This window comes from Scyliorhinus canicula, chromosome 27, assembly GCF_902713615.1.
Source record: "Scyliorhinus canicula chromosome 27, sScyCan1.1, whole genome shotgun sequence".
Lineage (NCBI taxonomy): Eukaryota > Metazoa > Chordata > Chondrichthyes > Carcharhiniformes > Scyliorhinidae > Scyliorhinus > Scyliorhinus canicula.
In genome coordinates, this window is record NC_052172.1 from 18,054,755 (window position 1) to 18,295,753 (window position 240,999).

Sequence of the window (240,999 nt, forward strand, 5' to 3'; positions counted from 1 at the left end):
GGCTGCCCATTGTGAGCAGGATTACTTTTTAGCAAATCTTTTAATTTTTAATAATCTTTATTAGTGTCACAAGTAGGCTTACATTAAGACTGCAATGAAGTTACTGTGAAAAGCCCCTAGTCGCCACACTCCGGCGCCTGTTTGGGTACACAGAGAGAGAATTCAGAATGTCCAATTCACCTAACAAGCACGTCTTTCGGGACTTGTGGGAGGAATCCGGAGCACATTAGATAGAGCGAGACAGCTAGTCTCACTTTTTAAAAATAAATTTAGAGTACCCAATTCATTATTTTCAATTAAGCGGCAATTTCACGTGGTCAATCCACCTACTCTGTGCAGCATGCTAGCACAGTGAATAGCACTGTTGTTTCACAGCTCCAGGGTCCCAGGTTCGATTCCCGGCTTGGGTCGCTGTCTGTGCGGAGTCTGCACGTTCTCCTCGTGGGTTTCCTCCGGGTGCGCCGGTGACAATAAAGATTATTATTATTATCTTTGTGTTGTGGGGGTGAGACCCACGCGAACACGGGGAGAATGTGCAAACTCCACACGGACAGTGACCCAGAGCTGGGATCGAACCTGGGACCTCGGCGCCGTGAGGCAGCAGCGCTAACCCACAGGTTCTGCCACCCACTCTCTCTCTCTCCCTCACTCTCTCCACAGATGACGCCTGATCTGCTTGGATTTTCCTTTTTTTGTTTGTGCGTATTTCAGATTTCCAGAATCTGCACTTAATTTGTTTTTGTTGACGTGGAATGTGTTTTCCTGGGGGAGAGAGAGAGAGACAGATAGAGAGAAAGAGTTGCTTCTCTTTTTAACCTCACCCCCCCCCCAAAAAAAAGAGGAAATCGAAAGAAGGAATCAAAGATTGTTAAAAAAGCCTTTCAATTTCCCCTCATTATATATGTGTGTATACATATTTCCAAAACCTCATTTAGATCACCCCCATAGCCTTCTCTTTTCAACTCAACCACACGGATAGAATTCCCACCAATTCTAAATATTCAGGGGCGGGGAGGGCGTCTATTTTAAGTTGAGGCAGGGGGCTTCTGTTTAAGTTGAGAGTGGGAGGGGGGGGTCTGTTTTGAGTTGTGGGAGGGGCTTCTGTTTTAAGTTGAGGGAGGGGGTCTGTTTTATGTTGAGGGAGGGGGTCTGTTTTATGTTGAGGGAGGGGACGTCTGTTTGAAATTGAGGGAGGGAGTCTGTTTTATGTTGAGAGAGGGAGGGGGCATCTGTTTTAAGTTGAGGGAGGGGGCGTCTTTGTTGACTGAGGATGGTCTGTTTTAAGTTGGGGAGGGGGTCTGTTTTAAGTTGAGGGAGGTGGCGTCTGTTTAAGTTGAGGGAGGAGGTCTGTTTTAAGTTGAGGGAGGGGTTCCATTTTAAGTTGAGGGAGGGGTTCCGTTTTATGGTGAGAGAGGGAGGGGATGTCTGTTTTAAGTTGAGGGAGGGGTTCCGTTTTATGGTGAGAGAGGGAGGGGGTCTGTTTTAAGTTGAGGGAGGGGTTCCGTTTTATGGTGAGAGAGGGAGGGGGTCTGTTTTAAGTTGAGGGAGGGGATGTCTGTTTTAAGTTAAGGGAGGGGTTCCGTTTTATGGTGAGAGAGGGAGGGGGTCTGTTTTACATTGAGGGAGGGGATGTCTGTTTTAAGTTAAGGGAGGGGTTTTGTTTTAAGTTGAGGGAGGGGTTCTGTTTTACGTTGAGGGAGGGGATGTCTGTTTTAAGTTAAGAGAGGGGTTTTGTTTTAAGTTGAGGCAGGGGGGTCTGTTTTAAGTTGAGGGAGGGGGCGTCCGTTTTAAGTTGAGGGATGGGGTCTGTTTTAAGTTGAGGATGTGCCGTCTGTTTTAAGTTGAGGGAGGTGCCGTCTGTTTTAAGTTGAGGGAGGGGGCGTCTGTTTTGAGGGAAGGGGTCTGTTTTATGGTGAGAGAGGGAGAGGGTCTGTTTTAAGCTGAGGGAGGGGGGCGTCGATTTTATGTTGAGAGAGGGAGGGGGGGTCTGTTTTAAGTTGAGGTAAGGGGTCTGTTTTAAGTTGAGAGAGTGAGGGGGTATCTGTTTTAAGTTGAGGGAGTGGGCGTCTGTTTGAAGTTGAGGGAGGGGGTCTGTTTTAAGGTGCGAGAGGGAGGGAGTTGGTTTTAAGTTGAGGGAGGGGGTCTGTTTTAAGTTGAAGGAGGGGGTCTTCTATTTTAAATTGAGGGAGGGAGTCTATTTTATATTGAGGGAGGGGGTCTGTTTTGAGTTGAGGGAGGGGGTCTGTTTTAAGTTGAGGGAGGGGGTCTTCTATTTTAAATTGAGGGAGGGGGTCTGTTTTAAGTTAGAGAGGGGCTGTCTGTTTTAAGTTGAGGGGGGGTCTGTTATTTAAAAAAAATTTAGAATACCCAATTCATTTTCTCCAATTAAGGGGCAATTTAATGTGGCCAATTGACCTACCCTGCACATCTTTGGGTTGTGGGGGCGAAGAGGGGGGGGGTCTGTTTTAAGTTGAGGGTGGGGTTCTGTTTGATGGCGAGAGAGGGAGGGGGTCTGTTTTAAGTTGAGGGAGGGGAGCTCTATTTTAAATTGAGGGAGGGGCGTCTGTTTTAAGTTGAGGGAGGGGCTTCTGTTTTAGGTTGAGGGAGAGGGTCTGTTTTGAGTTGGGGGGGGCATTTTAAGTTGAGGGGGGTCTGTTTTAAATTGAGGGAGGGGGTTTTCTGCTTTAAATTGAGGGAGGGGGGTTTCTGCTTTCAGCTCCAACTTTAGCTGAAATGCCCTTTTTATTTGATGAAGACAACAGGATATGATTAAAGCGAATTTCCTTCCCCGTGCAATATCACACTTGAAAAATACAGCCAGCTTCAAAGGGTAAATGAAAAAAGTTTGGGAGTTTTTAGAGACGAAGACTCCAAGATGAGGAAATGGGTGAACAGGCACCAAGGGCTTAAAAAAGGACAGTAATATACAGTAATAATCACCTATGAAAAAGCACCCGGAATCACGTATTTGGTATTCCCCCTATTCTAAATAGGGAGGCGGGGTTATTTATATATAAATGTTTCCGCCTACAGTGACTAGTTCTCAGTTTGGGAGTAAGATTCAAGAGTACACACACACACACACACAGAGCAGCAGCAATAATCCCTGCTGCCTTTGTGATGGCTCAGTTTGCAACAGGTTACAGAGAGGCTCAGGACAGGAGCAGGAATGGTAAACCTTTGGAGCCAAAGCTGGCGCTGGAAGGGGAGAGGCTGGACAGTGGCATCGACTCCATGCAAGAGGCGGAAGACAGTCTGGACAGTGTGACAGACCGGGTGGACAATCTGAACATCGGCTCCGGGGGTGAGGAGCATCAACAGCCCACCCAGGGTTGGGCCACGTTCAGGAGCGAAGATGGGGACACGTAAGTTTCCATTTGTCACAATCCCCTCCAAATTTGCCTGGATTGGGGGGGGGGGGGGGGGGGGGGGGATTTTGAAACTAACTTTAAAGCTAGAGATTATTTGAAAAACTGTTAATGTAAAGTTTGAAACTGGAACTAACTTTGAAACTAACTTTAAGGCTCTGGATTATTTAAGAAACTATTACCTTTAAATTTGAAACTAACTTTAAAGCTCTGGATTATTTGAGGAACTATTAATTTTAAGTTTGAAACTAATTTTAAGGCTGGGGTTTATTTAAGAAGCTATTAATTTGAAACTTGAAACTGAAACGAAGTTTAAAATTAACTTTTAAGGCTAGGGATTATTTAGAATCATGGAATAGAATATCTACAATGCAGAAGGAGGCCATTTGACCAGTGTCTGTACCGACCCTCTGAAAGAGTACCCTATCCAGGCCCACTCCCCCGCCCCATTCCCGCAACCTTTGGATACTAAGGGTATTTTAAAAAAATAATAATTTAGAGTACCCGATTAATTCTTTCCAATTAAGGGGCAATTTAGCGTGGCCAATCCACCTTCCCTGCACATCTTTGGGTTGCGGGGGCGAAACCCACGCAGACAGGGGGAGAATGTGCAAACTCCACACGGACAGTGACCCAGAGCCGGGATTGAACCTGGGACCTCAGCACCGTGATGCAGCAATGCTAACCACTGCGCCACCCTGCTGCCCATAAGGAGTAATTTAGCGCGGCCAATCCAGCTCCTCTGCATGTCTTTGGACTGTGGGAGGAAACCAGGGCACCCGGAGGAAACCCACGCAGACACGGGGGGGAGAACGTGCAGACTCCGCACAGACAGTGACCCGAGGCCGGGAATCAAACCGGCGCTGTGTGGCAGGGGCGCGTTGTGAAACAATTTATTTAAAAGTTGGAAACTAAGTTTAAGGCTGGTGATTATTTATGATGTGGAGATGCCGGCGTTGGACTGGGGTGAGCACAGTAAGAAGTCTGACAGCACCAGGTTAAAGTCCAACAGGTTTGTTTCGAATCACTAGCTTTCGGAGCACGTGTTTGAAACAAACCTGTTGGACTTTAACCTGGTGTTGTAAGACTTCTTACGGTGATTATTTAAGAATCAATTTATATGGCCCCCTCCACGACCTCAGGATGTCAGTACCTACTTTTGTAATGTCGGAAGCAGGGCAACAGTGCATGGCAAGATCCCATACCCTTGACTGAGTTGGCCAGGATGGAACTCTTCTTTGAAGAGTGTGTTTTACATCTACCCGAGTTGGCAGACGGGGCCCTAGTTTAGTGCCTCTGGTGGTACCCCTGACTGTGTAGCAGCCTCTCAGTACTCTGCCTGGGGATGTGAGCTTGGATTTTGGTGCTTAAGTTTCTGGAGTGGGACTTTCTGGATGATCGATGAGGGCTTCTGGCTGACGCACCAAAGTCTGGCCTACGTTCTGGTCAATGCAGTTTTGTTTAGAATGACTCGGCGTCGCACTTCAGTGGCTCTTCCTCGTGTGTTCCCCCCGAGAGGGAAGTGCAATCTGGCAGCAATGTCAGGCAAGGGTTTCGTTTTAACTTCTTCTTCTAAGATGGGGGAGACAAAGCGCAAAATAATCTGCGTGGGAGGGAGCGAGAATGTGACTGAGACAAAGGAGTGATACAACATGTCGCTAATCAGAAGGAATGTACCCCAACACTGAGCCTGATTAAACTGATTAATCGGATACTTTCACTCCAGGCTCTGAGGAAAATACATCGCAGAACCTTCTTCATGCGTGAAATAGAAACAGGAGGCGGTCATTCAGCCCTTTTGAGTCTGCCCTGCTATTCATAATGGGTCCCAGATAGACTGTCCTACGTGTGTGGAGGCCATTTATAATCAAATCCTAATATTGCAACTCTAATTTTAAAAACATCATTCGTGGGATGTGGGTGTCAGGAACAGCATTCATGTCCATCCCTAATTGCCTCTCGAGAGATCGTGGTGAGCCTCCTCCTTGAACTTTTGTAATCCATGTGGTACACCCACCGTGCTGTTAGGGAGGGAGTTCCAGGACTTTGACCCATTGACAGTGAAGGAACGGACGATTATATTTCCAAGTCAGGATGGTGTGCGGAGAGGAATGTCCAGGCAATGGCATTCCCAAGCATCCGCTGCCCTTGTCCCTCCAGGTGATGGAGGTCACAGGTGACCCATTCCATCTGCCTCACTGGTTAATGATCAGTCTGGGGAAACACCAATTGATTTCCTCCCGTACCTATAAGAGACTGTAAGACATAGGAGTGGAATTCGGCCACTCGGCCCATCGAGTCTGCTCTGTCATTCAATCACGGCTGATATGTTTCTCATCCCCAGTCTCCTGCCTTCTCCCCATAACCCCTTATCCCCTTATTAATCCAGAACCTATCTATCTCTGTCTTAAAGACACTCAGTGATTTGGCCTCCACAGCCTTCTGCGGCAAAGCGTCACCTCATTAACTCGGGGACCATTTAGTAATCGCAACACTCACTGTTAAAACATTGTCTCCCAATTGAATGTCCTTGGGTGTACTGTGCAGAATGACTGACTGACAAAGCTAAGGCCCTTTACTCGGCTACGGGAGTGACCTGGTAGGGTTTTAAAAAGTGATAGGGTAGAAAGAGACGGAGGATGTTACCCCTGGTGTGGGAGACCAGAGCTAGGGGGCCAGAAATGGAGGATGAGCGCGAACAAGCCAAAGGTGAAACTCTGGGAAAACCTCTTTGCTGACGAGAGCAGTGGGAACGTGGAACGCGCCGCCTCAAGGGAGCCGAATAGCTGAGATGCACTCGAGAGGAAGCTGGATGAGTTCACGAGGGAGAAAGGATAATTAGGATAGACAGATGAGGGTGAAGTAGGGTGGGAGGAGATTGGATGAAGCTTACATTGTTGACAGTTGCCACCAGGTAGGCTAAAATGGCTCCACTGCACGCTCTCAATAATCATAGAATCATAAAATTTTCAGTGCAGAAGGAGGCCACTCGGCCCATCGAGTCTGCACCGGCCCTTCGAAAGAGCACCCCACCTAAGCTCACACCACCGCCCTATCCCGGTAACCCACACTAAGGGCAATTTAGCACGGCCAATCCACCTACCCTGCACGTCTTTGGACTGGGGGAGGAAACCGGAGCACCCGGAGGAAACCCACGCAGGCACTGGGAGAAAGCGCAAACTCCACACATTCCTACGTTGCCTTGTTCCCACTTTATTGCAAAACAATTCCGCCCATTGTAGGTAAAAGTCCCTGCATTTCCTTCACAAAAGTCTGAGGAAATTCCCTCCGAGGGAATGCTGAGAAAATTCTACACCTTCCCTTGGGTATTCCTAACCGGCCTTCAAGTGGGTTGTGTCAAGTTCTCGAAGCTGTAGAGATAGAGTTGGTCTGTTCTGGCGCAGCTTAGCTGAGCCTTGAGCACATGTCATGAGTCGTTACCCCTAGTTCTAGGCAGGTACCTGAGAATAGTTAATCTTAAGGATGTGGACTGTTTTTTTCTGGGGGGGGAGGGGTATATGCGCACTGTACGTTTATGTTATTAAGAAAGGGACTCCCACCTTCTGCCCCTGACTGTGGTTCTCCTGCCTGACTCAGACGCGCCAACTCAGAATAGACCAGACAGCGAAATGTGGGCTATTCCTGTTTCGGTCTGGCTCGCTATATTTTCACACGCTGACCTCTGGGGAAACCCAGGTGGAAATGCCTTTGATTGGAAGAGGGTCGGAAAAAAATTTCAGGCGCACGCTGAGAGGACCCAAAATGACTGTTGTAGAAGTGAAACGCTCGTTGACCTTGAACTAAATGACTCACCTGCACACTCCTTCGTCGTGTCCATGACCTTTGACCGGGGACATGTGCTGGTTGAGTGACTTTCCCCGAATCTGGGCGACCGTTACTTTACCGTTGACATTGATGGCCAAAGCAAGGCGACACGATGGCGCAGTGGTTAGCACTGCTGCCTCCCGGCGCCGAGGTCCTGGGTCCGATCCCGGCTCTGGATCACTGTCCGTGTGGAGTTTGCACATTCTCCCCGTGTTTGCGTGGGTTTCGCCCCGCAGCCCAAAGATGTGCAGGGTGGGTGGATTGGCCACGCTAAATTGCCCCTTAATTGGAAAAAAAATTAATCGTCTAAATTTATGAAAAACAAACTTGCATTTGTATAACACCTTCAATGCACTTGGAAATGTCCCAAGCCGTACGTGGTGATGTGAGGGGCAGGCAGTCAAAGAGTTTGGTCAAAGAGGTGGGTAAAAAAGAATAAAAACAGAAAATGTTGGATAAAGCCCACAGGTCTGGCAGCATCTGTATATAGAGAGAGAGAACATGAATGACTGTTCTTGAGAAGGGCCATTCAGATCTCGCCCCACCAGTGCTGGCAGACCTGCAGAATTTATCCAGCATTTTCTGCTTTAATTCCCGATTTCCTGCATCCACAGTAATTAGTTTGTATTTAGGGATTGAGAAAGCTCTTAATGGAGGGGAGTGAGAGAGAGGTTCTGGGGAGAGAATTCCAGAGTTTGGGCCTTGTAGACAGCTGAAGGCACCAAATGTGGGATGAAGCAACCTGGAGGTGCTCAAGAGATGTGATATCTTCTTAGTGATGTGGTGATATCTTAGTGACGTGTTGATAATGCCCAGCGCCCTGGAATTTCTTCCCTAAATCTCTTTTTCCTCCTTTTGAATATGTTCCTTACAACCTACCTCTTTGATCAAGCTTTTGGCCACCTGTCCCTAATATCTCCTTAGATTGGGGTCCGTGTAGGGCAGCACGATGGCCTAGTGGTTAGCACAACCGCCTCACGGCGCTGAGGTCCCAGGTTCGATCCCGGCTCTGGGTCACTGTCCGTGTGGAGTTTGCACATTCTCCCCGTGTCTGCGTGGGTTTCGCCCCCACAACCCAAAAATGTGCAGAGTAGGTGGATTGGCCACGCTAAATTGCCCCTTAATTGGAAAAAATAATTGGGTAATCTAAATTTATTAAAAAAAAGATTGGGGTCCGTGTCAAGTCGTCTCAGATGATGCTTGCAGAGGGCCTTGGGGGTGGGGATGCTTCTAAAGGCACAATTAAAATGCTTGCCTGATATTGCCCCAAGGGCCTTCCACGGGACAGTTTACGACATTTGAAAGGGATATAATGAGCGAGCGAGGCGCCAGGGAGGGAATTGGGTGAGGAGGAAACGCAATTCTGAGACGCAAAAGAATTTTCATTTCACTTCCCATCTCCTCCTCTTTTGAAACTAAAGGACTTATTTCCAGTCAGAGTGGATTGTGGAACTCCCCATTAGCTGAGCGGATGCGTCAATACTTCACTGGTTTTCAATGGACAGCTGCCAGCGATGTAGAAATGATTACTCACCTTGCTCGGGGCAAACTGCGATTTCTCAGGAAATTTGCACGCTGTGCGTTTTAATTCCTCAATCTCCATTAGTAATTTCCCTTCTCTCTCTCTCTCGCAGGTTTCTCCATTTGGCCATCCTACACCTGCGCCCGGACATCGGCAGTTTCCTCTTGTGGTCCGAGCGTTCCGTTATAAATGTTTGCAACAAGTCCCGACAGGTGAGTCTCTCTCTCTCTCTCTCTCCGCTCCCACCAGTTGGTTTCGAGAGGGGAAGGGGGGAGGGACCTTGGGGAGAAGGAATTCTCGCTGTAGTATCCCGCATTGCCGAGTCCCAATTGACAACCGGCCACTGTGCTCATTGCCCAACCCGCGTCTCTCCATGCAACGTTTTTTTAAAATTTAGAGTAGCCAATTATTTTTTTTCCAATTAAGGGACAATTTAGCGTGGCCAATCCACCTAGCCTGCACATCTTTTGGGTTGTGGGGGTGAAACCCACGCAGACACGGGGAGAATGTGCAAACTCCACACGGACAGTGACCCAGAGCCGGGATTCAAACCCGGGTCCTCAGCGCCTTAGTCCCAGTGCTAACCACTGTGCCACAGTGCCGCCCTTTGAAAATGCAACGTGATAACAAAGATCAGTTCAACTGAGCTCAATTACATTTCGTCAAGGACCTGCCCTTCCACCGTGATCGTGGGTTCGGGGGGTGACCTTTTTCCCCTTCGCATTTGACCAACCCAATGCTCTCCTCCCTGGATTCCAGTCCTTCAACCTCCTGGAAACTTCAGCTCATCCACAACTCTTTTGTTCCATATCTTAACTTGCACCGAGTCCCATTGACCCTCCAAACCCCTGGGCTCGCTGACTGCTCCCTTCTCCAGCGATGCCGAAATTTAAATTTCCCCCTCCACCCCCCCAATGTAAAAATTCCCCCCACCATGGACTCTTTCCCCCCCCCCCCCCCCCCCCACCCCCCCACCCTCCTTAACTCTGAAGCCTCCTTCAACTTTCTAACCCGCTAAGGTGTCTGGGCTCTCTTGAATCCTCTTGAATGTCCTCCAATCTCTAGCCGCCCACAATTGGAAGGGGGGGCAGCGTGCCTTCAGATATCTCACTCGCGAGCTCTGGGACTCCCTCTCTAAGTTCTCTGCGTCTCTTCCATTTCCCTAGCAAGCCCCCCCCCTGAAGACCAATGTCCTTGACCAATCTTTTGATCAACCCTTCTGAAATTTAAAAAAAAGTTGTTTTAAAAAACAAACACAGCTGGTTCACTAATGTCCCCTTTAGGGAAGGAAATCTGCCGTCCTTACCCGGTCTGGCCTACACGTGACTCCAGTCCCACAGCAAATGCGGTTACTCTTCACTGCCCTCCATTCAAGGGAAATTAAGGATGGGCAATGAATATTGACATTGACCACAACCCATGGAAAAATATATATATTTTTTAAAATGACAGTTCCGAACCTCTAAATTGCTGTTGTGTTCACTTTATCTTTGACACGGTTAACGTGCCTTCGATTTCTCTGAAGGTTTAACCCTTTCTTTTACTTCCTCGCATTTTCCAGAGCCCTCTGCATTTGGCGGTGATCATGAGGATGCCGGGGTTGACCGGGGAGCTGGTGCAGGCTGGGGCAGACCTGGAGACTTTGGACACCTTCGGGAACACTGCGTTGCACCTGGCCTGCGAGCAGGGAGACCTGGACTGCGTTAACTCGCTCCTTGACCTGACGGGCACGAGCAGTGTCACGCAGCAGCACCTGGAACAGGACCTGGAATGGCGCAATTTCTGCGGTACGTTATTTGCTTGCTGCAGGCAGAATAAATACCAGCGACGCACGATTAGCCGTCCAACGTGGTTATAGAACATCGAACATAGAACATAGAACATTACAGCGCAGTACAGGCCCTTCGGCCCTCGATGTTGCGCCGACCTGTGAAACCACTCAAAAGCCCATCTGCACTATTCCCTTATCATCCATATGTCTATCCAATGACCATTTAAATGCCCTTAATGTTGGTGAGTCCACTACTGTTGCAGGCAGGGAATTCTACACCCTTACTACTCTCTGAGTAAAGAACCTACCTCTGACATCTGTCCTATTTCTATCTCCCCTCAATTTAAAGCTATGTCCCCTCATACTATCCATCACCATCCGAGGAAAAAGGCTCTCACTGTCCACCCTGTATAATCCTCTGATCATCTTGTCTGCCTCAATTAAGTCACCTCTTAATCTTCTTCTCTCTAATGAAAACAGCCTCAAGTCCCTCAGCCTTTCCTCATAAGATCTTCCCTCCATACCAGGCAACATCCTAGTAAATCTCCTCTGCACCCTTTTCAATGCTTCCACATCCTCAACCCCCCCCCCCCCCCTCTTTGCACCGACTCTCTCCCCGATTGTACATTCCTGGTCGCTACACCAGCAAAACGGTATGGAAGCACCGCTCCCATGCAGCTGCACGGATGCGCAGCGACCTTGCTCTGTGACAAAAATAATGCGTGAGTGCCGCCATGCGATTAAAGGAGTCATATGCAGAATACAGGCCTAGCACAATTAGATTTCAATAGGAGTATTGGAGAAAGTGCAGACATGATTTATTGGTTTTAAGTCCAGAATTATTTTTTTTAAATATAAATTTAGAGTACCCCGGGTTGCGCAGTGGCTGTCTCACGGCGCCGAGGTCCCAGGTTTGATACCGACTCTGGGTCACTTCCGTGTGGAGTTTGCGCATTCTCCCCTTGTTTGCGTGGGTTTTGCCCCCACAACCCAAAGATGAAAATCGCTTATTGTCACGAGTAGGCTTCAATGAAGTTACTGTGAAAAGCCCCTAGTCGCCACATTCCGGCGCCTGTCCGGGGAGGCTGGTACGGGAATCGAACCGTGCTGCTGGCCTACTTTAAAAGCCAGCGATTTAGCTCAGTGATGTGCTTTAACCAGATGTGTAGGGGAGGGGGATTGGCCACGCTAAATTGCCCCTTAATTGGGTACTCTAAATTCATTAAAATATTATAATAATTTTTATTGTCACAAGTAGGCTTACATTAACACTGCAATGAAGTTACTGTGAAAAGCCCCTCGTTGCCACATTCCGGCGCCTGTTCGGGTACACAGAGGGAGAATTCAGAATGTCCAATTCACCCAACAAGCACGTCTTTCGGGATTTGTGGGAGGAAACGGGAGCACCCGGAGGAAACCCACGCAGACGCGGGGAGAACGTGCAGACTCTGCACAGACAGTGACCCAAGCCGGGAATCGAACCTGGGACCGTGACCAACGCTAGGTTTACAGTAACCATTGATGAATCCAACTGGAAAATGAGGGGAAGTTTATTTTTAGTCAGCGAGTGGTTAGAATGTGGAACTTGCCACCACAGGGACTGGTTGAGGAAATAGCTTGCATGCTTTCCACTAGATTAGGATCCCGTGAGAAAAAGGAATAGAAAGAGAAACTGGGAGGAGGAAGGTGGAATGGGAGGAGATTCAGGTTGGAGTATTAGCAACAGCACCGACTAGTTGGGCTGAATGGCCTGACTCCTCTTGCTGGGGGACAGTTACACCAGCACCGGAGGTGTGGCGTGGGGTGGGGTTCTAGAACATAGAACAGTACAGCACAGAACAGGCCCTTCGGACCTCGATGTTGTGCCGAGCAATGATCACCCTACTTAAACCCACGTAACCCGTATACCCGTAACCCAACAATCCCCCCATTAACCTTACACTACGGGCAATTTAGCATGGCCAATCCACCTAACCCGCACATCTTTGGACTGTGGGAGGAAACCGGAGCACCCGGAGGAAACTCACGCATACACGGGGAGGACGTGCAGACTCCACACAGACAGTGACCCAGCCGGGAATCGAACCTGGGACCCTGGAGCTGTGAAGCATTGATGCTAACCACCATGCTACCGTGAGGCCCCTATTCTCTTGGCTAATTGACCCAGCCTACCATTCCTCATTTGTGACCCTGTAATAAATGTATTGGGCTATTCAACAGCAGGAGCATCACCAGTCTGAGCCTGTCCTTGCCCGATTTGTGTGCATGGAGGCAGACGCACATCCATTAGTCGAGCTGCTGACAGGGCCTGATATTCCCCCCTCCGAACACCACAACCAACATCTAGCTGCTGAGACCACTTGAGGAGTTCCGCTCGCTTCGGATAGTGCAGAGAGTTGAGCTCCCGCGCTGGAGTCCAGTCTTGCACCGGTCCAGTGGCAAGGGAACTTTGTAGAGTATGGGTCTGTATGGACGTGCTTCATGTAAGCTGCGTGTTAAAGGCCAATGTCTTTCTGTTAACAGGTCACACGTGTCTTCACATCGCAGCGATGAAAGGCGACTGTGAAATAGTGGAGCGACTGCTGGCTTCGGGAGCCAATATTAACGCTCAGGTAAGTCGCTGTTGTGGTTCACTTGGGAGTCTGGCTGGGTATTTACATACATGTTGCAGTCTGGGGCTATGTTAGAGAGTCCAACTTTCTTTTTCCATCTCGTGCTTGGCCAAGAATCTCTCCCGCTCTTACTGCCTGTCATTGGCATGTGTTGGAAGGACTTTGCAGGTCGATACTCGACCTGTTTTGGCCGCGTTACAAATGCACCTCCTTGACCATCAAGTCCTGGGGTGGGACTCGAACCGGGAGCTTCCAGCTCAGAGGCAGTGACGCTAACCCCACCGTGCCACAAGACCCCGTGGATGTTGTACCTGCACAATATTATGGGCCATGGTGGTAGTCACTGGATTAGTGATCCAGAGACCCATGCCGATGTTCTGGGTTCGAATCCCACCATGGCAAGGTGGTGGAATTGAATTCAACAAAAATCTGCGATTAAAAGTCGAACGGTGATCGTGAAACCAGTGTCGATTGTCGGGTGCGGGGAGCGGGCGGGAAAGGTAGGGGGTTGCCACCCCCAAGATCGGCCATGATCGTAGCGAATGGTGGAACAGGCTGGATGGGCCGAATGGCCTGCTCCTGCTCTGGTTTCCTGTGTGTGGCAGAGGGATAAATACTAGCCCCAGGACACCGGGGAGAACTCCCCTGTCCTTCTTTGGGGTAATAGCCATGGGATCTTTCACCTTTCCAGGACAAGACGGGAATTTGTTTGACCGTCTCGTCTGTTGTAACGTTGGAAACGTGGGGCAGACGGGTTTTGCGCGCAGCAAAATCCCACGAGCACCTATTGGGAGGTGGGGAATTTTGCGCACCGCAAGATCCTACAGGCTGGCTATTGGCGTGCGGTGAATGTTGCGGCACGGCAAGGTGCCACAGGCCGGCAATTGGTTGGTGGGTGATATCGTGCACAGCATGATCCCACAAATGTGAGCTTCAGGAGAGAGGGGGGGATGAAACATAGAGCAGGGGTGGGGGGGGGCACTGTAAGGAGGGCTGCTTTCCTCTCGTGTTTCTGAAGTTCCAGCAGGAATTGTGTCGTTGGAATGAATCGTAACCTTTTCCCTCGTGACTCCTCCGACAGGAACCAAGCAGTGGCAGGACGCCCCTGCACCTGGCGGTCGAGTTTCAGCATCGGGAAGTGGTGCAGCTCCTCATCGAGCACGGGGCAGATGTCAACCGGCTGATGTACAACAGCTGCACGGCCTTCCACCTGACGGCAGGGCGGCCGGACTTGGAGATCCAGGAGCAGCTTTCCCAGTTGACCAGCTCCTCGCTGATCCCGCTGTACGAATCCTCTGATTCGGAATCTGAGGCAGAGTGGGACACCCGGTCAGACTGTGAGGTGAGCCTCTTTTCCTAATCTCGTTCATAAGCATGGCCGCCAATTATCTATTGCCTGGTTTGAATTTAAACAAAAGCTTGGCAGTTAACTGTTCCCTGGTGCTTTCTCCATGACTATGCCTCTTCCAATTACAGTCCACTTTCCAATCAATCAGCACTCGTGCATTATAAATTGTTGTTCTCCATGGGATTTTGTCTTCTTGCGAATCTGGTCTGATGAGTGTAAGATGAAAAGCTTTGATGACATGTGTCTTTTTTCAGCAATACCCAATTATGTAGTGGTGTATGTGTGCATGCAGCGCGATATGTTTGTCCTCTTTGAATTACAAAGAAAATCAGGGAAGGCGTACCCCACTGTAGAACTACGCAAGCATCTACGGAAAGCACCTACATTTCTATATTGCCTTTTATAACCACAGGATATCACAAAATACATCATTGGCTGCAAAGTATTTTGAGATATCCTTTGGCCATGAAAGGCGCGATATAAGCGCTAACCTTTCTTTCTTTCAAAGCCCGTTACAGCCATCGAAGAACTTTTCAGACATCCGCCCCGTGCTCGATGAGGACATAGGCAGGCAATTTTTTTTTACACAGCAAGATCCCACAAGCAGAAGTGCAGTAATGAGCTGCTTGTATGGTTTTTGTGGCTGAGATAAATACGCAAGGCAATCGGGAGGCATCTTTGAAATAGTGACCATGGGACTTTTATGTCCGCCCGAGGGAGGGGGGGAAGGGGTGCAGACGGCTTCTCATCTGAAGGCCCACACCACCTTCACCAATGCAGCAGTTCCTCAGAAGTGTCGGGCCTTGATTTTGTCCTTCTTGGGGAGTGTGGGCGTTGGGTGAAAGCGGGGTTGAACCAGGCCTGTGTGATGCCCTCGCAGTGGAATACCCTGGGCTGTTCGTCGGCCAGGGCCTCGAGGGCAGACTGAGGCTTAGCAATCTGGCTTCACCCTATTTGCCCCTTGGGCTTCTGACTTGCAGATTTATCCTTGTTTGAATGCATAAACCCGTAGGTTTGGAGAAGTATGCCCTGTGCAATGTTGCCTGGTTGTCGTAAGAATAATAATAATAATAATCGCTTATTGCCACAAGTAGGCTTCAATGAAGTTACTGTGAGAAGCCCCTAGTCACCACATTCCGGCGCCTGTTCGGGGAGGCTGGTACGGGAATTGAACCCGCGCTGCTGGCCTTGTTCTGCATTACAAGCCAGCTGTTTAGCCCACTGTGCTAAACCAGCAACCTAAACCAGGTTGTAGGATAAATTCCTAAATTAGTACACCAAGATGTATGTTCCAGCAACTCAATAAGTGTATAGAAGTTACAGCATGGAAACGGGTCACTCTAGCAGTCAGCCCTTGTTGGCAGATAGCTGCCATTATGGATGGGAAGTGGTCTTCACATACTTTCTCATGACCATCAAACCTGAGCGGAGAACATTGTTAAGTGGTCAACACGGGCTAAAGCTGCAGTGGGTTAGCCCTGCTGCCTCACGGTGCCGAGGTCCCGGGTTCGATCCCGGCTCTGGGTCACTGTCCGTGTGGAGTTTGCACATTCTCCCCGTGTCTGCGTGGGTTTCGCCCCCACAACCCTAAGATGTGCAGAGTAGGTGGATTGGCCATGCTAAACTGCCCCTTAATTGGAAAAAATGGATTGGGTACTCTAAATTTTTTTTTAAAACAAGAGCTAAAGATTTGGGCATTCGCCCACTTAGCCTCAAAGACGAAGACTAGGCGGCGCAGTGGTTAGCATTGCTGCCTACGGCGCTGAGGACCCGGGTTCGAATCCCGGCCCTGGGTCACTGTCTGTGTGGAGTTTGCACATTCTCCCTGTGTCTGTGTGGGTTTCATCCCCACAACCCAAAAGATGTGCAGGGTAGGTGGATTGGCCACGTTAAATTGCCCCTTAATTGGAAAAAATTGGGCACTCTAAATTAAAAAAAAAAGACAAAGACTAGCCATTTGATTGAGATATTGATGAAACAATAGGAGGACATTCAGCTCCTCGAGCCCATTTCGTCATTCGATGAGATCGCCACTTAGCTGTACCTTCGTTCCACTTAACCGCCTGGTCTCCAATAACCTTTCCTTCCTCCTCCTCCTCCTCCTCCTCCTCCTCCTCCCCCCCCCCCCCCCCGCCTTTCTAAAAGTCTGGAGCGTTGGGTGACCGCATCTTCAGGGGAGAGAAAAGACGAGGCGGGATTATAACGAAACCATTCTAACCTGCTTCTAATTCCTGTCTTACAGATGCCTCTAGACTACGATGATCTTCAAATCCGAGGCCATTCTCTCCACTGATTGCCCAGCCGACTCGGTGCTGCGAGCTGCCTTGCGTTCCGACCAAGACGATGGCCGGGTGGTCCAAAGGGGAACCATCAGCAGACTGTGGGTTCCGCATCATCATCTACCCATCACCACCCCCCCCCCTCACCGCCCCCAATCACCCCTCAACTCCATTCTTCCTTCAATGCCCAAGACGCGTGGACAATCTGAGGACAAGCGCCATGCGCCAAGATGCTGATTGACTGTAGCTCGCTGCAACTTCAAAACCAGCGAGAGGGGTTTGTGGGCGGGCATGATGGAGGTAGACTAGTACCAGCTCACGCAGAAGAGGGGCTGGACGAAACACAAACATAGAGCAGGAATGAACAGCGTATTCTGACTAAAGACTTTTTCCCCTTGCAACCCCCTCCCCGCGCGCTTCCATAGCCATGACTAGGAGCAAGCGAAGTGTGTTAATTTGTTTCACACGATTGTTCCTCCCCTCGTTTCCATTCTCACTATTACTGCCAGTAGTTAACCATAAGCGAAGTGACAGCTGCAAGGGTTAACTTGTGACAGACTCGTGATTAGGAAAATTACCTCACGAGGAAGGACTGGGTCGATCGTTTTGAGGGCCACTGCACCGAGAGTTTAGTCGACGTGTGTATGAACTAGCGAGAGGAGAGATTGCAGACGGGGAGGCAAAGGTGGCCCTCTGGCCCTACCCTCAGTCCCACCTTTTGGGCACCAGGATTGGTGAGAGATTGCACATGGACACAGCGCCAACGCAAGGCCAACGGTGTTGGGTGGTGCAACGGCCTGGTAGTCAACCTGTGGCCTCTGCGACCTGGGTCAGGTTCAAATCTTGTCCGGGAATGAATGTCCCCTCTGTCGACTGCAGAGAGAGGTAACACGGGGAACGAGACTTCGATGCCTCGGCCCAGTTTCTACTGAGCATTGACGTATGACGCCGAACCGCCAGTCTTGGCCTGGGCAGGTATCAGATTGAAGGCTCTTGGGATTGGCGTGAGTCGTAGAGTAAATGGGCCACGGTGCGAATCATGTGACGTGACATTGCTTCAGTTACTTTGATGCCCGTTGACACATCTTACGTTTGTCATGGGTCCTTTTCCAACTGAACGTTGAGTTGGTGATCTGCCAGAACCCTCGTGCCCGCCCTTGGTTGTCGCCAACTCTGAATGCCAACTACAACGCACGTGGCTAATTACCTCTACAGCTGGTTACGGGCAAAAAATAGACACTAACCTTATTAGGTACCTGGATATTGAGCACTGGGATGAATTGAGAACTCACTGTAGATATGTAGAAGAAAGTTTGAAGTGTAAATTAAATATTTTGGATTATGTGAAGACTGATGCAGAAGAGGATGCTGGATGTTTTGACATGTTTCGTTAATCTTGATGATGCCAAAGACTTTATTCTGTTACTGTTCTTTGGGATTCTTTTGATTGTGTTGAAAGTAGAACACGCATTTGTACATAATGTCTTACAAATTTTATTTTTTTTTACAATAAATGATGTTGAAAACGATCTATAAATATTCTGTGTCATGTTCTATATACGTAACATTCGAATTCCGAGCAGGAGTAGGCCACTCGGCCCCTCGAGCCTACCCCGCCATTCAATATGGTCGTGGCTGACCTGATTGTAACCTCAACCCCACATTCCTGCCGATTTTCTTCCCCCCTCCCACCCCCCGATTAACCTTTCACACACACCCCTCCATCCCCCCCCCCCCCCCCCCCCCCCCACCCACCCCCAGCCCTCTCTCGGATAATCAAGAATCTATCTCGCCCTGCCTTACAAATATTCAAAGACTCTGCTTCTGGTGTCTGAGGGAGCAGGGATTGAAGTGTTTTCTGTCCAGCTGTTTGGACATTATGTTGACGGGTTAGGATTTCTCCCAATGCTTCTTCCCCTGACACTGCCTCCCCCACCCCTGCACCTGGGTACCATGTGATGGGAAGCAACCCATCGAGACGGAGGTGTGAGGAAGGGTAAAGGTGGAATTTTTGGGTAGCATCTCTTTGCTCACTGTTGTGAGCAAAGTCAGCAATAACTATTTATATACTGCCTTAACGGAACGCGACATCCCAAGTCATTTAGCAGCGTTGTGCAATAAAACATAGAACATAGAACAGTACAGCACAGAACAGGCCCTTCGGCCCTCGATGTTGTGCCGAGCAATGATCACCCTACTTAAACCCACGTAACCCGTATACCCGTAACCCAACAATCCCCCCATTAACCTTACACTACGGGCAATTTAGCATGACCAATCCACCTAACCCGCACATCTTTGGACTGTGGGAGGAAACCGGAGCACCCGGAGGAAACCCACGCACACACTGGGAGGACGTGCAGACTCCACACAGACAGTGACCCAGCCGGGAATCGAACCTGGGACCCTGGAGCTGTGAAGCATTGATGCTAACCACCATGCTACCGTGAGGCCCATGTTGGGCCACATTCTTTAGAAATTCATTCATGGGATGTGGGCGTCGCTTCGTCGGGTTCCAGCATGTGTTGCCCATCCCTAATTGCCCTCCAACTGAGTGTGTCTCGCTCGGCCATTTCCGAGGGGCAGTTAATACGTAACATTCGAATGTTGCTGTGGGTCTGGACTCGCCTGTGGGCCAGACCGGGTAAGGATGGCAGATTTCCTTCCCTAAAGGACATTAGTAAGTAGATCACAGTGCAAATGTAGGCCATTCGGCCCATCAAGTCTGCACCAGCCCTCAAAGAGCACTCTTCCCCCCCCCCCCCCCCCTCCACTCTAGCCCCGTAACCCAACCTAACCCTCGGACACACCAGGGCAAATCAGCATGGCCAATCCACCTGCACAGCTTTGGACTGGGCCATCATTAAACTTTCAATTTCATACGGAATCCACTACTTAGAATATGTTTAAGGGAGTTGGAGGGAAATAATGGGCGGGATTTTCCCGTGTGTTTCTCTTTGGTGCACCGTCTGCAGGCAGCGGGATTGTCTCTTCCCGTCGGTTGTCAATGGGATTTCCCATTGAAACCCCTCGCCGGCAGGGGTTCACAGGCAGCGGGGAAAAGAAAGACCCCCAACGGTTGGAGAATTTCGGCCAATATTTCAGAATGACGGACAAGGGGGAGGGGGGGTCATGGGATTAATTGGTTCTTTCAAAGGCACAGATATGGTGGCTCAAAAGGCCTCCTTCTGCGAGAAAGGTCACTTGGCCCGTTCGATCGAGAAGAGATGTTCCCCAAGCTCCCCTTCCTGACATAGTACCGAACCGCAGGAGTAAATTCTTGCGAAAGAGGGGACACCGTTTAAAAATGAGCTTGCAGTTCAAGGTTAGGAGGATTTATTCTCTTGCAGAAGGTGAAATGAAAATGACATGAAATGAAAGTCGCTTATTGTCACGAGTCGGCTTCAATGAAGTTACTGTGAAAAGCCCCTAGTCGCCACATTCTGGCTCCTGTTCGGGGAGGCTGGTTTGCGCTGGACGGGAAGCCAGCCACTCTTTCATAACTCGACGTCAAGCAGAGTTGCCTAATAGGAATGGTCTGTCCGCTGCTTATCTTTAAAACAGGAAATCGGTTTTCACAGATTGGTTAAGACCAAGGATGAGTTAAGTCACATCCCATTGCATAATTATTCAGTAGAATTCACTTCCACGTCACAGGATGATGATTCACGCCTGGAGTTGCTGAACTCTGGATCATCTGATTCTATTACTGTCTGCTGTCAACCCAGGTTTGCCAACATTTTAGCGATTTTCGCTCACTAATATCACAATGCCGTCTCTCAGTGGGAGGCACAGAGGAACACCTGAGGAATATGTGCAGGAACAGGCCATTTGGCCCCCTCCGGCCTACTGCCCATTCAATACGATCATGGTTGATGAGGTTGTAGCTTTAACTCCTGTCTGCTGCCACCTTCGATCTTTGAACCCCCTGGAGAATAGAAATCTATCCCCCACTGCATAGGTTGGAAGAGAGTTCCAGAGGTCAGTAAGGGCTAAGAGAGAGGAAATTCCCTCTCATCGCCGTCTTACCCCATTACTTTGAAACTGTGCCAATTGGTTCTAGATTGCCCCCAGCCAGGGGAAACAGCTTCTCAGCAGCCACCCTGATGAGCCCCCCCCCCCCCCGACTCTCAGGATCTCAAATGTTTCTCCGGGTGCTCCGGTTTCCTCCCATGGTCCAAAGATGTGCGGGTTAGGTAGATTGGTGACGCCAAAATTGCCCCGTAGTGTCCAAAGGTTAGGTGGGGTTGCTGGGTTACAGGGTTAGGGTGGAGGTGTGTGCTTAGGTAGGGTGCTCTATCAGGGGCCGGTGCAGACTCGATGGGCCGAATGGCCTCCTTCTTCACTGTAAATTCTATGATTCTTTGATCACCCCTCATTCGTCTATACTCCGATGCGTATAGAACTCGCTCAATCTTTCCTCATACATCATGGGCGGGCTTTCAATTGGCCATTCTGAATTGTCTCTTGGTGCCCAAAGATGTGCAGGTTAGGTGGGGTTACGGGGATAGAACATAGAACATACAGAAGGAGGCCATTCGGCCCATCGAGTCTGCACTGACCCACTTAGCCCTCACTTCCGCCCGTAACCCCTCCTAACCTTTTTGGTCACTAAGGGCAATTTATCATCGCCAATCTACCTAACCTGCAAGTCTTTGGCCTGTGGGTGGAAACCGGAGCACCCGGAGGAAACCCACGCACACACGGGGAGAAGGTGCAGACTCCGCCCAGACAGTGACCCAGGCCGGGAATCGAACCTGGGAGCCTGGCGCTGTGAAGCCACAGTGCTAGCCACTTGTGCTGCCGTGCTGCCCCCTACGGTGGGGGAAGTGGGCCTGGGTGGGATGCCCGTTCTTTATAGCCGAATGGCCTTCTTCTGCATTGTTGGGATTCTAGTAAATGCGACAAAGGAAACCGTGGGGCCCCTGAGAGATTGAGCACTGCGATATTTGCAGGTCCATGGCCAGTGACTGCGCCCCGCTGCGCACTGCCCCCTATAAAGCTGGTGGCCGCACATGCAACTGGGCATGCAGAGACTTGGCACCAAACGCAGCCTTCCCCACGGGACAGTCCCTTCAGCCCAGGAATCAACCATTCTGCCCATCGTACTGTGCTAGACCCTTGAAAGAAGCTACCCAATTGGTCCCTGTCCCCTTGCTCTTTACCCAGAAACCTGCAACCCCCCCCCCCCCCCCCCCCCCCCCCACCTACTCTTTCAAGTACTTACCCAATTTGCTTTTGAAAGTTACTGTCATGATATGCGGACACACACATAATGATACACAGACAAGCAGCTAATGGACACAGAGAACAGGACATGACCAATAAGCAGGCAGGACACTCAGGGGTGGGATCCGACTATAAAAGACACGAGGCACTCACACTGCACCTCTTTCCACTGATCAACATCTAGAGAGTCAGTCAAGGATGTTGTTACAATCTCACACCCCCACCACGTGCAGGGGCTGGTTTAGAACACTGGGCTAAATCTCTGGCTTTGAAAGCAGACCAAGGCGGGCCAGCAGCACGGTTCGATTCCCGTACCAGCCTCCCCGAACCAGGCGCCGGAATGTGGCGACTAGGGGCTTTTCACAGTAACTTCATTGAAGCCTACTCGTGACAATAAGCGATTTTCATTACAAGAGCTAGTCTGGTTCAGTCAGACAGAGTAACCACATTTAGGTTAGCAGAGAGTCGAACTCACAGAGAACTGTGCTAACTGTGCTATTAGTTCAATAAACCTGATTGAACTAACTTCAAGGTCTAGAGTATCTTTCTGACCTAAGCTGCATCCAGTTGCAGCCAGTGTTAGACCAGTGTACCTAACACCACAGTAACGATTGAATCTGCTTCCACACACCATTACAGGCAGCGCTTTCCAAATCACAATAACCCGCCGCTTGCTAATGAAAAAATCTCATGCCTCGCCTTCCACCCCCACCCCCCCCCCCCCTCGTTTTTGTATGTCAGCAGATCTGTGTATGAAACCACTGAGAGATGGTGAGCGAGCTATCGCAAGAAAAACACCTCAGTGTGATCTTCTTATTTCTGAACCTGACGTGGGCGCGGCATCGTGTGAGGCTGCTGAGGCGCCCACACAGGCTGCTGGGATATAACTGCAGAGCTTGCAAAAACAGAAAAACCACACAGCCCACCAAACAATCCAATCCACAGGGCCTCTCCTTGTCTGTGACACGACTCTGTCTGTGACAGAGGTGGTGTAAACTGGAGGAGGGGAGTAGGGGAGGGTGGAGTGGGGGGGGGGGGGGGGGGGGGGGTATGGCTAGCAACGGTGTGGGCCTTAAATATAGCCACTTCCCAGTCCATGAGTGGAGGCTCAGGCCCGGATGAGGCCTGAGTGGAGGCTCAGGCCTGGGTGAGGCCTGAGTGGAGGCCCAGGCCCGGGTGAGGCCTGAGTGGAGGCCCAGGCCCGGGTGAGGCCTGAGTGGAGGCCCAGGCCCGGGTGAGGCCTGAGTGGAGGCCCAGGCCCGGGTGAGGCCTGAGTGGAGGCCCAGGCCTCTCGCTGTGTTCAGATGCGAATGACGCATCGAAAAGCCCAAATGGCTCATTGTTGACGCTCCACATCAGCCTCGGCGTGATTCCAGGGCGGCACGGTGGCGCAGTGGGTTGGCACCGCTGCCTCACGGCACCAGGGAGCCGGGTTCGACTCCGGCCTCGGGGGTTTGCAGGCTCCCCCCCCCCCCCCCCGTGTCTACGTGGGTTTCCTCCGGGTGCTCCGGTTTCCTCCCACAAGTCCAAAGATGTGCGGGTTAGGCGGATTGGCCCTGCTAAATTGCCCCTTCGTGTCCAACGGTTAGGCGGGGTCACAGGGTGACGGGGCTGGGGAGTGGGCCTAGGTAGGGTTCTCTTTCGGCTGGTAACTGATGTGCCGAATGGCCTCCTTCTGCACTGTAAGGATACAATGATTCCTCCCACCCCTCAGCATCTCACTGAGGGAACCAGTGGCATGGTGCTATTGTCACTGGATTAGCAATCCAGTAGGCTCAGGTTAATGTCCTGGGGGAGGGAGATGAACTGGCAAGTCATTCTATTCAACGGTCATTGTAGGGTTGGACAATATGCGCTCGTCTTGGCAGTGACACTCACATCTGATGAAAGAAGGATGAAAAAAAACTCCCTTCAACCTCATGTGTTTATACAGCTTCCCCTTCTGAGCAACCTGTGGTGGCAGGTTCCACATTCTCTGGTAAAAAGCAGCTTCAAATTCCTATTGGAGCGGCGCCGAGGTCCCAGGTTCGATCCCGGCTCTGGGTCACTGTCCGTGTGGAGTTTGCACGTTCTCCCCGTGTCTGCGTGGGTTTCGGCCCCACAACACAAAGATGTGCAGGGTAGGTGGATTGGCCACGCTAATTTGCCCCTTAATTGGAAAAAATGGATTGGGTACTCTAAATTTATAAATTTAAAAAAAAAAAAAATTCCTATTGGATTTGTTACTGTTTAACTTACCTGCGTTCCTCCAACCGTGGCTTCTTCCGTCTTCCATTTTAATTGCTCCACCATTGGCGGCCGTGCCTTCAACCTGCAGCGCCGGGGAGCACCCCGTTATGGCACTTAGCAGGGTTATATTTTTACCTCAGAGAGCCTCTCTCTGCCGAGGCTGCACCTGAGCCATTTCCTGCTGATGGGCCCGAACCCTTGGAAGAGCCATCCCAGTGCCTGGGCACCCTGGCACTGCCAACCTGCCTGTGCCAGCCTGGCAGCACCGTGGTGCCTGGGTGCCAGAGAGGTGTGCCAGTGTGTCACCCTGCCCTGTCCCCAACCACCTGGGGGGGTATCCAATGGCTTGGGAGATAGATAGATAGAGAAATACAGCACAGAACAGGCCCTTCGGCCCACGATGTTGCGCCGAACTTTTGTCCTAGGTTAATCATAGAATTATGGACAATTTTTCATGGCCAATCCACCCAACCTGCACATCTTTGGACTGTGGGAGGAAACCGGAGCACCCGGAGGAAACCCACGCAGTCACAGGGAGGATGTGCAGACTCCACACAGACAGCGACCCAAGCCGAAATCGAACTTAGGACCCTGGAGCTGTGAAGCAATTGTGCTATCCACAATGCTGCCGTGCTGCCCTTAAGAAGTTAACCTACACTCCATTATTCTACCCTAATCCATGTACCTATCCAATAGCCGCTTGAAGGTCTCTAACTTTTCCGACTCAACTACTTCCACAGGCAGTGCATTCCATGCCCCCTCTACTCTCTGGGTAAAGAACCTACCTCTGACATCCCCTCTATATCTTCCACCATTTACCTTAAATTTATGTCCCCTTGTAATGGTTTGTTCCACCCGGGGAAAAAGTCTCTGACTGTCTACTCTATCTATTCCACTAATCATCTTATAAACCTCTATCAAGTCGCCCCTCATCCTTCTCCGTTCTAATGAGAAAAGGCCTAGCACCCTCAACCTTTCCTCGTATGACCTACTCTCCATTCCAGGCAGCATCCTGGTAAATCTCCTCTGCACCTTTTCCAAAGCTTCCACATCCTTCCTAAAATGAGGTGACCAGAACTGCACACAGTACAGATGCCCCAGGTGACTCTACGATTGGTCAGGGGAAAATACGGGCTCATATTTTTTGAAAAATAATCTTTTATTGTCACAAGTAGGCTTACATTAACACCGCAATGAAGTTACTGGGAAAATCCCCCAGTCGCCACATTCCGGCGCCTGTCGGGGTACACGGAGGGAGAATTCACAATGTCCAATTCTCCTAACAAGCACGTCTTTCAGGACTTGTGGGAGGAAACCGGAGGAAACCCACCCAGACACGGGGAGAACAGGCAAACTCCACACAGACAGTGACCCAAGCCGGGAATCGAACCCGGGGCCCTGACGCTGTGAAGCAACAGTGCTAACCACTGTGCCACTGCGCCGCCCATATGTAAATGAGCCATTAAATATGCAGATCTGGGTCATGCCCAGTGAGGGCGAGATCCAGGTTGCGAGGCCTCTCGCGAGATTCAACAGCTTTGGGCCCACACCAAGTTGGGTGCGACGAGAACGCTAAAGTGCGTCCAACATCTCCTTGCGGTCCGCCGTCAAATTTTGTTTGTTAACAACCTCGGGGTGTGTTGTCAAGTCAAAAGCTACAAGTCCCTGAGGGCCTTTTTTAAACAATTGAATATGGCGATTTTGGGCTTTGTGTGGGCGGGTAAAACCCCGCGGGTGAAGAAAGTATTCTTGGAGCGTACTCAGGGGGGGAAGGTGGGTTAGCGCTGCCGAACTTTTGTAATTACTACTGGGCGGCTAATATAGCCATGATTAGGAAGTGGGTGGCGAGGTGGGAGGTGGGGGAGGGGGTTGGGGGGTGATGCACCATCGATTGCACGCGAGGCGAGTGATTTACCAATGTCAGGCTTTAATTAACTAGAACACAGCCTGGCGATCGTCTACAGTGGAAAGGAACGATCGTCAGGCTTCTGAGCATTTATACCTCGTTGATAGAGGCGTGGTTAACTCAGCCTCTCGGCCAATCGGTCGAGAGGCACATGACCGACCAGGGCCAATGGTAAGCCGACGTTCTGGCCCAATGGCAGACGAGTATGCAGATCATATCATCACAGGGGGGTCGTCGTGGGAATGAGTAGAGGCGGCATTGTGTAAGAACACAAGTTTGGGGGCACCGATAACGGCTCCTCTTCCGTTCTCGCCGGCCCGATACTCCACAAGCCCGGTGGTAGTGGTGACTCTGAGAATCTGGGGGCAGTGGGGGAGATATAAGAGAGTGGAGAGAGCATCGGTTTGGGCCCCGAAATACAACAGCCATTAGTTTGTTCCGGGTAGACTGGATGGTGGGTTTCGGGGATGGCAGAGAGCAGGAATTTTGAAGAAGGGAGATCTATTTGCAGACGGGAGCTTCCCTAGCTTGAAGGCTTTAGAGGAGAAATTTGAATTGCCAGCAGAGAATGGGTTTAGATATCTGCAGCTACGAGATTTTTTGAGAAGGCAGGTTCCAACCTTCCTGCTCCTGCTACCACGGAGGACTGGAGAATTGGTAATGTTGTCCCCTTGTTTAAGAAGGGTAGCAGGGATAATCCAGGTAATGAGAGAACAGTGAGCCTGATGTCAGTGGTAAGGAAGCTGCTGGAGAAGATACTGAGGGATAGGATCTATTCCCATTTGGAAGAAAATGGGCTGATCAGTGATAGGCAACATGGTTTTGTGCAGGGAAGGTCATGTCTTACCAACTTAATAGAATTCTTTGAGGAAGTTACAAAGTTGATTGATGACGGAAGGGCTGTAGATGTCATACACATGGACTTCAGTAAGGCATTTGATAAGGTTCCCCATGGTAGGCTGATGGAGAAAGTGAAGGGTGTACTAGCTAGATGGATAAAGAACTGGCTGGGCAACAGGAGACAGAGAGTAGTAGTGGAAGGGAGTTTCTCAAAATGGAGAACTGTGACCAGTGGTGTTCCACAGGGATATGTGCTGGGACCACTGTTGTTTGTGATATACATAAATGATCTGGCGGAAGGTATAGGTGGTCTGATTAGCAAGTTTCCAGATGACACTAAGATTGGTGGAGTAGCAGATAGTGAAGGGGACTGTCAGAGAATACAGCAGAATATAGATAGATTGGAGAGTTGGGTGGAGAAATGGCAAATGGAGTTCAATCCGGGCAAATGAGAGGTGATGCATTTTGGAAGATCCAATTCAAGAGCGAACTATGCGGTAAATGAAAAAGCCCTGGGGAAAATTGATGTACAGAGAGATCTGGGTGTTCAGGTCCATTGTACCCTGAAGGTGGCTGCGCAGGTCGATAGAGTGGTCAAGAAGGCATACGGCATGCTTTCCTCCATCAGAAGGAGTATTGAGTAGAGTTGGCAGGTCATGTTACAGTTGTATAAGACTTTGGTTCGGCCACATTTGGAATACTGCATACAGTTCTGGTCGCCACATTGCCAGAAGGATGTGGATGCTTTGGAGAGGGTGCAGAGGAGGTTCACAGGATGTTGCCTGGTATGGAGGGAGCTAGCTATGAAGAGAGGTTGAGTAGATTAGGATTATTTTCATTAGAAAGATGGAGGTTGAGGGGGGGACCTCATTGAGGTCAACATTACCATGAGAGGTATAGACAGGGTGGTGAGCAAGAAGCTTTTTCCCCAGAGTGGGGGACTCAATTACATGGGGTCACGAGTTCAAGGTGAGAGGGGAAAAGTTTAAGGGAGATATGGGTGGAAAGTTCTTTACGCAGAGGGTGATGGGTGTCTGGAACGCATTGTCGGCGGAGGTGATAGAGGCGGGCACGATAGCGTCATTTAAGATGTGTCTAGGCAGATACATGAATGGGTGGGGAGCAGAGGGATACAGATCCTAGAAAATAGGCAACAGTTTTAGATAGAGGATCTGGATCGACGCAGGCTTGGAGGGCCGAAGGGCCTGTTCCTGTGCTGTAATTTTTCTTTGTTCTTTGTTCTAAGAGGGTCAATGTTGGGGTTCGTCCGGAGGTGGCAGCCGTTTGTCGACTTTCTTGGAGAAAATTAAAATGTCAGCAGAGGCTGGAATCTAGAAGGGGGAGGGGCGGTGTTTAGGCTATTGTTTCATTATTGGGGGTGCAAAATGTTTTACCGACCACGTTGATGTTGCTGTTATTTTTTTTTCAAAATTTAGAGTACCCAATTCAGTTTTTCCAATTAAGGGGGCAATTTAGCGTGGCCAATCCACCTACCATGCACATCTTTGGGTTGTGGGGGCGAAACCCATGCAAACACGGGGAGAATGTGCAAACTCCACACGGACAGTGACCCAGAGCCGAGATCGAACCTGGGTCCTCGGAGCCGTAAGGCAGCAGTGCTAACCTACTGCGCCAACGTGCTGCCCTGATGTTGCTGTTATTGTCATTATTAGAAAAGTTATAAATACCCTTGATGGAACCATCAATTCGCGAGACACGTGCTTTAAGATATGAACAGTGGTTTTAATCTACTTACTACAGAGCCAGCCTGTTACCCGTTGAACTCTTGATGAACTGCAGGCTGGCTCTGGACACGGTTATTTATACAGCAGTCAAGGGGGAGGAGCCATGGGCGGAGCCAAGGGTGGAGCCCTGTACAAACTCCTGAGCATTCCCAGAGCTACTCCCCCTAGTGGTCGGATAACGCTACTGCGCTTACAATGGTATTGGTAAATACAGTGTGAATTACTACGTTAAATTCACCACAACCCTAATAAAATGTTTTTTTTAAAAAAAGCTACAAGTGATTATTGTCATTTTGACCCCTGGTTTATCTTCTCCATGTCCTACTTTATCAAAAACCTGTTGTAATTATAATGACAGGCCAGCACGGTGGCGCAGTGGTTAGCACTGCCGCCTCATGCCACCGAGGACCCAGGTCCGATGGCGGCTCTGGGTCACTGTCCGTTTGGAGTTTGCACGTGTCTGCGTGGGTCTCACCCCCACAACCCAACGATGTGCAGGGTAGGTGGATTGCCCCTTAATTGGAAAAAAAAGAATTGGGTATTTGAAATTTATGAAAAAAATAATTTAGAAGACCTCCATCAGGCCTTCTCGTTCCTCGAGAAAGAGCCCCAGCCTGGTTAGTTTTCCCTGATAATTCTATACCTCCCACTTCTGTTACCAGCCTTGTATACCTTTTTGTTTTAGCACCTTCTGCGGTGAATCTATATCCTTCCTATAATATGGTGTCCAGGAGCAGCACCGTGGCGCAGTGGTTAGCGCTGCTGCCTCACGGCGCCGAGGTCCCAGGTTCGATCCCGGCCCCGGGTCACTGTCCGTGTGGAGTTTGCACATTCTCCCCGTGTCTGCGTGGGTCTCGCCCCCACAACCCAAAGATGTGCAGAGTAGGTGGATTGGCCATGCTAAATTGCCCCTTAATTGGAAAAAATGAATGAGTACTCTAAATTTAAAAAAAAATATGGTGTCCAGAACTTTGCATAGTACTGCAGCGTGATCGAATCATGGTTCCAGTTAAATATAACTCGACAGTTCTGCAATTACATTCCTCCTGATATTAGCCCCAGTGCTTTGTAAGCATTTTTAAGACATTGTTGACTTTGTAAAGAGGTTTCAAAAAATCCCACAGTTGTAACATGCAAATCTGTATCTGACCACAGATGTAACAGAACAGTCAGCCACGAGTAGGCCACTCAACTCCAGCATGTCCCGGCCTACAAGCCGATTGTGACCCTCAGGTTGCATCTCTGTTGCCAATCCAGGGCTTGGAACTTGCAGGGAGAATAATCCCAAGCCTGAAGAGTAAAATTCTGTTTTGGAATAGGTGAATGTGGACGCCAGAGAGGCAGAGTGAGCAGTGGCACTCAGAGTTTTTTTTTTAAATTTAGAGTATCCAATTCTTTTTTTTCACAATTAAGGGGCAATTTAGCCTGGCCAATCCACTTACCCTGCACATCTTTTGGGTTGTGGGGGTGAGACCCACGCAGACACGGGGAGAATGTGCAAACTCCACACGGGCAGTGACCCAGGGCCGGGATCGAACCCGGGCCTTCGGCGCCGTGAGGCAGCAGTGCTAACCACTGCGCCACCGTGCAGCCCCCACTGCACCCAGAGTTAAGTAAGCTGTCAGCAAACACAGAAAATGGCTGGCAAATCAGAACGAGAGTCTACCATTAAGCTACCTTACCTCAGCTGTCGGATGTGTCACAGTGGTTAGCGCACCTGTCCGTGAGTTAGAGGGTCGTGGGGGGGTTCGAGACCCACTCCATAGACTTGCGCCCATAATTGAGGGTAATGTGGTGGCTGGGGACATACACTGGGGGCTCTCAGTGGTTAGCAGAGGGGCCTATTAATGAAAGACAAAGGCAGCCAAGGATCAGGTCTTCGACTCCCTCGTCCACACAGCCAGGGATCCTGCTCCCAGGGCCCCACACAAACTCCCTACTGGTTGGGGTTCACGCGCTCCCGCATGATTGGCCCTCAAGCAGGCCATGTGGTATTTGGCGCCCACCCTCTTTAAGGGGATACGCTGCCACATCCCACCCCACCCCTTTAAGTTCCTTAATTACCGCAAAATCTACATACAGAAGTTACAAATGTTAACAGAAGGGCAGCACAGTGGTGCAGTGGGTTAGCACTGCTGCCTCACGGCGCCGTGGTCCTGGGTTCGATCCCGTCCCCGGGTCACTGTCCTTGTGAAGTTTGCACGTTCTTCCCGTGTCTGCGTGGGTCTCACCCCCACAACCCAAAGATTTGCAGGGTAGGTGGATTGGCCACGCTAAATTGCCCATTAATTGGAAAAAATGAATTGGGTACTCTAAATTTATAAAAATAAAATAAAAAACTAAACAAAAAACCCCCAAAATGTTAACTGAGACAGCAACAGGGGAAAGAGAGTCCATCGAAAAGTCAACCTGTCTGGAGACCTCACGAGTAAAAGGTAATAATAATAATCTTTATTATTGACACAAATAAGCTTACATTAACACTGCAATTAAGTTTCTTTAAAATAAATTTAGAGTACCCAATCCCTTTTTCCCAATTAAGGGGCAATTTAGCGTGGCCAATCCACCTACCCTGCACATCTTTGGGTTGTGGGGCGAAACCCACGCAGACACGGGGAGAATGTGCAAACTCCACATGGACAGTGACCCGGAGCTGTAATCGAACAGGGTCCTCAGCGCTATGAGGAAGCAGTGCTGACCACTGCACCATCGTGCCGACCCCTATTTCATTGCTAACGTAACGAATAATGAATGTCTCCACACATCCTGAAAAAAGGAGCGTGCTGTAGAATCTTTTCATTTTGTACTCATCAGGACAGATTCGCAAGAATACAAAATTTTACAGGGAACAACAATTTATTAACTGCATAGAAAAGGGTGCTAATTAGTTGGAAAGCATTGCCATGGAGAATGTGTCAGGACACTATTGCCCCCCCCCCCCATGCTTGTGTTTAATTTAAAAAGGCCCAACTCCTGAACACACAACTCCTGAAAATCTCCTCGTCGCCACATTACGGCGCCTGTTCGGGTACACAGAGGGAGAATTCAGAATGTCCAATTCACCCAACAGCACGTCTTTCGGGACTTGTGGGAAGAATCCGGAGCACCCGGAGGAAACCCACACAGACACGGGGAGAACGTGCAGACTTCGCACAGACGGTGACCCAAGGCGGGAATCGAACCCGGGTCCCCGGCGCCGTGAAGCGACGGTGCCGACCGTCGTGCCACCTTGCCGCCTGGACTCGAAACGTCAGCTCCCTGGACCTGTTGAGACTGTCCGGTATTTCCTGTTGCCGTTGACCAATCTGCACATCATTGGTGCTGGGTCAACCTGGGCAGGTCTTTCAAGTGCCTGTTGTTGCTGAATAGAGAAGACTACAACGACCAGAGGGCCTTGCGGCAGGAGGCGCCGTCTGCGCGTGCGCGGACCTGGAAGCGCCACCTGGGCAGTAACGCGCGCTGTGATTGGCCCCCGGCCGAACTGGGGGGGATGGTGGGGGGGGGATTTCCCTCTGGTCGAATGGGTAAACAAGGCGGCGGACATCTTCGGGCGGTTGTCCGCTAACTCATCGCATTTTCCTTTCGCCTTCCCGTCCAAGCCGCTGCCCCGCGGCCCAAACGATGGCCGGTTCACCTCATAGATTTCGCCGCAGAACCGAAATGCGCCGTTAGAATTCACTTTGAGCGGATTTTTTTTTTTTGGTGTTGTGTGTGGCAACTTGCAGCTCGACCAAAGATGGATGTGGAGCAGCAACAGCAGCACTTGAGTGGCCTGGGGTCCAGGCGGCCGGCCAGGCCGGGCACGGGCAAAGTGGCTGCCCCCTGGGCTGGCAAAGCCAACCCGGAGAGCCAAGGGGGGCAGCAGCACCCCGAGGTGGAGGGCGACGACTTCTACGACAGCGGCATCGGCTCCCTCAGCGAGCTGCAGGTCAGGCAGTTCGACGAGCTGGGCGGTGTGGACCAGGTCACTGCCAACTGCGGCAGGGGCCAGGGCGGTGCTGCCGGGCGAATGGCCAAGGGCGCCGAGCCCGACGTCTGCCCGTCCACCCAGCAGCGGGTGGAGAGTGGCATCGGCCAGATCACCCAAGGCATCGAGAAGGTGGAGCTCAGCGATGCCCCGGACTGGGTGGTCACCTTGAAGGAGGTGCTCAGCTACTGCACCGAAGACCTTGACTCGTGAGTATCTCTTCCCCGGAGCAGGGTGGCGAAAAGAAAAAATGCCACCAGAAGGTGGGCAAAGATGGTTGACTTAGGACTTAGTTGCACCGTCCCTGACTAGCGACACCTGGAACCCACGTGTTGCTCCTCCCAACAACAAGCAACGGCAACTTTCAGATGAGGTGTTAAAGCTCTCGGGCAATGCAGAACATCTTGTGGCGCTATTTCACAGTGGAAGCAGTCTTTCAGTCAGAAGGTCGTATGTTCAGGTCCCACTTCAAAGACTTCAGAATAAAATTCGAGGCTGGCACTCCATCTTTCAGATGAGATTATCAACCGAGGCGTCAAACGCCCTCTGATTCCTTGGTGTTATCCTCGTCAAAAGTTTCGTCCTCAGCCAACATCACTGAGATAAAGATTGTATGCCCATTGCTAATTGTGGGAGCTTAACTTGCACAAATTGCCTCCTGCATTGATTACATTTTAAAAGTGGCTGTTTATATACTTTGGGGTGTTCTGAGATGATGAAAGATGTTCTATAAATCCAACTTGTTCCTAACCCACTGAAGGCTTTCTCCTACATCCACATCCCGCCCAGTCAAACAGAACTTTTTTCTTCAGTCTGCAATGTTTTTAGAACTACTGAAGCAAAGCGTTCAAAGGAAATAGGGAAGATAATTGTTTTTTTTTAATGGCACTATTATTATTATCTGCACGGCGCCGAAGACCCAGGTTCGATCCCGTCCCCGGGTCACTGTCCGTGTGGAGTTTGCACATTCTCCCCTTGTCTGCGTGGGTCTCACCCCCACAACCCAAAGATGTGCAGGGTAGGTGGTTTGGCCATGCTAAATTGCCCCTTAATTGGAAACATTTTAAAATCTGTTTTTTTAATTTAACGCAGAATAGCGGTGTTCAAGTTTATATATTTGTAATAAGTGGTGACCCTGATTTTGAATTGCTCCACCATTAGCGGCAGCTCTCAAATTCCCTCCCTGAACCTCGCCTCGCTTTCCTCCTTAAATTTGTGCCTTAAAGATTAGCAGATCTCCTATTGTCTCCTTGTTTGGCTGAGTGTCAGTGTGGACCTGATTCTGGTCCTTTGAGGCATCTTGGGATGTTTTGTCTCATTATAGGCGTTAAATAAATGCAGCTTGCTATTGGGAGAGGCTCTTTCTCAGACACTGTTAAATATCATCTTGGCTCCAAATGTTGCCTGTGACCCGAGAGTCTGCGGCCCACGACACCAACATCCCTCAGAGGGTATCAAAGCGGCTATTGCTGGCCAGGCGTTGTGATCTGATTAGATAAATGAGACCCGAATAACCCATTAGTCACACACAACGCTAATGGATGGAGAGTTTATTTGGTGCTGTCCTGGCTGAAAAAGGAACAATCTTATATTTAGGTAGCAACTTTCATCCCTCAGCACATCCCTGTACAGTTCACAGCCAGTGGATGAAATGAAAATTGCTTATTGTCACAAATAGGCTTCAAATGAAGTTACTGTGAAAAGCCCCTAGTCGCCACATTCCGGCGCCTGTTCAGGGAGGCTGGTACGGGAATTGAACTGTGCTGCTGGCCTGCCTGGGTCTGCTTGCAAAGCCAGTGATTTAGCCCTGTGCTAAACCAGCCCTGAAGGCTTGTTATGTAGGCAAAACATGCTCCAAAGAACAATGATTGGATAGGTCCAATTAATGAGCTAGCAATGACACACGCGATGGCCCAAGGAACTTTCCACGTGCGCTCGGATATCTATGATTGCATATGAAAGCTGGAAAACCTTGCATTGATATAGCACCTTTCATGACCTCAATGTTTTACAGTCAGTGAGGTGCTTTGCAAAGCATAGTAGCAATGTAGGAAACCTAATAGCCAATTTATACACGGCAAGCTTCCACGAATCGGCAATGTGACGATGACTAGATCATCCACTTCAGTGATGTTGGTTGAAGGATAAACATTGGCCAGGACAGTGGGAAGAACTCCCCTGCTCTTCGAAGTAGCGCTTGGGATCTTGTACCTGCTGACTGTCAGGGAGGCAAGCCAATCGGGGGGGTCTCCGTTTAATGTCTCATGTGAAAGACACAATCTTTGATAGTGTAGCATCCTCTTGGTTCTATACTGGAGTGTCAGCCTGGATATTTGTGCTTAATCTCCCTGGATTGGGACGTGAAGGGTCTTGCGACGTTTCAAGGAACGATGATAGTAATCAGCCTATGAATTTTCCTTCTGACTGGCGCGTACTCCTCCTTTGGTCACCAGTCCTCTGGCATACCTCCGATTGTGTACAAAAAGGCCCCACATTCAGCTAAGCAATGATAGACTGCATAATCCATTTAATGATGAGGGATAAAGACTCTTGACTGAATTCCAGCCTTTTTGCTCTTCAAGGCAGTTGTCCTTTCCTGGACATTTTTTGTAAGTAACTTCAGACCAGAGCTGAGCTGTACTACATTAATTGCAAGTAGTATACTGGAGACGGTGTCCTCTCCAAGTGCTCCATGTAGGACTCTCCGAGTTGCTGCCGTGGACCAGATCGAATCTCAGTGCCCTGGCAGTCTGTGACCATTGAAGCCCAACATTTGTGTGCTGCTTGTGCTTATATCCCTTAATGATAAGTGCTATTTGCCTTTTCTTGTAGGTTTGGAAGGGACTGTCAGTACTGATATATCAATGGCTAAAGCCTTAATCAATAATGAAATGAAATGAAAATTGCTTATTGTCACGAGTAGGCTTCAGTGAAGTTACTGTGAAAAGGCCCTAGTCGCCACATTCCAGCGCCTGTTCGGGGAGGCTAGTACAGGAATCGAACCGTGCTGCTGGCCTGCTTGGTCTGCTTTAAAAGCCAGCGATTTAGCCCAGTGTGCTAAATTAATATCAGCGTTCCGGCATATATAGGAATTCTTGGGATAACAAATTTAAAACTTAAATACAGAATCTCGTACACAAGGAGTCCATTCATCCACCATGCCTGTGTTATCTCTTTGAAAGGGGCAGCACGGTAGTGCAGTGGTTAGCACTGCTGCTTCACGGCACCGAGGACACGGGTTTGATCCCAGCCCCGGGTCACTGTCCGTGTGGAGTTTTAAAAAAAAATTTAGTGTACCCAATTCTTTTTTTCCCCAATTTAGCGTGGTCAATCCACCTACCCTGCACATCTTTTGGTTGTGGGGGTGAAACCCACGCAGACACGGGGAGAATGTGCAAACTCCATGTGGACAGTGACCCAGAGCCGGGATCAAACCTGGGACCTCGGTGCTATGAAGCAGCAGTGCTAACCACTGCGCCACCGTGCTGTCCCATCCGTGTGGAGATTGCGCATTCTTTCCGTGTCTGCGTGGGTCTCGCCTCCACAACCCAAAAAGATGCGCAGGGTAGGTGGATTGCCCACACCAAATTTCCCCTTAATTGGAAAATGAATGAATTTGGTACTTTAGATTTTTTAAAAAGTAATCTTTTCGTAATTACTGTCCAGTTGAATCCCATGCCCTAGCTTTTTCCCTCTTAAGTCTTCAGATTAGTTCTGTAAATGTACAGCCCAGCCTTTTTAAAGTTCCATTGGAATCTGATTTCACTTTGCTTTTGGGGAATGCTTCCTGGATGGTGACAACCCTTACGAAGGAATTTTTCTCCATTTACCCTCCAATTCTTTTGCCTGATATTCCAAATCTGTGGCCTCTGATGACAACCCATTTGGCCCAGCTCGCTCAATCAAAATCCCTAATAATTTAGAACACCTCTTTATTAAACCTCCTCTTAACCTCCTCTGCTTCATAGGAAACATTCCCAGCCTCTTCATCGTAAGGGAAGTTCCTCAATCATCCTGCTGTTTTACTTGCAAACCTCCTTTAGACTCTCGGGGGTTTTGCATCCTGCCTAAAAGAGTGGCACCTAACCAGTAAGAAAGCAAAACATGCGGCCTACGTGGCTTCAAGTCCACCTGCGCAGCTCATGGAAACAAAATCCAGGGAGGGAATTAGAATTGTATATTACTGCCTGAATCCATGTGTTAGTTAGTGTCACGTTGCTGGCTTGTGCTCATTTTGGATTTCTCTTTTTGCTGCTGCGTGTGGAAAAATCGCAGGTGAAAGGGAAATGAAGATGAAGACATCTGTCTTAATAATAGCTCTTGTCACATGTCGCGTACTTAACGTGTTTTCTTCCAGCTGCAGTTTTTGAGGAAATAAGTTATAATGTTTATTGAGTTTCCCCCTGTTTGTAGCAAGGCAAAAATGCCCTTGTTATAAAAGAGTATAACACTAAGTGTTACTGGAAGATGGATACTCCCCTGCTCCCTCAGCCTCCAACATTATTTTCAGTTCCAAAGTGATCTTTCAATCCCACAATCGGAATACTGTATCTGAGCGGAAGATTTATTCTTTTCAGGCAAGCATTTCTGACCCCACTCTACATGGTCGTTTGCACACAAGCTGGCACATCTACTCCACATGGCATAGGGTTAGAATTTCATAGGGTCTTAAGTGTTGTCAACATGCATTTGCCCCCAAGTAAGTCTCCTCCCCCACTGCTTTTTAAAATAAATCTAGATTCCCCAATTCTTTTCTTTTCCAATTAAGGGACAATTTAGCGTGGCCAATCCACCTACCCTGCACATCTTTGGGTTGTGGGGGTGAGACCCATGTAGACACGGGGCGAATGTGCAAACTCTATGCGGACAGTGACCCGGGGCCGGAATCAAAATCGGGTCCTCGGTGTCATGAGGCAGCAGTGCTAACCACTGCCGCTGTGCTGCCCTCCCCCTGCTTTGATGTTTATCTCTCATACACCAACCTATTGCCACCAGTGCGACATGCAGATTAGTCAGGCAGCTGAATTTAATCATTGAGGAAGTTTTGTAATCAGTGCTTTAAAAAAAGGAATAAGTCGGCAAACAGTGTCAGCATTGTTCTTGAGATAGATGAGAATGTTTGTCTTGATGCAATGTGTCAGTCCCAGTAACTCCAGAATGCAGCAATACTCCTGGAATTTCCCAGCATTTGATAGATAAACAAGTTCTCAGTGAACTGCTGGTTTATAACTTCTTTATGGACGTGGTTAACTGCAGTTAACCATCTATCCGCTGCTGATATAACAGTCCACCCAAGGAATTCCCCACCTTCCCCTCTCCAAATTTCTCTTCTCCTTTCCTGAAGAAATCTGCAGTGGCCGAGGTACTTTTCAACCAGAGCTCTGGTTCAGCTTAAATGACAAGCAGTGACTAGCTACTCCAAACTTGGAGTCTGTGACCCTTCTCTCCGTTGCTTTCCACTAAGGGTCATATTTTGTGTAGGCAATCGGAAGTGGACACCATACCTTATTTCCCAGCCTTTAGTGGCATTGAATTCTACTGTTTCTGTTAAGAGATAATTTGGTGTAACCCAGGAATTGGAGACACCCGAGTTATTTTTTTAAAATTTAGAGTACCCAATTATATATTTTTCCAATTAAGGGGCAATTTAGCGTGGCCTAAACGGCACATTTTGGGGTTGTGGGGGTGAAACCCACGCATACATGGGGAGAATGTGCAAGCTCCACCCGGACAGTGACCCAGGGCCGGTCCGCTCCCACAACTCACACCCGTCTGCTATCCCTGGGGGGAAAAACTAGCAGTCCCCACTAGCACCTCACCTCACTCACTGTCACCAAACCCCCCCCCCCCCCCCCCCCCCCCCCCCCCGGCCCATCCCGCCCCGGTCCCCTGCCGTAAACCCCATTTTCTTGCTCAACAAGATGGCAACGCCCATAGACTTTGAGTCAGACCCCGAATGTTAATGCATGACCCACCCAACCCTTCCTCAAACTCATCTGATCTTTCACCCGGAGATTCGTCTCCTGCAAGAAAATCACCTCTGCTTTCAAACTCTTCAAGTGCGCAAACAAGGGGCCATTTAACCGCCCCATTTAGCCCGCACGATTCTCACTGGAAGTTTCCGTCTCTCCTCCTTCCTAGAGTCCACCATCCTCACCCTTAGGTTCTGCCCCCCAGCCCCACTCTAAATCGGAACCACCCAAAATGGCCCCCCGCCCCGTCCATGACCAAACTCACCCTCCATAGCTGCTACGTCGTCTCCCCCCTCCCCACACTGTTAACCACCACAGCCCTAAACACTCTTTTCAAGTGAGGTGTCACGTGCACCTCCTTCAATCTAATCTATTGCATTCGCTGATCCTAGTGCGGTCTATTCTACATTGGAGAGACTAAACGCCGACTGCGTTACCACTTTGCAGATCGCTTCCGGTCCATCCGCAAACAGGACTCCGACCTCCCTGTCATTTGACAAAGTGTCATCCAGACTCGAAACGTTAGCTCCCTTTTCTCTCCACGGATGCTGTCAGCCTTCCATCTCCTGCCTTCTGGGCATTGTCATTCTTCCAGTGAACTTCCAGTGACTGTCGCCCTAATGCCTAGCATCCCTCAACACCTCCACCTTCCCTGTCTTACAAATTTGACCTCCTTTAAAAACCCTGCTCAAACTTCTTCTTTGTTACGTCCCTGCTTTTTAAAAATAAATTTAGAGAGGGCAGCACGGTGGCACAGTGGTTAGCATTGCTGCCTACGGCGCTGAGGACCCGGGTTCGAATCCCGGCCCTGGGTCACTGTCTGTGTGGAGTTTGCACATTCTCCCCGTGTCTGCGTGGGTTTCGCCCCCACAACCCAAAAGATGTGCAGGTTAGGTGAATTGGCCACGCTAAATTGCCCCATAATTGAAAAAAATGAATTGGGTACTCTAAATTTAAAAAAAAAAAATAAATAAATTTAGAGTACCCAGTTCATTTTTTCCAATTAAGGGGCAATTTAATGTGGCCAATCCACCTATCCAGCACATCTTTGGGTTGTAGGGGTGAAACCCGCGCAGACACGGGGAGAATGTGCAAACTCCACACGGACAGTGACCCGGGGACGGGATCGAACCCGGGTCTTCGGCGCTGTCCGTATGGAATTTGCACGTTCTCCCTGTGTTTGCGTGGGTTTCGCCCCCACAACCCAAAAGATGTGCAAGGGAGTTGGATTGGCCACGCTAAATTGCCCCTTAATTGGAGAAAAAAATTAATTGGGTATTCTAAATTTATTTTAAAAACGATCAGTGACCTAAAGAAGTGTCTTCAAGAAAATGATCAGAGCTATTTCAGGAAAGACCTGAAATAATGCAGGTCTTTCTGGCTAAGTGAATTGTCATAGTGAGGTCAAGCACATCTGATTGGCTCCCTTGGCAGCATTCCTAACTCCTGAGCCTGAAGGTTTGGGGGTCCGAGCCCCATTCAAAGATTCTCAGTGTGTGGGCAAAGATGACACTTCTGTGCAGCCCTGAAGGAGTGTTGCATTGTCAGTAACATTGTTCTGGAGACAATATTTAAATTGAGGCTTCTAAGTCTCTTCCTGATGGTCGAGCCAGCCTCTGTGGCAAACCCAAAGTGTTTTCATCTACTGAAGATGGAACATGTTGAGTGGCTGTGTCAGTCTGTGTTGTGTGTGATTAATTACTATTCTCAGAAAAGAGCTGAGCTGCTTCAAGCAAAACAGCAGTTTCCCTATTAGTCAATTTGCCCACCAGATATCTGAGGAAGGGTTTAAGAAACCACATTCAAACATATTATGGGATTTATTTGAATATATATTAGTACTTCAGAAGTTTTTTTATATTAATACACTGCATGAATGAAGTTTTGCCAATTAGCTGTTGTCTTGAAGTTTAACAGACAGTTTAAATTGATTTAAAAAAAAAACATTTTTAAGTACCCAATTAATTCACCCCTGATGGTGGGGATGTTTGGAGAGGCGATAGGGAAGGGGGTGCTGCCACAAACCTTGGGGCAGGCATCGATTTCACTGTTGCTAAAAAAAATAAGGATCCGACGGAGTGTGGGTCGCATAAGCCCATATCACTTCTGAATGTGGACGCAAAAGTATTGGAAGGTACTGGCGGGTAGGCTGGAGGAGTGCCTCCCAAAGGTGAGAGGTGAGGATCAGACTGGGTTCGTGAAAGGGAGGCAGCTGTTTTCGAACATTAGGAGGGTTTTGAACTTCGTTATGGCACCGGCGGAAGGGAAGGAAACAGAGGTGGTTGTGGCATTGGACGCTGAGAAGGCATTTGACCGGGTAGAATGGGGGTACCTGATGGCAGTTCTGGAGCGGTTTGGGATTGGACGAAGATTTGTCAACTGGGTAAAGCTATTATATAAGGAGCCGAATATATCAGCTCGAGATACTTTTCTCTCCACCGTGGGATGAGGCAGGGATGTCCTATGTCCCCCTTGCTGTTTGCACTTGCGATTGAGCACGTTGGCCATCGCATTAAGAAGTTCGGGAGCATGGAAAGGAATAGTGGGGGGGAGAGGTGATAGAGCATAGGGTGTCCTTGTATGCCGGCGACTTGCTGCTGTATGTGTCGGAATCGAGTGCATCGATAGGAGGAATATTGGAGCTACTGCGTGTATTTGGGTCTTTCTCTGGGTACAAGCTGAACCTGGACAAGAGTGAGTATTTTGTGGTGTCTAGGCCGGGGGTGGGGGGGGGGGGGGGGGGGGGGGCTGCCATTCCGGAGGGCAGGGACTCACTTTAGGTACCTGGGGGTGGGGTGCAGGTTGCCCGAGAGTGGGGCAGGCTTTGCGGGTACAATATCACTAGTTTGATGGGGAGAGTGAAAGCCGATCTGGCAAGGTGGGATGGTCTCCCTCTGTCACTGGCGGGTCGGATACAGGCGGTTAAAATGAATGTGTTGCCGAGATTTCTGTTTATTTTTCAATGCCTACCGATTTTCCTGCCAACGGCTTTTTTCAGGGAGATTGAGGGAAGGATTACCTCGTTCATATGGGGAGGGAAGGTGGCCAGAGTGAGAAAGGTGCTGCTACAGAGGGGAAGGCAGGCAGGGGGTTTGGGTCTCCTGAACCTGATGTATTACTACTGGGCGGCGAATGTGGCTAAGGTGCGGAGCTGGGTCAGAGGGGTTGATTCTCAGTGGGCCAGAATGGAGGAGAGTTTGTGTAGGGGGTTGGGACTGAAAGCACCAGCAACAGCGCCGCTCCCGATAGCTCTGGGGAAATACTCAGGGAGTCCGGTAATAATAGCTTCATTGAAAATCTGGAGACCATTTCGCCAACACTTCGGATTGGGGGCAGGGTCAAGGGAAATGCAGATTCGGGGGAACCACAGATTTGAGCTAGGGAAGTGGGATGGAAGTTTTCGGAAATGGGAAGAGAAGGGGATTAATAAGCTAAAAGATTTGTTTCTTAGAGGTCGGTTTGCAGGATTGAGGGAGCTGGAAGCGAAGTATGGGCTGGAACAGGGAGAAATGTTTAGATACATGCAGGTTCGGGATTTTGCCAGGAAGGGGATACAGAGCTTCCCGGAGGAACCGGCCTCCACATTGCAGGACGACGTGCTGACGACAAGGGACTGGAGAAGGGGGTAGTGTCAGCGGTGTACGGAGCTATTTTGGAAGACGATAAGGCACCACTGGAAGGGATCAAAGCAAAGTGGGAGGAAGAGCGGGGAGAGGTTATAGAGGAGGGGGTCTGGTGTAAGTTGCTCTGGAGAGTAAATGCCTCCACCTAATGTGCGAGGTTGGGGCTGATACAGCTGAACGTGGTATACAGAGCGCACCTCACGAGGGTGAGGATGAGCAGATTCTTTGAAGGAGTAGAAGATGTGTGTGAGCGTTGAGGGGGCCCCCCGCTAATCACGTTCATATGATTTGGGCCTGTCCAAAGCTAGGGGAGTACTGGAAGGAGGTTTTTAGGGTAACTTCCAAGGTGGTGCACGTGGAACTGGACCTGGGTCCCCTGGAGGCCATATTTGGACCAGCCAGGGTTGGAAACGGGTGTGGAGGCAGATATCGTAGCCTTCGCCTCGTTGATTGCCCGAAGGCAGCCTCTCCACCTTGTGCCCCAGCATGGCGGGGGGACCTGTTGGAATACTTGACCCTTGAGAAGGTTAAGTTTAAACTGAGGGGAAGCTCTGAGGGGTTCTACAAGTCATGGGCATTATTTATTATGCACTTTCAAGAACCGGATAACATGGAACATTAGTGGGGGGAGTGGGTGGGAGGGTTGGGGGCGGGGGGGGGGGGGGGGGGGGGGTGTATATTAAGGATGACTATGGGTAATCCCTGATTCCTTTTTGTCATTTGTTTATGTAAACATGTGGGCTGATGTTTGGGGGTTGTTGGGAGAATCGTTGTTATTGTTATGGGGATTGACATATCTGTTGCTGATTATTGTTCATTGTTGGTGGGTGTAAATTCGGGAGAAAATGTGAAAAAGGAGGAGAATAAAAATGTTTTTTAAAAAAAGTACCCAATTAATTTATGTTCCAATTGTGGGGCAATTTAGCATGGCCAACCCACCTACCCTGCGCATCTTTGTGAGGGCGAGATCCACACAGACACGGGGAGAATGTGCAAACTCCACACGGACAGTAACCCGGGGCCGTGATCGAACCCAGGTCCTCCGTGCCGTGAGGCAGCAGTGCTAACCACTGCCACCGTGCAGCCCCAAATCGATGTGGTCATGGTATTTCTTTACTCGTTTTATTCAGACGAGAATATTTTTGAAACTTTTGGTGGGAGATACCAAGACCTGGTTGCTTGCATTGTTGGTGGAAGTTTCGTAATACTTTAGGTAGCAGTTCAAGCAGTTTATTATTTTCTACTTAACTCCAGATAATTAAGCTTATTAAGATCAGAGCCTAAGACATAGAGGCTGGAGTAGGCCATTTGGCACTTTCTGCTTTGCCCAACATTCAGTTCGATCACGGCTTATCAATTCAATCTTCCTGCATTATCCCAGACCCCTTAATCTCCTTGGTACCCAAAACACACTCGCCCTCATCTTGAATATACAACTGTACACAGTACTCTCCAGGTTTGGGAATCACCAGGGCCCTGCATGTTTTCAGCAAGAGCTTCTTTACTGTTCTACCCCAATCCATGTGTGACTCACCACCATCTTCTTCAGGGTAGAGTGACAGATGTTGGTCTTGCCAATGATGCTCTCATCCCATGAAAGAATTTTAAAATGTTAAAGGCAAAATGCAAGTAGAAGTTAGAAACAGAAACTGAAAATGCTGGAAAAACTTAGATTTGGCAGCAACTATTGAGAGAGAGAAACAGAGTTTTGCGTCCGTTTCATACTTCTTCAGAGTTCAAGAGAGGGGGAAATGTGATGGATTATGTACTGTATTGGGGGGGAACAGCTGGAGAAGAGCAGGTCAGTCCGAGATAAGAGATAGGAGAGATTGCAAAGAAGATGTATCGGGCAGAGAAAGCATTCATGGCAGTGTGAAGGGCTATAGAAAGTGCTAGTAGCAGTATAAAGATAAGGTATTCTTTCCATGGACTGGTGCATGCTCGATGGGCCGAATGGCCTTCTGCACTGTAAATTCTCTTGATTGTATGAAATGGAGACGGCCGATGTCACGCTGACAGTTTTCAGTGAAAAGATCAAAAGCAAGTAGGATGCCAGAGGCAGGTAAACGGAGAATACAGGAGGCAGGTGAAAAGATCCATTGAACGGGGAAAGGACTTCTGCCCAAAGAAGCTAGTATGGAGATGAAGGAGATAGAAGAAGAATTCCACATCGTGCTGAGCCTGATAAATAGAAGTTGTTATCTGTGTCATTGAGTTGTGCTGTATTGAAGATGTTTTCAGTAAGCAGTTGTGAGCAATGCAATGAGAGATTTACTAACGTATGTAAGTTATTTTTCTTAACAGGATGTTGCATCTTTCCATCATCCATGAGGAAGTAAACTTTTTCAACAAACTTCTCCATTGTACGAAGGGTACTGAATACCTGAACCTGCAGAACAACCTGTACCAGGTGATTATAGCGTAGACCAAGATAGAACCTTGATTGCTTTTGTTGTTTACTGTCATTCAAACATTTTGTCAGATTGTTTCCTTGAAACTTGCCCCGTACATTTCTAACAATTTCCCTACCATATTACAAATGTTAACTTCCCCCGCCAAACTCCAGTCTCCAGAAACCATCTGATTTTTGTTCTACCCACCCGCCATCTCTTACAGACTGCGCTGCATTTGGCCGTGATTATCGGGCGTGTGGATTTAGTGGAGAAGTTGGTGGCGGCTGGGGCAGACCTCTTACTGCAAGAGAAGTACGGGAACACTGCCTTGCACCTGGCATGCAAGAGAAAGGCAACCGGCTGTATTCAGGCTCTCTTGTGTCCCTACTCCTGTGATCCACGGCATCCCATTTTATTTGACCCATCGCAGGTCAGACAGCAGCTGGATTGCTACAACTATGACGGTAAAGCCTTTGAGAAGTTAATGTTCATTTCTGATAAAATACATTGATTGGAATGTGTTAGTCTGGTTAGAAATGTGATTGGGAGGCAGCATGGTGGCGCAGTTGGTTAGCCCTGATGCCTCACGGCGCCAAGGTCCCAGGTTCGATCCAGGCTCTGGGTAACTGTCCGTGTGGAGTTTGCACATTCTACCTGTGTTTGCGTGGGTTTCGGCCCCACAACACAAAGATGTGCAGGCTAGGTGGATTGGCCATGCTAAATTGCCCCTTAATTTGAAAAAACGAATTGGATACTCTAAATTTATATTTTAAAAAATAAATCTGATTTGGAATTAATAAGGCATGGCAAGAGTCCATAATAGCTTATTTAGAACATAAAGTGTGTAACTAAACCAGGTAGAGCTGAACGTATGATTCTCGTCTGAGTTACCTCTCAGTAGAAACATTCATATTATCTCGGTAGCTCCAGATTACAGAAGGGTCCAGAGCTGTTCTCTTCATACGTGACTCACTGAATCCCAAATCTAGACAAATGGAATATAGTGCTGTTGCAACCATCCCGTTAATGTACATATGGTTATTTGAAGCCCGTTTGGTGCAAAGTACATTACTGCTGATCTGGAATCTGTTAACCATTTTTTAACAAAATTATTGACCATCAGAATTTTGCCAAATTTGAGAGTTCATCAAATTATCTTTATAAAGCTGTTGTCACAGTTTGAAAACCTAGCTTTGACTACCTTAAAACCTGAGTTTCAACAGGGTAGTAAGTACATGGTATGCTACTATTAATTCCGATTCATATCATACTAGCCTTATTAGTACCGGTAGTCCAGAGTTCCTACTGTCCAATGACCCTGAATGAAAACCTTGTCGCATAACACAGCTCCATAAATCCTCATATTAGAGTAGCTTCCTGTCTACATTTGCGGGTTGTGATCATTTGTAGGAGGTTCTGGAATAGCTGGTACCCATGAGCCTGTGGCCCCTTGGTGCCCGTAGAGACTGTGCCCGTGCCCCCAGACCCTGTGGAAACTGTGCGCCAGTCCCCCCTCCCCTGTGGAGCCTGAGCCCCTCCTCGGTAACCGCCAACACTGCCCCCTCTCTGATACCCATCAACACTGTGTCCCATCTGGTGCCTGTGGCGGCTGTGCCACTTCCTCTGCCCATTCAAACAGTAGCGGAAAATTCAGAAAAAGCGGGGGGGGGGGGGGGCACATGCGAAAAGAGACAGCAATTAAAAAAGCCTTAGATCTTGTACTAATTGTTTTTCCTCCTTTCACAGGGTTTACACCTCTCCACGAGGCAGTGTTGCTCAATGACTTCCAGATCGTTGCATACCTTTTGACATTCGAATTTGATGTAAATGCAAAGGCAAGTAATCTAATTTGACATCAGGCTGCTGAACCCAACTGCAAGGATGCAAAAGATCGTATTTTTCTGTTGGTTTATTTTGAGCAGTGGGAGGGGAGCTACTCTTATTTTTCCTCACCCCTCCTGCTTGGGGTTCTCTCGCACAAATAAGGGGCAAAATTCTCCGACCCCCCGCAGGGGCGGGAATCGCGCCGCGCTGATCGGCGAGCCCCCTGCGGCGATTCTCCGGCCTGCGATGGGCCGAAGTCCCGCCGCTGAGAGGTCTCTCCCGCCACCGTGGTTTCAACCGCCTCTGGTGGCGGCGGGATTGGCGGCGCGAGCGGGCCTCCACCATGGCGGAGGCGGAAGAGAACACTCTACCGCGCATGCGCCAGTGGTGACGTCAGCAACAGCTGACGCACCGGCGCATGCGTGAACCGGCGAAAGCCTTTCGGCCAGCCCCGACGCCAGCCAGCAGGCGTCCAAGGCCATTGGCACTGGTTTTGGCGCCATTCGGCGTGGTGCCAACCACGGGGAGATTCCCGGCCAAGGTTTCTCAGTCAAGAGGATGAATGGGCAGTTTACACTATGGCCTCACTGTGCTGCCCTATAAATCGCTGCTGCTGTGTGCAAGTCTGGAGCAGACGTGTCACCTTTTTAGTTTTATTGGCCACGTTTCGGTGAGAAGTTAAACTGAGCCCCCCTCTATCTCTCCAGTGCTTCAGATGGAAAGTAAAGATCCCATGGATCTATCTGATAAGGAACAAGGAATTCATGCAGCATGTTCTCTTCATGGTTCTCTTCACTCTAGGTTCCTCCTACAGTCGTCCAAGAAATTGATTAACCAGGCAACCATATTTCTGTTCGTAGGATCGTTCAGATTCCTTATTGCTTCCCTCTTTCCCGCCTCTTACTTTTTTCCTCACATCCCAACTTGTACAAGATTCTGGCTGCTAGATTTTGTTGCTTTTTTGTACTCTTGACTGGAAATTCCCAGGAGTTTTCCATTCACCAGAGGGAGAGAGGAAATTCCCCTGATCACATTCCCTGCCAAACTAGAGGGGGCCCTGTTTAGCTCAGTTTGCTGGACAGCTGGTTCGTGATGCAGAGCCCGAGGCCAGCATCACTGGTTCAATCCCCATACTGGCTGAGGTTATTCATGAAGGCCCCGCCTTCTCAACCTTGCCCCTTGCCTGAGGTGTGGTGATCCTCCGGTTAAATCACCACCAGTCAGACCGTGCTGCCCATTTGTAGGATCTTTTCACGCAAAATGACAGCCACTTAGGCAGCACGGTGGTGCAGTAGGTTAGCCCTGCTGCCTCACGGCGCTAAGGTCCCAGGTTCGATCCCGGTTCTGGGTCACTGTCCGTGAGGAGTTTGCACATTCTCCCCGTGTTTGCGTGGGTTTCGCCCCCACAGCCCAAAGATGTGCAGGTTAGGTGGATTGGCCACAGTAAATTGCCCTTTAATTGGAAAAAATGAATTGGGTACTCTAAATTTTTTTTTTTAAATGACAGCCACTTTTGCGTCCATGACAACATTCAAAATGACGTCCTGATACCCCTCATCGCTTCACTTTCCGTTGTGAAGAAATTTGGAATGTTTCTGAGGAATGATGCACAAATGACATTCCTAAATTTTCAAACATGTGGAATTATACCTGTCGGAATTAATGAACAGATGTTAGGCGGCGTGATGGCACTTTGGTTAGCACTGCTGCTTCACAGAGCTGAGGAACTGGGTTCAAACCCAGGTCACCATCCATGTGGAGTTTGCACGTTCTCCCCGTGTCTGTGTGTGTCTCACCCCCACAACCCAAAGATCTGCAGGCTAGGTGGATTGGCCACGCTAAAATTGCCCCTTAATTTAAAAACAATTAATGAGCAGGTGTTTGAAACTTTGGAATTCTTTGAGCCGGGATGGGGCTTCCCGATGTTTGTGCTGGGTATTTAAAACCCTGTGTATCAATCCCTCCTTTAGGAGATGCATGCAGGTCGAACTGCTTTACATCTGGCAGTGGAGGAGCAGAATCAACAGATTGTCAAACTCTTGCTGGACAAGCGGGCAGATGTTCATGCTGAGACGTACAGTGGCTACACACCAATTTACCTGGCCATGTATCGGCCTGATTCTGGTATAATCCAGATGCTCAGAGACTCTGGCTCCTCCGAGCTGTTTACAGATGAGGAATCGAATGAAGGCACTGATGAAGATGGCATGGTATGTAAAGCCAGTGAAAGGAAGCCTTACTTAAAAACCTTGAGTGTGTGTGGGTACAGGAGTGAGCTTGGCTGTGGCGAAATCGGGGGAATTTCTGCATTGTGCGCAATTCCAAATACAAATTGAATTTTGTTCGCCTGTGGGTGTTGCCCTCTTCCCGGAGGTTTGACTGCAGTGTGTCTCCACCTCTTTGTCCTTTGGTGGCCGGTCAACTGCACCCAGTCGATTATATCCATCATTTTTTTTATTTTCTTCCAATAATTGTCTCTGAATCGACTGCCTGCTCTAATCACATGGTCGGCGGCACAGTGGTTAGCACTGCTGCCTCACAGCTGCAGGGTCCCGGGTTCAATTCAGTCCTCTGGTGACTGTCTCTGTGGGGTTTGCACTTTCTCCCCGTGTCTGTGGGTTTCTTCCGGGTGCCCCGGTTTCCTCCCACAGTCCAAAGTTGTGCAGGTTAGGTGGATTGGCCAGGGTAAATTGCCCCTTAGTGCCCAACAGGTTAGGTGGGGTTTCCTGGGTTACGGAGATAGGGTGGCGGCGTGGGCTTAAGTGGGATGCTCTTTCGAAGGGTCGATGCAGACTCAATGGGCCGAATGGTCTCCTTCTGCACTGTAAACTATAATGATGTGACTGAAGTATTGCATCTTTCTTCCTTTGATCTTGTGCACTAATTTCTCTTTTCTGCAGCCATCTCCATCACTTACTGAACAGCCTTTCCCTCCGGGTAGGATATGTGGAACATCCTGAATGTCCACGTCTTTAATGCAATCACCTTATCAACAGTCCCTTTGTTGTCCATGTCTCCGAGGCAATCTGATATAAATGGAATTGGGCACACCAGGAATTGAATATTTATTTTCTCTCAAACCTAAAATTGACGCTAGGGCCCGGATTTTCCAGTCCCGACCACAGCTGGAATTATCGCGGGTGGGGTGGAATGTTTGACAGACCATCTGAACGTCCTTTGACTCCAGGCCAAGATTCTGTGGTTCCCGTGTCTCAAGTGCCCATTCTCCGTGCACGAGAGCCTCTGAACCTCGCAAACGCTGGTTCACGCAAGGTTCACCAGGCAGTGGTCAAGGGATGGTCATCCCAGTTTATTTTTCTCACCACATCAGTTGCAAAGTTTCACTTGCCTTCTGCTAATACCACAATTCAAGGATTAAAGATGATTTTCTCTGACCTCTGTGCCTTCGTACAGTTATAGAACAATACATTGCTGAAGGACTTAATTCTGCCATTCACTCCTGTGCATGCCCTATGAACCAGCTGTTCAGTTAGTTCCACCCATCCTAATCTTACCTCTGAGCACTGCCATTTTAACCTCCCTTTAAAAGTATGTGTCGCGTTGTCTTTTGAAAGTTGCTATTGTCATCTGCTTTCACCAATCTTTCAGGCAGCGCGTCCCAGATCATTATCACAGAATCATCGAATTTACAATGCAGAATTTACAGGGGGCCATTCAGCCCATCCAGTCTGCACTGGCCCTCGGAGAGAACACCCTACTTAGGCCCATACTTCCACCCTATCCCAGAAACCCAACCTAACCTTTTGGGCACCAAGGGGCAATTTAGCATGGCCAATCAACCTAACCTGCACATCTTTGGACTGTGGGAGGAAACCGGAGCACCCGGACAAAACCCACACAATCACCCGAGGCCGGAATTGGACCTGGGTCCCTGGAGCTGTGGGGCAGCAGTGCTAACCACTGTGCTGCCCATATAACCTGCTGCGTTTTGTCCTCCTCTATCCTCTAGTTCTATTGCACATTACATTTAATCTGTGTCTTCTGGCTGCCCGTGGAAAAGGTTTGGTCGGAACCTTGAATTCATTGAAAACTGCTTCCTTAGTGGCACAGTGGTTAGCACTGCTGCCTCACAGCTCCAGGGACCCGGGTTCAATTCCGGCCTCGGGTGACTGTGTGGGTTTCCTCCGGGTGCTCAGGTTTTGCCCCCACAGTCCAAAGATGGCAGGGTAGGTGGATTGGCCACACTAAATTGCCCCTTAATTGGAAAAAGATGAATTGGGTATTCTAAATTTAAAAAAAAAAAGAAAACTGCTTCCCGTAACTGAACTCCAATCAAGCCCTGTTTCCCATTACTCCTACACTTGCCTGCTCACACTGACTCCTGGCCCAGCGATTGCCTCGCTTTCGTTTAAAAAAAAAAGAAAATTCAAGTCCCTCTACCTCTCCCTTCCCTTCCAGCCCCACAGCCCCACAACTCGCGGGGAATTTCCCTGCTCCTCCAAATCTGGCCTCTTGCAAACTAGATTTTAATCCCTGCCCCATTGCCTCTGCATCTTCAGCTTTGTCCGCCATCACCTTTCTGCTTCTCTCTGCGTTGCACCTTGAAACCTCCCTCTTTGAACAGACTTTTAATCACTGTCCCATTTTCTCTTTGTGTGGGTCACTGTCAGATTTTTTTAAAATTTAGAGTATCCAATACTTTCTTTTTTTCCAATTCAGCGGTAATCTAGTGTGGCCAATTCACCTACCCTGCACATCTTTGGGTTTGTGGGGGTGAGACCCACGTAGACACTGGGGGAATGTGGAAACTCCACATGGACAGTGAACCCGGGTCCTCAGCGCCGTAGGCAGCAGTGCTAACCACTGCGCCACCATGCTGCCTATGTCAGCTTTTTTTTTAAAGGTGCTATAAAAATGAACGTTGCTGTTTACTCTACCGTAACCCCCGATAATTGTGAACACCCATTTAAACTTGCCCTTAACGCTCTCTGCATCAAGAATGGTGCCATCTTCGAACCACACCGAATGGTGACTTCCCCACTAGATCATGAAGGAAACCAAAGTGTGAAACTTCATCAGTGGTTGCATTAGGCGGGTCACGTGCTGAAGGAGAAAAAGGTTTGACCAAACTGAAGCATTGCAAAGTAATTACGGAGTCATTCTACATAATGCTATAGCAGCATTTTCTGCGAGATGACAGCGGCTGTGCTCTGCCACTGTCAGATGTAACCCTGCCGGTCGGTGAGACCACAAAGAAGTAATTAATGTGGGTTCTGGCACTCGCCCTGTTTCTCACATGAAATAAAGAGTAAAAATAAGTCAGATCTGTTTAAAAAAAAGAACAAGAAACAGGCTAATATTTTAAAACTGGGCAATGAGAAAATCCCTCCACAGGGCTGATTGAAAACCCAAGGAGAGGCAAGAAAGCAAACGGCACCTTGAATAATAAGAATTGGACCTACTGATCGTTGTGAGTTGATGCAAAAAGGTCTCGAGTGATGCAAAAAGGGTCTTTTCTGTGGGTGGAATGTTACCTGGCATGGAACATTTAAATTATGAAGAGAGTGGGATAAGCTTGGGTTGTTTTCACTGGAGCAGTGTAGACTGAGGAGTGGCCTGATCGAGGTGTACAAGATTGGGAGGAGCATGGACAGGGTATATAGGGAGCAGCTATACTCCTTAGTTGAAGATTCGGTTACATGGGGAAACAAGTTCAAAGTGAGGGGCGTGAGGTTGAGGGGTAATTTGAGGAAAAGCTTTCTTCCCCAGAGGATGGTGACGGTCTGGAATGCACTGCCCGGGAGGGGGGGTGATGGTCTGGAACGCACTGCCCGGGAGGGTGGGAGAGGCGGGTTGTCTCTCATCCTTTAAAATGTACCTGGATGAGCACTTGGCACGTCATAACGTTCAAGGCTATGGGCCAAGTGCTGGCAAGCGGCATTAGGTGGGCAGGTCAGGGCATCGGTGCAGACTCGAAGGGCCTCTTCTGCACTGTAATGTTCTGTGATTGTGTGAATCCGAAAGACAAAAAGCAGAGGCTGAATTCTGTGGCAGATGAGTGAGAGAAAGACTGGGAGACAGCTGCTCTCTGTAGCTGCTGGGGGGGGGATGTGTCACTTTGCTGCTGTTCATCTTGGCAGTTTGGTTGTTTTCATGTTTAAGATAATGTGATTATTGGCACACCTCCAGTCAGTGTTGTATTATCCTCTGATATTGCGAGAATGATCGCTGAGACCAAGCAATGGAAGAAATTGAGCCCTAGCTGTTTACGGAAAGCACAGTGTGTCTCAGGAATCGACAAGAGTATATTGAGTGATGAGCATAAGTGGTATGAGTTGAGGTCCCGGCAACCACTGCCTTAGCTGTTTCAGTGATTAAATTACTGTTTGGTAGATTGCTTGTGTCATACAGAGCTGGCAAACCCGACACTCAGTTACCAGTACGCACTGAGTCAACCCATCGCAGCTTGGGTGACAATAAAGGCATTATGATTTGTCCTCGGTGCCCAGTGCTAGGAAGGGGGAGAGAGGCAATCCTGTTTCATGGTTCAATTCTAGGATGTTGGAAAGTGTGAGTGAGGATGGAACTGTGGTCATCTGTGATGCCTTACACAGTCGAAAAGACCACCACCATTTGCTGTCCAAACTCCGAAATGAATGTTGACCACTTTGCAGAACGCCGTATCACAGAATGAGCTGCAACTTGGAGGATGCAGCACAGAAGAATCCCCATGCTTGGTAGGTAGCTAGTGTAAAGGATTTGATATCGGGTCTTTATTGTCTGTAATTTAACACCAGATTTACCCCACCCCAAACGCCACACACCCCCCACCCCCAACGCCACCCACCCCCAACGCCACCCACCCCCAACGCCACCCACCCCCAAACGCCACGCACCCCCAACGCCACGCACCCCCAACACCCCCCACCCCCAAACGCCACGCACCCCCAAACGCCACGCACCCCAACGCCACGCACCCCCAACACCCCCCACCCCCAAACGCCCCCCCACCCCCAACACCCCCCACCCCCAAACGCCACGCACCCCCAACGCCACGCACCCCCAACGCCACGCACCCCCAACGCCACGCACCCCCAACGCCACGCACCCCCAAACGCCACGCACCCCCAACGCCACGCACCCCCAACGCCACCCACCCCCAAACGCCACGCACCCCCAAACGCCACGCACCCCAACGCCACGCACCCCCAAACGCCACGCACCCCCAATGCCACCCACCCCCAAACGCCACCCACCCCCAAACGCCACCCACCCCCAAACGCCACCCACCCCCAAACGCCACCCACCCCCAACGCCACGCACCCCCAAACGCCACGCACCCCAACGCCACGCACCCCCAACGCCCACGCACCCCCAACGCCACGCACCCCCAACGCCACGCACCCCCAACGCCACGCACCCCAACGCCACGCACCCCCAACGCCACGCACCCCCAACGCCACGCACCCCCAACGCCACGCACCCCCAACGCCAGCCACCCCCAACGCCACGCCCACCCCAAACGCCACGCACCCCCAAACGCACTCACCCCCCACGCCACGCACCCCCAGCACGCACCCCAACGCCACGCACCCCCAACGCCACGCACCCCCAACGCCACGCACACCCCAACGCCACGCACCCCAACGCCACGCACCCCCAACGCCACGCACCCCCAACGCCACCCACCCCCAAACCCACCACCCCCAACTCCCAACCCAACGCACCCCCAAAAGCCACCCACCCCCAAACCCCCACCCACCCCCAAACGCCACGCACCACTGGACCCCAACCCGCCACTCACCCCCAACGCCACTCACCCCCAACGCCACCACCCCAAACGCCACCCAACGCACCCACCCCAAACGCCACCCACCCCCAACTCCACCCACCCCCCAAACGCACCCACCCCCAACGCCACCCACCCCCACGCCACCCACCCCCAACGTCACCCACCCCCAACGTCACCCACCCCCAACGCCACGCACCCCCAACTCATGTCAATCAGAATATGTTCAACAGCTCATCTGAGACTGTTATGAAGGGAATTCCATGACTTTGACCCACTGACAGCAAAGGAATGGTGTGTGAATTTCCAAGTTGGGATGTGTATTACTGGAGGTGAACGTGCAAATGGGGGCATCTGCTGCCTCTGTATGTATGGGTGGCAGGCACGGGTGTGGAAGGTGCCGTAGGAGCCTTGGCGACCTGCCGCAGTGCACTTCCTGCATAGTCACTCCAGGTGAGATTAGCCAACTTGACGGAGACCTGGGATTGAAGCTGCAGATATTCTTAGTCTGTGTGACTTGGGGCCAGTGAATTTCATTAGCAGTCATCTCCTTCCCTTGACTTTCCCAAATCTACCGATGTACTGGGACTGGGGGGAGTGGTGACTACAATCTACCTCAGCACATTTGAACTGGGAAAAGTTAAAATCAGCAACGCTTTCTGCCAGAATTGCTACCCAGTCATCCACAGGTGGAGACAGTAACATGTAAGGACTCCTGAGGATGATGGGCTTGGGTTTGGCCCGGATACCCAAGGTTTGGTAGCCTGCCTGTAGTCCTTGCTAAGTTTCACTCTCGAAGAATGCCTCTCCAGCCGTGGTACTGCCTGGCTGTTGAGCCTAGTGAACGAGCAACTTTCAAGAGCAAACGTGACAACTAGGTTTTAAAAAAAAAAAAAAATCCTCTGGAGTATTGCAACTTTCGCATTAAATACGCACAAACCAAAAAACTGACCTAAATTAAATTGTTTTAAGGCTCTCGTGCAATAGTTGGTCACTAACTCTCCCATCAGACATTTCAGTTCCTCTTTCTTTTGAACACTGATCTGGCCACAGGCAGAGCACGGAAATGAGCGAGTCACCCGAAAAAGGAACACCAGTTTCCCCCTTATGCTTCTGAAAATTCTCAACTTCTTGGCATTGTGAGGGCAGCACGGTGGCACAGTGGTTAGCACTGCAGTCTCACGGCACCGAGGTCCCAGGTTCGATCCCGGCTCTGGGTCACTGTCCGTGTGGAGTTTGCGCATTCTCCCCGTGTCTGGGTGGATTTCACCCCCACAACCCAAAAATATGCAGGGTGGGTGGATTGGCCGCGCTAAATTGCCCCTGAATTGGAAAAAATTAATTGGGTACACTAAATTTTTAAAACAAATAAAAAAAATATATAATAAACTTCTTGGCATGTATTCGGAGATTGGGATGGGTTGGAAGTAATGTGATTGCAGTGGTTTGGTGAAACGATAAATGGGATCACGAAAGGAATCAACGAGCACATTGGAAAACATTTATTTTGCACAGACAGCACTCGGGATGTGGAGCTCCCTCCCGGGCCTGGCTGTTCGTGGAGATGTGGAGCTCCCTCCCGGGCCTGGCTGTTCGTGGAGATGTGGAGCTCCCTCCGGGCCTGGCTGTTCGTGGAGATGTGGAGCTCCCTCCCGGGCCTGGCTGTTCGTGGAGATTCCACTCATTACTTTCAAACGTAATTTTAAAAGTTGATAGTAAAGGAGGGATGTCACAAGTTATGAGTGACGTTACCAAGCGGTGCAGATGTGGAAGTTAATCTGCCTAATGGCCTGTTTTCTGGAGCATTAGCTGTAATTCTATGTTCTGATTTTATTCGTTCTCTCTCTCCCCCCCCCCCCCCCCCCCCCCCCCCCCCCCCCCCCCCCCTTTGTTTTGCAGAACAGGTACGATGACTTGGTGCTACGTGGATGTATATAGAAGATCAGAAGATTCTGACGTCCTGCTGTATGATGTATTTAAACATTAAAGTTGGAGCATTAAAGTGGTTCAGCACTACCGCTGCAAAGGAGTGCACTCACATAGTTGTTTAACTGTCTTGTATCCTTGTGTTGAACCAATATCTAGGAGTAGTCTTCATAAACTAGTGTCCGCAAATATAGACTTTTGGGTTGAATGGAGCTGGTCAATTGGAGGGAAACCCAGTGTAAAAATGCTAATGGGGGTGAGACGGATAGTGTGGGTCACGGAGTTGGGGTAAGGTGGGCACAGTGTCATCGGGGGAGCAAGGACATAAAAACCAAACTGGGAGAATGGTATGGACTGTTAAATCTGAATAATGAATAGGGTCGGGCGGAGGAGAAAGGGAACCATCGCTGTTATTTTAAAAGATTGTTGCTCTATTGGCGCCTCCACACTGCAGATCCTCTGCCGGGAGGATTGTTATCCTGCAGCCAGGGCTCCATAGTGACGTTCTCAACCAGAGGTGACAGAGAGAGAAAAACCCTTGGCATGAGCTTTTTTTATATATAAAATCCCTACGTCGATCCCCTGTGTAGCTGCCGTCCCAGTGCTGAGGAATAGAAGTTTTTGTGTCTCTGTCTGTGTTGGGAGAATTCCCAAAGTTGACTCACAAGCAAACTTCTGAACTTTACTTTTTCTGAATGAACTCCGTAGCAACGTTTGTGCAATTAGCAAAAACCTAATAGGCGAGGAAATAGAATCACAGTTGTTAGGAGTAGGTTGCAACATCTTGGATTGCCACACAAGTGGGCAAAGTTGCTTCATTGCTATTGGATTGATATATCGGGAGCCAAGCCTGGCTGATGTCCACTTGGCGAATCTTGATCTTGCGTTCAGGGCTGAGGCTGCGTAAAATCACATCATTCACAATGATTCGGGGAAGTTTCAGTGAGTCAAGAGTTGAATGAATTTTGAATTTCACTTTATTCATATAGGTCTCTGATGCATAAGGATAAATACCGTAAATGTTTCACCTTTTCACGTGGAGGGCCACATTTACATTTCTTTTTTAAAATCACTCAAGGGACCGATGAGCAAATTTTGGAAAGATGAAATTCGGGACATTAAACATCCATTTAAAAAAAAAAAAGTGCTGAGTTGTGAAAAGAAACAGCTTGGTGAGCAAAAGGAAAGTACTAAATGCAGATGAGTAACAGGATGAGGGTGAGTGTGTGCACGTGCACGCTTATGGACACCCTACACGCACACTCCCCTCACACACTCTATTCTCCCTCCCACACACTCTCAAGGGAGGCATCAATTCACTATTTCCTCTCATTCCCACCGAACCCTTGATGCAGTTTCTGCATTTATCAAAGACCCACAACCTGACGGATGGCACTCATTAACATCTTGTTTGATGTGCTGCTGGTACCTTGTTGAAAGCCTGCGTTTTGTATTGCGCTTGGAGAACCTGAGTGAGCAGCAATCAGAAATTTGGATCTACCTCCTCAAGGTGCCTGTGACAGCAGTGCTTTATGGCAGATCGTCCGAGATATTATCCAAACCCCCCAGTTAACCCATTTTTAAAAATGCAAGCAGCCTATAAACTAATATGGAGGCAGCAGTGTTCGCAATCTGGTTAATGGCTGCAGTTTTTGAAAACGGCATTTCCTTTGATTTTCAAATCTCCTTGCTCCGCCAATTCTTCTCTTGTAGAGAATATAGGCTGGAGTTGTGGCAGCAAGCTCTCAGCCACTCCGCTGTCTAATCGGCTGCCAGGAATTGTTCCACTCTTGCTGGGATTCTGGTGGTGAGGGCAAGCTTCTGGATTTTCCTTAGCATTATTTGCCCTAAAACAGATGGGATGGCAAAGTCTGACCCCCCATGCGACTTCTTGTGCATAACGAGAATTCTATTTAAAGATGGCCTAACTTAAACTCATCAAACAACTGTAGTGGAATAAGATCAGATCTACTACTCAGTCATTTGTTGAAGTTTCATTCATTAAATTCCTTTGATACTAAATGGAAAGGGGGCTTGGTGTTCATTTAGAAAGAAGCTATAGATTAGTAAAATAAATCTTGTTTTACTTGCATCTTCTGTCCACCCTGCCACAATGATATTCGGACGCAATTATATTTCAACATTAAGATCGAACCGCCCATGTAAACATCTGGAATGGAAATCATGTATGTAAAGAGTTGCATGTAACGCCGTAATTCTGCACTCCGGCCTGTGGATGGTGCTTGTTTCAGCGTTCTTCCCTCGAACTCTCTCACCATATTGTGTGTATTTAGCAAACACACATGTGTGTAATGCCATGGCCAATTTACTAGTATCGATTGGAAATTTGTATTTTTAAAAAATATATTACAGTTTTTCATTACACATATTTTTTAATGTTAACATTTGCATGTGTACAAAATGCCTAGTTTAGTTTAAACGATCCAGCGATATAGCGCCATGAGATTGTGTCATGCAGGCACCGCTCAGTGAAGCAGATGTTATTTTGTAAATGCACAGTTCTGTTCTTGTTAGTAGAACTATGTTGAGTTATTGTATCTCTGTTTTCTGGCCTCATTGGAGCTGCATGTTAGGATTGGCTTGCCTTGAAGACATTTGAGTAACTGGCACTTTTTCTCCTGTCTAAAAACAAAACTGACAAATAAATACTTGCAAGTATTACTGTAATAATGCGGACTCGCCTTGATGCTGTTATTTGTGAGAGGGGCGAACGTGGCCTGTTTGCGTTTTCGGCTGGGTGGTAGCACTCCAGGAGGATTGGATGCTCACCTCCCACCGCACAGAACTTGGCTCGTAATTCAGGCCGACTCTTTGGATGCAGTGCCGAGGGCAGTGCTGCACTGTCCAGCGTTTGGACGACCGGCTAAGCTGAGACTTTGTCCTTTCGGGTGTCGCAAGAGACCCGCCATCACTATTTTGAAGAGAGGGAGGGAGTCGTTGGGTGAGATTTACGGACCAACCCTGGAGTTCCCGCTGACTGCACCCATCTCCGCCGGGGAACCCTTGTACCGTCGGTGGTACCGGAATATCCCACTGACATGAACAGCCGGTAAATACCCCCAAAGAGTTTTACAGCACAAAGAAGAGGCCCTTTGGCCCATTGCATCAATGCTGGCCGTCAAGCAACAATCTATTCCAATCCCATTTTCTAGCCATTGGTCCATAGCCTTGTGTGCCGGGGCGTCCCGTCCTGAACTTAAAATGTTGTGAAGGTTCCCGCCTCCACCACCCTTTCAGGCAGCGAGTTCCAGATTCCCACCACCCTCTGGATGAAAAGGTTTTTCCTAAAATCCCCACTAAACCTCCTGCCCCTTACCTTAAATCTATGCCCCTTGTTATTGACCCCTCCGCTAAGGTGGCAAGTTCCTTCCCATCTGTGTCCCTCATAATTTTGTCCACAATGATCTGGTTCCCTCCTCAGCCTTTTCCACTCTAAGGAAAACAACCCCAGCCTCACCAGCCTTCTTAACTGTAAAGCTCCAGCCCAGGCAACATCCTGGTGAATCTCTGCACCCTCTGGAGCAGTCACTTCCTTCCTGTAGTATAGTATAGCACACAATACTCTAGCTGTGGTCTAACAAACATTTTATACAGCTCCATCATAACCTCCCTGCTCTTATATTCTATGCCTCAGCGAATAAAGGCAAGTATACCATATGCCTTTTTTTCCCCATAAATTTAGAGAACCCAAATTTTTTTTTTAACCCCAATTAAGGGGCAATTTAGCGTGGCCAATCCACCTAACCTCCACATCTTTGGGTTGTGGGGGCGAAACCCACGCAGACACGGGAGAATGTGCAGACTCCGCACAGACAGTGACCCAAGCCGGAATCAAACCTGGGACCCTGGAGCTGTGAAGCAATTGTGCTATCCACAATGCTACCGTGCTGCCCCTGTTTATTATGCATCAAGCGTCTATGCTGGGGTATGGGGTAATGTGGCAGTGCTCCAGAAATTAGGAATTTCAGCCAACACTCGAGCAAATTAAATCTTTGCTTCTCTCCCAGTTATATTTTTTTAAGAGGGCAGCGCGGTGGCCTAGTGGTTAGCACAACCGCCTCACGGCGCTGAGGTCCCAGGTTCGATCCCGGCTCTGGGTCACTGTCCGTGTGGAGTTTGCACATTCTCCCCGTGTCTGCGTGGGTTTCACCCCCACAACCCAAAGATGTGCAGGGTAGGTGGATTGGCCACGCTAAATTGCCCCTTAATTGGATAAAATGAATTGGGTACTCTAAATTTTTTTTTTAAGTTTGATGTAAAATATCTCTACTGTCCATAGAACCACAGAAAAGTTGCATTTGGGCAACTTGGCCATTTGGCCCACCTTGTCCATGCCAGCCCGAAGACACCGAGGTGCCCTTTCTAATCCCACCTCCCTGCACCCAATCTACCGGCCCATAGTTTACAGCACTTAAGTTGCAGATCCAGGTACTTTTTAAAAGAGTTTAGGGTCTCTGCCTCCACCACCAACTCAGGCAGCGAATTCCAGACTCCCACTGCCCTCTGCGTAAAAGAAATCCTCATGTCAACTCTACACGTTCTGCCACTTGTTTTGAATCTATGACCCCTGGTTCTAGTCATAGCTGGATTACACCCATATTGGCTGCGGTTATTCATGAAGGCCTCGCCTTCTCTTTTTAAAAAATAAATTACCCAATTCATTTTTTCCAATTAAGGGGCAATTTAGCGCGGCCAATCCACCTAGCCTGCACATCTTTGGGTTGTGGGGGCGAAACCCACGCAGACATGGGGAGAATGTGCAAACACCACACGGGCAGTGACCCAGAGCCGGAATTGAACCTGGGACCTCGGCACCGTGAGGCAGCAGGGCTAACCCACTGCGCCACCGTGCTGCCCTTAGGCCCCGCCTTCTCTACCTCGCCCCTCGCTCTTTGTGGTGACCGTCAGGTTAAAGAGGGTGGAGTCAGCTTCCCCCTCCCCCCCCCCCCCCCCCCCTCCCCCCTCAAAGGGGAAAGCCATCTATGGTCCTCTGGGAACTATGGAAACTTTACTTAACTTTCACAGCTTGATAAAAGCTGGAATTTCCACTCAAATTTCTTAACGGTAACTCAGCTCAACCCATTACTCAATAGCTGAAAAGAAAGCGAGAATTCCAAGTCATTTAAAGAATAATTCTGATTGCTAGTCCTTTAAGCGAATACTTTCTTTCTCTCAGCCCAGGTTGCTCATCGAGTCAGGTAGATTGCCCCCCCCCCCTTTGTGACTTGCACCGATAACAGCTAATCTAATTGCTTGACACCCAGCACATTTCTTTACAAATCCAATCTCTCGCTGTGATCACGCAGAGGTGGATATCTGAAATTTCTTTCTGTTTAGTTACTGATTGACAGTTCCCATCGGCATGCGGGACATTCCGGTGAAAGGGTGAATTCACTGAACAAGGATAGTTACCTTCCGGATAATTATTGTCTGCTCACTTCGCTTTGTCCAGATTGGAGGGGCGTGGTGCTGTTCTGCTTCTATGGGAAATTCCCACAGCCACTCATTGCATGAAGTATTTTAATTCTATCAATAGCCTCACCCAATTTATTTTCTCCAACACAAACGTGACTAAGGATGCACTTTTCTTTATTGTTTCACGGGATGTGGGCGTCGCTGGCCCAGAACCCAACATTTGCTGCCTGCCCCTAATTTGCGTTCGAACTGAGTCTCTCGCTCGGCCATTTCAGAGTCAATTAACCACATCGCTGTGGATCTGGAGTCACAAGTAGGCCAGATCGGGCGAGGACGGCAGGTTTATTTCCCTGAAGGAGCATTAGCGAACCAGATTGGGTTTTACACCAATCGCCATTTTGATTTCATTATGGAACTGGGAGGGGGGGGGGCAACACAGTGGCGCAGTGGGTTAGCCCTGCAGCCTCACGGCGCCGAGGTCCCAGGTTCGATCCCGGTTCTTTGTCATTGTCCGTGTGGAGTTTGCACATTCTCCCTGTGTTTGCGTGGGTTTCGCCCCCACAACCCAAAGATGTGCGGGTTAGGTGGATTGAACACTCTAAATTGCCCCTGAATTGGAAAAAAATCAATTGGGTACTCTAAATTTATAATAAAAAATAAATAAATGGTAATTATGGAACTGGGAGGCCACAGAAGTACATTCAAACGGACCCTTTCCTGAGAAAGGATCCCAGCGGAGAGACTGGAATGAATGGGTAAGAATATTTAAAGGTGTCTGGCTTGCTTAATATTCAACTTTGACCCTCCGAGACCTCAGTAACAGTTATTCATGAACACCTCACCTCTTTTTTTAAAATAAATTACCCAATTAATTTTTTCCAATCAAGGGGCAATTTAGCGTGGCCAATCCACCTAGCCTGCACATCTTTGGGTTGTGGGGATGAAACCCACGCAAATGTCCAGTTACTGCTCATTTATGGGCTGCACGGTAACACAGTGGTTCGCACAGTTGCTTCACAGATCCAGGGTCCCAGGTTCGATTCCTGGCTTGGGTCACTGTCTGTGTGGAGTTTGCACGTTCTCCCCGTGTCTACGTGGGTTTCCTCCGGGTGCTCCGGTTTCCTCCCACAGTGCAGAGATGCGCAGGTTAGGTGGATTGGCGATGATAATTTTTTTTATTTCCTTTTATAATTTTTTAAATTTCTTTTTATAAATTTAGAATACCCAATTCATTTTTTCCAATTAAGGGCCAATCCACCTACCCTGCACATCTTTGGGTTGTGGGGGTGAAACCCACACAGATAAGGAGAGAATGTGCAAACTCAACACCGACAGTGACCCAGAGTCAGGATTCGAACCTGGGTCCTCAGTGCTGTAGGCAGCAATGCTAACCATTGTGCCACGTGCCACCCCCATTCTCCCCGTGTCTGCGTGGGTTTCCCCCGGGCGCTCCAGTTTCCTTCCACAGACCCGAAAGACGTGCTGTTAGGTGAATTCTCCCTCGGTGTGCCCGAAAGGCGCCGGAATGTGGCGACTAGGGGATTTTCACAGTCATTTCATTGCAGTGTTAATGTAAGCCTACTTGTGACAATAAAGATTATTATTATGTTGGTTAGGCCACAGCTAGAGTATTGTGTGACTTTTCCGGACTCCACATTATAGGAGGGATCTGACAGCACTGGGAAGGGTGCAGAGGAGATTTACCAGGATGTTGCCTGGGCTGGAGAGTGTTAGTTATGGAGAGAGATTGGATAGACTGGGGTTGTTTTCCTTGGAGCAGAGGAGACTGAGTGGCGATAGGATTGAGATGTATAAAATGATGAGGGGCAGAGATAGAGTAGACAGGAAGAAACTTTTCCCCTTGGTGGAGGGCTCAATGACCAGGGGGCAGAGATTTAAGGTGAGGGGCAGGAGGTTTAGAGGGGATGTGAGGGGAAAACCTTTTCACCCAGAGGGAGGTGGGAGTCTGGAACTCGCTGCCTGAAAGGGTGGTGGAGGCAGAGACCCTCAGAACATTCCAGAAGGATTTAGATGTGCCCCTGCGATGTCAAGACAAACAAGGCTGTGGGCCGAGTGCTGGAAAATGGAATAGTTAGGTGGTTGTTTTTGACTGGCACAGATGTGATGGGCCAAAGGGCCTTTTGTATGCTGTGTGCCTCTTTGGCTCTATGACTATCTCCTAGAAGAACAAGGGCAGAAAACGCATGTAAATGCTTCCACCTCAAAAGATCCCTCCAAGTCCTACACACCATCACAACTTGGTGATAGAATAGAACCGTAGAAAAATAGCAGCACAGAAGCAGGTGGCCCACCCTGCCCAATCCAGCATGTAAGTAGTTTACAGCACTTAAGGTGCCCATCCAGGTACTTTTTAACAGAGCTTAGGGTCTCTACCTCCGCCACCAACTCGGGCAGCGAATCCCCGACTCCCACTGCCCTCTGGGTAAAAAACGTTCTTCCTCACGTCCCCTCTACACCTTTTTTTTGAACAAACAATTTTATTGAGGTATTTTTTGGCATTGTAAACAGTTACAGATTACAGAAATATGCAAACATCAACGGGAAACCAACACTTCAACCAAACCATAATGCACATACCCTCTCCTCTCCCATAGATACTGCCCGCCTATTTATCCCTCCTACTCTAGTCTAATCTCCCCCCCCCCCCAACGCCCCACCTGCTGACATTCACTCTCCCGTGAAGAAGTCGATGAATGGTTGCCACCTTCGGGCGAACCCCAATACAGATCCCCTCAAGGCGAACTTGATTTTTTTTCCATACTTGACATGTCCGAAAGCCACAGTTCGGTCTTCGGGGGCTGTGAGTCCCTCCATGCCAGCAGTATTCGCCGCCGGGCTACCAGGGAAGCAAAGGCCAGAACATCGGCCTCTTTCTCCTCCTGGACTCCCGGGTCTTCCGAAACCCCGAAAATTGCCACCTCCGGGCTCATCACCACCCTCGTTTTCACCACCCGGGCTCCACCTTCTGACACTTATCTTTTTTTAAATAAATTTAAAATGCCCAATTCATTTTTTTCCCCCCCCCAATTAAGAGGCAATTTAGCGCGGCCAATCCACCTATCCTGCACAACTTTGGGTTTGCGGGGGTTGAGATAAGCACACACTTTCCAACACACTGGGCGACAGTGAGGATCAGAATTCTGAGTTGATAATTTCAGTCAGGGCGCGCAAAGAAGCCCGACCTCCACCACGCCTGCGAGCAAGTAATTCAACACAGAGTGAGCGCTGAACATGGGACCCTCTACTCTGTACATAAGAACATAAGAACATAAGAACTAGGAGCAGGAGTAGGCCATCTGGCCCCTCGAGCCTGCTCCGCCATTCAATTAGATCATGGCTGATCTTTTGTGGACTCAGCTCCACTTTCCGGCCCGAACACCATAACCCTTAATCCCTTTATTCTTCAAAAAACTATCTATCTTTACCTTAAAAACATGTAATGAAGGAGCCTCAACTGCTTCACTGGGCAAGGAATTCCATAGATTCACAACCCTTTGGGTGAAGAAGTTCCTCCTAAACTCAGTCCTAAATCTACTTCCCCTTATTTTGAGGCTATGCCCCCTAGTTTTGCTGTCACCCGCCAGTGGAAACAACCTGCCCGCATCTATCCTATCTATTCCCTTCATAATTTTAAATGTTTCTATAAGATCCCCCCTCATCCTTCTAAATTCCAACGAGTACAGTCCCAGTCTACTCAACCTCTCCTCATAATCCAACCCCTTCAGCTCTGGGATTAATCTAGTGAATCTCCTCTGCACACCCTCCAGCGCCAGTACGTCCTTTCTCAAGTAAGGAGACCAAAACTGAACACAATACTCCAGGTGTGGCCGCACTAACACCTTATACAATTGCAACATAACCTCCCTAGTCTTAAACTCCATCCCTCTAGCAATGAAGGACAAAATTCCATTTGCCTTCTTAATCACCTGTTGCACCTGTAAACCAACCTTCTGTGACTCATGCACTAGCACACCCAGGTCTCTCTGAACAGCGACATGCTTTAATATTTTATTGTTTAAATAATAATCCCGTTTGCTGTTATTCCTACCAAAATGGATAACCTCACATTTGTCAACATTGTATTCCATCTGCCAGACCCGAGCCCATTCACTTAACCTATCCAAATCCCTCTGCAGACTTCCAGTATCCTCTGCACTTTTCGCTTTACCACTCATCTTAGTGTCATCTGCAAACTTGGACACATTGCCCTTGGTCCCCAACTCCAAGCCTGTGACTGAGCTGGATAACCCCTGCAGCCAGACCCCAGAGGGAGTTACCTCTTCCATGGCAATGCCTGGCCAATTAGATTCGACTCACCGACCAATCAGCGCCCTTTCTCCCCTGTGGTATAAATCTCCGTGCTCGTTTTGAAATTTGGCAGTCTTGTATTTGTCCGGATGAGGGTGAAAGGCTTTGGCAACTTGCCTCCCCTTTCAGCAATTTTCAAGCTTCAAATTGTTAAATTGCTCCAGTATTGCAAGGGGAGTTTCCTAAAAAATGTACTCTGTGTGCTCTTCCACATCCAGTTGGGGCTCCCACAGCTTGGCAATGGTGGTTGGCTGCATTGGCAAAGTTTCTGCTTGCCAAAGGCCATTTGAAAGGGGTGGACGACTTAAGCTGCTTCTTTTTAAAAAAAATATATTTATTCAAGTTTTCAGCCAATTTTCAACAAAACTACCCTTACAGAAAAAAGAAACAAGAACACAACGCGCAAGAATTGTACATAGGGATTTCCCCAAAATACAATAGCCCCCCATATAACAATAAGAACACAGATCGGGAAACACCCCACCCTAACCCCAACGCCATCCCAAGAGGAACCCCCCCCCCCCCCCCCCCGGGTTGCTGCTGCTGCTGACCTCCTCCTAAAGCTCCGCGAGAAAGTCTAGGAACGGTTGCCACCGCCTGAAGAACCCCTGCACGGCAAACTTTATCCTCTCCAACTTCCTTTTCTTTAAAAATAAATTTAGAGTACCCAATTATTTTTTCCAATTGAGGGGCAATTTAGCGTGGCCAATCTACCTACCCTGCACATCTTTTTGGGTTGTGGGGGGTGAGACCCACGCAGACACGGGGAGAATGTGCAAACTCCACACGGACAGTGACCCAGAGCCGGGATCAAACCTGGGACCTCAGCGCCGTAGGCAGCAATGCTAACCCGTTGCACCGCCGTGCTGCCCTATCCTCTCCAGCTTGATGAACCCAGCCATGTCATTAATCCAAGCTTCCACGCTAGGGGGCTTCGCATCCTTCCACGGTAGCAAAATCCTCCGCCGGGCTACCAGGGACGCAAAAGCCAGAATACCGGCCTCATTCGCCTCCTGCACTCCCGGCTCGTCCGATACCCCGAATCATGCTACCCCCCCCCCCCAGCTCGGCTTGACCCGGGTGTTCACCACCTTGGACATAGTCCTCGCAAAGCCCCTCCAAAATCCATCTAGCGCCGGGCACGTCAGAACATATGGGCGTGATTAACTGGGCTCCCCGAGCACCTCAAACATCTGTCCTCCACCCCAAGAGGAACCTACTCAACCACGCCCCTGTCGTACGCCTTAAGCCGCTTCTTACCTTGCGAGGGAGCCTCAGCTGAGTTGCCGCGGCCTCAGTTGAGTGTCTGACTAATCCTTGGAGCAAAGGTGTGGATCTAGGTCTCCCTAATTCGCATCGTCCCTCGAAACGAAACTGATAAAAAGCGAGTTCAGGGCAGATGCAAAACGACTTTGGCAGGCTTGGCTCGACAGGAAAGACAATGAGGCGACCGTGACAAGAGAGAACAGCTCAAACTTGTCGGGGGTGCCGAAACGCAAATGCCGACACAAATCGGCATCTTGTGAAAGAGAGAGAGAAAAAAAGAATGTGCATTTACATAGCGCCTGTGGCAGCCTCAGCATGCGGCAGAGCACTTTGCGGCCGATTCAGTAATTCTGAAGCACTGCCTCCGTTGCACGGGAGGAAATTCGGCAGCCAATTTAAACGCATGATGTGGACTGGGGTGAGCACAGTAAGAAGTCTTACAACACCAGGTTAAAGTCCAACAGGTTTGTTTCAAACACGAGCTTTCGGAGCTCCGAAAGCTCGTGTTTGAAACAAACCTGTTGGACTTTAACCTTGTGTTGTAAGACTTCTTACTGTAATTTAAACGCAGTGAGCTCCCACAACTAGAGACGTGACAATGTCCAGCTAAATGTTGATGTGCCGCTGGTTGAGGGTGACCATTGGCCGGGATAGGTCCCCCGCTCAACTTCAGGAAGGCACCAGGGGGGGCAGCACGGTGGCACAGTGGTTAGCATTGCTGCCTACGGCACTGAGGACCCGGGTTCGAATCCCGGCCCTGGGTCACTGTCCGTGAGGAGTTTGCACATTCTCCCCGTGCCTGCGTGGGTTTCGCCCCCACAACCCAAAGATGTGCAGGGTAGGTGGATTGGCCGCGCTAAATTGCCCCTTAATTGGGAAAAATAATTGGGTACTCTAAATTTATAAAAAAAAAAGGAAGGCACCAGGGGATCTTTTACGTGCCACACAAGAGGGCAGAGAGGGGCCTCGTTTTGACATCTCATTCCAAACGACAGCACTGGTGGGGCTGGTTTAGCTCATTCGGCTAAAGCGCTGGCTTTTAAAGCAGACCAAGCAGGCCAGCAGCACGGTTCGATTCCCGTACCAGCCTCCCCGGACAGGCGCCGGAATGTGGCGACTAGGGGCTTTTCACAGTAACTTCATTGAAGCCTACTCGTGACAATAAGCGATTTTCATTTTCACTGCCCACAGTGCCGCGCTCGGGGGGTCGGTTAGCTCAGTCGGCTGGACGGCGATGCGGAGCGACGCCAGCAGCACGGGTTCAATTCCCGTAACGGCCGACGTTATTCATGAAGCTCCCCCTTTCCCCCATCTCAACCTTGCCCGCTCGCCTGAGGTGTGGCGATCCTCGAGTTAAATCAGCTCTCTCTCAACAGGGACCTGCGGTCCTCGAGGACGATGGCGTCTTTCACTGGGGTGTCGACTGGAATTCCTCCTGGAATTTCTCCTCAAATCCCTGGGGCGGATCGTTGAAGCCCAACGACCATAAGACATAGGAGCAGAATTAGGCCATTCGGCCCATCGTGTCTTCTTCCCTCGGGGGCAAGCGTGATATACAGTGAGCCACACATTGAGTATATTATGATACATATTAAGCATAATGTCTGCTTCAAATGCTTCGATTTATTAATGGATCTTGAACAATTTATGAATCTTTTTGACTGGTTAAAATCAAGAGCCTAAAGCAGTTTATTTGCATATTAATTTTCTTTTTTATTAATAGCTGTGTGTGCTGAGCTGGTCTGGACATCAGCAGTTTCCTTACAAAAGTTACAGCAAATATTTTTCAAATCGCAGGGATTTCTATATCCACACAGAATCTAAAGTGGGCTAAAAGAACGAAGAAGGGCGGATTTTCTTTTGAACATCCTGACCTAGTTATCTTTCTTCAGAGGCAATTCGCCTTGTATTTGTCTTCCGATAAAGTTCCTAGAGTGTTGTTTCAGTACAGCTTCCCCGCTGATCCAGGAAGGAATTATTCCCTCTCTGCAAGGTCCACCAGATGCTTTTCAATCTCTGTCTCGCGGAGGGTCCTGTCAAGAAAAAAATAAGGCGATTATAAATGTAACCTAAACGGTATAAACAGGATTAATGTAGGACTGAGTATTGTACCCCCCAGACCTAGAGGCCTGTGTAAGGTTGATCGGAGACATGGGGCTGGATTCTCCGACCCCCCCGCCGGGTGAGGGCTTGGCCTCTAAAGGTGCGGAGGATTCCGCACCTTTGGGGCGGCCCGACGCTGGAGTGGTTCACGCCACTCCATCCCGCCAGGACCCCCCGCTCCGCCGGGCAGGGGAGAATCCCGGCCCATGTTAAGACCTAGACATGGAGATAGCTGGCTCCTCTGTTCCTCAGACTAAGTGTTGACGCCGGGGCAGGATTCGTGGAGAATACCAGGTCAGGCCCGCTAATGACATGCAAACAATGTTTACCTGTTTTCTGACGGCGCGGTTGAGAATTGCGACTTGGCGTGAAACCAGCGCCCGCCACACTTTTGGCGTCAAAACCGTGAGGCAGCAGTGCTAACCACTGCGCCCCCGTGTCTAGACTGTGTCTGTTAAGGAAGCCCGTAGTCCTCTGCAAGCTAAACAGCGGGGGTGGGGTTTTTAGGGGCGGCACGGTGGCGCAGTGGTTAGCATTGCTGCCTCACGGCGCTGAGGACTCGGGTTCGATCCCAGCCCCGGGTCACTGTCCGTGTGGAGTTTGCACATTCTCCCCGTGTTGGGTCTCACCCCCACAACCCCAAAAGTTGTGCAGGGTAGGTGGATTGGCCACGCTAAATGGCCACTTAGAGGGGCTGGTTTAGCTCACTGGGCTAAATCGCTGGCTTTTAAAGCAGACCAAGCAGGCCAGCAGCACGGTTCAATTCCCGTACCAGCCTCCCCGGACAGGCGCCGGAATGTGGCGACTAGGGGCTTTTCACAGTAACTTCATTGAAGCCTACTCGTGACAATAAGCGATTTTCATTTTTCATTTCATTTTCACAGATGAGCATGTTAGGTGGAGTGATGGGGATAGGGCGGGGCAGGGGGGTAGTGGGGCCTAGGTAGAGTGTTCTTTCAGGTCGGTGCAGGTTAGGTAGGCCGAATGGCCTCTCTCTCTCTATGATATGATATTCTATGAACCTGCCCTCGTAAGGCAACCCTCTCCATTCCAGAATCCAGCCCAGTGAACCTGCTCTGTGCCTCCAATGCAATGGCTCTCCTTCAGTAAGGTGACCTGAACCTTTTGGGAGGATTCAATGATGAAGAATGTGCAGAATAGGTGGATCTGCCATGCTAAATTGGCCCTTAATTGGGAAAAAAAACATGTTTTTAGGGGCGGCACGGTGGCGCAGTGGATTAGCCCTGCTGCCTCACGGCGCCGAGGACCCGGATTCGATCCCGGCCCTGGGTCACTGTCCGTGTGGAGTTTGCACATTCTCCCCGTGTCTGCGTGGGTTTCACCCCCGCAACCCAAAGATGTGCAGGGTAGGTGGATTGGCCACGCTAAATTGCCCCTTAATTGGAAAAATAAATTAAAATGTTGAAATTAAAAAAAGGATTGGTAGACCTGTGGCCTATTGATATAGGCCATTGAACTGAGTGGCCAAAGGAACAGTCTTGGAAATGATTGGTGTTCTGGCTTGGTCAGCCATCAGTTAATGCCCTATGCTCCAAATGATGGTTGTTTGAGTTTTGTTGAGGAAAATGGTAAAGTTCCGATTGCTGGTTTTGATCATAAGGGTCATTGGTGATATCCCTGGTGTCGGTTTCAAGGTGGTGAAAATAGCCAACACATCTGCATTGACCCTGGACAAAGGCGAGGGTAAACTGCAAACCTTGCCTGGTATGGAGGGTGCTAGCTCTGAAGAAAGGTTGAGTAGATTAGGATTGTTTTCGTTGGAAAGATGGAGGTTGAGGGGGGACCTGATTGAGGTCTACAAAATTATGAGAGGTATGGACAGGGTGGACAGCAACAAGCTTTTCCCAAGAGTCAGTTACAAGGGGTCACGATTTCAAGGTGAGAGGGGGAAAGTTTAAGGGAGATGTGCGTGGAAAGTTTTTTACGCAGAGGGTGGTGGGTGCCTGGAACGCTTTGCCAGCGGAGGTGGTAGAGGCGGGCACGATAGCATCATTTAAGATGCATCTAGACAGGTATATGAACGGGCGGGAACAGAGGGAAGTAGACCTTGGAAAATAGGAGACAGGTTTAGATAAAGGATCTGGATCGGCACAGGCTGGGAGGGCCGAAGGGCCTGTTCCTGTGCTGTAATTTTCTTTGTTCTTTGTAGAGGGATGCTCTGGGCTTCCAGGTTCGAATCTCACTGTGGTAAATGGTTACATTGGGGGGGAGGGGGGGGGGGGGGGGAGGCCTGAGGGGCTGAATGGCCTCCTGCCCCTCCCATGTAGCTCTCCATTCCTGAACTAATTCGAAGGGTTCTACAGACCTGAATTTGGGATTATCCGCAGTGACTACCCCAATCTCGATCTCCGCGGCTTTGAAGTCAAGCGCCAAGACTGTGGACAGACAGGAAATGGCAAGCTGTGGGTAGGGGTAAAACAAAAACAAGGGAAAATCTCAATTTAAGACAACATCACGTTTTTTGACATATCACGTTTTGTAAAAAAAGAGATTCAAGGATTGGCAAGAGCTTTTTCACAATATCACCTTGTATTTTGTTATGGGCCCAGGGTTTAGGGAACCCCAAAGTGTATCATGGAGTTCACCTGACCCACAACTTTTACTAGATTGTGGTATGGGGAGCACACGGCCCACTCTGCAGGTGTGGTACAGCAGAAATGGAAAAGTATTTTTGAAAGCAAAACAATGTTTATTCTATGAACTCAAGTTAACCTTTTTAAAGCGTACAGTGAACATCTTAGCAGGGCCGGCTCAAGGTACCGGCAACTCGGGCAGTCGCCCGGGGCGCCATGTGCCGGGGGCGCCATCAAGGAGTGCGTGACCGGCGTCAGAGACCCGGCGCATGCGCAGTTGGGCCGGTGCCAACCAGCGCATGCGCGGTGGCCGCCCCGCACAAACATGGCGGATGGATCCAGGCTCGCCGGTGGAAGAAAGGAGGCCTGCCGACAGAGAGACCGGCCCGCCGATCGGTGGGTCCCGATCATGTACCAGGTCACTCCGGCCCCCCCCCCCCCCGGCGAACGGAGCCCCCCCCCCGGTGAACGGAGCCCCCCCCCCCCCACGAAGGGCGCCGAAGTTCAGCTTGCCCGGGGCGCCAGCAACCCTAGGGCCGTTTCTGCATCTTAGCAACCATCAATTCAAATACAACCCCCAAAGACTACAACACTAAGTAATCCTTTAAACGTTCCTTTTAACATCCATGAGACTTAAAAACATAACCTTTAACAGAAGCACATCAGGTTAAAGTCACTACTGAGAGCAATTATTAGTTTTAAATCACCAAAGGGTCAATTTGCAGTTTTTAGATTACAGAGAGAGAGACTAATATCCCTTCTGGCTGTGACTGCAGCTATCCAGCTCTGAAAACGAAACTAAAACACACCCTGCAGCAAACAGCCTAAAATGAAAGGAAAAAGCTGACAGACAGTCCAGCTCCACCCACACTCTGACATCACTGATAAACACTCATTTCTTAAAGGTACATTTCTTAAACCTATTTTTTAAAGGTACTCTCACATGAGAATTTGCTTTGTGATTTTGTAGAGTAAGACCCTCCAAGGCCCCTCTCCAGGTGTGTTAGCGGTCAGAATTTGATACCGCGCCACGGAAGGAGGTATTAAGAGAGGTGACCAAAAGCTTGTTTTTAGGGAGCGTCTGAAAGGAGGGCGGGAGAGAGAAGGGGAGAGGTTGCCTAGTCCCCAGAGGTGCAGTGAGTGAAGAGCGTGCAATCGCTTGCTGCTTTGCAACCCAGGAAGTTTGCAGGGGAAAGCCACGTGGAGGCGAAGGCACCTTTCCGGGCCAGCTACGGCTCAGAGGGTCCCACTCTTGCCTCTTTATGTCGGGAGGTTGCAGGTTCGAGTCCCGCCCTGTGGAAGCCGGAGCCCACAATCTGGGTCGGCGCTCCGGTGCCGTACGGAGGGAATGCTGCACTGTTGGAGGTCCTGTCTCTCAGAAGAGACAGAAAATCGAAGCCTGGGCTACCCTCTCAGGTGGGTGTTAAAGCTCCCGTGGACACTTCTTCGAGGAAGAGCAGGGGAGGGGAGTTCTTCTCAACTCTCCTGCGTCAATACTTCCCTGAATTGGGCAGCACAGTGGTTAGCACTGTGGCTTCACAGCTCCAGGGTCCCGGGTTCGATTCCCCGCTGGGTGACTGTGCGGAGTCTACACGTTCTCCCCGTGTCTGCGTGGGTTTCCTCCGGGTGCTCCGGTTTCCTCCCACATTCCAAAGATGTGCAGGTTAGATGGATTGGCCGGGCTAAATTGTCCCTTAGTGACCAAAAGGGTTAGGAGGGGTTATTGGGTTACGGGTATAGAGTGGAAGTGAGGGCTTAAAGTGAGTCGGTGCAGACTCGCTGGGCTGAATGGCCTTCTTCTGCACTGTATGTTCTATGAATCAAGATCATTAAAAAAATAAATAACCCGGGCAATATCGCATTGTTTCTTGTGGGATCTTGCTGCCCATAAATTTACTTTTTAAAAATTAATTTACAGAATGTGGCCGTCGCTGGCTCGACCATCCCTAATTGCCCCTTCAGAAGGTGGGGGTGAGCTACCTTCTTGAGCCGCTGCAGTCCCTGTGGTGCAGGTACACCCACAGTGCTGTTAGGGAGGGAGTTCCCTATTTTGGACCCAGCGGCAGTGAAGGAACAGCCGATATATATTGCCAATTCAGGGGCAGCACGGTGGCGCAGTGGGTTAGCGCTGCTGCCTCACGGTGCCGAGGTCCCAGGTTCGATCCCTGCCCTGGGTCACTGTCCGTGTGGAGTTTGCACATTCTCCCCGTGTCTGCGTGGGTCTCACCCCCCACAACCCAAAAAGATGTGTAGGGTGGGTGGATTGGCTGCGCTAAATTGCCCCTTAATTGGAAAAATGATTCGGGTACACTAAATTTTTTTCTTTTTTTAATATTTCCAATTCAGGATGGTGAGTGACTTGGAGGGGAACCTCCAGGTGGTGGGGTTCCCAGGTATCTGCTGCCCAGCTCCTTCTAGATGATAGCGGTCATGGGTTTGGAAGGTGCTGCCTATGTCTCCTACACTGTGACAATGAAGACATTTCAAAGAAATGACTTCATTGGCTGTTAGGGATGTTCCAGACACCCTGAGGTTGTGAAAGGCTCTATATAAATGCACAGAGATTCTTTGTATTGAACCCAGATATTCCTGGGGGGGGGGAGGAGCTGGAGGCGGCATGGGCGCACTGGGGCAGGGGCTTTCGCTGACAGCAGCTCTATCCCCATGGCTCTCATGGCGTTCCCATTGACCTCGTCACTTTGCAGTGCTTGTGGTTAGATTGACTCCCTCACAACAGCCGACTGTCACGTTATTTGTGGTCAGCTCCCTCGGGGTGGGCAAAGTGAGCGCGCTCTCTCTCTGCAATTAAAACAGAAACTCCCTTTCAGTAATGAAGAATCTCAACAACCTTTTTTTTTGCCAAAGTGCTCAGCTACTCAAATAACCGCTACAAAAATGACTGGCGGGAATTTTTTTTTCTTTCTGATTAATGATTAATATTGAAAAGTGATGCGGTCGAGAGTGGCGCCGCTAAGATGATCCACGGGGATAGGGCCGGGGGGGGCGGAGTGGGGGCCTTGGTAAGGGTCCTCTTTCAGAGGGTCGGTGAAGACATGAGGGGCCGAATGGCTTCCTTCTGCACTGCGGGAATTCTATGTTTCTGACATGAACAAGCCAGACTCACAGATGGATGTGCAGAAGACCGAGGAAGCAGGGCCCAGAATAGGTCAGTGCAAAACGTGGTTGAGTTTGGTCCCCTCCACCCTCCTACTTTATTGCCCAGAACCATTGAACAGATCCCAAAATGCGCCGACCTGACTCCCTAAATACAATAAAAGCAACAAAAGAGCCCAAGTTCAACAAATCAGGTCAGGAAATTTCTGCTTACCTCTACGGTGGCCTTGTAGTTCAGGTCTGGCTTCTTTTTCATCTTCTTTTCTAAGTGGCTGTTGGCTTCGATCTGTTTGACCCCCACACTGGTAGCCTTGAAGCCACAGTAGTAGCCGGCCGGATCTGTCTTGTACAGCTGGGGCCCATACTCATCGTCAATGGCTAACATGATCATACCTGGAGAACAAAGACTGGGGTGAGGCAGTGTGCGGCGCGGCCTGGCCGGTGGGGTTGACTCCTCCATGCGAGTAGGGTTGCCAACTCTCGTTGGCGGAATCCCTGGAGGTTTCATTACATGCGCTGCTACCCCGAACCGCCCCACTACCGCACTCCTGCTATTGGTCTGTTCCGTGGGTGTTGCCACCTTCCCGCAGCCAATTAGAAAGCAGACAGGCTTTTCACCATCCCATTAGGTTACGCTCGGCGGTTACTGACAGGGCAACGGGTTGGGGCCTTTGCTTACAAAGGAAATTAGATGAGCGCATAACAGAAAAGGGGGATAGAAAGAAGGTGAATGGCTGTCAGATGCCCCATGGTTTAGCTCACTGGGCTAAATCGCTGGCTTTTAAAGCAGACCAAGGCAGGCCAGCAGCACGGTTCGATTCCCGTACCAGCCTCCCCGGACAGGCGCCGGAATGTGGCGACTAGGGGCTTTTCACAGTAACTTCATTGAAGCCTACTCGTGACAATAAGCGATTTTCATTTTTTCATTTCATGAGGGAGTTGATATGGGAGGTGGCTCGTGTGGGATATAAATGCAAGCACTGACTTGTTGGGCCGAGTGGTCTGTTTCGAGTCAGGATTGCCCCGGAGGGTGAACAATTCTAGGCGTCAGACTTTGCCATCACTGTTCTTGGCTAATCGACTTTCTGATCTCGGTTCTGTCAACGTTTCCTCACATTATTACAGAGATCACACTTCAATTGGATGCCAAGTGCTTTGGGGCCCTCAGGTGTGAGGGTGCTATATAAATGCAAGTCCGTTTTGCTTGATTTTCCCTCCCCCACCTTGGCGACTCCCACAACATGGACGTCCTGTCTCGGGCCTCACAAGTTACAGGGGAAAGACCTGGGAACAAACCCACGGCAGTCCCAAGACTGTATGGTCTTCTAAGAGTATTAAAGGATAGCGAACCAAGGCAGGGACATAGAGTTAAGTCATGGACCCATGGTCTACTGGGAATGAGGGACCGTAGGATTTTCCCCTACTCCTTTCCTGCATTGTAGGAAAATATTGCAGCGTGGCGACAGAGTGGTTAGCACTGCTACTTAACAGCACCAGGAACCCAGGTTCGATTCCGGCCTTGGGTTTGAGCCCAGTTTGCACGTTCTCCCCGTATCTGTGTGGATTTCTGCCGGGTGCTCTGCTTTCCTCCCATTGTCCAAAGATTTGCAGGTTAGGTGGATTGTCCGTGCTAAATTGCGCTTAGTGTCCAAAGATGTGCAGGTTAGGAAGGGCTATGGGGATGGGGCGGGGGAGTGGACCAGGGTCAGGCAGACTCGATGGGCCAAATGGCCCCCTTCTGCACTGTAGGGATTCTATGATTACAAATACGCGGGGCGCGATTCTCCGCTCCCCACGCCGGGTGGGAGAATCGCGGGAGGGCCGCTCTGGCACCCCCCGCGATTCAACCACCCCCCCCAAATGCGTTTCGCGTTTTGTGGCACGCCGCTTGGAGAATTCCCGCTCGCCGTTTTTCACGGCGACCGGCGATTCTCCGGCCCGGATGGGCCGAGCGGCCTGACGACCCCGACGGGTTCACGCCGGCGTCAACTACACCTGGTCGCTGCCGGCATGAACAGCGCGCGACAGGTAAGTGTGGGGCCTGTGGGGGGCGGAGAGGGGAGTGAGCACCACGGGCGTGCTCGTGAGGGGACTGCCCCGCAATCGGTGCCCATCAATCGTCGGGCCGGCGTCTCTAAGAGACGCACTCTTTCCCCTCCGCCGCCCCGCAAGATCAAGCCGCCACGTCTTGCGGGGCAGTGGAGGGGAAGACGGCAACCGCGCATGCGCGGTTTGGAGCCGGCCAACCTGCGCATGCGCGGCTGACGTCACTTAGTCGTCGCCGGCTGCGTAATTCTCGGCGCGCAGGCTTGACACAAGCGTCAAGGCCCGGCGGCTGAATTTCTCCCAACGCCGCTCCTAGCCCCCCGGGGGGGGGGGGGAATAGGGGGCTAGGAGCTAGGGTTTCACTCCGGCGTCGGCCGTTGCCGAGAATCGCGCTCGCGGTTTCTCAGAATCGTAGAATAGCGGAGAACCCAAGGAGGCCATTCAGCCCATCTAGCCTACGCCGGCTCCTTTGGTGAGCAATCCAGTCTTACAATCCACCCACGGCCCTCTTTCCCCTCACCCTTGCCATTTCTTTCCTTCTTCCCATCTCTATCCTTTAGAAGGCCATCGCTGAACGTGTCTCTGCCACTTTTCCACTTCAGATCCAAACGAGACGCCGCGTGAAAACTGATTTTTCAGAGTACGGTCCGTCCTCAAGCAGCACGTGCTTGCAAAACCCAAATCAAAATCCCTTTTGAGAACCCAAATACAAACCAGCTGTCTAGCCCACTGAGCTAAGCCAGCATTTAGCTCTTGCTGTAAGAGACATGTATTCGTACACAGGGGCCCGTTCTCTGTGGCAGAAGGAATCTGCTCAAGCCCTTGCGCCTATTTTGAATTACGCGGGAGCTTAGGGAACCCCCAGTTCCCTGTTGCCTTCCCCACGTTATCGCCTCGGTCAATCAGAGTCGACTTGGCCAACCAATCATCCTGTAGCATTAAACCGATACAGTAAATTGTTGCCATTGTTTCAAATTTGACATTCTTGCGTTTGCCTGATGGGTGCGAAATGAAAAACTTCAGCAACACGTCTTTCTTTTCAGAAATATAAAAAATAGATTTGCACTTACAACATCCCAAAGGCCTCATTTCTGCGTTCTGAGTGTAAATCTGGGAAATGTCGCCCATCCTCTTGCAGAGCATGTCCATCGGGATGTCGTATCCATACTTGTACTTCCACTCGGCAGCTTCATAGCGAGCTCTCTGAACCTGGGAGCGGCTATCCGCTAGTTACATCGAATGGAGGAGAAGGGGTTGTAGAAAGTGAGGGAATGAGTTACATTGAGAAACATAAGAAACAGAAACAAGAGGAGGCCATTCGGCCCATTCAATGCAATCACGGTTGAACGTCTGCCTGAGCTCCAATTTCCTCACTGCCCCCATATCCCTTCGTTCCCTCAGTATCCAAAGCCCTATCGACCTCTTTCTTGATTATAATCAATGACTGACCGTCCCTAACCTTCTGGGGTCGATTCACAATCCGCTGAGCGAAGAAAGTTAGGGGCTGGTTTAGCTCACTTGGCTAAATCGCTGGCTTTTAAAGCAGACCAAGCAGGCCAGCAGCACGGTTCGATTCCCGTACCAGCCTCCCCGGACAGGCGCCGGAATGTGGCGACTAGGGGCTTTTCACAGTAACTTCATTTGAAGCCTACTCGTGACAATAAGTGATTTTCATTTTCATTTCATCTCGATCCAAAATAGCCGACCCCTTTTCCTGAGACTGTGACCCCCGTGCTGTATATACCCCCATCCAGTGGGGAACATCCTCCCAGCATCTATCCTGTCAAGGCAGGGGAATGGCACTAAGCCATGATGCTTGTTGTTTGGCCAGCCGGAGCAGATACGATGGGCCGAATGGTCTCCTTCTGCATCGTAACGTCTGTCAAGTCAGGGATGGTTTGTGACCTGGAGGGGAACTTGCAGGTGGTGGTGTTCCCATGCCTCCGCCGCCCTTATCTTTTTAGGTGCTAGAGGCTGCAGGTTTCGAAGGTGCTGTCGAATAAGCCTTGGTGAGTTGCTGCAGTGCATCTTGTAGGCGGTACACACGGCTGCCACTGTGCGTCGGTGGTGGAGGGAGTGAATGTTGAAGGTGGTGGATGGGGTGCCAGTCAAGCGGGGCTGCTTTGTCCTGGATGGTGTCGAGCTTCTTGAGTGTTGTTGAAGCTGCGCTCATCCAGGCAAGTGGAGAGTATTCCATCCCACTCCTGACTTGTGCACTGTTGGTGGTGCATAAGGGAATCAGGAGATTTGCAGAGTTGTGTTAAGTAATCATTCTGGGGTGGCACAGTGATGCAGTGGTCAGCACTGCTGCCTCACAGCGCCGAGGTCCCGGGTTCGATCCCGGGTTAGCACTGCTGCCTCACAGCGCCGAGGTCGCGGGTTCGATCCCGGGTTAGCACTGCTGCCTCACAGCGCCGAGGTCCCAGGTTCGATCCTGGCCCTGGGTCACTGCCTGTGTGGAGTTTGCATTCTCCCCGTGTCTGCGTGGGTCTCGCCCCCACAACCCAAAAATGAGCAGGGTAGATGAATTGGCCACGCTAAATTGCCCCTTAATTGGGAAAAATAAATTGGGTACTCTAAATTTATTTTTAAAAAAGCAGAGTCATTCCGGATTCAAAAGAAGTCATTTTGTAAACACGGAGTAAGAAATGGCTCACCTAGCATACCCGTCATGACACAGCCAATCTTATCAGTCAGTCGATAAATATTCGTGACTGTGCTCGCATCAATGAGCTTGTCCTGAAAAACAGCAACGAGCTAAATTACACAAAATTCTGCAGATGCTGGAAATCTGAAATATAAACAGAAAATATTAGAAATACTCAGCAGGTCTGGCAGCGTCTGTGGAGAGAGAAGCAGAGATGATGTTTCAAAGCAATGGTCTTTCATCAGAATTGGAGAAAAACACCATTGTTTCGAAATGTTAACTCTGTTTCTCTCTCTACAGGTACGGCCAGAGCTGCTGACGGTTCCAACATTTTCTAAATGACAAGATTCGCACAACCGGGCGTCACGGTAGCACAGTGGTTAGCACTGTTGCTTCACAACGCCAGGGTCACTGGTTCGATTCCCGGCTTGGGTCACTGTCTGTGCGGAGTCTGCACGTTCTCCCCGTGTGTGCGTGGGTTTCCTCCGGGCGCTCCGGTTTCCTCCCACAAGTCCCGAAAGACGTGCTTGTTAGGTGAATTGGACATTCTGACTTCCCGTCGGACAATTACCCAGCACTCCGATACTCAATAGTTACCCAGAATCGATGAGAAGAAACTAAACCAGTTCTGAAGCATGGGTAACTATAGTACTGACCCACCCTGAACCCCCCCCCCCCAACAAGACCCGTCCTCCCCCGCCAGAACACCGACTACCCCCACCGCCTCTCGACTATTCCCACACCCCAATTTCACTCCCCATCCCCCAACTAACCCCTAAACCCTCACCACCCCAACTAACCCCCCAATGGTCTCCCCACTCTCGCCTTCGCCCCCTCCTCGACACCCCCCAACTCCAGACTACCTCTGCACGTGCTGATGTGGTTATTTGCAATTGGTACGTTTTTCAAGCAAGTTGTGATCTAAAGAAAGCAAGGCGGGTATTTCCCAGGAAAAGAACAAACGTTTCATTCATATAGCACCCTTTACATCCTCAGGGCTCACAGAATTGGTTCTCAGCTTTGGAGTGCAGTTACTGTTGATACGTGAGTAAACCAATTTACACGCTGCCGGTTTCCAGATACATTCAATGAGTTGATCACCGCCCAGGTTTAACCATGAAGATGAAGATTTCAGATAGGTGTTCCTCATTTTTGTGCGTACGTTTCTTTCCCCCCCCTCACTGTAACCCCCTAACCCCACACCCTCCCTATTCTTCCAACTCGAGCCTACTCTAACATGGGTTCTCTCACTTTGCCCCCCCCCCCCCCCTCCCTCCCCTCATGGTGCCCACTCTTTTTTTAAATATAAATTTAGAGTACCCAATTCATTTTTTCCAATTAAGGGGCAATTCAGCGCGACCAATCCACCTACCCTGCACATCTTTGGGCTGTGGGGGTGAAACCCACGCAGACACGGGGAGAATGTGCAAACTCCACACGGACAGTGAGCCAGAGCTGGGATCGAACCCGGGACCTCGGCACCGTGAGGCAGCAGGGCTAACCCACTGCGCCACCGTGCTGCCCTTCCATGGCGCCCACTCTGATATCCTCCTACTAAATCCCGACACCAATCTTTCAACGTTAAATGCTCTGTTTGAAACTAAGGTTTTGACTAAGCGTTCAGTCATCTCACGCCTCTCTCCCCCCCCCCCCCCCCCCTCCTCCTCCATTCCTGATATTCCTCTGAAGCATTGTTCATTCTTATCGGACTACAGCTCTGGTGCAGCATTTTGGGGATGTTCACGTAAAGGGTGCTGTATAAAGGCAGGTTGTTGTTGCTGTACACATGGAACTGCACTCCAGCAAGACTCAGCGACATTGAGAGAGAGAGGGCGGGAGACAGAGTAAGAGATGTCTGTACCCACCGTCACTTTCTTCTGCGTTATAGCGACGACAGAGTCCTTCCCCCTCACGGCCACCGTTGTGAGGCCACTCTGGTTGATAGCTTTGAAGGCATACTCTGAAAAGGGCAAAACAACTAGTTAGTTCGTTTGGAAACTATCCAAGAGCAAGATGTCGGGGACAAGCCCAGGAAAGGAACGAGGAGCATGCCTTCACAGCGGCCATCTTAGATTGTGCGGCCTGGCAGTAAAACCTTTGACAACCCCATTTTTGACTTTTAATCCTGAGCCAATGCAATGGTCATCGGGTTCCTTCTGTCTTTATGATTGGTCAATGCTATCCATGTGCTATTGCCCCATCACAATGGATGGAGTCTGAGCTAAAATGGGTCCCGGGATCTTACTTAGAATCATAAAAGTAATCAGGGCTAGAAGGAGGCCATTCGGCCCACCAGATCCATGCTGGCCCTATTGTCATGTAGAGCAATCCAGTCAGTCCCAGTTTAACCCTTCCCCAGGTCCAACCCCACATCACTACAACTTTATTTCCCTCAAATCCCCATATAATTTCCTTTTGAGATCGTTGACTGTCTCCACTCCCATAGTGGGCCGGATCTCGAATAACGATGAGTCAGAATACAGGAGGGAGATAGAGAACCGAGCGGAGTGGTGTAACGACAACAATCTATCCCTCAGTGCCAGCAAAACTAAAGAGCTGGCCATTGACTTCAGGAAGCAAAGTACTGTCCACACCCCTGTCAGCATCAACGGGGCTGAGGTGGAGATGGTGAGCAGTTTCAAATTCCGAGGGGTGCACATCTCCAAAAATCTGTCCTGGTCCACTCACGTCGACGCTATCACCAAGAAAGCACAACAGCGCCTATACTTCCTCAGGAAACTAAGGAAATTCGGCATGTCCACATTAACCCTTACCAACCTTTACAGATGCACCATAGAAAGCATCCTATCGGGCTGCATCACAGCCTGGAATGGCAACTGCTCGGCCCAGGACCGCAAGAAACTTCAGAGAGTCGTGAACACCGCCCAGTCCATCACACGAACCTGCCTCCCATCCATCGACTCCATCTACACCTCCCGCTGCCCGGGGAAAGCGGGCATCATAATCAAAGACCCCCTCCCACCCGGCTTACTCACTCTTCCAACTTCTTCCATCGGGCAGGAGGTACAGAAGTCTGAGAACACGCACGAACAGACACAAAACAGCTTCTTCCCCACTGTCACCAGACTCCTAAATGACCCTCTTATGGACTCACCTCATTAACACTACACACTGTATGCTTCATCCGATGCCAGTGCTTATGTAGTTACATTGTATATCTCGTGTTGCCCTATAATGTATTTTCTTTAATTCCCTTTTCTTCCCATGTACTTAATGATCTGTTGAGCTGCTCGCAGAAAAATACTTTTCACTATACCTCGGTACACGTGACAATAAACAAATCCAATCCAATCCAATCCATCATCCTTGTAAGTAGCGAGTGGTCATAATCACTTACTGGATAAACAGGTTCTTCCTCACATACCCCCAGGGTCTGATGCACGAACATCTTAACCCTCCTCCTTAGTTAACGGGGGGGGGCCCCTCCATCGCAAGCTGGCTACCAGTGAAGGAAAAAAACTGTGTTGACATCACATCTTCCATGGCCTCAGAATGTCGCAGACTGCTTTACGGTCAATTGTTTACATTCAAAGTCTTATATCACTCTTGCCATTTGGAAACACGGCAGCCAATTTGCGCACAGCAAGCTCCCACAAACAGCATTGTGATAATGACAGAAAACTCTAGCACTGTGGCCTCACGGCGCCGAGGTCGCAGGTTCGATCCCGGCTCCGGGTCACTGTCCGTGTGGAGTTTGCACATTCTCCCCGTGTCTGCGTGGGTTTCACCCCCGCAACCCAAAGATGTGCAGGCCACGCTAAATTGCCCCTTGAATGGAAAAAAATGAATTGGGTATTCTAAATTTTTTTTTAAACTATTTTTTCCGATGTTGATTGAGGAATGGCCAGGACTCGAGGCAGAACCCCCCCCCCCCCGACCCAGGGGAGAACCCCCCCTGGACTCGGGGCAGAAACTCTCCCCACTTTACTTCTTCAGATAATGCCCTGGGATCTTTCACATCCGGTTCAGAGAGCAGAGGGAATCTTGTTTTTAATGTTCCACTCTGAATGATGGATCCTCTGACAGTGCAGCACTCCCCCGGTACTGCACGGAGTGTGTTAGCCTGGGATTATGTTGTACGCTCAACCTTCTGCATCTAGACAATTTTAAAACCTCATATCATCAGGTGTACAGAGCAATCTCATCAGGAAACAATAACTTATATGTACATGGCGGCATTAACATAATTAAACATCTTAAGCTGTGTCACAGGAGCTTTGCAAAACAAAGTATGGCGCAGCACGGTGGCACAGTGGTTTGCAACGTTGCCTCACCACGCCAGGGATCAGGGTTCGATTCCGCCATTGGGTGACTGTCTGTGCGGAGTCTGCACGTTCTCCCCGTGTCTGTGTGGGTTTCCTCCGGGTGCTCCGGTTTCCTCCCACAGTCCAAAGATGTGCAGGTTAGGTGGATTGGCCGTGATAAATTGCCCCTTAGTGTGAGGTTACGGGGATAGGGCAAGGGAATGGGCCTAAATTGGGTGCTCTTTCAAGGGGTCGGTGCAGACTCGATGGACCGAATGGCCTCTTCTGCACTGTAGGGATTCTATGATTCTCTGAAAGCTCACCTCGAGGTTAAAGTTCAAGTATGGATCAAACCAGTGAATAAATAGTAAACCGATCACAGAAATGCAATTGGTTAAAGATTCCCCATGGCAACCATGCCTTATGAAAGTCCACAATTGTTCAGAACTGGGTGTCTAGAATAACAGTCAAATAACTTCAGCATAAGCATTAATGTCACAACGCTAATCCCAGTTATTAATTCATGGGCGCGTCTCTAAAGAACAATCTTCACAACAATACCGCCTCCCCATCCACAAAGGTTTGGCATTTTAAATCAGGGATTTCCCTTCTCAAGTTTCAGAGTAGTGAAGCATATACCTGTGGAGACTGGCACACCAATACTTTATCAAATAGCACGCTACAAAGATTAAGAACATTAATTAATTTTTTTTAAAATCATCATAATTCATCTTGTGTTTAAAAGTTTTAATCACTGTTAAACTAGATTTTAATCACATATTTATTTGATCCCAATGTTGCTGCACATGTGTTTTGCTTGCCTGTTGCCATTTTGGTTTTGTTACTGGCGACCATATCTGTTTATTTGTCAATGTGTTCACCTTGTCCTCACTGTGACCGAGGAGTCTCACTCCTCAGTACCGACTCTAGCCCTCCCTATCTCTGTAACCTCCTCCATCCCCTACAACCCTCCCTATCTCTGTAACCTCCTCCATCCCCTACAACCTTCCCTATCTCTGTAACCTCCTCCATCCCCTACAACCTTCCCTATCTCTGTAACCTCCTCCATCCCCTACAACCTTCCCTATCTCTGTAACCTCCTCCATCCCCTACAACCTTCCCTATCTCTGTAACCTCCTCCAACCCCTACAACCCCCCTATCTCTGTAACCTCCTCCATCCCCTACAACCCTCCCTATCTCTGTAACCTCCTCCATCCCCTATAACCCCCCTATCTCTGTAACCTCCTCCATCCCCTACAACCTTCCCTATCTCTGTAACATCCTCCATCCCCTACAACCTTCCCTATCTCTGTAACCTCCTCCATCCCCTACAACCTTCCCTATCTCTGTAACCTCCTCCATCCCCTACAACCTTCCCTATCTCTGTAACCTCCTCCAACCCCTACAACCCCCCTATCTCTGTAACCTCCTCCATCCCCTACAACCCTCCCTATCTCTGTAACCTCCTCCAATCCCTACAACCTTCCCTATCTCTGTAACCTCCTCCATCCCCTACAACACTCCCTATCTCTGTAACCTCCTCCTTCTAATGCGTTTACCTAATTTTTTCCACTATTGATGGCCATACTATCGGCTGCCCAGCCGTAAACTCTGGACTTATATCCCTAAAACTCTCCATCTTTCCCCTTTTTCAAGGTTGAAATAGCTTTGATCTTCTCTTCCCTGGGGGTTTCAGAGGTAAATTTTGTCCGAACACACTGCTGTTAAACCCTTTCAGAGAAACACTTGCATTTACATCGCACCTTCCACAACCCTAAGCAACTTTAACCACTGGAGTCTTTTTTTCTGAAGGATTACTGCGGTGATGTAGGAATGGCAGCAACCAATTTGTCATCCAGATTCATAGATTAAATAGAATCTACATTGCAGGAGGAGGCCATTTGGCCCATCGAGCCTGCACTGGCCCTTGGAAAGAGCACCGTACTTAAGCCCACACCTCCACCCTATCCCCGTAAACCCACCTAACGTTTTTGGACACTAAGGGGCAATTTAGCACGGCCAGTCCACCTAACCTGCACATCTTTGGACTGTGGGAGGAAACCGGAGCACCCGGAGGGAACCCACGCAGACACGGGGGGAACGTGCAGACTCCGCACAGATGGTGACCCAAGCCAGGAGTCGAACCCAGGTCCCTGGCGCTGTGAAGCAACGGTGCTAACCACTGTGTTACCATGCCGTCCTTTGAACCTCGAAACATTAGTTCCCGGGCAGCATGGTGTCACAGTGGTTAGCACTGCTGCCTCACGGTGCCGAGGACCCGGGTTCGAACCCGGTGGGGTTACGGGGTTAGGGCGGGGGAGTGGGCCTAGGCGGGGAGCTCTTTCAGAGGATCGGTGCAGACTCCATGGGCCGAATGGCCTCCTTCTGCACTGCAGGAAGTCTATGGCTCCGCGCTAGACACCCTCGTCAATACAAAATCGATCTAACTCAGCCCTGAATGTATTCATGGACCCACAGCCATCTCTGGGGTAGAGAGTTCCACAGGCCTTCTGAGGGAAAATAAATTCTCCACAGCCCACAAAACTGTTATGGTGTAGAAGGAGGCCATTCAGCCCATCTAATCTGCACCGGCCCTCCAAACAAGCACTATTACAAGGTCCCAGTCCCCTGTCTTTTCCCCGGATCCTTGCCCTGGTTCTATTCGAGTTATTGTGTCGCAATAAGATCAACCTCTCCCTCTTCTAAACTCCGGTGAGCACAGGCCCCATCCCGGTCACTCCCAGGCTATATATATATATACATATATAGTCTCCCTCTGGGGACAGTGCCCTATTTAAGGGGAGTGGCTGCAACTTTCCAAATCTTGGAAACTTTTACTCGCTGACAAAACTAAAAATGATGATTTTGGCAACATGGTCATTTGAGATAGGAACTCATCTGCAATAATCTGGCTGACAGGGGTTGTGGGGGGGAGGGTTGGAATCTTGTCTTGGTACCTGATTGACTGAGAATTAAACCACTTCTGGGTGGCTCAACAGAAATAACAAATTCCTAAATCTTCAGGGGAAGATTTTTTGCAAATCTCAATGACCAGGAAGGAAAAATGGCTAAACGAAAGCAAGTGTCAATCAACGGAGGTTCCCGCCCCTTATTTGCACTGATTGGGCGGTGGGGTGTGATTGACAGGCTGGTCTGTGCTGCCATTGGGCAGGCCGGCTGTCAATCACAGAAATTGTTACAATGAGGGGGCGGCGGGCAGCAGCCAAGAAGTTTGCAAACTTTGGCCCGAAGTTGGGTGCAGGAAAGGGAGGGGTACAGAAGAGGCAAAGTTACTAACCGACTTGGTAGAGTCTCCCCTCGGGGGAAAAGATAGTGATGTGACGGTCAAAGCCAGCGCTGGAGCCTCGGCTCATCCTTAAAGCGGCACCCGCGCAGAAATACAGAAGTGGAATTAACTTTTACTTTCAATTTCAGAAACAAAGCACACACACACACACACACATCACAAAACCAGGAAATAATCTGCTTGGTAGCTCTTCAATTCTGCCAACAATAAAGTCAGACTAACCTCTGGGTCGAAAGGTGAAAAAGCCCTCTAAGCCTGGGTTGGTCTCACTTTGCAGAGGTTGGATACATAAATAGCCACTAACTAGGCCATTTCAGGGGGCAATTTCATTTATATAGCTCATTGCACGCCCACCGGACATCCCGCTTTACATCCGAATGACTATACTTCTTTAGGTATTGTCAATTAGACAGGAAACGCAACAACCAATTTGCGCACAGCAAGCTCCCGCAGGCAGCAATGTGATCGTTTGCAGATAATGGGTGGGATTTTTCTGCAGTAGGTGAAAGTTGGGCCAACTCAAGGGTCGGGCGGGCGCAGAGAGGGGGGGATGGGGTGTTTATTGATGTGGGAAAGAGCCCTGGGGGCTAATCAACACTGAGAAATTCATTCAACAGCAGAACACAAATCAAAACCTCCCTTCCTGGGGGAGCCTTGGAACCCATGGCCTCTGGACCAATCGTCCGACACTGGCGCCAACAGATTCCTGGTCCCCAAGCTCTGAAAGTCCCTTCCTTTCCTTTAAGACGCTGCTTACAGTTCTGTAGAAGGGTCATTTAGATCCAAGACCTTAACTCTGTTTCTCTAGGGGGCAGCACGGTGGCACAGTGGTTAGCATTGCTGCCTACGGCACTGAGGACCCGGGTTCGAATCCCGGCCCTGGGTCACTGTCCGTGTGGAGTTTGCACATTCTCCCTGTGTCTGCATTGGTTTCGCCCCCACAACCCAAAGATGTGCAGGATAGGTAGATTGGCCACTTTAAATTGCCCCTTAATTGGAAAAAATAATTGGGTACTCTAAATAAATTTTAAAAACCCTGTTTCTCTCTCCCCAGATGCTGAGTTTATCTTGTGGTGTCTGTCTGTGTGGAGTCTGCACGTTCTCTGTCTGGGTGGGTTTCCTCCAGGTGCTCCATTTTCCTCCCAGAGTCCAAAGATGTGCAGTTAGGCAAATTGGCCATGATAGTGTCCAAAAGTTAGGTTGGGTTACAGGGATAGGGCATGAGAGTGGACCTGGTAGGGGCTGGTTTAGTACACTGGGCTAAATCGCTGGCTTTTAAAGCATACCAAGACAGGCCAGCAGCACGGTTCAATTCCCATACCAGCCTCCCCGAACAGGTGCCAGAATGTGGCGACTAGGGGCTTTTCACAGTAACTTCATTGAAGCCTACTTGTGACAATAAGCGATTTTCATTTTTTTTTCACCTAGATATGGTGCTCTTTCAGAGGGTCGGTACAGACTCGATGGGCCAAATGGCCTCCTTCTGCACTGCAGGGAGTGTATGATTCTACGATCTGCAGGATTTTGCTTTAATCTCCTTAAACCCTACCACCCTTGGTCACCCATCCCTTAGCATGGTAGCATGGTGGTTAGCATAAATGCTTCACAGCTCCAGTGTCCCAGGTTCGATTCCCGGCTTGGGTCACTGTCTGTGCGGAGTCTGCACGTCCTCCCCGTGTGTGCGTGGGTTTCCTCCGGGTGCTCCGGTTTCCTCCCACAGTCCAAAGATGTGTGGGTTAGGTGGATTGGCCATGCTAAATTGCCCGTAGTGTCCTAAAAAAGTAAGGTTAAGGGGGGGGGGTTGTTGGGTTACGGGTATAGGGTGGATACGTGGGTTTGAGTAGGGTGATCATGGCTCGGCACAACATCGAGGGCCGAAGGGCCTGTTCTGTGCTGTACTGTTCTATGTTCTATATCTCGTCTCGGGTGTGTCAATTATTTCCTATTTTACAGAGAATGGAAACAGAAAGCTTTACTGACAATGCAGAGCTTGCTCACGGGACTAAAGAATTGAAGGCGTAACAACCCACTTGTTAGTTGCAGAAACAGAATCAGGGAGTGGGGAGTTGCCCGTGCCGGCTGAGAGTCTGTGGCTGCACCTCAGCTGGTGTAGCGGAGACTCCAGAATTTCAACATTCCATTCCCGATAGCAGGCGTAATGGTAAACAGCTGGTGGTCCACACATAACGTCCTTGAGGCCCTGTGGGAAAAGGAGATGGTGCAGCACACCGCTGGGGTACAGAGTTTAACCTCCCCTCTCCAGTGCCCCACCCTACCCCAAACACACACACATTCACTCTTGTAAGCCAAGTATTTTATTCCACCCCACAAACAGTTCTGAAATCGGTAGGATTTAAGTTTCATTCGTGGTGCAGGGTCTGTGACACCCGGAGACTCGGTGTGTAAAATATTTCAAGCCGCAACGCAGAGTAACACCTCACGGCCAGAACGTTCAAACTCGCGCCAAGACGTAGGCATGGCTGGTGGCGAGAGACTCGCTCACCCCGTCAGATCCTTCTGGGAGTTTCACCGCCTCCGCACATTGCCCTTGAGGCAGCTACGGTAGGCTGTTAACCGCCTCCTCCTGGAGTGCGTCTATGCGAAGCAGGTCTGGGAAGATGTTGGAACCAACAATTCTATGGACACGTGCTTGTAGGATTAGAATAGCGGTTTTAATATACTTACAACAGAGCCAGCCTGTTAGCCGTTGAACTTTCGGTGAACTGGCCGGCTGACCCTGTGGCACTGATCTATATACAGCAGCTCCCGGGGGAGGAGTCCTGGGCGGAGCCAAGGGAGGAGCCCAGTACAACTCTCGAGCATTCCCAGAGCTACTCCCCCTGGAGGTCAGGTAGTGCAACTGCACTTACAATATAGACACATGTATATACAGATTATAGTCCGGTGTGAATCACATTCACCACAGAAGAGATGCAATGTCTTTGTCGAGGCTCATCCACGACGCAGGCCTCTTGTGCTTCACGGACAATGAGTTAAACCTCATCATCTGCTGGAGGACCATCGAATGGGTGAAAGATGCTCTTCAGTCTGCCCAGAATGTGTTGATCTTCCAGTGCCAAGAGCTATCAACAAATGAGAGTTGCAGACTGGCACATACCAAGGTACAGGGCTATGTGCTGAGGGACCTGATGAAGGTTCAGACATCCACTGCAAAGGCTCAATGGGGAAAGACCACCGTCCAAGGGTCTCCCCACCATAGTGCATCCAGGACCTGGAAACTGTAAAACCACTCAAGTCTTATGTTTGACGGAATATTAAAATAGTAAATATTAACTGTAATTGTAAATGTGGGGACTATCGTACAACATAAAAAGAAACTGACTTGTTTTGCATGTTATGAAATGTATAAAGTGGGGAGGAATTAGGAATGAGATAATAGGTAACCTGTTGTATTTGCTGCATATTTAATCATAGGTAGTGTAGATGAACAGAGAGATCTCGGCATCCAGGTACATAAATCCCTGAAAGTTGCCACCCAGGTTAATAGGGTTGTTAAGAAGGCATATGGTGTGCTAGCCTTTATCAGTAGGGGGATTGAGTTTCGGAGCCACAAGGTCATGCTGCAGCTGTACATAACTCTGGTGCGGCCGCTCCTGGAGTACTGCGTGCAGTTCTGGTCACCACATTATAGGAAGGATGTGGAAGCTTTGGAAAGGGTTCAAAGGAGATTTACTAGGATGTTGCCTGGTATGGAGGGAAGGTCTTACGAGGAAAGGCTCAGGGACTTGAGGTTGTTTTCGTTAGAGAGGAGAAGGCTGAGAGGTGACTTAATAGAGACATATAAGATAGTCAGAGGGTTAGATAGGGTGGACAGTGAGAGTCTCTTTCCTCGGATGGTGATGACCAACACGAGGGGACATAGCTTTAAATTGAGGGGTAGTAGATATAGGACAGATGTCAGAGGCAGTTTCTTTACTCAGAGAGTAATAGGGGTGTGGAACGCCCTGCCTGCAACAGTAGTAGACTCGCCAAATTTAAGGGCATTTAAGTGGTCACTGGATAGACATATGGATGAAAATGGAATAGTATAGGTCAGATAGGCTTCAGATGGTTTCACAGGTCGGCGCAACATCGAGGGCCGAAGGGCCCATACTGCGCTGTAATGTTCTATGTTCTATGTTAATCGTGTTTAAATTTGCAAACCTGGTGACTATAGTTATTAGGCAGCTAAGGACCAGGGATGTTGGGTGTTTTTCTGAGAATTATTTATTAATTTCAATTGTGTTGCGACTTCGGGTCAAGCGGGGCTGGAATTGACCGCGCACTACAGCCCAATATTTTTAGGGGAAAATATATTTGTGTTAAGTTGTTGAGAGCCTTACAGCTGATGTGCCTCCCACAATAAATAAAACACACATTGCAATTCTGGGCACCATGCCTAAAAAAGGATATTTTGGCTTTGGAGGGAGCAGACAGTTCAATTTGACAGAATTATACTCGGGCAACTGTTAGGGTAGACAGAGAAATTATTTCAACTGGTTACGGGGTGGTCAAGGACTGGGGATCATACAATCAGCTTGTGCCCTCGAGGAGCTATGGTGGGGAAAACCATTGTCCAACTCCTTATGGAGTGTTCCTTTGCGAAGCCCCTGCTATGTTAATTCAGACTTGAAACGTTGACTCTGTTTCTCTCTGCACACATGTTGTCCAGGGTTCCAGGGTTTTTTCTTTTTATTTCGGATTTCCAGTATCCGCAGTATTTTGCTTTTACTGGAGAGAGATGAGGTGGCGTTTGTCGAGGTTCATCCCGAGCAGCTCCGTGAGGCAGGACTCTGTGCTCTAGGGGCTGTTCCCAGGGACGCACTCCGAGACAAACATCAACTGTTGCTGGAGGGTCATCAACTCTGGTTAAAGATGCTCTTTAGTCTGTCTGAAACTTGGTGATCCTCCAGTGCAAAGAGTTCTCCCTGACCGAGTGTTACAGGCGGGCACATTCCAAGGGCCAGTACCACACACTGAGGGAGGCATTGAGGCTTGGAATGGGGGGGGGGGGGGGGGTCACTGACTAAGACCTTTCAGCCATAGCAAACCGAGGGGAGGGGAATTGTACAGGGGCTGTATGACTCATATTAAATGTATTGCGGAGAATATTACATGTATTACAATTGTATTGAAGCTCATCAGAGTGTAACTTGATCTGTGTAGACAACCTGAATATCATTGTACTTTCTATTTTAATCATTTTGAAATCATAAAATTTACAGTGCAGAAGGAGACCCATCGAGTCGGCACCAGCCCTTGGAAAGACCACCCCACTTAAGCCCACACCTCCAACCTGTCCCCATAACACAGTACCCCCACCTAACCTTTTTTTATTGGACACTAAGGGCAATTTAGCATGGCCAATCCACCCAGTCTGCACATCTTTGGACTGTGGGAGGAAACCGGAGCACCTGGAGGAAACCCACGTAGACATGGGGAGAACTCGCAGAGTCCGCACAGACAATGACCCAGGTGGGAATCGAACCTGGGACCCTGGAGCTGTGAAGCAACAGTGCTAACCACTGTGTTACCGTGCTGCCCTCTTTGTAATGTTCTTTCAGATAGTTTGCTATTAAAGTATATTGTTGCAAAAACATTTCTGCGTGGGTCTCACGCCCACAACCCAAAAAGATGTGCAGGCTCGGTGGTTTGGCCACGCTAAATTGCCCCTTAATTGGAAAAAAAAGAATTGGGTACTCTAAATTTATTTTTAATTTTTTTTGCAAAAACATCAGCTGCTGTTCGTGGGGGGTTCCGTTCCTGCGAAGTCTCGCAAAGTGTGAGATTGCGAACTTGCACACACGCCGCTTGCTACGTGGGAAGGACATGGGAAATATGGGACTTCAAACATTCTAAATCATGGATGATTGAAGCTTTGGGGCCACGAGCTGCGATTACGGGACAGCTGCTTTCACATGGGTAAACTAAGTCGCGATAGAGGGGGTCTCAAACAACAGGAGTTGACTAGAACATTAGGAAACAAATCCATACACAAAGGAAGATGGAAGTTAACATTAAAGAGAAGTTAACTTTAAAATTGAGAATGATAGGTTTTTGTTAATCAAAGGTAATAAGGGATACGGGGCAAAGGTGCGCATTTGGAGTCACAGATCAGACATGATCTCATTCAATGGCAGATCAGGCTCGAGGGGCTGAATGGCCTCCTCCTGTTCCTTTATGTTGTCTCCAAGTCAAATAAAGAAAACACTCGAGTGTCACTAACCGAACGTTCTCCTGGCCGATTTCTCTCTCTCCAGACTTGATCTTATGCAGAACTCTACTGTCCGTGTCCTAATTCACACTGATTCTGAGTCCAAAGATGTGCGGGTTAGGTGGATTGGCCATGCTAAATTGCCCGTAGTGTCCTAATAAAAGTAAGGTTAAGGGGGGGGTTGTTGGGTTATGGGTATAGGGTGGATACGTGGGTTTGAGTAGGGTGATCATGGCTCGGCACAACATTGAGGGCCGAAGGGCCTGTTCTGTGCTGTACTGTTCTATGTTCTACTGTTCTATGTTCTATGATTCCTGTTCGCCCCTGTCCTTGGGCGACTGTGCAGATATTGCATTGTTCAGAACACTTTGAACATGTGCACACTCTTGCATTTGATTGAAACATCCAGTATTTTTCCACTGTCTCTTGCAGGTATGCTAGCACAGTGGGTTTTTTCTTTTCTTTTTTTTTATAAATTTAGAGTACCCAGTAATTTTTTCCAATAAAGGGGCAATTTAGCGTGGCCAATCTACCTACCCTGCACATCTTTGGGTTGTGGGGGTGAAACCCACGCAGACACGGGGAGAATGTGCAAACTCCACACGGACAGTGACCCAGGGCCGGGATTCGAACCCGGGTCCTCAGCGCCGTAGGCAGCAATGCTAACCACTGCGCCACCGTGCTGCCCAGCTAGCACAGTGGTTTGCACTGCTACCTCACAGCGCCAGGGACCCGGGTTCAATTCCGGCTTCAGGCGACTGTCTGTGTGGAGTTTGCAAGTCCTCCTGTGTCTGCGTGGATTTCCTCCGGGTGCTCCGGTTTCCTCCCACAGTCCAAAGGTGTGCAGGTTAGGTGGACTGTCGTGCTGATCAAAGATGTGCAGCTTGGGGCAGCATGGTGGCCTAGTGGTTAGCACAACCGCCTCACGGCACTGAGGTCCCAGGTTCGATCCCGGCTCTGGGTCACTGTCCGTGTGGAGTTTGCACATTCTCCCCGTGTCTGCGTGGGTTTCGCCCCACAACCCAAAAATGTGCAGAGTAGGTGGATTGGCCACGCTAAATTGCCCCTTAATTGGAAAAAATAATTGGGTAATCTAAATTTATTTAAAAAAAAGATGTGCAGCTTAGATGGGGTTGCGGGGATAGGGTGGGGGAAGGGGCCGGTGCAGACTCGATGGGCCGATTGGCCTCCTCCGTTGTAGGGATGCTATAGTTGTTTCAAATGGTAAAAATAAGCCCTGTCGGGGGAGCTCGGTGACGCATTGGTTGGCACTGCTACTTCACGATGTCAAGGACCCAGGGTCACTGCCCGTGTGAAGTTTGCACAATCTCCCCGTGTCTGCATGCATCTCACCCCCTCAATCCAAAGATGTGCAGGGTAGGTGGATTGGCCACATTCAAATGCCCCTTAATTGGGAAAAAAAGTAATTGTGTACTTTAAATTTGAGCAAGTTTGTCCCTACTGTACATTCCTCCCTGCTGATTTTGACTGGAAGCCCTGTCAACGAGTTTACATGTTTATTGTGTGACTTCTTCCCCACGGCTCCGCCGACTCAAATCTCCCACACCACATCTTGTGTCTCCTCCACCCCCCTGCCATTTCTGTCCCAAAAAGGCTGCCTGGGATACAGATTTAAACCTCCCCTCACCCTCCCAGCTCCACCAGCACACACAAGCGCACCCTTACTCCTGCATGCCGAGTATTTTTTTCTGCATCATGCACAGTTCTGAAATCGGTGATTTAAGCCCCCATCAGGGCCTCCCCTGGGTCTGTGAAACCGAGAGAATTTGGTGCTGTAAAGCATTTCAAACTGCAAAGTGCAAACTGATCTTTTCAACGGGCTCCACCCCCACGTCCTGTGGAGTGACACGCAGGGGCTGACCACATACCAGGTGTAGCCATGGCAACGGGGCAGGTAGGGAGGGTCCATTTCTCTGCTGACCCAGATTTCGAGTGATATGCATCACTCGAGACCTTGAGCAGAATGGTCTCACGAGGATGCTGGCGTGATCGAGGGCTGGGGAGACATAAATAGCGGGAGGGTGCACGGTCTGCGTGGAGTTTGCACGTTCTCCCCTTGTCTGCGTGGGTCCCATCCTTCACAACCCAAAAAGATGTGCAGGGTAGGTGAATTGGCCACACTAAATTGCCCCTTAGTTTGGGAAAAAAGAATTGGGTACTCTATTTAAACAAAAAGAGAGGAATGTGTGACAATAGGTCAGGGAGGAGGGGTAGTTAAAAAAAAAAATTAGAGTACCCAATTTATTTATTTCCAATTAAGGGGCAATTTAGTGTGGCGAATCCACCTAACCTGCACATCTTTGGGTTGTGGGGGCGAAACCCACGCAGACACGGGGAGAATGTGCAAACTCCACACGGACGGTGACCCAGAGCCGGGATTCGAACCCGGGACCTCGGCGCCGTAGTCCCAGTGCTACCCACTGTGCCACCGTGCGAGGAGGGGTAGGGTTTGCAAACTCTCCAGATTGACCCATAGTCTACAGAAATTGAAGATCAATCTCCTGGTGTGTGAAACCCTCGGGGAAAATCACAGGGACACTAAAAATTGTATATATTTAAAACCTTCTTTGAACATTTTCCTTTTCAGCTTACGAAAATACTAGGGGGTGGGGGGGTGGGGAGGGGGTCAGGCTGTTTAATTGTTGGTCGAGCAACGTCCAATTGAGCAACGATGTCTTTTCAATTGGCCTGGGAAGGTTTTACGTCACAGGGGTAGGTGGATGTGGGATGTGTTGACCAGCTAATGGCTGCAACATTCGGGACAAGTCGTGGGTTCAGACCTGCATATAATCGCAGTTGGCCACCCAATTGGGAAGAGGGGGGGTAGAAAGAAGGATAAGCAGAGCAGGTACGAAGGGGTAAAGTGGGAGGAATGACAAATGGTAGGAAAGGTTTGTCCTATGATCAGCGGGTAAGGGCGTTGCCCTCTGACCCCTGCACAGCAAGCTCACATACGCATCAAAATGTGAAGTGATCACCTATTTTTAAAAAAAGTTTGGTTGGGGGATAAATATTGTCCAGGTCGTTGGGGCAGACTCCCCCCCCCCCCCCCCCAAACCTGGCGCGGTCTTCAAAATAGTGGCATCTAGGGTGACACAGTGGCGCACTGGTTAGCACTGCTGCCTCACGGCGCCGAGGTCCCAGGGTCGATCCCAGCTCTGGGTCACTGTCCGTGTGGAGTTTGCACATTCTCCCCCGTGTCTGCGTGGGTTTCACCCCCACAACCCAAAAAAGATGCGCAGGGTAGGTGGATTGGCCACGCTAAATTGCTCCTTGATTGGAAAAAGAAAGAATTGGGCACTCTAAATTTATATTTAAAAAAATTGTGGCGCCGGATCGTTTGAGCCCACCCGAGCGGGAAGACGTTTTAGCCCCTCATCTGAAAGGTGACATCTCTGACACCCAGAATGACAAACCTACCCTCCCTCCCCCCACCCAACCTTCTGATGGAGCGAGACAAGGTGATGGGGTTCGAAGGAAAAACAATGGAAGGGAGTGTGTCAGGGACAGAGCGTGTCCATCTTCCAGGATTAACCTTTTGACTCGGGCCTCCCAGACAAACTCTCTTGTGTTTTTTTTAGATCACACGAAGAAACTTTGACAGGACGATCTAACTCGGCCTGATTTTCCTCCTCGGTCCGTGATTCCTCCCGCTGTGAATTTAGTTCAGCGATAAGGCTGCCCCACATACAGAGCAGTGCCAAGCATGGAAGCTGTAACCTAATTTAACAGGGCGCGGGACGACAAGGTAAGTCTGCAGCAATCTGCTTGTTATAGGAAGCTGTTATCGGTGCTTTGCATCTGTAAGATATCAGGTTTGTACCTGTGTGCGTTTTAATGAACCAAAGGAGATATGTGGTAACAGTGGCTCGGCAGTTAAGAGCTTGAATTTTGCTGAAAAGAGAGACAAGCTGCCAAAGTTTTTCATCTGACACTCATCAGGACAAACATACGAACACCAAATTCCAGACGAGTAAATCAATTTATACTGCGGAGGAAAAGGGGGCGGGATTCTCCGTTTTGCCGCCGCCCAGGGGTTTCCCGATGGCGTAGGGCTGCCCCACAATGGGAAACCCCATTGACCGGCCGGCGTAACGGAGAATCCTGCTGGCGGGTCGGGGCAGAAATGTGGCACGGCGGAGCGGAGCATCCTGCCCAGGGTGTGGATTGGTTGGCAAGTTGACACCAATTGCCCACGGAAAAGTGATGGGGAACCACGCTCCTGGGTAATTCAAAGCTGGCACAAGGCTTGGACATATTCCTTTTGTTTGCAGAGATCGGGCCCCTGTATATAAATGTACGCCACTTCCGCAAAGTGTAATCGACACGAGCTCGATCTGAAATTAGTTGTCTCTCTCTCACTTCAGCATGTTATTTATTCGCAGGACAGGAGCTGATTAGATTAATGAGCACCAGCGTGCAAATCCTTCTCTTGGGGCCCACCTTCCATCATAGATTTTCTTTTTTAAAAATAAATTTAGAGTACCCAGTTCATTTGTTTTTCCAATTAAGGGGCAATTTAGTGTGTTCATTCCACCTACCCTGCACATCCTTGGGTTGTGGGGGTGAAACCCACGCAAACAGGGGGAGAATGGGCAAACTCCACACGGACAGTGACCCAGAATCAAACCTGGGAGCTCGGCGCCGTGAGGCAGCAGGGCTAACCCACTGTGCCACCGTGCTGCCCTACCATTATGGATTTTCACCACTTACAGAAACCCCAAATAACTGTAGCTGAGGTGTTATCTTGAAGTCATGACAAGGTGCGACAAGACTTATCCCCTTTAAACCAGCTTGATGCAAAGGAATGAGTTTCTTATCAATTAATTTTCCCGTTCAGCCCTCTTGCCGGGATTCCTGATTTCCCCCGTCCCTTCGTCTTACGGGGAATGAATTGGAAACAGTTCCACTCCTGCTGAATGGCTCGTCTTGTGTGGGATATGGTGGTACGGTGGTAATATCACTAGGCAGTAATCCAGAGGTTAATACTCTGGGGAACACGGGTTCGAATCCCACCCTGGCAGTTGGTGGAATTTAAATTCAATGAATAAAATCTGTAATTAAAAGCTGATCTCGGTGACCGTGACCGTCCTTACCTGGTCTGGCCTACATGTGACTCCAGACCCACAGCAATGGGCTTGACTCCCTCTGAAATGGCCGATCGCGACACTCAGTTCAATGGTAGTTAGGGGATGGAGACCTCCCATGACGGGGCCTTTTGAAAAGCCACACCTGGCTGATTGACCACAGGTTGCATTGCACCCCTCACCAATCTTGTCCTCGCCCCCGGAGTCCACACACCTACAGTTTCCATGGGAGGGAGGTGGGGGTCTTCAACCTCCTCCCTGCCCCCCCCCCTCCCCCCCCCCCCCCCCCCCCAACCCTCACCACCTAATCCCCAGGGACAGAAGCTCCAAATTGTTACGGCGGCCATGAAGGACAAGGGGGAATCATATCGGACTACTGCATTTATTAAATCGGGTGTTATTTTCCTAGGGCAGGAGCTAGTGCTTGTTGTTTTCAAGTGTCTTTGCTGTTGCTAGACGACGCAAACATAGACAGTGCCACCCACAGCTGCACGTCTTGTGGTTTTGTTCCGTGTTGCTCTTTGACGCAGAGTACAAATCCACCCTGGGGCAGGTTCATTCAAGAAGGGCGTGTCTCAGCCCCGTGCTGTATCACGGGTCGATTGCTGCAATCACAGAGTGAGTCAGGAGGGGTGATCTAATGTGGATACCACCACACGGAGTGACGCACCGACAGTTCGGGCCAGCATTCCTATTTCCCGACACGAAGGAGGACAGAGACTGAGGGGTGGAGAATGGGAGAGGAAAGCTGGAGGGAAAGCAAGGAAGAGAGGGGTAGAAAGATAAGAGGCAGGGGATAAGACCTTTGGGCTATGGGTGAGAGAGTGGGATTGCCACAGCAAAGAGCCAGCACCGCACAATGGCCTCTTTCTGTGCTGTAAGCCTGTACGCGTCTGTGGAAAGACAGAACTTTAGCGTGACAGTACAGCAGGCAACTCAGAAGGTAAATACCATCTCGGCCTTTATCGCAAGGGGATTGGAGGACAAGGATACAGGAAGCCGGATTACAATTGTACAAACTGGAATAATGTTTGCAGTTATTTAAGTTCCACTACTTGGAAGTTCCCCTCCAAGTCACTCACCACCCTGACTTGGAAATATATTGACCGTTCCTTCACTGTCGCTGGGTCAAAATCTTGGAACTCCCTCCCTAACAGCACGGTGGGTGTACCTTCGCCCCGGGACAGCAGTGGTTCAAGAAGGCGGCTCAGCACCACTTTCTCAACGGCAATCAGAGACGGGCAATAAATGCTGGCCTAGCCAGCGACCCCCACAGCCAATAAATGAATAACAAAACGTTTAAGAGGTGGTAGCGTGGTGGTATTGTCACTGGACTAGACATCCAGAGACCCAGGGTAATACTCTGGGAACCTGGGTTGGAATCCTACCAGGGCACATGGTGAAATATGAACTCAATAAATTTTTTTTAAAAAAGTCTAATGATGACCATGAAACCATTGTCGATATTTATACAAATACATCTGGTTCACAAACGTCCTTTAGGGAAGGAAATCTTCCCTCCTTACCCGGTCTAGCCTCCATGTGACTCCAGGCCCACACAGCAACGTGGTTGGCTCTTAAATGCCCCTCTGGAATGGCTCAGTCTCAGGATAGGGGGGCCAATCATTTTGGACTGAGATGAGGAGAAATGTCCTCACTCAAAGGGTTCTGAATCTTTGGAGGGCAGTGAATGCTCCATCGCTGAATGCGTTTAAGGCTGAGGCAGATCTTTGGTCTCTCAGAGAATTATGGGATCTGGGGAGCCGGGCAGAAAAGCGAGTTGAAGGCCTGGCTCGAGGGCTGAATGGTCTCCACCTGCTCGGGTATCACATGTTCTCTTTCTCTATGTAAGCAGAAGAATGATTTCCCAGGACTGTGCTGAGTTAACAGATCACAACTGGAGCTCTGAGTTAGAGGAGGGTGTTCTCATATTAGCCCAATTCCCCGGGTTAAGAAAGAGATTTGGTCGGGGGAGACAGACGGGCAGATAATGACCGAAATGTGGGACAATCTGAGGCTCCACACCAAAACTCAATCGGGGATCATGGGGAAAACATCGGCTAAAATGTGGGACCAGAGGGTTGTAGACACGAGAGTCCAACTCTTCAGTGTCACATGGAAGGAGTGCGGCACTGTCGGGGATACCGTCTAACGGATAAGATGTTAAACGTTTTGTTATTCATTTATTGGCTGAAGGGGGTCGCTGGCTAGGCCAGCATTTATAGCCCGTCTCTGATTGCCGTTGAGAAAGTGGTGATGAGCCGCCTTCTTGAACCACTGCTGTCCCAGGGGCGAAGGTACACCCACCGTGCTGTTAGGGAGGGAGTTCCAAGATTTTGACCCAGCGACAGTGAAGGAGCGGCCGATATATTTCCAAGTCAGGGTGGTGAGTGACTTGGAGGGGAACTTCCAAGTAGTGGTAATCCCAGTTATCTACCACCCTTGTCCTTCTAGTTGATAGCGGTTGTGTGTTTGGAAGGTGCTGTGTAAGGAGCCTTGGTGAGATGCTGCAGTGCATCTTGTGGATGGTACACACGGCTGTTGCTGTGAGTCGGTGGTGGAGGGAGTAAATGTTTGTGGAAGGGGGGAGCAATCAAGAGGGGCTGCTTTGTCAGGGATGGTGTTGAGCTTCGTGAGTGTTGGTGCTGCACTCACCCAGGCAAGTTGAGAGTATTCCCCCACATTCCTGACTTGTGCCCTGAGGCCCCATCTACTTTCGGGGGTGGATGTAAAAGAGCCGATGACAACAATTGTGAAGAAGGTCAGTGGAGTTCTGCCCAGGGCCTTGGCCAATGTTTATCCTTCAACTAAAAATAGATGATCTTGTAATTATCTCTTTGCTGTTTGTGGGATCTGGCTATGTGCAAATAGGCAAACACGTTTTCTACAGCACATCAAAGGAACTTAATTGACTAAAGTGCTTTGGGGCATCATGAGGTCATGAAAGGTGCTATATAAATGCAAGTATTTACTTTTGACAGGAGAGAAGGTGGAGCATCATAAATAGATCAATTGTGTGGAGGAGGATATTCCATGTCTTCCCCAATTATCGCCAATAATTGCCGTCATTTAGAGCAGGTTTATAATGTTGCTAGGTCAGGTGCGGAAAGAAATATATTTCATAATTTATGGGATGTGGGCATCACAGACTAGACCAGCACTTATTGCCCATCCCTAATTGCCCCCTTGAGAAGGTGGTGGAGAGCCGCCTTCTTGAACCCGCTACAGTCCAAGTGGTGTAGGTACACCCACTGCTGCGGTTAGGGAGGGAGTTCCCTATTTTGCCCCAGCGACAGTGAAGGAACGGCCGATGTATTTCCAAGTCAGGGTGGTTAGTGTTCCGGGTGGTGGTGTTCCCAGGTATCTGCTGCCCTTGTCTTCGAGGTGATAGAGGGGCATGGCGGGTTTGGAAGGTGCTGCCGAAAGAGCCTTGACGGGTCGGTGCAGTGATGGTACACACACGGCTGCCACAGTGTGCGGCGGTGGTGAAGGGTGGGATGTTGAAGGTGGTGGGTGGGGTGCCGCGATCGAGCCGGCAGCTTTGCCCCGGCGTGGCGGCACAGTGGTTAGCACTGCTGTATCACAGCTTCAGGGTCCCAGGTTCAATTCTCGCCTCGGGTGACTGTCTGTGTGGAGTTTGTACTTTCTCCCTGTGGGTTTCCTCCGGGTGCTCCGGTTTCCTCCCACAGCTCAAAGATGTGCGGGTTAGGTGGATTGACCATGCCCGTTAGTGACCAAAAGGTTAGGAGGGGTTACTTTGTTACAGGGATAGGGTGCAGGCGTGGGCTTAAGTAGATGGGTTCTTAGGGTGGCATGGTGGTGCAGTGGGTAGCATTGCTGCCTACGGCACTGAGGACCAGGGTTCGATCCTGGCCCCGGGTCACTGTCCGTGTGGCGTTTGCACATTCTACCCATGTCCTCGTGGGTTTCATCCCCACAACCCAAAGATGCGCAGGGTAGGTGGATTGGCCACGCTAAATTGCCCCTTCATTGGAAAAAAAAATCATTGGTTACTCTAAATGTATAAGAAAAAAAGCAGGGTCCTCTTTCCAAGGGCTGGTGCAAACTAGATGGGCCGAATGGCCTCCAACTACACTGTAAATTCTAGGTGTCGATGGTGTGGAGCTTCTTGCTTCTTGACCTTTGTCGGATACCTCCAGCCCTCCGATTTGAAAACAAGTTCAGACAGGTGACTTAAACGCAGTCTCGGGGAGCAGGTGAGCCGGCCTCAAGGTGCATTTACCTCGAGGACATTCGATTTATGCAAAAGAGCAAAGTGATCATTTAGGACAGGGTGTGGTTTGTACTTTTTCTCTGAAGTTATCTCATTGGCTGCCAACAGTCCTATTGCCCACAGCACCCGTGAGGCCTGTCAGGACTGCTTTGCATAACTCATAGTTGGAAATCCCCTTTACAGATGCCCAGACAGGTTATCGAGGAAAAGAAATGGTTGTAGTACAGGTGTATCCAGCGATGATGCAACACCAGCAGGTTAAACATCTTTTTATATCTGCCCTTCTGGAAGATATCCAGCAGAGCGACATTGCGCTGGATTCTCCATTCCAGAGACTACGTGCCTCTTGTTGGTTAACCCTTTAATATCTTTCTTCTCTTCCCCTGCGATTTTCTTGGGGGAGGGGTGGCTGGGGAGGATGGTTGTGGGTCATCAGCAACCCCCCCCCCCCCCCCCCCCCCCCCCACACAACCTACCCATGACCTCTACACTCACTGGAATATATGTCCGCGTTATTGGCTCCAAAGTCGGGTTTGAACACAGCCTTTTTTAAAATAAGTTTACAGAGTACCTAATTTTTTTTTCCCAACTAAGGAGCAATTTAGCGTGGCCAATCCACCTACCCTGCACATTTTTGGGTTGTGGGGGTGAGACCCACGCAGACACGGGGAGAACGTGCAAACCCCACACGGACAGTGACCCAGAGCCGGGATCGAACCTGGGACCTCGGCGCCGTGAGGCAGCAGTGCTAACCCACTAGGCCACCGTGCTGCCCCAGTTATTATTACTGTTATCTGCTTCTGTGTGACGTTGGTTGGGGGATAACTATTGATCGGCCGACAAGGGAGACCCTCCCCCCCCTCCTGACTCTTTTACATTCATCCAAGGGAGGAGGTGCGGCCTCAGTTCATTCGAATTCTGTGACAGGAAGGTCAGTGACTGGGAATTCTGTGGAGAGTAAAGTAACTACAGTCGCCTTCGTCCCAAATGACCAGAGGCTGCTTTCCCCTTTAAGGGGGAGAGCTGACTGGTGGTGGTTTAACCTGAGGATCACCCACATCTCAGGCGGGGAACAAGGCTGAGAAGGCGGGGCCTTCATGAACAACCTCAGCCGGAACAGGGAATTGAACCCATGCTGTCAGTCTCCCTCTGCGGCACGAACCAGCCGTCCACCCAACTAAACCAGCCTCCTCCAGCTCACCTCCTATCTCCCCAAAAACTGTCCATCATCTCTAAGGCACAAGTCAGGAGTGTGATGGAATACTCTCCACTTGCCTGGATGAGTGCAGCTCCAACACTCAAGAAGCTCGACACCATCCAGGACAAAGCAGCCCCGCTTGATTGGCGCCCCATCCACCACCTTCAACATTCACTCCCTCCACCACCGATGCACAGTGGCAGCCGTGTGTACCGTCTACAAGATGCACTGCAGGAACTCACCAAGGTTCCTTCGACCGCACCTTCCAAATCCGTGACCTCTACCATCTTGAAGGACATGGGGCAGCAGATACCTGGGAACCCCACCACCTGCAGGTTCCCCTCTGAGCCACTCATCACCTTAACTTGGAAATATATCGGCCGTTCCTTCACTGTCGCTGGGTCAAAATCCTGGAGCTCCCTCCCTAACAGTAACTACACCACAAGGACTGCAGTGGCTCAAGAAAGCAGCTCACCACCTTCCTAAAGACAATTAAGAATGGGCAATAAATGCTGACCTAGCCTACGACACCCACATCACAGGGGAGAATATTAACAAATCTAACTCTCCATTGGTGCAGCACCCACTCAGTCCCTGGACTTTTGTGCCACGAGTGAGACTTGAACCCACAGCCCCTCTGCTGTGTACCTGAGAGTGCTTCTCACTGACACCAGCTGACAAAATGCGATCAGTTCACGGGATAAATCTGACCCACACTTGCTCGCTGGTTTGGCAGGGAATGTGATCAGGGGATTTCCATCTCCCTCTGGGGGAACGGAAAAATCCTGGGAATTTCCAGTCAGGAGGACAAAAACAGTAACAGAATGTGGCAGCCGGAATTCCTTGTACAAGTCGGGATGTGCGGATAAAGCAAGGGACGGGAAAGGGGGAAGCACAGAGGAATCTAAGCTGGCGGCCCGCAGGGAAAATACTTTTGTGTTTTGAGGGCGGTTCAATTCCCAAGTCATGCCTCAATTTAAAATTCCTCGATCCTTGCTTCCAAATCCCGCCCCCCCCCCCTCACCCCCCACCCTTAGCTCACCGGTGCCTATCTCTGTAATCTCCTCCAATTCTTGTGCATTCCCGATCTTAATTGTTCCACCACTGGAAGCCGTGCCTTCAGCTGTCCGGGGACCCCGGGCTCGGGAATTCCCTCTCTAAACCTCTCCGCGCCTTTGAAAATACACTCTGAGAAAGCTATCGGCCACCTGTCCATATCGCCGATTTTTAAAAATTCATTCAAGTATGGCAGAGTTCTCCGGCCGTTGCGGTTCACTGCCTCCGGCTTTCCCGGTGGCTCCGATACGAAATCCCATTGACAAGCTGCCGGAGGGTGAATCCCGCCACCAGGGAACGGCGCTGTCGAGAAGTGCGGGACTGAGGTCCCAGAAATCCAGCCCATGATGTGTGCACTGTTATTTACAATGTTTTTAAAAATAAATTTAGAGTACCCAATTATTTGGGACTTGGCTAGTCCACCTACCCTGCACATCTTTGGGTTGTGGGGGCGAAACCCACGCAGACACGGGGAGAATGTGCAAACTCTACACGGACAGTGACCCAGGGCCCGGATTCGTGACCTGGGTCCTTTTTAGCACAGTGAGGCAGCAGTGCCACCATGCTCCCTTTTGTGGGTAATATAAGGGTTAATGTGTTAATAAATATTGTTGAATTTTGAACTTGTGTTTGTGGTTTGTTTCCTCGTCAATAAAGACACCCTCGGTAAAACCTTGGAATCAATAAAACTGGTCAAATGTACCTGAGGTTTTACAGGTACAATAATCCCTCACTGAAAGTCTTTGCTCATGTGCCATTCCACCTGACCCCAGTGGCCAGGTGTGAGGCCCCCACAGTGGGTATCAGCCAGGACAACTTTTAAAAATAATTTGGCCATCGGATTTAAGTGTCACGGCCAAGGCCACGTCGCTGCTCACCTTCCCTGTCTACCTCCCTATAACCCTCGACTCCCCTGTCCACCAAAATCTGTCTAACCTCAGCTCTGGATATATTCAATACTCCAGCCCCCACTTCTCCCGGAGAAAGGGAATTATAAAGACCAACAGGAGAGGAAATTACTTCTGTCTCACTTTCTGTCTTAAATGGGAGAGACCCCTTAATATAAACTGTGACCCCTACCTTTTTTGTCATTCATTCATGGGATCATAGAATCATAGAATCATAGGGATGGACTACAAATAGTGGCCTCGCCTACATCCACTGCCCATTATGGGCAGCACGGTAGCATTGTGGATAGCACAATCGCTTCACGGCTCCAGGTCACTGTCTGTGTGGAGTTTGCACATTCTTCCCTTGTTTGCGTGGGTTTCACCCCCACAACCCAAAGATGTGCAGGGTAGGTGAATTGGCCAAGCTAAATTGCCCCTTAATTGGAAAAAATGAAGGAGTACTCTAAATTCATTAAAAAATATATTACCCACAAAATAGTAGCGGTATCCAAGATAGTGTATACTATCCGTAAAGATGGCTTGGTAGGCCATGGGTCTGATCACTGGAATTCCTCTGGCCTCCTCCTGCTCTTATTTTCTGTGTATGTTCCTATGTAAATAGAACATGGTGAGAAAGTCCTCGTGGCCAGGGAAGGAACAAACCCAATCAGGACCTCCCAAGGAGCTAATTAAATGCAGAAACTGTTTTTATGCGGAAAATGGGAGGCATATTTTGTGGCAAGCAGTGAGTTGAGTAACCAAATAATCTGTTTTTGATGATTTTGGTCAAGGGAGGATTGTGGTTGAGACATGTGGAGAATTCCCCCGGCTTTTTGAACAGTCCTTCACACAGGATCGTGGAACCACACAGTGTAGCAGCGACCGTTCGGCCCATCATGCCAAAGCCAGCGCTTTGAAAGAGCTATCCAACTCGTCCCACTTTTCCCCCCGGAGCTCAGCAATCGTTTCCCCCCCTCCAGTATTTACCCAATTCCCTTTTCAAAGTTCCTACCTGCTTCCACCCCCCCCCCCCCCCCCCCCCCCACCTTTTGGCAATTGCAGATGGAAACAACAATGTCGACCAAGATACTCCCATTGGTTCTTTTGCCAATTATCTTAAATCTGCGACCCTCGAGTTACCGACCCTCCTGTCACTGGAAACAGATCCTCCTCATTTACTCCAGCAAAACCCTTCATGATGTTTGAACCGCTTTATTAAATAGGAAAGGTTGTACAGGTTGGGCTTGCTTCCATTGGAGTTCAGACGAGTGAGGGAGGGAGTGGAGGGGGGGAGAGGGACTTGACTGAAGTCTATAAGATCCTGAATGATCTCAACAGGTGGACTTAGAAAGGAAGTTTCCTCTTGTGGAGGAGTGGGGAACAGGGGGGGGGGCGGGGGCACGGTATAAAAATTAGGGGCCGCCCTTGAAGGACAGACAGGAGGGGAATTTTTCTTTCTCAGAGGGTTGTGTGACCTTGGAGCTCTCTGCCTCAGAAGGCGGTGGAGGCCGGGGCGGGGGGGGGGGGGGGGGGGGGGGGGTGTGTGTGTGTGTGTGTGGGTGTGGGTGTGTGGGGGACTGAGTAATTTTTAAGCGGAGGTAAATGGATTCTTGTTGGGCGAGGGGATCAAAGGTTATCAGGGTTATGACGGGTGGCACGGTAGCACAGTGGTTAGCACTGGTTGCTTCACGGCGCCAGGGTTCCAGGTTCGATTCCCGGCTTGGGTCACTGTCTGTGCGGAGTCTGCACGTTCTCCCCGTGTCTGCGTGGGTTTTCTCCGGGTGCTCCGGTTCCCTCCCACAAGTCCCGAAAGACGTGCTGTTAGGTGAATTGGACATTCTGAATTCTCCCTCTGTGTACCCGAACAGGCGCCGGAATCTGGCGACTAGGGGATTTTCACAGTAACTTCATTGCAGTGTTCATGTAAGCCTACTTGTGACACTAATAAAGATCATTATGGGGCAGCACGGTGTCCAGCATATGGGTTAGCCCTGCAGTCTCACGGCGCCAAGGTCCCAGGTTCGATCCCGGCTCTGGGTCACTGTCCGTGTGGAGTTTGCACATTTCCCCCGTGTCTGCGTGGGTTTCGCCCCCACAACCCAAAGATGTGCAGGCTAGGTAGATTGGCCATGCTAAATTGCCCCTTAATTGGAAAAAAAGGAATTGGCTACTCTAAATTTAAAAAAAGATCATTACTATTATTAGATGGGGAATGTGGAATTCAAAACACCAATAGATCAGCCACGATCTTATTGAACGGTGGAGCAGGCCTGAGGGGCTGAATGGGCTGCTTCTGTTCCTGTTTTGTATGTTCATATCTCCCCAGTCATCACCAAAGATAGGGCCAGGATAATTTCCTGGGCTGGTGTTGTTCGTTTAGATGTATGAGATAGTAATTGCTCAGATTTTTCTTTAGCCCCCAAAAATGGCCTCGATTTTAAACACTTGGTAGCATGGAACCTGAACATAGCTGAAAAGGGAGACGTGTTGTCAAAGTTTTTAATCTTGAACTCATCAGGGCTAACACAAGAATGCCAAATTTAACCCAATCGCAATAAATTTATGGTAGAGGAGAAAAGGGGGCTGATTGGTTGGCAAATCGACTCCGATTGGCTGAGGCTTGGCATTGGTGAAAGCAACATAGGCTCCCCAAACCCCTGGGTAATTCACAACAGATTGAACAGATTCCTTTTGCTTGCAGAGAACGGGTACCTGCGCCAATCACTAAAGTTCCTCCACAGGTTAGCAAGGCCATGATAGAAGTGAACCCAACACTACAGGCTTTACCTCTGGAGGGATGGAAATGAAAGGTAGGTGTTAGGAAAGCAAAGGTGGTTTTACGGGATTGATATTTGTATCGGTAAACATTAGAAATATGCTGTAGTTTTAAGTGGGTTTAATTTAATGTTTCTGTGCCTGGTAGGGTAAACCTATTGTTAGATTCATGCTGGGCAAATGTTTTTGTAGGTGTAGGGGTTGGTTTCAATTCCAACTGTGATTCTATTGTGCTTAGAGAGGGTTACAGTATGAAGAATAAATATAACTGGTAAGGGTTGATTAGTGTAATATCCCGCACATGCTCGACTTTCCCATGCTCCTGGGGAGTATGAGCTTTCCGCTAGGGGCAGGGTATCTCAATCAACCCATTTATATAAGGTCGGCCAGGAAGGCACCGATAGAGCAGGAACCCAGCAGGGATCTACTGGTATTTTCAATTTGTGTAAATAAAACTTTGTTTCTTGTTTTGCTTGGTGTGGACTCCACATGTCCTTATTGAAATGAGCAACTGGAGGCCCTTGTAAGGATAAAAAATATCTTTTACGTTTTAGTTTTAGCTGAATTTGTTGTCAGTTGGAGACAGGACACCAGGGAGTGAAACTTTCTCAATTCTGCCAGAAAAAGTTGTTTAGGACGACTGGAGTTGAGTGAACAGTGATCACGGTATTTAGCTGAAGAATTCAAGGAAGAGTAAACAAAGTGTTCTGAGTTAAAGAGACAATTGCAGTAACCCACAAGTCCCCAAAGACATGCATTTAGGTAATTTGGACATTCTGAATTCTCTCTCCATGTACCCGAACAGGCGCCGGAATGTGGTGAGTAGGGGCTTTTCACAGTAACTTAATTGCAGTGTTAATGTAAGCCTACTTGTGACAATAAAGATTATTATTATTATTTAATGTGGGACGGCAGACTTCAAAGGTCAATCAAAAGTCTGATGCCATTTTAATAGTCTGGGAATCATGGGGTTAAACCACTTTTGAACAATTTATACAGCAGCCAAGTTAAAGAGGTTGGTGTAATATCCTGGACTGAACTCACTGTTAAAAATGGAGCAGAAGTCTTGTTTAAAAAGGTTATTTGGAAAATCTGGACTGGATTTCAGAATGCATTATTGTGAATGATGATTTTGAAGCATGTTTTTGAGAGTGGATTTTGGACACTCTCATGTAACAATCACCTGGGTGGTTTCCGAGGAGAAAACCACAGACACTAATTTGGGTTCAGAACGGAGTGTGTGCATTTGACCACAGCCAATCTTTGTGCTTGAAAAGGATTTTGTGTTAATGAGACCATAGTAACTTAAGTAGTACTTTGTAATCCATGTTGGTTTTAAAATCGGTGTGCATTTGTTCAGTTAAAAGGGGAGCAAAGGAGTATTGTATAATAATCCAGGTTTCCATGTTAATAAACTTTCTTTTCTTGTTGGCACAGTGGCGAATGGTGCTGCCTCACAACGCCAGGGACTCGGGTTCAATTCCGGCTCGGGTGACTGTCTGTGTGGAGTTTGCACTTTCTCCCCGTGTCTGGGTGGGTTTTCTCCGGGTGCCCCAGTTTCTTCCCACAGTCCAAGGATGTGCAGTTGAGGTGGATTGGCCGTGATAAATTGCCCCTTAGTGTCCAAAAATGTGCAGGTTAGGCGGGGTTCAGAGGTTACGGAGAGAGGGTGGGGGAGTGGGGCTAGATAGGGTGCTCTTTCAGTGGGTGGGTGCAGACCCGATGGGCCAAATGACCTCCTGCTGCACTGTAGGGATTCTATGGGATTGGTGATCCTGCGGCTCTCTCCCTCCACATTTTAGAAAAGAATGCAAAAGTTATGGTCTTTTGAGCCAAGGTTCTATTCTGAGATCGTTCCGTCCAGTTACAACATCAACTGGGGTTGTAACACAGGGACATTATACTAAACCTGTATAGTTGGCCATGTCAGATGTGTTAGATGCTGTGGTATGAAGAGGCAAGAGTTCAGCTCCTTTCTCACCAACACACCTTTAATGGTTCAAACTCACTCTGCACAGAACTCTACAGATCATCACAAGCTCCGGTGTCCACCTGAAGCCCCTTTACATATCAGTGTCAATCATTGAACACTTAACATAAATGAGACAATCATTGAACACTTAACATAAATGAGACAACTAATTGCAATGTCTCTTAACCCATTACTGAACAGGCCACACTGAGAGGACTGCGAGGAGATTTGGTCACTATGTTGTTTAAAGAGTATATGGGCACAGGAGGGGGTTCAGGGAAGATTTACAAGGACGACACCAGAGATGTGTGGGTGTATTTATCAGAAAGTGGCTGACAGGCTGCCTTTCTCTTCTTGTGATTATAAGAAGGCTGAGGGGTGACCTTATCGAGGTCTTAAAAATTAGGAAAGAATTTTTAAAATATGAATATAAAGTGGCCAAATCTTTTTTTAATCCAATATGGGACATTTTGGCGTGGCCAATCCACCTACCCTGCACATCTTTGGGTTGTGGGGGCGAAACCCACGCAGACACGGGGAGAATGTGCAAACTCCACACGGACAATGACCCAGGGCCGTGATCGAACCCGGGTCCTCGGTGCCGTAAGGCAGCAGTGCTAACCACTGCACCCCGTGCTGCCACTGAAACAATAATTGGTTGTCGTAAAAACTCATCTGAATCACCAATATCCTTAAAAAAATTTGTGTTTAAAAAATTTTTAGATTACCCCATTCATTTTTTCCAATTAAGGGGCAATTTAACGTGGCCAATCCACCTACCCTGCACATCTTTGGGTTGCGGGGGCGAAACCCACGCAAGCACGAGGAGAATGTGCAAACTCCACACGGACAGTGACCCAGAGCCAGGATCAAACCTGGGACCTCGGCGCCATGATGCAGCAGGGCTAACCCACTGGGACACCGTGCTGCCTAATATCCTTCAAAATTTTATATCCTTACCCGGTCTGGCCTACATGTGACTCCAGACGCGCAGCAAATGTGGTTGACTCTTAACTTCCCCCTCTGAAATGGCCGAGCGAGACACTCAGTTCAAGCAAAATTAGGAATGGCCGTGATGAACAAACCTCTTTTCCAGAGAATGTGGACCTCACTATCACAGGGAAAACTAGACAAGGGTTCGAGGGAGAAGGGAATTCGAGGGTGACGATGATAGATTGGATGAGGAAAGATGGGAGGAGGTTCGAGGATGAACAGCAGCCTGCACAGGTTGGGCTAAATGACCTGTTTGGATGCTGCGAATGCTCTGTAAGATGCTTTGATTTGTGACTAGGCTCAGGGCTGAGGTTAGCCTCAGCTAACCTGCCGAAGGCTGCCTACCCATGCAACTGAAAAAAACAAACAGGAAATTGACTGGTTCCTTGCTGCTCTTTCCCGCACACTGAACCAGCAAACCTTTGTGACTTTCTCTAGTTATGGAGTGTAGGCGTAGACAGTGCAAGGGGGAAGACAAAAAAAAAACTTCTTCACCAAAGTTTAAAACAATCCACCGTGAATCTGCAGTTGGAAATTCTTGAAGACTGCGAAACCCCTCCGCGGTGCCATTTTTGTTTTTTCCGTTTTATTTATAACCTGCTGGTGGTGGTGGGCCAGAGAGGAGTTGGAAAAAAAAAGAGACTGATTTGAGAAATGACAAGATGAGTCAATGGAACATGTCAACAGCGAAACTTCTCGGCCTAGTTTGGCCCAGGGCCAACCTGGTTGCTGTGGTAACGACCCAACGTGACACATATCTTCCAGGGTCCATACCTGACCACACACACACACACACAAACAAACCTCTGTGCTGATTGCTCCAACAAACCACACAGCCTACCCACGCCTTTAATGTTTGTTTTTAACCGCGTGAGCGAGGGATTCCAATATCACAAATGGGAAATTGTGTAAAAATAAACAACGGCTTCTCTTGTCACATTCCAGTGGCTTCTCACCTTGACTGGAATCTTGAGCTGCAGTCGGCAGCGGGAAACGAGGCGGGCGGGCAGGCCCAGTTAACCGTGCAGGAGGCGGGATGTCTGCTTCCCAACAGCGGGATGAAAGTAAGGGATTATATGGCGGATTGGAGAAAGATCGAGCTTCCCGACAGCAATTTGGCGGGATTTGATTTTAACGGCGTTAGAACCTCATGCACGCGCATTCATCAAAACTCCATTTCACCAGGTTAAATGGTAGCAATTGACCCAGCAGTAAATGAGGAAAATGTGTCGCCAGATGCATGACCGGTTCAAGGTGTCACGCAGCAGGCGAGGTAGTCTCCCTGGGTTGGATTGAGTCGGAGACGTTTTTCTTTCATGAGCAGCTGTGTTGGACCACGGGGGGGGGAGGCGATGCTGATGCGCTGAGACTAGGCGACGACGTGGCAGGGAAATCGAGACATCATGGAATCGTCACAGCGCAAAAGGAGGCCATTCAGCCCATTGTGTCTGCACCGGCTTTCCGCAAGGGTAATCCGCTCAGTGCCTCTCCCCCCCACTCTTCTCGTAACCCTGAATATTCTTCCTTTTCCTGACTCCCCTTTGAGAGCTTCGAGTGGACCAGCCCCCACCGCACTCTCAGGCACCGCATTCCTGACTCTTTTTTTTCTTATATAAATTCAGTATACCCAATTAATTTTTTCCAATTAAGGGGCAATTTAGCATGGCCTACCCTGCACATCTTTGGGTTGGGGGGGTGAGACCCACGCAAACACGGGGAGAGTGTGCAAACTCCACACGGACAGTGACTCAGAGCTGGGATCGAACCTGGGACCTCAGCGCTGCAGGGCTAACCCACTGCGCTACTCTGCTGCCACTGCATTCCAGACTCTGACCACTCCCTGCGTCAAAATAAATTCTTGTATCGGGAGGCGGATTTTCCGTGCCGCTGTGTTTCTCACTGGCGTGAGCCGGCGACGTGATCTTCCAGTGCCGCCACGGTCAATGGGCTTTCTTATTGAATCCAACCCCCACCCCCAGCCAGCTGGAACGGCTGGAAAATCCCACCTGTCGTTTTCTCCTGAATCCCCCCCCCCCTTCTCGATCCCTTCGCAAGTGGGAGCAGTTTCTCCCTGTCGACTCTGTCCAGACCTCTCAGGATTGTGAACGCCCCTATTAGAAATCTAGGAAATGGGTTTGACGCTGGCTGTGTGGGAGGCCAAGGGGCCCCCTGTTAGAGGAGAAGGGTAAAGTCAAAGCACAATTTACCCCAGTGCGCGCACGCACTTCCGGCCGGTGCGGAATGCCGCAAATTCCCCAGATCTGGCCACGGATGCTGCCAGACCTGCTGAGTTTTTCCAGCCTTTTCTGTTTTATTTCAGATTTCCAGCAGCTGCGGTATTTTGTTTTAAAAAAAAAATCAATTTCAGAAATTTAGGCTAACAATTACATCTAAGGACATAGATCAGACAGTGCAGAAGGAGGCCATTCGGCCCATCGAGTCTGCACTAATCCATTTAAGCCCTCACTTCCACCCTGTTCCCATAACCCAATAACCCCTCCAAACCTTTTTTTGGTCACTAAGGACAATTTAGCATGGCCAATCCACCTAACTTGCACGTCTTTGGACTGTGGGAGGAAACCGGAGCACCTGGAGGAAACCCACGCAGACACAGAGAGAACGTGCAAACACCACACAGACAGTGACCCAGCGGGGAATCGAACCCGGGACCCTGGAGCTGTGAAGCCACAGTGCTAATCACTTGTGCTACCGTGCTGCCCAGTTTAGTGCCATTTGTCGGAGACAGTTGTAAAATTCCCAGTCGCCTAAGACGCAAAGCTCTGGAACTCCCTGCCTGGAACTCTCTGCTTCTCTCTAATCCTTTAAGATGCTCCTTCAAATCAAAATCTTGGTCTAAAGTATTGTTTACTGCTCCTGATCTCTCAACCTTCGGCTCCCGTCTCTGCCGTGCATTTTGGGAACGTCCTTTTATTTACTTTTCCCAATCAAGGGGTAATTTAGCCTGGCCGATCCACCAACCCTGCACATCTTTTTGGGTTGTGGGGGTGAGACCCACGCAGACACGGGGAGAATGTGCAAACTCCACACAGACAGTGACCCAGAGCTGGGATCGAACCCGTGTCTTCGGCGCCATGAGTCAGCAGTGCTAACCACTGCACCACCGTGCTGCCCTGGGATCGTCCTTTTATGTTAAAGTTGCTTAGAGGCAAAGCTCGAGGCAAATTAATAATAATAATAATAATAATAATAATCTATTATTGTCACAAGTAGGCTTACATTAACACTGCAATGAAGTTACTGTGAAAAGCCCCTAGTCGCCACATTCCGGCGCCTGTTCGGGTACACAGAGGGAGAATTCAGAATGTCCAATTCACCTAACAAGCACGTCTTTCGGGTCTTGTGGGAGGAAACCGGAGCACCCGGAGGAAACCCATGCAGACATAGAACATTGAACGATACAGCGCAGTACAGGCCCTTCGGCCCACAATGTTGCGCCGACATGGGAAGTCAAAAACTAAAGGCCATCTAACCTACACTATGCCATTATCATCCATATGCTTATCCAATAAACTTTTAAATGCCCTCAACGTTGGCGAGTTCACTACTGTTGCAGGTAGGGCATTCCACGGCCTCACCACTCTTTGCGTAAAAAACCTACCTCTGACGTTTGTCCTATATCTATTACCCCTCAATTTAAGGCTATGTCCCCTCGTGCTAGCCACCTTGTGCTAGACACGGGGAGAACGTGCCGACTCCGCACAGACAGTGACCCAAGCCGGGAATCGAACCTGGGACCCTGGCGCTGTGAGGCAACAGTGCTAACCATGGTGCTACTGTTCTGCCCGGTAGCATTAGATGCAACAGGCAGCAAACCATACAATCAGCAACAACAATGATCATTTGTATAGCACCTTTAACACTGTACAACACCCCCAAGTGTTATCAAACAAAATTTGCTACCCGACTTCTCAAGGAGATATTAGGATAAAAGTATGGTCAAGAGGTAGGTTTTAAGGAGTGTCTTATTAAAGGAGCAGGGAGGGGTGGAATGGTTTAGGGAGGGAACTCCAGAGCTTAGGCCCCAGGCAGCTGAAGGCACGGACACCAACCGTGCAGCGATTTAAATTGGGGAAATGCAAGAGGTGATGAATTGAAGGAATGCAGAGATCTCAGCGTGTAGTAGGGCTGGAGGGATTCAAACACAAAGGTGAGAGTTACAAAATTGAGGTGATGGTCGAGGCAGTGAAGATCACTTTGTTTCCCAGCAAGGCCGTTTGAGAATTTGAATTCACCTATCAGAGCACTGAGAGGTGGCAATACCTGTTGACCTCGCCAATGATATTCTGAAACCCAATAATAGTCGAAAGAAAATAAAACTTTGCTCTAAATTGGAGTTGAACTCTGGCTGGACCCAGTCCTGGAGATTACACCACATGACCTCTTGACCTGCCACCCCCCACGCTCCCTCTATTGGCCATTCATTGTTACAATGCTCTGCCTTCCTGCACCATTGAGAAAGGGGTCAGGCTCTTAAATATCTGATTGAATGATGGTTATCAGTCAGACTGCCTTTCGTTTATCCCACCTCTGGCAGAACCAATAAATGGGAGGGTTCAAATAAAATATTATTTTCATGCCCACTGTTAGCTGTCCTCCTAGATTTCTGCTCATGGGGGCTGCCTTTCAGATAGGATGTTAGGTCGAGGCTTTGTCGGGTGAACAGAAAGATCCCTTGGCCACTACTCGAAGAACACGGCAGTTGTCCCCGGTGTCCTGGGCCAATGTATATCCCACATCACTAAAAGCCCAGGTGAGACCCGGTCCCACATCGCGGTTTGTGGGATCTTGCTGTGCGCAGATTGGCAGCCTCCTTTCCTGTATTACAGCTGTGCACTCTGCTGCAAAAGTAAAGTGCTTTGGGATGTAGTGAAAGGCGCTATATAAATGCGAGGCCTTTCTTTCAATTCTAATGGGCACACAGGCAAGAAGTTCATTACATTAAAAGAAATGAGAATGTTTGAGATGTCAGACACTGAACTGGGGAAAGCCCAAGCTGTAGGAGAGAGGAGAGCTGACATTTCAGTTCCCCGTCTCAGTCCTTATGACTAAACGGTATATGTGGCCTCCAGATCGCTACAGGGGATTGTCACCAACTGACTGAAGTGGTGCCCAAACTGCAGCGTGTGGGCTACCCCTGACTACTGGCGCCCCAGCCCTCTAAGCCCAGGAAACCCAGGCATATTTTCTCTCCGTTAACCAGTGAATACTCTTCAAAAGTGTTCAACTGGCCACAGAACGCCAGGGGACATTAGAACAGGAGGAGGCCATTGAGTTCCTCCAGCCTGTTCCACCATCCTCTCTCGTCCCATATCCCCGTCGTACTTCACAGAACACTTAGTGGAACCCCTACAGCGCAGAAGGACCCCAATCGGCCCACCGGGTCTGCACCGACCCTCTGAAAGAGCACACCCTGTCGGCCCTCTTGCCCGCCCTATCCTCCCGCCAACAAATTCCAACAATTTCAGCTTTAGGCCGGGATTCTGCCACCTCGCCTGTTGCAAGTGAGAACAGAGAATTCGGCATGCCAGCCAGCCAAAACACCTTTCACCCTCGGCAGGACCCCAGACGCGAGCAAGGTCGGAGAATCCCGGCCTTAAAAGTTTTAAAATGAACGATTAACGGGGCATCAATTTCCATTTGAGGAAGAGAATTCCAAACTCCCACCACCCTTTTTTGTGGAAAAGTGTTTCCTAATTTCACCCTTGACAGGCCAGGCTATACTTTTGAGACTCTGCCCCTTAGTCGCAGACTCCTCGAGCAGCGGGAAAAGCTTCCTTCTCTTTGCCCTATCTGTCCCCCTAGATATCTTGAAAGCTTCAATCAAATCACCCCTTTAAATGCCAGGGAATACAGCACTAGCTCGTCTAATCTCTCCTTCTGACAGCCCGCCGCCGAGGAACACGCGACTGGGGAGGCGGAGAATTCACCCCTTGGAGCCCGGATCTCATTCTGGTAAATCTACACTGTACTCGCTCCGATGCCAATACCTACGTCCCCAGGTACAGTGTCCTGAAATGCTCACAGCCACTCCAGGGCTTTGTTCAGTCAAAGCGCTGGAACAGCCTGAGATTACAAAAGTTGCTATATAAATACAAGTTCTCTCTTTACTTTCTGTCTGGCAGGTGTCATAATATACACACAAGTATATGATGGTGCATAGACACACACTGACTGACACACTGAATGACCAATCAACACACAGAACACAGCAGCCAATCACCAGACAGGGCACGGTCACTATAAAGCCAGAGGGCACTCGTTTTCCCGCTCATTCGGGATGCAGCCTCTGAGACAGCCAGAGCCCGTAATCTGTAGTACGATCATCTACCATGTGCTGGCAGTATAGTTTGGTCAGGTTAGCCATAAGTCTTCAGTCAACCTAACATAGTGTCGACCCACAGTGCAAGTATGTTTAACAGCTCATAGTTAAATAAAATAGAGTTGTACTTCTACAAGTGTTGGTAGCCTGTCTCTTCTACTGCTCTGGTAAACGCAGTCATCACAGACACAGCATACCCAACACATCAGCAGGGAATGCCAGGATTTTGACCCAGCGGCAATGAAGGAAGCGGAAGGGCAGCACGGTGGCACAGTGGTTAGCATTGCTGCCTACGGCGCTGAGGACCTGGGTTCGAATCCCGGCCCTGGGTCACTGTCTGTGAGGAGTTTGCACATTCTCCCCGTGTCTGCGTGGGTTTCGCCCCCACAACCCAAAGATGTGCAGGTTAGGTGGATTGGCCACGTTAAATTGCCCCTTAATTGGAAAAAATAATTGGGTACACTAAATTTATAAAAAAAAAATGAAGGAAGCGGATGGGTACAGGTCCCAAGTGTGGGCGACTTGGGAGGGAACTTGCAGGTGACGGTGTTCCCAACACCCCTGTTGCTCTTGTCCTTCACTGCGGTGAGGGATACGGGTTTGGAGGGGGTGGGTGGAGGGGTTGGTGTGAATGAGGGATATCATGGATTTAGCTTGTCTTCTCGGAAGAATGAGAACATGAGGGTTGGGCCTTCTTGCTTATGTGAAGTGAGATCCGCTTATGAACAAATAGACAATGCAGGACACTTCTATGAAACTGGACTGGATCCTTCACGTCAGGACATCTCAAAGTGCTTTACAGCCATCGAGCTACTTTTGAAATGAGGCAATTTGTGTGCCGCAAGCTCCCACAAACAGAAATACATGGTAGTTCAGTGATTATCACAGTTGCTTCACAGCTCCAGAGTCCTTGGTTCGATTCCTGGCTTGGGTCACTGTGTGTGCGGAATTTCCACATTCTTCCCGTGTCTGCGTGGGTTTCCTCCGGGTGCTCCGGTTTCCTCCCACAAGTCCCGAAAGACGTGCTTGCTAGGTGAATTGGACATTCTGAATTCTCCCTCTGTGTGCCTGAACAGGCGCCGGAATGTGGCGACTAGGGGCTTTTCACAGTAACTTCATTGCAGTGTTAATGTAAGCCTACTCGTGACACTAATAAAGATTATTAATGAAACAAAAGAACTACAAATTAAACAAAAATCAGAGGGGGGGGGGGGGGGTGACCGGAAACCCTTGGTGGGTCTTTGCAACTGAGAGAGAACAATAATAAAGATTATTATAATGGCCAGATAGCATTTATTTGCAATGCCGATTGAAGGGTAGATTTTGATCAGAGACCCAAGGGCTGGGGGTGTGGGGGGGTTCCCCACTCTTCTTTGCAATGCTGCCGTGTGGATCTGAGACAGCAGGCACCTGAACCTGATTGCTGACAGCTTCAACGGTGCAGCCTTCCCTCAGTACTGGCTCTGGGAGTCTCTGCCTGGACCAGGACATGAACCCGCAGCCGTCTGACTGTGGGGCAAAACTAAAGCTTTGATGACCTTCCCGCCAGAAATCCTGCTTCAGGGTTTTGAACGCAACCGAATGGTGCTGGCAGGTCTAATGAAGAGTCTTTGTTTCCTTGCGAGACAAAGGGCGCTGTGATGTGACGGAGCGGACGAGAGGTTGTACTTCACCCAGAGTCATCCCACGGCGTGTGTGGTCTCTCGTTTATGCTGCACATTAGGAACCAGCGTTACCCTCGTGTATTCATCGCAAATGTTGTTTGAAACACTTCATGAGTCACAGCTGCATGACCAGCCCTGTTCCCCCCCTCCCCCACCGCCTTCCCGCCCCATCGCTTCTGAATAACTGATTCATCTTTTGCTTATTCACGAGTGATAATCTCATGGTGGCTGAGGGGGCAGGCTTGTCATCTGAAGACACGAACCAAAAGTCCCATCAGAGCGAGGCAACCCAGTCACTGAATCAGACACAAGATCTGCCTCCGTCTGGACTTTCCCACACACCCCCTCGCCCCCAACACCATCCTCGTTGGCTAAACTTTTACAGGCGGTGGATGCCCCACCTAGACCATTATGCCCATGTTTACGCAACATCTGACCTAAGGAACGGCACGGTGGTTAGCACTACTGCCTCACAGCACCAGGGGCCTGTGTTCGATTCCGACCTCGGGTGAATGTCTGAGTGGAATTTGCATGTTCCCGTGTCTGTGCGAGATTCCTCCGGGTGCTCCGGTTTCCTCCCACAACCCAAAGATGTGCAGGTTAGGTGGATTGGCCATGCTAAATTGCCTCTTAGTGTCCAAAGATATGGAGTGAAGGTGGGGTTACGGGATACAGAGGGGGAGTGAGCCTAGGTAGGGTGCTCTTTCAGAGGTCCGGTGCACTCAATGGGCCGAATGGCATAGGGATTCTATAGATAGGCAACATCATTGCACTCCCCTCCTGGACAGGAGTCACTGGATGACTCTTCTTTATTATGGAGACACAAAAGGCTTAATACCTGTGTCCCTTTTTTTTAAACACAGCAGCATGGGCAATGAATTTAGAAGCATTGAAGCTGGAGGCCATTTAGCCCCTTGAGCATGTTCCAGCCACTCCCCAGTTCCACAGCATGCTGAGAAGCAACAGGAATCCCCCCCCACCCCCTTAACCTGAGAGACCTACAGACAATTGTGGTCTCCCCCACATGGCCACCATGCTGCTCAGCATCTCCCATTGAAAACAGTTGGCTATCTTACCTTTTGCTGCTATTAGCACTCTCCGTCCCTTAATGGCACCATTAACACTTCCCTTTGTCTGCCTGTCAATGACAAATTTGTCAATCTCTCCTTCGCCCCGACTTATCCCTGTTGTTCTATTCTGCCTCATCCGCCCCCTTTCCAACTATATAATCCTTTACATTTTACCTTTCTTCAGTTCTGAAGAGGGGCCACTTACTCAAAATCTTAACTCTGTTTCTCTCCGCAGATGCTGCCAGACCTGCCGGGTTTATCCAGCATTTTCTGTCTTTATTTCAGATTTCTAGCATCCACAGTATTTTGCTTTTATTAGACAATCGTGGTGCCCTCTGCAAGCACCACTGTAGTGTACTGAAAATTGCATTGTGCATTTTGTCCATTTGAGGCATCCATATATATATATGTGTACCAGCAGAGGGAGTCTGTTAGGAAGAGATACTAAAAGATCTGTGGGTTTTTTTTTCATATAAGTTTAGAGTAGCCCATTACTTGTTTTCCAATTAAGGGGTAATTTTCCATGGCCAATCCATCTAACCTGCCCATCGAAACCCACACAATAAATGGGGAGAATGTGCAAACTCCACATTGACAGTGACCCAGGGCCGGGATTCGAACCCAGGTCCTCAGCGCCGCAGTCCCTGTGCTATCCACTGCACCACCCTAAGATCTGCGTTTAACAGCTCGTGCAGTTTGAATTCCAAATGAATCCATAGCTGAACATGTAACTGTTTCTGTTGCAGGAATTTCACAATTAACACACTGGTTGAGATCAGTTCACTGCTTGGGGGACTAGAACCTGGGGCATCCTTTGTCTGTCTAAGTGGGAGATGGAGGTTCTATCTCCAATCCATAATGATTTTAAGATAGATGTCACGAAGCATGCTGATGTTATTTGTGAGGGTACCCCAACTTGGAACATTGGTTTGTGGGGGTGTATAGTTTTGTTTCGATGTGAGGAGACAAGTGATTCCCCAGTGAGAATAAAGAGCCCTATCGTCGGATACCAATTATTAAAGACTATTTATTAAAGTAAAGACAAGACAAATACACACAAATCGGATTACTCTACCCCCACACAATTTAAGATGTATGAATTATTAAACACACAACAGTTTCTATAGAACATACCCCACGTTACACAATGTATCTATGATACATGAACTCTGTAAAACTTGCCCCGCTCCCTAAACAACGTTCAAATTGAATATCCAGCTATAGTTATCACACAAAACAGGGATGATAGTCAACCTGGGAACCGTCTTTTTCCTGGTCCAGCGAAGATATTTTAAAACGGCTGTTACGAAGGTTTTCTGCACTGCCTTACCTCTAAGACATATATGTCAAACTCAAGGCCCGCGGGCCAAATCCGGCCGGCGGTGGAATTATCTTTGGCCCGCGAGATAATATCTAATTACTTTTTTTTAAATTTAAATTTTTTTTTTAAATTTTAGATTAGCCAATTATTTTTTCCAATTAAGGGGCAATTTAGCGTGGCCAATTCACGTACTCTGCACATTTTTGGATTGTGGGGGCGAAACCCACGCAGACACGGGGAGAACGTGCAAATTCCACACGGACAGTGACCCAGAGCCGGGATCGAACCTGGGACCTCAGCGCTGTGAGGCGGTTGTGCTAACAACTAGGCCACCGTGCTGCCCTAATAATATCTAATTACTATTAAAGCTGGCCCCAGCAATTGAAGCGCCTATGGCGTATGATATGACTGATGCCGAGTTTATTCAGGTATAGTGTGAATCACAAAGTGTTGGCCTGTGGAAAAATGTTTTCATTAGAAATTACTCTGGAAAAGCTCCAGATAAAGCAATAAGAAATAAATGCAACTAATTTTTTTATTTATTTAATATTTAATGTTGTTTTTATAGGCAATAACCTAAGCTTTATTAGTTCCAGGTTCAATAAGTTCATTTCAATAAGTTTTGCAAAAAAACATTGAACCAGTCCGGCCCTCGACTTGTCCCGATTTTTTAATTTTGGCCCACGGTGTATTTGAGTTTGACACCCCTGCTCTAAGACCTAGAAGCTTGTTTGCTGTGAACTTGGCCTTCAGGCTTGGTGGCTGGAAACTTGGCCTGTCCGCTTTCTCAGACTGCTAGTTGGTAACTGCCCCTCCTGGTTTTTCAGGAAACGGGCAATGATACCTTTGTTGTTCTTTGATTATGCCTCGTGTATTTGGCTGTATGCTCCCATCAACTCCCTTGAATGTACATTAACATATGCCTATCTCAAGGATTTTCCCAATTGTCTATAATCTGTTTCTCTTCCATAAGCTTATTATTATTTATTTGATTATTGATACTTAATTATTATTTAAAGTGACATTCTAAACTTGTTACTGGGAGAGATGCAGCCCAATTGAGAATCATTGAATGCTTTCTGCTGCTGTCTCGTGACACTAGGTTTCCCACTCATAAGTGTCCATGTGTTGAGAACAAATGTGGACCCAGCACTGGTCCCTTCCTGTCCATAGAATTCCTACAGTGAAGGAGGCCATTTGGCCCATCTAGTCTGCACCGGCCCTCTGACAGAGCACTATACCCAGACCCGTTTCCCCGCCCTAACCCCGTAAAATCACTTGACCTGCACATCTTTGGACACCATGCGGAAATTTAGCATTGGCTAATCCACCTAACCTGCACATTATTGGACTGAGAGAGGAAACCGGAGCACCCTGAGAAAACCCACGCAGACACGGGGAGAACGTGCAGACTCCGCACAGACAGTCACCCAAGGCCGGAATTAAACCTGCTATGTGGGTATTAACTCAAGCAATACCTCCATATCTTAGGCCGGGACTTTCCGGCGGTGAGCTATTGGCGGTCTGCCAAAGTCATTGGCAATTTGCATGGCTTGCTGTCCCCATTGCCAGGGAACCACCCGCAGGGGGGGGTGACTTCAGCGTGACCAGAATATCCCGCTGTCAGGAGGGGCTGGAAAATCCCACCCGTGGTTTCCTATCCATCTCCTAATCCCCAGTACACCATGCTGTTATATTTCCACGCATGCCACTTACCTGAATTTTCCTACGTGTCTCTTGTAAGACACCTTATTGAATGCCTTCTGAAAATTCATGGACACTGCATCTGCCACATGGAATTTACCAAACAGTGAGCCGGATTCACTGGGCCCCCAGCCGCGTGGAGCGCCACTGGCTGGCACCGGGATTCCCTACTCCCGTTAAATGTCAATGGGATTTCCCATTGAAGCTGCCCCACACCGCTGGGAAACAGGGAATCCCAAAGGACGGAGAATGCTGGCCAGGATGCGCCTTTAATAAATGTATCCCCGATTAACATTTTTAAAATAAATTTAGAGTATCCAATTCTGTTTTTTCCCCCACAATTAAGGGGCAATTTAGTGTGGCCAATCCACCTACCCTGCACATCTTTGGGTTGTGGGGGTGAGACCCACGCAAACACGGGGAGAATGTGCAAACTCCACACGGACAGTGACCCGGGGCCGGGATCGAACCCGGGACCTGGGCGCCGTGAGGCAGCAGTGCTAACCACCGGTGTAGAATCAATGGCGAGATGAGGAAAGCCTTTTTCTGTACAGGTTGAGTGGTTAGGACCTGGAACGCCCTGTCAGATACGGTGGCCGGGGGCCGGGGGGGGGGGGGGGGGGGGGGGGGGGGGGGGCAGTAGGGCAGATTCACTGGTGGCTTTCGAAAGAGAATTGGCTCATTACCTGAAGAGAAAGGATTTTGCAGGACAATGGGGCAAAGGCAGGGGGTGAGGGGGACAAGGCGAGTTGCTCTTGCAGAGGGCCAGCATGGAAGCGATGGACAGGAGTGTGGTGATTGTGTGTCAGTGTAGACTGTTCTATTAAACAAACAAGTATTTAAAAAAACAAGGAAATTCTGACAGGGCGCCCAGTGGGGGAGGCGGCACGTCACTGAGGCATGATGATGACAATTTGTGTTTCAGTCCTGTCCTATTGGAAAATAATTTAGTTAACAACTAGAAAGTTCCAGGGCCGTTCGTAGCAGGTAAACAAATAGAAACTTAAAGAAAAAAAACAGATGGTGTAGCTGGGAGAGTGGTGCTGCAGCAAGTTACGTGTTAATAGAACTATATGCATGGATACATTAAGGAGGGATTCAATCGAGGTGCTGAAAATCATGAGGTGCGTTGATTGGGTAAATAGGGAGAAACTGTTCTCGGCAGCAGGAGGGACACGGGTTGAAGATAATCAGAGATGAGGAGAATTTGTTTTACGCAGCGAGTTGTTGTGATCTGTCTGGGAGGTGCTGACTGAAAGGGAGGTGGAAGCAGATTCAATCGGAACTCCCAAGTGGGAACTGGATATATACTTGAAAAGACTATTGGGGCAAGAGTATGGGTAGAGGGACTAATTGGCTTTTTCAAAGAGCTGTCCCAGACATGAGTGGCCAAAAGGCCTCCTTTTGTGCAGCGTACTTCTATTCTGTGTGAGGACACGTGCAGAATGATCATCGCAGTAATAAGACTTTCACCTTAGTGTGGTGACTCATACTCAAGTTGTCGCACACTAGAGAGTGCCAGTCATGTGTGCGCAATTGGGGCTCTGTTACGCAATAGGACCAAATTCTGCTCACCAATCTGAAACCTGGTTTCCATAGAAGACAGAAACAGGGCCGAGAAAGTGCACACACCAACGTGCCATTTTGTGGGGGTTTACCGTAAGTAATGCAGGTACCAGCACAAGACACTGCGTCAAAGGAACTCTTTCAGAATGACTGAGGCGGTGGTATAGGACCACTTGTCGGCACTCCAGCTTTACAGTCAATGAAGCACTTTCTTGAAATGCAGTCAGTCACTGTTGCAATCTAGGGAAATCTGGCTGCATTCTACACACAGCAAGCTCCCACAAACAACAATGTGTTAGTGCTCAGATCATCTGTTTTCATGACGTTGATTAAAAAAAAAACAATTTAGAGTACCCGATTATTATTTTTCCAATGAAGGGGCAATTTAGTGTGGCAAATCCACCCACCATGCACATCTTTGGGTTGTGGGGGGTGAGACCCACGCAGACACGGGGGGGGGGGAATGGGCAAACTCCACACCGACATTGACCCAGAGCCGGGATCGAACCTGGGTCATGGGCGCCGTGAGGCAGCAGTGCTAACTGTGCCGCTCCATGATTTTGATTGAGGGACAAACATTGACTAAAACTCCGGGGAGAACTCCTTAGCTCTTCTTCGAATCGTGCAACAGGATCTTTTATCTTCATCTGAGAGAAGGCCGGGGATCTTCTGTAATAGCTCGAAGGTGGAACGCCTGAAAAGGCAGCACTCCTTGAGCGTTGCGGTGGGAGTGCGAACCTCGATACGGGGCTCCTGATGGCTACAGTGGGACTCGAACCTATGACCCGGTGACTCAGAGGCAAGCCTGCCACCCACAGAATAACAGGTGGCACTGAAAGGGGAATAGAGATTGAACCAACAGTCAAAGGGGAACAGAATTTCACTGAATCACAGAGGCCACCCGACCCGATCTCTGTGCAGAGCAATCCAGTTTGGCCCAGTCCCCCGCTCTACCTCTGCAAATTTATTTCCAAGTCAATGGAAACAGCGTCTCTTTCTCTACCTTTTTGTAAACGTGTCATAATCTTGGTCACCGCTATTAACTCTCCCCTCAACCTCTGTCACTCCAAGGAGAACTGCCCTTACCTCGAAGGTTTAAGCCCTCATTCTTGGAACCATTCCTTAATAATTCCTATCTGCAGGCTCTCAAGTACCTTCACATCTCTCCAATAAATGGGGTGACCAGAACTGGACGCATTAGCCTAGCTGCGGCCTAACGCTTGCTTCCTAAACGTTCGCCATAACCTCCCTGCTTTTTGTACTCAGTGCCTCTACTTATGAAGTTCAATATCCCATATGCTTTGCAAAGTGCTCTCTCATTAAGTCCTGCCACCGTCAAAAACCTATGCACATGAACATACGGGGCACTTCTGTTAGAAATTTGTCTTTTTATTCTTCGGCGGCATGGTGGCACAGTGGTTGGCGCTGCAGGAGGTTTCGAGGGAATTTGAGGAAACATGTTTTCACCCAGAGGGCGGTGGGTGTGTGGAATGCACGGCTTGGGAGGGTAGTAGAGGCGGCAAACCTCACAACCTTTAACAAGTACTTGGATGAGAACCTGAAATGTCACAACATTCAATGGGCAACTCGGTGGCACAGCGGTTAGCAATGCTGCCTCACAGCGCCAGAGGCCCGGGTTCGATCCCGGCCTCGGGTGACTGTCTGTGTGGAGTTTGCATCTTCTCCCCCGTGTGTGCGTGGGTTTCCTCCGGGTGCTCCAGTTTCCTCCCACAGTCTAAAGATGTGCAGGTTAGGTGGATTGGCCATGCTAAATTGCCCTTAGTGTCCAAAGATGTGCAGGTTACGGTGATGGGGTGAGGAGGGGGTCTAGGTGGGGTGCTCTTTCAGAGGGTCGGTGCAGACACGATGGGCCAAATAGCCTCCTTCTGCACTGTAGGGGCTCTATGATTCTAATTATTTCTGGGCACTGGTAGGGACAGTCTGCAAGTTTCCAGTTTTGTGGTGTTCCCTCCACAGTAGGTGGTGACACCTGCTGGGCAGCATGTGTCAATGCAGCTTCCAGTGTCAGTGCATCCACCAATGTCAGGCCAGCTCGCATTAAAAACAAAACGGGATCTTCTCTTGCGTTGGCATCCAAAAGCACACGGAATGTGGACATTTGCAAATGCAGAAAGGTTTTAGGCGTGAGGGAATTACACGCATTATCAAGTCTCCTCAATCCTTTACGGGAGTCCATTAATCCTCATCCTTATTCTCCCACCTCCCAGTCAATCATATAGAACAGGGCAGCACAGTAGCATTGTGGATAGCACAATCGCTTCACAGCTCCAGGGTTCCAGGTTCGATTCCGGCTTGGGTCACTGTCTGTGTGGAGTCTGCACATCCTCCCCGTGTGTGCGTGGGTTTCCTCCGGGTGCTCCGGTTTCCTCCCACAGTCCAAAGAGGTGCAGGTTAGGTGGATTGGCCATGATAAATTGCCTTTAGTGTTCAAAATTGCCCTTAGTGTTGGGTGGGGTTGCTGGGTTATGGGGATGGGGTGAAGGTGTTGATCTTGGGTAGGGTGCTCTTTCCAAGAGCCAGTGCAGACTCGATGGGCCAAACGGCCTCCTTCTGCACTGTAAATTCTATGAAAAACAGGAGGATCTCATTCAGCCCCTTGAGTCCGTTCTGTCATGCAATAAGGTCATGGCTGATGTACCCACTTTGCCCCATATCTCTTCAAATGTCTATGAACATAGAACATAGAACAGTACAGCACAGAACAGGCCCTTCGGCCCTCAATGTTGTGCCGAGCAATGATCACCCTACTTAAACCCACGTAACCCGTATACCCGTAACCCAACAATCCCCCCATTAACCTTACACTACGGGCAATTTAGCATGGCCAATCCACCTAACCCGCACATCTTTGGACTGTGGGAGGAAACCGGAGCACCCGGAGGAAACCCATGCACACACGGGGAGGACGTGCAGACTCCACACAGACAGTGACCCAGCCAGGAATCGAACCTGGGACCCTGGAGCTGTGAAGCATTGATGCTAACCACCATGCTACCGTGAGGCCCCAATGGTTAACAAATATCTATCAATCTCAGTTTTATTTGTGACAATAAAAAAAAGATTAAAGATTAAAAGATTAAATTCAACAACGCCAGAGGCTAGGAATCCTACGGCGAGTAACTCACCTCCTGACTTCCAAAGCCAGTCCACCATTTGCACAAGTCAGGATTGTGATGGAATCTTCTCCACTTGCCTGGAGGAGCGCGGCTCCAACAACACTCGTGAAGCTCAACACCATCCAGGACAAAGCAGCTCCGCTCGATAGCTCCCCCATCCACACACATTCACTCCCTCCACCACCGACGAACAGTGGCAGCCGTGTGTACCATCGAGAAGATGCACTGTAGCAACTCAACAAGGCTCCTACGGCAGCACCTTCCAAACCTGCGATATTCAGCATTTAGGAGGACAAGAGCAGCAGATACCTGGGAACCCCTCCACCTGGAGGTTCTCCTCCAAGTCAGGCACCACCCTGACTTGGAAATATATCGGCCGTTCCTTCTCTGTCGCTGGGGCAACATCCTGGAACTCCCTCCCAAACAGCACAGTGGGTGTACCTACACCACAGGGACTGCAAAGGTTCAAGAGACAGCTCACCGCCACCTTCTCAAGGGGCAATTAGGAATGGGCAATAAATGCTTGTTGAGCCAGCAAAGTCCACATCTCGTTCAGTTTTAAAAATCTACCTGACGTGAATTGCCATTTGTGCAAGAGAGTTCCACACTTTTGCACTACTTGCGTGGAAGTCTTTCCCAATTTCACTTCTGAAAGGTCTGGCTCTAATTCTTAGACTATGGCCCCTAGTCCCAAGGTCTCCTAATGGTCCATTGGTGCATTGTGTTAGAGCCTTATCCCAGCCCAGGACATGATGGCCACGGAAGGAGTGTGGTGGAGTCAGGCACGTTGATTCTCAACCTGTAATTCCTTCCAATGTGCCCACGGCAGGCGGTAAGAGTGGGAGAACCTCCTGGTCAGCTTGTGGTAGCTGCAGCACAACACCCCCCCCACCCCCAAGTACTTTCCACGAACTCTGTGTCAAGTGCCTCCTTGATTCGCGAGACGAGAGGGAGAGGACAGAGAGACTCTCCAACCAGCAGAATTAGTTTCCCTCAATCCCTACAGCGCAGAACGAGGCCATTCAATCCATCTACACTGACCCTCTGAAAGAGCACCCTACCAAGGCACACTCCCCCACCCCTTGTCCCCGTAATAATAATAATAATCTTTATTGTCACAAGTAGGCTTACATTAGCACTGCAATGAAATTACTGTGAAAAGCCCCTAGTCCCCACACTCTGGCGCCTGTTCGGGTACACAGAGGGAGAATTCAGAATGCCCATGCCCAAATTACCTAACAGCACGTGTGGGAGGAAACTGGAGCACCTGGGGTAAACCCACGCAGACACAGGGAGAACGTGCAGACTCTACACAGACAGTGACCCAAGCCAGGAATCAAACCTGGGACCCTGGAGTTGTGAAGCAACAGTGCTAACCACTGTGCTACCGTGCCGCCCTCCCCACTGAATCGGCATATCATGGAAACTCTGATCAAATCACCCTTGCAAAATCCAGGATATACAATCCTAGATTTTCTTTTTTTTAATATAAATTTAGAGTACCCAATTATTTTTTCCAATTAAGGGGCAATTTAGCATGGTCAATCCACCTAACCTGCACATCTTTGGGTTGTGGGGGCGAAGCCCACGCAGACACGGGGAGAATGTGCAAACTCCACACGGACAGTGACCCAGGGCCGGGATTCGAACTCGGGTCCTCAGCGACGCAGGCAGCAATGCTAACCACTGTGCCACCGTGCTGCCCTAATCCTAGATTTTCTAATATAAAATAGAAATTGCTGGATGAACACAGCAGGTCTGGCAGCATCGGTGGAGTAACATCGAGGTGGGGTGCTCTTTCAGAGGGTGGTTGGAGATGCAATGGGCCGAACGGCCTCCTTCTGCACCGTAGGGATTCTATAATTCTATGACTTGACAACGTTGACGCGTTCCCTCATGAGGCCCACCAGGTGGCGGCATTGGTGGAGGCAAGAATAGTATTTGAATTTCTCAGTTGTTCTAAATTTGTTTTGGAAAAGGCAATTACGTGCCGTCCCAAACAAAGGAAAGACTTGCATCAGAGCACGTATCGCCACCAGGAAATGCCAAAGCGCTTTACAGCCAATGAGATATTCTTTTCCAGTACTGCCACTGTTGCAATGCACAAAACGCAGCAACCGATTTGTGCACAGCAAGATCCCACAACAGGGCCGGATAGTGACAATACCCACATTATCTGTTTTTATTTTAGTGATGGCGATTGAGGGATAAATCCCAGGCAGGACACTGTGGAGAGAACGATGGCAACGCGCGCCTGCGATGCCAAATCCTCGGTTCAACATCTAATCTGAAAGGGGGGGGTGGGGTACCGCCGGCAGTGCGGCACTCCCTCAATACCGCACTGGGGGCTGTCAGATGTCAAAAACCCTCGACGGCACGTCTGTCTTTTCAGCAATATTTAGGTTCCGCGCCGCCAAATGACTGTTTTGCATCTTGGTGGCGGGTACCGAATTGTGATGATGACACAGATGAAACGATTGTAATTTATAACGTGGAGCTGGACTTTAAGGCTGGGTGTGTTTGAGACGGGGGGGGGGGGGGGGGGGGAGTGTGAGGGATGCAGGGGGCATCAAAATATGATGGATGGCGAGCCCCCCCCCCCCACCTCCCCATTTTCCCACCCTAGCATAGTCCTGGTGGGCCAAATGGCCTGTTTCTGGGGGACTGTTACTTCCATGCATTTATGATATACTGCAGATGCTGGGCCGGGAATACTTAATATGTCCGAAAGCATCTGTGGAGAGAGGAACAGAGTCAACGCCACAGGTCAATGACCTTTCAGGGCAATGCGATCATCTATAAACTTGGGCCAAGAGGCAAACAATAGCCCATAACGCTGCAGGTCGAGTATCCTTTATTCAAAACTGCCTGGGTTGATTGCATTTCTGTTTTCAGATCATTCTGGTTTTTGGGGCAATTTAGCATGGCCAGTCCACCTAACCTGCCTGTCCTTGGACTTTTAAAAATTTTAAAACATTTTTTAATAATTCATTTACAGGATGTGATTTCTTGATTAATAAGGGGATCAGGGGTTATGAGGAGAAGGCAGGAGAATGGGGATGAGAAAATATCAGCCATGATTGAATGGCGGAGCAGACTCGATGGGCCAAGTGGCCTAATTCTGCTCCTATGTCTAATGGTCTTATGTGGACGTTGCTGGTTAGGCCAGCATTTATTGCCCCATCCTAGTTGCCCTTCAGAAGGTGGTGGTGGGCTGCCTTCTTGAACCACTGCAGCCCTTGAGGTGTAGGTACATCCACTGTGCTGTCAGGGAGGGAGTTCCAGGATTTTGCCCCACCGACAGTGAAGGAACTGCCGATGTATTTCCAAGTCAGGGTGGGAGTGGTGAGTGACCTGGAGGGGAGCCTACAGGTGGTGGTGTTCCCAGATATCTGGTACACTTGTCCTTCTAGATAGTAGTGGTCGTGGGCTTGGAAGGTGCTGCCTAAGGAGCCTTGGCGAGTCACTGCAGTGCATCTTGCAGATGGTACACACGGCTGCTACTGTTCGTCGGTGGTGGAGGGTTTGAATGTTTGTGGATGGAGGAGCAATCATGCGGGGCTGCTTTGTCCTGGATGTTGTTGAACTTCTTGAGTGTTGTTGGAGCTGAACTCATCTAGGTGGGAGGAAATGTGGGAGGATGCTTCCACTGGCAGGAGAAACTAGAACCCGAGGGCACAGCGTCAGACGAAACGGACGATCCTTCAAAACTGAGATGAGGAGGAATTTCTTCAGCCAGAGGGTGGTGAATCTGTGGAACTTTTTGCTGCAGAAGGCTGTGGAGGCCAAGTCACTTGAGTGTCTTTAAGGCAGAGATAGATAGGTCCTTGATCAATAAGGGGATCAGGGGTTGTGGGGAGAAGGCAGGAGAATGGGGATGAGAAACATATCAGCCATGATCGGATGGTGGAGCAGACTAGATGGGCCGAATGGCCTAATTCTGCTCCTATGTCTTATGGACAGTCACCCGAGGCTGGAATCAAATCCGGGTCCCCGGTGCTGCAAGGCTGTGGTCCACCTGATGTTATGGCCCGCAGCAAGAACGTGCGGACTCCCTGAAAGACATGCTGGTTAGCTGAATGGGACATTCTGAATTCTCCCTCTGGGTAACCCGAACTGGCGTCGGAGTGTGCCGACTGGGAGATTTTCACAGTAACCTCACTGCGGTGTTAATGCAAGCCTACTTGTGCCACTAATAAAGATTATTATTGCTTTTAACGCCCCGTGTGGCTGCATGGGTCTAACCCCCACAATCCATGGGGCGGCACGGTAGCACAGCGATTAGCACTGTTGCTTCACAGGGACCTGGGTTCGATTCCCGGCTTGGGTCACTGTCTGTGTGGAGTTCTCCCCGTGTCTGCGCGGGTTTCCTCCGGTTGCTCCGGTTTCTTTCCACAAGTCCTGAAAGATGTTCTTGTCAGGTGAATTGGACATTCTGAATTCTCCCTCTGTGTACTCGAACAGGCGCCGCAATGTGGCGACTAGGGGCTTTTCACAGTAACTTCATTTGAAGCCTACTCGTGACAACAAGCGATTTTCATTTCATTTCAGTGTTAAAGTAAGCCTACTTGGACACTAATAAAGATTATTGTTATTACAAGATGTGCAGGGTAGGTGGATTGGCCGGATTAAATTGCCCCTTAATTGGGGGGAAAAAAGAGGCGGCACAGTGGTGCAGTGGTTAGCACTGCTGCTTCACGACGCCGAGGTCCCGGGTTCGATCCCGGCTCTGGGTCACTGTCCGTGTGGACTTTGCACATTCTCCCTGTGTTTGCGTGGGTTTCGCCCCCCACAACCCAAACATGTGCAGGGTAGGTCACACAGTGGTTAGCACAGTAGCACAGTGGTTACCACTATGGATTCATAGCACCAGGATCCCAGCTTCGATTCCAGGCTGGATCACTGTCTTTGCGGCGTCTGCATGTTCTCCCTGTGTCTGCGTAGGTTTCCTCCGAGTGCTCCGGTTTCCTTCCACAGGTCCCGAAAGACGTGCTGGTTGGGTGAATCAGACATTCTGAATTCTCCCTCTGTGTACCCGAACAGGCGCCGGAGTGTGGCGATGAGGCGATTTTCACAGTAACTTCATTGCCGTGTTAATGTAAGCCTACTTGTCACACTAATAAAGATTATTATTATTAAAGATATGCAGGGCAGGCGAATTGGCCGGGCAATTCAGCCCCTTAAATTGGGAAAAAAATAAGGATTGGGTGCTCTAAATTTAAAAAATATGTATACATTTTGCTTTTATGATAGGAGAACGCCGGGTGCCTCCCCTTTTTTTTAATTTAGAGTACATAATTTATTTTTCCCGGGCAGCACGGTGGCACAGTGGTTAGCATTGCTGCCTACGGCGCTGAGGACCCGGGTTCGAATCCCGGCCCTGGGTCACTGTTCGTGTGGAGTTTGCACATTCTCCCCGTGTCTGCGTGGGTTTCGCCCCCACAACCCAAAAGATGTGCAGGTTAGGTGAATTGGCCACGCTAAATTGCCCCTTAATTGGAAAAAATAATTGGGTACTCTAAATTTATATTAAAAAAAATAATTTATTTTTCCCCAATTAAGGGGCAATTTAGCGTGGCCAATCCCCCTACCCTGCACATCTTTGGGTTGTGGGGGGGGGGTGAAACCGACCCAAGGGTCCAAGAATTGGTTATCCCATGCCTTCTCTTGTGATGTATGATAGGGGGCGCTATGGAAATGCAAGTTGTTGTTGGCAGCCCTGAGAGGTGTGTGTGTGGGAGGGGCTGCAGCTTTAAGAGCCGTGCTGGTCCCGCCCCCTCCCCCCCATTGGTGGAGCACGCCCGTCAATCAGGGGGGCGGGCTGACTTCCGGTCTGGACGCCAGTCGCCGCCGAGCGGGAGCGCGCGCCGCCGCGAAGATTCCCCCAGAAAGGTTTGTTGTTTTTTTTTCTAAAAAGCAAAAACCTGTGACCGACCTGCGATTTTCTTTCTTTTCCTCTCTGCAATTTGGTCGACGGGGGTCCTCCCGACGTTTAAAATTTCCTCAGCGAGGGGGCTCGCGGACCAACGGACTTTTCTTCTCCGCGCCCCCGCCCCGGTATTTTCAGTCGGGACGCACACGGACCTGCCCGACCGGTGAGCGGGTTGTATTTTTTTGCTTATAGATATGTTTTTTTTTCTGACTGGCGGAAAGTTGTGAACCGGGAGCGGAACGGGCGGGACGGCCCTCTCCCGGGACGGAAACCGGATGTGAGGCCCCGGCGGCTGATGGACGGGCGCCCCAGCCAATGGGAAGGCGGCACGGCCCGGCCGCCGGCCAATGTGCGCGCCGCGGGGGCGGGACCCGCCGCCTGATTGACAGCCCTGCTCCCCCCACCCTTGCTCTGTGTTTGTATGTAAACAGCAGACAGCCTCTTGCAGCAGCCAGAGGGGCCTCAAGGTTAGCCACCACCAGGCTGCACTCTTTAAAAACTTTATTTTTCATAAATTTAGTATACCCAATTCATTTTTTCCCACCCAATTAAGGGGCAATTTAGCGTGGCCAATCCCCCTACCCTGCACATCTTTGGGTTGTGGGAGTGAGACCCACACAAACACGGGGAGAATGTGCAAACTCCTCACGGACAGTGACCCAGAGCCGGGATCGAACCTGGGACCTCGGCGCCGTGAGGCAGCAGCGCCAACCATCGTGCTGCCCTCTTTTTTAAAAAAAAACTTTCTAAAAATCTTATATTTGCGTTGATGCGCACTGTTTCACTTTGGGAGCAAAACCCTCCAATGCGTTAACTTTCCCATCAGGTCTCCCCCGTGTCTGCGTGGGTCTCGCCCCCTCAACCCATAGATGTGCAGGGTAGGTGCATTGGCCATGGTAAATTGCCCCTTAATTGGAGAAAATGAATTGGATAATCTAAATTTATTTTAAAAAAACCTCCCCTGCAGGTTTTCATTGAAAGGTGTTTTGCGGGGAGGGCACGCACGGTGGTGCAATGGTTGGCACCGCTGCATCGCGGTGCCGAGGTCCCGGTTTGATCCTGGCTCCGGGTCGCTGTCCGTGTTGAATGTGCAACCCCCCCCCCCCCCCCCCCCCCCCCCGTGTCCCAAAGATGTGCAAGGTAGGTGGATTCACCATGCTAATTTGCCCCTTAATTGAAAAAAAAATTTGAGTACTCTGAATTTATTTATTTATTTATTTATTTTAAAAGTGTTTTGAGTGTGGGCAGGAGTGCAACTGAGGTGTGGGTGGAGGCTCACTCTTTTTTTTTTCTAAAATTTAGATTACCCAATTATTTTTTCTATTAAGGGGCAATTTAGCGTGGCCAATCCACCTACTCTGCACATTTTTGGGTTGTGGGGGCGAAACCCACGCAGACACAGGGAGAATGTGCAAACTCCACACGGACAGTGACCCAGAGCCGGGATCGAACCTGGGACCTCAGCGCCGTGAGGCGGTTGTGCTAACCACTAGGCCACCGTGCTGCCCTTGGAGGCTCACTCTTGAGTACATTCAAGACGGGGCGGTGACCAACTTATAGATATTACACACTTCAAGGAGCCTGGGGCCCTGCTGCCTCACGGCGCCGGGTCCAAGGTTCGAATCCTGCCCCCGGGTCACTGTCCGTGTGGAGTTTGCACATTCTCCCCGTGTCTGCGCGGGTCTCATCCCCACAACCCAAAAATGTGCAGGGTAGGCGGATTGGCCACGTTAAATTGCCCCTTAATTAGGAGGGGGGGGGGGGAAGAATTGGGTAGGTTAAATTAAAAGAAAAGGAGCTTGGGCATGTGGAAGCAATGAAAACAGAAGGTGCGGAGGACAGGCTCAGCTGCTCCGGCTGCATTTGCGGTAGGGAGAAACTGATTAATGTTACGAGTTCAATATGACTGCTTTGGGAAATGGGAAGATCGGCCGTGATCGAGTTGAATGATGGAGCAGGCTCAGTGGACTGAATGGCCGACTCTTCCACTGTTCCGTAAAGTGGCCGCCTCATGCATGCTCCGCCATTTGATAAGACCATAGAATCCCTGCAGGGCAGACTCCCTGAAAGGGCTCCCTACTTGGGCTCATTCCTTCGCCCTATCCCCCCCGTAAACCCCATCTAACTGTCGGACACTAAGGGACAATTTGGTATGGGCAATCCACCTAACCTGCACGTCTTTGGATTGTGGGAGAAAACCGGAGCACCCGGAGGAAAGTCACGGGGAGTGCAAACTCCACACCGACAGATGAGGCAGCGGTACTAACCCGCTGTGCCACCTTTATTGTAGCCTCCACTCTACTTCCCCGTCCACCCCCTGACATCCATATTAATCAACAATCTGTTGAACTCAACCTTAAAAATATTCAATGACCCAGCCTCCAGTGCTTCCAACGACAACCTCTTGAACGAAACAAAATTCACCTCCTCTCCATCTTAAGTGGGTAACCCCTTATTTTTAAACTGGACTTCAAGTCCAAAAGCATCCATTGCAGCTAACGTTTTCAGGTCTACACGTCTCTGTGCGGATGTTCGCTTAAGATTTTAAATAAAAGTAAAATACTGCGGGATCTGGAAGTCAGAAATTTTTTTTTTTTTTTTTTTTTTTATAAATTTAGATTACCCAATTATTTTTTCCAATTAAGGGGCAATTTAGTGTGGCCAATCCACCTACTCTGCACATTTTTGGGTTGTGGGGGCGAAACCCACGCAGACACGGGGAGAATGTGCAAACTCCACACGGACAGTGACCCAGAGCCGGGATCGAACCTGGGACCTCAGCGCCGTGAGGCGGTTGTGCTAACCACTAGGCCACCGTGCTGCCCCCTGGAAGTCAGAAATAAAAACAGAAGATGCTGCGAAGCTCCTAAAGTCTGGCAGCTGTTAAGGGGAGAGAACCAGAGCTGACAAAAGGTCATTGGTCTCAAATGTTCACTCTCCACAGATGCTGCTCAAACTGCTGAATGTTTTCTGTTCTTATTGCTGATTTATGATAAGTGTCAGAAAAGTGGGGGAACAAGGTGGTCTTTTAAAATAAAAAACTCTGTAACGTCTTGCATTTATTTAGCACCGTTTAACAGTCCTGCGTGAATTGCAGCAGGGTTTTAGAGTTAAATTTGGCGCCATAAGGACATGTGACTAAAAGCTGGTTTAGCACAGTGGGCTAAACAGCTGTCTTGTAATGCAGAACAAGGCCAGCAGCAGGGTTCAATTCCCGTAACGGCCTCTCCGAACAGGCACCGGAATGTGGCGACTAGGGGCTTTTCACAGTAACTTAATTGAAGCCTACTTATGACAATAAGCGATTATTATTATTGCTGGAAGTAGGTTTTCAGTGGTATCTTGGAGGAGCGAAATGAGGCAGAGAGTTTTTGGGAGTTTGTCTTCAATCTATCTCTTAGTATAAGACCGTAAGACATAGGAGCAGAATTAGGCCACTTGGGCCATCGCTACTGCTCCGCCATTCAATCATGGCTGATATTTTCTCATCCTCATTCTCCTGCCTTCTCCCCATAACCCCTGATCCCCTTATTAATCAAGAACCTTTCTATCTCTGTCTTAAAGACACTCAGTGATTTGGCCTCCACAGCCTTCTGCGGCAAAGAGTTCCACAGATTCACCACCCTCTGACTGAAGAAATTCTTCTTCATCTCTGTTTTAAAAGACCGTCCGTTTAGTCTGAGGCTGTGCCTCTGGTTCTAGTTTTTCCTACAAGTGGAAACATCCTCTCCACGTCCACTCAATCCAGGCCTCGCAGTATCCTGTAAGTTTCAATAAGATCCCCCCTCATCCTTCAAGTGCAGACCCAGAGCCCTCAACCGTTCCTCATACGATAGCTCTTCAGAACTTCAATCAAAGCACTGCTTGAGAACCAAGATACACAGGAGTAGGCTATTCTGCCCATCTAAACTGCTCCGCTGTTCAACTAGATCACTGCAGGGGCAGCACGGTGGCGCAGTGGTTAGCACTGCAGCTTCACGGCGCTGAGGTCAAAGGTTCGATCCCGGCTCTGGGTCACTGTCCGTGTGGAGTTTGCACATTCTCCCCATGTCTGTGTGGGTCTCACCCCCACAACCCAAAGATGTGGAGGGTAGGTGGGTTGGCCACGCTAAATTGGAAAAATGAATTGGGTACTCTAAATTTATTTTTTTTTAAACAACTAGATCACGGCTGATTGTCTCCCTCCGTGCCATTTATCTGTCTTGAACATACTCCATGACAGAGATTCTCTGGGGTAGAGAACTCCAAAGATTCACTAACCTCTTGAGTGAAGAAGCTCCTCTTCATTACAGTCTCAAATGACCGACCCCTTCATTTGAGACCGTGGCCCCTGGTTCTTTATTGCCCCATCCCCGGCCAGGGGAAACATTCTTCTTGCATCCGACCCCCCTCCTCTGTCTCACCCCTTGAGAATTGCGTAAGTTTCAATGAGACAAGCTAAAATCAAAAGTAACGGAATGGTGAAATGGGCTCTAGGGGGTGAATAACCTCCTGTAAATCATGAAACTATTGAGCATTGCTATTTGCAGATGTATTATTAGTGGGAGCGATGGGAGCAATTTGAGGTTAAGAATTGAATATGTTATGAGGTGCAGCGATAAATCGTCTTGGCATAAGTACTGTTTTTAACCATCATGTCATGATACTAGTTTGCTAAGTAACTTTTGCTAATAAACTGGTGGCGAATCGGCGATAAACCAGTACGCTTAATTATTGCGTCAATATACATTCTGTTTGTCTTTAATTTGTCACCTGAAACTGTATCTACAGCCACCAGTGTTCCGCCCTAATGTTCGACTGGGAATAATTATTGGAGCCTTTTTATAAATATCGTGTTGGAGGAATTCTTTTTGTCAATAGGGAGGGATGTACTTGCATTGGCAGCAGTTCAGAGAAGGTTCATTGGGGTGATTCCTGGGATGTTGTCTTATGAGGACAGGTTGATCAGGTTGTGCCTATAACTCGTCGGAGAAGAATGAGGTGAAGTCATTGACATTCGATTCGGACGAGATTTGACCGTGAGGTTTCCTCTCCTGGGGGAATCGAGCTGAGGCGGTGGCGTAGTTGTGTTATCAGTGGACTAGTAAAATCCAGAGTTTCCTCCCACAAGACCCCAAAGATGTGCTTGTTAGGTGAATTGGACATTCTGAATTCTCCCTCCGTGTACCCGAACAGGCACCGGAATGTGGCGACTAGGGGCTTTTCACAGTAACTGCACTGCAGTGTTAACATAAGCCTACTTGCGACAATAAAGATGATTTATTATTAGGGTATTCCTCTGGTGACCCAAGTTCGAATCCCACCATGGCAGATGTTGAAATTTGACTTAGAATCATAGAATTTATGCTGAAGGAGGCCATTCGGCCCCTCGAGTCCCCACTGGCCCTGGGAAAGAGCACCCTCCCTAAGCCTATCCACCCTATCCCTGCAACCCAATCACCCCACCCAACCCAACCTTTTTGGACATTAAGGGTAATTTAGCATGGCCATTCCACCTAACCTCCACGCCGTTGGACTGTGGGAGGAAACCGGAGCACCCGGAGGGAATGGGCAGACTCCACGCAGACCGTGACCCAAGCCGGGAATCGAACCTGGGACCTTGGAGCTGTGAAGCAACTGTGCCTCCCTCTCCCCCCCCCCCCCCCCCCCCGTAGCTATGTGCTTGCCCACTTGAAATGGCTTCGCAAGCCACTCCGTTCAACGGCAGCTAAGGATGGGCAATAAATGCTGGCCTGGCCACTGATGCCCACATCTCATGAATGGGGGGGAAAAAAAACAACTAGGGGTGATGGATTGAAATAAGGGGCCTCTCATTTAAGACAGAGATGAGGAGAAATGTCTTCTCTGCATGCCTTTATAATTCCCTTCCGCACAGAGCAGTGGGATCTGGGTCGTTGAATATATCCAAGGCTGAATTAAGATTGATCGAGGGGGTTGTGGGGAAAAAGACAGGAAAGTGGAGTTAAGACCACAGTCAAATCAGCCACGATTGTATGTGAGTTTGAGGAATTAAATGGCTAACTCCTCCTAGTTCTTATGATCCTGAAAGAAAAAATGTCCTTAATTCCTTATACTTTACTATTTAAAAAGAAAATATAAATATAGAGTGCCCCACCATTTTTCCAATTAAGGGACAATTTAGTGTGGCCAATCCATCTACACTGCATATCTTTGGGTTGTGGGGGAGGAACCCATGCAGACACGGGGAGAATGTGCAAACACCACGCAGACAATGACCCGGGATCGAACCCGGGTCCTCAGCGCTGCAGACAGCAGTGCTAACCACTGCGCCACCGTGCTGCCATAGGCGTCACTATTTTAATAACCATTTTAATGCATTAATCTAATTCCAGTCACAGCATCAGCACTATTTCACTCTGGTGCTGTATAGCTCCAAAATGCTTTCTCCAGATGTGGCATAGTGAGGGAGCATAGTTTTTATAGAGGAGTGTTTTTTTTTCACAGTAAAAGTTGAGATACATTATGAAGATTTTGTGTGCCCTGCCTCTGCGTCATGTGTCCACCACTCCAGCATTGCGCTTTAACATTAAGAGGAACATCTGCGACAATATAGATGTAAAGATTCCCACACTAGCCATAGTGTCTGAGTTAGACTGCCAATTTGTGCTCTGTTCCCGTGGTTTGAGACTGCCCAAACTCACTTATGTAGCAGCCTTGGAGCCAGCAAGCTACATTCAAACTCATTTTTCAATCCACGTTACATAAATTGCTAGTGTTTGTGAAGATTTTTTTTTTTGAAATGGGTAAATGATTTGCTGCTTGAGCTGGTGTTATTCAACTTGACAATCAGTCAATTCTTGTTAAATTTAAAGAGCAGGGTGAAGGGTCAGGGCTCACAGTGCAGGTCACCACAAATAAGAGGTGAGAATCGTCATAAAAGTAACGACTAGATGACAGCAGGCTCCACAGTTTGAATCCTTATAGGAAGTAGGAAAAATTGAGCGAGGCAGAAATGCTGTTTTGGAGACTGCATGGCAACTCTGGTTCTCCGCATAATAGGGAGGAGGAGGATGACGAGAAGTGTGTAGGATGGTACATTTGTTGATTAGAAAGGCCAGGGAGAGGAAAGTTTGAAGAACGGCCCCAGCCACAACGGAGATGAGAGAGAAAAAGTGGAGGTTAGAGCGGTGAGGGGGAATTGAAGATCAGATGACAAACTGTTTCCTGTATCTCTTTGAGTAGTGCGAGAAGGACACCTTTGGAGACTTGGTGAGATTGCATCCAAAGTGAATTCCTCTGGGAGCCTTGAAGCTGCAAACTGACGAGACTTGTCCCATCGGGACTAGGCTGAGTTCAGACCCAGAGAATTCACGATCTGTGTGCCATCCTGGTGAATATCTGCACTTGTCGATGTCAGGGACCTGGCTGCTAGCAAAGGGCAGTCACTGTCGGTATCCTGTTCTTCTGACTCATCCAACTGTGTAATGTAACCTTAATTCAGGTAAAGGTATGTGCTTCACTTTCCAATGAAATGCCTGGTTATGAGTGCACTTGGACACAGCATTGGGGATATATACCGAGGGATGTAGTATGTAAATCATTGCATTGCAAAACCATCTTGGGTATGCAGTTTATAGGGTTGTTGCTTCCCCTACCCAGGACAGTGACTGGCTTTATCATTTGGCTAAGACTAGAGATGGGGTGGAATAAGTTGCTTTAATTAGGGGGATTGATACTTTACTTTTAACTTAAAAAAAGTAAGTGTTATTATACATTTTTAAAATTTAAAAATAAATAAATTTAGAGTACCCAATTCATTTTTTCCAATTAAGGGGCAATTTAGCCTGGCCAATCCACCTAGCCGGCACATCTTTGGATGGTGGGGGTGGGACCCACGCAAACATGGGGAGAATGTGCAAACTCCACACAGCCGGGATCGAACCTGGGACCTCGGCGTCGTGAGGCCACAGTGCTAACCAGTGTTATTATACATAAAGAAATACTTGTGTTTATATAATGTCTCTCAAGATCTCCAGATGTCCCAAAGTGCTTTATAGCCAGTGAAGTGCTTTTTGAAGTGAAGTCACTGTTTTAATGTAATGCAGCAGCCAATTTGTGCACAACAAGCTTCCACACGCAGCAGTGTGATATGACCTGATGAGCTGTTTTTTGTGATGTTGGTCGAGGGAGAACTATTGGCCAAGACGCAGAGGGAACTCCCCTGCTTCTCTTCAAAGTCGTGCCCTGTGGTCTTTCGCGTCCGCCTCAGAGGGCTTAATATCGCACCTGAGAGATGGCACCTCGGCGGTGCAGCATTCCCTCAGTACTGTACTGGGACTGTCGGCCTGGATTTTGTGCTCGTGTCACCAGAGTGGAACCTGAGCCTGCAACTTTCTGACTTGGGCCAGAGCAGCATCCCACACAGAGACTTCCTTTTCAATCAAGACCTTTTAATGATAAAGGAGGGTGCTTTGCACTTAAAACAATCATCTCTTAACTTCCCAGTTCTTGTTTAAGTAAAAATTTCTTGATGGCAGTTACGAATCCAAAATACCAGAAAGATCGATAGCTGAGCCAGACGCTGTCTAGACTACTGACTCCCCCTTCCTGCAGCATTATAGATGGTCAGCAGTCAGTAATACGACAGCAGTTTAATCAAAGGGTTTCAGATGATATTGCAGAGCAGATGACATCATAAAACAGGAGAAGCTGGATTTATCGGATGTCCTGAAATTAAATTGCTTCCTCTTGCCCATTGTAGAGTCTCTAGTGCTTTTCGGTAATGTGTCCTGCTATCTCTTCTAAATCATGTGCGCTGTTGCCGTAAATATGTCAGCTGCGCAGATTAAAATATTTCTCCGGCTGGGGTGATGCTGTCGTTGAAAGGTTACTGATTGGTGTGTAGTCACTGGGCCGTTTCCGACTAAAGGCGAAGCGAAGAGCACCGGAATTCCTTCCTTTTTTGACTGTCCCGTAAAAGATGTACAGCAAAGGATTTTGTCCTTCTAAACATGGTCATGTCTGAGACATCATTCTGCGCTGCACGGAACTGGGGTGAAGTGAAGGTGAGGGCAGGTCTGTCACTAAAAGTGGGAGCATTCTGACGCAATCATCTTGAGAGCATCGAAAAAGGTTTGAATATCATTCAACCCATCGACCGGAGTGCAATTTCTGTTTCCCTGTAGGATTTTGTGCTGGTGTTATGATGCCTAATATAATGGTGACACAGTATCTGATATATATTGTTGAGTTCATGCTTGTGGGCTTTTTCAATTTTGGATCCTATTTGTTCGCTGGCAATGACAGCACGTTGGCTATCTGCCAGGGCAGTGTTGGTGTGTTAGTGATTTTATTATTGGATAGTGTTGTCACTGATGTGCTTTCGGTTGCTCCTCTCCTAGGTAATAAAAAGTTTAAAAAGATTTTATGATGCTGTTAATTCACTCCTAGTGCTCCCCCTGCGAGCCGGCGGTCTCTTGCTAGTGGCTTGCAGCTCAGTACCGTCTTCTGACATTGTGAAGAAATTAGAGAGTTCTACTTGGTTTTACTGTTTGAGTGGCTGTGTCAGTAAAGATTCTGATGCCTCACAGCGGCAGGGATCTAGATGCGAGTCCGGACCTCCACTGTCTGTGGAGTTTGCATGCTCTCCCCGTGTCCAGATGTGAAGGTTAGGTGGATTGGCCTTGATTGATGTGCAGGTTTATGGGGATGGGATGGGGTGGGGGAGTGGACCTAGAGAGACTGCTCTTTCGGAGGGTCGGTGCCGAATTAATAATAATAATCGCTTATTGTCACAAGTAGGTTTCAATGAAGTTACTGTGCAAGCACCTAGTCACCACATTCCGACGCCTGTTCGGGGAGGCTGGTATGGGAATTGAACCCACACTGTTGGCATTGTTCTGCATTACAAGCCAGCTATTTAGCCCACTGTGCTAAACCAGCCCCTGATTGGGGCTGCTTCTGAATGGGCTCCTTCTGCACTGTAAGGATTCTATGAATTTCCCTTCATTAAAATCATATAGTATTGTATTAGCATAATTTTACTTTGGATTCTAGGACACTTCGAACTGGCTTGAAGAACTTTTTATTTTCCCAGTGGAGAATGTATGTAGTGTGTCCGAGTGAAACTCTGGAATGGGACTGACTGACGTGGTTTAATGGACCTATTGGCATCCTTCTGTGCTGGTACTAAAGGAGGTGGTCATGGAAATTGTGGATGAGTTGGTATCACCTTCCTGCTCGGCTCTATTATAAACAATGTGATAACAGTACATTTAGAAAATATCAATGGGATTAGACAAAATCAGCATGGATTTATGAAAGGGCAATTGTGTTCAACGAACCTACTGGGGATTTTTTGGAACGTAACTAGCAGAATAGATAAGGGAGAACCAGTAGGTGTGGTGTATTTAGATTTTCAGAAAGCTTTTGATAAAAGATAAGAGGTTAGTGTGAAAAAAGAAAGCACATGGGATTAGGGGGAATGGCATGGATTGAAAATTGGGTTTGCAGATCGGAAACGGAGTAGGAACAAATGTACCTTTTTCAGATTGGCAGGTGGTGACTAGTGGGGTACTGCAGGGATCAGTGCTTGGGACCCCAACTTTTCACTATGTATCAATGATTTGGATGAGGGAATCAAATGTAATATTTCCAAATTTGCTGACAACATAACTTGGTGGGAATGCGAGTGGTGAGGTGGTTGTTAAGAGGCTTTAAGATGATTTAGACGAGTTAAGTGAGTGGGCAAATACATGGCAGATGTAGTATAACGTGGATAAGTGTGAGATTATCTGCTTTGGTAGGAAAAACGTAATGGCAGAGAGTATTACTTAAATGGTGATGTACTAAGGACCTGGGTGTCCTTGTATACCAATCACTGAAAGCAAGCACCCCCCGCGAGAAACTTGCACAGAACCTCTCTTCGCTGCCCAAGACCGTTTTTTTTCACGAACTTTTTGACAGCGAGTTTGCAGCAGAGGCGACCAAGGAGTTTGACAAAGCCATGCAGGAGCTCGCTGAGCAGGAGCCACAGCTGGTTGAGCAATTCCATAAACTGTCCGAGATTGCGGGCAAGGTCGGAAGTGACCTGGCCACGAAGCAGGAGTTTACACTCTCGGGCTTGGCGAAGAACGCAACTGACCTTCAGGGCGCTGACACTGCAGAGGAAGAGTTGAGCCAAGCAATGGGCAGCCTGGGAGTGGATGTGGGGCTGAGCGAGGGAGCTGCAGAGCCAGAGGGAGGCTTCCTGCCAATCATGCAGAGCATCATGCAGAACCTGCTGTCCAAGGATATCATGTACCCAGTGCTGAAGGAGATCACTGAGAAGTATCCTGAGTGGCTCACAGCCCACCGTGACGCGCTACCTGGGGAGCAGGTACGGAGGTAGGAGCGTCAGCACCTCATCATGGTGCAGATCTGCGAGGAATTCGAGACAGCGACAGAGGGTGAGCCTGAACATCGACAGCAGGTCCACTTCGAGACTATCCTGGACCTCACGCAGCAACTTCAAGATCTCGGGGAACCACCGAAAGAATTGGCGGATGTGCCTCCTGGATTGAACTTTGACCTGGATGAAATGAGTGTTCCGGAGAACTCAGCACTGGGCAGCGAGCCGTGCTTGGTGATGTGGAAGAGGGCAGCAAATCCTGTTTTGGAATCTGACTCCTGTCCCTCCCCTCTTTTCCTTGCCCCCTACTTCTCTGAAATCTGCCCCAAAACCTGAGGCAGCAGGGGCCGTGCGGTACCCGTGTAGGGTTATGTCTTCTGTTTGTTGTGGGGGCTGTTGGACATTACTGGGGGAGTGTGCGATGTATGGACCGCAGTCACCCAGGACTTCTCTGCATTCCTCCCAGTGGAAGCGGCAGTGTGTGTGTGTGTGGGGGGGGGGGGATGGCTGCATTTCGTCAGGTGCTGGGGGAGACGTCCGATCTGGGCCCAGATAAGCATTTCTTGTATCCTCCTCCCGTGTGTTGCTGTAGCGACCTAATCTGGGTCTCGGTGATGGGCCTTTGTAACTGCTCCCACCCCCCCCTCTCCCCATACCATGGATGGCTGCTGTAATTCAGTGATGAACACATTAAAAATAAATTTGATTGATTAGGGGGAAAAAAAGGAAGGCAGATGATATGTTGGTCTTCATTGCAAGAGGACTTGAGTACCGAAGCAAGGATGTCTTGCTGCAGCTGTACAGGGAAATTCATAGAATCCTCACACTGCAGAAGGAGCCCATTCGGCCACATCGTAGTATTGTCGTGAGGAGAGATTGGGTCGACTAGGAGGCTATATTCATTGGAATTCAGAAAAATGAGGGGGGAACTCATTGGAAAAGGTAAAATTCTGGCATATTCGGACAGACTGGATGTTGGGACGGTGTTTCCCCTGGCTGGGGATGGTTCGACAACGAGGCGGGGGGGTCACAGGCTCAAGCTACTGGTTAAGCCATTTAGGACTGAGTCGAGGAGAAACTCCTTCACTCCGAGGGTGGTGACCTGTGGAATTCTCTACCGCAGAAGGCTGTGGAGCCAAGTCACTGAATATATTTAAGAAGCAACTAGCTTTCTAGGCTCTACAGGCATTAAGGGGTTTGGAGAGAGCATGGGGTGCATGGTGTCGAGATGGAGGATCGGCCATGATCACATTGAATGGGCTGGAAGAGCTGAATGATCAACTCCTCCTGCTTTCTACGTTTCTCTGTAATGACTCCACGACTACACATTTCTCATTGTCGGCTGTCGAATATGAGCTTTTGTTTTTGAAAGAAGAATAAGCGAGGTGTCAATGGAATTGGGCGAGTTTCAAAATTTGTCCATTAGAGCCACCTGGAGGCCAGACACTGCACCTTCATTGTGACAGTTGACATAGCGAATTCTAATGGACAGCGGGCTATTTTACATTATCAGCTTTATTGTCACCAGTAGGCTTACATTAACATTGCAATGAAGTTACTGTGAAAACTATTAACAAAGTTATGACTACTGGAAACATGTGCCCCCTCGGAGGGTTTAAAACTGATGTAAGTGTACAGATATCTTCGACTATGTTGTGTCCTGGTAATTAATTTGGAATGAACAAGTGGAACACTGCTTTTTATTGTATGCTGATTATGTAGTACAGCCTTGTACTGGCACAAGGCCAAGGCAGATGTTAAAGCGGACACCTGCATGTTTAAAACATCCCAGATCAAAGGGATGCTTTTTATGTTTAATATTGTTGTGTTACAGTTCTTTCCCTCTTTTGTAGTACTGGCGTCAGAGAGGTGATGTTATAAATTAATCCTGAAAAATCCGGTGATTAAAATGGATCACGCAGCTTCTCAGCTGTGATGTTGGGTGAAAATCAATCCTCTGCTGCTTTTATCTCTCTTTTATAACAGTAATAAAAGGAGTCCAGATTTGACAACAACGTAGACTTTTTTTTTTGCCGGGAAAATCCGAGCTTAATGGCTTTAGCGGTGTTTGCTTGGTCGCTGAGCTTTATGGACACGAAGACCTTGTGTTTTCCGTCTTTGTCTGTGACGGGTTAGTTGATTCTAGCCAGACAGTGAGGCCAAGGAGAGGAAAATCGTTCAGAGATCTTCTGATCACTGTCCCCTGAAGCTCTACTGAAAAATGTGTATGTGGTGGGCACAGGAACATGCTGAATTCCCCATTAAGACTTGCGCGTGAGGTCCAGCCTGAACCTCTGGAGGGCAGCCTCACTGCAGCCTAAGTTGACTTTGTGGGGTGAGGGAAGAAATTTGGGGGAAATCCTCAGTGGCCTTTACCAGATGAGGGTGATCCATTCCAAGAATGGGTCTGTCTGGTTTCTGGGCCTCTTTGGGTGCTAACCGGACCTCTTTGGGTGCTAACCATGTGCTTTCTATGCTGTTGAGAGGCAGATTACCCTACATGTACCTCAGTTCATCTTTGTTGCGCCTTGCTTCCCATCGCCATTTTGCCCTTTTGAAGAGATGGTTTGCTTTCTATTGGCCAGGGAGAACATATACAGCACAGAAGGACGCCATTCAGTCTGCCGTGTCTGTGCTGCCTCCCTGAAACCAAGTGCAGTTCTCCTGCCTTTTCCCCGTAACCCTGCACACTCTCTCTTCCTTTTCAGATAACAATCCAATTCCCTTTTGAAAGCCGTGTTGCAATCTGCTGCACCGGGGCAGCATTGTGGCGCAGTGGGTTAGCCCCGTTTCCTTACGACACCGAGGTCCCAGGTTCGATCCCGGCTCTGGGTCACTGTCCGTGTGGAGTTTGCACATTCTCCCCGTGTCTGCGTGGGTTTCGCCCCCCACAACCCAAAGATGTGCTGGGTAGGTGGAGTGGCCAGGCTAAATTGCCACTTAATTGGAAAAAAATGAATTGGGTACTCTAAATTTTTAAAATTTTTTTTAAAGAATCTGCCTGCACCACACCCTTGTGCAGTGCTTCTAGATCCTAGCCACGCGCTGAAATGAAAAAGCTTTTCCTCATGTGGCTGTTGCTTCTTTTGCCAGTTACCGTAAATCTTTGCCCCCTCTTTGTTTCTTCCACTAGGGATTTTGTCCCTTTCTGCTCTGACCAGTTCCCACATGATTTTGAAAACCTCTATCAAATCTCCTCTCCACCTTCAGTTCCCCAAGGAAACCACTCCCAATTTCTCCAATCTGTGCACTTGGTTGGGGGTGGGGAAGAGAGAGAAGATGCTCCAATCTGTGCACTTGGGGGGGAGATGATGACGGAGGGGTAATGTCACTGAGCTTGTAATCTAGAGGCCCAGGCTAATGTGTCATCTGGTGGAATTTAAATGCAATGAACAAAATGTGGAATTGAAAGCTGGTCTCCGTAATGGTGACCGTGAAACTATCATTGGTTGTTGGACAAACTCATTTGGTTCACTGATGACCTTTTTGGGAAGGAAATCTGCCGTCCTTAACTGGTCTGGCCTACCTGTGACTCCAGATTGGGCGGCACGGTAGCACAGTGGTGCTAGTGGTACTAGCACAGTACTAGTGGTGAGCACAGTTGCTTCACAGCGCCAGGGACCCGAGTTCGACTCCGGGTCTGGGTCACTGTGCGGAGTCTGCACGTTCTCCCCACTTCTGCGTGGGTTTCCTCCGGGTGCTCCGGATTCCTCCCACGAGTCCTGAAATACGTGCTGGTTAGGTGAATTGGACATTCTGAATTCTTCCTCGGTGTACCCGAACAGACGCCGGAATGTGGCGACTAGGGGATTTTCACAGTAACTTCCCTGCAGTGTTAATGTAAGCCTACATGTGACACTGATAAAGATTATTATTGTAGATCCACAGCAATATGTTTGACTCTTAAGTGCCCCTCTGAGATGGTGTAACAAACATAGAACAGTACAGCACAGAACAGGCCCGTCGGCCCTCGATGTTGTGCCGAGCGATGATCACCCTACTCAACCCCACGTATCCACCCTATACCCGTAACCCAACAACCCCCCCCAACCTTACTTTTAAGGACACTACAGGCAATTTAGCATGGCCAATCCACCTAACCCGCACATCTTTGGACTGTGGGAGGAAACCGGAGCACCCGGAGGAAACCCATGCACAGACGGGGAGAACGTGCAGACTCCGCACAGACAGTGACCCAGCCGGGAACCGAACCTGGGACCCTGGAGCTGTGAAGCGTTTATGCTAACCACCATGCTACCGTGCTGCCCCCTTGGTTCACTTGGTTCAAGGGCAATCAGGTTTTTGGAACAATTGCTGGCTTTGCCAGTGACACCCAGATCTCCGGAAAGAATAAAGAAAATAAGAACCAACCTAACTGAAGTAAAATGCATTTGCATTTTTAATTCAAAATTTAAATTGCCAAGTTACAAGGGTAATGAAATGAGTTGTTCATAACAAAATATATGGGAGGGAAAACTTTGGAATCAGAAATAGTGGAAATAAAAAGAAATAGTGTTCCTTTTGCATTTGGAGCAGATCCCATGTGATTTGCATCCAGTGCATTGATTGATTTCAAAATGCCGTCACTTGTTATCTTGGCAAACATTACATAGGACACACAGCACCGAAACAGGCCATTTGGCCCAACCCCTCCATGCTGGTGTTTGTGCTCCATTCCAGCCTCCCCTCATCTTTCCTCATATGCTCGTCTAACTTCCCCTTAAACGCACCAATATTATACACTTCATAAACTCCCTGCAGATGTGAGTTTCTCACACTTGCCTCTCATTAAAGAAAACATTCTTTTAAATTTCCTTTTGGATTTCTTGATTATCCTGTCTTAATGCACTTTTGCACAAGTGGAAACGTGTTCTCTGCATTCACTTGTTCAAAGTTCAAAACCTGCCATAATTTGAAAGACTTCTATTACCCTCAGCTTCTCTTCTCTCTCTTCCCCCCCCCCCCCCCCCCCCCCCACCCTCCAAGAGAAAAGACAACAAGCCTAACCACCCTTTCCTGATGTGTACACGCTTGCAGCTCCGGTATCATCTTTGTAAACCATCTCCTTGAGTCCTCTTCAGTGCCTCTATCTGTTTAATAATATGGCGACCAGAACTGTGCATGGTATTCCTCAATGTGGTCTAACCAAAGTTTGATACAAGTTTAACACAACTTGCCAATTTATGACCAATTAATTTTTTTGTGTTGTCAAACTTTACGTTACAAGGTGAGAAGAAATTGTAATATGTAAAGAACATCCTTTTGATGATGGGACATGGTTTTGTGCTCTGGGTCTTGTGGTTCCGGTTGATTGGGGCCAAGTATGACCATTGTAGATGCAGAGGAAATCACTCATCTATCTTAATTTCCACCCCCCCCCCCCCACCCTCAGGAACTGTTCTTCATGCGGTGTATTGGGCCTCTGTCAGTAGACAGCTGAAGTTGCTTGCCGAGTGGAAGAAGACTATCTTACAGAGATTCTTGCCATGTGTGTACAAAGAAAATGGGTGTTAATGCTTCTGCCTACCCGTATCCTTCATGTCCGACAGCTGGGGTGAAAACGCAATCTTCAAATGCAGTTGGTGGTAAGAATTTTATTACACAATCTGAGTGCCATCGCCGGTGACCTAATTGGATAGCAGGACAGGCTCGAGGGGCTGAATGGCCTCCTTTTCCAATGTGACTCATGTTACAGCGACATTAAGGGAGGTTGATTATTGGAATAATTCCCTAGTTTCTTAGTAGGTAAAGATTTGTGAAGCGGGGCACGCCCTCTCCCCTGAGCAGAGAATGTTAAAAGGGTTAACAAAATAAGAGGTGTTGAGATTGAGGGTTTGATTGGGGATAAATGTTTGCATCGGTGGGAAGGCTGATAACCAGATGATACAGACATAGAAACTTTGGCAGAAGTCCCGAAGGGATGTGAGAATTTGTTTTGTTATGCAACAGAATGTTGTGTGATCTTAAAAAGCGCTTCTGGAAAGGGTGGTTGTAACTTTCAAAGAGGAATCGGATAAAAAAATAGTTGGAGAAAGGGAAATTCGCAGGGTTATGGGGAAAGAGCAGGAGAGAGGCAATTTGAGCACACTGGAGGGGGGGAGCGGGGAAATGTGTTCTTTCTATGCTGTGGGTTTCTATGCTAAGCAATGTGATAAACGTTGAAGGCCCGGCAATCAAAATCAATTCCTGATCTTTCTTGGAAGAAAGGCATACATTATATAGTGCCATCACAACCTCAGGATGCCGCCAAAGTGGCATGGTAGAGGGCAGCAAGGTGGCGCAGCGGTTAGTGCTGCTGCGTCACAGCGCCGAGGTCCCAGGTTCGATCCCGGCTCTGGGTCACTGTCCGTGTGGAGTTTGCACATTCTCCCCGTGCTTGTGTGTGTTTCGCTCCCACAGCCCAAGAGATGTGCAGGCTAGGTGGATTGGTCACGCTTTTAGCCCCTTAATTGGAAAAAATGAATTGTGTACTCTTAAATTATTTTTTTTTTAAAGTAGCACAGTAGTGCAGTGGTTAGCTCAGTTACTTCACAGCTCCACGGTCCCAGGTTCGATTCCCGGCTTGGGTCATGTCTGTGCAGCAGAGGCCCACATGTCTGCATGTTCTCCCCGGGTCTGCGTGGGTTTCCTCCCACAAGTCATGAAAGACGTGCTGTTGGGTGAATTGGACGTTCTGAATTCTCCCTCTGTGTACCCGAACAGGCGCCGGAATGTGGCGAGTAGGGGCTTTTCACAGTAACTTCATTGCAGTGTTAATGTAAACCTAATTGTGACAATAAAGATTATTATTATTAAAGACTGGTTGGGGCTGAATGGCTCGTTTCTGTGCTGTATATCCGATCTAGGTACTATTATAGGAACGCCTTCACCACACAGACTATAATGGTCACTGCCTCAGGGTAACTAGGAATGGGCAGTAAATATCAGTCTTGACAGTGATGCAGGCTACTGTGTTTTTAGATGTAGCTTGTTCTCGTGAGTCAGAATAACTTCACTATGAGCTGTATAAACGTGGCAGTTATAACTGCTCTCCAATCCTTTTTATTTCTCCCTGCTGGAGTCTGGGCCTCTGGTGCACTAGGGCCGATATTTATCCCTCCACCAACAGCACCAAGCAGCCCATGGTCTTGCTGTGCGCAAATTGGCTGCCATCTATCCATCAACCGTATGAGGTTGTGATAAGCATTTCTGTCTTTGCCTTGTCCAGTGGCTGCTCTTTTTACACCATTCTAGAAGGGCAGCATGGTAGCACAAGTGGATAGCACTGTGGCTTCACAGCGCCAGGTTTCCAGGTTCGATTCCCCGCTGGGTCACTGTCTGCGCGGAGTCTGCACGTTCTCCCCGTGTCTGGGTGGGTTTCCTCCGGGTGCTCCAGTTTCCTCCCACAGTCCAAAGATGTGCAGGTTGGGTGGATTGGTCATGCTAAATTGCCCTTAGTGTCCAAAAATAAAAGGTTAGGAGGAGTTATTAGATTACGGGGATAGGGTGGAAGTAAGTTGGTCGGTGCAGACTCGATGGCCCGAATGGCCTCCTTTTGCACTGTACGTTCTATGAATCTATGTTGAGTGTCCCGAGTTAATTCACTCTGTTAGGAGGAAATGGGGGTCAGTCCCCAGCTGATGTACGCACAGTCACGCACACAAATGTTTTCCTGGCTTGTAATCTTTTTTGATTAAAATTGACAATTGTCCCACCATCTGTTGGTGCCCTTCGCACAGTGAATTACCATTGTTGTGCGGCCAAATGTAGTAGCCTTTCTGCGCTCCAAGCAACACTCCTCACTGGGCAATAAGGTGAACAAGCAGGTATTTCTTCAAAAATTATGCGCAGCATAGATTCCGTTCATGGCACAGGCCCCATCCTATTAATCTGGCATTTTAGTTCAGCATTATGGGCGAGGCGTTATGAAGCAGGCAATCTACTTGCCAGGAAATAATAGTAGCCATGCTAGATTTCTGTATGAATATAGAGCAATATTGGAGGTGATTTCAGGGACTGATTAAATCACCAGCTTACATGGAACCTCCATACTTTTCCCTGCTGCGAGTGTCTAGATCCCCCTTGTGCGTCGTGAGTGTCTAGATTCCCCCTTGTGCGTCGCGAGTGTCTAGATCCCCCTTGTGCGTCGCGAGTGTCTAGATCCCCCTTGTGCGTCGCGAGTGTCTAGATCCCCCGTGTGCGTCCCGAGTGTCTAGATCCCCCGTGTGCGTCCCGAGTGTCTAGATCCCCCGTGTGCGTCACGAGTGTCTAGATCCCCGTGTGCGTCGCGAGTGTCTAGATCCCCCGTGCGTCGCGAGTGTGTATGATTCCCCCTTGTGCGTCCTGAGTGTGTATGATTCCCCCTTGTGCATCCCGAGTGTGTATGATTCCCCCTTGTGCATCCCGAGTGTGTATGATTCCCCCTTGTGCATCCCGAGTGTGTATGATTCCCCCTTGTGCATCCCGAGTGTGTATGATTCCCCCTTGTGCATCGCGAGTGTGTATGATTCCCTTTTTTTCCCTAATATTTTATTTTCCTATTGGAGTCCTTACCTAGTGTAATTTTTTTTTTGCCTGTGAAATAGATTTTACATGTGACGTTATTATTAAATTTAAAAAGTTGTCTATCCAGTGATGTGTACCAGACACAACTTTTAACTCCTGGATTGGCTTTCCAAGTCCAGTTCACATCCATGCGAGGGGTCCCCCGCCAGGAGTGCCGATCCTATACAGCGTGATCGTGTGCATGCGTAGCTGTGCAGCAGCCTGGCCGTTATCACTCGGGGCCTCGTTTCGTGTTAAGTGCCCTGCCTGCAGTGACCACACAAAAGCGGAAAACCGCAGATAATGGAAATCTGAAATTAAAATAGAAAATGCTGCCAATGCTCAGCGGGTCAGGCAGCATCCGAACTGACGATGGGTGATCGCCATCAACTTAAAAAGCATTGACAGTCTCTTTCTCTGCCTGACCTGCTGAGTATTTCCAGCATGTTGTAATGTTAAAAGGTGCTGAGTTTTGCGGACTGAAAGATGGCACTGCTGACTCACCAGGGACTCGGGCCTGTGACCAAGAGCAGCTCAGCGGGGGGGAGAGGAGGAGGATCGACGTGGCAGCAAGCGCTGTGATGATTGATCAACGGCATGCGGAAAATGGGAGCTAATGTTCTTGATTGCTGAATATAGCAACTGCAGATGGAAGACTTGTCCCAGTGCCAGAAGCCTCGGCGTGTGTTTGATTATGAATCTAACAGAATTGGGAACGCTGCGCGACAGTGTGGGAGGAACAAAGTTCTGATTTCTTTCCAGCTCCTCCAAACTGGAAGAACTTTCCGAGCCAGCGGGGAGAATTCTGTCCTGCCGTTTTTTTTTCCATTAATGACAGCTTAAGCTGTGGAAACTTTGAACCGTGCAGATCTTTGAGTTTCACTCTTTTAATTTCTTCTTTTTTGTTTTTTGGAATCTCCCCAAGATGCTGCAACTTGTCTTAAATTGCAGCCTTCTAACCGAGCAAGATTACCTTGCAGGTGCAGCAAGCATTCCAAAAGCAAATGGTACGTGGGCCTCTGTTGCAAGGCAAGAGTGCAGATGCCTTCCTGCAATTGTGCAGCCACCGCACTTGGAGCATTGTGCACAGTGTTGATGTCCATACCAAAGGCTGCCTTGAGAGGGGGCTCAGCAACGATTCGCTGACTTAACTCCTGGGGTGAGATTGTTGCCCTGTGAGGAAAGATTGAACGGAATCTGCTTGTACCCGTTTTGAAGAATGAGACATGATTTCGCTGAAAAGTAGGAGACTCCCGAGAGGGCTTGACCCGGTCGATGCTGAGACCGTTTCCCCGGCTGAAGAATCTAGAAATGGACGCTTTAGTCTCGGGATGAGGAGAAAATGCTTCGCTCAAAGGATTGTGAATCTTTGGAATCCTGTACCCCACAGAGGTGTGAATGTTCAATCGTTAGATATGTTCAAGCTTGGGATTGATGGATCTTTGGACTCCAAAGCGATCAAGTGATATGCGGATTGAATCGGAAAGTTGGTTCAACCGTGGTATTAAATGCAGAATAGGCTTGAAAGACTTAAATGGCTGCCTCCTGCTCCTGCTCCTGTTCCCTTTGCCCCACTTGTAAGTGGAGTGCCATAGGAGTCACTGCTGGAGCCTCAAGCTTTTTACAATTTATATAAATGACTTGGCTGAAGGGACTGATGGTGTGGTTGCTAAATTTGCTAATGGCAAAGATAGGTAGGAATGGCGGCACGGTGGCACAGTGGTTAGCATTGCTGCCTACGGCGCTGAGGACCCGGGTTCGAATCCCGGCCCTGGGTCACTGTCTGTGAGGAGTTTGCGCATTCTCCCCGTGACTGTGTGGGTTTCACCCCCACAACCCAAAGATGTGCAGGGTAGGTGGATTGGCCACGTTAAATTGCCCCTTAATTGGAAAAAATTAATTGGATATTCTAAATTTATTTTTAAAAAAAAGATAGGTAGGAACGCGAGTTCTGAAGATGACATGAGAAGATCCCAGACCAGACCCCAACAGTTGCTAGGATACAATGAAATGAAACTGGGCAGCACGGTGGTGCAGTGTTAACATTGCTGCCTCACGGCACCAGGGTCCCAGGTTCGATCCTGGCTCTGGGTCACTGTCCCTGTGGAGTTTGCACATTCTCCCCACGTTTGCGTGGGTTTCACCCCTTCAACCCAAAGATGTGCAGGGTAGGTGGATTAGCCACGCTAAATTGTCCCTTTATTGGAAAAAATGAATTGACTACTGTAAAAAAAAAAAAAAAAAAAAAAAAATTTTAAAACAATGAAATGAAACTAATTTCTAACTGCTATTTTTTTATCACACAAAACCCATCTCTGATCAAAATCCACTTTTAAATACAGTTAGCAAACCCAGGAATACTTGCTATGAAGAGACGTCTTGGATAAACCACTTTGAGAAAGAGATCCTTCAGGAACCAGCTTGCAGATTCTTGTCTGTGTCAAACCACGTTTAACTTGCCTTTCTCACATCCCGTCCTTCTCACATCACGGTCATGATAAAGCATCTGCAATCATGTTTGTTCTCCCTGCTACCTGTATGGTTGTAGCAATAAACTCCCATCTAAAACAGTCTTTCGTTTTGATCTTTAAACTTCTCCAAAAACTTGAAAGGATTAAGGTCTGTATAAACACTTTTCTCTAATGAATTGTTAGCAACACGAACGTCAAAATGGTGCAGAGCCAGTAACAAACTCAGTCATCTGCTTGATGGTCAAATACTTATTTTTAAATTATTTTTATTTTTATTTTTTTTAAATGTAAGAGTACCCAATTCATTTTTTCTAATTAAGGGGCAATTTAGCATTGCCAATCCACCTACCCTGCACATCTTTGGGTTGTGGGGGTGAAACCCACGCAGACACACTGAGAATGTGCAAACTCCTCACGGCCAGTGACCCAGAGCTGGGATCGAACCTGGGACCTCGGCGCCGTGGGGCAGCAATGCTAACCACTGCACCACCGTGCTGCCCCGTCAAATACTTGTTTTGATGATTATTTATTTTCTGAGGAAAAATAACCCACGGGCCTTTTCTATTCTGTCATCGTCTTCCTGTAGCAGTTCAGCACCAACGCCCAATCACTTGCATCAATTGCCACCTTACTTTGCTTGGCCTAATTAGGTGTCACCAATACTGTGGTGGTCAACACAGTTTACAGATTGTCAAATCTCCCCTGACTACTTTTTATAAAAAAATAAATTTAGCGTACCCAATTATTTTTTCCAATTTAGCGCGGCCAATTCACCTAACCTGCACATCTTTGGGATGTGGGGGGCGAAACCCACGCAGACACGGGGAGAATGTGCAAACTCCACACGGACAGTGACCCAGGGCTGGGATTCGAACCCGGGTCCTCAGCGCCGTAGGCAGCAATGCTAGCCACTGTGCTGCCCTCTCCTGACTTTCTGATGCCCACTGATATTTCTTGTGCTTTTTCAGAAGTTTAGTCAGTGGAACAACCACACTGTTTAAAATTTGGCATGAATTCCTGGTAGAAACCACTCATGCCCAGAAATCTCAGAACTTCTCTCCTCAATGGTATTGGTAACTCCCCAATAGTTTTGAAAATGAAAATCGCTTATTGTCACGTGTAGGCTTCAATGAAGTTACTGTGAAAAGCCCCTAGTCGCCACGTTTCGGCGCCTGTTCGGGGAGGCTGGTACGGGAATTGAACCGTGCTGCTGGCCTACTTTAAAAGCCAGCGATTTAGCCCAGTGAGCTAAACCAGCCCCTTTTTGTTTTCACATTCCGTGATCACGTCCAATTGTGTGGCCTAAGACTGTGACTTGAGTTTTCCCAAATTCACTTTTAACTATGTTGACCACCAATCCAGCCTCCTGCAGTCGAGCGAACAATTCCTTTGTTCTAAATGCTACTTTTGTAGCTCCTGGCTGTCCGTAGTTGAACTCTCCCTAACTTTTGACTGCTCTCCCTGCGCGCGTGCGGCACAGACTTCTACGAGGTGCCTTCAAATGTTCCACACTAAAGACCCAAATAAATATGTATTGTTGCTATCCACTCTATCCAGTCCTTATTTCTTCTAGCCACCTCTCAAAGATGGCCTAGGCAAGGTTAACAGCCGCTGACCTGACCATAACAACAGGGAACCAAACCACAAAAAAAGACAGACTTGCATTTATACAGTGCTGTTGATGATCTCAGAGCATCTCAAAGTACTTTACAGCAAATGAATTACTTTTGAACTGTGATGTAGCTGTTGTAATATCTGACTATCACATTTTGCATTGTATCTTTTAAAATTTGTTTTGTTGCCAGCACGGTGGCACAGTGGTTAGCATTGCTGCCTACAGCGCTGAGGACCCGGGTCTCTGTCCGTGTGGAGTTTGCACATTCTCTCTGTGTCTGCGTGGGTTTCACCCCCACAACCCAAAGGTGTGCAGATTAGGTGGATTGGCCACGCTAAAGTGCCCCTTAATTGGAAAAAATAATTGGGTACTCTTAAATTTTTTTTTTGAAATATAAAAAATTGTTTTGTTGCCACCTCCTGTTTCCACAGCGTGATCAGGATTTTGGGGGACAGAGAATCCTATTGGTTGTGCTGGTTAATTTGCCTTGTTCGTCAAATTTAGCCTACACTAGCCTACACTAGCCTAGGCTTCGTCATTGAAGCCTACACGTGACAAATTAGGGCAGTACGGTAGCATGGTGGTTAGCATAAATGCTTCACAGCTCCAGGGTCCCAGGCTCGGTTCCCGGCTGGGTCACTGTTTGTGCGGAGTCTGCACGTCCTCCCTGTGTGTGCGTGGGTTTCCTCCGGGCGCTCAGGTTTCCTCCCACAGTCCAAAGATGTGCGGGTTAGGTGGATTGGCCATGCTAAATTGCCTGTAGTGTCCTTAAAAGTAAGGTTAAGGGGGGGGTTGTTGGGTTACGGGTACAGGGTGGATACGTGGGGTTGAGTAGGGTGATCATTGCTCGGCACAACATCGAGGGCCGAAGGGCCTGTTCTGTGCTGTACTGTTCTATGTTCTATGTTCTAAATTTGAAAGTGAAATGATTCACTGCTAAATAATGACGAGAGATTACTAGGATTGTATATCCTAGAATATAGAAGCTTGAGGAGTGATTTGATTGGGGTATGTAGAGTTTTGGAAGGAATTGCTGAAACTTTTTTTCTGCTGCTGGATGGTTAAGGACATGGGGATGTAACCTTAATTCCGGAGAGAGGGTGGGAAACATTTTGCACAAAAGGGTGGGTGGGAAACATTTCACACAAAAGGGTGGTAAAATTGTGGACCTCTCGCTCACAAAGTAGATGCTAGCTCAAGTTAATAATTTTAACTCTTGAGATGGTAGATATATATTAGACAAGGATCTGGTGCCAAAGCAAGTGGGTGGATTTGGGTTAAAGATCAGTGATCTTATCGAACGGCAGATGGGATTGGGCTGAAGGCCTGCTGGCACCTAATGATGCTTTAAATGTAGTGCAGTAAGAAGTCTTACAACACCAGGTTAAAGTCTTAACAGGTTTGTACCCGTTGGAATTTAGAAGGATGAGGGGGGATCTTATAGAAACATTTAAAATTATGACGGGAATAGATAGGATAGATGCGGGCAGGTTGTTTCCACTGGCGGGTGAAAGCAGAACTAGGGGACATAGCCTCAAAATAAGGGGAAGTAGATTTAGGACTGAGTTTAGGAGGAACTTCTTCACCCAAAGGGTTGTGAATCTATGGAATTCCTTGCCCAGTGAAGCAGTTGAGGCTTCTTCATTAAATGTTTTTAAGGTAAAGGTAGATAGTTTTTTGAAGAGTAAAGGGATTAAGGGTTATGGTGTTCGGGCCGGAAAGTGGAGCTGAGTCCACGAAAGATCAGCCATGATCTCATTGAATGGCGGAGCAGGCTTGAGGGGCCAGATGGCCTACTCCTCCTAGTTCTTATGTTCTTATGTTTCAAACACTAGCTTTTGGCGCACTGCTCCGTCCTCAGGTGAATGAAGAGGTATGTTCCAGAAACATATATATAGACAAAGTCAAAGATGCCAGGCAATGCTTAGAATGCGAGCATTTGCAGGTAATCAAGTCTTTACAGATTCAGAGATAGGGGTAACCCCAGGTTAAAGAGGTGTGAATTGTCTCAAGCAAGCCTGGACAATTGGTAGGATTTCGCAAGCCCAGGCCAGGTGGCGGGGGGTGAATGTAATGCGCCATGAAACCCAGGTCCCGGTTGAGGCCGCACTCAAGTGTGCGGAACTTGGCTATAAATTTCTGCTCGGCGATTCTGCGTTGTCGCGCGTCCTGAAGGCTGCCTTGGAGAACGCTAAATGTAGTAAACATTGATTTTTATTTTTGTATTCTGTTCCCTGGAACTGCCATGGCTCAACTCAATCGCATAAAAATACACCACAATGACTTTTTAAAAATAATAATCTTCATGATCTTTATTGTCACAAGCAGGCTTACATTAACACTGCAATGAAGTTACTGTGAAAATCCCCTCGTCGCCACATTCCGGCTCCTGTTAGGGTACTGGGAGGGAGAATTCAGAATGTCCAATTCACCTAACAAGCACGTCTTTCGGGACTTGTGGGAGGAAACCGGAGCACCCGGAGGAAACCCACGCAGACACTGGGAGAATGTGCAGACTCCGCACAGACCGTGTCCCAAGCCGGGAATCTAACCTGGGACCTGGTGCTGTGAAGCTGCAGTGCTAACCAATATGCTACCGTGCTGCCCATGTCAATTGAATTGTTAAGATTAAAAGAAATAGATGATGGATGTTAATTGTCTTTGAGCACATTTGTTCCAGTGCCCCACCAGGGGCTGTCACCGTCTCATTAATTTGATTTATTGATTTTAATTAAAAATAATCTTTAATTAGGGGATAGCTGGGACTCTGGATTGTGTGAGAAGAGAGCTATAAGACTGAACAAGTCAATAAAGAAAAGCTCCGTGTTTTGGTTTCGGCTTCACCAACCAGCTTGGATCCCGTTAGTACACGACTCACTTCCTATGCTTGTGGGATTTAATTTTAACCTGTTATTTATTTCTTGGACAGAATCTCCTTCGCATCCTCAGTTCGGATGTCAGCCAGAGGGGAAGTTCTGCATCTCTGGATTCGGCCAGGACAAGCGGGAGAAGAAGAGGAGCTCTAACCTTGCCTTGCTGAAGAAGAAACTCTTCAGGCGCCGGAAGTCGGCCAAGGCGGCTGACCATGCCAAGCACATGCGTGAGCTCCTGTACGGCTGGGACGTGCGGGATGTGGGTTTGCTGGTGAAGCAGTATGAAGCTGCGTTGGCCGTGAAGGAGCTGGTAATTCAGGCATGTATAGCCAGGCCAGAGGCCAGCCGGTTAAATGAAGACCTGGCCAAACTCTATCAGTTCAAGTACTGTACGGACGTGGACCTTGTATTCCAAGGTGCGTGCTTTCCTGTCCATCGTGCCATATTGGCAGCCCGGTGTCCTTTCTTCAAAACCCTCCTTTTATCCAACCTGGACCGTGCTGAGTTAGTTATGGACATCAGCACTGTCGGCATAGACATGCCAATACTGTCATCCCTTTTGCACTACTTGTACAGTGGAGAATTTGGCATTCAAAATTCCCAGGTCAAGAATGTTGATGTGTTGGTCCGTCTCAGCGAAGAGTTTGGGATGCCCAATGCCCTTCATTTCGATATATACAGTCTCCTTGAGAGCTCCTGCTATTACGACGCAGTCCTCAGCTTTACCTCCAACCCCGACGTTTCTGACAATTTTGAAGGGTGCTGCCTGGAGGGGGAGTTCCGCTGCCACAAGGCCATCCTGTGTGCCCGCTCGCCGTTCTTCCGGAATCTCCTCCAGAAGCGGATACGCACTGGCGAGGAGACCACAGACCGGACCTTGCAGACCCCAGCCAGGATTGTGCTGAATGAAGCAATCATTCCAAAGAAATATGCAAGAGTCATTTTGCACTGCATGTACACCGACCTGGTGGACTTGGACTTGGTTCTGCCTTTCAGCCCGTCGACTGGGAGCTTGAGAGAAGTGCAGGATGAAACTGGAAAAGACAGTGAGACCAGGCTGGAAAACGCGATGGAGCTGTTCCATATCGCGCTCTTCATCGAGTTCAATATGCTGGCACAAGGTAAGGGGGTTGTAATGGGAGGAGGGGTGTGTGTGTGTTCGTGTGTGTGTGTGTTCGTGCGCGTGTGCGCGGCTCTGCATTGCAAGCCAGCTATTTAGCCCACAGTGCCAAACCAGCTCCACTGTAGCCCTTGGAGGGGATGCAGAGGCAATTGAACCAGGAATGCGAAACTTCAGTTATTTGGGGAATCTGGAGAAATCGGAGTGGCCCCCTCCAGAGCAGAAACCATTATCGGGTAATTTGATGATGCTATTTGAAATCTAGAAGGGTCTTAATTCGATAAATTAGGAGAGAGGAATGGCAGAAGGATTCCTAAGCAGAGGACAAAAGAATTAAGGTGAGCAGCAAAAGAAACGGAGGCGGAATGAGAGGGAAGAATAACCCAGTGTATTGTTGGGAGGCGCTACCTAAAAGGGTGCTGGAAACAGATTCAATAATAACTTTCAAAAAGGGAATTGGATAAATATTTAAAGGAGAAAGATTTGCAGAATGATGAGAATCAAACCGGGGAAAGGATTTAATTGGATAGTTCTTTAAAAGAGTTGGCCAAGGTGCGTGGGTGTCACTGTGCGTATCATTCTATGATGGCAACATGTAGACCTGTATTACAATCCCAGACCAGACCCCAACAGTTGCTAGGATGTGGCACAGAAATCACAATATTTAATTAAATTTTTAATATTATGAAGCAAAGATACTTGCTACAGGAGTGATTTCACTCACAATATATGTTATACTAAAACAAACTTTATTACAAACTTTAACATCATATTAAAAAAAAGCTTACAATGCTCAACAATGATATAATGAAGCACTAAATCTTAACTGCTATTTTTGTCTTCACTCAAGCAAAAGCCAACTCGGGTCATAATCCACTTTTAAATACTGTAAGCCAACCCAGGAATATTTGCTGTAAAGAGATGTCTTGCATAAACCACATTGAGAGAGAGAGATCCTTCAGGAAACAGCTAGCAGATTCTTGCCTGTGTCAAACTACTCTTTTAATCTGCCAGCCTTTTCAGAAACTGCTGTCTCCTCACGCCGAAATCTTTTAAACTAAACTGCTTTTGAGAGAAGAAGCAATTTGTTCACAGATCAAAACTTAGTTTTTCCAGAAACTGCTTGCCTGTTCATAGACGGATCTAAACTGAATTTCAAAACTGCAACCTCAGCATCTGATTGCTTCAAGCCCTGGCTCCTGCCGTTAACTACATTATCTTTCTAAGGCCAAACACAATTATTGACACAGTGGTTAGCACTTCTGCCTCACAGGACCCGGGTTCAATTCCGGCCTCGGGTCACTGTCTGTGTGGAGTCTGCACGTTCTCCCTGTGTCTGCGTGGCTTTCCTCCGGGTGCTCCGGTTTCTTCCCACAGTCAAAAGATGTGCAGGTTAGGTGGCTAGGCCGTGATAAATTGCCCTTAGTGTCCCTTTGTGTCCAAAAGGTTAGGTGGAGTTACTGGGTGCGCTTTCCAGGGGTCGGTGCAGACTCGATGGGCCAAATGGCCTTCTGCGCCATAAATTCTGTGATTTCATGATCTGGCTCATTGGGGATTTCACAACTGTATCTGCCCTTACCATGGACAGACCTGGAAGCCCAATTTAAAACCAACATCTTGTTCTCTGTGGCAAATTGATTCAGTAGATGCGACGGTAGCTGCATAAAAAACGTTTTACTGGATTTTTTTTTTCCTTCTTCACTGGGATTTGCAGAATCAGAATAAATGTTATTGGAACAACTAGGGGTGGGGTTTCAACATGTCAAATTGGTGTAGAACTACACTCAGTGGGGGCGAATAGAATACATTGCCGAAAGAAGAGAATACAAGTTAGAAGAAGTTGATGAGCATTCTGCGCAGTGCTCTGTTCAGACCGCAGGTTGAACACTGCATGAATTTTCGGCCTCTTAAAGTGCTGGTGGTGTAGCCCAGAGGCACAAGACGGATCCCAAGTCTCCTTGGGTCTGTGTTACGAGGGAAAGACTTGGGTTTTCAACCACAAAAAGGGCCACCTCGGAAAATACATTGGAATGGTTTGTATGGAAAAGTTTAATTCAGGATATGACGGGTGGCAGAGGTTAGCGCTACTGCCTCACGGAACTGCGTGGGTCTCTCTCCCCCCCCCCCCCCCCCCCCCCCCCCCCCCCCCCCCCCCCAAAACCCAAAGATGAGCAGGGCAGGTGAACTGGCCATGCTAAATTGCCCCTTAATTTGGGGGGAGAAAAATAATTTAAAAAAAAATTCAGGATCTAACTTTAAAATAAGCAGGGAACAGGTGTGACGTGGGAACTTTTGTGGGCACGATTGCTGGGCGGGGGGGGGGGGGCTGGGATCGCACACGGTTTTGATAGGGTAGGGGAGGCATTCGTGTGCGCAGGTCTCTTGGGATGCTCGTATCTGGGGTCGCACATGTGCGAATATATTTGTCTGGGGACGCGCACACATGCCTGTGCAATATGGTTATGGCGATGCACTACCGATTCATTATTTAAGTAAGCAATCAAAGCTCCTTGTTCCTGCAGCAGTGGCAATTGGCAGGGGAATGGCACTTGAGTGAATTGCCTTAAGAGCTGGCACAGAGAATGATGGGTGAATGCAGCAAATTTCTATCCAGCCAGGCAAACGTTTTTAACAGGATGAAGGAGTTGTGAAATTAATTAACAGGTACAGCCATCAATGGATTCCAGAGGCAAATGAAGATGTTCCTACATGGCGAAAGGATTAGCGGGATATGGTTTGCGATTGATACTGGCTTTGTAAGTGCTGAGCATTGTTGCTGCTGTTTTTAAATTCTAATTCGCATGATTTTTCTCTGCCTGCACAGGATGTGAAGACCTGATTGTTGAGAGTGCCACGCTGGACTCGTTAGTTGCTATCCTGAGGTGGAGCTCTCAACCATACGGATCCAAATGGGTCCACCGGCAAATGCTGCATTTCCTCTGTGAGGAGTTCAGTAATGTCATCGCCTCCGACATTCTCTATGAGCTAAGCAAGGAACACCTGATGGCAGCCGTCCAGTCAGATTACCTGCAGGTAATTCACCTCCTGTCTCCAATTAATAAGAAGCCTGGGTTTCGAGAGAAATTTCTTGGAGAAATGACGAACCTGCTCGCTTGTGGCTTGCGTAGAATTGTGGAACAACAACATGTTTCCCTGGGGGTTGGAGGCGTTTCGATGTGTGTAACACAAGGGTGAGACTGAGACTCTGATCTTTGTTGGTCAGCCTCTGGCGGTTCAGCAATTTAAGATGAATAAAAGGAAATCAAGAGACTTTGAAAGCATAAAGTCATACACCAAAGGGGAGTCTGTTCAGTCCATCCTGCCCGTGTTGGCTCTTTGAAGGCTATCCAGTTAGTCCCACTCCTTCCTGCTCGTTCCTTCTTATCACCCTGAAAATATTTTCTTGCAAAGTAATTTTCCTTTCTGAAAGTTGCCATTGAATCTGCTTCCACTGCCTTTTTGGGCAGTGCACGCACTCCAGATTATCACATCTCGTTCCGCTTTAAAAAAAAAAAATCTTCCCTCTTGTCAAGTTGCTTTAAATTTGTACCCCTTTGGTTACCGACATCTCTGCCATTGTAAACAGGTTCCCCCTCTGGCTCCATGAAACACCTCGTAATTTTCTATCAGATAGCCCCATAACTTTTCCCTGCTCTAAGGAGGACAATCCCAACTCTCCACGTAACTGCAGTATTTCATTTCTGGTACCATTATAGTAAACCTGTCTCTGCGCCCTCTCCAAAGCCTTGCCAGCGATTTATAAATGCCTTTTATTTTAAGTGCCATTTTCCCCACCGCTCCTTCGCCAGTACTGATGTGCTAATTGCTCCCAGTGGCAAAATTGGAGCTCAAAATGGAATCCAAGTGGGAATCTGCCATTGATTACTGCCGCTTGGAGTTGTGGAGATGTAGGCGCCTTCTGACTCACAAAGTTGTGGGTTGAGAGGCGTCGAGTCCCAGTTTGGTCACTTGTGATGCGTCCTTGCTGGCTTTGAATCGAAGGTAAGCCCAGGGTTGCAGTCCATCAATTGTAAATGGTTCCTCACTTCCCCATCGCACTGCTTTACTCTTGAAGCGACATTAAGCTTAGAACGTTGGATACATTTTAATGCTTCTGCTGGGCATAGTGGTGATGCTGAACTATGCCAGAAAATAATGGCTTTAATCCAGGATTTTCACATAGTGAAAGCTAACATGCTTTCACAGTAACTTCATTGCAGTGTTAATGTAAGCCTATTTGTAACAATAATAGATTGTTATTATAATATTGGAGGAATGCTGTACTTTGAAGCCATTGCACTTTTTTGAAGGGGTGGGGCAATAAACCAGCACCATGTCTGCATATTATGATGATATGGAACCTATTGCACGCTTTATATCAGAAAGTTAATAGTACTTTAGCCTTTATTACAAAGGGACAGGGGTACAAGAGTAAATAAGTCTTTACTGCGCTTGTGTAAGACCTTAGTGAGACTATAATCTGGGGTACTGTCTACAGTTTTGGTCGTCTTACTGAAGGAAGGATATGAACACAGGTGGCACGGTAGCACAGTGGTTAGCACTCTTGCTTCACAGCTCTGGGGTCCCGGGTTCGATTCCTGGCTTGGGTCACTGTGCGGAGTCTGCGTGTTCTCCCCGTGGTCTACATGGGTTTCCTCCGGGTGTTTCCGCTTTCCTCCCACAAGTCCCAAAAGACGTGCTGTTAGGTGAATTAGATATTCTGAATTCACTCTCCATGTACCTGAACAGGCGCCGGAATGTGGTGATATGGGGCTTTTCGCAGTAACTTCATTGCAGTGTTATTGTAAGCCTACTTGTGACAATAAAGATTATTATTATAGAGGGAGTGCAACGAAGGCTGGTTCCTGCATCGAGGGCTTTGCTCTATGAGGAGAGATTGAGTAGACGTTAGATAAATAAGAGGTGATGTAATTGAATTCTTTGTGGCCTGGCTGGGTAGATGTTGACTAGTCTCCAAATAAGGGGGTGCCCATTTCTAACAGCGATGAGGAAGAAAAGGATTGTGAATCTCTGGAATTCTCTGCCCCAGAGGGCTGAGTATGTTCAGTACAAAGAGTGACAGATTTTTTTGATGCTAAAGGGGCTAGTGCAGAAATATTGTGTCGAGGTAGAAGAGCAATCATGATCTTATTGAATGGCATAGCAGGCTTGAAGGGCTGAATGGCCTACTCGTCCTGTGTTTTATGTTTGTTTGCCTAAAGAACCCCTGTACTGATCCCCTCAGGGCAAATTTCACCTTCTCCAATTTGATGAACCCCGCCATATCATTGATCCAGGCCTCCACGCTTGGGGGGCCTCGCATCCTTCCATTGAAGCAAAATCCTCCGCCGGGCTACTTGGGACGCAAAGGCCAGGACACCGGCCTCTTTCGCCTCCTGCACTCCCGGCTCCACTGCAACCCCAAAAATTGAGAGTCCCCAGCCTGGCTTGACCCTGGATCCTACCACCCTCGGCACCGTCCTTGCTACCCCCTTCCAAAACTCCCCCAGCGCTGGGCATGCCCAAAACATATGGGCGTGGTTCGCTGGGCCCCCCAGCACATCTGTCTTCGCCCCCGAAAAACCTACTCATCCTCGTCCCGGTCATGTGGGCCCTGTGCAGCACCTTGAACTGTATGAGGCTAAGCCTCGCACAGGAAGAGGAGGAATTCACTCTCTCCAGAGCATCCGCCCAAGTCCCCTCCTCAATCTCCTCACCCAGCTCCTCTTCCCATTTACCCTTCAGCTCTCCCACCGAAGCCTCATCCACCTCCTGCATGACGTGGTACACATCCAAAATCCTCCCCCCTCCAACCCACACCCCCAAGAGCACCCTGTCCCGTACCCCACGTGGGGGCAGCAGAGGGAACCCCTCCACCTGCCGCCTGGCAAACGCCCTAACCTGCATGTACCTGAACATGTTCCCCGGGGGGGGGGCCCAAACTTCCCCTCTAACTCCCCCAGGCTCGCAAACCTCCCCACCACAAACAGGTGTCTTATGTTCTTGATGCAAAAGAGTTCTCGCCTCTCAACCAACACCACGTAAAACAAATTCACCAACCATATATTCTATTGTTGCTTTAAGGGATCTACATGTGAATAAATTGGCTACTGTGTAGATATCTTACTAGGTCACAGAATATCACTTCACATAGGCCAAGAAATTTATTTTTTAAAACACATTGGCCGTGAAGTTGTCCGATGTTTTTGGAAAAAACCTCAGTAAACTGGGTTGCTAATTTGGGACGGAAATCTGCTCCTCTTAGCTGGTTTAATGCTTTGTGTGACTCCAGTCCCACGTCATTATGGCTGGTTCCTAACACCCTCTGAAATGGCCCTGCAAGCCACCCAATTATAGTAATGGAGGGCAGTGCAGTGGTTAGCACTGCTGCCTCACGGCGCTGAGGACTCTGGTTCGATCCTCGCCCCCAGGTCACTGTCCGTGTGGAGTTTGCCCATTCTCCCTGTGTTTGCGTTGCTCTCACCCCCCACAACTCAAAAAGATGTGCAGGCGAGGTGGTTTCGCCACGTTAAATTGGTGCTCTAAATTTATAGAAAAGAAAAATTGTGATGATGGACAATCGCTCTGTCCAGATCTCATGACTTTTCCCCTTAGATAAGACAAACGTTAAGATGCTCTCAGAGGCACAATGAGATGTCCGATTTGCAGCACTTTTTCCCCTGTCCTTCAGCCCTAACCCTGCTCCTGGCACTGTTAAAAATATAAATGGAAACTGCAAATGAGAGGGGAGGTGTGTTGATTTCTCTGCTTGGGCGTTCCTACTGTTGTATCCATCTGAGTCGCTCTGTGCATCTAAAAGTTGCACCTCTCTGCTATCGTCAGTTGTGACAAGTGCTCATCTTAACGGAGACAGAGCAATAGGCTGTCCCGCAGACCTTTGCTTTTGGACCCTGAAGAAAGGAGCTTCCGTTTCTATAGCGCCAGAGTCAGCGAGCGAGTTACTTTTCAGATGTAACGGCTGTTGGTAATGTGATGACCAATTTGCACACGTGACTTAATTGACCAGATCGCCTCAAGGAGGTGAGCGCCCTACCAGCCGATCCACGGTTGACCTGCAACTGGGGCGGTGTGTGCATGAAGCTCTTGATGTAGGCTGTGCTGGAGAGTGCTGTCCCCTCTCATTGACCTTTCACATGTAAATCGAAAAGGCTGGAAATGCCCAACAGGTTGGTTAGTCTCTTTCCTCGGATGGTGATGACCAACACGAGGGGACATGGCTTTAAATTGAGGGGTGGTAGATATAGGACAGATGTCAGAGGCAGTTTCTTTACTCAGGGAGTAGTAGGGGTGTGGAACGCCCTGCCTGCAACAGTAGTAGACTCGCCAACTTTAAGGGCATTTAAGTGGTCACTGGATAGACATATGGATGAAAATGGAATAGTGTAGGTCAGATAGGCTTCAGATGGTTTCACAGGTCGGCGCAACATCGAGGGCCGAAGGGCCCGTACTGCGCTGTAATGTTCTATCTGAATGAGAGGGACTGGCATTTCATGTAGAACCTTCACTTAGAACTGAATGTTACAGGGCAGCACGGTGACGCAGTGGTTAGCCCTGCTGCCTCACGGCGCCGAGGTCCCAGGTTCGATCCCGGCTCTGGGTCACTGTCCGTGTGGAGTTTGCACATTCTCCCCGTGTCTGTGTGGGTTTTGCCCCCATAACCCAAAGATGTGCAAGGTAGGTGAATTGGCGACGCTAAATTGCCCCTTTAATTGTAAAAAAAATGAATTGGGTACTCTAAATTAATTTTTTTTAAACTGAATGTTACGTTTAACAGGTATTGTCTCCAATATGGTACTGCATTCCGCAGCAGTGTCTTCCAGCCAGTGTACATCTAATGCGCTGGTGTGCCAACTAATTCAGCTTATTTTGGCAGTGTTGTTGCTATTGGAGACCTCATTATACCTGCATTGCCCACAAACGGCTGTATTGGATAGTCACCAAATTTGAGCCTAATCTAGATGATTTATCTGATTTTAATACTTTTAAGCCAATACGCCTGCGTGAATTATTTTGTAACAAAACAAGTGCGTAGTCAAACGTTACAGTGGAAAAAAAATGAAAGTATTCTCTTTTTGATCACTTTAATTTAGCATTGTTATGGGCCAGGGTTTAGAGAACCCCAAAGTGTATCATAGAGTTCACATGACCCACAACTTTTACTAGATTGTGGAGCGCATGGCCCACTCTACTGGTGTGGTACAGCAGAAATGGAAAAGTATTTTTTAAAACAAAACAATGTTTATTCTATGAACTCAAGTTAACATTTTTAAAACGTAGTGAACATCTTAGCAACCATTAATTCAAATACAACCCCCAAAGACTATAACACTTAAGTAACCCTTAACTTCCCAAACAACATCCAGAAAACAAAAAAAAAAACACCTTTTAACAGAAGCACATTAGATTTACATTCGCTACTGAGAACATTTATAATTTTGAATTCACCAAATGATCAAGAGATAGTCTTTTCATGGCAGAGAGAACAGCAGTACACCTGCTCTGTCTGGCTTCAGCTCCAACACTGAAAATGAAACTAAAACACACCCTGCAGCAAACAGCCTAACGAAACGAAAGTAAAAAGCTGACAGACAGCCCAGCTCCACCCACACTCTGACATCACTGCAGTAATATGAGCAGCCAAACATTTCTTAAAGCAACATTCTCATGACAGCATACCCAATTATTTTTTTTCCCCCATTAAGGGGCAATTGCTGCCCTTCTCTTTTTGATTACTGGAGCCTTTTTTTTTGTAAATTTGTATGACTGTTCCAACCCCTTTTCACTCTAGGATTGACGCACGCTTTTATATTGCCCCGTTGCTGGTACTTGTCAGCTCGCTAGTCCTGGAAAGATATCGGAAACACTGGAGTAAACCTGTTTGGCTCTCTGTGGCAGGCTGTATTACGTTCCACATTCTTCTGGTGCAGTAGTGAATCGGGAAATTCTGCTTTGGTTTTGCTGCCAGCTAGGTCAGGCCCTGGAACCTTTTGAAGGCCTGAAGGTACCCTCAGCCGTCAGTGTTATCAACACCTCCGTGGATAGCACTCCCAACTCCTGAAGGTTGTGTATTCAAGTCCCACTCGAGGACTGGGAAAAAAACCCCACAAAATTAGGTTAGCGCACCAATATAGTACTGAGGGAGGCCAGCGCGGTGGCGCAGTGGGTTAGCCCTGCTGCCTCACGGCGCTGAGGCCCCATGTTCAAACCCGGCTCTGGGTTACTGTCCGTGTGGAGTTTGCACATTCTCCCTGTGGGTTTCGCCTCCACAACCCAAAGATGTGCATGCTAGGTGGATTGGCCACGCTAAATTGCCACTTAATTGGTAAAAATGAATTGGGTACTCTAAATTTAAAAAATATATACAGTACTGAGGGAGTGCAACACTGTCGGCAATGCTGTCTTACAGATGGACAAACCAAGGCCCAATCTTCCCCCTTGTGCCCCATGGCACTGCTTTAAATGAGAACTGGGGAGTTATCCTGCTGAGCTGATCAATATTTATCCCTCTATCGGCATTCTAAATCGCATTATCTTGTCATTATCTCATTGTGGGAGCTTGCTATGCGTAAATTGGCTGCTACGTTTCCAGCATTACAACAGCAAAGGTGCTTCAGAAATGTGCTTCACTGGCTGTGGAGCATAGTGGTACGCCCAGAGTTGTGAAAGGTACTGTACAAATGCAAGTCTCTCTTTCTTGTAACATTTAAGAGATCGGTATTGAGGTAGCTTTAAGGGGTTGTGGAGTCATTCTTCATTATTTTGTTTTTGTTTTAGTCTGTCAGGATTTGACATCGAGCAGCAACCGCGCTCAACGAGGAGAGACTTTCTGAAGTGAGGTTTTCTGTTTTGTGGCTTGGAGTATTTTGGGGTGGGGTGACTGGAAGAACACTTGTCTAGGCTTGTAAAGGATCTGCACATCCACAGGAGGGTTGTGCACTTTGATCAGCAGATTGTCACGCTGTCTCCTTGTTTAAAACCACTCTCTTTGAAGTGTTTTTACTCTGTCTCTCTAATCATTTCTGTTTGCCTCCAAAAGGATTCTTGAGAGTAAAATGCTTTGAGGGAAGGGCAATGTATTTTTTGTGAAAAGCTGTATTGATGGAACTGTATCATTAGGCGGGTATGTTTTAATTCTAACTGTCAAAAGAGCAGCTTCAAATGTTTTGTGTTGAGTCGTGTGGAACGAGGGGCCTGCAGGGATATGTTTTATATTTGCAGCTTCCAACATGATAAATCTCTCTCTCTTTTCTCTTCCCCCTTTTCTCTTCCCCCTTTTCTCTTCCCCCCTTTTCTCTTCCCCCTTTTCTCTTCCCCCTTTTCTCTTCCCCCCTTTTCTCTTCCCCCCTTTTCTCTTCCCCCTTTTCTCTTCCCCCCTTTTCTCTTCCCCCCTTTTCTCTTCCCCCCTTTTCTCTTCCCCCCTTTTCTCTTCCCCCCTTTTCTCTTCCCCCCTTTTCTCTTCCCCCCTTTTCTCTTCCCCCTTTTTTTTCCTCTTCCCTCTTTTCTCTGCAGAAATCGCAGGGTAACAATTTTCTTAATTTAGAAACCCCCTCCACAGCCAGCTGAGCTGAAGGAAGTTACAACAGCCCTATCTGAATGACTTGATCAGTGTGGAATTATAGAATCTTGGAATGATCTAGCACTGGAGGAGGTCATCTGACCACTGTGCTGGTTTTTCGAGTTTTGCGTGTGCGTGACTGTTATCCCCACGCCCCCGGGCCTGTGCCCCATTCAGTGCGGCTGTGGTTGCTAGCTCCGGATATCTATCTGCCTTTGTCTCACTATCCGTTTCTCAAAAAAGTATATTTAGAGTAGGGGGCAATTTAGCGTGGCCAATCTTTTATAATAAACTTTATTATTGTCACAAGTAGGCTTTCATTAACACTGCAATGCAGTTACTGTGAAAAGCCCCTAGTCGCCACATTCCGGCGCCTGCTCGGGCACGTCCAATTCACCTAACAAGCACATCTTTCCGGACTTGTGGGAGGAAGACCCACGCAGACATGGAGATGGTGAAAACTCCGCATGGACAGTGATCCGGGCCTGAATCGAACCCGGGTCCGCAGCGTCGTGAGGCAGCAGTGCTAACCACTGTGCCACTCCTTGTTCCATAACCATACGGAGCTTTGTTTACCAGAAACCTATCGATGTTGGATTTAAAATTAACAATTGATCTCGTGCCAGTAACCATCGCAGAAGTGTTTCAAACTTCTGACACCCTTTGCGTGTACAAGTGTACAAATGTTCCTAACTTAACCCCTGAAATGCCTGACTCCAGTTTTAAATTATGTCCCTAGTACTAGACTCCGTAACCAATGGATACTGTTTCTATCCATAACATTTATAATCCCTTTAATGCAATAAAATGTCCCATGACCCTTCAGAGATGTGTAATGTAGCAAAATGTGACATTGCGCCACATTGAAAGTATTAAGTCGATGAACAAGAGGTTGGTCAAAGAGGCTTGTCTTGCCACCAGCTAAGTGAAATGAAATGAATATCGCTTATTGTCACGCGTAGGCTTCAATTAAGTTACTGTGAAAAGCCCCTAGTCGCCACATTCCGGCGCCTGTCCGTGGAGGCTGGTACGGGAATCGAACCGTGCTGCTGGCCTGCTTGGTCTGCTTTAAAAGCCAACGATTTAGCCCAGTGAGCTAAACCAGCCCCTATAGTCAGGCCTTGGAACCTTTGTAGGCCTGAAGGTACCCTCTGCCATCAGTGTTATCCACACCTCCGTGGAAAGCACTCTCGTCTCCTGAGTATTCAAGTCCCACTCCGGGACTGGAGCAAAATAAATAAATTAAGTTTGCACGCCAACATAACGCTGAGGGAGTGCAACACCGTCAGCAATGCTGTCCTATAGGCGGGACATTAAACCAAAGCCCAGTCTGCCCCCTTGTGGATGTTAAAAATCCCACGGCACTGCATTAAAGAAGAACTGGGGAGTTAATTTTAAGAACTTTGATCAAATCGCTCATTATCTTAAATTACAGGCAATGCTACCCCAGTTTATATAATCGCTGCTGGAAATTTAATCTTTAGGAGTCCAGTGATCATGCTGGTAAATCTATACCACACTCCCTTCAAAACCATTATATCCTTCCCAAAGTGTGGTGCCCAGAATTGAGCACTGTCCTCCAGCTGTGTCCTAACCAGAGCTGAAGCATGACTTTTAAATCCTTGCATTCTTGTCCTCCAGCGTTAGGGTGCCATATCAGACAACAATTAGCCTGAGCAGTCCTGGGCTGCAAAACGTAATCAGTTGCAACTTCTGTCACTGGTTATCATCTGTTCAGGGTTGGGTTGGGGGGGTGGGTGTCTTGTATGTCTGCAGCCTTGGTCTTGCTGACTTGAGTTGGCTCATGTGCAAGCGTCATTTTGATTTTAAAATTCTCACCCTCGTTTTCAAAACCCTCCCGTAATCTCCTCCAGCTCCACCGCCCTGAGATACCGTGTCTGCACTCCTCATTCTGGCCTCTTGCTGCATTCCTGATTTTAATCGTTCTGCCATTGTTGGCCGCGCCGTCAACTGCCTGGATCCCAAGCTCCCTAAATCTCTCTGTCTCGCTTTCCCCCCTTTAAGACACACCTACCTCTTTGGCCAAGCTTTTGGTCATCTGTCCTTGCGTCGCCTTATGTGGCCCCATGTCAAACTGCGTTTTAGAATTTTCCTGTGAGGCCCACGGGGACACTTTATTATAATAAAAGGTGCCATGTAAATATACGTTGTTGTTGGCAGAATTGTACCGGAGAGAGAGAGAGCGAGAGAGAGAGTCAGCTAGAGGGGGGTAGAAGAGGGAACGGTGAAAATAAACAGTGATATTGATGCTGACATGGTGCCTCTTTCTCTTCCCCTTCCCCCACCCAACCTAACCTTTGCAGGCAAGTGAACATGACATCCTGAAGGCTGTGATTAAATGGTCTGAACACCAGCTGGCAAAGCGTCTGTCGAATGAAGGTAATGTGCAAGTGTATCGAGCACATTAGAGGCTCGGAAAACCTGGGGCACCTGGTCCTCTGGCCTCATCGCTTTCTGATGCGCGCAGTGGGTGAAGATCTCTGTTGATTAATCATCATCTAGCCGTTTTGAGCTGGCGCCTGTATATAATCATCTGGTCATTGCTGGTGTTTACTGCAAGATAAGAGCATTGCTGTGTAGTTTGGCTCTAAAAATATTGTTGGGATCCAAACCCTCCCTCCAACCCCAACACAACTACCAGCTTTGAAGCACTTGCTTGGCCTGCTAACGCACACTAATCCCTTCCAGCCCCATTCCTCAATCTGAGAGTTTCCTAGTGCAGGCAGAGAACCAAGATACTACTCTGGCTCCATGGTTGGAGTCAGTTAGCTCCGTTGGTTAAATCGCTTGTGTAGTGCAGAATGCAGCCACAGAACCAATACACATACGTACTAGCTGTGATAGTTTATGGTGGCCTACCTCCTTTTCTTTCCCCCTTGCTTGATGTGGCGTGGTTCTCCTCAAGCTATCCAACCATTCCCCTCCCTCTCTCTCTTAACAGAGGGGTGCCTATGGTCCCTCACGGGCTGGGGATAATTACCTTTATGATTATTTTAGTGTTTTTCTCTCCTTTTTCCCTGTTTCCCCCCACCGTGCCCGACTCAAATTTGCCTCCTTTCATGACGGCACGGTAGCGCAGTGGTTAGCCCTTTTGCTTCACAGCTCCAGGGTCCCAGGTTCGATTCCCGGCTTGGGTCACTGTCGGTGCAGAGTCTGCACGTTCTCCCCGTGCCTACGTGGGTTTCCTCCGGGTGCTTCGGTTTCCTCCCACAATCCACAGATGTGCAGGTTAGGTGGATTGTCCATGCTAAATTGCCCGTAGTGTTCAAAAATGTTGGGTTACTGGGTTATGGGGATTATTTTTTAGAACAGTACAGCACAGAACAGGCCCTTCGGCCCTCGATGTTGTGCCGAACAATGATCACCCTACTTAAACCCACGTAACCCGTATACCCATAACCCAACAATCCCCCCATTAACCTTACACTACAGGCAATTTAGCATGGCCAATCCACCTAACCCGCACATCTTTGGACTGTGGGAGGAAACCGGAGCACCCGGAGGAAACCCACGCACACACGGGAAGGACGTGCAGACTCCACACAGACAGTGACCCAGCCGGGAATCGAACCTGGGACCCTGGAGCTGTGAAGCATTGATGCTAACCACCATGCTACCGTGAGGCCCCTATGTGTTGGGCAGGCTGGGGCAATGTGGACTGCACTTGATGCAGTGTAGCGAGAGACAGGCTTCCAACACTTGATGAGATGCAACACGATTTTATTTAACATCTAAACTATTATACATGTTCAACTGTGGGTTGACACTATGCTGACTTGACTGGAGACCTGATACTAGCCTGACCAGACTTACTAGCTACCGCATGGTCTTTGCACTGGCTAGCTCACGAGCTCTGACTGTCTCAGAGGCTGGGTCCCCAGAGAGGGGGAAAACTGGTGCCCTCTGGCTTTATAGTGGTAGTGCCCTGTCTGGTGATTGGCTGCTCTGTTCTGTGTGCTTACTGGTCATCCTGTGTGTCAATCACTGCCTGTCTGCACTCCATTATATACATAGATGTATATTATGACAGGGGATAGGGTGGAGGTGTGCGCTTTGTGCTCTTTTCCAAGGGCCGGTGCATGTGTGAAGGGCCGAATGGCCTCCTTCTGCACTGTAGATTCTATGACTACGACGTCCAGCATTTGCTGGACTACACTTCAGCATTTCCCAACACACCATTTCCTGCCCATCGACTGCTACCCCGGGTATAATTCACACAATAACCAGGCTCCTACGGGGTCCTTACTGAGCGACCAGCATTCATTGGGAGTGCCTTAATCAGAAAGTGCTGACAGGCTATTCACCTGTGTTAATTTTGTGTATTTTACATTGTGTATTATATGTTTACCCTATGTATTTTCTTTTCACGTACGGAATGATCTGTCTGGACTGTATGCAGAACAATACTTTTCCACTGTACCTCGGTACACGTGACAATAAAGAAACCCAATCCAACAGTGTAGCCAAAACCATGTGTGTTGGGGTCACTGGGTAGCAATCAACCTGGCCTTTTTGATGACAGAAAAAGAATATTTGTCTTTTTTATACTTTTTGTGGGTGTCTCTGGAAAAGCTGGCATTGCCGGTGTTCACTGCATTTTTAAATTTTATTTAAAACATTTTTTTTTTTTTTTTTCAATTAAGGGACAGTTTAGCGTGGCCAATCCACCTAACCTGGGTTGTGGGGGTGAAACCCACGCACACACCAGGAGAATGTGCAAACTCTGCACAGACAGTGACCCAGGGCCAGGATCGAACCCGGTCTTCAGCGCCGGAGGCAGCAGCTTATTGCGTTTATGTATAGTTTGGCCATAGAAACGTGGCTGGGATTCAAACCCCCGCCAAAACTACCAGCTTTGAATTGTCCTCGAGGAGCAGACGCCCTGGGTCTGAAGAGTCACGTGTAGGCCAGACCAGATGAAGATGGCAGATTTCCTTCCCGAAAGGGGAATTGGAGAACCAGATCTGTTTTTAACCAGTCGATGACAGTTTCGCATCACCATTGCTGAATTTGTTAATTGAATTTAAATTTCGACAGCTGACGTGATGGCATTTGAACTCCTGTCCCCAGAGTACGAGTCTGGACCTCCCTAGTTTACTAGTCCTCTGACATTGCCACAATGCCGCCATCTCCCTCCATAGCCCAGCGAGGCCAAGAGCAATTGTAGAATTCCTGCCCGAATTAGAACTGTTAGTTGAAGTTGGGAGGATTAATGCTTACTAAATATGCCTGTGGCTCTTTCTGGAGGGGGTGGATGGCAGTCATCTCCCTCTTCCTTCATTCCCACTATTACCTGCCTATCTTTCAGCTGACGAGGCTATAGGAATTCCCTTGCCAACCCTCCCTTCCGTTCAAGATGCTCCTTAAAACCTATTTTGACCAAGCTTTTAGTCCGCGGTCCTGATACCTCCTTATCTGGCCCAGTGTCAAACCCTTGGTTGATAACATTCATGTGAAATGACTTTGGGATGTTTGCCTGCATTAAAGACCTAATATAAACGGACGTTCTTGTTGTGACAGTCCGATGCTTGAATAATCTGCTGATGCTCGTTCTCTAGTTCAGTAACCACTTAGGGGGTGAGGTACCATAGGGCTACCCACATCTTCAGAAGGGCAAGGAAGTTCCCTGCTTTATACAAACACCTGTACTGTTGTTCCACGTCCTCTGTTTTCCCTGTCAATCCATCGCGCTTCCAAATTGACAACCATGAAAATAAATTGATTTGTGTGTGTGTCTGTGCGCGACTTTTTGTTTTAAAAGCCTCCGTCAAATGTGGGCTGATGCAAAGTTTGATTTTTCTTCGAAAGGCTGTTTGTAGTAATGTAATAATTAATAGGCGTGGGTGGCTCCTTTTGCGAACCAGTCATAGTTGAGTCTGGATGATTGCATGTGTCGACTAGCTTGCAGCCAGATTCAATGCCTGTTGCCACTTGTCTTGCTGTGATCGTAATTGCTTTTATTTGCAAAGAATGACACCTGAATTAACACATTGGCGTGCACACTGAGCTTGCTGATATACTTTGTTTTATTTTTATTATTATTTATCACACCTTTATATCATAGTGATACAAAAACCCTGTTTTATTGTCTGCTTGGGATCTGAAATGTGCAATTACTTGTCAGAGATTTAATTCAAACAGAAACGAGTGCAAGTGAATCTCCAGATCAGCATTTCATTAAACAGTATAGTCCAGATCGGCTGGTTTACGATAATTGAAAATGCTGAATTCCCTCCTTATTACATTGATTCTAGTTTCTCTCCCCCCCCCCCCCTTCCTTAGAATATACAGCAGAGAAGAAGCCCATTCAAGTTATGTTCCAGTCCAATCTCCTCCCATCCTTCTCCAGCTAATTATCAACATTCTCCCTTGTGTTTATCTAAGCTCCCCTAAATGTGTCGATACTATTTGTCTTGGCAGCTTTGATATAGAGTTTTACAGTACAGAAAGAGGCCCTTCAGCCCATCGTGTCTGTGCCAGCCATCTAGCACCTATCTGTTCTAATCCCATTTCCCAGCACTTGGTCCATAGCCATGTATGCTGGGGCTTTTCCAATGTTCGTCTAAACGCTTCTTAAACGTTGCCGTCCCTCTCTTTTATACTGATGTTTGAAGCTCTCATTCTTTTACCCCCTCCCAGCATGAGGGCAGCATGGTGGTAGTGGTTAGCACTGCTGCCTCACGCCGCCAGAGACCCGGGTTCAATTCCCGCCTTGGGTGACTGAAAATGAAATGAAAATCGCTTATTGTCACGAGTAGGCTTCAATGAAGTTACTGTGAATAGCCCCTAGTCGCCACATTCCGGCGCCTGTCCGGGGAGGCTGGTACGGGAATCGATCCGTGCTGCTGGCCTGTTTGGTCTGCTTTTAAAAGCCAGCGATTTAGCCCAGTGAGCTAAACACTGGAGTTTGCACTTTCTCCCCATGCCTCCGTGGGTTTCCTCCGGGTTCCGATTTCTTCCCCCAGTCCAAAGATGTGCCGGTTAGGTGGTTTGGACATGCTGAATTGCCTCTTAATACCCAAAGATGTGCCGGTTAGGTGGTTTGGACATGCTGAATTGCCTCTTAATACCCAAAGATTTGCTGGTTAGGTGAGGTTACAGAGATAGGATGGGATGTGGGTTGAGGTAGGGTGCTCTTTCAGAGGGTCGGTGCAGACTCGATGAGCCGAATGGCCTCCTTTTGCACTAGAAATTCTATGAATCCTGAAAACCCGTGATGCTGATTGTCATTAGTGATGAACTGAATGTTCCACCCATAGCAGAAAGTGTTATTTAATCCTCCCGTGAACAAATATTTCCTTAAATTGGATGAACAGGGCGGGAGGCTCACGGATTTTAACGCTGGAAATGTGAAGAGGGTGGAGATTTTAGGAAATTCTGTCTTCTACAAAAGTGATCAACATGCAGAGTGGAGAAATTGGGGGAGGCAGTGGTGTAGCGATATTGTCATTTCACTAGTAAAGGCCCAGAGCCATTCCCTGGGGACCCGGGTTTGATGGTCAAATTTCAATTCAATAAAAAAAAACCTGGATTTGAAAGTCTAAAGATGATCACAGTGGATCGATCGTGGTTAAAAACCCATCCTGTTCACTTAATGTCCTTTAGGGAAGGAAATCTGTCGCCCTTGCCTGGTCTGGCCTACATGGGACTCCAGACCCACAGACTCTTAAATATCCCCGCGAGTTGGCAATAAATGCTGGCCCAGACAACGACGCCAACATCTCGTCAACCAATATTTTTTTTAAAATTGGAAAACCTGGGCGGGCATTGAGAGTCCGTTTGAGAACTGTATCTTCCTGGCTGAGTGCACTTTATGGCTTTCCTCATTCATAGTCTTATTTTGATTTATTTTGCGTTGGGGAATTAAAAGCCCGACAGGGAGGACTGCCCTGGAGTCAGTCATTGCATTAACTTCACAAAAATAAACTGTTGTAACATTGGGCAGAGTCATCCCCATTGAATAGGCAGCTTTCAACAGAAACCCCTCCCCCTGAAAGCTCTCTCCCGACTTGAACCTTTCACTGACGGAAACTGGTTTTAATGCTTGTTGGTTGATCATCGATTACAGTGGAGGAACAGAGAGATCTTGGAGTTCATGTCCACAGATCTCTGAAGGTTGCCACTCAAGTGGATAGAACCGTGAAGAAGGCTTGTAGTGTGTTACCGTTTATTAACAGGGGGCTTGAGTTTAAGAGCCGCGGGGTTATGCTGCAACTATACATGACCCTGGTGTGACCATATTTGGAGTATTGTGTGCAGTTCTGGTCACCTCATTATAGGAAGGATGTGGAAGCATTGGAGAGGGTGCAGGGGAGATTTACCAGGATGCTGCCTGGTTTGCAGGATAGGTCTTATGAGGAATGGTTGAGGGAGCTAGGGCGTTTCTCTTTGGAGCGGAGGAGGATGAGAGGCGACTTAATAGAGGTTTATAAGATGATGAGGGGGATAGATAGAGTGGACGTTCAGAGACACTTTCCTCGGGTGGATGTAGCTGTTACAAGGAGACATAACTATAAGATTCAGGGTGGGAGATATAGGAGGGATATCCGAGGTAGGTTCTTTACTCAGAGAGTGGTTAGGGTGTGGAATGGACTGCCTGCTGTGATAGTGGAGTCGGACACTTCAGGAACTTTCAAGCGGTTATTAGATAGGCACATGGAGCACACCAGAATGACAGGGAGTGGGATAGCTTGATCTTGGTTTTGGACAAAGCTCGGCACAACATCGAGGGCCGAAGGGTCTGTGCTGTACTGTTCTATGTTCTATGTACAGTAATTTAATGATTGTGTAAGCAGGAGAATCATGTCTTGGGGTGGGCAGTGTCCTCTCTAAATCAATCCAGTTTGGTAGAGTTTCCACTCCATGATACATTCATGGTTCAATACCCGCTTAGGTCACTCTCTGTGCGGCGTCTGCACGTTCTCCTCGTGTCTGCGTGGGTTTCCTCCCGGGTGCTCCGGTTTCCTCCCACAGTCCAAAGATGTGCAGGTTGGGTGGATTTGCCATGCTAAATTGCCCCTTAGTGTCCCAAAAGGTTAGGTGGGGTTGCTGGGTTACGGGGATAGGGTGGAGGTGTGGGCTTAGGTGGGGTGCTCTATCCAGGGGCTGGGGCAGACTCGATGGGCCGAATGGCCTCCTTCGGCACTGTAAATTCTATGATCCACCCTGTGCCCAAAGAGCTGAGGGATATCGGTGGATTTGGGGAGTCAATTTCCGATTCATTTCTCCCGATACCCATCAGCTTCCTCATTTGTGAAACTTGATTGGCTGATTGCACCACTGTGCTCTGCTGTTGGTTTTTAATAAAAAACAAGAGAAGAGCAGCTTGGAGCCTAAGCTGCTTTATCAATCTCGCACACGCAGTGTCGTGGTTGCCAATCTCTCGCACACAATAGGCCTGATTGTAAAGCAATGCCAAGTGTTAGCGGACATGCCAAAAGGGAAGGGAGAGATCTTGGAATGGGCCACCCTCTGCTGCTTGCGTGCCTCCTTGTATAGAGCGACCTCCGCCGGGAGCAGGGCTCCGCTTGCCCTCTTGGGCTGAGCAAGGTACTTGTCACAGAATGATTCGCCACGAAGGCGCGGTTGAAAAATTGTTTTGTAACCAAAGCTTTTATTCTTTTCCTTTCCCGTAACCCAGAACCTAATTTGCTGAATGGGACAGCGCACAGCGTCACCAAACGCGGGGTGAAGAAACGGGACTTGGACTCTGCGCAGCTCCGTGAGATCATTTCCGACATGGTTCCGCACGTTCGTATTGCTCACATCCTGCCAGCCAAGAATGAGGCCCTGTCTGATGCTGTAAGTGACTGTTTATAGGAATTCCAACATACGAGGCCACTCATGTCTGCCTCGGCCATTTGCCAGAGCATCGCCAGCTAATATCATTAACCCCCGCTCTCTCGCTCCCTCTCTCCCCCTACGCCCCTGTATCTTCCCGGTCATCCGATGTGTTGTTTCCAGGACCTTGCTGCGGGCAAATTAAATTCAGAAGTGACAATAGTGACTTCGATTGAAAAATAATTCCTTCCATCGGGCATTTTGGGAAGTTCCAAGGGCAAGGTACTCTGTAAATAAAAATTCATTCCCTTGAACTGACACAACCTCCTTGTTTTCTGTGGTCTGTCTGAAAGAAATCTTTGAAAATTCCTCCCAAGGGCGGCACGTTGGCACAGTGGTTAGCACTGTTGTTTCACAGCGCCAGGGCCCTGGGTTCGATTCCCAGCTTGGGTCACTGTCTGTGCAGAGTCTGCACGTTCTCCCCGTGTCTGCGTGGGTTTCCTCCGGGTGCTCCGGTTTCCTCCCACATGTGCTGGTTAAGTGGATTGGCCATGCTAAATTTCCCTTGGGGTTGGGTGGGGATGCTGGGTTATGGGGATAGGGTGGAGGTGTGGGCTTAGGTGGGGTGCTCTACCCAGGGGCCGGGGCAGACTCGATGGGCCGAATGGCCTCCTTCTGCACTGTAAATTCTATGATCTGTGAGCGTCAAAGCCAAGAAATGAAAGAAGTCCCATCTTGGGCTCCCAGTGTCAGTGTTTACCACTCCTCATTTTTTGGAGCTGGTTATAGATTCACTGGCATTTTGAACAGGGTCCGCTCTCTCCTCTGGACAGTTGTAGATTTGCGCAATTGATGGCAGCGACCCATGTTTCTTTTACCTCTCCACAACTTGCCCGTGCATGTGGCTGCAAAGTCAATTCCAGGTTTTGGGGATTCCAGCAGTCCGAGCCATAGCCCCGATACAGCACAGCCGGAGGCCATTCAACCCATTGTGCATGTGGTAGCTCTGCTATCCAGTTAGCCCCGTCACACTGTTCTTGTACTCCCTTCAAATGTCTATCCCATTCCCTTTTGGAAATGATAATTGAAACTACTTGGGAGCAGTGTGTTCCCATTCGGAGTAACTCTTTGTCATTTTCTTGCTCCTCGTATAACCTCTGATTCCCCTTAAATCTGTGTCCTTCTGCTGCTGGGAACAGTTGCTCATTTACTCCACCAAAATGGTTCATGATTTTGAACCACTTCTCCTGTTAACCCTCTCTGCTATGAAGCGAATAGGCGCAGTTTCTCCAGTCAGTGCACAGAACAGAATTCCTTTCTCCCCGATATTGTTCTCGTCAATCTCTGCTACCCTCTCCGAGACCTGGGTACCCAGAATTGAACACACTACTCCAGCTGAGGAAAGACTGATATTCGATACAGGATTAGCCCAGCTTCCTGTTTTTGTGAATAAAGTCAAGAGATAAGGGATCTTTTGTACTTTCCTTTTGAAACAACCTTCTCAACTTGTCCTGCAACATTCACAAATTCGGGTGTGTAGGCCTCCAGCTATGTGCTCCTAAGCCCCTTTTGAAAATTGTGCCATTTAGTTTCTATCGCCCCATCTCATTCTTCCCATCAAATGTATCACTTCAGATTCATGAAATCTCATCTGGTAGGGCGGCGCCGTGGTTAGCACTGCTGCCTCACAGCGCCAAGGACCCGGGTTCGATCCCGGCCCCGGGTCACTGTCGGTGTGGAGTTTGCACATTCTCCCCGTGTCTGCATGGGTCTCACCACCCACAACCCAAAGATGTGCAGCGTAGGTGGATCGGCCACGCTAAATTGCCCCTTAATTGGGGAAAAAAAGAATTTTAAAAAATCTTCCTTAAAAAAAAAAAAAAATTTTTTCAAAAATCTCATCTGTAGTATGTGCCCATTTCGTCAGTCGATGTTCTGCTGAAGTCTGGTAATGTTCTCTTTGTTGTTTATTATTTGTGTTTCGCACCGCCTGAAAACCTGGAAATTGTTCCCTGCAACTCAAAATCCGGGTGATTAAATAAACTTTTAAAAAGAGCAGTTGTCCTGCTAGATCAGTTTTAAATTTTTAACAGAGATCGATAGATTTTTGTTAGCCGTAAATGTTAAGGGATATGCGACAAAGGGGGTTATATGGAGTTGGGGAGCAGCTCAGTCGCAATGTTTGAATGGCAGAACAAACTCGCACTAAGGGCAGCACGGTAGCATTGTGGATAGCACAATTGCTTCACAGCTCCAGGGTCCCGGGTTCGATTCCCGGCTTGGGTCACTGTCTGTGCGGAGTCTGCACATCCTCCCCCGTGTGTGCGTGGGTTTCCTCCGGGTGCTCCGGTTTCCTCCCACAGTCCAAAGATGTGCAGGTTAGGTGGATTGGACATGATAAATTGCCCTTAGTGTCCAAAATTGCCCTTAGTGTTGGGTGGGGTTACTGGGTTATGGGGATAGGGTGGAAGTGTTAACCTTGGGTAGGGTGCTCTTTCCAGGAGCCGGTGCAGACTCGATGGGCCGAATGGCCTCCTTCTGCACTGTAAATTCTATGATCTAAATGACCTTGTGTTCTTTTGACCTCTATTGCGCACCTCTGTATCCTTCCCTCAGTGAAATAGCTGTTCACTGCTAAACTCTGTTTACTCTTTCTTGGCCAGTTTCTCGTCCACGGGCTTTAAATTGGCTATTTTAAAAATACAACCACGTGCTTTGAGCAACCGCTTGCATTGAGCAAATCCTCCGCTTTTAAAAAAAATTTAAAGTATGCAATTTTTTTTTTCCCCAATTAAGGGTCAATTTAGCATGGCCAATCCACCTACCCTGCACACCTTTGGGTTGGGGGGGGTGCGACTCGCGCAGACACGGGGAGAATGTGCAAACTCCATACGGGCAATGACCCAGAGTCGGGTTTGAACCCGGGTCCTCGGTGCCGTGAAGGCAGCAGTGATAACCACTGCGCCACTGTGCCGACCCTGCGAATCCTCCACTATTAACTTGTAAAACGGGAACTGAGAATTACTGTTGACATATAGTATTTTCCCAGCCTTTCGTTGGGGGGGGGGGGAGCGTTAATATATTCTCTTCATCTGTATTATGTCATGACAGTAAAAGTCATGGCCACCCTCATTTGTTTAATTATTGTTGCCCTGACCCCTGATCTACAGACTATGCTTTTGGGTAGAGGCCAAATATCTAAATAACAGGACATTTTGGCCAGGATGTTTCTTTGAAGTTGAAAGCAAATTACTGCGGATGCTGAACAACCGTCTGACAGCATCTGTGGAGAGAGAAGGGGGCTTCTGCAGGCATTTAATACACTTGCACGGGATTTCATGACCAAGCTCAACAGGAAAATGGTATGTAAATATCTCTAAATCAGCTAGGTTATGGTTTTGAAACTTAGTATCATAGAATTTACAGTGCAGAAGGAGGCCGTTCAGCCCATCGAGTCTGCACCAGCCCTTGGAATGAGCAGCCCATTTAAGCCCACGCCTCCACCCTATTCCCATAACCCAGTAACCCCACCTAACCTTTTTAGGCATTAAGGGTAATTTATCACAGCCAATCCACCAAACATCTTTGGACTGTGGGAGGGAACTGGAGCACCCGGAGGAAACCCACGAAGACACTGGGAGAACGTGCGGACTCCGCACAGACAGTGACCCGAACCTGGGACCCTGGAGCTGTGAAGCAACTGTGCTAACCACTGTGCTACCATGCTCCCCTTCCAGATGCAGTTTAAATTGCTGAGAATTGGTTGTGTCAGTCGTGAAAATGAAAATCGCTTATTGTCACGAGTAGGCTTCAAAGAAGTTACTGTGAAAAGCCCCTAGTCGCCATATTCTGGCGCCTGTCCGGGGAGGCTGGTACGGGACTCGAACCGTGCTGCTGGCCTGCTTGGTCTGCTTTAAAAGCCAGCGATTTAGCCCTCATTAGGAGAGGCTGGGGTTGTTTTCCTTCGAGCAGAGAAGGCGGGGAGGGGGAGGGGACCTGATTGAGGTGTACAAAACTATGAGGGACATAGGGTAGATAGTGCTGTTGGGAAATTTGGGCATTCTGAATTCTCCCTCGGTGTACCTGAACAGGTGCCGGAATGTGGCGACTAGGGGCTTTTCACAGTAACTTCATTGCAGTGTCAATGTAAGCCTACTTGTGACAAAAGATTATAGGGTAGATAAGAACAAACTTTTTCCCTTAGCCGAGAGATCAATAACCAGGGGATGCAGATTTAAGGTCGGGGCATGAGATTTAAGAGAGGATTTGAGGAAAAACGTTTTCACCCAGAGAGTGGTGGCAATTTGGAACTTGGTGCCTGAAAACATGGTACAGGAGGGAACCCCAACATTTAAGAAGCATTTGGATGAGCCCGAGTACACAAGGCTATGGAGCAAGTGCTGAAATGGGATTAGAAGAGATAGGTGCTTGATGGCTGGCGCGATGGGCTGAAGAGTCTCTTTCTGTTCTGTAATATGACTCTTAACGTTGCTCGTTTACTCCACGCTTTGGCAAAGAGTCATCGAGACTCGTAACGTTCGCTCCCTTCTCTCTCTCTCTCCACGGATGCTGTCAGACCTACGGAGATTGTCCAGTTTTTATTCCTTTTGAAGTGTTGGGGGCCAGACCCGAGTTGGCTGATTTCGATCAGTGGTAAAGCTGGGGGAGGGGACTATTAGCCTGCGCCTTCGATCCTGATTGATGACCAGGGATGGGAAAACGTGTGCGGTGGATATCGAGTGAGGACAACACTGGGCTTGACTGAGAGATCTGTCAGGATCGCAGAGATTGCCAGTCAGTGCCTTACCGTCAAAGCTGCTGCTTGAAGCAGAGCCATTTGGCTTGGGTGATGAGTGTGTGGAAGCAAACTGCTGCATGATTTAGTGCCTTCAGGAGAACGCGAAAAGGGCACATTAACAGCACAGAAGTGATGAGCTCTCAAATTTCTTTCTTGCTGACCTAAATTTACTCGCGGTCCAGCAGTGCCTTGGATTTCAAACTCTTGTCCTCCTTGTGTTCGAATACCTACATGGCTTCACCCCATTCTATTTCCGTAACCTCCTCCAGCCCTCAATACATTCTGCATTCCACAGATTCTGGCATCTCGTTCATCTCCAAAATCCCTTGTGTTCTCTGGGCCCAGTATGCTAAATTCCTTCCCTAAACCTCTGCAACATTTTCTTATTCATTCATGGGATGTGTTTGTCACTGGCTAGGCCAGCATTTATTGCCCTGCAGAAGGCGGTGGTGAGCTGACGCCTTGAACTGCTGTACGCCCACCGTGCTGTTAGGGAGGGAGCTCCAGGATGTTGCCCCAGCAACAGTGAAGGAACAGCCGATATATTTCCAAGTCAGGGTGGTGAGCGACTTGGAGGGTAACCTCCAGGTGATGGTGTCTCCATGTGTCTGCTGCCCTTCTTATTTTAGATGGTAGAGGTCGTGGCTTTGCAAGGTGTTGCCTTTGAGTTAAGTCAGTGCTTCGATGGTACACATTGCCGACATTAATGCGTCGGTGGTGCAGGGAGTGAATGTCTGTGTATGGGGTGCCAGTCAAGTGTCGTTGGAGCTGCACTCATCCAGGCAAGTGGAGAGTATTCCATCACGCTCCTGACTTGTGCCTTGGACATGGTGGACAGGCTCTGAGGAGTGGGGAAACGAGTTACTTTCCATGGCATTCCTAGCCTCTGAGCTGCTGTCAGTGTTGATCATGGGAGAATTCAGCGATCTTAGTTGCATTAAATGTCATAGGGTGATGGTTAGATTCTCTTGTTGGAGATGGTCAATGTGGCTGGCACTTGTCAGCCCATGTCTGAATATTGGGCATGGACTGCTTCAGTATCTGAGGAGTTGAGATTGGTGCTGGACAATCGCCAGCGAACATCCTCACTTCTGACCACATGGTGGAAGGAAGGTTCCCCCCACCACCTAGACAGGCACTGTTCTCTCTCTCGTTCTCGCGCTCTCTCTCTTCTCGCGCGCTCTCTCTCGTTCTCGCGCGCTCTCTCTCGTTCTCGCGCGTCTCTCTCGTTCTCGCGCTCTCTCTCTCTCGTTCTCGCGCGCTCTCTCTCTCGTTCTCGCGCGCTCTCTCTCTCGTTCTCGCGCGCTCTCTCTCTCGTTCTCGCGCGCTCTCTCTCTCGTTCTCGCGCGCTCTCTCTCTCGTTCTCGCGCGCGCTCTCTCTCGTTCTCGCGCGCGCTCTCTCCTCTCTGTTCTCGCGCGCTCTCTCTCTCTCGTTCTCGCGCGCTCTCTCTCTCTCTCGTTCTCGCGCTCTCTCTCTCTCTCGTTCTCGCGCGCTCTCTCTCTCTCGTTCTCGCGCGCTCTCTCTCTCTCGTTCTCGCGCGCTCTCTCGTTCTCGCGCGCTCTCTCTCTCTCGTTCTCGCGCGCTCTCTCTCTCTCGTTCTCGCGCGCTCTTCCTCTCTCTCGTTCTCGCGCGCTCTCTCTCTCTCGTTCTCGCGCTCTCTCTCTCTCTCTCGCGCGCTCTCTCTCTCCTCTCTCGCGCGCTCTCTCTCTCTCTCTCTCGTTCTCGCGCGCTCTCTCTCTCTCGTTCTCGCGCGCTCTCTCTCTCTCGTTCTCGCGCGCTCTCTCTCTCTCGTTCTCGCGCGCTCTCTCTCTCTCGTTCTCGCGCGCTCTCTCTCTCTCGTTCTCGCGCGCTCTCTCTCTCTCGTTCTCTCGCGCTCTCTCTCTCTCTCTCGTTCTCGCGCGCGCTCTCTCTCTCTCGTTCTCGCGCGCTCTCTCTCTCTCGTTCTCGCGCGCTCTCTCTCTCTCGTTCTCGCGCGCCCTCTCTCTCTCGTCTCGCGCGCTCTCTCTCCTCTCGTTCTCGCGCGCTCTCTCTCTCTCCTCGTTCTCCCGCCCGCCTCTCTCTCCTCTCTCTCTCCTCTCGTTCTCGCCCCCGCGCCCTCTCTCTCTCTCTCTCTCTCTCTCTCGTTCTCGCGCGCGCGCTCTCAAACAAGGCGTTTGTGTATCAGTGTCACGTTACTTGTGCTAAAGTTCCTGTGTAGAGCCCTGGGGAGCTTTTACTAGGTTGAGGGCACTATATATAAATGTTTAAATTTCTTACTTGAAAGTTTAAACAAAGGAAATTATTTCTAGAAGGAGTGCTAAAACCTCAGCTTTAAATATGTATTAAAATCCTCTAATGAAGGGATGGAAGATTACGGGAGCTCGCTATGGGTTACATATACAGTGAAAGCCAAGGAAACATTTCCACCATCAGCAGTTCATGGACTGGGGTCAGCAAGAGGACAGCAAAGAAAGATCTGCAGCTGCATAGAGCCTGTCACAACCTCTGAATGTCTCGGAGCGTTTTGCAAACACTTAATACTTTCTGAAGTGTGCTCACGGTTACAATGCAGCAAACATGACAGCCAAGCTCTGCACAGCACAATCCCACAAACAGCATAAGATATTGACCAGGTAACCTGTGCTTAGTGGCATCGGTTGAGCAATAAATAAATATTGGCCAAGACGAGAACTCCCACACAAAGAGATTTGTTGGCTGGTATTAAAATTTAGTCTTTTTAAAAATATATCTTTATTCATGCTTGCAGGAGCAGGACCACCCCCATAACAGTCTCGCCTCCAATGAGCTGCGATCTATAAAACCTGCAGAGAATGAATTGCTTAACCTGACGCAAGATTTAACTCCATTTTCAGAGGCTACATGCCAGAAGAATTAATCTAAAATGTCCACTTGTGTGCTGCTGATGAGGCAGAGAAATGCCTCGCTGACAGACCATTATAGTTCAGGCTAAAGTGTCCATTCACATTTATCGTAACTCGCTAGTTTATACAGAGCAAGGTTAGCCACCACCTAAACTGCAGCACAATATCCAACTTGGACCCAGCTATTTTGTGAAACCATAAATGCAGTCGAACAGTGTTATGGAGTCCTTTTCCAGAATCCTTAGAATAAAATCTGGATGGGCACTCTGGGGACGCTGCAACCTCACGAGAGGACATTTCTGGTACTGCTTCCTTCTTGCAATGGCAAAGTGACATAAATTGTTCCTGTTATTTAGAGAAGATACTGAGGGATAGGATCTATTCCCATATGGAAGAAAATGGGCTTATCTATCAGTGATAGGAAACATGGTTTTGTGCAGGGAAGGTCATGTCTTACCAACTTTATTAGAATTCTTTGAGGAAGTTACAAAGTTGATTGATGAGGGAAGGGCTGTAGATGTCATACACATGGACTTCAGTAAGGCATTTGATAAGGTTCCCCATGGTAGGCTGATGGAGAAAGTGAAGTCTCATGGGGTCCAGGGTGTACTAGCTAGATGGATAAATAACTGGCTGAGCAACAGGAGACAGTAGTAGTGGAAGGAAGTTTCTCAAAATGGAGAACAGTGACCTGTGCTGGGACCACTGTTGTTTGTGATATATCTGGAGGAAGGTATAGGTGGTCTGATTAGCAAGTTTGCAGATGACACTAAGATTGGTGGAGTAGCAGATAGTGAAGGGGACTGTCCGAGATTACAGCAGAATATGGATAGATTGGAGAATTGGCAGATGGAGTTCAATCCGGGCAAATGCGATGTGAAGCATTTTGGAAGATCTAATTCAAGAGCGAACTATACGGTAAATGAAAAAGTCCTGGGGAAAATTGATGTACAAAGAGATCTGGGTGTTCAGGTCCATTGTACCCTGAAGGTGGCTGCGCAGGTCGATAGAGTGGTCAAGAAGGCATACGGCATGCTTTCCTTCTTCGGAAGGGGTATTGAGTACAAGAGTTGGCAGGTCATGTTGCAGTTGTATAAGACTTTGGTTCGGCCACATTTGGAATACTGCGTACAGCTCTGGTCGCCACATTACCAAAAGGATGTGGATGCTTTGGAGAGGGTGCAGAGGAGGTTCACCAGGATGTTGCCTGGTATGGAGGGCGCTAGCTATGAAGAGAGGTTGAGTAGATTAGGATTATTTTCATTAGAAAGATGGAGGTTGAGGGGGGACCTCATTGAGGTCAACATAACCATGAGAGGTATAGACAGGGTGGTGAGCAAGAAGCCTTTTCCCCCAGAGTGGGGGACTCAATTACATGGGGTCACGAGTTCAAGGTGAGAGGGGAAAAGTTTAAGGGAGATATGCGTGGAAAGTGCTTTACGCAGAGGGTGGTGGGTGCCTGGAATGCATTGCTGGCGAAGGTGGTAGAGGCGGGCACATCATTTAAGATGTATCTAGACAGATACATGAATGGGCAGGGGTCAGAGGCATACAGATCCTTAGAAAATAGGCAACAGTTTTAGATGGAGGATCTGGATCGACGCAGGCTTGGAGGGCCGAAGGGCCTGTTCCTGTGCTGTAATTTTTCTTTGTTCTTTGTTATTTAGTCAAATCATTCTAATCTGATTGTGGGAGCAAGAGTGAAACCTGTCTGGAGCCAAACCCAGAAACAAATGTTTGCCTGTCCTCTTTTGAACTACAGTAGGTGTTCACAGTAGGTCGCTCAGCTCTCGATACGAGAATATATCCTCCGAAGAGTCAATGACAGCAACCTCCTGACATAGAAGTACTTCTCAGGGATGTGATCAGACATAAAATGACACCGAGGCACAGAAGGAGAGAGTGTAGGTCAGAAAGCATAAGGGTCAGAAAGCACAAGGGAAGATCCTAGTTTCTGTGTCGCACGTGAAGTGCTTTCGAATACATTTGCCCTGTATAGAATGGAACTTGCTTACCTTGCAGCCAGTGAGTTATGCTCTACAATAGGACATGAAGAGAGATTTGCAAGATCGAAAGGGAGTTTCTAATTTTCCATGGAGGATTTGATACCAGGGTCTCTGTGAAGGAGATTGAGCCTTCATATGCAATGAGTGACTGGTCAACAGTTCCAGGATGGTTTGGACAAGGCTCTAAGACAACGTATATTTTTTTTCCTCCAAAATTTAGTCTATAATCGGACAGACATTTTATGAGCCTGTTTGCTTGGCCATCCAGACAGTAGAGGCTTGTGTACCCATGGTTGAATGATTTATTGTGGGCCAGTGAATCTCCTTTGCTCATTAAAGCGAACACGCTTTTTTTTAAATGCACAATGACAAGTGCATTATTCTTCCAACATGTTTAAGTGGCCTTGTCCCTTTAAAGTCTTAACTGGCGCAAGTAAAAGAAACCCAAGTTTAGTTACGCTGAGATACGTCAACTGGCGGTGGCATTATAGATTTAGGGCAGCACGGTGGCGCAGTGGTCCCAGGCTCGATCCCGGCCCCGCTTCACTGTCCGTGTGGAGTTTGCATATTCTCCCTGTGTCTGCGTGGGTTTCGCCCCCACAACCCAAAGATGTGCCGGGCAGGTGGATTGGCCACGCTAAGTTACTCCTTAAGTAGAAAAAATGATTGGGTACTCTAAATTTATATTTAAAGAAATAGATTTCTGTGGGGGGGGGTGCAACAGTCTTGAATAAGCGGTGTTGTTCTTTTTGACATTCTCTCTGATCTCCCACGCGGAGCAACCATGCGAACAATTTGGATGAAGAGTTCGAAGTGTGTATAATTGGGCCCAATGCAGCTCAATGCCCGTTTTTTGTGTTTTTATTCATTCATGAGATGCGGGTGTCGCTGGCTAGGTCGGGATTTATTGCCCGTCCCTTGGAGGGTGGCAGGGAGCCATTACCTGGAACTGCTGCAGTCTGTGTGGTGTAGGCACACCCACGTGCACGGTGGTTAGGGATAGAGTACCAGGATTCTGACCCAGCGCCACTGAAGGAACGGCCGATATATTTCCAAGTCGGGACGCTGTGCGTCCTGAGTTTTATACTTGCTTTGTAATTTCCTATGTCGGCCTTTAATCAGACAGCTGGTGTGTCCACAAGGGTAGCACGGCAGCACAGTGGTTAGCACAATTGCTTCCCAGCTCCAGGGTCCCAGGTTCGATACCCGGCTTGGGTCACTGTCTGTGCGGAGTCGCACGTCCTCCCCGTGTGTGCGTGGGTTTCCTCCGGGTGCTCCGGTTTCCTCCCACAGTCCAAAGACGTGCAGGTTGGGTGGATTGGTCGTGATAAATTGCCCTTCGTGTCGAAAATTGCCCTTGGTGTCGGGTTGCTGGGTTATGGGGATAGGGTGGAGGTGTGGGCTTGGGTAGGGTGCTCTTTCCAAGAGCCGGTGCAGACTCGATGGACCGAATGGCCTCCTTCTGTACTGTAAATTCTATGTTAAATTTTCTGTAAAAGCCATGCTGTAATTGCCTCCTGCTATTAACACGCTTACGACATTATAATGGAACAAGTTGACAGGAAATGTACTGCACAAATAAGCTGATCTTGATTTAGGTTAACAGCTAGCATTTAAATAATGTCTTTAACCCAGGAAACCTCCCCAAGATGCTTCACAGGAGCGTTGTATCAAACCAAATTTGACGTCAAGCCACTAAAGGAGTCATTCTGACAAGTGACCAAAGGTTTTGTCAAAGTGATGGGGTTAATGAGCATTGAAAAGGTGAAGAGGTTTATTTTTTAGAGTACCCAATTATTTTTTTCCAATTAAGGGGCAATTTAGCGTGGCCAATCCACCTACCCTGCACATCTTTGGGTTGTAGGGGCGAAACCCACGCAGACACGGGGAGAATGTGCAAACTTCACACGGACAGTGACCCAGAGCCAGGATCGAACCTGGGACCTCGGTGTTGTGAGGCAACAGTGCTAACTGCCACCACCGTGCTGCCCCTGAGGTGGAGATGTTTAGGGAGAGAATTTCAAAGTTTACACTCGAGACAGCTGAAGGCGCGACCATTGATTGTGGAGATGTGCAAGAGGCTTGAAGTGGAACCAGATGCCCACTTAGAAACTTAGTAAATTTACAACATAGGAGAAGGCCATTCAGCCCACCACGTCTATGCCAGACAAAGAATAGCTGTCAAGCCTACTCCTTTCTAACTCTTGATTCATATCCCTGTAGTTTGGATTTCATCAAATCCCTACCGTGCAGAAGGAGGCCATTCAACCCATCGAGTCTGAACTGACCTCTTAAAAGAACAGCCTACATAGACCCAATCCTACGCCCTATCCCCCATACCTTTTGGACACTAAGGGCAATTATAGCATGGCCAATCCACCTAACCTGCACATCTTTGTAGCTTGGGAGGAATCTGGAGCACCCGGAGGAAACTCATGCAGATACAGGGAGAACGTGCAAACTCCACACAGTCACCAAGGCTAGAATTGAACCTAGGTCACTGACTCTGTGAGGCAGCAGTGCTAACCACTGTGCCTCCATGCTGGCACTTAATAGAACATAGATCATAGAACAGTACAGCACAGAACAGGCCCTTCGGCCCTCGATGTTGTGCCGAGCAATGATCACCCTACTTAACCCACGTAACCCGTATCCCAACAATCCCCCCCCCCATTAACCTTACACTACGGGCAATTTAGAACAGCCAATCCACCTAACCCGCACATCTTTGGACTGTGGGAGGAAACCGGAGCACCCGGAGGAAACCCACGCACACACAGGGAGGACGTGCAGACTCCACACAGACAGTGACCCAGCCGGGAATCGAACCTGGGACCCTGGAGCTGTGAAGCATTGATGCTAACCACCATGCTACCAGTGCAAATACAACTTTTTTTTTTAATTTGAAAAAAAGAAAATGGAAAATGTAGTCCTCCAACCTTTGAATTGTAGATGTACCTCCCCAGTATCTGGATGAAAAACATTCTCCTCAACATCCCTCTAATCCTTCTGCCAATTACTTTATATCTGTGCTTCCTAAGCTCCTCCCCAGCAACTCTTAAGGGTGGGACTTTTGGGTCGCACCTTCCCTGAGATAGAAAATTCCTACCTTTAAATGATCCATTAAAGGATCCATCCATTAGATGAGAACTAACGTGTCGAGTCTGGATGGTTCCTCGTCAAAGTGACACACACACACACACACACACACACACACATGGCAGCTACTGGAAAATAATATATTAAAATCTGGAATTGAAAGCTTGCCTTGGTCACAGTGACCATGAAACAGACCCATCTGGTTCGTTTGATGTCCTTTTAGGGAGGAAAATCTGCCATCCCTACCTGGTCTGACCTACATGTGATCCCGGACCTAGCATTGTGGATAGCACAATTGCTTCTCAGCTCCAGGGTCCCAGGTTCGATTCCGGCTTGGGTCACTGTCTGTGCGGAGTCTGCAAATCCTCCCCGTGTCTGCGTGGGTTTTCTCCGGGTGCTCCGGTTTCCTCCCACAGTCCAAAGATGTGCAGTTTAGGTGGATTGGCCGTGATAAATTGCCCATAGCGTCCAAAGTTGCCCTTAGTGTTGGGTGGGGTTACTGGGTTATGGGGATAGGGTGGAGATGTTGCCCTTGGGTAGGGTGCTCTTTCCAAGAGCTGGTGCAGACTCGATGGGCCAAATGGCCTCCTGCACTGTATATTCTATGATTCTATGATAATTGGGGATGGATAACAAATGCTGGCCTTGCTAGTGACACCCATATTCCATGAAATGATTTTTTTAAATTAAAAAAGTTGTTTAAGCAATGAGCCAGGACGCAATGGCCATAGAATCGGAATCATAACTATTTACAGCGGGAGAGAGGGCAATCAGCCCACTGTGTCTGCGTGGCTGACGGGTAACCATCCAACCAAAAAAAAAAAAAAATTAATTTAGTGCACCCAATTATTTATTTTGTTTCCAATTTAGCGTGGCCAATCTACCTAACCCTGCACATCTTTGGGCTGTGGGGGTGAGACCCACGCAGACACGGGGAGAATGTGCAAACTCCACACGGACAGTGACCCAGGGCCGGGATCGAACCCGGGTCCTGAGCGCTGTAATCCCAGTGCTAACCATTGTGCCATTGTGCTGCCCTGTAACCATCCAACCTATCAGCTGTACACCAAGATACAGAATGTTCTATTTCAATAAATAAATGACCTCCACATTACTCGCAATGCCAAACACTTGGCTGTGCATCAATATCTGTGTGCTAATCATTCATTTTCAGAAGCTGATGTGATGTCACTACAAAACATAAGACCTGCTTCATAGAATCCCTGCAGTGCAGAAGAAGACCCATTCAGCCCATCGAGACTGCACCGACCCTCAAAGAGTACCCCACCTAGGCCGCCGCCCCCATCCCCCCCCCCCCATCCCCCCCCCCCATCCCCCCCCCCCATCCCCCCCCCCCCCCCATCCCCCCCCCCCATCCCCCCCCCCCCATCCCCCCCCCCCCATCCCCCCCCCCCATCCCCCCCCCCCATCCCCCCCCCCCATCCCCCCCCCCCATCCCCCCCCCCCATCCCCCCCCCCCCATCCCCCCCCCCCCCATCCCCCCATCCCCCCCCCCCATCCCCCCCCCCCCCATCCCCCCATCCCCCCCCCCCATCCCCCCCCCATCCCCCCATCCCCCCCCCCCATCCCCCCATCCCCCCCCCCATCCCCCCCCATCCCCCCATCCCCCCCCCCATCCCCCCCCCATCCCCCCCCCCATCCCCCCCCCCCCCCCCATCCCCCCCCCCCCATCCCCCCCCCCCCATCCCCCCCCCCCCCATCCCCCCCCCCCCATCCCCCCCCCCCCCATCCCCCCCCCCCCATCCCCCCCATCCCCCCCCCCCCCCCCCATCCCCCCCCCCCCCCATCCCCCCCCCCCCCCCATTCCCCCCCCCCCCATCCCCCCCCCCCCCCATCCCCCCCCCCCCCCCCATTCCCCCCATCCCCTGAGCTGCAAATCTTTGGACTGTGGGAGGAAACCGGAGCACCCGGAGGAAACCCACGCAGACACGGGGAGAAGGTGCAGATTCCACACAGACAGGGTCACCCGTGGTCGGAATCGAACCTGGGTCCCTGGTGCTGTTAGGCAGCAGTGTTAACCACTGTGCCGCCCTTGGAATGCAAACTCGTGGTTATAGATAAAGTTATAGGCAGCACGGTGACGTAATGGGTTAGCACTGCAGCCTCACGGCACCGAGGTCCCAGGTTCGATCCCGGCCCCAGGTCACTGTCCGTGTGGAGTTTGCACATTCTCCCCACGTCTGCATAGGTCTCACCCCCCACAACCCAAAGATGTGCAGGGTAGGTGGATTGGCCGCGCTAAATTGCCCCTTAATTGGGAAAATTAAATTCGGTACTCTAAATTAAAAAAAAAAAAGAATTTGGGGGACACAATCACAAAATGTCTGAAAGCATTTTAGTCAATTAAGTACTTGCTACACTATCTGGCCAGAAGGGAATTGGCTTTGATTTGCTGAGCTGCCCTAAATGCCCAGTACATGAACCTTGCAACCAGAGAGAAAATGCTGGAAAATCTCAGCAGGTCTGGCAGCATCAGTAGGGAGAGAAAATGAATGAAATGAAATGAAAATGAAAATTGCTTATTGTCACGAGTAGGCTTCAAATGAAGTTACTGTGAAAAGCCCCTAGTCGCCACATTCCGGCGCCTGTTCGGGGAGGCTGTTACGGGAATCGAACCGTGCTGCTGGCTTGCCTTGGTCTGCTTTCAAAGCCAGCGATTAGCCCTGTGAGCTAACGTATCGAGTCCCGATGGCCCTTTATCAAAGTCCATTAACCTTGCATCCTGCTTCAGTTCCAGGTATTCCAGGAGAAATCCATCGATCCCGTTTAAAGTTGTAATTCTTTTTTTTTTAAAAGGGAACCTGGCAAAATTTTAAAACCTGATTTTGTGGCAGATTCTGGGAGGCTGCAGTCAGCCATACCAGCCAGCTTACAGGAATTTCCCCAGCTGAATTTGGCACCCTGATCCCACCGGCTGACTCGGACCCTTATTTTACACGGGGTTTATTCCTCTCCTGCTTGGATAAGGAACTGAATTTGGCCGTCTAAATGATGGGTGCCATCTTTTAAATATTAAGCCACCGAGATCACAAACGAGACCAATTGGGATGCTCTGTGACGGATTATTCCTGGTCCTGCCTTTGAGAACAGTGGATCAGATGGGATCAGTGAGTACACTTCGCAGAAAGGAGCACTTGACTTTATTTCCATCCAAGGTGATGGATAGAAAACTGGCCCCTCCTTGTTCGGCATTCCTGCATTCACAGTGCCCAAGCAGTGCAACATTCCTGGCCTGAGAGTAGGGAACATCTGAGGCCGTATGGGACCAAGTAAAGAGAAAATGTGCGCCAGTCTGCATGCCTAAATATATTACGAAACTAGAGCATCGTTCTCATGGGACTGGGACAAATCTGTGCTTAAAGACGTCAATTCTACTTTCTAGTGGTAAAACTCCTTTTTGAAGTGCTGTGATCTATTTGCACAAACAAACCTGATTCTAGCTGTGCGATGAACGCCTGCTCTCTCTCTCTCTCTCTCTCTCTGTGCGTACTTGAGAGCAGGCTGTCACTGAACACAGACTTCATTGAGCAGGATGTGTTTGGCGAACTGAGAGTTTTTTAAAATGTATTGTTTATTGCCCATCCACAGTCGCCTTGCGATGATGTTGCCATCGCGCAGTGTGTGTGAGAATCTGGTGCAATTAAGTTACTAATAATCTAATAATCTTTTATTAGTGTCGCAAGTGGGCTTACATTAACACTGCAATGAAGTTACTGTGAAAAGCCCTTGAGTCGCCACATTCCAGCGCCTGTTCGGTTTCACCGAGTGAGAATTCAGAATGCCCAATTCACCTAACAAGCACGTCTTTCGGGACTCGTGGGAGGAATCTGGAGCACCCGGAGGAAACCCACGCAGACACGGGGAGAACGTGCAGACTCTGCACAGACAGTGGCCCAAGCCGGGAATCGAACCAGGGTTCCTGGTGCTCTGTGAGACAACAGTGCTAACCACTGTGCTATCATGCTGACACCCCCCCCCCCCCCCCCCCCCCAAAAGTTAAATTATTACGATAATTTAACACTGGGTGCAAAAGATAAAACCGAGGATATGCATTTACATTGCGCCTTTCAATGTACTTTGCAGCCAATGCATTACTTTTTTTGAAATGTAGCCACTGTTGAAATGTCGGACAACATGGCAATCAATTGCACACACCGAAAGATGCCACAAACAGCATCACAATAATGACGAGGTAATCTGTTTCGGGGGTAAATATTGATCAGGATGGCTGGGAGATCCCCCACCCTCCCTGCTCTTGGAAGCATGGGATCTTTTACGTCCACCTGAAAGGACAGGTGGGGCTTCGATTTGTCATCTCCTTAAGACAACTCATCGCAGTGCAGGACCTCGTCAGTGCTGCAGTGGGGTTGGCAACCTGGGTTACGTGCTTACCTGTCTGGAATGGTTTTACTGACTCGGGTGTGAGTGTTGCCCTGTGAACCGTGGACAGCCTATCAGGCCCCTTAAGAATGTTGTTTCAATGAGAGTCTATGGTGTTGGGAGCAGTGGAGGCTGGGTCTTAATAGCCAGACTCGGACAGATTTTTGATCTAAAAGGGAGCAGAGAGTTCTCTGGAAAGTGGGGGGGTGGGGGGGGGGGGGGGGTGGGGGGGGGGGGGGGGGGGGCACAGGTGAGACAATGGAGTTACGGCCATGATCTTATTGACTGGCACAGCAGGCTCAAGTGGCCTACTCTTATTTCTTGCATTCTCTTGAAATTGCCTCCCGTTCTTCTAAATTCTAGGGACTGCAAGTTTAATTTATTCATCCTCTTCTCCTGGGACAATTGCCTCAATTCCCAGGAATAGGTTGCACTCCCTCTACGGCAAGTATATCCACCTTTGGCGAAGAAGGCCAAAACTGTACAGGGTACCTCAGGTGTGGTCTCACCAAGGACGGATAGATTCGCAGTTCGATGGCTTCACTTTTGTACTCCAGTCTCTTCGGAATGAAGGCTCACCGGCCATTTTCTTACCTAATTGCCTGCTGGACCTGTCTGTTAACCACGTGGTCTGCGTCCAAGGTTCCCCCATATTGATTGCAGTAGAAAAACGATACATGTAGGGTGCATTCCAATATTCGTCACCACTTTTTCCATATTGCAAAAACAATTACATCAAGAAAAAATAATTCTCCAAGAACACACCGTGCCAGAGCTAGAATGTCTGGAGCCTACCAATATTTACTTAGCAGCAGCGCACAGGCTGGAGAGCAAGTGCTTGGAAATGGGATTGGCATGGATAGGTGCTTGATGGCCAACACAGACACAATGGGCCAAACGGCCTCTTTCTGTGCTGTAAAACTGTGACTATTTGACCTCCTGTTTACTTCATCTTGAATGTTCAGTTCAGGCTGCATTTTAAATGGTATAATGTTTCAGACCTTCTAAAAAGAACACATCCTCTCATTCAACATGAATAATGCCACGAGCGATTCACTAGACATTCATCAGATGGACAATCTTGTACATGTAATATAAAATAATCGCACGTCAAATTTCTATCACGAAAAGTATGCCAAAACGGCAACAGCAGAAATTTGGAAATCACCTTGAAATTGTTCAGGACCAGAAAGTATCTAAATATGAATCTCTCTGTTGGTTTAACTGACCGACCCTACCTTCAAAAGAAAGGCTAAACCAAGGTTCTTATCTAGAGAGCTGATAGCAATAAACTCTCAGTGAACTTGCTGTTTGTGCCAAAAGCAAGATGACTTGCTGTTAGTAACAGTAAAACACATTATGTGTTACATGGCATAGCATCTGTATCCTCATACCAGCCATATCTTGTGTCCATCAAGTACCTGTCGCAAAACAGTCATCAGTGTCAAACAATATTTGTGTTTTTTTTTAAATTACAGCCTTTAACCTGGGGCCGTACATTTGCAATCAGTAAAAATTGCACTAGAGCTCATATCGTACTCGTTGGAGTTTAGAAGGATATGGGGGGATCTTATTGAAACTTACAAGATACTGCGAGGCCTGGATAGAGTGGACGTGGAGAGGATGTTTCCACTTGGAGGAAAAACTAGAACCCGAGGGCACAATGTCAGACTAAAGGGAGGATCCTTTAAAACAGATGAGGAGGAATTTCTTCAGCCAGAGGGTGGTGAATCTGTGGAACTCTTTGCCGCAGAAGGCTGTGGAGGCCAAATCACTGAGTGTCTTTAAGACCGAGATAGATAGGTTCTTGATCAATTAGGGGATCAGGGGTTATGGGGAGAAGGCAGGAGAATGGGGTTGAGAAAAATATCAGCCATATTGAATGGCGGAGCAGACTCGATGGGCTGAGTGGCCTAATTCTGCTTCAGTGTCTTATGGTCTTATGATTGAGTTTGACTATTGAATGGTCAAGCCAGCTGTAGCATCCACTATTCAGATCAGCCAATTTGACTATAGAATGGTGGCTAGGTTAGTATTGAACAGTCTTTCTGTCCCATCACCCTGTTGCTGTCTGGCTTTCCCTTATGAACGCACAAACCAGCAGAGCGCAAACATGATTGGATCGATTCCCCACTGGGTCACTGTCTGTGACCCCCGTGTCTGCGTGGGTTTCCTCCGGGTGCTCCAGTTTCCTCCCAGAGTCCAAAGATGTGCAGGTTAGGTGGATTGGCCATGCTAAATTGCGCTTAGTGTCCAAAAAAAAATAGTTAGGAGGGGTTATTAGATTACGGGGCTTGGTGGAAGTGAGGGCGTAAGTGGGTCGGTGCAGACTCGATGGGCCGAATGGCTTCCTGCACTGTACGTTCTATGTATCTATTACCCTCGAGCCCGGTCGCGTTGTTGTCTGTGTGATGGAAGTGCTGCTCCACGAAGGCCCCCAAGCTGTGTTGATCCGGCTGATCTGAATAGGGGCTGCTACAGCTGGGGGGGGGGGGGGGGGGGGGGGGGGGGGGGCGCACGGCCCAATGCCCACTGAACCATTTGGAATGGGGACTGTGCTGCGCTCCTGTTAATATTTTGACAACTCTTGTGATTTTGGTTGGGTGGACTGGTCATTTCAGTGAGGCTGGATACTGCTTGCGGGGCCATTCTGCAGCAAAAAAACCAGAAACTGGCCGTCATTTCTGCAGCGGAAGCTGCAGAGGCCCTCCTGTGGGGTACATTAATGGTAACGGTCGGAGGGGGGGGGGGGAGGGGGGGGGGTGCGGTGGTGTACTGAGCTCAGCTGAAAGCATGTATTTAACTGTGCATCCTATACGGTTTTCCTTCTCAATTACTCGCATTACAGGACAGAACTGGGGGGGGAAATTAAACCCTCTTTTGTGTTTCAGATGAAGAGAGCCTTGATCAGCTCACCCCCATTGGATATGCTTCCAGTTCCAGAGGGCAGGAGATCCAGAGCATGGTTTTGCCACAAGGCTTCTGGCATCGGTGCCAAGCCACGACTGTTCTCCCCTTACATCGAAGAAGCCAAGGCAAGTAGATCGCCTGCTTTCGTTTTGTTTTTCAGTTGGAGCGTGCAACAGTTTTTAGCAAGTTGCAAATCTGCGCCCTGGAGTCAGCTATTCACCACAGGCGCGGCTTGTGGTAACTGCAGCGTTACATTAATGGGAAAACAGTTTCTGCTATGTTATCTTTTTTTTTCTTTTGGTGCCTCCAGCGTGTGAGATTAAATAAAAGCCAGAGCTTGTTCCGCCTCACATCCCAGGTTGTCAGCTGGGATTAAATGCTGCCTAATTAGCAGCATACAAACGGAGGTTTCTGCATCGCACTTGTCGGAATTTGACTCGGCACGGATTTGTTACGCCCCTTGAATGCCGGGCCCGGTTTCCCAGTGCTCTGTTTGCATCTTTTGCTGTTGCGATTGCTGCGCTTTTGTTCCGATCGGTCACGCTGGTGGTTTCAACGGGGAATTTCAAGCTGTGGCCAATTGCCAAGATGAGCATTCTCTGTTTCTTGTGCAAGCCAACACAAGCTCTGGTTTATTCATGCTGTTTTTGATATTGGGAGTTTTATTTCCCGGTGATCAGCTGCCAGGATTGTGTTCTCCTCAGCGCAGCAGCGGTTAAGAGAAGATCCAACAGAAATGTTCAAAATTATGAAGGCTTTTATGGGAGTAAATATTTAAACAATACATCTGCTGATATTTGGGGGGGGGGGGTCAGATTGCAGAGGACGCCGATTTCCGATCATTGCCAAAAAATCCAGGAAGAGAGTTGAGGAGAAGTGAATTTAAGGATGGCACGTGGCGCAGTGGTTAGCACTGGGACTGCGGCGCTGAGGGCCCGGGTTCGAATCTGGCTCTGGGTCACTGTCCGTGTGGAGTTTGCACATTCTCCCCGTGCCTGCGTGGGTTTCGCCCCCACAACCCAGAAAGATGTGCCAGGTAAGTGGATTGGCCGCGCTAAATTGCCCCTTAATTGGAAAAAGAAAACAATTGGGTACTGTAGGGGGAAATAAGAAAGAAGTGTATTTAAGGCAGCGAGCTGTTACTATCTAGAAGATAGTGCTGTGGAAGAGTGATGGAAGCAGATTCAATAGACCCTTTCTGAAGAGATTAATTTAAAAAACGAAACAAATAAAATGGAGCTCGCTGGGCAAATAGCAGGAGTGTGGGACCATTTGGAATACTCTTTTACGAAGGAACCTGCAGGTGCACGATGGGCCAAATGGCCTCCTGTGCTGAATGACTTGGCTGACTAGACATGGGAGTAGATTAAGGGGCCACCTTGATATTCCTGAGCATAGGAAGGAAGAGTCCCCCGGAGTCTCTACAGATTTCCACACATGGCTCCTCTCTGCTTGGACCAGCACATCTGTGTCTGCCTGAGAGGGGATGTACCAAAGGCTCTGGGCTGGAAGTGTCCTATGAGGAGAGATTGAGTGAATGCCACGGTGGCACAGTGGTTAGCACTGCTGCCTCACAGCGCCAGGGACCCGGGTTTGATTCCCGGCCTGGGTCACTGTCAGTGCGGAGCCTGCGCGTTCTCCCCGTGTCTGCGCGGGTTTCCTCCGGGTGCTCCGGTTCCCTCCCACAGTCCAAAGACGTGCAGGTTAGGTGGATTGGCCGTGCTATAAATTGCCCCTTTGGGTGGGATTACAGGACGGGGAATTGGACCTGGGTAGGGTGGCCTTTCGAAGTGTCGGCGCAGACTCGATGGGCCGAGTGGCCTCTTTCTGCACTGTACGGATTCTGTGACTCTATACTCTCTGAAGTTTAGAATAGGGTGACCTCATTGAAATATACAAAATTCTGAGAGGGCTTAGGGTAGATGCTGAGGAGCTGTTTCCCTCTGGTCAGGTGTCTGAAAAAAGGGGTCACGCCCTCTGGATTAGGGGTCAACCATCCTGGACTGAAAAGGGGAGGAACTTCTTCACTCAAAGGGCTTGAGTCTTTGTAATTCTCCATCCCAGACATCTGTGGCTGCTCACTCGTTGAGTATATTCGAGATTGAGATGGATAGGTTTTTTGACTCTTAATAGAATCCAGGGAAATTGAGATCAGTAGGAAAGTGGAGTCAAGATAGAGGATTAGCCATGATATTACTGAATAGTGGAGCAGGCTTGAAGGGCAATATGGCCTACTCTTGCACCTATTTCTTATGCTGGGTGTAATATTGGGCTCAACTATATTATCCCTCTCTTCCGCTCTTTCTTTCTCTCTCTCTCTCTCTCTCTCCTTCCTCTCTTCTCTCTCCTTTCTCTCTCTTCCCTCGCTCTCTTTCTCTCCTCTCTCTCTCTCCTCAGAGAGGTAAGTTTAAGGCTTAATTCAATTTTGGGTAGGCTCCTGCTGTTCAGTCCAGTCTTTAATGTTTTGACATGCCTTTGAACATACTCTATTCAAAATACCTTTTGTGGTGCACTTTGATGCTTAAACAACAATAGTCCCTTCAGCCAGCCTTGCAAGGCAGCCCATTAACTGTGCCTACCACTTGCAGCCCAAGTCCTAGACGTTTCCCCTGAGTCCCATTCTTAGCTTGTTGTATATTCCCATGGAGGGAGAGCTATTGCTGCTTATGCCTTCAGCTGCCAAGAACACACTGCCTAGAATTCACTCGCTAAACCTCGCTGTCTCCTACTCCTTCATTATAAAGCTTTCCTTAAGGCTCACCTCTTTGATGGATGGATGGATTTGTTTATTGTCACGTGTACTGAGGTACAATGAAAAGTATTTTTCTGCAAGCAGCTCAACAGACCATTCAGTACATGGAAGAAAAGGGAATTAAACAAAATTCAAGAAAATACATGAGAATACATAATAGGGCAACACAAGATATACAATGTAACTACATAAGCATTGGCATCGGATGAAGCATACAGGGTGTAGTGTTAATGAGGTCAGTCAATAAGAGGGTCATTTAGGAGTCTGGTGACAGTGGGGAAGAAGCTGTTTTTGAGTCTGTTCGTGCGTGTTCTCAGACTTCTGTATCTCCTGCCCGATGGAAGAAGTTGGAAAAGTGAGTAGGCCGGGTGGGAGGGATCCTTGATTATGCTGCCCACTTTCTCCTGGCAGCGGGAGGTGTAGATGGAGTCCATGGATGGGAGGCAGGTTCGTGTGATGGACTGGGCGGTGTCCACGACTCTCTGAAGTTCCTTGCGGTCCTGGGCCGAGCAGTTGCCATACCAGGCTGTGATGCAGCTCGATAGGATGCTTTCTATAGTGCATCTGTAAAAGTTGATACGGGTTAATGTGGACATGCCGAATTTCCTTAGTTTCCTGAGGACGTATAGGCGCTATTGTGCTTTCTTGGTGATAGCGTCGACGTGAGTGGACCAGGACAGATTTTTGGTGATGTGCACCCCTAGGAATTTGAAACTGCTAACCATCTCCACCTCCACCTTGATTAAGCTTTTCTCATTCCTCTTAACCCCTGGCTTGGTGCCCTTATAATTGCATTTGTGCAGTACTGCAATTTACTTTTAGAAGTGCTTATCTAGATGAACTTGGTTTCTTGTGCAATTGAAAGTGTGTTTTGATGAGCAGCATGGTGGCGCAGTGGTTAGCCCTGCTGCCTCATGGCGCCGAGGTCCCAGGTTCGATCCTCTGGGTCACTGTCTGTGTGGAGTTTGCACATTCTCCCCGTGTTTGCGTGGGTTTCACCCCCACAATCCAAAGTTGTGCAGGGTAGGTGGATTGGCCACGCTAAATTGCCCCTTAATTGGTCAAAATGAATTGGGTGCTCTAAATTTATTTAAAAAAAGAAAGTGTGTTTTGGAAATCGAAGGAATCACACATTACCGTAATGCTGTGATATGAAGACCCAAAGGAAGTTAATTCCTTTGGGCCCTTTACAATTTTTTATGCAAGTGGGGAGAAGTATTGTGTCCTTGGCTGCTTTTTATGATAATAATCTTTATTACTGTCACAAGTAGGCTGACATTAACACTGCAATTAAGTTATTGCCTAGTCGCCACATACCGCCGTCTGTTCAGGTACACAGAAGGAGAATTCAATGTCCAATTCACCTAACAAGTTCAGGACTTGTGGGGGGGGGGGGAAACCGGAGCACCCGGAGGAAACCCACGCAGACACGGGGAGAACGTGCAGACTCCACACAGACAGTGACCCAAGCCGGGACTCGAACCCGGGACCCAGGCGCTGTGCTAACCACTGTGCTACCATGCCGTTATCGGCAACAAAGTCATCCTCAATTCTCTATCAGGATTCTTGTCTTAAACACAGCGGAGGCAGCCACGTTTCTGTTCATCCGCGAAGCATGAGGAACTCTGCGATAGACTGTCCTGCCGCACCCTCTGACCTTGCAGAATAAATTTCAGCCATCCCTTGGCACTCTCCTCCCCTCCTCGTATCCACAATCTTCAGAGTATTCCTGTCCACGGCATCAAAGCTGGGCCAGTGAACCCCAAAGAGCGCCTGCGAACTTGCTTGGGACGGGATCGCGTGGTTAGATGGCAAAAACGCTACTGCAAGCTAATTTTAAAAAGTGTGAAAATTCCATCTATTTAGATTGTTTTGGAAGAGCTAATGTCGGAGCAGACTAGTTTGGAAAAAGTGCGGATGAGTCGGATATCCAGCGTTCCGGATACACTCTATATGGTCGACTCTAGTGTGGCAGACCTTTCCCGCCTGAATGCTGGATCCCCACACAGCTGTGATGAAAATGTTTCTGCAACGCTTCGTGATGAAGTAGCTGGTAGGTTAGCTAACGATGAGGATATATTTCTTGTATAATCTTTCACAATCTCGAGATGTCTCAAGTACTTTATAGTCGATGAGAGACATTTCAAAGTGTAGTTATTATTGTCATGTGGAATCTTTCGTTGGCTGCCCGTGTGTGTGGAAAGGTGATCGATGTTAATATTGCTGACTGCTGCCTCACGGCGCCGAGGACCCGGGTTCGATCCCGGCCCTGGGTCACTGTCCGTGTGGAGTTTGCACATTCTCCCCGTGTCTGTGTGGGTTTCGCCCCCCGCAACCCAAAGATGTGCAGAGTAGGTGGATTGGCCAAGCTAAATTGCCCCTTAATTGGAAAAAATGAATTGGGTACTCTAAATTTTTTTTTTTTAAAGTCCATCTGGTTCATTAATGTCCCCTTTAGGGAAGGAAATCGGCCCTCCTTAACCCGGTCTGGCTCCAGACCCACAGCAAAGTGCTTGATTCTTAACTGCCCTCTGAAATGGCCGAGCGAGACACTCGATTGGAAGGTGGGTGGATGTGGGCAAAAGATGTTGTCTGTGGCATTGTCGCCCGCATGCCATAAAAGAATTAGGATAAAGAAAATCTCTTGCATCATGAACTTATGGACCAAGATTTAACCAAACTCTCTCTCTTTTCTTTTTCTCTCCAACCCCCATCCCCTCTCTTAGTGCCTACAGTCGATGTAGCTAAAACCATGTTTAGGCGGCTCAAGGAGATCTGGCAAAGCGACCAGGTGCAGAGGGCTTACGCATTAAACATTGGCGCTGGGGCGGCTGTCACCCGGGCCGCCTATTTGCGTGTGGTCCGAGAGTTTGGATTTCCTGATGCGGCCACTGAATTATTAAAGGTAATCTTTAAAACGGGTGGGGTATCTGCAAACAGGGTGTGGGGAGGCTAACTGGCTAGCGGCCAAAATAAACCTTCAGCAAGTGGCCAGCTTTTCTAACTTAAAATTGTTACTCGGAAGCCTTAATGGGCTGCAGTTTGCGTAGTTATTTTCAAAGAAGCTAATTGTTGAGAATCACCGCGTAATTGATTTGTGTTAGATTGTGCCACTTTAGTAACTTCCTGTGTTTAGACCAATTTAGTGCAACAGTTTTGACAGTTCAAATAGGAATCAAGTTGGGCGTTTTTACTCTAATTTTACTTGGAAGGGGAAGCGGGAAAAGCCAGATTAAAAACTTCCCATTCTGACTGAGGTTGGTACCCGCCTGTGTCAGAGGCTCCGTCTGCAGGCCTACTTGCGACTGTTTGTTGGGGGGGGGGGGAAGAGACCATTCTGATGCACAGTCAACGAACAGGGGTTCGGAGGCATTGTCAACATTGGAAACGGAAACAAAATTGAGTTTTGAAACGTTGCTGGTGGAGTGGAACACGCTTTGCTCTTTAAGGCTGTTTTCATTGTCACGTGCCTCCCCTTTGTGGGGAGTTCTTGATATTGGCTTTCTTGACCGTCTCCAATTTTCCAGTATTGCCCTTTCTCTCCCAGACACTCCCCCTCCCCGCCCACCCCACTCTTAACAAACCGAGGAGAAGAAATGAGGAAGGGATGACATTTCCACCCCTTGCTCTTGGGCGCCATCTAGCAGCAGAGCTGCAAAGCACAATTCTAAAGGCCTGGTATCCGTCTGGCTGCTCTTTCAACCGGTGATCTCTGTATGATGGACAAGCACAGAAGCAGGCTATTTGTCCCACCCGGTGTTTATGCTGCACAAGAGCTTCTTTCCACCCATAGTTAACTCCATTATTATAATCCTATTCTTTCCTCGCATGTGTTTACATACCTTCGTCTTGTTGGCTTCACTCCCTGTGGGAGCAATTCTCTCATTACCACCACATCTGGGCTTTAGAAGCCTTTAATATTCACGTTTATGTGGGACAGTATTTGGGATATGACTGGGGTTAATCAATACTGCAGGCATACCTGATCACCTGCAGTTAAACCGACTCGTGGCATTTACAGCACAGAAACGGGCCATTCGGCCCAACATGCTGGTGTTATGATCCACACAAACCTTCTGCCACTTTATAAGTTCAAACCTTTCTGTCTTTCTTTCTCATCCAACTGCATTCTCCTGTCCTCTTATGCCTTCCTCCCACATATTGCTTTAAGTCCCATCTCGAGTCCCAAGTTACAATATTTCTTCTTCGGTTTCTAGAACCGTAGGATTAAATGTTTCCGTCTCCTTGAATCTTTATTTTGAAAGCCCATCTTCTGTCGTTCTCCGATTTAAACAACCTGAATTTTTTTGTAATACTTTTACAGTAGCATCTCAACTATTTTTGACGAGAGTTGCTGGATAGTCGCAGAGGTTCGTTCAGTCCTCGATTTCATTACCAACCCTACAATCTTCTGAGATCTCCGTGCTCCATTTCTGGCCTCCGACACACCCTGATTCCATTCACTCCACCGTTGATGGTCATGACTTCAGCTCTGAAGGTCCGCAGCTCTGGAATTCCCTCCCTAGACCACTCTCCTCCTTCATGATGTTCCTGAAAACCTCCCTTTCTGAACAAATGTTTTGTCATCTGGTCTAACATTTTAATAATAATATAATCTTTATTATTGTCACAAGTAGGCTTACATTAACACTGCAATGAAGTTACTGTGAAAATCCCCTCGTCGCCACATTCCGGCGCCTGTTTGGGTACACAGAGGGAGAATTCAGAATGTCCAATTCAAGGGCAGCACGGTGGTGCAGTGGTTAGCACTGCTGTCTCACGGCGCTGAGGTCCCAGGTTCGATCCCTGTGTGGCGTTTGCACATTCTCCCCATGTCTGGGTGGGCTTCACACTCTCAAACCAAAGATGTCGGTGGATTGGCTACGCTAAATTGCCCCTTAATTTGAAAAAAATTAATTGGGAACTCGAGATTTATAAAGAAAAATGTCCAATCCACCTAACCTGCACATCTTTGGACTGTGGGAGGAAACCGGAGCACCCGGAGGAAACCCACGGAGACACGGGGAGAACGTGCAGACTCCGCACAGACAGTCACTCAAGCCGGGAATCGAACCCGGGACCCTGGCGCTGTGAAGCAACAGTGCTAACCACTGTGCCACCATGCTGCCCTCTGTTGCTAATTCTGTTTGACAGCGCTCCTGCGGCTGTTCTACTACATTAAGGATGCTACTTCACTAAGGATGCTATATAAATGCAAATTGTTGATGTTGCTCTTTTTAACAAAACGTAATCTGAAGTTCAGCACAAAGGAAGGTGGCGATCTGTCTCCGGGTGTGATGGCCCTGCGGGTGTGAGCAACTGTTGTTGAATACTCGAGACTCTCCAGGCTTCATCCACAAATAACGTTTTTAAAAATTCCTTTAGTAAATCATTCAGTGAAGGTTACTGTTGTGGGTGGGGTGTAAAAAGGGAGGCTCACTCGTGTGTGTGTGTGTGTGTGTGTGTGTGTGTGTCTGTACCCATTGCAGAATTAATTAAAAATATTAGCCTTTCCTTTGAAATATTGACTGAGCCCCTGTGTAATTCCAGCGTTTTCTGACTATATTTCGGATTTGTATTGCTTTGCAAGCTGACCTTTTCCTAATGTTCCATTTCAGTATCCCGCCGTGTATTTTCCTAATGAGCATCTCGGCATCGACAGCCCAACCTTCGCGAAACGCCAGCAGCCAAATTCCCGTCGGACCACCCCTGTCAAGGAAACCAACATCCTGAGCCTGGACCCCTTCAGGAACTTCAGTCCCCCGCTCCCCCCTCCTCCTCCCCCCTACCACCTCCCCCCAACGCCCCGGAGAGAACGTGCGCCGCCCAGCGAAAAGAAAGAAGACAGCCAGCCTACCTCATGCCGGGCTTTGCGTGCTAGCTTGCAACCGCACCCTGTCTCTCGGACTTCAGAGCAGGCGGTGCAGGCCTCCATCAGGGCCATTAACTGCGAGGAGCTTGGTGATAGCCGCATGACACTCGAGGAGCAGGTCCCTGTAAGTATACTTGCACACTACGTGCTTCAGATGGGTGTGTCTCTGTGCACTGTTTCACTGATGCCACTGCCGTGTATTGCATTATACTTGCTGATCTCTGCTTCAGAACCTAACCTTCCAAGAATTTCTGGAGAACAATAAGAGAGGCCCGCTTTGATGAACTCCGCTTCGCTTGTGGCTAACTCCGCCATTTTGCTTGCGGCAAACAGCTGACTCCAATGTTGCAACAGCAACTACACTTGGGTGTAAAATGCTTTGGAACACCCAGAGGTCACGGAAGTCACTGTGCAAATGGGCGATCTTTTCTTTAGCTAATACATGTTCCTCATTAACCCAGTTGTGCATCTGGTCCCAGCCCAATTGATTTTTTTTTTTACAAAGTGCTGTTTGGAAGGGGCAGTACGGTGACGCAGTGGTTAGCGCTGCTGCCCCACAGCGCTGAGGACCCGGGTTCGATCCCGGCCCCGGGTCACTGTCTGTGTGGAGTTTGCATATTCTCTCCGTGTCTGCGTGGATCTCGCCCCCACAACCCAAAGATGTGCAGGTTGGCCACACTAAATGGCCCCTTGATTGGAATTTTTATTTTTTTAATTTTCCCTTTTTAAGAAAACAAAATAGCGCTGTTGGCAAGTGTGAAACCGAGTCAATCAGACCAGGAATGTAGCCAGGTACTATTGTTGGTCTGTGTTCAATTAGCAGATCTTCCACGGGATGGCTGAAAAACGAGGGAGTGCTGCAGTTTTGGATGTGGTGCTGTTACATCAAGCACCTGCCACTCTTTCAATTGTCATGAAATAATACAACCCAAAGAAGAGGAGATTAATTCACCTGGTAGCCCATCATTGCGCGCAGCCCCCCCCCCCCCCCCCCCCCCCAACACCAATCCTTTCATGTGATGTGGTCGTCGCTGGCAATCCTATCTCTAGTTGCCCTTGAACTGAGTGTCTCGCTAGGCCATTTCAAAGTGGAGTTGAGTTAACCAAATGGCTGAAGATCTGGAGTCACATGTAGGCCAGACTGGGTAAGGGCGGCAGATTTCCTTCCCAAAGGGACATTAGTGAACCAGATGGATTTTTACAACAATTGATGATCTTTATTAGCGTCACAAGTAGGCTTACATTAACACTGCAATGAAGTTATTGTGAAAATACCCCAGTCGCCACATTCCGGCGCCTGTTCGGGTACACAGAGGGAGAATTCAGAATGTCCCCATTCACCTAACAGCACATCTTTCGGGACTTGTGGGAGGAAACCGGAGCACCCGGAGGAAACCCACGCAGACACGGGGAGGACGCGCAGACAGTGATCAAAGCGGGGAATCAAACCCAAGTCCCTGGCGCTGTGAAGCAACAGTGCTAAAACCACTGTGCTGCCATGCCACGATGATAGTTGCAAGATCACCATTGCTGAGACTAGTCTCAATATTCTGAGAATCGTCCTTTTCCTGGTCTAGCAAAAATTGATATTATTTTCTTAAAATAAGTTTAGAGTACCCAATTAATTTTTTTTCCATTTAAGGGGCAATTTAGCGTGGCCAACCCACCTACCCTGCACATCTTTGGGTTGTGGGGGCGAACCCCACGCAAACACGGGGAGAATGTGCAAACTCCACATGGACAATGACCCAGGGCCAGGATCGAACCTGGGACCTCGGTGCTGTGAGGCAACAGGGCTAACCCACTGCGCCACCGTGCTGCCGCAAAATTGCTATTATGAAGGTTTTCTGCACTGTCTTGGCTCTAAGACTTAGAAGCTTGTTTGCTATAAATTTGACCTTCAGGCTTGGTGATTGGAAACTGGTCTGTCCGCTTTCTCAGACTGCTAGATGGTAACTGACCCTCCTGGTTTTTCATGATCTAGGCAATTACACCGTCGTTGTTCTTTGATTATGCCTTCTGTGCATTCAGCTATCTACCCCATCAACTCCCTTGAGTGTGTACCTCAACATATGTATATCTCGGGACCTTTCCAATTGTCTATAATGTGTGTCTCCTCCATAAACTATTCCCACTTGATTATTATCTAAACTGCCGTTCTAAACTCGTTACCAGGAGAGACTCAGACCAGTTGAGTCCCTTTGAATAGCATCTACCGCTGTCTCCAGGCAGATTCATGATGCTAGGTGTCTGGATTGCCAGTCCAGTGACATTAACCCCACGTCACCATCTCCCTGCATTCTATTTGTCCTTTAACCACCAACGCTAAAGGAACTGGTTATTTATCTCAACACTGTTTGTGGAACATTGCAATTGGCTGCTATTTTTCAATAGTCTGACATCAACTATACTTCAAACATACTCAATTGGCTATAAACCAGTTTGACGTTGCGAAAGACACGATAATGAATACAATTGCCATCGCTTCCTCACAAGACCCATTTATTATATAACGACTTGATGTTTGGTGGCATTGTGCATGGAGGAGTTAAGATCATGTTTGGTCTTTAGGTAACGCAGGGTTACATGATGGGATTAATTGCAGAATACTTTTCCATTATAAATTCCTTGATTCATGTTTATAATGAAAGTTATCTATGTAAACTGGTCACGCTGTAATTACATCCTCCCACCAGTGGTGTCTCCATATTTATAATGCAAAAACTAATCCCAATAAAAATGATGAATCTTCCCAGGTGTGAATTCACTTTGGCAATTTCAGCAGTCTAATCTAACTGGTTTGACTTCACAGAGCTCCAGAAGTTTGGTCAAGGACCTGATGCCCGACATTGCCATGGCAGCTGCATCGAAGCAGACCGTGAGCTCCAAAGACCCTGAGCTTTGTAAGACCGTCACTGATGCTGGTCGAGATTCTACAGAGCCCACCGTGGAGTCGTCTGAAGCACTCTGCTCCAACCGGGGTATCAGTAAGTACAGCTTAAGGAAGAAGAAGCACGCTAGAGGACAGAAGCCTCGCAGGCATGTAGACTTCTGGAACTACCCTGATTTTTATGACCTTTCCCCCGAAGATTCTTGCCAATCCTCCGTTTTGCCCCAAAAGTTGCCTTCCCCTTCCCTTTCCCCTTCAAAGGGTCACACTTTCTGTCAGGACTTGAAGAATAATTCTAGACCACCCACTGGGTTAAAGCAAGCCCAGATTAACTCCACTTCGCCATCGAAAAGGAAAGAGACCTTGAGCAGCGAATCCACAGATCCTCAGGAGAAGACTGAACTTAAGAGGACTTCAGTGAAACTTAACCCATCACCCACAGTCGAGGTTGTCCATTGTACTGCTGGCACAGATTTGACCCACGGTCTACCAGCACATGAGGAAAGGCTACTTGACATTCAACAGCTTGGGAGGTGTGACCAGCAACTGCCTTTAGAACCAGCTAGTTATAAAGCCACCCCTGGTGGGACTTTGTTGGGGACGGACTTGATACATGGTCTGCCTGCTGAGGAGCAGAAACCTAGGCCCAGACTCGCGTCGCCAATCAAGTGCTCGTTTCTCACGTGCGAGCCGCCAGCTTCTCAGTCAAGGCAGCGGAACTCCCCACAGACCACCGTAAAGTCCGACAGCCTTTCTTCCCCGGAGCCTGGCTGTTGTGATTACCTTTACCGGAGGGGTGGCAATGGCACGGCAATGACGACGGACCTAACTTGCAGTCTTCCTACCAGCCCCGGTGTTGGTGTGCCATTAATCTCCGTCATCGAGGACTCGTCCGGAAGAAGATTAGCCGAGGCGAACCTCCTCTCGCCCTCCAACTGTTGCATCACCCATACCGTGAACTCCAAGAGGCAGTCGAGTAAATCGGAGGCCAGAGACTTTCCTTACAAAAAATCAGCTCTATAAATCTGGTATTTGTATTCCTCGGCTGTTATATTTTATAATTTGTCCTCCCGTTTTTTTTTTCCCCCCTCTCTCCGTTCTCCAAAGGGTGCTCTTTACAAAACACGATATGGTGGCAGTGAGAGGTCCCGCGTGGCCGTGATCCTGCTTTCTCAATGCAAGCTCACTGACGTCTCTGATGGCGTTGCTGGGGCGTGATCTGCTCAGAATGAACATTGGGCGGCCCTTGGTGATCTGATGGATCGCTTGGGGGGAGGGTAGGGTGGCTGATTGAGGCTGGGGAGGCGGTAATTTATGTTTAATGGCCATTACGGTTGCACCTGGGCAAGAGGCAGAGCATCGGCCTTGGGAGGATGCTGGCGTTGAGGGGTCCATTCTCGACCTGTGCTCCCGCTGGGACAGTCCCACGATAGGCAGGCCATCCTGGATGGGGAGGGAAGATTCCAGAGGGAACTCATCGGAAGCCTGCGCTATGCATTCCAGCAGCTGACCGCAGAGAAATCTCCCATGAGTAGCCAAGATTGGAAAGTGGAGGCTGAAGGGGAACGGGGGGAGGTCTAGTGTCATGTCTTGAATGTTCCAAAATCCAAGCAAAAGAACAATTAAGGAAAATGGAAAAACAGGGGGAAACACGAGAGATTATTGGATTGCAAGAAAATGGTTCTGTGGTTTAAAAATAATGTCCTGGAGTGGTGAGGCTAGAGTATTATAAGTGAGATTATGTTAGACTGGCATTCCTGCTGACTGCATTGTCACGGATGAGGGCCTTTTATAATCACGAGTTGGCTCCACTAGTGGCCATAGATTTGCTGCTCATTGTGAATTTTGACCATACAGATCACAGAGGCCCCAAGTTCAATTCCCACTACTGAACACTGCTCGACGGTGCTGGATGTTTCCACGCCTGATTGCTGGCGGGTGCATCCGTGTTGCCTTTCCCCTCGCTGTCTCTCCGTCCCGCCCGTCATGTGCGCGCCTTCGGGCAACCCGTAGATTGTGCGTGAATGGAAACTGAACCCTACCTCAAAACCCCGAGATCTGGGGCGAAACCATTTACCCTGGGTCACCCCTCCCCGCCCTGTCTATTGTTGAACCGTCAGCCTTTTGAAACAAATCAAACCAGCTTCCACTCCGCTCCGTGCCTATCCGCAGCAGGCTTCAGACACCCGTCCCCAGGCGAGGACCTCCGTCTGAACAGGTTGGCTGTTTGGCCGGGAAAGGGAAGGGGGCTCAGTAGAGAGAGGGGGGGATCAAAGGGATGTCGATATCTCCTGCAAGTCGCAGGTCTCATCATTTCACCAACAGTAGCCAGAGGGTAGAGAAATGGACTGAAAATATGCTTTGGTTGGTGAAGCTAGTTACGAATCTCTTCAATTTGGGGCTAACCCATCACTTTACGGAATGGCCTTGGGGGCGGAGGGGGGTGAAACTTTCAGGCCCTGATGCACTAAGCAGTGCCAGTGACCGATTCTGCCCTCCCAATCTCTGCTTCGTGTTTGGTACGAGTTTTCTGAGTGGTGTGGCGTTTTGGGGTGAAGCACTGATGGGTACAGATCAGTCACTGGTGGTGAGGAACGATTGGGGGGTGGAGGGGGGAGGGGGGGGGGGGGGGGGTGAATGGAGAGCACCGTACGAGAATACATCCTAACTGACGACGGTTATTTTCCAGTGGAGCTTCGGTACCAGTACAGCACTACACAGCACCGAGTTCTCTCTCTTTCCCCCTTTTACATCTTCTGTCTAGGTCTTTTCAAGGCCGCAGTAACCCACTTAGCTCATCACTTTAGCTCCCTTTGAGTTGCTTCGAAACTGCTTTTGAGAGGGGCAGTTTTTTATTTAGGCTTCTTGAAGTTAAAATTATGTTTTGAATATATTTTTATATGATATATCAACTTTAAAAAAAAAAGAACTGCGCATCTGCAAATTGTATTGTCTTTCTAAAACACCCTGTTTGTCGAATCCTTTGTTCTTGTTTTACCTGACTTGATGAAGTGGTCTTTGAAATCATGTTTTTTTTTGTATTTAATAAAAAACAAGATTTGCTTTGAAAACCCAGGGGTTTATTCTAGGGCTACTAAATAGGCAGGCTTCCCTGCAAATTCCAGCTGAAACGCCAACGCATAATTGGTCAGCTGGTTAATCTCATACCCCAGACAACAATTGAGGCGCTTGAATATTTAGTGTGTGTTTTCTCTGTTGGCAGTCACTGGCCAGGAGCGTATCCTGTGGTATTATTGATGGGATTACCAAGCGCAAAGCCCGATTGTGTGAGGGTTGGTTGCGTGGGGATGTGAGGGTTGGAACTACGTCACGAGAATCAATGAGTTTCCCGTTCCTAATTCAGCAATAATCTGGAATGTACAAGGGAAGAAAATAAGTCGTTTACTTTGGGTGGAAAGGTGTTGCAATTTAACGCGACACGCCAGGTGGACATCTCATGGGATCATGTGGGCCAGGCAAAAGTCAAAGTCCCACCGGGTCCTGTCAGTTGCCCCAATCGGCATGTTAGGTTAGAATGGTCTCCTTTGTACTCGGTTAACCTCCTGGAAATTTGGGGGAATCTGTTCAAAGCTTCGGACTATTGTGTCTAGCCCAGGGGTGGGCAAACTTTTCCGTGCAAGGGCCACATTCAGAAATTCACAACTTTAAAGGGCCGCATAGTATATTAAGTAAAATGATTCATATTTTAAATCGCCAAAATAAAAGGTCTTTAAAGAAAAAAAAGCACATTAATTTGAAAAACAAAGTAACTCAGTAAGTAACAGAACAATGTCAATGAGAATGATGCATCTGACTGCAGTCATTTACCAGTTTGTTGAAATCAGGTGCTGATCCTTAACACTGACAGAAGCACAGCCCGGCCGAGTCGACGATAAAAACGCGCGTAGTGGGGTGGATGAGTGGGGCTGCCTTATTGGTCGGTTTAGTTGGGTGTGCGACCAATAGGAGCCCAGGTTACAAAAATAATAAGGCTTATTGTTTGTAACCTGGACTCCTATTGGTCGCACACCCAACTAAACCGACCAATGAGACAGCCCCACTCATCCACCCCACTACGCGCGTTTTTATGCGGCCCGCCAATGAGGTGCCCGGAATCATAACCGGCATTTTTGAAAAGCCGCCGGGGAAAAGCCGCTTAAGTAAATGCGCTTATTCAATAAGCGCATTTACTTCAGCGGCTTTTCCCCGGCGGATTTTCAAAAATGCCGGTTATGATTCCGGGCACCTCATTGGCGGGCCGCATAAAAACCTTTGTCGGGCCGTAGTTTGCCCACCCCTGGTGTAGCCAGTCACTTGTCAACTTTAGGTATTAAAACGACTCCCTGACTTGGTCACGAGCAGGACCAATACTCCAGGTTCTTGCGGTTCCTCTCTCTCTCTCTCTCTCTTTCTCTTTCTTTCTCCTTCACTCCAACTGGCTGTCTCTCTCTCTGGCTGTCTCTCGCTCTCTCTCTCGCTCTCTCTCTCTCTCTCTCTCTCTCTCTCTCTCTCTCTCCCTCGCGCTCTACTTCGCTGCTATCTGTCTAATCCAATGAGGGGCACAAAATGTTGGTTAACTGTGGGAATATGTCTCAAGAATCAATGTACAAGACTAGCCTGCACAGAGGGAAACAAGGGTCTCCCTTATTCCCAACCCTACCCTATTCTTGCATATATGTGGGGCAGCACGGTAGCACAGTGGTTAGCACTATGGCATCACAGCGCCAGGGTCCCAGGTTCGATTCCCAGCTTGGGTCACTGTCTCCCACAAGTCCCGAAAGACGTGCTTGTTGGGTGAATTGGACAATCTGAATTCTCCCTCTGTGTACCCGAACAGGCACCGGAATGTGGCGACTAGGGGATTTTCACAGTAACTTCACTGCAGTGTTAATGTAAGCCTACTTGTGACACTAATAAAGATTATTATTATTATAACCATTGCTGCTTTTTGGAAGCTAATACATTTCATAAATGCCAGCTTTCATCCTTCTCTTGCTGGTGTCCATTTTCTAAGTAGAGGTTGGAAGACCATCTGACTGGTGTTGACCGCAGGTTCTTAAGCACGTGACTAAATGGTGCTAATGCATTTCTTTATTCTCTTATCTTCTCGTTCCTCCCTTTTGGGGGGGGAAACTCGTGCTCGGGTTTCTCCTGGCAAAGCTACGCTGGGGAAGGAAGCCTTGCAACTTGGGCACCAAGACTCTCGTTTAGCCCAGAACATGTTCCCACTTCAGTAAGTTCCATCAATGTAGAGCCTGGTTAAGTGTTCACAAGGTGGGTAAATGTCAGGGAGGCTATTCGGCCCATCTTAACTCATTTGTCACTTCAGTTAGAGGCATCAAGTTATTCCAGGTTTTTAATCCTAATTGGAACTTGAGTCCAGGTGTTGGAAATTCTGAGAGAGTTGTATTTTCCTCGCAATCGTTTAAAACTTGCCATTCACCAACGTTTGCCCTAACTTGCTCTTTCAGTTCTCCTTCCTTGCATTTAATTGGGGAAGCAGCATTGGTGCGTCCCACCCAGCACCTTCAAGATTCACTCCTTCCACCACCACGCACAGCGGCAGCCTCGTGTACCGTGTACCAGATGCGCTGCAGCAACCAGCAAAGCTCCTTTTGACCGCGCCTTCCAAATCCGAAACCTCCGCCACCAACAAAGACGAGGGTGGCAAATTTATGGGAACCCCACCAGCTGCAAGTTGCGCCCCAAGCCAGACACCATGCTGACTTGCAAATCTATCGTCGTTCCTTCACTTGTCGCTGGGTCAACAATCCTGGAACTCCCTCCTGAGGAGCACTATGGGTGTACCTACACTACATGGATTGCATTGGGTCACCACCACCTTCTCGAGGGCAATTAGGGATGGGCAATAAATGCTGGCCTAGCCAGCGAAGCTCACATCCTGTGGATGAATCTAAAAACAAAAATCAAGTTCTCCTTTTCTTAAATTAAATGTTGCCATTTTTGTAAAGTCTTTGGAGAAATATTTCAGTAAGTTGGTTTCAAGCATTTTGAAATGTGAGGCTGAAAGTTAAAGCAAGTCTTTAAAAAAAAAAAAAATGGGTAAATGAAAAGCACCGATATTGTCAGAGGAGAGTTGGGGAGGGCTGTGTGGCCTGCTGGACGTCACTTGAGGAATGGTACAGGGCAAGGTTTTATGGTGCCCATATCTGCCCTTCAAATTAAAATGGCAGTTCATAGAATCATAGCATTCCTACAGTGCAGTAGGAGGCCATTCCGCCCATCGAGTATCAGTGACCCTCTGAACGAACAGCCTCCCTGGGCCCATTCCCCATAACCCCATCTAACCTGCACATCTTTGGATACAAAAGGGCAATTTATCATGGCCAATCCACCTAACCAGCGCACCCTTTGGACTGTGGGAGGAAACCGGAGCACCCGGAGGAAACCAAGACAGACACCGGGAGATCTCCACACAGCTGCCTAAGGCTGGAATCGAACCTGGGTCCCTGGCGCTATGAGGCAGCAGTGCTGAACCACTGTCACCGAGCCACAGTTGTCGACACTGCAGAGATCCCTTGGTAATCAGCATGGTAATATTTGCAGGTTGTGCTGTTAGATTCTTTTTCTTTTTAAAAAAAAAAAATTTTGAGTACCCAATTCATTTTTTCCAATTAAGGGGCAAGGCAATTTAGCACACTGGGCTAAAATCGCTGGCTTTTAAAGCAGACCAAGGCAGGCCAGCAGCACGGTTCAATTCCCGCACCAGCCTCCCCGAACAGGTGCTGGAATGTGGCAACTAGAGGCTTTTCACAGTAACTTCATTGAAGCCTACTCGTGACAATAAGCGATTTTCATTTCATTTCATTTCAATTTAGCGTGGCCAATCCACCTACCCTGCACATCTTTGGGTTGTGGGGGTGAAACCCACGCACGCAAGGGGAGAATGTGCAAACTCCACATGGACAGTGACCCAGAGCCGGGATCGAACCTGGGACCTCGGCGCCGTGAGGCAGCAGTACAGGTTATGCTGTTTGATAAGTGCTATCAGCCCACATGTACAGTGGGAACTCTTAAGAAAGTAACTATTTTCCATTCGCTGTGGTCTCTGTTTGAACCTTGTAAGACTGTGAACAAAGCCCAAAAAAAGGTGGCATTTTAGGTAACAGATCTTTTTTTTTTAATTTAGAGTACCCAATTATTTTTTCCAATTAAGGGGGCAATTTAGTGTGGCCAATCCACCTACCCTGCACATCTTTGGGTTGTGGGGGTGAAACCCACACAGACACGGGGAGAATGTGCAAACTCCACACGGACAGTGACCCAGGGCCGAGATTCGAACCCAGGTCCTCAGCGCCGTGAGGCAGCAATGCTAACCACTGTGCCACCGTGCTGCCCTGGTAACAGATCTTTTCGTATCTCGAGTAACACTAATGGCAGTGTGGGATTCCTTCACATGGAAATTTAAAATTAATTTAAAGTACCCAATTCAATATTTTATCCAATTAGGGGGCAATTTTGACGTGGCCAATCCACCTACCCTGCACATCTTTGGGTTGTGGGGGTGAAACCCACGCAGACACGGGGAGAATGTGCAAACTCCACACGGACAATGACCCGGGGCTGGGATCGAATCCGGGTCCTTGGCCCCGTGAGGCAGTAGTGCTAACCACTGCACCACCCTCACCACATTGTAATTGTGGGCAAATGTATCAGAATCAACGTGCGCGGCCATTATTTAATTTCCTGATTCGATTCTCTTTTGAAATATTTTAAAATCCTTTTCCTTTCCTCCCAAGGGGAAAAGCGGTCCTTACTATTCCTGGCTTCTGTTGTAAAGATTTCCCGTTTCCTTCCATTTTTGACGGGATATTTTAGAAATGTTCCCTTTTCTAACAGAAACTGGACAATGCAAAAAAAAAAATGGATGGTGCAGTGGTTTCAGGAAATTGATTGTTCTACCTGCTCTCCTGGCGCCATGGTCTTTCCCCAACACAACCTCCAGCCTCAAGGTTATGCTGTTCTATCCAGCAGTTTGGCTATTAAACCCATGGCAGTGAATACTACAGCTGGACTTATAAAGGAGAGGGCCTCCGCTTTCACGGGGACTGGGTCGGTGTGGGTGTTTGTCTCCAAGCAGATTTGATCTACTCCTGGGAAGCAGAAAGAAGATAAGAATGTGGCTGATTCATAAGCTCCCATTTGCTACTTCTGAATGTCCTGAATCAGTTTAATGCTCAACCACTGGTGCTGGGCAAAGCAACACCATCCGATTTCCTGTTGAGAGGGTCAGAAGAGGGAGAGCAGAGAAACCTTTCTCTTAAATGCAAAGCGGAGTTTTAGGCATCTAAAGATTCCAGAGGCGCAAGCAATTGCTTGGAGAATCAACTGGGAAATGGTCCTGAATCATGATGTGTGATGGAAAGAGGATGTTCAGGCCCTCTAATGTGCTCCGCCATTCATTTCGATCATGAATGACGTGTAATCGTTGTCAGATCTCATGTAATTTTCACTGATTTTGATGGTATTATACCCCCCCCCCCTTTGCCGGTCAGTAGAATACCCATGGGACTATTTGTCTGAACTTCGATGACCATTTGCCTGGCAGGCTCCTTGTCAGCAAGGATCACAGCAGAACAATAAGAGGCAAAAATCCTGTTTGGATTCTCTGAAGCCCTGACTCCTCCTTTCCGTTCTCCCCGAGATCCAGCGATTTAAGACGTGGTGAGGATCGAGTCGGGAGCTTTCCAATGGAGGAAGAGGTCCCAACCCAGGGTGGGACATCTTTGAGCAGCCACTTTTAAATCGGATTGGTTGATTAAAATTTTAAATCGCCTACCCAACCAAACTGCGCTGGAAAAGATTGTCGAGCCATAATCCCACTCCCTCCTTGGGTGTCGCAGCTCGACAAGTAGAATTTGAAGACACTTGCTTTTCAGGGTAAAGCAATGAAACCTTGGCCGGAATTCTCCGACGGTTGGGATTCTCTCTTCCCACCAGCGGACGGAGCTCCTCCGGGAAATGCGCGGCTGCTGCCAAGCAACCTTTAGTATCGAACCAGGGCTCTGAACCCCACCCAAGGGCTCCGTGCGCATTCCTAATGGATGTACACAATTTTCAGGTCATCTGAAGATTGAACCAAATGTCTCGTTTTTCTCTCTTTTTTTAATATAAATTTAGAGTACCCAATTATTTTTTTTTTCCAATTAAGGGGCAATTTAGCGTGGCCAATCCACCTAACCTGCACATCTTTGGGCTGTGGGGGTGAAACCCACGCAGACACGGGGAGAATGTGCAAACTCCACACGGAGAGTGACCCAGGGCCAGGATTCGAACCCGGGACCTCAGCGCCGTAGTCCCAATGCTATCCACTGGTGTCTCAATTTTTTTTTGCAAGGATACCGTCCTTGTTTTTGATGAAAAACAATCGTTAAGAAAGTTCGGGCTCGGTAGCTTTCTTAACTTTGTTTTCGTTTTTTGTTTTCATAAGGGCGGCACAGTGGTTAGCACTGTTGACTCGAGGCACCTAGGACCCGGTCACTGTCCATGTGGAGTTTGCACACGCTCCCCGTGTCTGTGTGGGTTTCACCCCCACAACCCAATAAGATGTGCAGGGTAGGTGGATTTGCCACGCTACATTGTCCCTTAATTGGAAAAACAATTGGGTAGGCTAATGTTTTTTTTAAAAATATATATGGGAGGGAGGAAAGAGGGGGTTGGGGTTCCACAGAATCTCTCAAAATCTTACGGGGTCCCTTGAGCAAATAAAAGTTGGAAACCACTGTATTAAGCACTTACTTTAACATTGGCAGTGCCCTATAATGAGCGTTTCTATCATTGCCCCAGACTGCATTAATTGTACCGCTCACGGGCAGCACGCTGGCGCAGTGGGTTAGCACTGCTGCCTCACGGCGCCAAGGTCCCAGGTTGGATCCCGGCTCTGAGTCACTGTCCGTGTGGAGTTTGCACATTCTCCCCGTGTTTGCGTGGGTTTCGCCCCCACAACCCAAAGGTGTGCAGGGTAGGTGGATTGGCCAGGCTAAAATTGCCCCTTAATTGGAAAAAATGAATTGGGTACTCTAAATTTTCCAAAAACCCTTTCTCCTCCCCCCCCCCCCCCCGTTGTGTGACCTATATGTGGATGACTGAATCCTGCCCACACACGTACACACAATATATCGTGGAAACCTTAACCTTCTCTGTAAATTTGACCACCGGAATTATATGTGTTTCTTCTAAATCTATTTTTCTACAATAGTAGATGATGTAATTTAAAATAAAAAAAACTTCAGTAGACACGTTGACTATTAGGGGAAATTGCTGAAAGAACTGATTCCAGGATCCTTTTCCACGCAAATAGTAACTTATTTATGTACTATAGTTGCTTGGAACTTTCTAATGTTACGAGGATAATAAATGTACGAAGAGTCTGCCTACAGCTTGTTTGTGTTTTCTTTTTAACTGGCCTTGCATACATTTTTTTGTATTTTATACATAAGGTCACAAAACATAAACCATTCGGGGAATAATGTCCCCACCACATAACTGTACAGTTTGTACACATTTTCCCTTTTTCCCCCCCCCACCTCCGCAACGAACAGCTCCTCCAACACGGCCACGGGCCTCCCCCACCTCGCCTCGAAGCCCTCCGTTGAACCCCTTAATTCGTACTTGATCTTTTCCAGCCAAAGGAGGTCATTTTGAGTCCCCCAGCCAAACGTCAACCTTGCTGCTACTCCAGCAGAATTCATCGCTGAGCAATGAGAGAGGCGAAGGCCACCACATGGGCTCTCCTCCCCCCCTTCATCAGCTCCAGCTTCTCCGAGATCCCAAATATCGCCACCAAAGGGTCTGCCTCCACCTTCCCCCCCCCCCCCCCCCCCCCACTATCATAGACATAGAACAGTACAGCACGGAACAGGCCCTTCAGCCCTCGATGTTGTGCCGAGCAATGATCACCCTACTTAAACCCACGTAACCCGTATACCCGTAACCCAACAATCCCCCCCATTAACCTTGTTAACACCGCAAACACTCCCAGAATCTATCCCAACTTTTCACAGCCCCAGAACATATGGGTGTGATTCGCTGGTCCCGGCCAACACTTTTCACACTTGTCCGCGTCATATGTGCCCTGTGTACCACCTTGAACTGTATCCGGCTCATCCTTACGCACGAGAAGACCGCATTTATCTTTTGTAGTGCCTCACTCTATACTCCCCAGTTTATCTCCCCCCCCCCCCCCCCAGCTCACCCTCCCACTTCTCCTTCTCCACCTGCTCACCTCCCTTTTTTAAAATAAATTTAGCGTACCCAATTCATTTTTTTCCAATTAAGGGGCAATTTAGCGTGGCCAATCCACCTAACCTGCACACCTTTGGGTTGTGGGGGCGAAACCCACGCAGTCACGGGCAGAATGTGCAAACCCCACACGGACGGTGACCCAGAGCCGGGATCGAACCTGGGACCTCGGTGCTGTGAGGCAGCAGTGCTAACTACTGTGCTGTCCCACCTGCTCACCTTCCTGCTCTCCCAGCCACCAGTTTGTCTCCGATCCTACGCTCCCGTTCCACATCTGCTCCAGCAGGATGTTACCTCGGTAACCTGAGGAACTCTTTCCAAACCTTCCGCGCAAAGTCCCTAACCTGCAAGTATCTAAACTCGCTTCCTCTTGGGAGCTCTACCCTCTCCTTCAGTTCCTTGATACTGGCAAACTCGAACCCTTTTTCCAGGTACAGATCCCTCACCTTAACCACCCCACTTCTCTCCACTTCCTAAATACAGCAACTACCCCCCCCCCCCCCCCCCTTCTCTGACTTGCAATTCTCTAAAACCAGTCAGCACTAACTTGGAGGAATTGTCACCGCTTTACAGCCTCTATTGAGGTATTCCCAGTGGGGAAGTGGGTTAGGTGGGTACGTCCTGTGGTGAACGATGGAATAATGGCTATTGCTGAGGGATCCTTTCTTCCTCAGCTAGCAACTGCTTGTAAATCCCTGACTGCATACCACCGGAGAGGTGTCAGATGATCACGAAAGAGATGGCAGCACGGTGGCGCAGTGGTTAGCATTGCTGCTGCACGGCGCCGAGGTCCCAGGTTCAATCCCGGCTCTGGGTCACTGTCTGTGTGGAGTTTGCACATTCTCCCCGTGTCTGCGTGGATCTCACCCCCGCAACCCAAAGATGTGCAGGGTAGGTGGATTGGCCACGCTAAATTGCCCCTTAATTGGAAAAAATGAATTGGGTACTCTAAATTTATAATAAAAAAAGATGATCACGAAAGAGAGGAAATAATTAGTTTTTCCTTATTTAAAACAATTTTGGTTGTGAATTACTGTTTTATATGACCAGACCTTTGGGTTTAAGTGTAACTAACTTTGAGGAGGTGCTTTTGACAGACGAGCTTATACATTGGAAAAGGTGGAGCCCATTTTGCGTCCAGTCTGTGCTTCCATTTAATTAGATCCTGGCTAATCCGTATCTTAAACGCAGTCTACCCACCTTTTCCAGCAAAATGCTGAGGATAGGTCACAGACCTGAATCTTATCGATTTCAGTTTTGAAATTTTCAATTGTCTACCTAGCTCTAACTTTTTGAGCACAGTAAGAACATGGAGAAATACAACACAGAACAGGCCCTTCGGCCCACGATGTTGTGCCGAACTTTTGTCCTCGGTCAATCATAGAGTTTTGGGCAATTTATCATGGCCAATCCACCCAACCTGCACATCTTTGGACTGTGGGAGGAAACCGGAGCACCCGGAGGAAACCCACGTAGACACACGGGGAGGATGTGCAGACTCCACACAGACAGTGACCCAAGCCGGAATTGAACCTGGGACTCTGGAGCTGTGAAGCAATTGTGCTATCCACAATGCTACCGTGCTGCCCTTAAGAACAAATTAATCTTACAACAAGTCTTACAACACCAGGTTAAAGTCCAACACGTTTGTTGCAAATCACTAGCTTTTGGAGCACTGCTCCTTCCTCCTTCAGTCCTCACTGAGATTGAGGATATCCCCCCCGCCCCCCTCCCCTCCCAAAGTCAGCGCTAACCTCATCGGATTTTATTTTGTTCTGGGCAGATTATGTCGTTCTGGGGAGGACTGGGTTCCTTTGACTTTCTTGAGATTGTAGTTTTTCTTTGAAATGAAATGAAATGAAATGAAAATCGCTTATTGTCACGAGTAGGCTTCGATGAAGTTACTGTGAAAAGCCTCTTTTCTCTTTTTTTGGAGCTATTCGACTGGGAGGATTTAAGGAATGGCGCACCCAGAGGTGACGTTGGTTAATCTGTGCCGGTCTGTTGAAGAGAGAGATTGTTCTGAATATTCCTTTCCGAAGTTTGGGGCAGTGGTTGATGTTTTGGGGTAATTTTCCTTCGGATGGGGGAGGGAGTGGGTTCTTTTCATCCGGATGAGCAGGGTGCTGTTTCTAATTCTGGTCTGGTCCATTGGTTCAGGATAGGTTCCCCGAGTTGTGCCGGGAAGGAGGGAATCATGCGCCACCGTGCCGCCCTTCAGAGAGTTAACGTTTCTGGTCATCAGTGTTGTGTTCTGTGACCCCCCTCCCCCTGTTATAATGACATACAGAACATCTAGTTGTGTAACTGGAATGATGATTTATTGACGAACACGTGGAAAGATAACAAACACATTACTATACAGAGAAAGTGACCAAATGAGTTCGGTGAACTCTCCTGGGGCAACCCTATGTGTGACCGTCCTGTTGTACGCCTTACTACCAAATTGCGAGCTTCTCACGTCATGTGACCAATGTCTGACACCACCAGCTGGTCAGAGGTCGCATTACAGTACTAACTATGTACAAAACTAGGGCAGCATGGTAGCATTGTGGATAGCACAATTGCTTCACAGCTCCAGGGTCCCAGGTTCGAATCCCGACTTGGGTCACTGGCTGTGCGGAGTCTGCACATCCTCCCCGTGTCTGCGTGGGTTTCCTCCAGGTGCTCCGGTTTCCTCCCACAGTCCAAAGGTGTGCGGGTTGGGTGGATTGGCCGTGATAAATTGCCCTTAGTGTCCTAAAAGGTTAAGTGGGGGTTGCGGGGATAGGGTAGAAACGTGGGCTTGAGTGGCTTGCTCTTTGTAAGGGCCGGTGCAGACTCGATGGGCCGAATGGCCTCCTGCACTGTAAATTCTATGATACTCACAGGCAAGTCACCCCATTTGGAACTGGTGTACAGTATTGGGATGGTGACTACCCTGAGACATCCTTTTAAGACACCACTCCTTAAAATCTTCCAAATAAGGCAGCATGGTGGCACAGTGGTTAGCATTGCAGCCTCACAGTGCAGAGGTCCCGGGTTCGATCCCGGCTCTGGGTCACTGTCCGTGTGGAGTTTGCACATTCTCCCCGTATCTGCGTGGGATTCGCCCCCACAACCTAAAGATGTGCAGGGTGGGTGGATTGGCCACGCTAAATTGCCCCTTAATTGGAAAAAATGAATTGGGTACTCTAAATTTATATAAATATATTTTAAAATCTTCCTAATTAGGGATGGCATGGTGGCACAGTGGTTAGCACTGCTGCCTCACTGCGCTGAGGTCCCAGGTTCGATCCCGGCTCTGGGTCACTGTCCGTGTGGAGTTTGCACATTCTCCCCGTGTCTGCGTGGGTCTCACACCCACAACCCAAAGATGTGCAGGGTAGATGGATTGGCCACGCTAAATTGCCCCTTAATTGGGGGGAGGGAAAGAATTGGGTACTTTAAACTTATTTTTAAACAAATATAAAATAACATCTTCCCAATTGACTAAGCTTTTTTGGTCACCTGCCTTGCTGTCTCTCCCTGACTTAGTGTTAAATTTTGTTTGGCTTAGGGTTGCGGGGTGGCCTCGGTATATTAAAGGCACTGTATCAGTACAGGTGATATTACTTGGAAACCAAACGATGATTCAAAAGCCTTGTTGTGGCCAACTCGGTGTTGGAACCAACAATTCTACGGACACGTGCTTGTAGGATTAGAATAGCGGTTTTAATATATAGAACAGTACAGCACAGAACAGAACAGAACAGGCCCTTCATGTTGTGCCGAACCATGATCACCCTACTCAAACCCACGTATCCACCCTATACCCGTAACCCAACAACCCCCCCCTATCTTACTTTTTAAGGACACTACGGGCAATTTAGCATGGCCAATCCACCTAACCCGCACATCTTTGGACTGTGGGAGGAAACCGGAGCACCCGGAGGAAACCCACGGGGTGGACGTGCAGACTCCGCACAGACAGTGACCCAGCCGGGAATCGAACTGGGGACCCTGGAGCTGTGAAGCATTTATGCTAACCACCATGCTACCGTGTATACTTACAACAGAGCCAGCCTGTTAGCCGTTGAACTTTCGGTGAACTGGCTGGCTGACCCTGCGGCACGGATCTTTATACAGCAGCTCCAGGGGGAGGAGTCCTGGGCGGAGCCAAGGGAGGGGCCCAGTACAAACTCGAGTACTCCCAGAGCTACCCTCCCTGGTGGTCAGGTAGTGCAACTGCACTTACAATATTGATACATATATATACAGATTATAATACCGTGTGAATCTCATTCACCACACTCGGTAGAAGGAACGTTGGAGCCTGAGGGATATAAAGCTGTGTTCTGTTATTTATTTGAGCTTTTTTAAAACAATACAATAGGGCTACTGAAGATGAGAATAAATTAATTCATGGAAGGACAAAAAGCCAAACTAAGCACTTTAGCTAAATAAATGTTATGGGTTAAATAAGGTATATGGAACTGAAACGGATGTTGTGCAGTCAATATAAACACATCGAATTGCCATACAACCCTTCAATTTAATAATTAACTCTCAGTCCGCCCTTGTTATTTGTGTACCCCATTCTCTGGAGCTGGGTTGACGGGAGACGCCTTGGTGGTTGGGGGGGGGGGGGGGGGGGGGGGGGGGAGGTTGGTGGGGAAAGATTTTTGCACAGGACTGTCACTGAAGAACAAAGAACATTACAGTACAGAACCGGTCATGATGCCAACCTTGGCCAAAATCCCTCAGCACGGTTACCTTCTAGCTGCTGTTGAGTGAAGAGTTCTTCTCCTTTTCACAAACACCTTTATTTCCCTTGAACACACGCCATACAAAACTCCCATCACCACGCCACCCAAAACGAGTGCAACCTCTTTACATATCAATTATTGGATACTTTTTTTATATCAATTTAGAGCACTCCATTCATTCATTAAAGGGCAATTTAGCCTGGCCAATCCAACTACCCTGCACATCTTTGGGTTGTGGAGGCAAAACCCACGTAAACACGGGGAGAATGTGCGAACTCCACACGGGCAATGACCCAGAGCCGGGATCGAAACTGGGACCTCGGCCCCATGAGGCAGCTGTGCTAACTACTGCGCCACCGTGCTGCCCCAATTATTGGATACTTAACATCAATTTGACATGTAATTGGAATGTCTCAACCCATTCCTAACACGCACTTCCTCGTGCCGTATCCCTCTAGACCCATCTTTTTTTAAATAAATTCAGAGCACCCAATTATTTTTCCAACTAAGGGGCAATTTAGTGTGGCCAATCCACCTAACCAGCACATCTTTGGGTTGTGGGGGTGAAACCCACGCAGATACGGGGAGAATGTGCAAACTCCACACGGACAGTGACCCAGAACCGGGATCGAACCTGGGACCTCAGCGCCTTGAGGCAGCAGGGCTAACCCACTGGGCCACCGTGTTGCCCTCGACCCATCTTATCCATGTGTTTGTCAAGATGCCTTTTGAACGCCGTTAATGTATCTAAATTTGGCTCCGACCAGAAAGAGGAGTTGGGGAAATGCAATCGGAACAAACACAAATTAAAGATTGAGTGGGAAGAGCTCAGTATTGTTCGCGCTCACTAGAGGGAGCAGAATGATGTCATCTGAGTGGGTGTTTATTGTGCATTGACTCAGTCTGCCTGAGCCGTTTAAAGTGAGCTATACAGAATTGACACAGAACCCGAAGGTGGCAGGCCAATTTCCTGTCATTTGCAAATACTTGAGTTCCCTGCAATATGTTTACTCCGGACGATCTTGGGAAAAGCTCTCGTCGCGCCATGAACGGCGAGGCAGGGGAAACCTCCTGACATCTCTGTGGTTGATCTGCACAAAAAAATACGTGCTCAGAAAGAGGAACCGACCTGTCGTCTGCAATGACCTCGGACGGCAGCGGTTTCTGTGCCAGTTGATGGTCTTGGTGCCACTCATGATAATAATAATCGCTTATTGTCACGAGTAGGCTTCAAATGAAGTTACTGTGAAAAGCCCCTAGTCGCCACATTCCGGCGCCTGTTCAGGGAGGCTGGTACGGGAATTGAACCCGCGCTGCTGGCCTTGTTCTGCATTACAAGCCAGCTGTTTAGCCCACTGTGCTAAACCAGACATTAGATTTGGAGCAAGTAGAGTTGGAGGCGTCCAGCGATCTCCAAGGGAGCTGGGAGGGATTGTAGAGACAAGGAGGCGCTGGGTCACTCAGAGAAATACTTTGGGTTTTGATACTCAAAGGCTTTCATTTTTAATGCCATTGCGGCTGTAGGTGTTTCAAAAGTTTTAGCTTTATCCTGTGAGCTGCAGTGACATTTTACCCCCTTCCCTTAAGGTCCTGCTGCCCCCTGATGCATAGAATTACTCTGCAAAGCAGGCCATTCAGCCCATTGACATATGCTTCTGTCCCATTCATTTCGACCTAGTTTTCCCCTTTAAAGGCATTTATCCTATTCACCTTTTCTTTTTGCTCATCTATGGGATTTGAAAATAGCTGCATTTATATTTCCTGTTCTTTTCAAAGGAGCTGGTGAGTTACTTTCTCAAACCGCTGTCATCCGGGGCGTAGAGACGCCTACGGTGCTTTTGTACCTGTGTGATTTGGTGCAACCGAGTGTCTCGCTCGGCCATTTCACAGGGTAATTGAGTCAAGCACAATACTGTGGGTCTGGAGTCACATGTAGGCCAGACCAGGTAAGGAACCGGAAGTACGACCCACGGACATCTGGGAAGGATTTTCTCCTACCAATAAATTCTGGTGGAGAGGATACCCGAGACACTACACGTAGTGTCTCCCACCCGCCCTCCTCCTCTAACCTAATAATAAGACCCATTGGGGTGAGCAGGTAAGTGCTATATTATATTATTATTTTTTATTTGTTTCTTTTTGTTTACCAGAACTTGGTTGAAATTAAGTGGGATGGCAGGGAAGGCAGTGCAATGTTCCTCCTGCAGGATGTTTGAGGTGAGGGATGCCGTTAGTGTCCCTGCTGATTTTACCTGCAGGAAGTGCAGCCAGCTCCAGCTCCTACAAGACCGAGTTATGGTACTGGAGCTGGAGTTGGATGAACTTCGGATCATTCGGGAGGCAGAGGTGGTCATAGATAGGAGCTTCAGGGAAGTAGTTACACCAAAGCCTGGAGATAGATGGGTAACTGTAAGAGGGACTGGGAAGAAGCAGTCAGTGCAGGGACCCCCTGCGGTCGTTCCCCTGAGTAACAAGTATACCGTTTTGGATACTTGTGGGGGGGACGACTTACCAGGGGTAAGCCATGGGGTGCGGGGACTCTAGCACGGAGTCTGTCCCTGTTGCTCAGAAGGGAAGGGGGGAGAGGAGCAGAGCATTAGTAATTGGGGACTCAATAGTCAGGGGCACAGATAGGAGATTTTGTGGGAGCGCGAGAGACTCACGTTTGGTATGTTGCCTCCCAGGTGCAAGGGTAAGTGATGTCTCGGATCGTGTTTTTCGGGTCCTTAAGGGGGAAGGGGAGCAGCCCCAAGTCGTAGTCCACATTGGCACTAACAACAAAGGTAGGAAAGGGGACAAGGATGTCAGGCAGGCCTTTAGGGAGCTAGGATGGAAGCTCAGAGTGAGAACAAACAGAGTTGTTATCTCTGGGTTGTTGCCCGTGCCACGTGATAGTGAGACGAGGAATAGGGAGAGAGAGCAATTAAACACGTGGCTACAGGGATGGTGCAGGCGGGAGAGATTCAGATTTCTGGATAACTGGGGCTCTTTCTGGGGAAGGTGGGACCTCTATAGACAGGATGGTCTACATCTGAACCTAAGGGGCACCCTTAGAGGGGGAGATTTGTTAGTACTCTTTGGGGGTGGGGTTTAAACTAATTCAGCAGGGGCATGGGAATCTGGATTGTAGTTTTGGGGTACGGGAGATTGAGAGTAGAGAGGTCAGGAGCACAGATTTGACTTCGCAGGAGGGCGCCAGTGTTCAGGTCGGTGGTTTGAAGTGTGTCTATTTCAATGCCAGGAGTATACGAAATAAGGTAGGGGAACTGGCAGCATGGGTTGGTACCTGGGACTTTGATGTTGTGGCCATTTCAGAGACATGGATAGAGCAGGGACAGGAATGGTTGTTGCAGGTTCAGGGGTTTAGGTGTTTTAGTAAGGTCAAAGAAGGGGGCAAAAGAGGGGGAGGTGTGGCGCTGCTAGTCAAGGACAGTATTACGGTGGCAGAAAGGATGCAAGATGGGGACTCTTCTTCCGAGGTAGTATGGGCTGAGGTTAGAAACAGGAAAGGAGAGGTCACACTGCTGGGAGATTTCTATAGGCCACCTAATAGTTCTAGAGATGTAGAGGGAAGGATGGCGAAGTTGATTCTGGAAAAGAGCGAAAGTAACAGGGTAGTTGTTATGGGAGACTTTAACTTTCCTAATATTGACTGGAAAAGATATAGTTCGAGTACATTGGATGGGTCGTTCTTTGTACAATGTGTGCAGGAGGGTTTTCTGAGGGCAGCACGGTGGCACAGTGGTTAGCATTGCTGCCTACGGCGCTGAGGACCCGGGTTCGAATCCCGACCCTGGATCACTGTCCGTGTGGAGTTTGCACATTCTCCCCGTGTCTGCGTGGGTTCCGCCCCCACAACCCAAAGATGTGCAGAGTAGGTGGATTGGCCATTCTAAATTGCCCCTTAATTGGAAAAAATAATTGGGTACTCTAAATTTATTAAAAAAAAAAAAGGAGGGTTTTCTGACACAATATGTTGACAGGCCAACAAGAGGTGAGGCCACTTTGGATTTGGTTTTGGGTAATGAACCAGGCCAGGTGTTAGATCTGGAGGTAGGTGAACACTTTGGAGACAGTGACCACAATTCGGTGACCTTTACATTAGTTTTTTTTTTAAATTTAGATTACCCAATTATTTTTTCCAATTAAGGGGCAATTTAGCGTCGCCAATCCACCTACTCTGCACATTTTTGGGTTGTGGGGGCGAAACCCACGCAGACACGGGGAGAATGTGCAAACTCCACACGGACAGTGACCCAGAGCCGGGATCGAACCTGGGACCTCAGCGCCGTGAGGCGGTTGTGCTAACCACTAGGCCACCGTGCTGCCCGACCTTTACATTAGTGATGGAAAGGGATAAGTATACCCCGCAGGGCAAGAGTTATAGCTGGGGGAAGGGCAATTATGGTGCCATTAGACATGACTTAGGATGTGTAGGTTGGAGAAGTAGGCTGCAAGGGTTGGGCACACTGGATATGTGGAGCTTGTTCAAGGAACAGCTATTGCGTGTTCTTGATCAGTACGTACCAGTCAGACAGGGGGGAAAGGGTACAGCGAGGGAACCGTGGTTTACCAAAGAAGTGGAATCTCTTGTTAAGAGGAAAAAGGAGGCCTATGTGAAGATGAGGCGTGAAGTTTCAGTTGGGGCGCTTGATAGTTACAGAGAAGCGAGGAAGGATCTAAAGAGAGAGCTAAGACGAGCAAGGAGGGGACATGAGAAGTCTTTGGCAGGTAGGATCAAGGAAAACCCAAAAGCTTTCTATAGGTATGTCAGGAATAAAAGAATGACTAGGGTAAGAGTAGGGCCAGTCAAGGACAGTGGTGGGAAGTTGTGTGTGGAGGCTGAGGAGATAAGCGAGATACTAAATGAATACTTTTCGTCAGTATTCACTCAGGAAAAAGATAATATTGTGGAGGAGAATGCTGAGATCCAGGCTATTAGAATAGATGGCATTGAGGTGCGTAGGGAAGAAGTGTTGGCAATTCTGGACAAGGTGAAAATAGATAAGTCCCCGGGGCCTGATGTGATTTATCCTAGGATTCTCTGGGAAGCCAGGGAAGAGATTGCTGAGCCTTTGGCTTTGATTTTTAGGTCATCATTGGCTACAGGAATAGTGCCAGAGGACTGGAGGATAGCAAATGTGGTCCCTTTGTTCAAGAAGGGGAGTAGAGACAACCCCGGTAACTATAGGCCGGTGAACCTAACGTCTGTGGTGGGTAAAGTCTTGGAGAGGATTATAAAAGATACGATTTATAATCATCTAGATAGGAATAATATGATTAGGGATAGTCAGCATGGTTTTGTGAAGGGTAGGTCATGCCTCACAAACCTTATCGAGTTCTTTGAGAAGGTGACTGAACAGGTGGACGAGGGTAGAGCAGTTGATGTGGTGTATATGGATTTCAGTAAAGCGTTTGATAAGGTTCCCCACGGTCGGCTATTGCAGAAAATACGGAGGCTGGGGATTGAGGGTGATTTAGAGATGTGGATCAGAAATTGGCTAGTTGAAAGAAGATAGAGAGTGGTGGTTGATGGGAAATGTTCAGAATGGAGTTCAGTTACGAGTGGCGTACCACAAGGATCTGTTCTGGGGCCTTTGCTGTTTGTCATTTTTATAAATGACCTAGAGGAGGGCGCAGAAGGATGGGTGAGTAAATTTGCAGACGACACTAAAGTCGGTGGAGTTGTAGACAGTGCGGAAGGATGTTGCAGGTTACAGAGGGACATAGATAAGCTGCAGAGCTGGGCTGAGAGGTGGCAAATGGAGTTTAATGTGGAGAAGTGTGAGGTGATTCACTTTGGAAAGAATAACAGGAATGAGGAATATTTGGCTAATGGTAAAATTCTTGGTAGTGTGGATGAGCAGAGGGATCTCGGTGTCCATGTACATAGATCCCTGAAAGTTGCCACCCAGGTTGATAGGGTTGTGAAGAAGGCCTATGGTGTGATGGTCTTTATTGGTAGAGGGATTGAGTTCCGGAGCCATGAGGTCCTGTTGCAGTTGTACAAAACTCTAGTACGGCCGCATTTGGAGTATTGCGTACAGTTCTGGTCGCCTCATTATAGGAAGGACGTGGAAGCTTTGGAACGGGTGCAGAGGAGATTTACCAGGACGTTGCCTGGTATGGAGGGAAAATCTTATGAGGAAAGGCTGATGAACTTGAGGTTGTTTTCGTTAGAGAGAAGAAGTTAAGAGGTGACCTAATAGAGGCATACAAAATGATCAGAGGGTTAGATAGGGTAGACAGCGAGAGCCTTCTCCCGCGGATGGAGGTGGCTAGCACGAGGGGACATAGCCTTAAATTGAGGGGGTAATAGATATAGGACAGAGGTCAGAGGTGGGTTTTTTACGCAAAAAGTGGTGAGGCCGTGGAATGCCCTACCTGCAACAGTAGTGAACTCGCCAACATTGAGGGCATTTAAAAGTTTATTGGATAAGCATATGGATGATAAGGGCATAGTGTAGGTTAGATGGCCTTTAGTTTTTTTCCATGTCGGTGCAACATCGAGGGCCGAAGGGCCTGTACTGCGCTGTATCGTTCTATGTTCTATGTAAAAAAAAATTAGACTATAAGTTTCCCCAGCTGCCAGGGTGATATTGGAACTCCCGTGCCTAGAGCATTGCCCCAGGCCTCTGAATTACTAGCCCAGTAATATAACGATTCTGCCTCAACCACTCCCTGTGGTAGCGAGTGCCACGATCTCAATGCTCCCCCTGGTTAAAGAAACATAGCGAGAGCTCGTTCTGCTGCCTGCTTGCTGCTGAATGTAACAGTCTTTGGGAAACCCTGGGCTCGTGGGAGGCACTGCATAATAGCACGGTAGCACAGTGGTTAGCACTGTTGTTTCACAGCGCCAGGGTCCCAGGTTCGATTCCCGGCTTGGGTCACTGTCTGTACAGAGTCTGCGCGTTCCCCTCTTGTCTGTGTGGGTTTCCTCCGGGTGCTCCGGTTTCTTCCCACAAGCCACGAAGGACGTGCTGTTTTTTTTTTTTTGTTTTTTTTGAGCTGGCGGAGTCGGTTTTCGCCTGCTGCCATTTCACGCAGGCCCCACTTCGCCGAAACACTTTATTTCCACAGCCACGGGATCATTGGAATAAAACATGGCACATTACAGCAAAATCAAACTCTCGCCGAGAGCTTTACCGAATATTTCTTTCCCCCGTCCCAAGACCACTGGTTGGCGTCCAGTCCCTTACCGCCCACTTCAGCAGCAGGCGCAATCTGCAGGAGTGGGGAGGGGGTGTCCCCCAGACCATTCGGGGACCCTCCCGCCCCCCCCCCCCCCCCCCCCCCCCCCCGCCCCCCAACCACACGAGAGGAACAATTCAAACGCAATCATTAAATAAAAAGCAGGTGATTGAGAGTTGACATAAAATACTGGCATTGCTGCAGCCACACCAGAGGAGGCTAACAGGAGGGAGTGCTGGGGGGGGGGGGGGGGGGGGGGGGGGGGTTCAATGACAGCTCCGAGTACCAGCTAGGAATACATTCAGGTACAGCGCCCACAATGACTAACCTGGGAAGGGGCAGCTGCTCAAACATACAAACTCACACACACGTACCGACACACACACACACACAAAATTGTCAATACGTGCCTCCAGCTGTCACGACTGAGAGACGTAACACCGATATTCAGCACCTGAAACCATCCCACGTAGGGTCTGGCGGGTAGCCGGCTGTTTGATGTGGGACCTCGCGCAAACTGGCCGCCTGGTTTTTGTTCATGAACGGCAGTGACGCCGCCCGACAGGAACAAAAGGCCGCCGCGTTGCTCCAACCTCAAAGGCAGCACTGGCTGGAGTTCCCTCTGTGGACGATTAACACCCGGAGCACAGCCCAGCCCCAGCCCTTCTGTGGGAAGAGGCAGGGGCCACCAAGCACACATCGAGCTGAAGGACGTGCTGTTAGGTGAATTGGACATTCTGAATTCTCCCGAACAGGCGCAGAGTGTGGCGACTAGGGGATTTTCACAATAACTTCATTGCAGTGTTAATGTTGTGGTGATATGCATCACTGTAAATACACAAGGGGTTAATGTAAATACACTACGACTAAGTAACCACTAGAGGGAGCACCCGAGACATCATGACATGCAGACGTACAGCTAATGAATACATAGAATAGGACACGGCCAATGGGCAGTCAAAACACCCAGAGGTGACACTAACACAAGGGGGCAGTACACAACCCATATATAAGGACAGGGCACACATGCTCTGTCTCTTTCCATCGGCGACACTTGGAGAGTAGGACAGGGGCAGATCAGAAGCATCACACCCACCACGTGGCTTAGAGCAGACTGGTTAGTTAGACTGAGTTACTATAGCAAGATTAGCAGGAGAGTCGAACTCATAGAGAACTGTGCTAATGGTTCAATAAATCACATTGAACTTACTTCAAAATCTGGAGTATCTTTTGGTCAAAGCTGCATCGAGTTGCAGCCTGTGTTATCCCAGAGTACATAACACAACAAATGTAAGCCTACTTGTGACACTAATAAAGATTATTATTATTTTTTTAAAAATTAGAGTACCCATTATTTTTTCTGCAATTTAGCGTGGCCAATCCACCTAACCTGCACATCTTTGGGTTGTGTGTGGTGGGGAGGGGGATGGGACGGGGGGAGGGGGGGGATCCCACGCAGACACGGGGAGAATATTCAAACTCCACACGGACAGTGACCCAGAGCCGGGATTCGAACCCGTGTCCTCAGCGCCGCAGTCCCAGTGCTAACCACTGCGCCACTTGCCGCCCGGATTATTATTATTATTCATGCAAAATATTCATTGAAACGTGGAGGTCACTCATTTATTGGCGGGGTGGGGGAAGAGTGATGGCTGGTCCAGTAATCCAGAGGCCCCCAGCTAATCCTCTGGTTAATTTAGTCCAATCAATAAAATTTGGAATTGTAAATCAGCCTCATTAAGGTGGTGGTGAAACTACCACCGCCTGCTCGAAGAACCCATCAGCCTGTTAAGAGTCCACCACATTGGGGCGGCACGGTGGCATTGTGGTTAGCACTGCTGCCCTGGGTTCGATCCTGTCTCCGCGGTCACTGTCTGTGTGGAGTTTGCACATTCTCCCATCACAGTAATGTGGTTGGCTCTAAACAGGCCTCTGAAACGACCCAGCAAGCCCCTCCGTTCAGAGGGCAATTAGAGATGGGCTAAAAAAGATGTTGGCCTTGCTAATGAGGCTCACATTCTGTGACAGAATGACATTTTTAACAAAAGCTTCGCCAGTCCCCCCCCCCCCCCTCCCCCCCCCCCCTCCCCCCCCCCCCCCCCCCCCCCCCCCCCCCGCCCCCCGCCCCTCGCCCCTGGATGTGACAGAATCAAGCACTGAATCTGGGCGCTGTTTTCATTTAATAATTGTTTGGAATAGTAAATGGACCCAGGCTGCTCATCGAACTTCATAATGTGCAACAGGTGGCCCAGTTTAGTCTCCAGCCAGAATCAAACTGGATTCGGGCGCGTTTATCCTGGCATCTGCTGCAATGTTTTATCAGGAGAACCATTTAAAATCTTGCCCCTGTGGACAGAATCCAGCCAAATGCTTCCACTCGGGCCCATCCTGAAGGCGTCAGAGGCTAATGTTTCATTCCTACAAAGCCAATGGCAACTTGCATTTGTGTAGCACCTTTAAAGTGGTAGTGCCTCGCAAGTGGCTTCACGGTGACGTGTTCAAACAAAATTTGACAAACAGCCGCACAGCAAGGTACTTGGCCAATGGGATAGATTTTAAGAAGCATCTTGAAGCCAGCGGGAGAGGCGGAGAGGTTTTGGGAGGGGTCTTCCTGAGCTTAGGGGTCCAGGCAGCTGATGGGACGGCCGCCCAGGATGGAGCGACTAAAATCTGGAGCATAGGGCAGCACAGTGGTGCAGCGGTTATCACTGCTGCCTCACGGCGCCGAGGTCCCAGGTTCGATCCCGGCTCTGGGTGACTGTCCGTGTGGAGTTTCACATTCTCCCGTGTCTGCGTGGGTTTCGCCCCCACAACCCCAAAAAGATGTGCAGGGTGGGTGGATTGGCCAGGCTAAATTGCGGCCACCCCCCCCCAAAAATAATTTGTACGTAAAGAAAAGAGTCAACCACATTGCTGTGGGTCTGGAGTCACGTGTAGGTCAGACCCAGTAAAGATGGCAGATTTCCTTCCCTAAATAGGCACTAAATTTAAAAAAAACTTACATTGTCACAAGTATGAAGTTACTGTGAAAAGCCCCTAGTCGGCACATTCCGGCGCCTGTTCGGGGAGGCTGGTCCGGGAATTGAACCCGCGCTGCTGGCCTTGTTCTGCATCACAAACCAGCTGTCTAGCCCACTGAGCTAAACCAGCCCCGAATGAACCAGATGGGTTTTTAACAACGATCAACAATAGTTTCATTACTGAGACTTCATTTTTAATTTCAGATTTGATGAGTTGATTGAATTTTAATTCCACCAGTTACCGGGATTTGAACCCGCGTTCCCTGCGCATTAGCCTGGGACTCTGAATGATTAATCCAGTGACAGTACCACGAACCCCACTGTCTCCTCACTCTGGGACCATGTTGACACCAACATAACTACCAAAGGTATTTGTTCAAATCAACAATATGTGGGACCATCATAGACCTTTGGCTGTTTGTGAACTCAATGATGCAGGTCAGTATCCCGGTATCTTCAGAAGTGCGTA

General features: G+C 48.7%; 5 protein-coding genes across 10 annotated transcripts; 4 read left to right on the forward strand and 1 right to left on the reverse strand.

Moving 5' to 3' along the window:
* Nucleotides 1-3,048: 3,048 nt before the first annotated feature.
* On the forward strand, nt 3,049-18,254 carry LOC119957934 (NF-kappa-B inhibitor alpha-like). Its single transcript, XM_038786150.1, has 6 exons — nt 3,049-3,365; nt 8,828-8,927; nt 10,277-10,502; nt 13,010-13,098; nt 14,180-14,440; nt 16,689-18,254. Exons 1-6 carry the CDS (start codon nt 3,121-3,123, stop codon nt 16,737-16,739), a joined length of 972 nt encoding a protein of 323 aa, XP_038642078.1. The 5' UTR covers nt 3,049-3,120; the 3' UTR covers nt 16,740-18,254.
* A 13,906-nt stretch (nt 18,255-32,160) lies between these two features.
* Nucleotides 32,161-58,820, forward strand: LOC119957785 (NF-kappa-B inhibitor beta-like). Of its 2 annotated transcripts, none has more exons than XM_038785869.1 (6): nt 32,161-32,850; nt 44,541-44,646; nt 44,853-45,093; nt 46,376-46,464; nt 48,424-48,663; nt 49,354-49,848. In XM_038785869.1, exons 1-6 carry the CDS (start codon nt 32,411-32,413, stop codon nt 49,411-49,413), a joined length of 1,176 nt encoding a protein of 391 aa, XP_038641797.1. In that variant the 5' UTR covers nt 32,161-32,410; the 3' UTR covers nt 49,414-49,848. The 2 variants fall into 2 exon arrangements, with proteins under 2 accessions (XP_038641797.1, XP_038641798.1); XM_038785870.1 differs by lacking the exon at nt 49,354-49,848 and adding an exon at nt 56,103-58,820 and having other exon boundaries at nt 32,162-32,850.
* Nucleotides 58,821-68,848: 10,028 nt separating this feature from the next.
* LOC119958008 (proteasome subunit alpha type-6-like) lies at nt 68,849-134,608 on the reverse strand. 3 transcript variants are annotated; one of them, XM_038786268.1, is made up of 7 exons: nt 134,415-134,608; nt 81,530-81,624; nt 79,675-79,756; nt 78,088-78,243; nt 75,186-75,364; nt 71,590-71,684; nt 68,849-69,193 (listed from the first exon to the last, which is right to left on the reverse strand). In XM_038786268.1, exons 3-7 carry the CDS (start codon nt 79,688-79,690, stop codon nt 69,136-69,138), a joined length of 504 nt encoding a protein of 167 aa, XP_038642196.1. In that variant the 5' UTR covers nt 79,691-79,756; nt 81,530-81,624; nt 134,415-134,608; the 3' UTR covers nt 68,849-69,135. The 3 variants fall into 3 exon arrangements, with proteins under 3 accessions (XP_038642196.1, XP_038642193.1, XP_038642195.1); XM_038786265.1 differs by lacking the exon at nt 134,415-134,608 and adding an exon at nt 87,229-87,405; XM_038786267.1 differs by lacking the exons at nt 71,590-71,684; nt 134,415-134,608 and adding an exon at nt 87,229-87,405.
* On the forward strand, nt 134,288-215,952 carry LOC119958007 (BTB/POZ domain-containing protein 7-like). 3 transcript variants are annotated; one of them, XM_038786262.1, is made up of 11 exons: nt 134,288-134,371; nt 151,154-151,346; nt 161,300-162,364; nt 165,188-165,396; nt 175,264-175,339; nt 182,601-182,761; nt 202,798-202,941; nt 207,435-207,621; nt 208,295-208,473; nt 211,187-211,564; nt 214,253-215,952. In XM_038786262.1, exons 2-11 carry the CDS (start codon nt 151,265-151,267, stop codon nt 215,351-215,353), a joined length of 3,582 nt encoding a protein of 1,193 aa, XP_038642190.1. In that variant the 5' UTR covers nt 134,288-134,371; nt 151,154-151,264; the 3' UTR covers nt 215,354-215,952. The 3 variants fall into 3 exon arrangements, with proteins under 3 accessions (XP_038642190.1, XP_038642191.1, XP_038642192.1); XM_038786263.1 differs by lacking the exon at nt 134,288-134,371 and adding an exon at nt 134,442-134,574; XM_038786264.1 differs by lacking the exon at nt 134,288-134,371 and adding an exon at nt 143,317-143,437.
* Nucleotides 143,590-146,097, forward strand: pex19 (peroxisomal biogenesis factor 19). The gene is given in 3 exon segments (XM_038785799.1): nt 143,590-143,773; nt 145,288-145,313; nt 145,315-146,097. Coding segments are annotated over 3 exon segments (993 nt in total).
* Nucleotides 215,953-240,999: the final 25,047 nt, after the last annotated feature.

Bases quoted from the DNA above. Each gene is read 5' to 3' on its own strand.
- LOC119957934 (XM_038786150.1), top strand. From the start codon at position 3,121: ATGGCTCAGTTTGCAACAGGTTACAGAGAGGCTCAGGACAGGAGCAGG. The intron at 10,503-13,009 runs GTACGTTATTTG...TTCTGTTAACAG, and splicing joins GGAATGGCGCAATTTCTGCG to GTCACACGTGTCTTCACATC. The intron at 13,099-14,179 runs GTAAGTCGCTGT...CTCCTCCGACAG, and splicing joins GAGCCAATATTAACGCTCAG to GAACCAAGCAGTGGCAGGAC.
- LOC119957785 (XM_038785869.1), top strand. From the start codon at position 32,411: ATGGATGTGGAGCAGCAACAGCAGCACTTGAGTGGCCTGGGGTCCAGG. The intron at 32,851-44,540 runs GTGAGTATCTCT...TTTTCTTAACAG, and splicing joins TGCACCGAAGACCTTGACTC to GATGTTGCATCTTTCCATCA. The intron at 46,465-48,423 runs GCAAGTAATCTA...TCCCTCCTTTAG, and splicing joins AATTTGATGTAAATGCAAAG to GAGATGCATGCAGGTCGAAC.
- LOC119958008 (XM_038786265.1), bottom strand. From the start codon at position 87,304: ATGAGCCGAGGCTCCAGCGCTGGCTTTGACCGTCACATCACTATCTTT. The intron at 81,625-87,228 runs GTTAGTAACTTT...TGCCCTTTTCAG, and splicing joins GGGGAGACTCTACCAAGTCG to AGTATGCCTTCAAAGCTATC. The intron at 69,194-71,589 runs GTCTGTAGAACC...TTTTCTTGACAG, and splicing joins GCGGATAATCCCAAATTCAG to GACCCTCCGCGAGACAGAGA.
- LOC119958007 (XM_038786262.1), top strand. From the start codon at position 151,265: ATGGGTGTTAATGCTTCTGCCTACCCGTATCCTTCATGTCCGACAGCT. The intron at 151,347-161,299 runs GTAAGAATTTTA...TTTCTTGGACAG, and splicing joins ATCTTCAAATGCAGTTGGTG to AATCTCCTTCGCATCCTCAG. The intron at 162,365-165,187 runs GTAAGGGGGTTG...CTGCCTGCACAG, and splicing joins GTTCAATATGCTGGCACAAG to GATGTGAAGACCTGATTGTT.